The sequence below is a fragment of the Zootoca vivipara genome, chromosome 8, assembly GCF_963506605.1.
Source record: "Zootoca vivipara chromosome 8, rZooViv1.1, whole genome shotgun sequence".
Taxonomy (NCBI): Eukaryota; Metazoa; Chordata; class Lepidosauria; order Squamata; family Lacertidae; genus Zootoca; species Zootoca vivipara.
Genome location: NC_083283.1, coordinates 60,063,183 through 60,330,874, shown reverse-complemented (window position 1 = coordinate 60,330,874; position 267,692 = coordinate 60,063,183). Strand labels below are relative to the sequence as shown.

Genomic DNA, 267,692 nt, shown 5'->3' with positions numbered 1-267,692 from the left:
TGCTTCTGGGTTCCCCCAATGTGGTCCACAGGCATCACGGTGCAACAGCTCTTGGTGCTAGCTGATTCCTCCTGCACCTCCTATTCTTTAAAACAGTGGTGTCCAAACTTTTTCCAAAGAGGACCAGATTTGATGACGTGAAGGGCCATGAGGGCCGCCCAAAGGGCCAACCAAAGTTGTTAACCTTTTTTTTAAGGATTGAAGTTGTTGATAGCTTTTTTATGATTTTACCCCAAAGTTCTTGAGGGTTGTTTTTTTTTTTTTAGAATTTTACCCCAGGAAATAAACTGCCACAGGGGCAGGATTAAACTGAATGGCAGGTCCCCAAAACAGACTTTGGACATGCCTGCTTTTTGCGTGTTCAGACCCAGAGACCTCCCCCCCTAAATAAATTCACATATGCCTCAAATTTTGGTTTGGCTCAGGGTCGTCTCAAGCAGGTCGGGCACCCTGGCGCTGAGGCGCAGAGATCGCTCTGGTGCCCCCGCCCTCACAGCATGCAGCACGGCTTCCGCGCGGCTTTGCTGCGCAGCGCCCCCCTGCTAGCCCCGCGCCGTGGCGCCCCGCGCCACCGGGACTGCACCTAGAGCCGGGCCTGCTTTGGCTTTTGGCAATATTTAGGCCACAACTTTATTGATTACAGAAAGTGAGTGGTTGCATAGGCTCTGGTTCGACTAGCTCTCTGCACCCTTGCAGATAGCACTGACTCAGGGCACCAGCATAGGACAGCCTAGGGTGAACACCTGGATAGGCGGAAAGCTGGGAACAGGCTATGTCCACCACCCATAGCTGCCAAGTTATCCCTTTTTTAAAGGGATTTTCCCTTATGCTGAATAGGCTTCCTCGCGAGAAAAGGGAAAACTTGGCAGCTATGCCACCACCCAGATGTCGCCCTGGACTCAGGCACGGGCACAACCCAATGATGGGGTGACCACAGGCCTGCGGTAAGCCTGGCTAAGTGTGCACAAAAGGGGCGACCAGGGGCTACCACCCTGCAGGCAAAATTCAAATGGCCCAAGAGGGACTGAATCTGCCTCAAGGTAACTTTTTCCCGTGGCAGAAATTGCATAATAAAGCCACGCAAAGCTACGCAAAGCCACCAAAGGCCCTTTGGTCAGGATGTGTCTTTTATTGGACTCATGTGCTGGTCATATTTTGTAAAGCTTTCCAATTTCACAGAGTTTCTCCTCAGGAAGAGGTAATGGACGGTTAATGTGAGAAGTAATGAAGTGCGACTTACAGTGGATGAAATTTGCAGCATCCCAGGCATGAGTAAATGTAGCCCATTCCCTTCTGAATGCTATGATGTTTCTCTCAGAGCTTTATGCCTTCTGACAATTTCTATTTTGTTAAAAAATTGTCACATCTTAACTGCCTCTATCCTGAGAGGCCAAAAGTGAATGATGAAAATCAATTTAGCAATTTGACTGTATTAATGGTGAATGAAGTAAAATGTGGTAAGTCTGTTAAACATGAAGGGGGAAATGATACATTTAAAAAGAGGGGGAAGGTCACTGGAGAGCAGGGGGGTCAATTCACTTCAAAGACATACAAAATCAACTTTTTAATTATTATTTCTTTAAAATGTGTTCACTGCCTAGGAAAGTAATTGCACAACACTGGAATAAAAAAATAATGCCTGACCAGAATTAAGACTTATGGGGTAGGATTGTCAGGCACAGCTCCCATGCCTTTAATGCCAAGTACGGATAGCAGAAGTTCAGTAGGTGAAGTTTTCCCTTGCAGCTGTGTCTACAGGATGTGGACCTTGCTTGGTGCATATTGCAGGTGATGTGCTGACTCTAATGTGCCAGCGGGTGATCTTCAAAGTCCAGAAGGTGCTTACGAAAGGGATTTTAATTCTGCAAGATTTAAAGGACTAGTAATGTATTATTTATATCATATTGCCAATGCACACAGTACTTTACAGTGTAACATGTGCAAAGACGGTTGGTTCCTGTCCCAACAAACTTACCTCTGGCTCACAGAGAAGCATGAAACTGTTTGCAAAAGTACTTTTAAATCAGCCCGTGTGACACTTCAAAATTCCCACAACTGGGACTTCACAGTGCAGCACCACCTGATGTCAAGTGATTAACAGGTGGCTGGTCTGTCAATTTTTGCACTGCAAGAGTGGGGAAAGAAGGATCAGGCCCACTGGCTACAAGAGTTTCCCAATCCGTCTTAAAGGGGCAGGTTATGGCAGGGCAGAAATGCATGGCAGGAGAGGCAACAAATGGGCTCTTCTTTTCCCGAAGATGATGATGATGCCAGTGATTAATTACTGTGCTACTTTTAGTTTGCAACGTGCAACTCATTTGTATTCACAACATTATTAGTCTCTATTAATGGAGAGGGCTCTTGATATAAGAGAAAATATGCTTGCATCATGAGTTTCTATGGCTTGCCTCATAAGGTCATCTCTGTCCTTGTCCATTTCACCCTTTCCCTTCAGAAATTTGTTCAGTCCAAAAGGAGGAAATCTGTGAACTGAAAAATGTTCGTTGAGCTTAATGTTTCCTGTCAGACTGTGCACATCTGCCTCCCTGGATAACACAAAATAAAAATCAAACTTGAAAATAATAAATAAAACAGAGGCTGCAGAGGAACATTTATAATCTCAGAGGGGCAAGAAGAGGCCAAGGGAAAGGATGTGTTGGTATGTCTCAAATGTATCTGATTGTACTATGGCATGTGAGTGGGAGACAAAACTTGAATGCTCAGCTGTTTAGAGCCTATCTAATATTCAGTGGATGAAGCATTGGAATTGGATCTGGGAAATCCAGGCTTTGTGAGACTCTTTGACCTCAGGAGTTTGTTGGCAGTAGCAAATACTATTGGCAAGGCCTCTCAAGCTTCACTGGTCAAAAGGGAGAGATAAGACTAATTTAATACACTACAAGGCGGAAAGTACCAATGTTTCTGGGTGGATAAGCTTCTAATTTTGTAGAATAGCACCTGCACACCACAGGAGCTGTTTTTGTTTTTGTTGTTGTTTTTTACATCTGGTACCCTGAATGGGTAATCAAATATTTTATTTGGAAGCTGTTTTAAAATGCACATCAAAAATACCTGCAGCAAAAAAGTTTTAATGCCACATTGTGCCTGGCAAAATGTACAAAAGGTGTTGGAATTTGGGCAGAGTGCACTGGCTAGACTTTAGAGGGTGAGGACCTAAAGTCACCCGTCAAGGATGTAATGAGAAATTCTGTTTGTGTGGTTTTAAATTAAATAGCAAGCATGGGGAAGGGTGAGTTGTTGTCAAGATAACAATGCAAATAGCATTAGGGAGGGAAAACCCCTCCTCTTTAATGCTCATTTTGACAACATGGCACTTTCAGTCTTATAACTTTGACCTCTCAATTATTAAAAGCACTAACAGGGATTTCTGAGGTAACTCAAACCTCCCACTTGTCCCTCTAGCCTTTCTTTAAACCCTCTAGCACTTGTGGGTTTTCAAAAATAAAAGAGTCCTCTTCCAGCCTAAACGTGGCCAGGTACCTATATAGACTATAAGTAAGTCTATATAAGACTGTTCCTATGTGTACTCAGATAAGGGTTTCACTTCACTAGAAACATCCTCACTGTAAAGCTAGCCTCCTTCCTGAGGTAACTTTATTATCATTCAGAACCTGTCTCCTCCTTTAGCCCCCCCTTTCTTGGTGCACTCTCAGCCACAAACTAACCTTTCTCCTCTAAAAGGCAGTTTTGACAGTTTAAAAGAGTTCCCCACCAGCTGGGTTCCTGGATACCTTAGCTGGAAAATGAAATAGACGATTACTGGTATGACACTTTAAAGATGGTTATTTATTGGCTTGAATCTTAATGGTTGCTTTCTGGTAACATTGGTACAAACTTAATTTCAAAGGTAACGTTCTTGGTAATCAAATAACAGAATACCTATCAACTACTTCATCTACTCTAAATCTACCTTCTCCACAATCACACAAGCTCCCACACAAAACCCTAAACCGCCAACTGACATAACGGTTCCCCTTTCCATTTAAACCCCATGCAGGCCACGCCTTCCATGGTTAACCCTTCGACAGGTCGGTTGCGAAAGAAAAACATAACATAACAGTTTCAAATTCGCCACACCCCTCCTCTTTAATGCTCATTTTGACAACATGGCACTATAGCCCTTGAGATTTAGCCACCAACTGTTTGGGGTCAGGTCACATCCCAGAGGAACTGGGAAAGGATCACAGGCAGACAAAGTTGGAAGCCACAGTTTTGAGTCCAGTATTTGCACTTCTTATTGTTTGCACTTCAGACAAGACAGGGTGTTCTGGCAGGCAGTGCAGTGGTAGAGTGTTTAGGTCCTGTGGTACAAAAAAGAGCTCTTTTTTGTAGAAACTGCAGCATTTAGGTCTTTTTTTAGTTTAGAGAAAAGGCGAGTAAAAGGGGAAATGATGGAAATGTATAAAATTATGCATGGCATGGTTAAAGTGGGTAGAGAAATCTCCCTCCTTATAATGCTAGAACTCGTGGACATCCAATGAAGTTGAATGTTGGAAAATTCAGGACAGAGAACAGAAAGTACTTCTACAAGCAGCACAGTTAGACTACAGAACTCCCTCCCACAGGAGGCAGTGGTGGCCACCAACCTAGATGGCTTTAAAATAAGATTAGACCAATTCATGGAGGAGAGGACTATCAAAGGCTACTGGTCATGATGGCTATGCTCTGCCTCCACGTTTGGAGGCAGTAATGTGTCTGAATACCACAGGCATCCCCAAATTCGGCCCTCCAGATGTTTTGGGACTACAACTCCCACCATCCCTAGCTAACAGGACTAGTGGTCAGGGATGATGGGAATTGTAGTCCCAAATCATCTGAGTTTGGGGGTGCCTGCAATACCAGTTTCTGGAAACCACAGCAAGGGAGGGTGCTCTTGTGTTCAAATGCTGCTTGCAGGTTTCCCACAGGCAACTGGTTGGCCACTATAAGAACAGGATGCTGGACTAGATGGGCCATTGGCTTGACCCAACAGGCTCTCCTTATGTTTTTGTATGGGAAATGTCTGTCTGACATCTCCAAGGTGACATGGAAATGTGGAGAACTAAATTTAAGACCGGAAAGCTGAGAAACTGACAGAAACTAGATTGACTGATCTGCCCATCCTTAACCCGATCTTATTAAACTTATCTGGCTGAAAAGTATGAGAGTCGGGACCAAGAGTTTTTTAATCCTTTATATTTGGGTGAAGGGGGAGTGCAGCGCTAACATTTTTGAGGCTATTACTATAGATATCTGTAAAAGAATGAAATAACGGCCTTTGTAATTCCTTCATAAGGCTAGTGACTCATGTGATTGTCAAATGTGGGTCTCTAAACGCCTCCAGCATACTATGTGGCACACATTGTATTGTTACAGGACATTGCACTTTGTCATTTCCTTACGTACTAATGGCTTTTTTCCTAGAAAACATGCTGTTCAGTTATTGAATCCTGCCTGCAAGGCCCCATTTCCACTTGTTATCAATAAACAATTGCTTTACCAAAGTGGCAAAGAAACGAATGAATGTCATGTTGGAATTCTAGGTGAATCTGAACTAGATCTTTTTTTTCCAGAGCTGTTCTATTCCCTCAGGACTAAACCTTTTTAATGTGGATGAAGCAATAATTTTTCTGATGAAGTCTCTGACAGCAACAGTTCCCTGGTTGTCAATTTATACCGGTACATGATGAACTTCAGCCGTTAATTAAAGCACAAACTCTCTGAGTTAATCATCTCATGGGCCAGAGGCAGCCAACATTTGAAATCATTTTCTCTTCCAAGATTCCAATCTTATTGAAAATACCTCCTTTGCAGAAACATGCCCCTTGTTTTTAACATATACAGGGACTCTCACTTTCTAATACACAATATGATACAAGTATCCCAATTAAATTCAGAAAATGAGAACAAAACACTTTAATGGCAACAGAATTGACATATTCACCGAATCTCAGGAGATTTCCTAAGAAGCTGTTGCATGAGCCACTGTAAAAGCGCATTCAAAAGCCTAGTGAGCAACACCCTCATCCTTTGATTCCTCATTTCTCATGCTGGAAAAGGCTCATATTGTCTCCTTTGACAATATCTTTTTTATGCTGTGCCATTTCAACACAGCTTTTTGTCTATAAAGTATGCTACATGCTTTTAAAAGTAATGGTAGATACCTGGCTAGAAAATAAATCAAGGTAATAAATGTCACTGCAGTCATAATGGGTGAGTTGTTAGGAAGAGGAATCAAATGGGTGCTGAAATACATAACATTTAATATATTTTTTAAAAAATATATCAATATGCTTTTTTTCAAAGGAGGAGGAGGAGGTGAAATAATCTCATCCATTATCTATGCAGGTGATTGAATTTGTTCGATAAAGGGTTGTATTCAGTGCTTTTCTTCTAGAAAAAAGGTGTTGGTTACTCAGCACGAAGTTGCTACAGTAAGTGCCACACTTTTAACCAGTGCTTTTCTTCTAGGAAAAGAAGGTGCCAATACTGCATACCATTGAGTACCCCCAGAGTACACCTTCTCTCCACCTGCTTCCTTCTAGAGCATCCATTCTACTCCCTGGACTTAATCCTGCTTCAGTGCTACATTGGCAGCAGCATTCCACAGTTAGGGCTAACCAGAGTTATTGCTTAAATCAGGGGTTCCCAACAAAATTTTCTCAAGGACCCCTCATCGAGCCGCTATTGTGACAAGGACCCCCATTAATTCCTAATCCTAAAATTAAAAAGTGAGAGCCAAATTAAGAGTCTTTTTATATTTTATATTTATACATTTTTTACAGTTACAACAGAGTACTCCATCAGTATACAGTTAGTTTTAATTTTCAGTTCTTAATGAGATGAACCACTTTTTAACCAACGGTCCATTTTTAACTATGCGAACTGTAGCTTCCGCGAAAAACAACACTTTGTTTACAAACACTACTGTTTTGCAAAGAGGCAGCGCGCGCCAGGGAGGAGGGAGGGGAATGGAGAAGACAGGGTACCTGCGCAGTAGCGCACAAATGAAGCCGATGCGCGCAAAGCATCTTGGGGAGGTGAGCGTTAGTCGAATGCGTGCACTGCCTCTTTGCAAAACAGTAGTGTTTGTAAAGCGCCACCTAACGGCATACAGCAGAACTACTGCCTCTATCTAATTCTAGTTTTGCGCTAGACTCTGCTCATGCAGGAAGCGGCCAAAACAAAAAATCTGTTATCATACGAAATATATTTAATATATTTTTTAGCATCTTGCGGACCCCTCTGGCATAGCTCACGGACCGCTGGGGGTCCCCGGACCACCTGTTGGGAACCACTGGCTTAAATCAATTCCTTCAGTAGCACCTTAAAGACCAACTAAGTTTTTATTTTGGTATGAGCTTTCGTGTGCATGCACACTTCTTCAGGTATCTGAAGAAGTGTGCATGCACACGAAAGCTCATACCAAAATAAAAACTTAGTTGGTCTTTAAGGTGCTACTGAAAGAATTTTTTTTATTATTTTACTTCGATCCAGACCAACACGGCTACCTACCTGTAACCTGGCTTAAATCAATATATGAAATAAGTTTAAGTCCCTGTCTTCATATGCTAGGTTAAGAGGAAATATAGGTTAGCCCTAGCTAGTGCTTCCCCCCCCCCCGGGGGGTACGCAGGCATACCCCTAAACATTTTGTGAATCTAAGTTGGGCCTCATTGAGAGGCAGTATTTCAATATGAGTAGGGAAACTGGAGTACCCCTAAACATTTTTTTTTTAGAAAAAAAAGCACTGGCTTGTTAACTTTGCTTCCAGTGTTAACCATGACTAAATCCAGCAGGGGAAATTGGTACTCCAAAATGGAGGGTGGGAGGAGCATCACCAAGCAATCTGCCATTTTGCATCCACTCCAGCTGGCTCATGGGTCAGAAAGGTCTGATAGATGGATTAGAGTTATTTAGAACTCCAGGACATGGGTCAATGTCTTTTCATTCAAGGCTGATTGACTGTTTCACTGGAGTATTAAGAAGACCTGCAGATTCATGTTAATCAACTACCTGCACTACCTATGAGTAGTTCATCTTAATTCAAAGCACCAGGACTGGCCCTACGATGAGACAGATTGAGGCAGCTGCCTGAGGCAGCAGATGCTGGGGGGGGGAGTGGCCAGAGCTGTGAGTGCCATGTGATCTCGCCTGTACCCCCTACACTAGCCTGCTGCCTTCAAGTACGGTGGAGGACACTGTCCTTACAACGGTATTGGAGTAAGATTCAACTACCCGTCCAAATGGCTTCTGTATCTGCCTTGGGAAAGAGCGCCATCATGACCTTTGCCTCAGGCAGCAAAACGTCCTGAGCTGGCCCTGCACCGCATATAAAAATGAAGCAAAAACAAAAGCTGGCTTGTCTGATAAACAGAAGAGAATCTAGCCATTAGTCATCCTTCAAAGCCATCTGATATCAAAAAGGTTGAGTAGGCTTTTGTATATGTGAGTAATCTGATAGCATTCTCCTTAGCAACAAAGGATGCATTGTAGCCAAAAAGGGTCTGCTAAAGCCCCTTTGTACTTCACTTTCCTTGCTGAAAACACATTTCATTCAATTACATTGATACTTCAGAAGTAGCATCAGGCTATTATAGCATAGCAGAAGCAGCTATTATTCTGGGCGAAGGGAAAATGTTTAGGCCCTTTAGAAATTCCATTAGGTTGAAACTTGGAGTTGTTGTGCTGTTGTTTTTAAATTACGGTGATTATTTTTTAAACCCAGCAGGATCATATTTCAACCAAAATGGGATTCGTGCTTTTACAGGAGGCCAAAAACAAGGGGGCAATCTGACTCAAATCAAAGGAAGACCGTCGACAGATTGTAATGGAGCTATATTGTGCCGATATGCTTCTGACTTAGCCTGTTCAAAGAAGAATAGAGGTATGGTGCTCTGGCCTAAAAAAGGCAAAGACCCTGATGTTGGGGAAGATTGAGGGCGCAAGGAGAAGGGGACGACAGAGGACGAGATGGTTGGACAGTGTTCTCGAAGCCGTGCTCTGGTCCATGGGGTCACAAAGAGTCGGACACCGACTAAACAAAAGCTCATATGTGCCTTGGTGCCTCTGCCAGTGGTATCCTTTCTTTTGGAATAGAGAGCAAGAACGATCAGGTGGAGACTATAAGCAAGCTGCCCAACACCAGTGGGCACCAATGGGTCAGGTTGGGCACTAGCTGAGGGCCCCAGGAGCCCAGTAGAAGCCCGACACATTCACATTCATTTTGACAATTTGATAGTTTCATTTTTGAAGTACCTACCCCAGGGAGGCTTTCTGGGTGCCTATCTTTGCTGTCTTTCCGGCACTAATGCTGTTGTTATTTGCCCATGTTTCAAGAGGTAACACAGGATATTTTTATCTGCTTTGCTAAAGTTTAGTTCCGAATTTACCAGCTGATGCTCTGATCTTTTTTTTTTTTTTTTAAATAATTTTTATTCAATTTCCAATTTATCCGATTAAAATAATAAAAAAAAAACATTCTTTTATACACAACATTATAAATTTTCATCTAACATTTTGCTCTGCCGAGCTACGACTTCCCCCCCTCCCTTCATGCGGGTTTCTTGTTTACTACATTTTTGCAGTTCCTTTTTGACTGTTTGGTCAATTCATAGGATTTATTTCAATCCTGCAAGTGTTTTTAAAGATCTACAGTTTTTCTCCATATAATCCACATATTTACTCCAGTCTTTTTGAAACCTTGTCTCCCCCTGGTCGCGGATCTTGCAAGTCATCCTTGCGAGTTCAGCATAGTCCATCATTTTAATCTGCCACTCCTCAATCGTTGGAATTTCTTGTAATTTCCATTTTTGGGCTAACAAAGTCCTAGCCGCGGTTGTCGCATACATAAACAATACTTGATCTTCTTTTCTAATCTCTCCTCCCATTATTCCTAGTAAAAATGCTTCAGGTTTTTTTGGGAAAGTATATCTAAACATCTTTTTCAACTCATTATATAACATCTCCCAAAATCTTTTTACCTTATCGCATGTCCACCACATATGATAAAATTCACCATCTCTCTCTTTACATTTCCAGCAAGTTTTGTCACTCATTCTATACATTTTGGCTAATTTAACTGGTGTTAAAAGCTGATGCTCTGATCTGTTGTCTGTTTATATGTGATTTTCTATATTATACTGCTGTTTCATTATCTTCATTATACACTGCCCTACATGTTTTGCTGAAGGGAGACCTAAAAAGAATAAAAACATAAAGTAGCAGAAAACTAGTATGTCTGCAGACTGTGTAGACAGAGGTTTTGGCATGAAAACCTACAGGAGGCTTCATTTCAGTAGGGCTGAGAATTTAGGAGTGGAGTGATACAAAATTAACTGGAAATGTAAATGCCATCTAATGGGAATGAGTTGGTCTTGTGCATTTTGGTTTGGTTTGTTACAACGTTTGCATAGTTTTGCAATTACAAAATGAACTGAAATAAAAAAGAGCACCAAGGAAGGTGGATGGACTGGTGCCAACAGGTGAGGGGTTGTGATTCAAAGAGAGAAAATGACTTGTCTGTTTGTTTTCATAGAGAAATTAGGCAGAGGTTTAATCTGAAATCAAGCTGGATTTGAGTTTGTTGGTGTCTCTGGCAACTTCCCTCTCTTGCATCAGAGATGTTGGCAAATTGGATTTTAGAAAGGCAGAATAATACTAGAATTGGAGCTGTCATAGATGCACAAGGGGAACGGTTTTAATGCTCAGGAATTTGGCGTATAAGACGACCCCCAACTTTTCCAGTTAAAATATAGAGTTTGGGATATACTCGCTGTATAAGAAATACGACCCGGCGTATAAGACGACCCCTGACTTTTGAGAAGATTTTCCTGGGTTAAAAAGTAGTCTTATACATTATTTCTATTGCCTTGCGTAATACAAGTTTGTTGTGGCATTTGGCCAGAACAATAAACTTATGAACTTGGAACTTATGGATATGGATCTTGCCTGTGGGACAGATCCAGTTCCCCAGCCGAGGTTACAGGGGGGCTCAGTTGGATTCTTAAATGGTGTGCATTTATATACACAACTTCTGTAGCCTGGATGTTATTTACACAGATATAGGGAGGGAATTGCCCACAACAGGACAAAATTGATTCTCATTTTGGCACCCTCACTGAAGAGGCATGGTAATGTGGTTGAACCACACTCTTTCTTTTTGCGGCTTCTCACAAGGGGCAGTAATTGTTTGGAATGACTACCCGGTAAGCACAGGCATTAAATGCAGTCAAGAGAGATGGGTTCATGCATATGTTTGCCTTCCCTCCCTTTGTTTGACAGGAAAACTGACCCCAAAGATACACTGTGGTTTCCTGCTGAGCTGATTAGAGGCTCAGTGTGCAAAAAGAAGCATTAGGTAACCATTTTAAACTTTGTTATACAGTATACATGTTCCTGAAACATCATAGGACGATTCCAGAGCATGAAAAACAATAATGTTGTACGGTCGGTGTGACCTTAGTTCTGTGTCTTCTACCTGAAGACTACTGGAGAGAGAGAGAATTTATTATTATTATTATTATTATTATTATTATTATTATTATTATTATTACCCCGCCCATCTGGCTGGGTTTCCCCAGGCACTCATAAATACGGTATGAATGAGCTGAGGTTGAGCAGATGGGGCTGTCAACTGAGAAAGGGTCATGTTTAATGCAGCTCATCATGGTCTCTACATATGGGCCAAGGAATTTGCATAAGTATGTAGACAAAAGTCAAACAGAAGAGTACAGGTAAGTTTTTAATTGGGGGGGGCATAGTGGGAAAAGGGGAATTATCTACTAATGTCCTCATACTGCAGTCTAATGCATGCTTATGTTGCGTCAGTCCCACTGAATTTAGTGGTACTTGTTTCTGCATAGCATTTATAGCAGCGATGGCAAACCCTTCTGGGGGCCACATGGCAGTGTTGCGCAGGGCCAGTGGCAAAAGTGTACAGTAAGCCAGTTTTAGTCATACTCACACATACTTCTCTGTCCTTTGTCCAGGCAAGCAAGAGGCATTATTGGCATTCAAGGACACATTCCAGCCAGGCAAAAAAACTCAGGAAGTGCAAAGTAGGGCTAGGGAGAGGTATGACCTTGGGAGAGGGGTGTATGGCTAAGGAGGAGCAGTCCTGAGGGCCAGATAGAGAGGTTTATAGGCTGCTTTTGTTCTGAAGTACATGAAGAGGTCTGTGTATTGAGGAGCAGGTCATCTAGTTGTCAGTGAAGTGGATAATGTTTTGTGTGTTCTGCATTAACAGGAAAGAGCTGTCTCCTTAACTGAACAGAACTGTAAGCCTCTTCCCATGCAAGACTTGGATTGTCCCCATACTCTATGAACAGACTCATATACTGTGGATATGGGTATGCCAATATAAATAGGCATTTTAGAATTCTGTACTGAAAGTTAATTACTGTATAGGACCAGAAAAACAATCTGTTACTGGAATGGATTTCATAAGAATGTTTCTTGCTGTTTCGCTGAATTGAACCAGTGAACTTGCATGCCACCTCTGGTCTAGAAGCCCATGTATATTTAACAACCCAAAAAGTAACTCATATTCTTCGACATTCCAACAGAGGTTATTATTGTGTTGGCAGCAATTAATAAAAATTCTGCTTGGTTCTTTGTTGCAAATAGATTTGCCTTTGGGCTGGACCATCTGCACCAGCCTGCAGCTTGTCTTTGGTATTGTTTCACTTTAAGTTCTAGTCTTTCCATGAAAGGATAGCACTGTATATAAAGCAGTTGTGTTCCTAAAAACCTGCCCCAAATATAACTCTGTGCTAATGCAGGGTTTGTTGCACAGAACTGGGATAGCTGTACAACAGCAGCACTGAATAATTCATATTTACAGGTTCTATCAAATTAGATTTACCCTCTCTGCCTGTGTAATGTGTTTGCATTTCCATATGCTTGCGATAATACTTAGATGAATGCAGAAGATCTCCTCTTAATTCTGTTTGGTATAATGCTCAATTTCCGTTTTGGTCTCTGAAAACCAAAGCTTTTTGGGGGGGGCACCATCTTTAGGCCATACAGAACTCTTCAGCAGGTAGTATAGAAAGGTACTGTACCTAATTCTAAATTCTACAGAGCAAAGTGTGATGTGGCAGACAGGTTGACAGAGCATTCCTATCTATGGTGGTGGGAGCTCCACATTACAGCTCCATATACAGGACCGAGGCCGTTTAGGGCTTTAAAGGTCAACACCAACACTTTGAATTGTGCTCGGAAACGACTGGGAGCCAATGTAGATCTCTCAGGACCGGTGTTATGTGGTCCCGGTGTCCGCTCCCAGTCACCAGTCTGGCTTCCGCATTCTGGATTAATTGCAGTTTCCGGGTCACCTTCAAAGGTAGCCCCATGTAGAGCGCATTGCAGCAGTCCAAGCGGGAGATAACCAGAGCATGCGCTACTCTGGTGAGACAGTCTGCGGGCAGATAGGGTCTCAGCCTGCGTACCAGATGGAGCTGGTAGACAGCCGCCCTGGACACAGAATTAACCTGCGCCTCCATGGACAGCTGTGAGTCCAAAATGACTCCCAGGCTGCACATCTTGTCCCTCAGGGGCACACTTATCCCATTCGGGACCAGGGAGCATAGCTGCCAAGTCTCCCATATTCCCTGGGAAACCCCCGTTTTTCTAGCTGTTCCCAGCTGAAAAAAATGGATTTTTTTGTTTTTCCCGGTTTATTCTGGTGCGGCGGCCATTTTGGAACTGGGCGGAGCATGCTCAGAAGTGACTTTTGATGCAGCTCTGCCGAGTTCCAAAATGGCTGCAGTGTGACTTCTGGCGTGGTGGCCATTTTGGAACTGGGCAAAGCAGCATCAAAAGTCGCTTCTGAGAATGCTCCGCCCAGTTCCAAAATGGCGGCAGCGCTACTTCCGGTCTACTACTTCAGGTCCGGTCCCTTATTTCTCCCACAGGAACTTGGCAGGTATGCCAGGGAGTCCTCCACACCCGCCCGCCCCCTGTCCCCCAGAAACAGTACTTCAGTCTTGTCAGGATTCAACCTCAATCTGTTAACCACCATCCATCCTCCAACCGCCTCCAGGCACTCACACAGGACATTAGCCTTAAATGCTAATGCTATTGTACTGATATAGTTCAGGTAACTGGGACATAGGTTGTCCCCTTCTGTTCCAACCTCAGCACAGAGATGGCGTACGTGTGTGATCTGCATAGATCAGGCTTCCTTAACCTGGGCCCTTCAGATGTTCTTGGCCTACAACTCCCATAATCCCTAGCTAGCAGGACCAGTGGTCAGGGATGCTGGGAATTGTAGTCTCAAAACATCTGGAGGGCCGAGGTTGAGGAAGCCTGGCATAGAAAGTAAATGCTGTGTCCTGGCTTTAGAAACTAAGAGGTAAGTGCCTGTCCTGATTACAAATTAATTTCAGTACTTTGTAGGTTCCAAAGTAATTCTTATTTCCTGCAGCTTTCACACAGGATATTGTTCAGTGTAAATAACTGCGAGTTGGACAAAGGCTTTTGATATTGTAAAGGAACCTCACTCTTAGTCTTCAATAATTCTTTACCTACAAAAATAATTTGTCAGCATAATGGGTACTGTGTCAACCCCATGGGTGTCACCTAGTAGGCACTTTATAATCCTGCCAACGTAATGATTTAAATGTACTAGGAAATTGAATCAATCCATCAGTAGTACTCTATTCCTAGTGAGACGTGCAGTTCTTTATATCCACAAAATGCTTCGTTCTTTAATTTGCACTGGAACTTCAAACCCAATAATTAGAACTGTACAGATAGTGACGTATGAGGGCAGTGGATGTGAACAGGCTGGAAGTGGAGTTTTGCAGCAGATTCTGGACATGTAACCTGCCACTCATGACTGCATAGAAAGGAGAGGTGCTGTGAATTGGGGGGGGGGGGAAGAGTTTTTCAGTTAGACATAGAAAAAAGAGGCAAATAATTCACTTTCAGCTCTGCAAGCTTCTCACTGCTCAGAAAAGTTGGGGCAAATGTAATGGTATTAATGGTTAGACAACAAGGTATACAAGCGCCATTCTATAAGGCTGACCAATGACTTGGCATCAGTGATAAGCAACGAAAGCTAAATTGGTCTACTCTGCTGGCAAGGGATTATACATGCCCACCGTTTCTGCTGCCTCATCAAGAGCTATAATGTTTTTTTCCTGGCAACCTGTGGGGTAGTATTTTGTTATTTTGTGTGTATGCACATACAATGAATAAATCAATAAATCACACAGTGAGTTATCATTTAAGAGGTGAGGTTCTTACTCAGAGGAGTTTACCATTTAATATTCGGCATAAAGGAAACAGAGGAAGGGGAGGAGGGGCTGAAGGAATAAATTGAGAAGCAATCTGTGGTTGTTTCAGTTACATAAATCAATATGAACATGGCAGCAATTATGCTATGAAGTACCCCCTCCACATCTTTAAACAGTCATTACATGTACCCAGTCCACATCTTTCACCTTCACCCAAATGTCTTAAGAAATGGGAGCAGGAAAAGTGAGAATTGCTGGAAACTGATTCAAAAGCAGTTAGTATCTAGCTCAATTTATTTCAATAAAGAGCAGATCAATAGGGACCTAAAGCAGTCTGTCAATTTTTCTGTCACATTCATCAGAAATTCACTGACTTCAATCTTTTTCTTGTTGGCCGCTTCTTCATGAAAACTACCCTCACACTTAGCATTAAAATTTGCTAGGCACTCTTACTATGCTGAACGCTAAGCAACAATCTTCCCTCCGAAATGGTCGGTCAGGCACTGTTTTCCTGAAGCAACAAGAAATGGCAGTATGCAGTGCAATGCAAAAATGCTTGCACCTTTAACAATATTTTAAAATTTTAAATATTAAAACAAACAAACCCAAAATCTTGCACAGAAATATGTTGGGCCATAATTATTAAAAAGAGAAGATAAGTTCTGAGCCAAAATTGTCTGTATTATTTAACTATTTCTGATGCTTCATAGATTGTTCATGAATTTTGTATATTTTAAAAGGCACAATCAGAACAATCTGTGTGCATGTATATTGTGTTTCTTCTCTGCTGTGATGGTTTTGATAAGCCTATACTGTATTTATTTGTGGTCTGTAGGCCAAATAAGCTGAAACTAACTAAAACCAACATAAATATTTGAGTTTGTTGTCCTTCCCCTCAGTTCCTTCTCTCCCTCCTCCACAACATTTTCCCATTCTGGGTATGTGCTTGTGTCACGAGAGCACTGACACGTTGCACAGTTCAGCACAGATCAGAGAAACATAAGGCCACAACAGCTCACTTGCAGGTAGTAGATTTATTAAGGAATCAAAACAGGAAACATACATACTCCCTTATTATAGCAAGCCATTGCCTTGCACCTCCCCCTTCGCTGTAGCTATTCCCTTTGAGTCAGGTCCCTCCCTAACCCCAAGGGGCCTTCTCCATCTCTGCTTCACTTTCTATTGTGTTATGTGAAGCAAACGCCTTGTTTTGGGAGTGGAAGGAGAGGCTGGCGGACTGCTGTCAAAAGACAGACTGTCAGGGGTGGCCTGTGGTGAAGCTACGAATCTGACCGCTGTCTTTGCTCTGTGCTGGGGTACCTATTGTTTTCCCCTTTTGCTCATCCTCCACGCTCCCAGTCTCCAGTACCTCCCAGATCTTCCCCTCCTATGGGGTGTGTCCAGTTGTCCACCACCAGGAGCGAACATTGGTAGGGCCAAAAAGGTCACAGTTTGGGAGAAGACCAGGAGAAGGCTTGAATATCAAAAATCCAATGACTTCTTACCTGTAGTTCCCCAGCATGCTTCCCAACCATGGGTGGGTGATAAACAGAAATAAGGCTGTTCTTCATTGTCACTTACTCTTTCTCTTTTTAGTACAGTCATACCTCAGTTTGCGACCGCCTCCGTTTGCGACCCCTTCGGTTTCCGACCACCGCGGACCTGGAAGTGTTTACATCTGGGTTCCGCGGTACTCAGATGCGCAGAAGCGACCTGCGCAGCGCCTGTGTGCGTGTGCAGAAGTGCTCTATCGGCGCTTCGCGCATGCGCGTGCATCAGGGAGCGACCGATTCGGGGAGCGACCGGCTCCGCAGAACGGATTGCAGTCACAAACTGAGGTACAACTGTAACTACTAGTTGGTAATATTAGTAGCGTAGCATGGGTTGCTAGTGCCTGGGGCTGCGTGGAGGGGTGGGTGGGAGGGAGAGAAACAGTGGAGTGCTGTAAAGGGTACACCGCATTCATGCTCTGGTCCATGGGGTCACGAAGAGTCAGACACGACTAAATGACTAAACAACAACAACAACACACTGCATTCAACTGCCTAACAGCATCTACATTACCCAGGAGATCCCAGCCACAGAGTTAAGAAAAGAAAAGCTGTTCCATTCTCTGGAGAGGTCACTTACTTCCTGGTTTGCATGGAGAAGTCATTTCAATGGAGCCCAGCAAGTGAAGCGTGCAGCTTTATTAAGGTGTTGAATTTTTTTGCCTCTTACCATTTTGTGCCTGGGGCAACCGCCCCTGTGGCCCTCAAATGCTACGACACTGGGTAAAGTAGATTAATTCCTCTCAGGCTTTACATCCTTCCTGCTTCTTTTCCAAGTTAGTCCAAGTATGAGTTAGCATATGCTAGTGTTCACTTCTTGGCTCTAGCTTGGCCAAGTATAAAACCTACACTTTGAATGGCTTTGTTTGCCTTAATGAAGTTTAAGTTTTCTTTGTCTTTACAACCAGCAGCTTTGCCAGGCTATTTCTTTCTGCACACTGCTGCACTAGATTTACCAAATAGCAACACCCATCAGGTATGACCATGTGGAGTCAGGCTCACCTCTAAGGCGGAGTTTTGACACTTGGGAGGGACATGGCATATCCAACATGCATATTATATGAGAGGGGACGCTGTCACCTCTCAACAACCCAGAAGGTGGAAGTAAAACCGTACTGTCCTTTTTTTTCATGCTTTGTCATATTAAATCGACTTTAAGGACCAAAAACGACGTACATGTCCCTTCCTTGCTTTCCAAAGATACAGTTCTTCAAATACCTAGAGAAGGCAGGAAAACAAAGGAAGACAAGAAGGGAAAAACACATCCCCCGCCACATAAATTATTTCAGTGGTTAATGAGAAATGATTCTTCTAATGAAGCTCTCATCCGTGAAGATTGGAAAACAAACTGCAATGCATCCTCTTAGGTTCACAGCAAAATACGAACCTGTCACAAGGCAGAGAAATAGGTCGTGTGGAAGTTAATGGAAAACCATGAATGGAGTACATTGTGTCACAATGTATCATCCCAATGAAGAGATTATAGTTTGAATTCTATTTACAATTATTAATGTGCTTGATTGAATTATGGGGTGTTGATTTTGTTTTCTTAAATTAGAGAGTTTTTCTTATTTGTTTTGAGTTGTTTCTGAAACTAGGATTGCTAACTCTAGAACTAAACATTTCTGGTATGGAGGGAAAGCTTGATGGTGGAGACAAGTTCAGGGCAATAGAGCTCAAAGCAAATCTGATAATGGTGATGTTGGGAGGAGCCCCATGAGAGTGAACCCAAGTATTGAGTTTGTTATACTAAATGGGTACAGCTAAAAAAAACCAGAGGTGGTGGAGAATCTGGCATCGCACCTCAAAAAATGTTACAGCAGGTGATTGGCAGGTGGGTGTCATCTCCACAAATCTGTTGCAAGGTTACAAGACTCCAAAAAAGATTTCATTCACCCTCTACAAGTTGGAGGGAGACTTTCTGAAGCAGGCAGCAGCTTCTGCTCATGGAAGCTCCAGGTACCTGACATAGAATCCCCACTTCAGACAGTTGTCTGCGCAACTCATTGGAGACAGAGACACCAATGCACGGGAGACAAAACTAGCTCACTCATCCCTGCTCTCCACATTCACACATTGCATTTCCAAATTTGTTTTCACACCAGATGTTTTGGACTACAACTCAGACGGCTGGGGCTGATGAGAACTGTAGTCCCAAAAATCTGGAAGGCACCAGGCCGGTGAAGGACTGAGCTGGAGACTTTAGGTAGAAAGATGGCATAGTTTAAATGAAAGAGACCTGATCTGGCGAATGAGTCCTGATGAACTTTTCAGGTGATGCAACTCCTAGGTTCAGAAAAGGCAATAAATTTGAGGTGCACTTTCAACAATTTCTAACTGATTCAAGCAGAATTCTGTTGAAGGTTATGCAAAATTCAATTGAAGGTCAGCAAGACAGATCTGCATATTTTTAAAACTTTTTGTTTTATTTTTAAAAGTATAAGAATAATTGTTAAATAACACCCACCCATACCAAAGTGACATATTTTAATATGTTTTATATAATTCTACATTAATTCATACAAAATTGCTTGCTTTCTTGTTTTGCAAATTGATGAAATCCCAGGTTTCCTCACAGACCTTAAAATTCAAAAATTCAAAATTAACCATAAACTGATTTCTGTCATGGGTATTGATTAAATATATATATATTTCTAGTTCTCTGTCCTGCTTTGGAATGTACATGAGCTATTACAATGAATAAAACACAACAAGCAGATATTAAATAGCCATTCCACAGGTGGCACTGTGGGTTAATCCACAGAGTCTAGGGCTTGCTGATCAGAAGGTCGGCGGTTCGAATCCCTGCAGCAGGGTGAGCTCCCGTTGCTTGGTCCCAGCTCCTGCCCACCTAGCAGTTCGAAAGCACGTCAAAGTGCAAGTAGATAAATAGGGACCGCTCCGGCGGGAAGGTAAACGGCGTTTCCGTGTGCTGCTCTGGTTCGCCAGAAGCAGCTTTGTCATGCTGGCCACATGACCCGGAAGCTGTCTGCGGACAAACACCGGCTCCCTCGGCCTATAGAGCGAGATGAGCGCCGCAACCCCAGAGTCGTCCACGACTGGACCTGATGGTCAGGGGCCCCTTTACCTTTACCTATACGATGGCACCCACAGTTTGTTACCACCTGGCAATGATAGGGCAGATGCTGGCTCACAACAGTGATGTCATCTGTCTGCATCAGCCAATAGATGCCATGCTTGCATCCATGCAACCCAGGGGAGTATCTGCCACCATTTCTCATGTCAAGTGCAGCTTTGGATGAGGCCCTGAGCTTGTTTTAAAATTCCTCATACATTCTTTTGACAAACCTTTCCTGTCACAAGCTGGAAATATGCTAAATTCCCCTCTAAAGTGCCTCCAAATGGATTTTCTACTTTGTTAATATTTTAGTACCCTTTACAAAACACAACATTAAATGTGTGCACTTTGTAAAACTATGAATAAGAGTGTGTATAACTCCATGCATTTCATACTAAATGTAACTGATTTTTTCTACGCTGCAGAAGTAGTGGTCTGTTACTCGAAACAGCCACTCCTCTAGAGGGATGCTCAGCACAGTCCATATATCTTAGTTTCTTCCTTGCAAATGGAAACTATCATAGCGTAGATCAGACATCCCCAAACTGCGGCCCTCCAGATGTTTTGGCCTACAACTCCCATGATCCCTAGCTAACAGGACCAGTGGTCGGGGAAGATGGGAATTGTAGTCCAAAACATCTGGAGGGCCGAAGTTTGGGTATGCCTGGCGTAGATGATGCTGGTTCCCCCCCCCCTTAAGCACACTCTCTCAAAATAAGTCATCCTTGGGGTGTATTGTACTGCGTGTTATCATTAAATGAGCATCTGGATGATAGATGATTTGAAAGTTATTCGTTTTATATTGTATTGTTATTTAACCTGTTAGCTTCCTTGTGTTTCCTTAGAAAATAATTTGGGAAACAAAAAAAAAGTTATACAATAAATAAAATAATACTGATAACAGGCACGGTTATGTTTGAAATGTTTCACAGTCAATGAGAACTGAGTGAGAGCAGGAACTCTTGGCTTTAGCTTTGAGATTTTTGGGGGTGGGTGTTGACACAGTGGTGCTCAACCCCCGCTATGGTAAAATAGTAAGTGTTCCTACTGACCTCTGAGGGCAGTTCTCTCTTCCAACCCTGGGAACATTCCAAATTCACTTCAAGCATCAACCCCCCCCCCCCAAATGCTGAGGCCAACCATGAAGAAGAGTGAAATCCTATTTTCTTTAAAGACTAATATTTCAGTTTGATAAAAGTAATTGTAACCGCTGCTTCTTTGCCTCCTGTGACGAGGAATTTCTGTCAGGAGGTGATTATATAGATGTGAGAAAAGAGATATACAGTGGTACCTCGGGTTAAGAACTTAATTCGTTCCAAAGAAAGGTCTGTTCTTAACCTGAAACTGTTCTTAACCTGAGGTACCACTTTAGCTAATGGGGCTTCCCACTGCCGCCACGCCACGATTTCTGTTCTCATCCTGAAGCAAAGTTCTTAACCAGAGGTAGTATTTCTGGGTTAGCGGAGTCTGTAACCTGAAGCGTCCGTAACCTGAAGCATCTGCAACCCGAGGTACCACTGTACAAATTACCTGTATCATTGGAGAATGCTGCAGCATCAGAAGACCATCATTTCTTTGGCTGGTCATAGGGGGACTAACAGAGCGTCCAAGTGGAAAGGTTTCTAGGATAGTGTCTCTTCTTCTTCAGCGGAGCACAAGGACATGATAATACAGTGGTACCTCTGGTTAAGAACTTAATTCATTCCGGAGGTCCGTTCTTAACCTTAAACTATTCGTAACCTGAGGCACCACTTTAGCTAATGGGGCCTCCTGCTGCTGCCGGGCCGCCGGAGCACAATTTCTGTTCTCATCGTGAAGCAAAGTTCTTAACCCGAGGTACTATTTCTGGGTTAGCGGAGTCTGTAACCTGAAGCGTTTGTAACCTGAAGTGTCTGTAACCCAAGGTACCACTGTAAGCTGACTGGATGCAATAAACCCCCCACAAAAGTCCAACTACTGCTATTGAGCAGAATGGATATGGATTGCTTCCAGTATCTCTTTACTTGGGTCAGCATAGAAATGATTGTTCAAATTTTGTCAGTGGACCTGTGGTGCAACTCTTGTGTGTGTGTGTGTGTGTGTACAAAGGAACCAAGGCAGTGGTGGAGAGAGAGGAGGAGAGAGCACATTTAAGTAGAAAAACAAACCATTGAAATACTGACATAGCAGTTCAAGAGATCTGCCCTGAAGCAAATAAGAAGATGAGTGTTTGATGAAAGCTAAGATCCAGCTTAAATGTAATTAACACATTAGTAAGTGGAGAGAAATCATGTTAGCTCCTTGTTTGCATCTATCATAGTTAAGCATAACTTTAGCAATGGCCACCCCAAATCTTTTGTGTTACTGTATTTTATTTGGAACAGTATTTAAAAAACAAACAAAACCTTCATGTAATAAAAAAATTCCTTCAGTAGCACCTTAAAGACCAACTAAGTTTTTATTTTGGTATGAGCTTTCATGTGCATGCACACTTCGTCAGATACTCTTGAAACAGAAGAGCCAGACCCTTATGTATATACAGAGGGTGGGGGTGGGTGGGAATGGGTGATGGGCTGGTAGGAGTGGTAAACCTGTTGATGGCTGTTAACGACTGCTGATGACTGCAATAGGTCCTGCGGGGAAAAAGCAAGGGCTGAGGGGTTAAAGAAAACTTGATCATGCATAATGAGATAAGAATCCAATGTCTTTGTTCATCCCAGGTGGTTCCATGGTTTTAAGCTTGGTAATGAGTTCCAATTCAGCAACTTCTCTTTCCAGTCTGCCTCTGAAATCTTTCATGTAATGAATTCCTTTAATTCTTATTAGAGAGGGAGTGCCCTATATCACAAGCAGTGGCTGTGGCTATTGGTTCCAGCATTTAAGGAACAAATATTTAGGGGGAGAGGGAAATCAGATACCATGAAGTATCCTATCAATTTGAACCAGCTCTGATGTCTAGTGTTAAAGTTCCTCAGAAAGTCTCATTACGTGTCATAAAGATGTATAGGTATCCTCTTCTTAATAAGATGGAAAATAGCAAGGGACTGGAAGTCCAAGGTTACATGATACAGAGATGGTTTACCATGATCTGGCAACCAGGCTTAGCAGAAAAGCTTACCCATCAGAGCAGACTGAGCATGGTCTGTTTCTATTGAAACATGGTCTGTTTCTATTGAGAAACCTCTGCTACATTTTTATCATTTAAAACTGTATTCACTGCCCTCAGTTCAGGACAGGGCGAGACAGGAATAAATCTGAATTATTATTTAACTGTTCGATGTATTAATGAATGGTGCCCTATTGCCACTTATATTTGTTTCCTAGGAAACCAGCTTGAAAAGTACTATTTGCCTAACATCAGGTGGTGCTGGGTTTGCTATGTGCATGAAACAAAAACATGGCATGAAAGAAAATCAAAATTTACAATTTAGCATGAAAAAAATTATGAAGGAAATTATAGTGATCAAAGCATGTGTACTGAAATACAATTTTTCTTGGAAGAGCACTTGATATTTGATTATCTTAAAACATGATAAAGGGTCTTTGTGTGACCTCATAACTGCATGCTAATTATGATTTTAAAAAACTGATTTATAGTTAAATAAGATCAACCATGTTTTTCCTGCCACAAAGCAATTATGACTCTGTTCACTAGATGAAAGCTAGTATAATTACAGACCATTCTAAAAAAAATTACAGTTTCTTCAGTGTGTTTGCCTCTTGGTAGAATGGCATTATGTAAAGCTATCCAATACTGCTTGGTAATAGCAAGCCATGAAATATCTGCTTCCCTGTCTAATGCATTGCATAGCCATGTTTGAAAAAAACCAGCCACAACCCTTCTCAAGAAAATCAATATTGTGCAGACTTATTTCCTTGAGTGTAATAATCGCTGTGGACCCAGAGCTGTTGTGCTAACCACTTTGAAAGATTCACAATGATCAGCTCTACTTTTCTATTCATTAGCCACAAACTTAACAATATGCCATGCTAATAAAGGCCACAATTGCTCAGGCATCAATCCACAGCTTTTCTTGAAGAAAAATAAAAGTCAATAAGGAAAGCTAACTGTGAGTGTGTGACTGGCTTAAAAACATGTTTTTACTTTCCAGGAAAGTTACAGAAGCTGGATTGGGTGTTCTTGATCTCTGAAGCCTTTTCTTAGCATTGCTTACCCAGTACACAGCAGTGTTCAATCTGTGGCCAGCCTGCAGCCGTTGAGCTCTATTAATCGGTGACCCAACTCCTGTGTTTGAAGCCTGAACGAATTTGCACGTTCTGAACATGCAAAGTTGCGATGTTATATTGCATTCCAGACTATCCTCTGGATTCTCATGGAAATGTCTGCATAGTTAGTTTGCAGGGATAGGGACACACATCTCTCAATAATCACCAAGAAGAGTGACACCAGCATCACACTACAGGTGCAAGGCTCCCTATTCCTCCTGAATATGCAAACTGTTGAGTGCTAATAGTGACCCCTTGAACTTGGCTAGGTTCAAGGGTTCTAGTCTACATAATTGTATAGATAATTTTTTTAAAAAAATTAAAAATGGAGAAACAAAAAAGTTGGTAAAATGTCAAAAACATAAAGTAAGCAAAACGATAATGTGCATTATTCCTTCACTTTCTTGATTTCTAAGTCCATCTCTGTTTTTCAAGCACCTGGTGATGCATTGCATATTTGTGGTTACCACTAATTTCTCCAAAATAGCACTGCAAGAGGGTGGCATTTAATATGAACACAAGCTTGATATCTGCTATGTTTATGGAGTGGAGCTACTGAAAGCATTTAAGAGGCACCAATAAAGACCTTTGAGGGTGCCATGGTGCCACCACCATAGAGTCTCTTGATTTGACAGTGTCCAAATGGTTAAGTAACCCAAAGAACAATCACATGTACACCATAGTTACGTCTAGTATGGAACAAACAATTATACTCAGCTAAAGCACAATATTTTAAATATTTGAAGTGCTGAGGGAATATGCAGTGTATGATCATAGGGGCAATGATGATGATGATGATGTTGATGATGATATAGAAAGGGTCCAATATGAAGATCCAAATTTATGTTTTTATTTGAAATATTTGGGGCCCATGTCCAATTATCATCTAATAGGTAGTACAGAAGCATCATCCACGGGAGATCATAGTAGAAACTAAAATACCGTAGTTGAGCGCAGCAAAATACATAAATGAAAATAGCATCTTGCAGAAAACATTTCATCCACCTACATGAAACTATGTTTAACTTGAACTCCATTCATAAGCAGATGGCCCATGATCGAAATACAGTTCTCCAGAAGAGTTATAACCCCAGCGTTATGTTCAAACGGATTACTTCACACACCTTTGACATGAAGGCATTAATGAGATGAAAAGGAAAATTATCCCACTAGCCCATCAATTACTACAGGTGCCTGTAGTCTGCTAAATGCCTTTTACTTTATTCGCAGTATGATCAAGTCTATTTGAAAAATCACATTAGGTTAAAACTGAGCTGCATTAATAACATGTTAATATGCCCTTGAAATGTTTACCCCGGGATTTTAAGAGCAAAAAGTAGAAGCTCTAAAATACCATGAAGGGAGCTTATGTTTTTTTTAAAAAAAACACACAACGATTTCCAGTTCTATCATGAATGAACCTCACTTCATGTATTTGACCTAGACACAACATTTTATGCCATAATAAATCTGATACCAGCTAAATCTGATATTTTTAGTGATCACAGCAAAAATAAAGTAGTAATAAAAAAAAGGTAAAGGACCCCTGACAGTTAAGTCAAGTGTTGGTGCTGACCTTTAAAGCCCTAAATGGCCTCGGCCCAGAATACCTGAAGGAGCGTCTCCACCCCCATCATTCAGCCCGGACACTGAGGTCCAGTGTCAAGGGCCTTCTGGCGGTTCCCACTTCCCTCACTGCAAGGTTACAGGGAACCAGGCAGAGGGCCTTCTTGGTAGTGGCGCCCGTCCCGTGGAACACCCTCCCACCAGATGTCAAGGAAATAAATATCTGACTTTTAGAAGACATCTGAAAACAGCACTGTTTAGGGAGTTTTTTTTTAATGTTGATGTTATTGAGATTTTAATATCCTGTTGGAAGCCACCCAGAGTGGCTGGGGAGGTCTGGCCAGATGGGCAGGGTATAAGTAATAACTCATCATCATCATCATCTCACTCTCTCCAGCAATGCAGAGCTCTACAGCCTATGTACCAAGCCTATGTACCAAGGGGTGGGGAATCTGTGACCCTCCAGATGTTTCTGGACTCCAGCTTCAGCCAGCTCCCGTCAAAACGGGACATGTAACTCAGGCACATCTCGAGGGCTACAGGTGTCCCAACCTCTCCTATCAAATATTGGTATCTGAGCCCCACGGTTCCCCAAAATCACATGTGCCATTAGGGAGGGGATTGAAAATTAAACTGTTGATATCATAACACCATCAAACAGATCTATGATGCCAGCACACTTGGATGACTGTGTAAAGTCCTGGTTGCCTCACTCAGAAAGGTTATTGCAGAGCTGGAAAAGGTTAAGAAAAATGCAACCAACTCTTGCGGCTTTTTAGTTTAGAAAGAAGGTGAGCATAGGGTAGTGGTGGTGATAGAGGTTTATAAGATTATGCATAGTGTGGAAAAAGTAGTTAAGGAGAAGTACTTGGGGCCAACCAATGAAGTGGATGTTGGTAGATTATGGACAGGCAAATTTCTTCGCTCCCAGAAGATGTGGTGATGGCCACCAACTCGGATGGCTTTAAGAGAGGATTAGGCAAATTTGAGGTGGGCAGGGCTATCGATAATGACTACTCATGTTGTTCTACCTCCACTGTCTGAGGCAGTAGGCCTCTGAATACCAGCTGCTGAGAACTGCAGATGAGGAGAGCACTGTTGCTTTTTGATCTTGCTTGTAAACTTTTCACAGATGTTTGGTTGGCTGCTCTGAGAACAGAATGCTAGACTTGATGGGCCTTTGGCCTGATCCAACATGCTAAACTCACATCAGTCAGAGGTGCCAGCTTCTCAAGATGATTGAGGGAGCCCAATGTGACGTTCTGAGGTCGCATATGTGAGAAGCCAGGGGGTGGAGCCGAACGACTTCTGAATCATGAGGGGGGGCTGCCCCCTATAAACAACAACTGAGGCCCCCAAAGTGCCTCAGCCCCCAGGAACTGGCACCTATCAGTCAAGTTCATCAGACACAGGCTGCTTAGAGAAGGGGACAAATTATATTTGATTTGGAGGAACAGATGACGTATTTATTGGAAAATATTTCCTAACTGCCCTTCATTAAAAATATTCCAGGGCTGTGTACAAAAATGTCAATAGAACTAATCACAAAACATATATTTTAAAAGTAATAAAAGCACAACAAAATACAAGATGACAAGGGGCAAATAAAAACCTGGAAAAAAGTAGAATATGCAGAAATTCCAAAAATGCCTTAGGAAAGAGGATGATCTTCAGCTGGCAGTCAATTTCCCTGTACTTCCTAATGCCCTCTTGCGTCCTTGGGGAATGGTGATGAGCTGCATTCACAAATCATCGTCAGACAAGTGCTGCCCCTAGGCTTGCCTTTGTAAAGGGCTGAAAACTGTTACAGGACTGAACAATCTTCCTTTGTTATGGAGATTGGCCTAGATAGCTAGTTCCTCAATGGGAGTTAATGGTCAGGAAATAGTTGAGAGATCTTGCTTTGAGCATTTTAAATGGGGGGAGGTTTGGAAGAAGATGCATCCCTTGACTCCCCCACCCCTGCATATAAAGGGAAGGGGCTGGTGTCAGAGTGTTTTGGTTAGTTTTTTATTTTCTGTTTTGCAGAGACAGCAGAGCCTGATCTGAAGGCAAAAAGCACCTGGAGCTGAAGCTGCCTCTCCTCTTCCTTGAGATGTGAGGTGAGATAAGATTGCATGTCTGGCAAGATTGCACATGCACACCTAGGCTCTAGATGTATATTTGTAGGTTAACAAAAAATAAAATAAAATGCTGTCTGTCTCTTCCACTGCTGGGAAATCTAGGAAAAGCCGCTTTGGAATTTTTCACTGCTTGGAGAATTGGGAAGCACTAAACTGCAGGTGACGCTGTGGGTTAAACCACAGAGCCTAGGGCTTGCTGATCAGAAGGTCGGCGGTTCGAATCCCCATGACGGGGTGAGCTCCTGTTGCTCGGCCCCAGCTCCTGCAGTTCGAAAGCACGTCAAAGTGCAAGTAGATAAATAGGTACCACTACAGCGGGAAGGTAAACAGTGTTTCCATGCGCTGCTCTTGTTCGCCAGAAGCAGCTTAGTCATGCTGGCCACATGACCTGGAAGCTGTACGCCGGCTCCCTCGGCCAGTAAAGCGAGATGAGCGCACAACCCCAGAGTTGTCTACGACTGGACCTATTGGTCAGGGGTCCCTTTAACTTTACCTTTAAATGGTATCATAGGCAGACAATGACAGCACAATCCTATGCATGTCTACTCAGAAGCAAGTCCTATTGCTAAGTACTGGAAACATTTGGGCTGCTTTAAATGCATAACTTTGAAGCAGATGGGGGAAAGATATTTACTTTTTGCATAATAAAGAGTAACAAGGTTGGTGTGAGGGGTTGCTTGCAAAATGTGACATTTCCATTGATGTAACCCATGGCATAAACTTTTTCACAAAGATCTAACACCTTTGTTGTTGTAGGTTTTTTTTTAAACACAACTCCTGCTGCTAGGTGTACTGCCAAGCAGAACACATCTGTTATGGCGCTGAATGTGCTGTGTTGATCTCCTATTGATTAACATGCCATTGATTTAAGTCCAATGATAGTTGAATGAGTAAGAGCTGCACAGCAGGGATGGGAAAAGCCAGGCTTTCATCTACACCAGTGTAGCTGAGCAGCTCCTGGGCCTTTTGCAGCCTTCAGGGTTTTTCCCATCTGTGCAGCCTGCTTGTTTGTCTTTTCTCCATGCTTTTCCCCAAAGGAAGCTCAGTAGTAAACAGAGAACATTGGTCCATCTAGCTCAGCATTGTCCAAACTGACATGCAGCAGATCTTCAACTTTCAGGCAAGAGCCTTTTTCCAGCCCTGCCTAGAGATGCCACGGATTGAACCAGGACTTTTTTTTTTGCATGCAAAGAATGTGCTCTACAACTGAGCTAGTATTCCTCTTGAAAGAAATCCTGTGACTGAAGATTGTGCCATTTCCTGTAGGGTACTGATTTGTTTTTCTTTAAATACAAATTGGAGAGAGAGAGAGAGAGAGAGAGAGAGAGAGAGAGAGAGAGAGAGAGAGAGAGAGAATTTGAACCTTGCGGACAGGGCAATAACTTGACACCTGTAGAAGTCTCTTTGCCTCAGAAAAACAGACCCATAGATATCCTATCTGTGAAATTGACACATTTGGGTCAGTCTTCACTTCAACCTGGACATGTTGTTCCCATGTGTTTGATTTCCAGATTTCGATCAATGACTTCTGGACAGCTGCATTAACACAGGTTGCCCAAATCACATGGCTTCTCCCCACACCAGTATCAACCACCTCTGAGCAGGCAGATCAACTGATGGAAGTAGTGATGTGAACCATCACTCATGTGATATGGAACTCCAGATGTTTATAACACACAATGAAGTAGCAGAAAAGGTAATGGCTGGACAAGACTGAGGGCTCAGTCCTATGCATGCTGATTTAGGAGTAATTCCACTATAGGTCAAAGGTGGGGAACTCTGGCCTTCTAGGTGACTCCAGTTCACCTCATGAGCCCCAGCCAGCACATTCAATGGGATGATGGAGTTGTTGTCCATGTGACATATGGAGGCTACGGGTTCCTCCTGTCTGCTGTGGATGATGCCAGTCTACCCATAAATAGAAGTAATTTATAGTTACATTATTCCTGCCATGCACATTGATAGGCTCAGCTAACTACTGAATTGGTGATCAGTTGTTCCCTAGTCACAATGTTTTTTATTTGGCCCCAGAAGGTAAGATATCGTTCTTGAAAGAACAAAGATTGAAATGAGATGATTCCCTAATCTATAGCACAAGTTTAGAATTTTAACCATTTAAGGAACAGCCTAAACATCAGCTAAAGTGATGGCAGATTTCAGCTTATATTCGTCATTGTTATAAAGGGGGCACATTGTAGCTACGCAGGTACAGTCTGAAAAACCCACAGGATAAGGACAAATTAAAAGTCAAGTCTTCAATCAGTACACCATTTCCCTTCTTGGCCTCCATGTTTAATTTATATCAGCCAAGGATGGCCTAAGTTTGTCTACTGAAATGTCATTTGCACTCTTTACAAACCTTTGAATTTGTTCAAGAAGGTGAAGAGAAGATTAAATATCAAAGGTGGGTAAAAGGTTGAATGGCTTGAAAGGCTGAATGACAGTGTTTCCTAGGAGGTGGTGTGTGAGAGAGAGAAAGAAAGGGGGGGGGGGAATGAATGTGAGTGAAAGTAATTGACTTGCAGGACCGGCCTCAGTATGAAGCACGGTGAATCAATTGGTTCAGAAAGCAGGTTCCAGAGAGGGTGCTGTTTTCTTCCTCCAGAATTGGATTTGTTTTAATTTTTAATTTCAAGTGCATTGGCAGAAATCCACAAGTGACAAGACCAACTTTGGTGAGGGCAGTATTCTGGGCAATGTGGTCAACTGGTGTGGCCCTACTTTGCAGAAGACAGTCCTCTCTCCATTAGAAGGGCTGTCAGAGGACAGTCTTGAATTTGGAGGGGTCCATTATTGGAAGGGCTACCCAGTCCAAGTCCAGTTTAAAGATGAAATCATGGCAAGGGAAAGCAGGGACTTCAAAGTTGCCACTTAGCACCTGGACAGCAGAGTGATTTGGCCTACATGCTACATGGGTGGCGCTGTGGTTTAAACCACCAATCAGAAGGTCAGCAGTTTGAATTCGTGCGACGGGGTGAGCTCCCGTTGCTTTGTCCCAGCTCCTGCTAACCTAGCAGTTCGAAAGCTGCAGAAGGAAGGTAAACGGGGTTGTGCGCCAGAAGCAGTTTTGTCATGTTGGCCACATGGCCCAGAAAAGCTGGCTGAGAACAAACGCTGGCTCCCTAGGCCTGAAAGCGGAGATGAGTTCCGCACCCCATAGTTGAATTTGACTGGACTTAACTGTCGAGGGGTCCTTTACCTTATCTTTACATGCTACAATCGTCTCCACTATGGTGAAATCTTATATTATAGCAATTATTTCTAGATCTGCAATTCTGCATATATGTCCTGTTGTCTTTTGGAGATGCCTAAGTGGCCATCCTTGAATGAAATCTCCCAGTCAATGATCAACTTCCTTCCAGCCTACGTAAGTAGCTGGAGGATATCCTATAGGAAGGATCTCAACAACTAATAGTCCCCACAGCTGTACCTTCTAGTTGCTCGTGCCAGGTCATGCTCTCTGTGTGATCGGGGGGGGGGGGGAGACACTGAGAGCATGGGTGCAAATGGAGGAGAAATCTGAAGAAGAGTCCTGGGAGGGAGAATGAATTTATGACTATTGAGTCAGACCATTGGTCAACTAATTCAGTGTTGTCTAATCTGATTGGCAGAAGAATTCCAAAGGACTCCTTCCGAGTCTGAAGAGGTCATGAGAAGGGAGGGAGGAAACATATGTAATTGTTCCCCCCACCCTAGAACTCAGGAGATTGCCCATTTTTATTTTCACAAACATTTAATGACATATGTTTCCACAATCAAGCCCAGTCCTTTCCTCTCCTCTTGGACTTCCTTTTCCTCTGCTGAATTCCCCATCTTAGATTAGAGAGATGCAGCACAATGTTGCATGGAAAAAACTGTCTTGCATGCGGGGGGCGGGGGGGACAAGCCGTTTAAAAATTAAACTTTTCCTGACTGAAAGTGCATAACACATGAGGTGTTATTTTAAAAATACCTACCGGTAGCTGAAAATGTGTTGAATTCTGAGTGTGGAACTGTTAATTAGTGAGAACTGGAATGCACATGGAGAAGCTACATTATTGGGAGAGATTCAAAAGCAGATAGTGGGTGGCTGGGTCCATATTAGGTGTGTGCGGGGAATTAAACCACTTTCTGCATGCCTCGGTCCAGTATATCTGAAGGAGTGTACAGTATCCACCCCCATCGTTCTGCCCGGACACTGAGGTTCACCTCTGAGGGCCTTCTGGCGGTTCCCTCGCTGTGAGAAGCCAAGTTACAGGGAACCAGGCAGAGGGCCTTCTCGGTAGTGACACCCGCCCTGTGGGACGCCCTCCCACCAGATGTCAAAGAGAAAAACATCTACCAGACTTTTAGAAGACATCTGAAGGCAGCCCTGTTTAGGGAAGCTTTTAATGTTTAACAGACCATTGTATTTTAATATTTTGTTGGAAGCCGCCCAGGGTGACTGGGGAAACCCAGCCAGATGGGTGAAGTATAAATAAATTATTATTATATTATTATAAAGAAACTGTACAGAATGACAGACACTGTGTTGTAGGTAACACATGTTAGCATTTCTCCTTCCACATTTTCTTTCTGGCTTTTAATGGGAGAGTGGGAAGGAAGAGGACGGAAAGAGGTCCTGCCCCTTCGCCTGCGGAGGCTAGGGAGGGGGGGCAGGTCTGCTGGCTCACTGTCCTGCCGCTTCCATGGGTTGGAGAAATTCCCTAGCGATGTGGTTGAAAGCTGACCAGCCAGAAAGGAAGGCTAGACAGGTAGAGGAGCAACGTGAGGGCTGATCTCGGTTCCACCACCAAGAATGCAGCGCTGCCTCTGCTTTAGGGAACACTCAGGTCCCTTGGAGAAAATCACACCTGCAAGTAAACAAGTCTCTTAGGGGGAGTGTCACGGGTGAGTGAGCTACATCTTGCCTTTAAAAGCTGGTGGGAGGGACATATCTATTTGTCAAAACATCTTTGCAGCTTTCATCCAATCTCATACTCTTGATATGGTTCTTCAACTCACTAGCCACCTCTTTTGTGCTTTTCACCTATAGCCTGACCTGCACCATACCTAGCCTTGAATAAACTTTTCTTCCTACTCACACAGAAGAGCCTCAGTCTTGGTGTTTGGGGCAATCTAATATTAAATTCTGAAATGTTCACTGCATGTCCCAGTTTCTCACAATAACAAGAACAGATAACAGTTTTATCTGCCGTTAAAATATTGGCGTACTAAGCAACAAAATAAACCTCATATAGTATTAGAAGAGTCTGATATATTTGGGGAGTGCAATACTCAGCAGAGGATGGCTCAGTTGGTAGAGCATGAGACTCTTAATTTCAGGGTCATGGGTTCATGCCCCATATTGGGTGAGATTCCTGCATTGCAGGGGGTTGGACCAGATGATCCTTGTGGTCCCTTCCAACTCTATGATACTATGAGTAACATAACACAGGATAAAACTCTTATCCAGCCAACACACCAGTTAAGTTAGTTGGGCAACATGTTGGGCAAATTAGCTCCATTTGAGGAAATATACCGGTATTTTCTTATTGGAGTTTTTGACTTGGGGATTTTTTTTTAAAAAAAGTCTGTCATGAAATAATGCTCTGTCCCATGGGAAAGGTATCCATAGCACACACTGAGATCTTGATTGTCAGTAAAACAATTATTTGAAGAGGTTCTAACTGGAGGGCGAAATGAAACCTTTCCCAGACAAATTCTAGCTGACAAATTCTGCTGTATTTATTTTGAATTTGATCCAACAGTGCTTAAGAAGTAAGCACTGTTTATTAGCAAGATGTTTCAAACCATACACGGTATATTTCAGCTTTTAATACAAGTAATATGGATATTTGGCAAAATGTGAAGATGTATGACTCCAAATCAAAAGGTGATCAAAGAGGAAGAAAAAGAAATTAGTTTCAGATTACATTTGAAGCTGAATTTATCAATAATATGAGAAGCAAAACAGTCATTTTTTTGAAATTCACACTTCCATCAGATTTTGCAATGCAGTTCTCCAATTAACCAATGTTTACAAAACACATATTAAGTAAAAGTTTACATAAAAATAATATATTCATGAAAATAATATGTAAAAATGTGTCTGTTAGTTAAAGCTGTGTAGAAAATGAGTTTATTAGGAGTAATTCACACTAAAAATGCTGGTGAATTTTCATGAGGATAAAAAAAGAAAATTCACAAATTGCTGCAGAAATGTATAGAATCAAACTTAAGATCAAAAAAATTAGAAACGGAAGGAATCAAAATTGGCAGATCCTTCCATCCTTAATAGCAGTAGAGAGATCTATTCCCCACAGATCACACACAGAGTGCATTATGGAAAGAGAATGCTCATGTTCCATAAATTATTGTTCTTCATTACATGGATTTCTAATCATCACGTTTCTCTCAGAACCCTAATTACAAGTGACTGATATGGCTAACCTTTTCCTTCAATTAAACATGGATGTACATGAAGGAAAAGGTACACCAGGATGGCCAAATGGCTGAAATGTTCTGACCTCAAGACACATTAGGCTATGTGTCCATCCAGTCAGCTAAATCCCTGTCCAACTCACATGCCATGTAAATTGATCTTCAGCTTTATTAACTCGAACTCCAAAGAACACAGAAATGGTGATGATCAATATTTAGCTGTAGAAGAAGGGTGAACCTGGCTGAGATCAAAGAGATGGCATATGGATAGGGTTGCAAGGCCAGAGCCTTCAGGCTACAACTCAGTGGTAAAAAAACAAAATCAGAGAGAGGGCTTTTTTTTCAACAGGAGAAATTATTTAACGGCCTAAGATATTCGGCTTAGGAACAACCAACATGATAATAGATACTAACACTGGCGGAGGAAGAGGTGTGCGGGGGGAGTGCACCGCCCCCAGCAGCGCAATCCTAGTGGGGTGCTATTGTGGCTGTCTCCCTGCGTGTGTTGGGTGCCACGCCCCCGGAGGCGCTGTGCCACACAGCGCGGGATGTGCACCAGCCCCCCTGCCTGCTCTCCGCCCCCCCCAAAAGCATGAAGCTCTGCCACTGGATACTAAAGCTTGATTAGTTGCTAAAGGATCAACAATGGGAAAACTATAGCAGTTCTAAATACAGAGGGCAATATAATAAAAGTGACATTTCAACTTTTTAAATTTTTGAGATCCATCTTGTCCAATACTGTACTGTCTATGTACTGTACTGTACTGTCTATGCTGACAAGCCAAAGCTCTCCATGGTCTTAAGACATAGGCTTTTCCTGAAATTCTTTTAAGTGACCGTGCTAGTAACTGGACCCTTGACTGTATGCTTCTAAAGCATGCACATTTCAATGAAACTATGGGACCCCCTTTTGGCAGCATCTAGTATGGCTGAAGCATAGAGGAGGCCTTTGTTTATAAGCTCAGCAGCATTCATGCCAAAGGTAATATAAGGACACAGCGGAATGATGAACCTGAAACCAGAGTACTTGGACTGACACAAGCAACTGTTATAAAACTGCTGTGAGCATTCATATAAATAAAAATGTGTGGATTGGCTTCAGATATTTCAGGGTTCTTAAATAAAATCCATGAAGTGCTGAAAACAATTAACTGAGAACCAAAAACTATTCTGGCAAAGATTAATGTGAAGCAAATCAAAGTGCAAGCAGCAGAAAACTGATAAATGTTCTGAACTAATTTCTCACCTACATTTTCATTTAATGTAACTGTTTAAAAATAGTTTTTCACCATCTCTGTGGGCTTTAGCCATAATCATAGTGCACTATCCTTATTTCTTAAGGGGGAAAAAATCACAGGAACAAAAGATTCCATTGAGAATACTGTCAAGCTTGAGTTCTGGAAGTATTTCAGCTGCCCAGTATCCAAAAATTATTTCCAAGAGGAATTTGATCCTAATTCTCAGTTCAACTACTGCAGAATAAGCAGAGGATTGAGTTCAATAGTTGAAGTGGTATCTTATGGAAACTAAGTAGGGTAGAATGATAAAAATCAGATTCCAGTTTCTTCTGAAAGCTCATTCTGTTCTCCCCTGTTCCATGCTAATTTCCCAGTACAGTATTGCCTTAAGTTGAATGGGGCTGCTCTTTTAACCAGTAGGAAGTCGCAGAAAGCACTAGCTTTTTCTTTTTTCATCAACCTCTTCACTGCTGAAGCATAGAAGAGCTTTAAAAACACTACAGGCATATATGCAGCATTTAATTGCACAAATTAAGACTTAAGTCCCAATTAACTGTGAGGGCATCACTTTAGCGGAGCCCTTTCCAGCTGCCACTTCCTGATGGGGAAAAGCTGCCCAGGGGGTCTTTTCCTCAAGTGTCCAGTAATTTCAAAGGAATACTAATTAAAAGAAGTTGGAGTCTAGTGTTTTAAAAAAACATATATTTATTGGGAAAGTGAACATATACCAGTATCTCCCCACCTCTCATTTGGCTCCGAGTCCCAACTTAAATGGGTTACATAATACTGTTTAAAGCTCCCCACCTCCTTGAGCAAGACACTCTAAATAGGGTCATTTGCCATGTAAAGAAAGGGCACATGATGAGATACTATCTTACACAATTTCCTCTCCATTTCACAAGCAGCAGCTAATGAAGCAGAACATGAGCCCAGAAACAAAGAGAGATGAAGGTTGACAGCAGCCAATAATAATAAGCAATTCCCCTTCCTCTCTTCCCTGCACGCACACCCTGTGCTCTCCCCAAATCTGTTTCAGGAGGTTAGGGGAAATCCTAGAACCTTTTTTGGGGTGTGTGTGTGTGCGCGCGCTGGTGGGTAGGAGAGAATGTTCCCTTGTGCAAGCAGAAATCTTTGCACTGATGGAACATTCACTTTAGCACTGTCAGCACCATGTCTGGGTCTTAGGATGCCTTTGTAAAATTTACAAGTGGATAAGTTAAGTAAGCAGAGAACTGGACACACATAAGTAGTCTTAGGGTGGTTCTGGACTGGCAACTCCTAGGGCTGCCCAGTTGTTCTTCCACTATGCCACTAAAGTAGAGCTCTAGTGATTTGTACCTGTGGAGATTGCTGTTGCATTATGTCAGAGAGAGTGTTTGTGTGTCAGATTTTTTTAATGTTCTGAAAAGAAAGACAAACAGGAGGACAATCTGACTCTCGCTTGCTAGACTGAATAAAATGTACCCAGGGGCTAGGAACCAAAGCTAAAACTGTAGGACCCCTGAGGCAAACATATTTCATGTCACATGGGCATGCCCAACTGTCAGTACCTTTTGGGAATCTGTTCTGACAGAAATATGGTCTCCCAAGAGATCCTCTGATAACACTCTTTGTATAGCTGTAGAACATTACCAGTTATCTGAATAGGATTGTTTGTACTCAAAAAAGTAGAACAATCAAAGTGTTCCATATAAATTCTGATGAACTATTAGATTCTTCTTCTTCAAAAAAAAATGTGGGTTTGTAAGTAAATATGATTATTTTATCTATGAATCCATTATATATTTATTTGTTTAGAATAATATTTATAATGGACGGGATTCACTTAATGAGTCCTGTCAGCAGAAATCAGCACATGGTCTTCTGAGACAACAGTGAGACAATCCTCCCTCTTTGTGCCCCTCACAATTTTGTGTGTGTGTGTGTGTGTGTGTGTGTGTGTGTGTGTGTGTGTGTCAGGGGAACTCCCGGAACAGCATACAAGGTTAGGAGAGGGGTTATCATTCTGGCTGGCACTTGTGGAACAATCAGAACAGCATATATGTATATAAACACTATGGAAATTTACCGTACACCTGTGAAGAAAACGCAACTATTATACTCTTTCAACAACAAAAAGTCAGATTTTTTTGTGGTCAGAAGGAGATGCAAGCACGTGGAAAGCAAGACAATGGTTTTATTACATAATGTAAAAAGTGAATGAACAAAGCATGGATAGTATACAACAACATTTCTCAAGCTATTTTCTACAGAACCCTGGAGTTCCACAATGCAGTCCGAGTCGATCTGCAAAGAATGCAGCTGTAATGGCAGACAAGCATGCACAATGTGTGATTTCCATTGAGCTGCAATCATGGGGATTAAATGCACCACTCAAGCCATTGCCCTGGGGTTCCCTTCCCTTTCTTTCTGCCCCTCACTGTGGTTTCCAAGGGCTGTATCAGTAGTGGCCAGTGGGGTGGCACTGCTTACCTGGCCTCTGAAGGCCATGTTTAATTGCTGGTTACAAGAGGGGCAGAGGTGAGGCAGCTGGGAGCTTAGCATGGTGAGAGCACAGCAGCAGGGCCAATCTGATACTCCTGGCGCTGTGACCACTACCTCTCCCTCTCAGCAGCTGGCAGTAACATACAGCGCTGGAAAGCCAGGTAAGCAATGCTGCCCTGACCACACCACCTCCTACTGGGTTAAATGTGCTGTTCAAACACTCTTCATGGGAATATATTGTCCCTCCTCTTAGCACCTTCCACTGGGCTGCAGCTTGATGGCAGGGGTTAAACAGGCTGCTCCTTTAGGTGAAAAAGTGTCTCTGATATGAGCCTAGGCCTTAAAGATCACAAACATAACAAAACGAAGGCCAAGAGACGGAAACTTTCAATAACTTTGCTGCCAGAGTTGCTGCTTTTAAAGGTTGCCACTCTCCTTTGCTGGCTCTTCCAGTGTTCAACTCCCTCCCCAATTTTCATTCAGTATTAATGTCATTAATTACTCTTACTACATAAGGTGTTTGTAATATTGTTAAATTCAGAATAAAGTTGATCTGAAAACACTATTTATTTTAAATCAGCATTATGTTGTTTGGTGCCGTTAGTAGTAGGCATTTTAAAAGTTATTTTTAAAAGAATTTGCTGGAAGGGTTGCCCTGACATTTTGTTTGATGTGAAGGCTTATGCCACTCCAAAAAGTTTGAGAAGTACTAGTTTACAGTAATTGCCTAGGGTGGAAATATCCCTGAGCCCTGAGCAAATCAGCTCAGCTCTTCAATAGTCCCATGAATTGCTACAATAGCCAGAAAGCCATCTTGGCAATGTCTCTCCAACATGCTCCAAACCCAGACCATTTTCTCACTCTATTCTCCACATACAAAGGGCAAAAACTGTTTATTTCAGCCCTCTTTGTCACACTAGTTCATTCCCACATTGGCAGAGCTCAAGTGTGATCTGCATTTCAAGCTGGCCTTGACTGCTCATTAATTAGCATTCCTTGCTAGTGTCTAAAAACTATGCCAAAGCTAAAGAGCTTTGTCTTTAAAGAACAAGACAGCATAGCTCATAAAACAATACGCACGTAGCATTCTTTAGAATAAGCCAAGGATTCATTAAAGGATTTTTTGTCAAAACTGCTCTGGGGTTTGGGGCAGGAAGCTTTAATGGTGACATCATGGGAGCTGGCCAATTAGTGCTGTGTCTTCTGCTTGAAACCTGAAGACTGCCCCACTCCTTTTGAGCTCAACATTGAAGTGGAAGGGTACTTTGGAACTAAACTGACTGTGGGTCTCTGGAAGTGTCCTGACTAAAATGTTAGACATCCCTTTGCTTTTTAAAGCTTTCAAAGTTTTCTTTTTAAAGTTTCACAACTGGGCTAGTCAGTGTGTGATTGCCACCCTCAGAATTCAGGAATGCAGCTACTTTGTTTTGTGTTCCATGCTCTTGGAAGTCTAAACCCAGTGTAGTAAAGCCAGGGATTTGCCCTGTTCTCATGGGGAAGCGGAGGCTTGGAGAGCTGGCTTTATGCTCTGTGTAAACTGCAAGGGATTGCCTGGAGAACAACAAAACAAGAGAACAAGGTTAATGCCAAATAAATAAGGGTAACAGTCATCTAAGTCATACTCATTTTCAGTGGATTTACTTGAAAAATGGCTATCACTGATTATCACTGCACAAAAAGCAGAAAGAACTGAGTGATACAAAAGAAGAAAAACAAAAGATGAGCATTGTTACCTTTTCTTTATATCTGAGTTTAGAGAAGTGCAGGTGATCTATAATCTCAAGCAATGATAAGCAGAATTTAGCAGAACATGTGCATACAGATTCTGTCACAGAATCTCAATTTAAAACAAACACCGGATTCTACTCTAGTTTTACACTGCAGCAATATCTTGAAAATGTGAACTCTGATATAAAAAATATTCAACTCACAAGGGGCTAAAGCAGAAGCTTTTGGAGTCCAGTCTTCATAGCTGGCAGAAACCAAATGAAGAAATATTTAAATTGCATAATGCCCCCCCCCCCGAGTGCATGATTCAGTACCAGCTCAGTGTTCTGCAGTGTTTATTAGTGAAAATCAGCAATGAACATTACCAATTTAAGTCAGGGTTTAGAAGCACATTAATTCCAAGTACAGTAGTTTAAAGTCAGTTTACAGTAATTAAAACTAGGACCGCTGCCCCCCACTCCAAGCCACAGGGAACTTTGTTGTCCTTAAGATCAGATATTTTCCTGATTCTGCTCTGCCCTCTAGCGGTTTTTGCTATTACTATCCCTCTCCAGAGGGACTTGCCTGTTTTATTGTGAAAGCAGATACAGTACAGGTATTAGGTCCCATCTACAGAACTCTGTAACACTGACATTCGTCTGCCAATTAATCAGATAGGTAAATAATTAGCCACTGCCACTACCAGCCATTAATAGCCTTATTCATTATTTGTCTACTCTCCCCTTTTTAAAGCTATCCAAGTTGGTGGCTATCATTGCATCTTGTGGTAGTGTGCAGTGCGCAGAAGTGCCTCCTATTGTTTGACCTGAATTTTCCAAAATTAAGGTTAACTGGGTGTCCCTGGGTTCTAGTATTGTAAGAAGGAGAAAATTCTCTCTCTAGCCATTTTCCAGGCTTTGCATAATTGTTGAAACCACCATCTGGTTTTCCCTCACTTGCTTTTTTTTTTAATCAAGAGCTCTAAATGTTGTAAACTTTCCTATAGAAGAATGCTCTAGCCTCTTGATCACATTGGTTGTTGCTTTTCTGAACACTTGTCATCTCTACAATATTATTTGTGAGGTAACACAATCACTTTCCATTACCTGCCCTTGCTGGCAGGGTATAAGTGTTATTTCCTATTCCCACCAGATTTCTGGGGATCCAGATTCTTCCTTTCGTGGATAGATCATTTTTCCATTAACTTGCATTAACTGCTTGTGCACATTTCATGCAGGTGTTGGTTTTTAAATTGGCATTTCAAGCACTTCTCACATTGCGTGATAAAAGATGCAGTACAAGTGACTTAAGACACTAATACATACTTTTTATTGCACTTTGCAATGGCACACACTCTGGAAAGCTATTATAAACTGAGAAGATACAGCATTGTATTCCAATGTGCCACATTAGCAGCAGTTGCATTTGCAAAAAACAAAAACACAATGCTGCCTCACAAATGAAAGGTGCTGCAGTGTGATTACACCCTAATCCTCTGGCCTGTAATATAGGATAATACTGATTTATTTCATAGGAGTAATTTAATGACTTCTGAGATAAAGTATATGAAATAAATAAAACTTTGAACAGCATTATAGAATTATTATTATTATACTGTGCTTATATGCCAAATATTCTTCAAAACTGTATGTTTGTGCAAACCCATATATTCCACTCCCCCCTGCCCATCATGTTGATGAAGGGTAAACTCTATAAAATAGTCCGATACTCTCCTCTGATATAGGGGCTGGGAAACGTATGCCTGAAACCCTGGAGAGCAAGCGGCCAAAGGTGTTAATACTAGGCAGTTTTCTAATCTAATCATTTCGTTTTAATCTATCAGAGAGCTGTAACAAGATGAATACTACTGAATATTTAGGTTAGGACCAGGCTTCCCCAACCTCGGCCCTCCAGATGTTTTTGGCCTACAACTCCCATGATCCCTAGCCAGCAGGACCAGTGGTCAGGGATGATGGGAACTGTAGTCTCAAAACATCTGGAGGGCAGAGGTTGAGGAAGCCTGGGCTAGACATAAAAACAAAACCAGTAAACAGTATAACGCCTCCCCATCAAACGGCTCTAATTAATAGCATCTGCCACCGTTTACATCCTTCAGCCAATCCTAGCGACAGTCTTACGACGGCGATTTTCTATGCGCACGCCCAAAACGACTCACTCACGCGCGCCTGTTCATTCATTTGCGATAAATACTGAGAAGCTGCGGGTTAAAGTAAGAACGAGTCACGGGCTGACGTCACCACGCGCGTGATGTAAAAGAGATCGCTCTATCTCGCCGACAGAGCTATTAAAAGTATTGAGTGACACGTAGCCTTAACTTCTGAATTCTGCACTGGTTCCCCCCCCCCTTCCTTCGCTGAGACAGAGCTATTATTGGGACTGGAATATTCGCATAAACAAGCAAACGATTTCCCACACAAACAAGAGCTGAATTTGAAACAGCAGGAACTTCACTCTTCGACTTTTTTTTTTTTTGGTGGGTGGATCGGAGGGAACCACCCTATGCAGTGGGGCCTCGTGAAAGCTCGTGCAATATTATTATTATTATTATTATTATTATTATTAACAACAACAACAATAGCAGCAGCAGCAATGATAATACTCATAATATGTCACTTTATATTTTTAAGAAAAAAAACCTCAAAGCGGTTTACATTAAAACATCAAATAAAACAGCCAGGAAAAAAAATTGCAAAGAAAGTAAAATATATAGTATACATCCATTCAGAGCAACATACTGTAGATTCTAAACTTGTCCATAGATTGGGGGGAGGGGGGCAGTTCTCACTTCCGTCTCGGGGGAGTCTTCTCTGATGGAAACCCGGAAAGTCCCTATCCTGACAAGGCGACGCTTCACTCTCTATTTTTCTTTCCTATATACCGGTATATATACCTATGTATATCTCTCTGCGACCCGAGTGGGCCTTCGTTTCCTCCCTTTCCTCCCCGGCGAGCGGTTGGTTTGGGCGGCTCGGGTGGGCGGGGCTTCTCTTGACAGGCACAGCGCGAGGAGGAGGAACCGTTGACGGTTGGGCTGTGTGGCCGTTGGGCCGCTTCGCGGGAAGCCCCGCCTCTCCCCCCTCCCAGCCGCGTCCCGCGCTTCCCCGGGTGCCGCAGTGGAGGGGCTCGGAGGAGTCCTCCTTCCAGCTTGTTGTGTTGCGCGGGCCGAGAGGGGGAGGGAGGGAGGAGAAGATGTTCGAGAGCCTGCGCGAGCGGCTGCTGAGCGTCCAGCAGGATTTGACCTCGGGGTGAGTTAACTGCCGCCTGGCGCCTGCGCTGCCGCGATAAAGTTCCTGAAAGTCCCTGAGGTGCTGAGGGAAGGGAGAGCCCGCGTGACGCGTGCGGGGCGGGTTGCTGGCGGAGTAAGGGGGCGCGAGGGGCTGCCCTTCGGGGCTCCGCTGACGAGGGACGTGCCGTGGGGCGTTGAGGGTTTGCTGCGGGAAGTTAGGGTTAAAACGCCCCCTAGGAGGGGCGACTTTTGCGGCACTTTGGGAATGAGCCCCGTGGTGGAATTGAATTCACTGGGGCTTTACTTCGGAGTAAATGCGCGTCGTGTGTCGGTGTAAGAAGTGCGTTGGCGTTTGAGGGCGGATTGCCTGCTAACTACCGACACCAGATGCGTGTTGTGAGGATGGGGCGAGTGGCGTGTCCTGCGTCGGGTTTTCTTCTTTTTAATACGCTGCCGCAAATAGCACCAGGGGTGTTGCACAAAAACCACGCGCTGTCAATTAGTTCTTGGCTACTTTAGTTCTGAATAAAAGTCGCTTCCCATGTCCCGCCTTCCTTCCCAATGTTGCTAAATGAACTTTGGACTTGCTAATTCGGTGTTGTTTTTTTAAAAAATCACTCACGCTGCTTATCACCTGATCGTGCGGCGTTTTTTTTGTGTGTGTGTTTTTAACGGTTTGGAGCTTTTGCTAGGTTGCAACTGATTGCTTTCCTATCAGAGTACATTACCTGTAAGGTGAGCTCGTTTTGGAACAAGAGCCCAGCCAATAGGACCCCTTTCTTTTTTTAAAAAATGTATTATATTAAAAAGTTAATGATAAAAGTTTGGGACTCATAACGTTGCAGGCAATGCTTCCTATCCTCCCATCTTCCAGTCCCCAGTTCGTGTGATTTTATTGGCCTGCTTTTTAAAAAGGCTGATAGAATATACAGTACTAGTTTCCAATTGCTCTTCTTATAAGGGCTGTTTTCCATGTTACCAGGAGAGGCCCTGTTCATTTGGGCGAATGGGGCACTGTTCCACCAACCTCAGTCAGTCCTTGCTCCCTCCTGTCTCCCTCTTCTGATCAGGCCAGTCCTTGCTCCCTCCTGTTTCCCTCTTCTGATCAGGCCAAGGGGTTGCACTGCCTGTCAGCTTCTTCATCTGCAGTCTCAGTGTTGCCCTTAGGGAGAAAAGGGGGGGGGATATTATTAATAGGGTCTGCCAGGCATTGGCTGTGGTTCCACTTACTGTTGGTCTCCTGCAGTGGCAGAGCATATGCCCGCGCTGTCCAGGGCAGGTGTGGGAGTGCACCTGTGGGAGGCAGAGAGGGTGCCCTACCAGGCGCCACAGTCCAAGGAAGGATAGGGCTGGGGAAGCTGCCGCCCACTCCTCCTGCTCTCCACCACTGGGTCAGGCCTATCCTGGCGGCAGAGCTGCTGCAACCAGACACAAGGTGTGATTTGACCGAAGAGGGTGGGTGGCACCACTGTGGTTGGACGTGCCCTTTCATAGCTGAAGAGAGCTGCTCTCTGCTGCTGGGTCAGATATGACCCTGTGGCAGAGTTGCTGCAGCCAGGCGCAAGGTGCGCCATGGCCGAGGAAGCTGGGCGGCAGCATTGCCACCCATTCTCATGCTTTCCCCCCTGGGTCGGCTGACTCAGGAGCGGAGCTGCGGCCAGGCACAAGTGTCCAGCCAAGGCTCAGCTTCTCACTCAAAGGGGACTGCTGTGAGGGCACCTGTTTGCACCCCCTCACAAAATTACAGCTGGGGCCATGGACTCACCCCCCCCCCACACACTATGGCTCTGATCTCCTGGTCTCTGCCCTACAGTACCAGTGAGCACCACCAGCTACCACTCTTCTTGTTCATATGTGGAATCTAGCTATGTTCTTGTTGACTTTGGGTATAATGGGAAAGTTGGAGTATACCTGCTAGTATACCCAGGCCTGAGTCATTAGCGTGCCTGGGTACATTACAATGTTTGATTCACTAATGGCTAGCATGAGTACTGTATTTCCACCAAGCTTATAATGTAACAGGCGCTCTTTCATGGGCGTAGCCAGGATCGGGGACAGGCTTTATGTTAGGTAGGGCAGAACTGAGTTATGTGATTTGTCAGTTAAGCATTTTTATTTATTTACTTTTAATTATTTACAGTCTTTCCCTGCTCCATGGTTTAAGCTGACTAAGTGGCATGGAGTTAGGTGATACCAGAGAAATCGGGGGCTGGAAAAGTATCAAAATAGGGAGGAGCTGGAGTGATATATCTAGTGATGTTTATAGGTGGCAGGAGAAATGCAGAAGAGGCGGGAAACACTTAATAAACCTCAATAAATTGCCTTACCATATTTTGAGTCTCACTGCTTTTCCTTTGTGTTTTAGGTTGAAGACCTTGAGCGACAAATCAAGAGAGGCTAAAATAAGCAAGCAGAGGTGCTGTTGGATATTCTTAAATTATGCTTTATGAAAATTGCATAAGCAAAATCCAGTTTATTACATGACATTTACATGGCATAACAAATAGTCTGTTCTACTGAATAACATTAAGAAACTTACATTAGCAGGTTTTCTGTTTATTTCTTTTTAAAATTTCCAGTATAAGTTGTGTAATTGTTAATATTTGCAATAGAAATGTAAAAAAGGTAGCTTTGTGATCTAAATATTAATTAGAAAAGTACTGTAGAACTTCAACACTTAACTAACACATTCTGTTATTTTTTTTATTACAGGGCTATACAGTGTTCACCAGAGTTTTCTGCTGGATTACTCTTATTGAGCAAGTAAATTCTGTCATTTAAACTCCTCCTGTTGAATTTCAGTTGTTTATAATTCTTGTTTATTTTTCTGGAGGCATAGATGTAGTCAGTAAGGAGAGATCTTGGTAGCACATTGCCTTGCTCCCCTTGTTTACTTCAATATTCAGTAGAAAACAATTAACTCTTTAAAAAAGTGAGTGATTTCATGTATCCTATTGATACCTTAGTATGGTTAGCATTTTGTTACTTATATGGAGCTAAAGTAGAACAAAAAACTTTGTATGTATTTCTAAAAATATAAGTCCCATTGAATTCAGTGGGGCTTGAGCACAAACACTATTGGTAGTGCAGCCTGGTTAAGCATGGCTAAGATGAAGATAGGGAAACCATATTCTTGTTTTTAAGGTTTTTTCATTCTTCTATATTTTTTATTTGTGAATGTGTGGTTTGTTTCTGGCAATTGTTCAGCAGTTTCAGACCCCTCCAAGCCTTGTTTAACTGTGTAGGGCAGGCATCCCCAAACTTCGGCCCTCCAGATGTTTTGGACTACAATTCTCATCTTCCCCGACCACTGGTCCTGTTAGCTAGGGATCATGGGAGTTGTAGGCCAAAACATCTGGAGGGCCGCAGTTTAGGGATGCCTGGTGTAGAGTAACTGCTTATTTAAGAAATTTGACTTTCATTTAAAAGTTGTGTTATTGGCCCAGGTTTTAGACCTGTTTTCTAAGAGCTTAAGAGATGTGAATCTGGGTAAGGCTCCAGTGCTAATGGGAGTTTTAAAATATAAACATGTTTTCATATTGTGATCTTAAGCTACAGTCCTGCAGAATCCTCAGTAATACTTGTTACCAAATAGATGTGCATAGAACTGTGCAATTAATCTCTGCATAATTCTGAAAAAAATGCTTGCTTTCTAAGCCTTGACAAACCTGAGTGCTTTGAGTTCAAGTTTGTTTGACTTAATACATTTTAAACAGTTTTTCTTAGTAGCTATATTTATATTTTCTTACATTAAATAAGCACTTTGGTTCAGGACAGCTAGGTGAGCTTGTGGGCCATAACCTTAAGTATAAGTCCAATGATATCACTATTTTCTTTTGTGAAGATATGAAGATACTTGGGCAACTCTTCACAGAGGAGCAAAAGAATGTGCAAAAGCTGGAGAGGTAAAACATTTACAGAAACTAACATACAAACATTTTTTTTGCTGTTGTTTAGGTATTTTGCATTTAGGAAGGTACACATCTCTCTCATATAAATGAGAATTCACCATGTTACATCTGTTTGAAAGAATCCTGAATGTTGATCAGCATTCCTTAACTGGGAACCTGGTATTTTATGTAGAATGCAGCTCCATCCATGTCAGCTGAAAATCACCCACCCACCTCTACCTCTATGCTGGCTCAGACAAACCATGTGCTTGCAACATGCATGCCTTAGAGGAGCCTTAGTTTATTCATCCCCCACATCCAGTACATTATTAATTGCAGGCAATCATCCAGCAGTTCCACACCTTCACTTGAGTTAAATGTTCTAACTTCACTTGACTTTGATGGATGTTCAATTGAAGTGCTTGGCTATGTTCACACAAATATACATGGCAGGGAAATTGAAGTGCCATGCTACTCACAGAATAATGGGGTTGTACAGGTTGCTGCAAATTGAAATGTCTGTATTCCTGGGGAGCATGTGGGCTACATAGCTGTAAATCTTCAGCATGCTTCTAAATTCATATAACTAATACTAATAGGGAGCTTTGGAGGAAGGGTAGGATTCTAATGTACCGGTAATAATTAAAAACCTTTACAAAACTCAAGATGTTCACCAACAAAATTAAAATTTTTCATATACATTTGCTTCTTGAACTGGTTTAAGAGCAATAAGAATATAGCCACATGTCATCAAATCAGAACTCAGATCAATCTAATTACTTGCAAATAGAACCTACGGTAGTTGTGCTTCATTATATATTGTAAGTAAAACATATAAATTGTACATAAATATACTTTTCTTTGGCATATTCCTGCTAAATATATTAGGCTTCAAATGTCAAAATATATTATAGAATTAAACATAACTTAGTATTGATGACAACTTCAAGGAATTCTATGTTCATGATTTGCTGGCTTTCTAAGCTGTGACATGCCTTTGATACTTACAGAATGCCCAATATCTAACTGAAATTTCAGCAGAAGGTTTTATAAACTTTAAAATGTGTAGCAGAAATAATTGCTGAATTGGCATAAACTTTGATATGATATCTGAATTTACAATTGTATACTCAGTTAAAAACTATTGTTCCAATATTTTTTTTTAAAAATAGTTGTCTCTCAACTTGTACAGCTGCAAAGGTTTGCCTTGTTAAAAGGAAAAACATGAATATGTTAATGGGCACCTCAGGCCTAGGCGCCAAATGTGGCTCTTGAAGCGCCCCCCCCCCACATTCACACCCCCTTCCCGTGGGTCATGTATCTCACTGGCCCTGCTTTGCATCTCCTTAAGTGCTTTTGCCTGGCTGGAATGCATCTTGTACTGTGATAATGACTCTTGCTTGCTAGAATGGAAGGCAAAGAAGAGAGAGAGAGAGAGAGAGAGAGAGAGAGAGAGAGAGAGCGAGCAGAGAGAGAATGTAGAGACTTTAACTCTTGCATGGATGGAGTGTAGTATTCTGTAGAATAAGAGACACATTTGTGGCTCTGCCTCACCTACCACTGTGAAGGTTGCCTGCGAGCAAATGTGGCCTCGGGCTGAAAAAGGTTCCCCATCCCTGTAATAATAAAGAGTTGACTGAATAGACTTGAGATATTGGAGTACATAATACAAAGTGTTAAAATTAATGTTAAATTGAGAGTTGATCATAATCAGAATTCGCATTTCAAAGTAAAAAGACATCCATTCACTTTTGGAGAGACCATGGCCAGGTGTATGTATTGAATAATACATTTGCAAACTTGGAAAAATATTTAGTATGGTGCATTAGCATAACTTTGAATAGTATTTTTGTTTTATTTGAAATCTCTGTATTTTGCACTGAAAATATTGTGAATTGAAATGTGTAGCTATTTAAGGCTTTGGCAGCTGACTCGTGAGCCTTATCAGAGGTTTGGAGAGTTAAAATAAATTGAATGTTAGTTTTATTCTTGGCTTTAAACATTGCAGCTGGTGGATAGTGAAGTTGTGATGCTTTCTGCTCACTGGGAGAAGAAGAGAAGCAGTCTCCTAGACCTTCAGGAACAGCTCCAGCAAATTCCAGGTTTTTTAGCAGATTTAGAATCTACAACCACCAGCTTGAGTAAGTGTGTGTGTGCTGCTTTATTTAAGGATTTGTCCCACCTTTTAGGAAGCTTTCCCCTAAGCAGCTTGAAAATTATGAATATACAAATGTTAAAACATCACAGTTAAAAATTTAATAATGTTATATTAAAGGTATGATAATAATAATGCTTTTAAGGAATGTTTCAAGGCACAGAAGGAGGAGGATTGCCAGATTTCCCTAGGGAGAGAGTTCCATATTTGAGGTGTTGCTGCAGAAAGGTCCTGTCTCTGGTACCCAGAGAGATAAAAGAACAAGGCTTGGAAGATTATATTTAATCTCATGTATGCATGTGGGCAAAGGTGTTTCTTTAAATAGTCGCGTCCCAGAGCATGAGCTTCTTCAATTGAGTCCAGACACAAATTGATAACCAGTGTTAGATTCAAATATGTGGTCACCCTATTTCAGTTTCTAAACTGTCTTTAAGGGAAGTCTAATGTAGAGAGCTAGTCTTGGCTGCAAATGCCACGTAGACATCTATTGTTAAAATTGGACACAGGAGAACCACTTCTCCTGCATCAAGCTGTGTACTTCATTCTTCAGGAAGTGTGCAGCCCCATCTGGAGCAGGTTATATATCTCCATCCAAATCAGATAGATACCCAACTAACAGCATGTCTATGTTGTCTGGATTAAGCTTCAATCTGTTACTCTTCCTCTCATTCAGTATTTCCTGAAGACACTGATTCCAAGTTTCTGCTACCTTCTTGGGGTTAATTGATATACATTTGTTAATTTTTATCATATAAGATATCTTCTCTGGTGCCATTATTTTAGTATTTGAGAAGTTGTTATTCTGCTATTTGGAAAGCTCTCTAAAGCATAATTGAAAAAAAGTAAAAGTAAATTGGCAAATGCTTGGCTTTTGTAAAGTTCTTTGTAGGTACTGTAGTAAGAAAATAGGGACTCCTGGTCATGTAAACTGTCTGTAGTTTTCTAAAGTCTCCACTAGGGGGTGCTCAATTGCTACTTTTCCAGAAATCACTATCTGGATTGAGGAAGAGGGGAGCATTGAGGACCACATTCCCTCTTGGCCAATCATCTGGGATTGGATGACAGTGGTGGGTGGGGCCAAAACAAGAGTTAGCATGGCCAAAATTCATATTGCATGTACCCCCCCCCCCCACCGATGCATATATTACCGGTATATGCATACAGTGTGAATCATCAGCACATATCACATAAAAGCCAGCTTCTATTCACCCCGTCCAAAAATAATTGGGCTTAGGAAAAATCATTTTAGCTTTATGCCTAATTGCTTTGGGTGATATTAATGGGGATTGCAGCTGCAATTTGTAGAGTTAAACCCCCCCCCCCCAACAAGCTGCACTATCCATGAATATTGTGTCCTCCCCCCAGCAACTAAGATTAAAAACAACCTAACCAACTGGTTTCATTTCATTGAAACCTATTGAAGTGGGTTTTTTCAGCCTAACCATGTTGGGGTGTAAGTTGGTGTCACAGCATATGTGGAGCATGCAAGTTTAGAAGATCCTGCCCTTATTGAGACTGCTTGTCTCAAACAAAAGAAGAATTAACCAAAACTTCAATGATCCGTTGGGGACAAGATTTGGGAAAGGCAATCACGGTAGACAGCTGGGAGAAATTATGGAACAGGGATATAAATTACACGCCAAGCTACGATTTAAAAGAAAACTTAATTAAAATGCAACATAGATGGCACCTAACACCACAAAAATTATCCAAAATGTATAAAGGAGCTGATGAGAAGTGCTGGCGATGTCAAACAGAAATAGGTAGTTACATCCATATATGGTGGAGGTGTAATGAAATAAAGCCCTACTGGGATATGATTTATAGAGAAATGAAAAAAAATTCTTAAGTACTCATTTAAAAAGAACCCAGAATTATTCCTCCTGGGTATACTACATGATGAAATTCGGCCCAAAGATAGAAGCATCGTAATATATGCTACAACAGCAGCCAGAAATTTGATTGGTTTAAATTGGAAAAGTAATAAGGTACCAACCAAAGATGACTGGCAGAAAAAATTGCTAACATATTACAATTCAGCAACGAAATATGCTGAAATTAAAGGAATTAATGAGGAAACCAGAAATAAAGATTGGGAGAAATACAGAAATTATATAATGACAATGATGGAAAAACCCTCATTTGCAGAAGCCATTTGATGACTCAGGCACGAAAGACCTATTAAGAGATAAATAATAATGTTTCAGGTATACAGATGACTGAAAAAAAAAACACAAAAGGCGCAGAACAAAGATGGCTGGAAGCACAACTTTCACGTGTGGTGGGTGGAGGGTGGGATGGTGGGGGTTAGAAAATTGTAAACTATATATATACACACACACACACACACACACACACACACACACATATATATATTATATAACTCTTTATTTTTCTTCTTTTAGTTACCTTTTAATCTTATTCTTTTTATCTATGTTTTTCTTTAAGTTTCCTTTGTTGGTCATTAATTCGTTGAAGTTTACTTTTATATTTTTATAATATGTTAAATGTATATGATTTACCATTTTATATGATTTCTTGATTTATAACAGCTTATAATTCATAATAGGTTTCTTATTCTTCTTTTCCCCGTCTTCCTCTGTTGGTGTCGATATAATTTGTAATGATTTGAAATGCAAAAAAAAAAAAAAGACTGCTTGTTTCCCGTTGAACGGTATAGTTTAATGTAAATAATCAAATACCCTACATTGTAAGTACAAAAACCTACTCAAACAGAATGTGGGGTTTAAATGATTCCTCGGTTCCTAAAATAGACAAAAATATATTGTACAATTAACATAGATATAATGTTTAACAGTTGCGCAAGTAAAACAATGCAATAATCAGGAGTCGTGAATTTTTGGTAAGAACATTGATGATCATCATAGACCATGCAATTGTAACATGCTGTAAATAGCCTATGACCACTCGCCATATTCCACAACCACAAGAGTAGCACAGGCAATAACAGAGCAGTAAATTTTGTTTATTGCTGTTGGTGTGTGTGTGACACAGATGGTGTTGCTTCTTTCTCCATACACCATCTTGATCAGTGTTGTGGAGTGGAAAGGGATTGCTCCCTGTAATGGGTGGCTACTGATGTGTGTGCTCCAAAGGATGTTGCAGCTTAGGATGTTTATGGAATAAAGACACTAGATTTTTCTACATGGATCTTCTTTCATGTAGCGATTGTTCAGTGAAGCCTGGCCAGTATCGAGGCAGAGTGTTGGTGGGAAGGGAAAAGGAAGGAAGAAGAATCTTCTTTCCTCATTGGCCATATCCCCAATCAGTGCAATTAGTTTTGAGACATCGCTTGTTTTCCAAGATAAGCAAAAAAAAATTAAAATCGCCACAAATTATGTTCCTAATGGTTTGCCTATTTTGATATTTGAATATCTTGTTATCCTAGTCCAACTGGAAGCAAATTTTAAGGAAATGGAAAATCATTTACTTTATCTTGAAGACCTCTGTGGACAGTGTGAATTGGAAAGATACAAGCATATGCAAGTACTACAGCTTGAAAATTACAAAAAGACTAAACGGTGAGTTTATTATGATTTTAAATATTTATTTTTGATATTATTGACTGTGAATTCCTTCTTTCTGTGCAAATATATGTTCATCTTAAATATCATCTTGTCTGAGAATGGAAACTTGAGGTCCCAGAATTCTTCATGAAAAGGAATTATCTTCCTGTAGTTGGGTTTCAGATTCAGGTTGTAGTCTTATGCCCTATTGAATGTGGAATGGAGTAAGCATGCTTAAGATTGTGCTGAATATGTGGTAGAAAAAGTTGTAGTCTTATGCCCCATTGAATGTGGAATGGAGTAAGCATGCTTAAGATCAGGCATCCCCAAACTGCAGCCCTCCAGATGTTTTGGCCTACAACTCCCATTACCCCTAGCTAACAGGACCAGTGGTCAGGGATGATGGGAATTGTAGTCCAAAACATCTGGAGGGCCGAAGTTTGGGGGTGCCTGCTTAAGATTGTGCTGAATATGTGGTAGAAAAAGTTTCACTTTGGGTATTCAGTCTTCTAATTGCCATGACTTGATCTGCCTTATTAGTCATCGTCTGTCAACATTGCTCTGATTCATAGTAAAGGGCATTACATAGTAATTGTGGACTCCATTTCTTTGGTACAGATGAAAAAATAAATGCTTCTAGCAATGGCAGGGACCAGCTATTTCTGGGTGAGCAAAATGATAAATTGGTTCATCAAGTTGTCACTCACCTCTTGGGAGAAAAGGTAGTGTCTGGTTTGCTGCTGACATATAGTGAGGATAAGATAAATGGTGTTGGGAATAAACTTGGATCAAGTGATCATGACTTAGTCTGGTTTGATTTAATTAGCAGGCCAGTTGGATTTAGAATTGCAGCCAAGCTATTTGATTTTTAAAGGACATATTTTGACATACTCTGGAGACACATTAGTGAGGTGATCTGCATTGTAGGGCTTATATCCTTGAAGAAAAAGAGCTGGAATTATGCATTAAATTTACACCAAGTAAGATGGTGAACTCTTTTGGAGAAAAAATCTCAAGATGCAACCAGATGAACAAAATTGAAGGATAACGGAGTGAAAAATTACTTATACAGTGGTACCTCGGTTTACAAACTTAATCCGTTCTGGAAGTCCGTTCTTAAACTGAAACCGTTCTTAAACCGAGGCACACTTTCCCTAATGAGGCCTCCCACCACCCGTGCCCTTCCACTGTTCAGATTCCCTTCTTAGACCGAGGTAAAGTTTGCAAACAGGGATACTACTTCCGGTTTTGTGGAGTTCGTAAACCAAATAGTTTGTAAACAGGGCTGTTCTTAAACTGTACAGAACAAGGAAGGCCTTTTATTGTCAATGACTGTTGGCTTACCAACCAATTTCTGTTCTAATAATTTGAGAGAGAACTCAATTAATGGGATACATTATTGTCAGAATGTTATTAACAACTGCCATTTAAGAGAGAATATAGTACTGTATACACAAATCTTCCCTTTTAGAATGTTTCTTGAGATGCTTGTATTATAACAGAGGAAGATGTAGTTGCTTTCTATCCCACATTGCAGCACCTATTCAGATACCAGTCAAATGAGGCTTTTTTTTTTCTAAGGTGACCCACCTACCCAGTTCAGATGTAACATTTTCAACTCAACAAACTCTAGTTTCCCCTTCTAGCAGGGATAAATTCACAGGCTACCACCTCCTCATGCACCCTCTGCAAGAAAACCTCATGGTTTGTTAAACCACAGTTTCCCTATAAAGTCCACACTAGGAAACTGATATAAGGTTATGCCATAATAAATTTAAGGTGGCATAACTGATTAAAATTTGTCCTCATTAATCAGCAGGCTGTGGGCATGAGGAGAGCCCATCCCTCTACTCAGGAGAATGTATGTTATTTAAAGAAATTGAAAGGTAGCAGCACCAGTTTAGGGTGGCTGAGCCAAAGGAGAGAAGCTATCCTTACCTGAAGTGGTCAAGGCAAGGAGAAAGTAAGTGTCCTTGAAGCCACAGGAGTTCAAGGGGCCTCATTTTCAGCCTAAGAGTGATTTATATTGGACTTTCATCCAACCTTCACCAGAATGCTATGATTAGGTTGAGAGATACTTACTGCATCACCTTTATGAATAATCAGGGTTTAGAACCTGAGTCCCCCTAAATCCAAACCACCTATCATTATTCCTCTGTCCTGTTATATTAACTGTGAAATAAAAGAATTTAAATATATCACATAGCTAAATTCATTTCAATATTCATTTCTGACTTGAACCTTTTTTCCTTGCTTAAAAAAACTACTGTTCCCTTGAAGATGACATTCGCTAATGTCAGCTGTGCCTATTGGCAACTTTCATGATTTGACATTGCTGCAGTCAATATATGCTTGTTTTCAGTTTTGCACTAAATATAGGAATTCCAGCTTGTTGAAAGACACAGCCTTGTTTTGTTTTGTTTTATAATCTAATTGCCAGTAACTCCTCTGAGATTTCTCTTGAAAGAATGGGTGCTCCTCAGATTACTTCCGTCAAAGAATGTATGTTATATATTGACTTGAAGCAGGCTGGAATTATTTACAGTTAATCAGAAAGGGTGCACTGGAAAAGGTTTACTTTATTATGTAGAAATGAGCACTGTGCCACTGTGCTTGATTAAGCATTGCTAATGTTGATCTTGGTTTGAGAAAAAGCATTTCTTTGGTGGATGTTTGTAGAAATCAGCACCCTTATAGACTATTGCTTCTCCATCTCTCTGAATGTAGCCATCCAGGTACATTTGACGCCAAGATACTGTGTATTTGACCATTCTTTATATTATAGAACTTCATCTTTCCCCCAAGCAATTTCTGTTACAGTTTTATCATGCATACAATTTTCTACATATAATAAATGCTAAAATGTAGAATTATACTAAGTGCTTCAACTCTGAAGTTCATTTAGAGTAGTGTTTATACTTATTTTATTAATATGATTGGATATATGACTTCTGTTGTCTCTGAATTAATACAGTGGTACCTCAACTTACGAATGCCTCGACTTCCAAAGGTTTCGACTTCCGAAGTCTGCAAACCCGGAAGTATTTTTGCGCGTGTGTGTTATGCGCAGAAGCGGTAAGCGTGGTCTGCGCATGCGCAAAGCGCAAAATCGTGCTTTGCGCATGCACAAAATGGATGCTTCGACTTACGAAGGATTCGACTTACGAAGAGCGCCCCGGAACGGATCGCCTTCGTAAGTCGAGGTACCACTGTAATACCAATAATTGAAAGCACTTTTTAGAACTTGATAAACATACACTATTTCAAATGACTTGCTTTTAAATTCTTGCACAGATTAATTGATTATACTGTTCATTCAAAGTTGTTTTTGCAGTCAGTGGGAATAAAATATATCAAGTGTTGATTGACTTGAGATGAATTTATTGTGTGTAATAATGCTGTTGCACACACCCTGATTGTGAGAAGTAGTCTTACATACTTAAAATAAAAAAAATCCTTCCAGTAGCACCTTAGAGACCAACTAAGTTTGTCATAGGTATGAGCTTTCGTGTGCAGGCACACTTCTTCAGATACTTACATACTTATAAAAATCACACAACCTTACATTCTTTTCCTGTTGCTGACAAAACCTTTTGTGCAGCTAAACTTGTGATCATGCATTTTGTTTTATTTTCCTCCCCCCTTTTACAGGAAAGAACTTGAGATCTTCAAAGGTAATTCAAATCCTCCCCCCACCCCTTAGGACAACTTTTACTAAATCAAATGAAACAAATAATATCTATTTCACTTTTGTTTCTGCTTAACTTCTGGCAGACCAGTTCTGCAGATCAGCTTTAGCTACCATAATGCAAACAAGTGTCTTACTCTGTCTTCCTGGCTATATATGTTTCTTGTTGAAGTAAATAAGTAATACTCTGTTGTGTTGATATGCTGGTTGTAAAGTTAATAAACAGTGAGCCTGCAGTTTGAACTCCTTGACTGAGTGAAAAGGGGAGGCTGGAAAGAGATATAGGAGGTGTGTACAGACTTTTCATCCTCCCCAACTGGCCTGAGGTGTTGAATGCTGTTAAGCACATGTTGCATGTGGGCATTGTGCCTGTGGTGGATGACTGCTAGTCAATAGTGTGGCGATGTTTTTCCTGCTGTTGTGGGCACTTATGATGCACAACTTGTTGAGACAAAATGTGTGAGGCACAAAATATTAACCTGCCATTTTAAAAATTGCTAGCAATTGCTAAATGTGTGATTTTGCTTAGCTAAGTGAGTGATTTTATTATTGCATAACACAGTCAATTAACTTCAACAGATAACAAGTGGCACATTATGTAAAATGCCACATTGTTTTAGCTTGGTATTGAAAATGTCTTGTTTGTCATGACAGCTTTAAACTCAGGCTGTATTAGTAGATGGCCAAAGAGTAAGTAAATATAATTCTGTGCTATTGTTAATACTTGCATTATAGAGTGAAAAATATAAACTATGTTTTAAATATAATCTTCTAGGTTTGAGTTTTGAAAGTCAGTGGCATATATCATGGCTGTCTTCTGTTGCATAGAATTTAGAGTGCTTATATATTCAACCTGCCCTCTGATCTAGTACTGCAGCTAAATGTCAGGTCAGTCCATTGGGGGCTGACCTGACATGTATTATTGAGAACTGGATGGACAGGCTGGATAGAATTGATCCAACTCTGCTCTGTATACCTGGGTACCCAATTAAGCCTCAAAACAGATTGGAGTGTTAGCCAGGGTGTGTTTCACAGGAATCCACAGTGAGTCTCTTTCTTGTGAGGAGACACATCCATTCTGCTAAGGGTTATGTGGGTCTGTACCTCACATTAAACTATAAAGAGATAATAGGGATACTGTTGCAGTACCATCCATCCTGCTGCCTAGAATTCCCTCCTGACCAAGGTAGTCTCGGAGTTAGTGCTGGAGGATCCCAGGACTGTGTATTGAAATTCATTTTGTTAGTTTGAGTCCAGTTCTTTAATTTGTTAAGATCACATTGAATTCTGATTCTATTTCTGAGGCATTAGCTACCCCTCAGGAATCCAATATGGGTATGCCTTTCAGAAACCCTCATATCTTAGGAACCTGTCTGTACCAACCTATAGGCGTTTATTTACCAAAGCCAGACTAAATGTATTTCCATTGGAAGTGCTAAATGGTAGACTGAGAGGCATCCCTTATCAGAACAGGCTTTGTTTATGTTCTGAGGACGTCGATTGTATGAAACATATCTTACTGCATTGTGGGCAGTACGATCAAGCAAGGGACCAACTGATTAAACACCTACTGGCAAATTTGGGAAAGTCTGAAGCCTCCCATATTAAATATCTTTTGGATGACAGGTCTAATTATATTACACTGGCTGTGGCAAAGTTTCTTTCGGAAGTTATAAGAAACAAAGTTCTAGTTACAGGTAGGTAGCCGTGTTGGTCTGAGTCGAAACAAAATAAAAAATTCCTTCAGTAGCACCTTAAAGACCACCTAAGTTTTTATTTTGGTATGAGCTTTCGTGTGCATGCACACTTCATCAGATACCAAGATTATCATCAGATACAAAGATTATCATGCTTAAGACAAAACAAAATGACCACCTCAGTTTCTCTTTCTTGTGTGGTTGGCTGTCTTAACTGTATTTTGTTCTGAAATTACTCTATGGGTCTTTGGACCGCAATAAAGATTCTCTCAACAACCCCTCACAGTTTGGTGCCATCTGCAAATTTCCTCTATTCCTCTGAGTCATTGCTAAAGATGTTGTAACAACACTGGGCACAGGTCAGAACCCTGCAGCACCTCACTTGTCCCCTTTTTTCCAGGATGACAGAGAATCTCAGTCAACCAGCTACAAATCCACCTAGCAGTAACATTGTCTACTCTAGCCCACATTTTACCAGCTCCTACAAAAGAATATCTAGGGGGACTTTGTTGAAAGCCTTACTTGAAATCAATATGCTATACCTCCACAGCATTCTCCTAATCCACCAAGCAAGTAACTCCATCCAAACAAAAAAGAAATAAGATTAGTGTGGAATGACCTTTTCTTTTTCTTTTTTGTAAACCCATGCTTGCTCTTAGTAATCACAGCATCCTTTCCTAAGTGCTCCTAGGCTGACTGTTTAATTATCTGTCCTAGGACCTGGTATGTTTTCTGTTTGATTTCAAGGTGTTAGTGATGGCATCAAAGTTCTAAAGAGCTTTGGACCTTGATGCTTCCTGGAGTGTGCACCCCCCTTTTTCTCCCACTGTGCACAAAAAGGTTTAACTGTATGCTTGCATTTAAATCAAGTTTTTTGTTTTTTGCTCGAGAAAGCATTTCTAAATTGTGAAAACTCACATTGCTGAGATTATCAGGCACAGGAATGCTAATGAGTATTTGGCTTAACAAGCAGAGTAAATCGTAATAAGCTGTGATTGAATAATTCGTTGATGTATGTATCGCACATTAGCACTGTGTTTTCAAGTTCAGACTCACTGTGTGTATATATATGCACGTGTGTGCACACACCACACACATGCAAAAGGAGGAAAATGCATTTCTAGCAAGACTAGTTCATAATCTGTCCTGAAGGGTTATTAAACACAACCATAATTGGTAATTTTGGGAGGGGAAAGCCAAATAAACTGTTGCTATTCAAACCTGAAATCTGTTCATCAGTGGCTTAATTGAATAATGTATTGCATTTTGTTAGACAATCAAGTATTAGCTCTTAGTGTATTCCTTATGACCACTTTCCACCCCTTTTTCAAACGGATTGTGGTAGCTCCCAGATATAGGCATGCATTCTGGAATACCACATCTCCTGACAGCTTATGTTCAGCTTATGGAACAACAGTGGAAGGATTTGTCCTTGTTTGTTTCAATTTTATGTGAATGACCAATTGATGTGGTCTGTCCTGTGTAGTTCTCGAGTGGGAGAATGGATGTGTAGTATCATTCTTTTACGACGGGAAAGATGTACATCACTGGAGCTGCTTAGTAATTAGAGGTTTCACTTGATCAGCACTGTGCTTCTGTTTACTTGCCTGTTTCTCTCTGCCATGTCTTCTCCAGGAACCACTGAGAATAATCGGAAGAATTCTTGTAGGTGAAAGTTTATTAATGGTTTTCATCTTTAAAGCTCTTATTGTATTAAAATGCCAGTTAAAGTAATTTGCAAGCTATTTTTTGAGCTTTTGTTTTGCTTAACTTGTACTGTGTATTCTTATAGTGGAATAGCTAGAGATCTTATTTGTGTAGCTAAGAAGAGTAAATGAAAAAAAATATTCCTGCATATTTATAGCAGGCATTGTTATTCCTTTGCCCTGATTATAAAATGAAATTTTGCAGGCATGAATCTAAGCTGATGATGATCTAGGTCTGTAATTATGTAAGAGTTCATAGAAATGTACATTGCCAGGCCTTGGATAAAATTTGCCGGGTACACACTTCTTTCTTTAAAAAAGAAATCATTAAAATTAAATACGATATTAGAGAACAGTAGTCAGGAATCCATTTCTGTTGAATCATTTCTGTAATATTGACTGCTGGCATCCTTTAGAACAAGCATGTTTTAACATGAAGCAGGTGGTTTCATATTTGGTAGATTGGAGAATAAGAGTGGTATAAGAGTGGTATACCAATCCAGAACATTTTTTTTCTGCTAGAAGTGTATAAATGAGAGGTTGGTTTCTGATGTGTCCCTTTTCGCTTTTAAAGCAGTCATTGCAAAGTCTTGTTTTTAAAAGAGCATTTCCCCACATATGTGAAGAATGAAACAATCAAAATCACTTCCATTTTTTTTTACTAAAATGTCACATAAAAGATGCAATTTTGATTTTTTTAATGTTTCAAATACATAGTCTATGCATGATTAAACTATTTGCTTGGTATAATATATATATGCTTGGTATAGATCCTAGTGTTTTCATGTAGTTGGGCAATGTTTTCAGATTAGTGTTATAAAAAAATGTTATTGCTTTACTTTATTTCCACTATTAAAAATAAATAAATGATATAATAATGGCAGAAATTATTATCCAAAGTGAGAATTCCATTTCACAGTTCTTGCTTTTTTTTTTAAAGGCATAACCTCACATTTCTGCGAGTTGGCACTCAGAATTTTGTGTGTTATTCTTTACAGTCTTCACTCTTCTTGCGGTGTCTTTTCGTTGCTTTGTTTTGTCCTGTGATACAAGTTAGCATGTTTTGTGTTAGCATGTGTGTGTGTGTGTGTGTGTGTGTGTTTTAGTTAAGCCAACACTGAAGCTTCTCTGAAGTCTAAAAGAGCCTTTTCCATTACTGAGTTCCCAGATATTGTTAGATTACTGCCCCCATCACACTACCATGGGGAAACTGTGCCAGTGACAATGCCCACAGGCTTCCTCTGTCTAGGGTTTATTTTGGAGGCCCAAGGTAGAGCTTCACATGGTCATTCTGTTGTGAGCTGGCCTACCTGTACAGACATTGAGAATTAATGCATGAGAGGAGCACAAGCCCAGTTGCATCCCCATCAGCTCTAGGCTCATCGTGCAATGACCCTGCTTCTTCCAGTCTGTAGGCATACCTGCAAGACAGGGGTTCAAATCCCTTTGTTTCGTACTGTATGTGCACAACATTCAGTCTCAATGGAAGAAGGAAAGCCTGCACAGTATGTTACCATCATAGCTATATGGGCAGAGAGTATATGCAGCCCTGCTGGCACAAAGGTTCAATATCATCTGGTGACACAAAGACTCTTGCCCCACAGCCCAGGGGTTAGTACATACAGCAAAAGGCATTGACAGCATCAACCTCCAGGGGCTCACTGGACTGGGAAGCAGGACATGGCAGTTTCAGGTCCACCAGAAAAAAGGGTAAATGTAGCCCCCCCTACCTTTTGTATGCCTGGTTAAAGTCATGTCAGGCAAAAGAGAATGTGATTTCAGGACATGGAGTAATGCTGCAAACACCATGGAGCAGTGCCTGAAACCATATACTATAACAGCTGACAACAATCAAGCACATAATGAGTCATTTGTCTTCTCTTCTGCTAACCTCAACACCTGCATAGATGCCAGGAATGCAGAAGGAATCCTAGCTGGGTGAAACAGCTCACATTTTACATGCAAGGGACCCAGGTTTCAATCAGAGTATAACCCCATATCAGGCACACCTGAGCTAATCAGAAGAGTGCTGCATGGTGCCAGTAACTCAGCCCGTGTATGGGCCAACAGTCTTTTTTGTTTGCCTCACTCCTGGCAACCTATGTGATCAATCTATTAGATATCCTGCTATTTTGCCTGATAGGTTGTTTCTGCTGGATAGCACTGTGCAGGGCTCACTGTCTGCTTTTATTTTCAGTCCCTGCTGTACACCCCAAGAGGCATGCTAAACTCATGGTAAAGGATCCTTGATTGAACAGGGGTGAAGGGCTATCCTTCTAAACCAGGCATCCCCAAACTGTGGCCCTCCAGATGTTTTGGCATACAACTCCCATAATCCCTAGCTAACAGGACCAGTGGTCGGGGAAGATGGGAATTGTAGTCCAAAACATCTGGAGGGCCACAGTTTGGGGATGTCTGTTCTAAACCGTTCAAGCTCTCAGCCTCTGATTTCCATCCTGAGGCCAGCTGAAGCCAGATCATGCTAGAATGTGGGAAAGCAATCCTTATCTATCAATCTCTGGGAATAAGGAAACAGCACATATGGCAGTTATAGCACTGATTGATCAGCATCTGGGGTTGGGTAGAACTCAGTAAATCCTGCAAGGGAAAGGCAAACATTTGGGATTGGCAAGATGCCACTCCAACAGGGTGCTTGTCCTGTGCTTTGGACCAGCCATACCTGCTTCATGTTAGGAGTATCTTCACTTGTTGCAAAACTGTCTGCCATGGAGCTTACAGTGGTAGCTGCAGAACAGTCAGCCTAAGGAGACCAAGAGTGATGAGTAGTAGGCAGCAGCTGGATTATCTGGATGAAGAATAGGTAGAAAGGCAGAAGGAGACAAGGGAGAGTGGTACTACCCAAGTGCTCATGTGTTCCTCCTGCAGTAACCGAGTACACATCCCTTTTTCATCCTTGGGGGTTGCAGTGGAAGTCTGAGTGTGATCTTGCAATGCATTAGGGATAATGGGGTTCAATAGCAGTAGTTGAATTTGAGTGCTTGGCCTTTGCAAACAGCTTACCTGCATGCTGGGATGAGTGCTTCACCTTAATGTGGAAAGTATGCAGAAAGTACATTTTACTGTTAACAGCAATGCGGTTCAGGGAAGACATAATGTTCATGTATGGCTGGTGTAGGGATGGGAGACAAGGGAAGCATTTGGAACAATTCTGCATTGTGTCATGGTTGCCCCTGATCTCTTGCTTACCTGTGTGGGGTGCTCTATCCTGGCACCCTTATTGTTGGAGTGAGGTTTGGTGTTGGATATTTGTATCTGGATTCTAAAGATAATACCTGTTAGGGTTCTAGGCAGAGAAGCAATGTACTGTTATCTATGAGTAATTTGGAGACAGTGACCTTTGCAAGAATTAGTCCTTGCAAGCTCTAAGTGTGTATGGCATGGAACCAGAGAAATGTAGCAGCATGTTACCTTGAGTTGTGGTCTCCCTGCATGTGGTTAATATATTGGGGGTGATATGCTGTGGTTTGGCATTGAGTTGCACCATATGTTATGAGACGCAGGTGGGCTTGTGGATCGTAAGGTTAGCATTTTGAATCTGTGTGATAGGGTGAGCTCTCGTTGCTTTTTCCTATCTCCTGCCAACCTGGCATACCCGTGTGAGTATGGTAGATAAGTACCACCACAGCGGGAAGGTAAATGATGCTTCCGTGTGCTCTGGCTTCTGTCACAGTGTCCTGTTGCGCCAGAAGCGGTTTAATCAAGCTGGTCACATGACCCAGAAAGCTGTCTGCAGACAAACAATGGCTCCCTTGGCTTGAAAGCAGAAATGAGCGCCGCACCCCATAGTCGATTTTGACTGGACTTAACCAACTGGGGTCCTTTACTTTTATACCATATGTTACACTCTGTTGTGGCAACATGGGTAGGGTGGTTATCAAGAGAGGCAGCAATTTTAACACACACACCCCACCACCATTGAGGTCAATGAGACAAATTTCTTGGCACTTGGTCTGGGGCTGATATGAAGTTCCACTGTTGATAAGCATTGCCCATAACTTGAAGATGTATATAGGATACAGCATGTGTTCTGTTTTAGATATTATACTGGTGGAAGATGCCAGATATATGGGTGAATCTGCCACGGCAGTACCATACCTGGTATTCTACCAATATAGCAAGTCTTCTGCTGAATCTTATAGATCCTTAACTGGCAAATTTTCAGAATAAGATTGTGCCATAATGAAACAAAATACATTTATTGTTGTCAATTGCTCCATTGGAAAAGCACCTAAGTGGTGATGGTGGTGAATAAAACAATGATAATCTGAAAAAGATTGGCAGCACAGATATTACAGTGAAGGTTTCATTCCAGCACATATTTATACTGAAAATCAGTCTTCATACATTTAGATGTTCTTATAAAAAGCTGACTTACTTGAGCTAGCCAGACAATATTCTACCACTCGAGTTGTTTATGCTAATCTTCATGAGTGATCATCATCCATACTCTCATGCAACAATATTGATGATAGTGTGGGTTTAAACAATAAATTGAGCAGTCAAGTTTGAGTGTTCAGAGTGCTTGGTAACAATAATATAAATGAACTTGAGAGGCTTTTACACTAACTTTGAATTCTTAGTTTGGTAGAATTCAAGGTGAAAAGATTTGGGGAGGGTGCAGGGGGGGCATTTGGAGTGGGGAGGAAAGTCTTGTTGCGCTAGCAGGACCTATTTGCTGGCTTATGCTAGGGCAACAACTTGGTTGAATCTGGCCCAGAAAGCAGCCTCAGTAGGTCAAAATTGAAATTAGACCCTAGTAACATGGAAGGGCCATGTTGATATCAATAAGCAAGCTACAAAAGATGTTACTTTAAAATGAAAGTTGATACAGAAAGTCAAGCTCTCTTAGACCTCTGCCCACAAATGGTTTATAGAACAGCTTGTTTCCATAGGCTTAGAGGCTGCAGAGCTGGATGACTAGAGAATAGATTGCCATACATCAGAGAGATTAATAAAGCTGAGTATTCTGAGTGCTTGGGATGTGTTCGCATTAGAACTTTGATTTTAGTCTAGACTTGGAAATGCTTCTGTAGAATCCATTATAAATGGAGGCTGAAAGCTTAAGAAACTTGCTGGAAGATTTAGCATGAGGAATTGTTTCCTACAGTGCATCTGAAATAGTGAACAGATGCAAATAGCTTTGAAGTAGAAGTGAGTGATATGTAAACTGATACAGAAATAATAATAATTATTTAAACCCAGGGGCGTAGCGAGGCGCCGTGACATCCGGGGCGGCAAATTGCCATGCCCCCGGGGGGCGCGGCATTGCTACGTAACGACGCATGCATCGCTACATAGAGGGGGATCGCAACCCCCCGCGAATTCAAAACGGAGCCTGGGCGCTCCGTTTAGAAGTTGTGGGGGGTGGATTGCCCCCCGCAACTTCTAAATGGAGCGTCCAGGCTCAGGCAGCGAGTGCCACCCCCCCCTCCTGCAGGCACCCGTGCGGCGCCCAATCGCTCGGCCGGTGCACCTGCAGATTTTTTTGTCCCCCCCCGGCTGCCATGCAGAGGCGAGGGGCGTGGGCGTAGCCCCGAGTGACACCCCCTCCAGGGTGGTGCCCGGGGCGGGCTGCCCCCCACCCCTTGCTTGCTCTGCTCCTGTTTATACCCCACCCATCTGGCTGGGTTTCCCCAGCCACTCTGGGCTTCCCCAGCCACTCTGGGCGGCTCCCAACAGAATATATAAAAAAGCAACAAAACATCAAACGTTAAAAACTTCCCTAAACAGGGCTGCAAGGAAGTTTTGTATGGATCCTGAATAAAAGTAAAACATGACTCAGACTAGAGTTGGTGTTAGATAATGAATGAAAAGGTATATGTAAATATATTGTCAAGAGCTAGTCTGACCTAGACACTGGAGGTATTTTGTCCAAGGAAGTGGCTTGGGACCTTATGGAATGCCTTGAAGAATCTGTTAAGCGGTCTAACTAACTCATCAGGTCATGCAGACACCTTTCTTTGAGTTTGGACAACTCCCTACACCATATCATGGATCGAGCTTCTCCCTCTTCCCCTGTAGCCCCTGGGAGCTAAGACAGAGATAGACCTGGTGTGAGACAGATAATGGATGAGAAATGCTTGCCTGGTGCGACGTAAGAAGTCCCCACCTTACGCCTTTTGTTTTCAAAACTCTCAGATTATAAAAAGCACTAATAGGGATTTCTGAGGTAACACTAAACCTCTCTACTCTTCCCTATAGCCTTATTGTAACCCCACTATCCCTTGTGGGTTTTACAAATAAAATGAGAGTACTTTTCCAGCCCAAACGTGGCCCGGTATCTTTTTAAGCTCTGGGGTGAATATGAGACTATTCTTAGTGTACACACCAGTAAGGGGTTCTCCTCACTTGAGCTTTCCCCACTGTGAAGCTTTCCTCCCTCCCGAGGAAACTTTGTGTCACCCTTGAACCAGTCTCCCTCCTCCTCCTCCTCTCATGCACTCAAGGGACAACAAACTATCCTTTCTGCTTTAGATAGGGGTTTTGTCCTTTTAATGAGTATCCCCACCAAATGAGCAATAGATACCCCTGCTGGAAAGATCACACAGACGATAGTTTAGATGGCACTTTAACTTAACATTTAATGTCTTAAAATCTTAACGGGTGCATTCAAGTTTCATGTGTACAAGCTTGTGGTTTCAATAGCACTGTTCTTGTTAATCATATTATTGCAAACCTAACCAATTCCTCATCTACACCTACTCTAGTAACCTACTCCACCACCTCCCACACACTCCCGCTCTTCATGAATTAACAGCTACCCATCCTCTTTAAACCCATGGCTGTCCCGCCCCTCCTGGAATGGAATGCTGTCAATCAACTAGGAGGCTGGGTTTAACTCTTAACACCCTGGAGTTCTACTCAAGCCAGCCCAATCCGTCACACTCGGCTTCAAGGAAAGCAGAGGTCTACTGAGCAGGAGGGGCCTACTCAATAGGAGGCTTTCCCAAGTGCATCTGGTAAGTAGGAAGGGGGGTGAGTTGGCTGTTCAACAGCTCACAATAGAGGTCTCTGGACAGCTTCAATCTATCTCACTCCTGTTTACCTTGTCTTGACTCCTGATTGACTATAGATCAAAATACAGTGGTGCCTCGCACAATGAATGCCTCGCACAACGAAAAACTCGCTAGACAAAAGAGTTTTGCGTTGCGCGAGGCATTCGTAAGACGACAAAATTTTCTATGACCACCGCTTCATCTTACAAAGCGCGGCCATAGAAAGCGGCAAAGGAAGATCAGCTGTCAGCGCGGGAAGCTGACAGCTAATCTTCCTTTGCCAGGGGGGACGGAGCCGAAACGCGGCGGTGTGGCGGCTGCCCCTGCCTGTCTTCCCCTTGGCTTGGGGAAGACAGGCGGGAGCAAGCAGCGCCCGCTGCGATTCCGCTCCGTCCCCTGGAGCCACCACCCCGCCCCGCACCACTGGGGAAGACAGACGGAAGGCGGCGGCGGGAGAAGCTCTTCCCCCGCCGCCGCCTCTCGCCGCGCACAGCCGGCATGGAGCGCAACTTCGGACACCTCCGTGTCAGGGGAGGCAGGCGGGAGGTGGCGGCGGGAGAAGAGCTTCCCCTGCCACCTCTCGCCGCGCACAGCCGGCACGGAGCGCAACTTCGGAGACCTCCGAAGTTGCGCTCCGTGTCGGGGGAGGCAGGCGGGAGGCGGCGGGAGAAGAGCTTCCCCCCCACCGCCTCTCGCCGCACACAGACGGCACGGAGCGCAACTTCGGAGACTTCCGAAGTTGCACACCGTGTCGGGGGAGGCAGGCGGGAGGCGGCGGCGGGAGAAGCTCTTCCCCCGCCTCCGCCTCTCGCCGTGCACAGCCAGCATGGAGCACAACTTTGGAGACCTCCTAAGCTGTGCTCCGTGTCAGGGGAGGCAGGCGGTGGTGGGAGAAGCTCTTCTCCCGCCACGCACAGCCGGCACGGAGCGCAACTTCGTCGGGGGAGGCAGGCAAGGCTTCTCCCCCCACTGCCTTGCACACAGACGGCATCGGACGGGGCTTCGGAGACCTTCTCCAAAGCCCCGTTGCATGCCGCCGCCAGTCCCCCAGAGCCTATAGGAACGCATTGATTAAGTTTGAGTGCATTCCTATGGGAAACTGGGACTCGCTAGACAAAAAATAATTGACCCTTGGAACGAATTAATTTCATCTAGTGAGGCACCACTGTAACTGGGTGATTGGGATGTATCCAATGGTGGTCTTCCTTAGTTCAGACCTATTCAACATTGCAATTTTCAATTTTTCCATCTGTTGCAAGCATTGCAGCTTGCCAGATAGAATGATCTCACTTCTCCTCTCCCTGCACACTGTTCTGGGGATTCTCCCGACCTGATCAGGCAGCTTTGGGAGGAGGAGGAGGATGAGAACAAGTTGAAATCCTTGTGTGATATCCTTGTGTGATATCCTTGCAGTTTAAATTCCACATTAGGTGAATCTCACCCATTGGAATTAATGAATGTGACTAACTTGGGTTTATTAATTTTGGTAGGTCTACACCAGAGTCTCCCAAACTAAGGCCCGGGGGCCGGATGCGGCCCAATCGCCTTCTAAATCCGGCCCGCGGACGGTCCGGGAATCAGCATGTTTTTACATGAGTAGAATGTGTCCTTTTATTTAAAATGCATCTCTGGGTTATTTGTGGGGCATAGGAATTCGTTCATATATTTTTTCAAAATATAGTCCGGTCCCCCACAAGGTCTGAGGGACAGTGGACTGGCCCCCTGCTGAAAAAGTTTGCTGGCCCCTGGTCTACACTGAGTCAAACTTAGTTTGATACAAGCCATTCACGCTATCTTACTGCTTTTCAAAGAGACTGAAGGCACTAGTTCTGGAAAAAGAAAAACTCTCAACTATCTGAAAATTTAAGAACTGTTGGCATTTAGCTAAAAACAACAAAAACTTCCAGGTCAGTGCTTCCCAAACAAGGGAACTTACAATGTTTGAAATTGCTGTCTCTTTTTTTGGTCATGAAATGGTCCTTCAAAAGGAAATACTTGCTTAAAGTAGGGGCTATTTGTTTTGGACTCTTAAGGCAGAGTAAATCCTAGAGTACATTGTGACTTCCTTTTGATTTAAAATGTGGCATGACAGTTGAAGTATCAAATATAGTCCTGTCAAAGCTAGTTTCTGTATCAAGATGATTCCCTACAGAGAGCTTTCATATAGCCTTAAGGGTGAGCTATTGAAGGCAGAATCAAATAGCTTAACTAATGCAATGACAAAACTAACCTGTAAATATTTGACTAGTTTGCAAAGATGAAACAAGGGTAGGTATTGCTTACAAGTTCATTGTGCAGCAGATATTCTCAGCTTTCAGAATTTCCACACCCACTTATCTCCCAACTTGGTTTTTTAGAGGTCTAATGGCTCCAAAGGGGAAACTGATAGCACCACCATCATAACCATCAACTGCCAGTTCCTTTCACAACAAAGTACACTCATTATCAGACACTTAATATGTCCTGACCTCATTCCTCCCATCTGTCCCCCCCCAGCATGGCTTTACGGCAGTTCCCACAGTTCCTAGTGTGTTTTCCTCTCCCACTCACAATACCATAGTTTCAGAACTACCATGGTTTCCTCAGTGGTTTTCAAGTTTATCATTGTTAACAAAGATGTCTCCATTGTAATTTTGGTAATTACTTTTTTCTTAATGGTCTGCTTCCAGATGTTGAAACTTGGTCTGTGCCTTCTAGAAACACATTACTGTAACTCCAGACAGGTGTGATATATGCAGAGCCATTCTTGAAGTTAAACAGACTACCTTGCTCAGAGCGGTAATCTTTGACTAGTGAAATCCAGCATAATAAGGGCATATTTTATTCACTAGTTTAACTTCATTTCAGTAACTGATCTAAGTAGTCAGTTCAGGTGCCTTCTCTTCTTCACCATGCATAAGCACATAGATGGAGGGGTGATAGCCTTCTGTGTAATTTTATTAAATTTTGTCTGTGTTCTATATGGTTTGCCACCTGGCCTGAAGCCTTCTTGTTAGGGTAACAAAGTATCTAACAAAAATGCAAGACAGAGGATTGAGAATTCTACCTTTTAGAACAAGTATAACTATTTAAGATGTGAATACTGCTCAATTTTGTATAGTAAGGCAACTGTGTTTCGGAATCATTTGAGATACAGACTGCCAAAGTCATTATAATTCCTTTTGTGTAATGCTTGATAAAATCGAAGTTAATATTAATTTCCATTTGGACATCCAGTTTTTTCAATAATAATAATAATAATAATAATAATAAATAATTTATTATACCCTGCCCATGTGGCCGGGCGTCCCCAGCTACTCTGGGCGGCTTCCAAAAGGATATTAAAAACACAATAAAAAGCCAAGCATTAAAAACTTCCCTAAACAGGGCTGCCTTCAGATGTCTTCTAAAAGTCAGATAGTTGTTTATTTCCTTGACATCTGATGGGATGTCCATGAGTGGAATGGACTTCACTTAGGGAATGGGACTTCCCCTTCCTCACCTTTGCTCTTCCTGTGTACTTTCCCAATCTGCTGTAGAAGGCTGGTGGTCCTTGTTGCTTGAGCAAAAGTATGCTCTTTTGACAATTTTCATGTGACTTTGAAAATCTCCAGGTACTATAAATGTATTGATATATTTTTAGTTCATTACATTGAGCAGTTTCATCGTGCATCCTCTTTGTTTTTATGTTATCAGTTAAGAATATAACACATATATGAAAACCTCAACATTCATAGTACTTTATCCTTAAAAAGCTCTATAGGTCAATGACAATAATCAAATCTCTAGCAGAAATCCAAAGCTACCCTTTTAGATCCATCTAGTATCAAATTAGTTCTCCTGAGTCCTGACTCCCATGCAAAGGCTGGGAGACAAGATGTAGCTTAGAGGTGCTACAGATGTGCTCTGTAGGTCACCTCATTTGGGCTGTGATGGAGCAAATGAGTTCTACTCTTGAGAATAATTGCTCGAATTGTTTTTCTGGGGAAGTTAATTATAGATACAGTACAAATGTAGCTGTGTACATCTTATTATTATGCTGTTCTAAATAACTGAAATGCTAGTTTTACAGTAAGTAAATTGGATGCAGATAGCCAGGTGAGGTTTAACTGAAGTAGGAAAGTAAGTTTCTCAAATAGAATCTTTAGTATGTTGACAGATAATCACCTATACATATTATATGTTTCTTTAGTTCTGGTTTCTCTGGAAAGCTTTTTGTTGATTCAAATTATATTTCTGTTAATAATAGGTAAAGGTAAAGTGACCCCTGACCATTAGGTCCAGTCGTGACCGACTCTGGGGTTGCGCGCTCATCTCGCATTATTGGCCGAGGGAGCCAGCGTATAGCTTCCAGGTCATGTGGCCAGCATGACAAAGCCGCTTCTGGCAAACCAGAGCAGCACATGGAAACGCCGTTTACCTTCCCGCTGTAGCGGTTCCTATTTATCTACTTGCATTTTGACGTGCTTTCGAACTGCTAGGTTGGCAGGAGCTGGGAGCAAGCAACGGGAGCTCACCCCGTCACAGGGATTCGAACCGCCGACCTTCTGGTCAGCAAGCCCTAGGCTCAGTGGTTTAACCACAGCGCCACCTGGGTCCCAATTCTGTTAATAATAGCTTGCTTTAATTCTTCTCTAAAGTGTGTCATTTAAAAAGTGTATTCTGTCCCATTACTAATAGTAAAACCTAGTGTTGTTCTTCAGAAATAGGTTCTTATCTCTTTCATCTGCCTGATGATGGTGACAGTAGGAATGTATAACTTGTTAAGAACAGGTGGTTAAATTTAATTTTATTGCATGGAGTTGACATCACTTATATTGTAAATGAGTATTCTGTGATGAGTGCTATGGAATCATTAGCCATGAATGTGAAACTTAACATCAGGCTCTTAAAATTAGTGAAACCTGATGAATTCATGAAAATGAGTAAATTTGATCTTCCAAATGATTACTTGAGTTTTGTGAGCACATACTCTAATTTCTTTCCGCAACATGACTAGAAATTATTTTAATAGAAGCAAAGAGCCTCAAAAATTAATCTGCAACTAACACAATGTGAGTGACTTCCATCTTTTCTTTATATGGTGGTGGTGATGATTCAATTTATTGTCTCCTTTTCATCAGCAGGTCCCAGAGCAGGTTAAAACAATTTAAAATTCAATAATAAAAACAGTCAAAACAATTGCAGTCACATGAATAGGGTGGGTCCTGAGAAAACATATCTCAGATGTCCAAAGTTAGCGTAGAGGGGTGCCTCTTCAGCATAGCCACTTGCATGGATGTGTTCATTGCCTTAAGTTAAACTACTACAACATAAGAATACTAAAAGGGTATTCTTTGTTGTCTGTCATGGCTGCGACTGAAGGGGATGTCAGAGGAATGATCAACAGCAACATCCAAAGTATGTTTATCCATTGAGCTTGCTCCCTATTAAGAGTGCTTGGGGTTGTAGCCCAGTTCACTAGAGGTACCTAAATGCTGAAGGGAATTGATGTATTAAGGTATTTTAACAGAAGGGGGAAAGAAGGGGAATGAGAAGCATGTGGAAGACAGGTAAATACTAACACTCACATTTAACAGACACTGCTTAGCTTATGATTGCGGACTTGGAAAGTGTAGGTTGACATTTTGAGTTGACTTTAATAACTATTCTTTACAGATTTTACAGACAGATTGTCTTTTCAAATGGACTGTGGAGAAAACCCCATCTTAATAAGATTGTGCAAGGCTTGTTTGTATTGATTGGGAAAGAACTTGCAGTTCTTTGACAGAACGGAGTGTTGCTGAATAGTAGCTAGATGAATGTGTTTGTTATGAGTCAGTAGGTAAAGCTTTGAAATTTCATGGCTGGCTGATTCTTTTGCAAGTTGATGCCTTTTATAGGACAGTGCCTAAGAATCATATAGCCTATATTCTGCTTTATCTCTGTTTTCCATGCAGTCAGAGAGAAACTTACACCAGAACTCTTAATCCACTCTATTTTTGTTTTCGTTGCCATTTGTGTGGTCAGTTATCTACAGCCCAAAGGGATGCAATCTGCAAACTCTTTGAAATGATAAATAACAATGAATGAATGATGAATCATCAATGAAGGAAAATACCAATGCTTATGATATCCATATTTACAAAGTCCATTTAATCTAGATGATTTTGAGAAAAGTGAGGGCATAGAACTGGACAGAGTGCTCTAGACATAGATCAGTAAGAAATGTGAAAAAGGTTTATCACTGCTAAGAAGCAGCTGTGATTGTGGCTTATTTATGCTATGACATATGGTACACTGTATACCCTAAGGCAAAATAGGTGTACAAATGCAGCTTAGAATTTGTGTGTGTGTTCTTGCCTCAGCTATTGCTATCTAGTTCAAATGCTCTCTAGTTTAAAAACATCATTCCAGAAAGTAATATGTTGCCAAATAATTTATTTATGTACTTTTTGTTGTTGAATAACTGATGTAGTTTAAGGGCAGTGAAACATTATTGCAGACTTAAATGGCTTTAATGATGACTCTGCTAAGAGTCTTTTTAGAAAAATATACAGTGGTGCCTCGTGCTGCGAGTCGCTTCGTCTTGTGATAATTTCATCTTGTGATAATTTTGTCTTGTGAAGCTCGGTTTGCCGTGGCAAAAAAAAAACCCACTGAAAAAAATCGTCTTGCGAGTTACCAAAAACATTGCAAAACGCTTTTGTCTTGTGAGTTTTTCGTTGCGCAAGTAATTCGTCTTGCGAGGTACCACTGTATTTAAAAACTTGGGATTTTGTAGATTTTCATTGGTGGCAGTGGCAGTAGCAGCACTAGAGGGAGTGATGGAAAGACATGTACAAAATCAATTTGAAAGCTCTGGGGAGGTTGTAATGCATCATAGTAATTAATTTTGTACCTCAACAGTAGGAGCTGGGAGAGAGGGAGAAAATGCAGTTGTTAAAAACGTTGAAACACTTTAATAAATATATGGCAGGAAACAGAAGATCATTGCAGATACTGTGCAGTTGACTGGGAACAAAATGTCCCAAGACAGAGGCCGTTGTCGGTTGATGATTTTCCAAGTAGTCAAATCCACTGAGGTAATAGCATTAGATCCTGTCATCTTCAGGGTTGCAAGTGCACCATTTTGCTTGTTCCAGTGTCTTTGCTTAATGTATGAACATATGAACTGTTAGTTCAAGGAAAAAATAAGAATAAAAGGATAATTGCCTAGATGCCAGTTTGGGGTAAGTGCCCTTTGGTGACAGAACCCTAGCAGAGATTTGAAGTCACAGAATATGCAGCAAAGTACAGCGTGGAAATATAGGGTGATTAGACCTTTAAACTATGCTCCTCCAAGTGAGTTCCAAAATGTCCCCTTAAAATGTTGCTTTCCAAAGTTTCCCTCTGCCCCAGCATAGAAAAATACCACATTTGGGAAGATAATAATGGTTTACTTACAATAATGGTTTACTTGCAAACTCTCCAAAGGTCCGATTCATGTAAAGTCAGCATGGGTTTCTGAAAAATAGGTCATGCCAGACTAATCTGATCTCATTTTTTGACAGAATTACAACCCTGGTAGATGAAGGGAACGCTGTGGATATAGCCTATCTTGATTTCAGCAAGGCCTCTGCCAAGGTGCCCCATGATATTCTAGTAAAGAAGCTGGTAAAATGCAGGCTAGACAATGCTACCATTCAGTGGATTTGTAACTGGCTGACTGACCCGAACCCAAAGGGTGCTCATCAATGGCTCCTCTTCATCTTGGAGAGAAGTGATTAGTGGGGTGCCACAGGGCTCTGTCTTGGGCCCAGTCTTATTCAGCATCTTTATCAGTGACTTGGATGATGGGCTTGAGGGCATCCTGAGCAAGTTTGCAGATGACACCAAATTGGGAGGGGTGTCTAATACCCCAGAGGACAGGATCACACTTCAAAGTGACCTTAACAGATTAGACAACTGGGCCAAAGCAAACAAGATGAATTTTAACAGGGAGAAATGTAAAGTACTACACTTGGGGTGGGGGGGAATGAAAGGCACAAATACAGGATGGGTGACACCTGGCTTGAGAGCAGTACATGTGATCTAGGAGTCTTAGTAGACCACAAACTTGACATGAGTCAATAGTGTGATGCAGCAGCTAAAAAGCCAATGCAATTCTGGGCTGCATCAATAGGAGTAGCATCTAGATCAAGGGAAGTAATAGTACCACTGTATTCTGCTCTGGTCAGACCTCACCTGGAGTACTGTGTCCAGTTCTGGGCACCACAGTTCAAGAAGGATACTGAAAAGCTGGAACGTGTCCAGAGGAAGGCAACCAAAATGGTCAAAGGCCTGGAAACGATGCCTTATGAGGAACGGCTTAGGGAGCTGGGTATGTTTAGCCTGGAGAAGAGAAGGTTAAGGGATGATATGATAGCTATGTTCAAATATATAAAAGGATGTTATATAGAGGAGGGAGAAATGTTGTTTTCTGCTGCTGCAGAGAAGCTGACACGGAGCAATGGATTCAAACTACAAGAAAGAAGATTCCACCTAAACATTAGGAAGAACTTCCTGACAGTAAGAGCTGTTCGGCAGTGGAATTTGCTGCCAAGGAGTGTGGTGGAGTCTCCTTCTTTGGAAGTCTTTAAGCGGAGGCTTGATGGCCATATGTCAGGAATGCTTTGATGGTGTTTCCTGCTTGGCAGGGGGTTGGACTGGGTGGCCCTTGGGGTCTCTTCCAACTCTATGATTCTGTGATTCTATGTGCTGTTCAATCCAGCATTCAGAAAGGTTTCACAGGCAATAAAACTTAGTTTAGCTCCAAAGTGGTGAAAGTTCTTAAATTATTGGTTATAGGAACTCAGGAGCAGATTGTGAGAGCCATGTGGTTGAGCTTGAGCAACCAGCTCAAACCTCTTCACATGCTGAACCTCCCAGGTAGATTGGAGAAGGACAATAATAGCCTTGATTACCTGTTTTCTCCTAAGGTGGTAAGGGAATTGACTTAGCTAAGCTTGACAGGACAGTTTACTGGTGTTAAACCCTTTATGCATTAATTAGACTTAAGCATGTTCGTTATATAGGGCACGAACCATTATGATAAAGACATTCAACATCATAAAGCGTTTCTTCAAAACATTTATGAAGAAGTCCCCCACCCCTCATTTCAAGGCCAGTTGGGGACCTCAGCAACAGTTTGACTCCAATCCTATTAACCAGTGGCCAAGTTCAGTTCATAGCTATTCCTGTGCAGAATTACAACCAACTTGGGGGGGGGGGATCAAGTGGGAGATGTCCTGTGAGTAATTCTGACTGAAGTTGTTCCCTTGTGTTCTGCCAACACACCCTAGCTGACACCATAACACCTGTCAGAGTGTTTTGATGCAGAAGCCTAGAAGATTGGGGCCCATCTACATTTATCACAGAGCCTTTAGTTGTATTCTTTTTTTTTAAAAAAAGATCCAATTTCAGTTCAATAAAATAGAAGATATATTTTAATGTGGGGGAAGGAAGTCTCAAATTCTAGGAACTGCAGGTTTTCCTAGTATTACACAATACCTTTTGTCATTTGGATGAACAATACAAAATATCCGTGAGGTCATTGGGAGCAGAGAGCAGCTGCTGAAACATACATTTGTAGACCAGCTGCGTCTTAATGTAGACTTTAAAGTTACGTGATATTTTTTGTCCCCATCCTGCAAAAACAAAGAATTCATGGAAATGTCTCAAATTTTAAATATAACACTGGATTATTAATCTACCAGTATATCTAAAGTACATATGAGCCTTGATACTATAAAGTTAAATGTATTGAATTTGATATCATTTTAGATCTCTGCTCTTTCTACATTTTTTTAGTGTCTTTAGTTCTTGACTGCTTTGTTTCCGCTTGACTCTGTAGTAATATTTCCGGTAGTGCATTTGGAATGATGGGCTTCCTCCAGCTGCATTTACAAAGCAAAGTATCTAGATGTGCTCACTGGTGGTATTGATTCTTGTGATCTGCAGCAGCTTAAAACACTTTGATGCTACTAGTATAGGTAAGTAAATAAATAGGTGTGTAGGGAACTACCTAAAAGTAGTATGTTTACTACAAAGAGAACTTATTTGCAATTGCATTGTTTTTGTTTCTATCTTGAACAGTAATGTTACAGAGGGTAAGTTTCACAGATGTGTTGTGAGTTGTGCCTGCTTTCAGGTGGAAATAGTGCTTGCTATTTTGTTATAGTTTGTTTCATGGGAAAATCTGTGTTGTGTTGAAAAGCAATTTTGAGTTTGAACTTTGTGTTTTGTGTGTTGTGTTCAAGAAATAGGATGGGTATAAGTGTTTTTGGTTGGGTATGGTTCAGTGCTATCATGTTGTAATTATTTTGGATGATTCCCTCTTCAGACTGTATAATTCTAATCCAAGCAATGTTTGGAGTTTGAAGCAGGTAAATTTCATCTGCCTCCTGACTCAAACTGATGTAGCCCATTGATGCTACATAGAAGTACAATGAGTAAGGTTTACAGTCTGTGTGCAAGGAATTTTCCTATATACTAACTTGGAGGACATGGGCATAGCCAGGATTTTTGTTAGGGGAGCAGAACTGACAGTGGCGGAGCTTCATGCTCCGGCACCGGGGGCGGGGCTGGTGCCCGTTCTGGGGGCGCCTCCCGGAGGGTTGGAGCACACCTCCTGGAGGGTCGGGACATGCGTTCCAGGGGCCGTGGGACACAGCGCGCCTCCCGGAGAGGCGTGGCGCGTGTTCTGGGGGCCGTGGGGCACAGTGCGCCTCCCGGAGAGGCGTGGCACGCGTTCTGGGGGCGTGGAGGGCGCCCGCAATGGCGCCCCTTGGAGCCCGCCGCTCAGGGCGGCCCGCCCCCACCGCCCCCATCTTCCTACGTCCCTGACTGACATTATTGTTCAGTTAGTTAAGTATTTCTATTGTTTTACTTGATCTGGGGGTGCAGCGGCCCCCCTCCCCGCCCTTGGCCACGCCCCTGTTAGAGGACCTTCCATTGTCTCCAGATAAGCTTAATAAAGATTATAGTGACATGTTGAGAGAACTCACACAGGGAAGTTGTGTTTAGATGGAATTGCTTGCTTGGAGAATGGGAATGAGCAACTATTTTCATGTCATAGAGAGTCAAATTTGTTAAGGCGGAAAGCTTTCTTTAAATATACATGGAAGAGGAAATTGAGTGTGATTGCCTGCTGAGTAAGATTGCCAGATTGCAGCCTGGCAGCACTGACCTTAGGGACATTAATTGTACCTGATTGCTGGTTGACAGAAGACGGTTTGCTTCAAAAGAGACAACTGCCTAACATACTGTCTAGGCAGTGCTGGAACAGAGTATCAGTTGGTCTTGTTCTTATTATCTTTCTAATGATTGATGGCATTCTCCATGAAAAGGCACGAGAATGAAACCACTGAGAGAACTTTATATTAAGGGGTGGCATACAGATGTCATAAACAAATGTAACATTAGCACTTGGTAATGAAGTGAGATTGAAGTTGAATGCTCTTTCATAATGTTTTACAGTATGCATTATACTGCCAGATATTAACAAGTCTTGGAGAATTGTTTGTTCATACCTGCACCAATATTTTGACAGCATACTTTCATTTATTACTTGTACAGCTTCAGCTAAATAATTCATAAAATCTGTTAAAGAAAGGTGAGCAGTTGAGTAACTTGTCTTTACCTTCCACCACAAAACAAGCAAGCAGTTGATTGTGCTTTGGGCAAAAGGCCTTAATGACATTCTTACACATTTGTCTTTTTTAATGTGAATAGCTGCCCTGTGCTGTTTCAAGTTGCTGTACCACCAATATCTGCTCACTTAATCAATATATTTTTGCTTCATTGCAACTTGCCACCGAACAGTTCAGTTTTGTATGAAAATGATTCCCTGAATCAGCATGAGTTCAGCCCAACTGCTAATGTGCACTTCTAGAACAGAACAAACAGCCCAGTCATGGGGCTTGGTGGAAGGAGTATGATTTAAATATGTATGCTGTGTAGTTTATTTTTCTGTGCTTAAAATGTTTGAACAGTCAATTTTAGATGGGCAGTGCAGATTGTTATGCATCAAAGAAACCTGCTAGGGGTTAAAACATTTCCCAAGGCTGTAACTGTGGTTGTGAGATGGCAGCTGTTTCATATGATGCTCAGTATGTTCAAGTTGTCTCTTCTTAGTATACAACAAGTTTGTCATAACACACAGCTTGCTCAGCCTACTCACTATTGAGCTTGTAGTATGAGCCCATTTCTCAGTCACCTGAATTATTGAATTAGGCAACTACCCTGTTTCTCTGAAAATAAGACATAGCCATAAAATAAGCCATAGCAGGATTTTTTAAGCATTCAAGGAATATAAGCCATACCCCGAAAATAAGCCATAGTGATAGGCAGTTTAACCATGTAGGTTAAACTGTACCATACTTAATAAAAAAATAAGACATCCCCTGAAAATAAGCCATAGTGTTTTTTTTGAGGAAAAATAAATATAAGACGGTGTCTTATTTTCGGAAAAACATGGTACGTACATAAGTGAGAGTAATTGTGTGGAGTTTTGTTTTCTCTATTTGCTTGTTTAAAAGTTTTTATAAAGTGCTTATTTTTTGAAAACCTAAGTGGTGTACAATATAAAATATACAATATTGTTAAAAGAAAAATACAACATAAAACTAATAAAACTGTACTATAAAAGCATATTAAAAACACCACAATACCTTCAGGAATTCAGACATACAAAACAGCCCATTCTTACTGGTCAGGGAAAGCTTAATCAATGAGGAATCAAGTTCCTGGCTGGTTCTTAATGCACACACTTGCATGGATCTTTTCTGCCCGATCAGTACTCTGCTATTGCAAACGCATTCCTATTTATAGTAGGATCAAAGCGCGGGACAGTGACAAGTCCACTCTCTCTGTGTAAAGGAAATTCTATAGAAGATTTTGGTGGAACTCAATGGGACTTGTTTCTGGTTAGGCATATACAGGATTGCACTGTTACTGTCTAAAATGTATACAATTCTATAAAAAATGGAGTGTGAAATGGAATAAGCTGCAGACTTGAAGATTAGATAGGCACAAGATGTAGGAGATAATATCTAAGTAGGAACTTTTGGAATATATTGGACAGAATGGGAAATTGATGTAAAATGGCAACTAGATGGTATGTTACTTTAGTAACCATGAGTAAAACCAGTAACTGCATTTTTATTTGCTGGAAACATTTTTTTTTAAACAAGGAGATATCTGCCATATGTGGTAGACATAATTCTGTGCAGAAGGATATTGGAAGATTAATGGAGAAAATATTAGGCAATACCATCCAGCTTGACACTTTTCATTTTAACCTATAAGAAACAATTTAATACACAAAGCACATAGAGAACTGACTGGTTAGACCTGTTCATGGTATATATTGGAATGCACCTCCAGGGGCACCAGGATGGATTTACTAATGAAATCAGGCACAGTTTTAGCTCACATGACTCCTCAAGGCAGGCAGTCTTTTTCTTCTCTTTCTTCTCCTCGAACAGATGCATAGTGAAGTAACTTTTCCCCAATATAAACCTCCATACCGGAGGACTTGCAAGCGACCAGTGTTAACACCATTTTTTAAAAAGCTTTCACGAGGGGATCCTGGAGATTGCAGGCTAATTAGCTGAAAGCCTGTCCTTGGAAAATTGGTGGAAAGTAGTTATCTTCCCCAGTGCCATTTGATGTTGTTAGTCAATGAACAATTAACTGGTGCTATTTAAAGGAGTGTGAGTGAGGCAGTGTATGCCATCCAAGCCTGCATATATTTCTGGCTGTGTTGCATTTCTAAATAATCATATTTTATGATGCAGACTTATATGTGGGGAAGGAAGAAATTGCCTCAGCAACTTGAAACGTAGACAGATATAGGACTCTGGACAGAATATAAAATGAATAATTTGAATGAGTGTGCCACAGAGAATTAGCTAATAAAAAGTTGACTCTGACTGGCACATTTTTTTTAAAAAAACCAAACCAGAAAGTTACCTCAGAGTTCCTTGACACCAAGACAAGGCAAAGGTGTATCTGGTGACAAAACAGTGAGAGAAAATTGCAGCAATGAAGTATTTCATGTAACTGTCTTTCCTACTCATGTAGTTGTAAAATGTGGTGGCTGTGCATAGGCTGCTCAGTTAGTGAGCAGCAAGTTTTGTTGGTTGATTGGTGGTATTTACAACTCATGATTATTGTACTGTTTTAGTTGTGCAACTTTATAATTATGTTATATGTATGTAAATGGCACAATATCATTTTAAATGTTTTTAAAATGGTAAAGTCAGGTAAATCCCACATACTGTTTGTGTAGGCTTTGCATATTACATTTTAGGATACTGCTGACTGACACTTTAGCAGTTGCTTTTTAAAAAATATTTTATTCAAATGAAACATTAAAACAAACTGATATAAAACAATCAAAACATTCCAAAGATCACATTGGGGTGGGGAATACACAAGTGAACTGTGCATCCTCATTACACACTTAGGAAAGAATGTATCTATAAATGCCATAAGCACCAATCTATAAAATCAATTACAACAACAGACTTGCAAAGTTGACAGCAACCTTCTTTATCAATTTAAACATAAAAGGCTAACTGGGAGTGGGGAGAGGCTTGGTAAAAGATTACATAAACTCTATTTGTTGCTTAGCTGCTATGTCTATTTTGGGGATAGAAGAAAATGGATGTTGCCATTAAAATTCAAAACTGCCAGGCAATGTTAGGGGCAAATAAATAGATTTCTATACTTAGTAATAGCTCCTGGCCTTTTATTACAATAGAATTGCCTTTCTGCATCATAGCAGAACTAACATTTGCTCATTACATGGGACAAGCTCTGTGGTTTTTGGGCTACATAAAATAATAGACACTACTGGCTTATACAATGACAAAGAAGAGTGTGTTTACTTCTCAGTTTTACTCTTTCTACAAAATGGCTTGTCCCTAATTTCTGAAGTCCTTAACTCATTTGCGCTTACAGCCACAGACAGATAATATACTAGGATGCGTGTTTGTGATCTTAAGAAGCACCTCACCAGGGAAGTGCTCTTCAATATTTTTTTTCCAATGGAAAAAATACTAGTCTTAAATGCCTAAGGAAATAACTTTTAAAATGAGTTCTGTCAACTGGGTTGTTTTTTGTTTGTTTGGGTTTTTTTTTGCAGTTTACTTCCTTGGGAAGCAGGATGCATAAAACATAAATGCTTCTGAATACACTGAAATGAGAATCTTTCAGGCTTAATGCATATTTCTCTATTGCAGCTGAGCTTGATGCAGAGCATGCACAGAAGGTGTTGGTTATGGAGCATACCCAGCAAATGAAGCTAAAGGAGCGGCAAAAGTTCTTTGAAGAAGCTTTTCAGCAGGACATGGAACAGTATCTCTCCACAGGCTATCTGCAAATAACTGAAAGGCGAGGCAAGTACTGAAAATGTTCTGTGTAATTTTTAAGCTAGATCCCAAGAGGAAGCTCACACACCTGCCATGGCATTTCCATTTCTTGAGCCAGATTTTGCAAGATTTTAGTTCCTTCAGTACATCTCTATCCTGTTCTTTCATCTCTAAGTTCATATTGGCTTGCTTGTTTGAGCATTTTCTTCAACCAGTGAGCAGAATGAGACCTACTTAGCTTCTAAGAATGTAACAGCAGGCAAAGGACTGTCCTATATGCAGGACTAGCAGGGCAGCGACTGAGGCGCTGCAGCTGGAAATAGCATTGCATCAGTGGGTGGGATGAGGGCTAATAAATTTTAATATTGCAGTTGCTTGCACCACATGAACAAGTAAGTGACAGATTGCAGTTTTGCTGTAGCTATTTTCCTCCACAATTATGGATTGTATGGAAGAAAACAGCTGAATTCGAAGGCCTGTGGTATAGCAACTGTATAGATGTATGAAAGCTGAAGGTTCTGAAGTAAGTTTAATGGTTTAGGACTTTTCCTGCTGGATTCTGTTGATCTTCCACAGTTTGAGTGTCCTGGTTCCAGCGCCTTCGTTGTCACAGTAGGATTTCCCACACATGTACAAAGGACTTTTACTGTGCCTGAAACTTCTGGGGCTTCTATCACAACCTAACACATTCTGTTAGTCTCAGGGTTAATTCTGGAGAAATTAAGCCACCTCTTGATAGCAGTTTGAGATTGGGATGTTAGCTTCTTGTAATGGCAGTTATGATTAGTTTTACTTACCTGTCTCATAATGATTAATTTTTTTAAAAAAAAAATAAGTTGCATCATCCTGGGTTTGGGTATGAAGTCTGAAGTAGTTCCATTACATGAATTTCAGAAAATAAAGCTGTAAATCCAGTGCAAGTATTTTTTTTAAAAAAAATAAAGGTAAAAGGATGCCTATTCACTAACCATAAATGTTATCTTTCCAGTATGCTTAATTCATGCCATAGTTTTGTCCAGAAGTGATCGTATGCGTTAGATTTCAAGTTTACTTGTTTTCCTTTTTCTTATGGCAGAGCCGATTGGAAGCATGTCTTCTATGGAAGTAAATGTGGACATGTTGGAACAAATGGACCTTGTGGATATGTCTGACCAAGAAGCCTTAGATGTCTTCCTTAATTCAGGAGGAGAGGACAGTACAATGTCATCTCCTATGATAGGTATAAAATGAACTCTTGCATTCTTGATCTGGTTGCACTGGCATAAAAAAAAATAGTACTTATTATTGATGTTTTCTAGCAGGGTGGATACATATTAAATTGACGTGATTTAAATCACCAAGAAAAAAAGATCCACCATAAATTGTCGATTTAAATCACATTTCCCATTTTGCAATTCTTGTATTTTCTGAACAAATATACTTATCACCAGCCAGGTTCACTAAGATGCAGGATTCAGCAAGAAGCCCACATTTTTCATTTCAGAAAAAAATGGAGGCTTAATTTGAACCAGAGCCCTAGTTCAAGGATACTTTCGTAAAGCCAAGATTCTTATTGTGGCTACTTTCCTGACATCTTATGTCTTAGACTGAGGTTTATGTGCTCCATTGTTCTGGATTATTAGTAAGGCATTACAAGAAGTGGTGCATACAGCTTTTTATGCTTTAGTATGGAACTATTCCTCACTTTCTTTTTCACCCCGAGAAACTGAGTGCCATTTCTGGAGCATGTATTCAAATGCTTTCTTACTTTCTCTCAGCTATTTTGTACAAAACATCTAAAGCACTTAGTTAGTCTCCCAATTGTTGTAATATAATGGGTCTGATAGTTTGCTTTTCTAACAAATGAATAAGCATAGCTCACTGACTTCTCTTGTTATTTTGAAGGATCAGACAACAGTACTGGTCAAAATGAAATCAGTCTTCAAGTTCCCACCCAGTCAGCGTTGAGAGAGTTGTCCTCCTCAACTTCAACCTGGACTGATTCTGCCAGCCAAGATGCCAGTGAAGGAGAATCGCCTGTGATCCAGTCCGATGAGGAAGATGTGCAAGTAGACACTGCCCTTGTTGCTGTAAATACGGAAATGAAAGGCCCTTCTGATGTTAGTGATGAGAGTGATTCACAAACAATTTGAGTTATCATGGTGCTCTAAAGGAATTAGGACCCTGGAATGAATGAGTGAGTAAAGAAGTCTTTGAGCTTGCTTCTGTTACTCCGATCTTATCATGAAAAATATTACCATATATAAAACTTGAGTTTGCCAGTCATGAAAATACTGATTTTTATTAAAAAAAAATTCTTGAAGCACACCATTAGCAATAAAGTGTTGGCTTTGGAACAGTAAACCTTGTATATAAAGGGTCATCCAAAGAACAAGTTGTTGTAAGGGTTCCTTTTAAAATCCTCCATAGGAACATAATACAGAAGCCATGTTTGTTGTCACAGTGTGCATGTCTTAATTGTTGTGGCTAAAGACTGGTAAATGTATGTTGTGTAGACAGAAGAATAACAGCCTCCAATTATGTGACCTTCTAGATGTAAGAAACAAATCTATATGCTTTTTTACTGATCTTTTACATACCTATAATGATGAGCAGAAAAAGATCAACTACTTGAATAGTTGAAGTATGTGAACTTTGTTTCCATGCTCCTGTCATGTTGTTGCTTTGTCCTAGATTTAGTGGGATAAGCCTAATTTCTGATAAGGGATGCAGAAGCGTGCTGCTTTGTTCACTTCACAATAGATACTGATGAAAGACTGATGAAGTGCACTATCCTAACTTTAAGACTGTTGAAGCTTTCTACTTACTACCTGTAGCACACAGCATCAGTCCAACATGCTTGGGCTATCCCTATGTAAGAGATTATGGGCACGTTCTAAATGAGCAACTATTCCCAAATAATTGACTACTTGAAATAAGTCTTGGAAGCCCATTTCTCTTTGGGTTTGGTGGAATAATGTACCTATAAATGAAAGCTAGGAATATCTGCTATATGTGTTGCATCTTTCCTAACCAGAATGGTCCTGGCTTTTGAAGTTTTATCTATTTAATCTCTACTGCTCTTTCAGAAGAAATACAAAGTGTCCAAAAAGTGTTTTTTTTATTAAACCTTGTATTACAAACCTGAAAAGTAAACAAAACTGGCAATAAACATGAAGTCTTTCCTTACAAGGAAAGAGAGCAGAGCAGCGCTAATAAATTAAATGTCAAACTGTAAGCCATAGTCAGAAGTTTACTGTCAAAAAGGAAAAAGTACACAGCAAGGCCATAAAAACCAGACAACCACATTGGAAAACACTTGACTCTGTATGTTATTGTTAAATATTCCAAAACAATTCGTCTTCTGCAACAACCGACAATATGTATTTTATAAGACTTTTCCTGACAGTCACCACTGGCAAGCTCAGTGCAATATGGGTAGCTCTACGGTCTTGAATTCAATTATGAAACAAAAGAGTTTGTGAAAACATTTTCCCTTTTTTATTCCACACATACTGTACACACAACTGGAAAAGGGCAACAACTACTCCATTATTATTATTTTTGTTGTTGTTCAGTGATGTAAGCAGCACTTATAAATGTTACAAGAAAAACCCTGTAAGCATCCAAATCCATCCGATGAAGAAAGTGAAACGTAAGGCTTTTCTTCATCTTGTCTCTTTGCCACCCTTCCCCACCCTCCCAAGAAAAGGCTCAAGTATTTAAAACAATTTACAGGCTTATGTACAAAAAGGTATGATTTCTTTTTTGTTACAACATGAAGGAAAAAAATAGACAAGATGAGAGCAAATGCATTTTTCACATTCAAAAGAAATATGCAAATCTAGTGGCTCTAAATGTGATCAAACAACAAAACAAAATTCAAAACAAAATTAATGCTGACTGTGAAAAGGTATGAAAAACAGCAGTGGAATGGAAATGGAATGTTAAAGATTGCACGTCTATGACAAGAAGCACTTATGGCTTCAATCATTTTAAAAGGATGCTATTGAAGGGTTTTTTTGATAAAGTAGCCAACAGCACCAAAACATAACAGAATGGATTTCCTAATGAAATCAGGCACAGTTTTCGCTCACATGACTCCTCAAGGCAGGCAGTCTTTTTCTTCTCTCTCTCCTCCTCCTCGAACAGATGCATAGTGAAGTGCTGGTAACAGAGAACAATTTCTCCAAATCTCCCATTTTGCCTACAGTTAGAAAACTCAGTCTATCTTCAGCTGCCATAACCTCTCAAAGAAAAGTGTGTATTCTCCAATTTAAAAAGGTACAAAACTCATCCTGCCTGTTACAGAATACAAGCCAAAAGTATAGCAATTTCTTTCAAGTTTTGTCTCCTATCCCTTTTCTCTCTAGAAAAAAACCTGTTGACATGACTTGGAAAACAAATTATAAAACGCCAAACTTCAACCTATCAAAAAAAGTTTAAAAGCCTTTTCACAGTTACCAAAAGAAGGGGGAAAAAGGCTTTGTAGCTTCAGACAGAGGGACAAATACAAATGAATTTTATCAGCCCCTTGCTGCTTTCAAAACTGAATGTACAGCAGTTAAAAAAATCCTGCTGTAATCTAACTACCCTAAGTAAAAAATAAAAATAAAATAAAATTCAACAGTTTAATGCTAAAACAAAATTAGTTCTCTAAAACCAGAAGAAAATCTTCTTTAGAGCTAGTGCAAAGACAGCTTGTATTCTACAGCAAGTACTCCAAACTATGATATAATAATTACAAAAAATATATATAAAATTGACAAAAATGAGAGTGTGTGTTGGCATCTTCATGATTAACCTGAAGCACTTTTGGATGAACTGGAGGATGAAAGTCTTGATGATGGCACGTCGACTGTTGCTCTCTTCCGAGGTCCTCTTTTTGGTGTAGGCTTGCTGATACAGTTCTCAATGCTGCCATTTTTGCCAGATACTTTTCCACAGATTTGATTGACTAAACTGATAATTTGTTCCTATTTCAGAAGGAAAAGAAAAATGGGTTTAGATAGCAGAAGCCTTAACAGAATGTGGCAAATAAGCTCCAACAATGGGCATGCACTAGATATAACACTCTCCTTCTCTCACATCGTCCAGCACAACTGTGAAGAATGGAACAATTCTGTTTAACCAACGTGTTGAATCAGTGCTTTATGAAGTTTGGCTTTTTCAAAAAAAAACACCACCACCACCCTGTTTAATCACAGTTTAACATGCTGTCCAAACTAATCTAAATTAGAAATAAGGGAGAACACATGAACCCAGAGCTCATTCATATATGCTGAACCACAGATTATTTGCATTCTGCTAATGACAAAAAGTCCTCATTTAAACCTTGTGTCTATGGTTAACATTTACTTTGCTTTTTTTTAAAAGGAGCTTTTTATAACAATTTCAAACAACGTTATTGAAATTTCTACATACTTACTAGTCTTCATATAATGATGGAATACAAGACAAAAACTACATGTTTAAGGACGCCTTTTAAATGCAAGAATAAAGTGTCCATAAATCAAAAGCAGGTTTCTAATATAGCTGAAATTATTTGTAAGATCAAATTAGAATTTTCAAAAATGTAAACTTTCCCAACCTATTAGCTATTAGGTATTATACAAACCTCATCATAGCGATACATTAGTTTTAGTCCTCTGCAAGACTTCTGTTTTTCTACATGTCGCAGGGCACATTCGAGGCAGAAGACAACGTTTTCATTTTCCTGTACAACCTGCAAACATTGTTTTAAAAGGTCAAGAGCATTAATAACCCACAGGTCAGTATTTCCTGAACAGCCTGATTCTATATGGAAGCTTAACCTGGATGTCTCACACAACTGTGATCCCTGTTTGTTAAGCCTGTGGGTGAATTAACTTTTAAAATTCAAACATTGAAATCACTCATTATTACTGTTGGTGTGGCAAATGTAATAACCATGGTGAGACCGTTAATTGATATATGTCCAATCACTTTGATGGTATTTATGGACACACCTACAGTATTTAGAATAAAATCCTGATGAGAACAGAATTAGAAACTAAACTTTGCCATTCTTAAGCTCTTCAAGCAAAACTGAGCCAAAGTTGTCTTTTTCTTCAAAAGAGGCTAAGGAATGATGTAAACATCAAGGCAATCCTGTTCATGTGGCAGATGCTACCATCTGGTGAGATGGGTATGTGACATGGTTCACTGACAGCAAATTTTCTCTCTGCCACTGCAGACTTTTTCAAAATGTATTGGTAGTTTGCAGTGGTGTGCAGAAAAATCACTATTTGTAAATGAGTAATTCTACGTAAATGGCTTATCCCATACTGACATTCAAAAGTAGACTTCGTATATGATTTAGTGCTACCTTGGGCTTGAAATGGCAGAAAAGCTTTTATATTGTGTCAGGAAAATGCATTTTTAGTCATGATTTTAATTTGTTAGTCCCATAAGCCTATTATTATTTTGGTACTAAATTCTAAAGAGAGCTTTATTTGTTTTATGACCTAAAAATGCACTATTTTCTGCAACCTCTTGCTGGTCTGCAATGAGAAATCTTATAGTTTATTACTAAAGTTCTTCTAGTAATAGGCTTCCTTTTACTGAACCGTTTGAACTACCTCCTTGACAAATCTTGAAAACCCTCTTCACTTATTCTGAATATGTGAAGGGGCCTGTGGAATGTGTGGCTCTAGCTCCTCCCCCCTCAATGGCAAGACTCTTGATTTGATTTGTGATTGACTGAATCAGAAGGAAGACACCTTCATTGTGCATAGGATTTCCTACGTGGGGTGGAAGTGGCCTCCTTCAGACTCCGCATACTGCATGTTGGATTTGGAATATTGCCAACATGCATGATCTCACGAGGGAGTGGAGGTAAGGCCGCAGGTTCCTGCAGGCCCCAAAGTGAATATCTGAAGACAGCTGAAGTGAGGCATACATTCTTTTAAGTGGAAAATCACCACTTTCTGCTTACAACTGGCACATTGTAGTACAATAGCAATTTTCGAATGGTGTTGCAGGTAATTCTGGAGTTCTCCCATGAGAAAATACCAGAGAATCTTCTCTGGAAGAGCCCCTGCCCACCACTGTCAATAATCCAGTGCAATGTGCAAACTGCTGGAGAATCTGGAATATTTTGTACATCAGTTGTCCTCTTTGAACTGATGATATGAAGCACAGCTGGCCTCACTTGAACTGAATGGTACACCCTGGAACATATTCAGAAATTCTCTAGAGCATGTCAAATTTCCTTGACAGGCATCAGAATAAAATTTGAAAACAATGAAATGACAATAAAAAATTCAAAACAAATCATCAAGCTTTTAGTCCTGTTTTTTGTGTTCCTTAACCTTCAACTATCCTGAATCTCCTACACACCAGTGCTTCCCAAGAGATTTCAACCTATACTTTACTGAAATACACACACTGCTTTGGCCAAATGCATTTCGGCCTTTTAGCACTGGAGTAATTGAGATTTTTTTTTGGGGGGGGGGAGAAGATATGACATTTAAAGAACATAGTGAACTCCCAGCTTCTAGGGATTTTCCATACCATAGATAGGTAACACAGGTGCTGGCAAATCTGACACCTCCTCTCAGACGTCTCTAGCTGCCACTTTCGAGGTTTTTTCTTCCCATCCACTCCCAAACTGCTGCTGCTATCATGGCTCCCATAGCGAGCTGACGAATGGAGGCCTGCCTCATACAGCTGCCGCCGCTGCCTCAGCTCTGTCTCCCTGTGGACATGAGGAATAATTAGAAAACAGCAACCTCTCATAGGAATGCCATGAAGCAGCAGGCAACATTTCAACATAGGTCTGAGATTTTAATAACTACCATGCTATGATGGGCTAAATCCCATCAAAGGTTTTGTCTGACCACTGTATACAAATTGGAAGTTTTCCAGACAGAGAATCCGATACAGAAAATCCTTGGGCCAGATCAAATTATTGGGCAAACATGGTAGCCAACTGAGTTGTCAGGAGATATTACTACCTATGGAGACCAAGCACCATTTTAAGCAGCCCCACTCACTTGCTGTAGAAGAAAAGAATTATTGAGTTGGAAGGGACTTGGGACTTCATCTCATCTAACCCCCTGCTCAATGCAGGATCAACAATGCAGGATGCAACTCCAGAATCCCTGACAGATGGCTATCTAGCCTCTGCTTAAAAACTTGCAGTGAAGGAGAGCCCGTCACCTACCAAGACAGTCTCTTCCTTTGTTGAACAGCTCTTAACATTAGAAAGTTTCTTCCAATGTTTAGCCCAAATCTGTTGCACCACCATTTCCACCCACTGGTTCTAGTCCTGTCCTCTGATTCAGCAGAGAACAAGCCTTCTTCATCTTCCACATGACAACCCTTCAGAAATTTGAAGACTGCTGCTATGTCTCTCCTTAACAATCTTCTCTCTAGGCTAAACATACCCAATGGCCAAGGAGGGGAAAGGAGGAGATAGAAGTGGGACAAAAACAGTGTCCTACGGTAGGCCCTCCCTAACAGTTCATCAGTTGGCAAGACTTGACTTGCTATGACACTTAAAAGGGAACTGAGCAAAACATTGAGCAGACAGGAAGATAGATGGAACATCGTGTACCAAAGCAGTGAGTAAATGAGAACTGAGCTCAGGAAAGGAAAAGGTGGTACCACATATCAAGCAAAGGAAAAAAGAAAAAGAGTAGGCTGACATTTGCAGTTAAAAAACATAGTTATTCCAGCAGCAAAGATCAGGCTATAGAAGGAGAAATATCCTTTGGAAGATCTCCCGCTTAAGGGAAGCAACCTAAATGTGAACAAGCTTGAGAACCACTTGGATGGATGGATGTAAAAATACCAGCTCTTTTGATATTTGCAAATTTTCCTTTGTTAAAGGAAAAAGTGCATATCAACTCCACAAAAAGGAAGAAGCTCCATGCAGAGCCTCAAAAGTCTTCCACTTTGAGGGCAAACATATAGTGGAGAAGACTCTAACCATTTCTTTGCACATCAACACAGTATTTTTGTTAAATACAATTTGTAGATTCCAGCCATCAGTTTTTCTCTTGATCTATTCGAGATGTTACCGACCAGCACTACCCAGCTGTCTCACACTTGAGTTGTGGGTAGCAGTGCTACATAGTAGGAGAATAAAAGAGAAGAGCATTACATATGAAACATGGCAGGTTTCCCTTCTATTCAAACCTGCCTTGAACAGGGGCTGGGGAGCATTTAAAAACAGGTCTTTCAGTGTCTTTAGAAAAGGTGTGTAATTTTAAAAACAAAAACCCATATGATGTTTTAAAACTCTTGAAAAAAGTCATCACTTAATGCTAGTAGTATGGAGTACTTTGTTCTGTCCTCTAGTGCTTTGACAACAAACCATCCATGAAAGTTTCTTCTCCCATGTGTGGCTGTGTACAAGCAGGTTGGCTGGCTCAGCAGCTGCCAGCAATGCTCTTGGACTTCTCACAACACTCTCTATACTTTCCGCGAGAGCTACTCTGGAAGAAAGTAGGATAAAGCAAAAGAGACTCTAGTTACCTGAGCTCTCCTAGAAGTGCCGATATTGTACTAAGAGAAGACCCATTTTCTTTCTTTGCTTCTGCTGTTGCGATCTGATAGAGCAGCTTTTCCATTGAAAATGGCTTGGGTATACGTCGTTCCTTCATCTCCTGTGTTGACAAATTCCAGAGTGTTAGTTCACATAAAATGAAATAACTTAACGCATCATCATTGGGGACAAAGATTTCCTGACCAAAAGAGAGTATGTGTGAAACACAAAATTTTCCTGAGTGATCTCTTCTCAGTCACTTCATATTGGCCCTTCAGGTGCCAGTGTGCAGTTCTTGCCGTCCCTTAACTTCTCAATTAAGCCCTGGGCACAAGTGCAAGTAAATGCAAAATGCAACTCACCTCCCCAAGACTTCCCCCTGCAAAACACAACCCAACTGTAGGCATACAGACCATCTAAGAGTTAAAGATGACACAGTTGCTGCTGTCCTAGCAACAAATTCAACCAACGAGACATACATAAAAGGAGTTACTGATGAACACCAGCAGTCCTTTATCCATGCAAATGAGTTGAATCAGGACATGTCCTATGAATGGTTATATGTGGCAGAGATTTCTCAAGTTCTGAGTGATAAAAGGCACCGTCTAGGTGCTTTATGTATGGAAAAAACCCCACCCATATCCCAAAAGGTTTAATGAATGCATCAAGCAGCATTACACACGCTGTGACCAGAGGTGTTTTGTTTGCAGAGGTGGGTTTTTAAGAACACAAGCTCCTACCTTGGCAGTTTTAAAACCCATGCTTGTCCACTGGGTGGTAGCAAAGTGCACAGTTTCAGAAACATTGTAGCCGCAGCACACTTTAGACACAAAAGATCCTGGGAAGCAGACAACAAACTGCCCACTCTGCTGTACAGTACGGTGCACCTTGATCCCCTCTTTACACAGCACCTCTGGGGAGATCTAGGGAGAAGAAAGAAGCAGGTGAAATCTAGAGCGGGTGCCTAATGGACTTCTATAAAAATAACAAACCTTTGTCAACACAAGAAATACAAGACAAACTAGAAGACACCCAAATGTCCTGGTTAACACATCACCAATTACATGCCCTCTTAAACAACCCAGTAAAATTAGCAGCAACTAGGCCCCTGACAACCTTCGAAAACCTCCTCCTAACAACAAAGGGACACAGTAAAGGGATGGTATCCACAATATACAAAATACTACTCCAAAATCCCACAAACTCCCTAGACACAATCAAAAAACAATGGGAGGATGACATAGGCTATGAGATTAACCCCACTCAATGGACCAGAATGTGGTCTAACCCCCCCCCTTTAAATTGTATCAACAAAAATAAAAGAACTCACTCTGAAAATCACCTAAAGGTGGCACCAAACACCAAGAAAACTAGCGCTAATATGCCCAGGAACCTCCAAGATGCTGGAGAGGGTGCACCTCCACATGTGGTGGGAGTGTCCCAAAATCCAACTATTCTAGACAACAGCCATACGAGAAATATATAAAATAACCAAGCAAGTATTAGAAATCACCACAGAATTGGCCCTACTAAACATATTCCAAGACAACAATGCCCACTTACACCACAAAGAACTCATAACCCACCTACTCTCAGCAGCCAGAAACATCATAACCAGACACTGTAGAGACCTGTCAGGAGTAAGCATGGACCAATGGTACCAAATAGTATGGGAAACAGCCTTGCTAGAAAAATTAACCAATAAACTGAAACTGACACGGGGACAAATAGAAGAAAATGCCTTCACACCAGTATGGCTCCCCTTTATCACATACACAAGCCAACAATGACAAAAAATCCACCAACAGCATACAAATCAATATGGCTAACCCATGGGTGTCAAACACAAGGCCCGGGGGCCAAATCCGGCCCGCCAGACCTCGTCATGTGGCCCGCCGAGCGCCCCAGCCAGCGGGACCCAGCAGTGGGACCTTGCTGCTGAAGCGCCGTGCCGACAAAGTGCCGACAAACAGCTGGGGCCGGGGGGGGGTAGAAAGGCGGCCGGAGCAGCGCCCCACGGAGAGTCCCGAGCCTCTGCGATGCAGCAGTGCTCTGTAGCACTTTGAATCCTCCTCCTGCCACGGCTCGGCGCCTGGAAATGGCTGCTGCTGCTGAAGCACAGACAAAGCACCCAGCAGCGCCTCGTGGAGGAGGAGGAGGATTCAAAGTGCTACAGAGCACTGCTGCGTCCCAGAGGCTCGGGACTCTCCGCACGGCACTGCCGGGCACCGACCTGGCAAGCCGCCTCCTCCTCCTCCTCTTGCCTCACCTCCTCCTCCTCCTGCCGCGGCTCAGCCTCACGAACGTGCAACTCTGAGGCTTTACGCATTTCTCCTAAAACGGACACCCGCTGCCTCACGCTGCACGGGAAATGCTTTTTGCCCCTGGGTCCCTTCGCGCTCTTTTCTGGTGCTGAATCAAGGTGGCGACCCCCCCTCCCTTTCTTTCTTCCTCTCTCTTGTTCTTATTCTTTCTTTCCCTCTCCTTCCTTCCTTCTTTATCTCTGTCTTCTCTCCCTCTTTCTTTTTCTTTCCTTCTTTATTCCTTCTTTCCTACTCTTCTTTCTCTCACCTCTTTCCTTCCTCTCTCCCTCCTGCTCCCTCTTTTCTTCCTTCCTTCCTTCCTTCCTTCCTTCCTTCCTTCCTTCCTTCCTTCCTTCCTTCCTTCCTTCCTTCCTTCTGTCCTTCCCATCTTTCTTCCTCTCCCTCATTCTTATTCTTTCTTTCCCTCTACTTCCTTCCTTATTTCTCCCTTTCCGTCTTCTCTCCCTCTTTCTTTTTCTTTCCTTCTTTATTCCCTTCCTTATTTCCTACTCTTCTTTCTCTCCCCTCTTTCCTTCCTCTCTCCCTCCCACTCCCTCTTTTCTTCCTCCCTCCCTCCCTCCCTCCCCTCCCCTCCCTCTCCCTCTCCTCAGAAACATAGGATGCTGCTTTATACTTCTGGCCCTTAAACCCTGGAACCAGGAGAGCAGCTCCAGTGAGTCAACCTCAGCCAGTCCCTTTGGTGAAGGGTGGTGGCTCACTGGCAGAACATCTGTCCTGCATGCAGAAGGACCCCAGCATCTCCAGGTACTAGTAGCTCTGCAAAGGTCCTGCATGAAACCCTAGCGAGCCTCCACCATCCAGTGCAGTTACCAAAAATCATTTTTCAATAAATTGTACAATAATTGTACATTTGAATATCTACTTGCCATTATTCTGACTATGTTTCTGCTTTCAGAGCTAGTTATTACTTACATTATTACAAAAAATAGTAATAATTGAATGCAGTGACAATAATTTATGATAATAAAGAGTGGACACATAGTCCTACAGATACAACCGGCCCTTTGCGGGTGACCAAACTGCTGATGCGGCCCCCGATGAATTTGAGTTTGACACCCCTGGGCTAACCTGATCCAAAACACCCACCCCACTCACACATGAAAACAAAGACCACCACAGCCAACCACAAATGAACAGCCACACCCTAGGCCAACTCCAACATCTCTCACCACCAAAGGAACACAAGTGAACAGAGAGAACCTGCACAAGCAATGCTGACAAAACCCCCCATAATAATAATAATAATAATTTATTATTTATACCCCGCCCATCTGGCCGGGTTCCCCCAGCCACTCTGGGCGGCTTCCAAAAAAACAGAAATTCTAAAATACAGAAATCCATCAAACATTAAAAGCTTCCCTAAACAGGGCTGCCTTGAGATGCCTTCTAAAGGTCTGGTAATTGTTCTCTTTGACCTCTAGTGGGAGGGCATTCCACAGGGTGGGTGCCACTACCGAGAAGGCCCTCTGCCTGGTTCCCTGTAACTTGGCTTCTCGTAATGAGGGAACCGCCAGAAGGCCCTCGGAGCTGGACCTCAGTGTCCGGGCAGAACGATGGGGGTGGAGACGCTCCTTCAGGTATACCGGACCGAGGCCGTTTAGGGCTTTAAAGGTCAACACCAACACTTTGAATTGTGCTCGGAAACGTACTGGGAGCCAATGTAGGTCTTTTAGGACCGGTGTTATGTGATCTCGGCGGCCGCTCCCAGTCACCAGTCTAGCTGCCGCATTCTGGATTAGTTGTAGTTTCCGGGTCACCTTCAAAGGTAGCCCCACGTAGAGCGCATTGCAGTAGTCCAAGCGAGAGATAACTAGAGCATGCACCACTCTGGAGAGACAGTCAGTGGGCAGGTAGGGACTCAGCCTGCGTACCAGATGGAGCTGATAAACAGCTGCCCTGGACACGGAGTTGACCTGTGCCTCCATGGACAGCTGTGAGTCTAAAATGACTCCCAGGCTGCGCACCTGGTCTTTCAGGGGCACAGTTACCCCATTCAGGACCAGGGAGTCCTCCACACCCGCCCGCCTCCTGTCCCCCACAAACAGTACTTCTGTCTTGTCAGGATTCAATCTCAATCTGTTAGCCGCCATCCATCCTCCAACCGCCTCCAAGCACTCACACAGGACCTTCACCGCCTTCACTGGTTCTGATTTAAAAGAGAGGTAGAGCTGGGTATCATCAGCATACTGATGGACACCCAGCCCAAACCCCCTGATGATCTCTCCCAGTGGCTGCATATAGATGTTAAAAAGCATGGGGGAGAGGACAGAACCCTGAGGCACCCCACAAGTGAGCGCCCAGGGGTCTGAACACTCATCCCCCACCACCACTTTCTGAACACGGCCCAGGAGGAAGGAGCGGAACCACTGCATGACAGTGCCCCCAGCTCCCAAGCCCTCTAGACGGTCCAGAAGGATGTTATGGTCGATGGTGTCAAAAGCCACTGAGAGATCCAGCAGAACAAGGAAACAGCTCTTACCTTTGTCCCTAGCCCGCCGGAGATCATCGACCAGTGCGACCAAGGCAGTTTCAGTCCCATGATGAGGCCTGAATCCTGACTGGAAGGGATCCAAATGGTCCGCTTCTTCCAGGCGTGCCTGGAGTTGTTCCGCAACCACTCGCTCAATCACCTTGCCCAAGAATGGAAGATTTGAGACTGGGCGATAATTGGCCATATTGGCCGGATCTAAAGATGGTTTTTTAAGAAGCGGTTTAATAACCGCCTCTTTCAGCGGGTCTGGGAAGGCTCCCTCATGGAGAGAAGCATTTACCAACCCGCGAAGCCCATCGCCCAGCCCTTCCTGGCTAGCTTTTATAAGCCAGGATGGGCAAGGATCAAGGAGACAGGTGGTTGGTTTCATTCGTCTAAGCAGCCTGTCCACATCCTCGGAGGTAACAGATTGAAATTGATCCCACAAAACTTGACTAGACAGGACTCTAGCACTCCCCCGCCCCGGCCCTGCTCCCACGGTGGAGTCTACCTCTTCCCGAATCTGAGCGACTTTATCTGCAAAAAACTTTGCAAAATCATTGCAGGAGATCATGTGGCCCGTACTGGGCCCGGATGGAGCAGGTGGTTCCGCTAAATTGCGAACCACCTGGAAGAGTCTCCTGCTGCTGTTTTCTGCAGATGCGATGGAGACGGTGAAGAAGGTCCTCTTCGCCGTCGCCATTGCCACTTGGTAGGCTCGAAGTTGAGCTCTAGCCCGTGTCCGGTCTGATTCAAAATGAGTTTTCCGCCACCAGCGCTCTAGCCGTCTCAACGACTGTTTCATTGCCCTCAGCGCCGGGGAAAACCACGGGGCTGTCCGGGCTCCATGCAATCTGAGAGGGCGCTTCGGAGCCAGACAGTCAATAGCGCTGGTTAACTCCGCATTCCAGCGGGCCACCAGGGAATCAGCTGAAAGGCCATCGACATGGGATAAAACATCCCCTACCACTCTTTGGAAGCCAATTGGATCCATTAAGTAGCGGGGGCGGACCATCCGAATCGGTCCCACCTCCCTGCAGAGGGAAAGGGTTGCGGAGAAGTCCAGTTGCACCAGAAAGTGATCTGACCATGGCACTTCTTTTGTTTCGCTTTTACTTAATGTCAGATCACCAACATCCATAGAGGTAAACACCAAGTCCAAGGCATGTCCGCGGCTATGAGTTGGGCCAGACTTATTCAGGGACAGCCCCATGGTGGCCATGCTTTCCACGAAGTCCCGAGCGGCTCCTTGTAAGGTCGTGTCGGCATGGATGTTAAAATCCCCTAAGACAACCAAGCTAGGTGTCTCCAGGAGCACATCCGACACGACCTGAAGCAGCTCGGGCAGGGAATCCTTGGTGCAGCGGGGAGGTCGGTACACCAAAAGGAATCCTGTACTGCCTCTATTGCCCAACTTCCAGAACATGCACTCAGAGAACTGGGTCTTCCCAATAGGACGCCTGGTGCAAACTAATGACTTCCTAAAAATCACTGCAACCCCCCCTCCCCGCCCAGATGGCCTGGGTTGCTGTGCATAAGAGAAACCTGGTGGGCAAGCAGCGCCAAGAACGGGCCCATCGGCTTCCTCCAACCAGGTCTCTGTCACACATGCCAGGTCAAATCCTCCATCCACAATCAGGTCGTGAATGGCGGTGGTCTTATTCATCATCGACCTGGCATTGCACAGCAGCACCTTCAGGTCATGTGGGTATCCCTTGCCTATTCCAATATCCGTCCGGTCAGGACCAGACCTGGAGGCAGGGATAGTCCTCAGACAACGACTAAGTCTGCCTCCTCGGTAATGACATGGTCTGGTCTTAGCGTAACTCCTCCTCCTACCCGTGACCACTGAGATCGGTTGTTCCAGTGCACACACCCCTGTGGAATCTGCCCCAGCCATTTTGCTTGCTGGGACCCCCTCCCGGGCAGCCCTGACCCCTCCCCTTAAAAACAAAATAAAATAAAAACAAAATAAAACCTCTGTAAAAAACAGCAAAGAACTCAACAAAAGAAGAACACAAAAAAGACAATAAAACAATAAAACCAAAAACAATAAAAATTACAAATACACTAAAATTTAACAGATTCCCACACCCAACTAAAAATCCCTCCCACCTACCACCCCAAACACAATAAAACAATAAAACCAAAAACAATAAAAATTACAAATACACTAAAATTTAACAGATTTCCACACCCAACTAAAAATCCCTCCCACCTACCACCCCAAAGAAGATAAAAACATTAAAAATTCTTTAAAAAGCATTTTAAAAAGAACTCTGTGCTGTTTCAAGTTCCCCTGGGCAGCACCAGCAGCAGAGCGGCGGCAGCAGTCCTTTATGAGGCCTTCCAGGCCCCGCCCTAAACCAGGTGGAAGGAGGCAGGGACAGGGCCTGTGGGCACTCACAGCAGGAGAGAGTCCTGGGCAGCACCAGCAGCAGAGCAGCGGCAGCAGTCCTTTATGAGGCCTTCCAGGCCCTGCCCTAGACCAGGTGGAAGGAGGCAGGGACAGGGCCTGTGGGCACTCACAGCAGGAGAGAGTCCTGGGCAGCACCAGCAGCAGAGCGGCGGCAGCAGTCCTTTATGAGGCCTTCCAGGCCCCGCCCTAAACCAGGTGGAAGGAGGCAGGGACAGGGCCTGTGGGCACTCACAGCAGGAGAGAGTCCTGGGCAGCACATATATTAAGTAAAATAGAAACATCGCCACCCGGCCCCATCCCCTCATCTTTCCCCCTCCACCTCTTTCCCCCTTTTCTTCCTAATGTATCAACAAATGAAACCGATTTGTAACAAAAAAAAATCTTACGTGGGGGGGGGATACGAGAGAGAGAGACATTGCACACACCTTTGTAAATCAAGAAAATCTTTAACAAAAATACAGTAAAAAAATAATCATCTTCATCCATCTCCACCCTTAATACGCATAGGTCAGTTGAGGGGGAGCTGTGTGCCTGTGTTTGCCCTTGTGCGTTTGGCAGTGGGAAAGGAGTGTGTGTGGACACCTACCAGTGGCATGCAGTTCCCAGATGGTTAACCAAGGTTTGGCCCTTGGATCTAGAAAGGAAATCTACCCCTGGCTTACATAATAAAACGTATTGCTGTTCATGACACCGCAAAAGAAACTGCCTAGTAACAAACCATAAAGCAACTCACCATGACGTTAAAGGTAAAGGGACCCCTGACCATTAGGTCCAGTCGTGACCGACTCTGGGGTTGCGCGCTCATCTCGCATTATTGGCCGAGGGAGCCAGCGTATAGCTTCCAGGTCATGTGGCCAGCATGACAATGCCGCTTCTGGCAAACCAGAGCAGCACATGGAAACGCCGTTTACCTTCCCGCTGTAGCGGTTCCTATTTATCTACTTGCATTTTGACGTGCTTTCGAACTGCTAGGTTGGCAGGAGCTGGGACCAAGCAACGGGAGCTCACCCCGTCACAGGGATTCGAACCGCTGACCTTCTGATCAGCAAGCCCTAGGCTCAGTGGTTTAACCACAGCGCCACCTGGGTCATGACACCGCAAAAGAAACTTCCTAGTAACAAACCATAAAGCAACTCACCATGACGTTACTTTCAAGCATTTCCAGCCCTGGAGTGCCATTGGCTTGCAGCAGGGTGTGTACCACTTTGTCAAGTTTTTTCTCCTCTGCAGCAGGAATGCAATACCTGTTCATTTTTGACACAGAAAGGGGAAACAAAGGTAGTATTTATTCCACGCTGCCCAAAACGACATCACCAAAGCTGAGAGCAACATGAGAACATACAAAGAGCCCTGCTGGATCAGACGAAAGGCCCCTCTGGTCCAGCATCCAGTTCTCAGATGTGTATAGGAAGCCTGGGCCTGAGCGCAAAAGCAGATGTGCAAAACATACCAAGAGTTTGCAAATTTGAAAACAAGATCAAACTTCAAAATAACACAGCAAGGAATAATTGTGGCGCTACAACCACTGAATATTTTATCAAAGATTGGAGCATTAAAGGATTCGCCATCTCTACATGTATCTGACTGCATTTCTCTCAGATATTGGGGGTAAGAAAAAGGAGAAACAGAACTGTGTTTGAACTCACAATATTTTGAAGCTCTCACCTAATGAAACTACAACCAACATATCCTCCGTTGGTTGAACCTAATGCTGACACCTGACTGCTTTTTAACATCCCATAACCATCAATAAGGGCCGTCCCACACATTCCATGTCAGCAAACCTGGGCATGCTGCTGAAGCACCCATGAGCAGAAAGGGATTTGTAGCTGATCCTGGCTCTTTGGAAGAGAATACCTGCATGGCACACATTTCCAAAGACCGGATTTCATCATTTGTATGACCAACTTGCAAGGGTATGCTTAAAAAAAAAAACCAATGTACACCTAAAAGATGAATGTGTGATGGGGCCCCAATATCAAAAGCTCCTTTTTGACAAATATTATCTGTACACCATATCTGAATAGCAAAGACACATTCAGTTTGGACTTTCTCCAGAGGACATTTGAAACTCTTCTATTTGAGCCAGCAAGAGCCATTAGCTGGGTAGCCCCTGGGTCAACTCTTATGTCAGCCCTGAATGCACTTGGCACTTGGGCAAGCCACACTCAGCCTTCCAACTGTATCACTGCAATAATAATACAGCATCCTTGTAATTACTGAGATGATGTATGTGTGAAGTGCAGCTTAAAGCTGAGGCTTGTACAAACTACCACTCCCTTGCCTATGGGAAAAAAGAAGGGCCTCCTAGTGACGAGACAGGAAGTTGTTTTTTCCAAACACAGTTATTTATTTTCCATTTAGGCTAGAAAAGATAGGTGTACGTTCTTATGGTACAACAGAAGAATGCTGCCGCTCACATAGGGAACACCACTTGTTACAAATCTGCACTGCATCTGGAACCCCTCTTAACCCTCTGGGAAGCTCTTTAGGGTGTTCTTGATCTTCTCAAGCCAGTTTGGCAGAGGGGAAGAAGATGGAGGGGGGCAAGATTGGTGCCTCCTTACCTGTGTACGAGAGAGTGCATTCTACTCTTCGAACAGGATTCTTGGATCCAAGAGGTTACATATAGGGAGTGCATACTGGAAACATTTTTTACGGCCTAGTAACTTTGGAGGCTTATTTGCACGGTATTTGCACCAAATGAATAAGTGGGACTTCTATGTAAGGCTTGTGATTAACTCTGATTCTTTACCACATTTCTAGGTTGCGTGTGCTGAACAAGGATCAACTTGATCTTTTTCTGCTTAACTTGGTATTTTCTGGCTTTTTAGAGTTTTAGAATCTTTAGGGAAACAATATTTATGGAAGAAGGTTGCAGTTGGGCAGGTTGGGGTGCCATGAACTGCGATGGTGTTCAGGCAATAGGAGTAAGATGCTGCATCAGGATCACTATAGAAGCTGACTTGCAACTTCCTGAAAGCAACAGTGCAGAAGAGCAAAGAGGTTCACTTGGGATTAACTTACCAAATGCAGTCAGCACCAGTGTGTAAGTAGTCTATATATGGAAGGTGATTTTGGTCTCGAGACCAGCATGAGGTAGAAAAGACCATGCCAATATTTAGCCAAGGAATTGTCACTCCTAAAGCAGTTTAGATCAGAAGCAAAACACAATTAATGAGGAAAAGGTATGTTGAAAACCACACATATAATTTGTGCTGATACTTGAAAATTTAAATCTTTTGATTTCTACCAGAAATAAGATTACAAAGTTAACAAAAAAATATGTCTTTAATCTGATTATTTGGATACATTAAGAAAACATTTCCCCCCAGAAAGTTGAAAATGGTGCAGGTATGCTTAGGTATCTCATTATCATCTCTATTTATAGGTCTTTATAAAAAATGCTTTAAAATCTTGCCAGACCTGTTTGACCAGATATCATTTGGGGGGGGGGGTTAGAAGAAATGAGAGCAACAGCAGTCACTTTCAGCTCTTTGTAAAACGATTATCTAACCCCACCAGCCATTATCAGGTAGAAATCACTGAAGAGCCTTAATGAAGAACAGAGGAATTTCTGCAAATTTATTGGCACAGCACTGCTCCCTGGAGACTGCAAATAATGAAGTTACATGTGCTGATCGCTCACCATATTGACACTAAAACATCATCATGAGCCTACTGAATAATGATGAACAAACATGCTACAACTGGGAGAAGTAAATGGCCCAAGATAGAGATGGTCTGCACTACATGCGTACCCCTTCGTCTCGCTCTCACCTTTCTTTCTTTCCTTTTAAAAAAATTCAGTAATACAAGAGACAGAGCTTAACTGCTACGTTCGGCTGGTTAAGATACAAAATGCACCTTTCTCAGCCTCTCTAGGATAGAAGTGTGTCCATCTGTGCCGAACAGATTGAGGGGTCAATGGGCAGCAGAGACACAAACAGGATTATAAATGCCACCATGATGGGAAGCTTACTGAATATTAATTCATTTTTAAACAGCAGGTAGAGATGCCTGGCTCCAGGGAAGTGGCAAAAACATGATTTATTCAACACTCCATGTGAATTCCACAACAGAGTAAACATGGAGAAAATAAATGGACTTACCAGGCACAGCACCAAGATGTCGCAGGATGGATCCTGTGTTATTAGGAAGGACTGTTAGGTTCCACCCATGCCTGTTAAAATTAAGTGGTGCGCATCGTGATGAGCAAACATCAAATGTCACATTAGTCATTGTTTTATTTACCTACTTGCTAGGGGTTCAGCATTGCTGTGTAGGACTGCAGCCAAAGGAGGAATGCTCCAGGCCTCTTTGCTGCAATTCCAGCTTTTCTTTTAAAAGTAAAATTCTGCTTGAAAACTAAATTTCTAGCTCTTTCCTTTATGCTAACAAATGTGTAAGCTGCATTCTAGACACGGTTGTTCGCTTTTTTGTGAGAACACTTGCTCTCGCTTTTGTGTTCTGGCTCACCTTGCAAAGGCACTAGTGACTGACAAGAACTTGAGACTTCTTGTTTAAATTTATTGATGCCATTTTTTATATAAACATGATTAATAAATCGAAATTGTGAAAACATTAAACTACTACTTTTTCTTCTTTTTGCTGCTTCACAAAGATGCACCATGTTATTGTTTCAATTAGGTGCCTTGCAAAAGCAAGGAAACAAAAAACCCAGTAATTGTCTGGCTCCCAATCCGATGCGATATGTGGGAAGGAGAGGTTTGGCAGGGACTGATGACCATCTTTCCATGGGGTCATAGCTGACACATTTTAGCAGCTACTGTATGGTTCCTAGCCATCTGTTTCCACCCAAACTGAGTTGTGGTTAATTCATTAAACGCATTGTCATTAACTTGCTCACTCAGGAACAGACAAGGTGAACATTAAGGGAAACGTACATGCATCTGGGTGCACAGCATAAAGAAGGCATCGTGTGGATTCAAAAAAAGTCCTTGCCCACCAAATAAGAGGTTGCAGCATTCACACAACCCATTAAGATGCTTATGCTGAGCTGGTTGGTTGGGGAAATGTTAATGCTCTGGCTCCTTCAAGCAACTAACTGGAATTGGACAGAAAAGTTAGAGGAGGAATGGTAGGATCCTGTAGCAACTGCCTGCACCCCCTTAAGAAGATCCTCACCCTTGGAACTTACAAATAAAAAGAAATGCAAAAGGTGCAATGAATGTGCAATTGTACAGTTTTAGAAATCCTTTGTGCTAATGCAGAGTGTGCAAAAAGGGGGAGGGAAACACCCAGTGCTACATTTCTGGATTAGTCCAGGCCTGATCATTTCATGAAACTCTTCCTTCTGGGGACACTATAAATATATGAACAGCATAAATAGGAAAAGGGATAATAATTACAAAATATAATAAAACACAAAACTTCATAATCTCAAATTAAATGAATAATAGTTATCAAGTTGCATTCTGCAAAATAAAATATATTAATGCAAACGTATCTAATAAAATCACACTAAAACCAGACTTTCTACGAATGAGACAACCCCTAAAAATGGAAAGCTGTCAAAAAACATGATTGGTAAGGCTCAAGGTGCTTTGGGGCAGTTTTCAATGATATATTTTGTCCTTGCTAGCCCTTTTCCTATGTACGCTGTTCATATGCCCCCAAGGAAGGAATTTTCCAAAACGTGTTGGACCTGGAATGAATGAGCCATAATTCTAGCAGCCGAAGTCCACCCCCCACCTTACCTGTCAGTAACAACCCTTATTCTGCAGTTGGCTCTTTTGCTTCTAACTGGGGCGGGGTAGCACAAGCAGCTACAAATACTTTGAGCATGAAACAACATTATACCCAATAATGGTGATGAAACCTGCAACTTAGTAAACAAATTAGAGGAGCCCGTGCTCTATGGACTACAGGAGAGATGAAACGTGTCTCGGAACTCCCATTACCTTGAAAACGGTTCTGATTTTCCTACAGGAAAGCCACTGCCGTGGGTGTTGGTATCCACTTTCCCACAATGCACTGCTACATGGCAGTCCTTCTGCTCCACTAACCTCCAGTACTCTTGCTGTAGGAAAATAAAGTTTTCGTATTAAGATTAGAGGAGAGTGCAGTTCCATTTCCTTGAGTTTAATCTAGCCAAATTCTCATTCCTTGGAAACTGGGTGCCTGATATTTCAAAATACACCAATAGCAAGCTTTGTATAGCTGTTCCGACAAATAACAATTTCTTAGCTGGTGTTATTACTAAGCCCTGATAAGTGTGAATGCTTGCAGTATAAAAAAATGATATTACTACCCATTTTGAAATTGTGGCTTGGTCCATTCTGAGAGTAAGTGGTCCTCCAAAGGGGCAATGGTTTATAAAATATCTTTGTGTCAACCAGTATAACTTCTGCTAAGGATATACCATGAGCTGTTGCCACTGAACCAATGGCTGTACCTAGGATAGCCTGATTTATGTAGTGGGTTGGCATGTGCCCAAGGATGGTTATTCCTCACACGGAATAAAGTGCTGGTTCACATAAGAGGTAAGATAGTACAGTGAAGCATTTGGGCTACATGTTTGATGTCCTTGAGGTAGGACTCTTTTGCAGAAGCCATGCTGATTCTTCCTCAGCAAGCCTTGTTCTTCTTTCTGATAAACTGTTTCACAATTCCGTTTTAAGATCTGCCTTTCTATGTGCTTCTTGCTGCTGCCCTCTTTTTCTTCTTTGACTTCTTGGATCCCAGCAGCAATTCCCCACCAACACAACACGACACAACACAACACACCTGCTGTAATCATGGGAATTGTTACAGGGCTTAACTGCTGAGTTCTCATGTTACATTACCTAGGCAAATGCACATTTGTGGATGGTTTGGATCTCTCGGGTGTACGAGGAGAAAATCATCTTCTAGTGGCTAGTTTAAAGAACTACCCTGACTTTATGGAACCCCTCACCTCTATTTCAGCTGCTGTAGGCTCTTTGTTGAAGCACATGTTCATTATGTTTCTTGCTGTTCGGTAAAAGGTTGTTAAAGAAACAGACCTTCCCTGGGAACCAAAGCATAAAAAGGGAGAAATTATGGTTGCTGTTTTCCATCATTAGTAATAGAAATAATGAAAATAATAATGAATAATGGAAGAGCAGATATGAGTGGCTGAAAAAATAGATACATCATGACACAGGGTTATTACACCAACAATGTTCCAGATTGCAATTTCTCTCATCTATTGCATGGGCAGCACCAATGAAAAATATGCACAATGTTATTAAGAAAAAGTAGGGGAAATGCATAATATATGGGGGGAATTGCTGCAAAATATGTATATTAGGCAGAATTGTGAACAAAAACACACATTTTTAGTGTTGGCTTTAAAAAGAAAATCACAAACTGGTGTGGAAATGGGGCAAACTGAGCTTAAGATTGGAAAAATGAGACACTGAAGTTGTCCATCACTAACTGCAGACTGAAATTGTAAATGCTCTAAATAGGCTTGCTCAGATATATTTTGTCCTGTGTCCTGTTCTAACTTCACGTTGCCTGAGAAAGTTGCCCTCTATGTGTAGACTACTGCCTAGGGAAGGAAGAGAAATCAGAAGGACTCGTTTTAAGGACCAGCGGCTAACTGAGATGCCAATTTAGGCTTATTTTTTAAAGGGAGTAGTGTTGATGCTTGCTCACAGGCTGGCTGGAATCAGTTGTAGGAAACAACTGCAGACATGTTAGAAAATAAACTGGGTAGCCAAAGAAAGACTAACTCAAGAGGTCCAAAACAAAATTGAAAAAGTTGATCAGCGTTTAGCCATAGGCCAGTACAATACTCATATGTAAATATTTCAATCAGATTTTTTTAAAAAACCACAAACAGAATAAAGAATCATGAAAAAACATTTCCAATTCATAAACTAGAAATATATCAGTATAACTCAGCTGTGCCTTTTTCCCTAAGCAAAGGTGTGGTGATCATGTATGGTTTTCCATTCAGTAAGGGGAGTAATAATCACACCATGAGCTTAACATTAAAGCTTGCAGTCTCACAGTGCTTTAACATGCACAAATGGAAGCTAGCTATTTGTCTTAAAATTCATCTTCATTTTCTCTCAGACTATGAAGACCAGTATTTTGTTTTGATTATTACAGATATTTTCCACAATTCATTGAGAACAGAAAGACCAGATCAAGGTGCTTTCAGTTACAATGCACTTCTGCAATAAAGGTTTTCCCTGATTTTCAACACTTGGCTGGATCCCAGACCCCAACCTGTTAATGGTGCATGTTGGGGATGGAAAATAAGCTTTGTGAGGGTAAAGAGAAGGCTCATGTGTTACCAAAAGTTTTAAGTTAATTAGTTCAAACTACAGAGTCAAACTCTCAGTAGTTTTCTGCTTCCTTCTCCCAGAGCAAAAACAGACACTACCGAATATTTTCCCCCAGTCAAAGTCTTAGCTCAGGCCCACTGACTACACAAAAATGTTGAACTGCCCCATAAAAAATAAAATGCAAAATGAACACAAGGCAATTAAGCTATTACGAGTGCCCATCAGGGGAGGAGAGCTAAGACACTCTTAAATGTCAGAGCTGCATGCTTGTAAATAAAATGAGCAATTTCCTTCCTCTTTTACTGCCCATGTGAACCATTTATTGGGGTAGTCTAACAAAAAAACAAAAAAAAACATCCTTCAGAAGTGCTATTCAACAGCCATCAAATTTGCGTCTGTAATTCAGAGTTTACAAAGACTGCTCACAAGCACAGAGAAACAGCTGTCTAGATTTAAGAAGTGCTTGCTGTGGGTTTGTTCGGGGTTTTTTTGCCAGACAAATAAAGGCAGAAATTATCATCAAGAACTGGTTACTATCAGAGAAAGGTGGCAACCCTACCTCAGGGCAGAAGTTTTCTCAACTTTTTTTTTTATAAAAAAGATTAGTCATAATTGATCCGATTTATTAGTTCTTAAATTTTTCCTCTGGGCATAAAGCACCCTCCAGGGAAAACTCTCTCTCTTTCCAGCCTTTGTCTGAAATGGCATTCATAAAGTGTTGGGAGAATTTTTTCTCACTTTCGATTTTATCTATTTGGTACAAAAGAACACATCATTGTGAAAGAGATTTGCAATAGTCATTTCAGTGCAAATATTTCTTCTCTTCCTCGATTCCATCTCAAAACATTTGCACACTTATTTAATGAATTCCCCAAGTGAAAAGCAAATACCTGTCCCAGTTCACATGTAATGTTAAGCCACAGTAAGAAACAAATCATGGTTAGGAATGTGCTATGGCACACTGAAGAATTGCTTCTACTATGCTCCACCCTGCCCTGAGTTGGGAGGAAACAAACCACAGCTTTTGCTTAGCGTTAAGTGCAAGCCAGTCTTGGTGGGTTGTTTCTCTCCAAAACCCAGGGTGGAAACTAAGGTTTGTTCTTGGACTTGCTGCCCATCGTTTATTTGGAGGAGTCATTGTCAGAGAATTTCCTCTAAATAACTTAGCAACTGGAACCTCCTGGGCCAAATCTGGTCTCTTAAGGGGCGATGCTTGATTCCCATCCCAATTACAACCCAGAGGCAAAAGGTGACGTGAGAGGAATGACGGGCAACAGGAGGAATCTATATAGGAGGCTTTAACCTCATATTTCACATCATTGATATATGCATACCACAGATTCTTTGCATACACTGTCTCCCTTATTTCATGTTACCTAAGCTCAACTAACTTAGCCTGAGATCCAACCCATGACTTTAGGAGAATTAGAAAAACTGGGGGCCTACCCCCATTAAAATATAAAATAAAAATCTGTTGCCAGATAGAAGAATGAATCCCCTTCCTTTTGTGACGCAATGCAAATTATTTACATGGGAAGCCAAGCATATGGCTCGATTGTGATTTGCAGTGCAATTTTGTGTGGTTACTCACAAGTAATACCTGACTTACTACCAGGTAGATGTACAAAGGATTTTTAATACCACATATTTGGTTCATTTCTCTCTCTCTCTCTCTCTACATGTGTTTAGCAGAAGAAAACAAAGCTATTGTAGTCTGACTAGAAATACTTTGACTGAGCAGATTTTCTTTTACCTTTAGCAGAAGTGAAAGATTGACTCCAATTGCAGTATTAGTTTCTTATGGAATTTGCTGACAGTGGCAACACTTCTGGCTGGTGTTAAAAATATGCACTTTCAAACAGAAGTAGAAGATCATAGCTTAAGTATATAAGCTATATTGTCAAACTGATTGTGGACTAAAAGGCCTTAATTCAATTAAAACAACAACAATCCAGTCTCAATTAGACATCCACAAGGGAACTGAAGAGATCTGAAGGAAAAGGTTTCACAAATAAAAAAACCCCAAACCTAAGGTTTTATCAAACTTGGGTCCATTAATTTCAATGGGTCTACTCTTACTAAATATGTACAATATCGATAAAAGGGCCGTGCTCATTGTGTCCATTCTTACAGTACTTTACTTTCACGATGTATTATTTTATAGACTCAGGAACATTCCTGTAACATCACGGTATAATAAAGCTGTTGCATGAATATTCAATGATCATAAATGATTCTGTAAGAGGAAGCATAGGCTTAGTTAAGTGGCCTTAACCATAACCTCTGCTCACTTATTCCACACACTCTAGTCCTGTCAAATGCAGCTGCCAGTCATGAGGACTGTCAAGTCGCAGGTGATGGGGTGATGGCGTCCAATGACCCAGCCAATTTCTAGGCCTGACCGACTGCAGGGTATCAGGAAGAAGGTGTTGATAAGAGCAACAGGCCAATTTGTTTCACGGATAAACATATTACAGCAAGAGCTATCAAATGACGTTAAATCATAATGAATGCATTCCAAGTGGTAATTGAGTGTATATTTTAACCTGGTATTTAAGTTTATAAAGCTGTCATGGGGCGAGGGGGCAGATTCTCCCAAGGTCTGAACTCTTGCAATTTTTTAAACTCAGCTGCTCATTACTGCAAGCCATGAAAATTAGACTGCTTGAGCTGATCGTAGGCAGGCAAATGTCAAGAGCCTACAGTGCGGTGTTGTGGCTGGAGTGTTGTGTTTGGACATGGGAAAGCCAAGCCCATTCCCCACTCACGACATTAAACTTGCTGGGTGGCCTTGCACAAGTCACAGCCACACAGGCTCACCTCACTCACAGGGTTGTAGAGAAGATAAAAGTAAATTAATCCTCTGCCCAGACCTCTTGAGGAAGAAGGGCAGGAATACAAAAGTGGTTAATATAGAAGTAAACAGAATCTGGCACAGGAATGTATAGATAGGGCTCAGTTCCTGAAGACTGACAGCCTCTGCACAAAGGCACCAGAAGTTATCGATTTCAGGCAGCACCTGATTCCTGTTTCGCAGCGAGAGGAGAAAGAGCAGTGATGGAAAAAGCAGTGTAAAAGCAGTGTGTGCCGGGCACAGGCACCAGCGTAATAAACACCATATTTCTTTCTCTCTTAGCAGCTCAGCCTCACTCACTAAATCCAACCTCACTAACAATTACACAGCAAGCAGCGGTTGCCAGCTCCTGCTTATTAGTGGGGAGGCTGCCAAATCAAATTGAGTGGGGGAGTCAACATTCCTCTGCAAATGGATGTGCTCAGCGTCAGGAGGAATAAGCCTTCCAAACCACTGTTTGCACTAAATCAGAGCTGGCAACTGCGGACGAAAATACTGTTTGCATTTCAAGTTGCACGTTCTAAGCAGGGCCAACGGCAAGGCTTCTGCTTACCTTATATACACACTTGTGGAGGTCACTGAGAACGCCTTTGTTTTCCTCCTCTTCCTTCACGGTCTCTTTTTCCTGAGAGAAGAGTCGCCGCCGGCCCGTTTTCTGTGGGACTTCGACTTCCTTTGCCTTGTTCCGGAAGCCATTTTTATGAACCACGCCATTGATGAGTCCGTTTTTGGGCTCATACCGCGGGAGAGACTGGAATTCGTAGTTGTTCTCTGAATGTACCTCCAGGGGGCCTTTCCTCTTTTCTAGGACCTCCTTTTCAAAGAGGACTTCCTTCTCCAGTTTCTTGTGCTCCTCGGCAGAGAGGGAGTCATAGGAGAGCAAGTATTGGCAGTACGCCTCCTGCAGCTTTGCTAACCTGTCCTGTGCAGTTTTGGGGATCCGCAGCAGGTCTGCCAGCTTGTTCCATTTCTTGAGGTCAGTCACTTGCTGCATGCCTCCCATTTCGTTGATCAGCTGGAAAAAGCAGGCCAAATCTAGCTCACATCCTCCTGGGTGTCAGTGAAGTGGAGCGACAGGAAGGGAAAGGAGGACATACAGGGGGAAGAAAAAAACATGGTTAGGAAAACTGACAGCAGACCGTATACAATCCAGACCTACTTATTGTGGAAGTGGCTGCATCACTTCGGACTGGAAATAGGAGCAAGACTGAAAACTCGTCTGTGCAAACAAAGGAAGAATAAAGCCCCTCAATATAGAAAATCAGATCTCAGTGTTATTTCTGGACCATCTGTCTTTAAAAAAGGGAATCTGAAGGAAATTAAGCCACTGAAAAATCCCTAGGCTTTTGTAGCAGTCACTGCGCTTGCCTTGTGATTTCCCACTCACCTGCCCACCTGCATCAAGTTTCAACTGCCTTTGGGTATCTTTCTAAATGGCAAACTGAGCCTGTGCCACATAGGATGCTCCCCCCATGATGTGAATATTGCTTTCTTTCTCTCCTAGCCTTAAAGGCACTTTAAAGCTAAAAAAGAGAGAGAGTTGTTCTTTTGTGCAAATGCCATCACAGACGTCTGCAGTCAAATTAATGTCCCTACTGCACCACATAGATCTGCTTCAAACTGGATTTGAGGTCACTGTTGTGGTAACTATTAATATTGTGCTACACACTCTACAGAATGTACTTTGTGCCCCCTGTTTCCTATCTAAAGATATTACGGTTTCTTGATCAGCATTTATGCAATATCTGGGATCAATCTGTAGTTACTGCATTTATCAAGCAGCCATGTGATACAAACACCAGCCCCAAACCTGTCCATAGAAGCTCAGATTTATCAAAAGGGTAATTCATAGGTTGGTGGACTGCAGGTTAGTGGGATCTATTTTGCTTTTAAGTGGTGCTGGGTAATGCACTAACAGGAGCTTGATACAAAAGACATACACTCAGAATTAAAGAATTCTGAGCCTCCAAATTTGTTTTGAGTACCACAACTAAAATAAAGAGTTTGCAGTTCTTCCACACAAAAATCCACTTCTGGTTCCCCCAAGCTATCTTAATTTCTGCAGCATAATTTAGGGGATTTTGGTGCCGGGGGGGGGGCGCATCATTTTGTTGCTGCTATTGTTAAACATTTGGGAGTCAATTGTTTGCCAGATCTCTTTAGCTGCTGATTTATTTAACAGCAAGTCATTCAGCGATAGATCCTGCAGACCTATCTTCTGCTCACCCCTGGAGTAATTAATTTGTGCTCATTATCTGATGTCAAAGTGCCTTTACAAAGCTGACAAAATCTCTTACTGACCAAAAATGATAATGGAATTATGCTTTGTCTTTGGCAAGTCATTGCAGGGAGAGGAGGCACAGAGAGTGGCGTGCATAGCTGCCAAGTTTTCCCTTTTCTCACGAGGAAGCCTATTCAGCATAAGGGAATTTCCCTTTAAAAAAGGGATAACTTGGCAGCTATGCTAGTCATCAAATTATGTGATTTGGTGGAATGCGGATTATTTTTCAGAGAAATGAGCAAACTGATACTGTATTTCACTGTCAATGATTTCAAGATTTTAATTTGTTTTCATTTGTCCTTGCAATGAGGCAAGCTTCAAACAGTGTCAGGCTGCTCAGTATATAAAAGCATTAAAGAGCTCATTCTCTTAAATTTGGCGTTTACTACAATTCTTTGACTCATGACATTATTAATACCGCTCTACTTTGTAAGACTGGATTTCTTTCATAACATGCTTGCTATATATATGAACCATAACGATAAGGAATGGAAGTTTATTTTGAGTTCAACTTTGCAAGGAAGGGGGGAAGAACCCTCTTTTGAACCTAGATAAAATAAAAACTGTCAGAAGGAATGGCATTTACACAGCATTTCAAATACTAATGCTACACAATCCTTATATTAACTCAGTGGTTGTATTTGGATATAGAACACGCTCAGTAAGTCTTGGGCTCACATGCTCCCTTGCAGAACATCAGAAGCTTCCACTTCCATCTGAAATTAATGGCACAACTTGGGACAAGTTAATCAGTTAAACAGTAGTTAATCTTAACCACTGTTAGCTGAAACAAGCCGGCTTCACAAACTATGGTTTGAAGTTTGCTTGTTTCAAGAATCGGTAGTTAATATTAACTTCAGTTTATCTTGTCTCAGACTACGTATCAAGTGACAAATACTGTAAAAGAGAAGCAACACTTTCCAAGTTCCTCCTCATAGCTGTGCTAGAGAAGGTTGAAGAAAGCGTGAGCCCAAGACTCACTCATTCTTCTAACGTTAAATCATCTGTAGTGTGGCTAAACATACACATGCATAGAGTTTTAATCAGACACACAAGGTCAGTTTCACAACTAAAGCATTTCACATCAACTATCATCTATTGCCTTTTAACAAATTATCTTATTGATTAGCTTTAATAAATGTTTCTTACAACCAAAATATCAATATGCTAAAGGAGTTACTAAAGGAAATGTATCATAAAGGCTGGAATCCTAGTTATCATTAGGCTGCTTATATTCCATTGAAGTCAAAGGCTGTCAATTACAATTTATTTTTACTACTTGCCAGTTAAATTAAAACACTATTTCTTATTCCTGGAAGAAAATACCCATCTTCACTATTTTCTTTTTAATTTCCAGAATGAAAATCAGCTTCAAAAATAAAACAACCATGGCCATCTCTCAGCCCTAGCAATTAAAATTTGACCTCATCAATTAAAACTGACCTCCATAATCACACTGATTAAAGCTTGCAACTGTAACAGGAGCTCTAGCAAATTTATTAAATTTTAAAATTGCTTAGGAAGAGCAGATTAAAAGGGACCTTCTCCCAAAGAATAAAGGGTACTCTAAAGGGAATTGTTTCACCAAATAGTATGCCACTTTTAAAAATATACTACCATGTGCATCCTATCTGATGGCAGAACGCAAACCACCAATTCAATTAAATAATCAAACACAACAGAGGGACATGCTGAGAAAGCTTACGAAACTGCCGTTTTGCTACAAACTACACTTCAATGCTTATCATTCAAGATTTGTTAAACGCTTGAAGATCGTTGAAATTTTGTAATTTTGCTGATTTAGATATTTGAATTGAAATCACTTAATCAAAGTTGACTGTGAGGAATGTTTAAGGAGAAGAGAGTTATTAAACAAAATTGTTAACTTGTTTGTACCGCTATGCATCACTGGTACATACACCTTGGTAGGAAAACACCAGAAAACCCTACTGTAATGAAGACTGGGGACACTTCAATGAGCATGACTACACCATTTTCTTTAGGCATAGTGTGAGGTAGCCTTGAAACATGAGCAGATATGCCTCTTTTGCTCTAGGAGAAATAAAATAACATTTCTCTATAGCCAGCAAAGAAGGATTAACATGTTTAAGTGAAGCATAACAGGGAAACAGCTCAGTATGCACCTGCACTGCACCTGGCTTCTGAATCAGCTATGAATGAAGCCTAGTGTCCTGCAGTTTCACAGGAGGCCTGTCAAACTGAGAAGGAACTGATGCTCAAAATAGGAACCTGCTATGAATTTGGAAAAGAACAGAACACAACACAACAAAGGACTCACCTATGAGTGGAAGCTCATCCATTGTAATGCCCTGAGATTTGAGGTGCTTCTTGATACAGGCCAGCCGCTGCACATTGGGGCCCCAGCGCCTGCTCAGCTTGTGAATGTGTTGTATTTGCGTCACAAAGCGCATTTCTTCATTCAGCTTGCACTCAGGCCTCCAGTCAGGAGGAGGGACCACCCTGCACATCCCATACTTCTCAACCTGAGCACGGATCGACTCGATGTATATCAACGGGTCATGGAACTCCTTTGCGGAAGGCTTGAAGATAGGGATCTCCTCCATCATCGCCCACCCAGACTTGACGCTGACCTTCTCGTGCTTCCCCGTTGAGTCATGTGGCTTGTGCAAGGACTCTGTTTGAGAGGTAGAATGATTTTCACAGGAGGCATTTTCAGTTTTGCTATGTGCTTGTTTCCCTGGCATGTTCTTCCCAGCAGCAGCTCTCTTCGGCCTGTTTCTTTCCAGACTTTTCTGTGGCACTTCCTGACTTCCAGGCTTCTTCACGTGGCCGTTCAGCAAAGGCTTCTCCGCAGGTGCCTTTTTGCTTGGGGCTTCAGCCACACTGACTGGCCCCTTTAGCTTCTTGGTCGGCGACTGTGTTTTGTCTATGTGGTTTGCCTCTTCCAGTTTCCTTTTTGAATTGCGCAGCCCCTCCCTCAACTGCCTCCCTACCTCCTTAGTGCATGCCTTTTGGTTCAACTTGCCATTGACCTTGACACCGTTAACAGCGGTATTGTTGGGCTTGGCCACTCCAAGAGATAGCACCTGTTTGCGGGTTTTTGCATTGCTACTTTCCGTTTTCCCTGAGATTGTATGGTTGACAGGTGAACTGGGCTTGTGGTGATTTAGTTTGGTTTCCTTGACCAGTTCCTTCTTGGCTTTGGTGTATGTGACAGTTCCTTTTGTCACTGTTGCAGTGTACTTCACAGTTTTGGACGGTGAAGGTCTGACTTCTCTCATCTTTTTGGCACTGGCTGTGTTTGCACTCGGAGATGACATTCGAGTGATACCATTGACCTTTGAAACCTAGGGACGCCAGGACCATCAGGAGGAAGAAGAGACAAAATAGGAGGGGGGAAACCAATTAGTAAAAATTCGCAATAAGCCTCAGGCCTCAGGCCCTCTAAAAACCTTTCAACAACCTTAAGAGTTGTTAAGAGACCCCTATTCACCAGAACAACAATTCTCAGTGTGGTTCAACAGTCCATCCCTCCTCTTAGGGAACTCTGGAAATTGTAGCTCTGTGAATGGAACAGGAGTCTCAGGACAATTCCCAGCTACAGTTCCCAGGATTCTTTTGTGGGGGGGACGGGTTAAAGTTATATGATACTGCTTTCAATGTATAGTGCAGATGGGGTCTTAAAACTGTCGCTGTTCAGAAATACGCACAGCTTGAAAATATGGCAGGGGCAAAAGTAAGGATGCCTGGCAGCAGCAAACGATATAACAACTGGAAGGATCACAATTCTCAAAACTGTTTTGGGGCAAAAGTTTCCATCTTCCAGATTGGAATTATCCCAGTCTATGTGAGCCACATGCACACAGCCCCACTGGGTGACCCAATGGGAACTGATGCTCCCCATTTCTCATTTCAACCAATCCTCCTTTTCCAATATTAGCCCCCTTTCCCCACCCAATTCCCATCTACCAAGGTGTCTACTCATTTGCCTATTCACAAGTGTGCACGCAATTATATCCAATATGCACCCAAGAGATTAGCATGGCTCTGAAGAATCCCACTACCAGAATTATATTATAGCCAGGAGGTACAAAATGTAATTCAGTAGTTATGTGCAGATTCTATATCCGCCCCCCCCCCAAAGAAGTTTGATGTCTAGGCAGTTTTGTTTTTATTCAACAGCAAGTTCCTGAAATAGTTGCAACTGACAGGACCAACAGCTAAAAAGTTTCATTGATTTCAATGGGAATTTGTTGCAATTTATCATTTGTTGAATTCCCCCAAATATTTATTAACTGTATAATTTATTAATTATAAATTAGTAAATGTATGGATTTATTATGGGGAGAGAAAAACCAGGTTTACATGTTTCAACTTTGTGTTATATAACTGCTGAAGCCCAGTACTTGTTAAGAGACAGCAAACAGATATCCCAAAAAATGCAGTGGCGTAATAAGCATTATATAGCAACCATGCAACATATCTTTCCAACTGTGCTTATTATTTGGTCAATAGAGCACCAAGCTGAATGAGTGTGCAAGAATTAATGTGAGTGAGCATGTGCAATGTTTAGCCTCTTGTACTATTTCTTGTTTAGTGGCAGGACCATAAACATGAACCCTTATTCTCCAAAGACTGTGCTTCTCTTTCCTACTGTTGCCAGCGCTAAGAAAGGCAACCCAGTGCTTCCCAAAAGGTTCAGTGGCAGGAAGCTGTGTGGAAGCTACAGCACCTCTGCAGCAATGAGAAGCCACATCTGCCCAATTTCTTCCTGCCATGCAGCTACTGAGGATACAGAAACCTTCTCTGAGCAGCGGCGGAGCTAGCTGCTCGGGCACCCGGAGTGGCGCACATGCCATGCACCCAGGGACAGGGCGATCCGCCCACGGGGGTGGGGTGATCTGCCCAGGGGGTGGTCCGATCAGCGTGGCAGCAGTCTGCCTGGGGGCTGATCAGCATGGCGGCGGTCCGCCCGGGGGGTGGGGAGGCAGGGCAATTGCTACAGTGGCAATCCACCCAGGGCAATCCACACCCGAGGTAGACTGCCCCCACCACCTCTCTTCCTACGCCCCTGTCTCAGAGGGAGTGGTTTGCAATCATAATCACATGTTTCACTTATGTTTATTTGGAATAAGATGCTGTTCATCAAGGAAAGCTACTCAGAAGGGCTACCTAGAAAGCAGCAGACATCTGTAAATGCATAAAACTCTGCTTTCCAGTCAATGAGAAACAGCACATTAGGACACAAAGGCCTGAAATATTCCTAGACTGTAGAAGGGATTGAAAAACACTGTTAAGCCACTCTTAAAACACAGCAAGTTTGCTTGCTTCAAAGAGTCACAGGTGATAGGATACTTGTTAGAACACAATGTACAACAGTTAAAGCAAACTGCCTACAGTTGTACCTCCGCTTACGTATCCCTCTGGATATGTAAACTTTGGGATGTGAACACGGCAAACCCGGAAGTATTTTTCTGGGTTTTACCAGGCGCACATGCACAGAAGCGCTAAACAGCACCACGTGCATGTGCAGAAGTGGTCCTCCGGTTGAGAATTCCTCGGGGTGTGGCTGGACCTCTGGAACGGATCCTGTTCGCAACCGGGGGCACCACTGTATTTATAGAAGAAAGGGGAAGCCACAACTAATCAAAAAGATTTTAAATTAACACTGCTTTACAATTCTGTATTTGGTCCCCAGTTTATAAACAGCTTTGCATTTCCCCCTCTGTAAGCTTTACTACACCTAATATCACACAGGTACCTAGTATTCATGCCCTTTACATTGGATGTGCTACACTACAGTCATGATTCCATTATCTCCTATGAGATGCAAATGGTTACAGCGGGGTGCTGATAACACTAAGGATGCAGGCTCAATCCCTGTGTGGGACAGCTGCGCCTGGCAGCTTGATCAACCTTATAAACAGTTAGTTTGCTTCTCACACACCTTCAGCAGTTGGGGAACATAACTTTTCCCCTAATGAAATACTATTGTTTCAGCCCCCCCCCTTTCTTCATTTTGGTGACATGACCAAAGAAACACAAATTTTAAAAACACACTCCGACAAACATTTTACAGTATTTAGAGTCAGAGGTGATGCTGCTTCTATCTAAGGGGGTTACAAGGATAGTTCAGGAGGTGAAGGAGGAGGTCAGGGGAGAAGGGTCAGCACTCAGCAGAGAATCAAGCAACAGCAGTGAAACAAGGCTGGCTCAGGAAGGCAAGTTGTGGAAATGAAGATCTTGGAAAGGACCTTGAAGGAAAAGAGCAAATGACTTAATCTCAGAGAAAGGTTGTGTCAGAGCAACATTAGAAGACAGGGAGAAGGCAGGCAGGCAGGCAGGCAGGCAAGCAGCATACTGCACATGATTTTGGAAAAACAGTGAAAAGGAGAGAAGCAATCGACCAGTTGTGAAGTAAAGGGAATTAAATTTTCTAATTGTGAACAAGGAGGTAGGTCCCCCTTGCTTTTTGAAATTGAGGGATTAAAACTCTCGAGAGGACTGCATACTGGTTCCTTTGAAACAAATTTTGTGTCTGTCTTAACTGGCCTATGACTGAAACCAATGCAAAGTATATGTTTTTAAAAATTCAAAAGGATATATATGCTGCTTAATAATCAAAAACCTCTAAGGGATTTACATGAAAGTAGGTGTAGCAGTCTAAAAAAAAAAAAAACTAGCTGTAGCCTCAAGAAAAAGCCTTCTGGATAGGGTAAGATTATAAAGTGACAGAATCTCCATAACTAGTTTGGGCACTTGGAAAGCTCTCTCTCTCTCTCATACACATGCACACATACATAAACATTCTCTCACACTTAATTTCTTTGCCAGCTGTAAACTCTAATAAAAACTGCCAAGACAGAAACTTCTGATATTACATAGAGAATTTTAGAAACGGCAAACCATAATCACCAACTAGGTGCAGAAAAGTACTTCAATAAAACCTCAAATGAGATCCTTCTGAGCTAGCTAAGAAACTACATGGGTGCATATGGGTGCACACTTTTCAAGCTTCTAAAACAGTACATAGGAAAACTGTGGGACAGCTCAGTCGGTAGAGAATGGGACTCTTAATCTCAGGGTCATGGGTTTGAGCCCCACTTTGGGCAAAAAGATATATTCATTGCAGAGGACCATCATGGTCCCTTCCAACTCTACAATTCTGTGATTCTACATCAGTATCTGAGAGCACATTGTGCATTCTCAATTTTCCATCTTTGCTTCCAAACAGAACGTTCCACTCAACAAAGTGGTGACGTTAGGAGGAGACAATATTGGGAGCAACTTAGCAGCTGGTGATTTTCCCCATCTGCTTACTATGGAAATTTTTCAGATACTTTTCTCTCCAAAAATGAGGTCCATTGCATATCAATAATAAGGAAGAAAAATATTAGTTGGGGGGGGAAATGATGTTATCATGCTAAATAGTTTCTACATTTCACACAGTTAACAAGGTCTTTATTTTGCATAAAATCCCCTTAGAAGAGCCTTTACCAAGTGCAGAAGAGAGCAAAAGAAATTGCGGTACGCAGTTTCTTACCTTTCTACTGTTGACATGTCTCCCCCCATTAACCAAAAACACACAACCTTTGTGAGTCAGCCTATTAAATGTCTGCACTGCTGGCTGCGGAGAATCACCATAGAGGTTCTAGTCCCAGAGTTCCATCTCGAGGCAGTGCTTACACTGATCACACAAGAAAGAAGTCAATTTAATTTTAAGAAGTAACAGTGATCAATCATTAGACTTTATCACTTGTTTTCTCCTCAACCAGACAAGTAGAACACAATCTGTCTTCACACAACTCTCACACTTGATTGTAAAAGCTAAGTGTACTCTTAAACCTTTTTTTAAAGAAAGAAAGAAAGAAAGAAAGAAAGAAAGAAAGAACCCTTAATGTAAGGGACCAGCTCATAATCTTGCATCAATTGTATGACCTTCTCTTGCATAATCAATAGAGGGCCTCCTTGAGTTAGGTTTCCCCTCCTTTCAAGTAACTGAGAAAGGAGCTAGAGAGCAAAGCAGAAAAAAATATGGAGAGAGAAGAGCACACACAGCAGAGAGAAATGTGTAGATCTACAAAGCAGGAAAGACATTATAGAAAAGTAGAAAGGGGGATGGAGTGATAACTCGGGCAATAAATTTCTTCCTTTCGAGCACAACTAATAATTTGACATTCATCCTAAGAATATAAAATATAATGCTATGATCTAATGCTGAGTTGTAAATCTTTCTATGTGCCTATTTCTAGTTTATACTGGGGTAAACAGGATTTTCATTACAGGAGTTCATTCCTACAGTGAAGTTATCTCATATAATAATAGTGACCAAGGAGGTTACTTCTAGGATTGACTTGGGGAAATTGCAGAAGATATTTCATCCCTTTAATATAGCAACATTAACCAAATTTGTCTGACCTGGGAAAGGGTTTTTAATTAACTGTCTGCCCCACTATTTCATTACAGTATTATGCTTGTGAGTGTTCTGTTTATGTTTAGCATGTGCTGATGTCGCTATCTCAGAGAGATACAATTATATGAGAAGACTAAGAGTTAAGGGGGGGAAGTACACCTTTAGGAGTGCCATCAAAAGCTTTTCACACAGGTGGCTTGCCAGATTATCTACAGAAAACTGAGTACTGGAATCATTTTCCTGTTTTTTTTCCTTAAGCTTCCACCCTGTTTGCACTACAATGCTGGCCCTATTCCTGTTGCTGTTTTTAACAGCATACAAATACCTGTGTCGAGTCACATCTCCTGTGCTGTCTATTTCCCAGCTTTTGTGGACCATCCAGAAAACATATGTGTGTATATAAGGAATTTCTGATCATATTTCTAATGCTGTCTCATTCTGGGATGGCAAAGAACCTCCATCTTCATACTGTATTCTGTTCAGTCTATTTGTTCAAATGAACACAGGAAAAGCTGAGTTTTTTTTCTACAATCAAGTGGTATATAAATTTTAGGAAACAAACGGAATAAATGGTGATATGACTACTATGGTCAGGTTTGGTAGATCTTTCCTAGCTTCATAAACCATGAGCACAGGGGCCAACTGTCTTGCCCAGGACTTCTTCCCATCCCCCTCAACTTTCATGCTAGCTCCACCACCTCATTCACAGAACTGTATTAAGCCAGAGGTTTCCTGCAATGTCCAAACGGGGGAGCTTAATATCTCTTAATTAACCAGGGTAAAAAGCCAAGACCTGACCCTGGTTTACTATCCTGGTTTGTTAACTTAAGCCACAGTTCTCTAGTTTAGACATAACAGGAAACTCTTGGCTTAATGCAAGTCAGTAGCAGAGCACTGAAACTGATGCCTGAGGAGGTGGAGAGGCAAGGCAGGGCCACTCAGTCTCAACACTCACTTCTGGCTTCATAAACCATGTTTTATGCTGAGGGAGATCATCTGAACCTGACCTATAAGTCAATCTCACCTGTGTTAGCCCTTCTGGTTCTGCATGCAAATCTCAAGGGGGTGTCTATTGGTTTACATTTACAAAGATCTAAATCAGGCAGATACATATTGGCAAATCACTGCTTGAGGGTTCCTGACCTAATTGCTAAATACGGATAGGGAAGTTACCTCAAGGAGTGCCAATAGGCAAACAGCCAAAAGCATTCAGGTCTTTCCAAGCCTTCTCCAGCTGAATAAACATCAGCCAAACAAAGCCTTGCTTTAGGCTCTGTTGGTTCATGGAGGTACTAGAGATTTCTGGCACTATATCTAAGAATCATTACCACAGAGAAAGAGAGAGAGAGAGAGAGAGAGAGAGAGAGAGAGAGAGAGAGAGAGAGATATTAAGAGCACAACAAAAGGCAGGGGGGACATTGTATAGATAAGGACCTCTAAACTCCGAGGTGCTGAAATTTAGTGCAGACACAGCAGTTTCCCTACAGAAACTTTCCGGTAAATTTGAAATAAACTGAGGATGTGTTTATTAACTGCAGCCATTCAATCTTTTGCTGTCAACTGGGGGTGTGATATGTTAATCATGGCTGAGCTTGCCTCCCAGAAACAGGTTTCGCTTATAATGTATTTGGGGTAGGAAGTGAATCTTCTGAAAGTATCATGTGTCATGTAATGTACTGTTGTTGTTTTAAGAATTCTTTTCTCTCTTTTATTTGTTAAATAAATAGGTTTTTTAAAAGACCCTGTCTTGAAGGAAACCTATATGGAACTAAAGTTTCCAAGACTGGGCTATCCTGGTTCCACAGAATAACACAGTCATGTGAATTCGTTCTTACAACCAATCAGACAGATGTCATAACAGGCGAAGGGTTGCATCCAACCATTTTACTTACAGAGTAGACCCACTGAAATTAATGGACCTAAGTTGGCCATGTTCATTAATTTAAATGGGTCTACTTTGCGTAGAACTAGCATTAAATATAACTTGAAACATCTCAAGATAAATTTGGACAGTTTTGTCCCAACTGGTGCACCACACACTACCTGTTTCCTTAAATCCTGAGCCGATCGATGAAGGGTGTGGTGGTTGTTAGCATTGAGCCCTTTTGTGGAAAAGCCCATGTTTGTTGAAGAATGGTGATTAGCAGCAGCCTGGTCTTTGCGACTCTCAGACCTGTGTTCGCCATTTCTCTCCTTTCCTGGCGTTGTGTCTTTGACTCTGTGTTTCTGAACATTTCTGAACAGTTCTCTCTCTTTTGTTGATTTGCTGGATCCGTTGAAGACTGAAGGGAGAAGAAACATTTGTGAGCAAAAGAAGTAGTGGAAGCACAAGACAAGCACAGATTCCGGTTCAGACTCCTTTTGAAAACAACAGTACAAAAGCAGCAGGGACTAGCTGATACTTTTGGGTGATATCCAAAGTCATAACAGGACTTTTTCCTCTCTTTCCTAATGTCAAATCTGCTCTGGATGGTCCCCTAATCCTTCAGAGCAAATCTGGGCAGCTGCAGGGGTCTAACACTGCCCTAACACCCGGAGGAATGGTATGATGGAGCTTCAGAGAGTATTGTGGCAAAGCTGACATTCTATCCATAACAGTAGCCTCAGCCAACATGGTCAATGGCCAGAGATGTTGGGAGCTGGAGCCCAACATCTGGAGGGCATCATATTGGCTATCTCTGACAACACACAATCCCACAAAACAAGGCTGGGGAACAGGATCTGACTGGTGGGCACCAAATCCTTCTCTCCCCAACTGTCTGTGGGCCAAGTTTGACAGGTGGGCAGTGGTATCAGGTGGCCCATTTTCATCCCATGTGGTGCTTTGAAATCCCAACAATCAGCTTCAAAGATCTGTTTACTGTTCTCTGCAGTCCTTGATGCACAGAAGACTAAGGCAGGGTACTATGGGCAGGGCTTTGCAAGTGCAACCCTCTATTTGGCCCCGTTGCAGGTGCAACCCTCTATTTGGTCCCTACTTGTCCCATACCTGATATAAAGCTTGGCCAGAACAGCCTCACAGGACCAATGGGTGGACCATCACTACTAAGAAGCAAGTAGCATACATACTCAAGGGTCGGTTATTGGTCAAGCCACCTCAACCCGCAGGCCACTTTCCTTTCTCTGAGATAAATGTTGATAATGGTGGTAATGGTTATAATGTCTAGGATTTATGGGGCACTTTCAAGTGTGTGACAGATCACCAAGAGAAACATTTTCTCAAACAACACATTGCTTAATGTCCAAAGGACAGCAGAATCACAGGGGGCACAAGGGCAAGAGTATAACTCTCATGCTTTTAGTGACGCCACTTCTGGTCTGTGGACACAAACACTAATCAGGGACTTTAGAACTGCAGCTGTAGGAGAACATGAAGTATCAAAGCATTTCACACTTATAAGAGGAAGAAAAGAGAAGATGATTTGCCAAAACCCACCACAAACACAACTGACTATCCTTTTCCAGCCCAGTTCTGAGCTGGGCATGGAGGGAGCTGGAATGCCAATGGTTTCATGGCGCACTCATGAGGACACAAAGCTAGTGGCACCTGCCAGATGCCTGCCAACTGTTTCCTACTCAACATGATGCAATGACAAGGAACGATGTTTTGAGTAGCAGCAGTAGTTTCTACAAAGATGCCACACAGTAAGTACATGCTCATTCCACAACAGTATCTTTTTGCGGAAAGCTTTGCAGGAAGTAAGATATCAAAAATGTTTTGAATGATTATGGAATGGAAAAATGCAGGGCTTTTCTCCAGCTGGAACTTGCCAGAGCTCTCAGGTGGGTGCCATTGCAATTATAAGAGAACGAGGGAGGAGTCCATGTTGAGTTCCAGCACCTCTTTTTCTAGAAAAATAGCACTGGAAAAATGTATTGTAATGTTTGTGTTTGGAATTTCTAAATATTAAAAAACAAGGCCAAAAACAAACAATTAACATTTCCGGCTCTTTGTGTATGCCTTGCAGCTTCTGAGCTCTAAAGATTAAAAACAAATGAAAACACTTCAACACTGTCATTACCCTGGCCCAGGCCAACTAATGAGCTAGTCAAATACTACAAGGCAATGTCACATGGGAATTATTTTTTAAAAAAACAAACCTGCCCCACCACTTTCCCAACATGGTAACCATAGCATTATCTCAAAAAACAGTTTAACCACGAAAATTATCACACCCTGCATTTGGGTCTTATCCATGTTGCAATATAGATCAGTCCTGCTCCCAGGCTCCCAAACAGTGCACTTTCGGTTGAGCAATAATCATGCAACAATAATACTGTGGTTAACTATTTCCCTCCCTTTCCTTTAGCCAGATGTCAACTGCAGTGAACGTTATGCACATTTCTTGGTTTTGTTTATTTAATTAAAGTGCTTGTTTACTACCAACAGATTCCAGAGCAGTGAACAAAAAGCACTGTTATATTTATCACAAACAGTAAAATATGCAATAAAAACACATGGTAAGCAGCAGCTAAAAACATATAGAAGTCTAAGGCATCACACAAGTAAAATGAATGGGAAAAATTGAGGTGTCTTTACCTGGCACTGAAAAAGTTGTAATGTCTGTCTGTGCCAGGCACAATTCTTAAACGGAGGGGATTGCACAACCAAGGAGCCTGCCGTCTCCTTTATTGTTATTTCCAGCACTTCCAATTAAATAGGCAGTTAGGGTAGAGCTTCAGCAGATCTCAAAACAGAGGCAGGCTAGTAAAGGAAAGGATGCTCCTTCCAGTATTTGGGTACCAGCACCTTAAATTGGGTCTTGAGATAAACAGGCAACCGTTGTAGTTCTTGATTAGTGTAATATGACTAGTGTAGCATGGATATGCTTAGATCCCAGTTAAAATTCTGGCAGCCATTTTCAACATTAGTTGAAAATTCTATGTTGCCTTCAAGGGCAGCCCCACATAGAACACATCACAGTAATCAAATTGGGAGGTTACAAGAGCATGAATCACCATGACCAAGAATACCCTTGGGCTTCTAATGACAAAGCTGGAGCTAGGAGCATTCCCAAGTGGCAAACCTGCTCTTTTACAGGGAGTGCAACTGTGCACAGAACAGGTTAAATACTAAATCCAGGAATCCAGGAATCATCTACCCACAGTGCCTGTGCCTTGCCAAGATCCAGCTTCAGTTAGCTGGAACTCATCCAGGCCAGGCACCAATTCAGCATCTGCACAGTTTCATCTGACTAATGGCAGAGAGAATCAAGAGCTGGTATAAGGAGCGGGTGCCAGGAGCAGGCCAGCAATAACTCACACGGCGTCAGTGAAATTAACTCTTTAGTCAAAGAAACAAGACAGCTCAGGAGGCCTAGAGAGTACAGCAATTCTTCTTGGTAGATCTTGCCCCTATGAGGCAGCTGTGGGGACTGAAGGTCCTCGCCTTTCCAGTTCCCACAACTCCCTAAAGTTCCTCCTCTACTGGTTCCTTCCCAAGCAATGAGAGGCTGCATCATTGCCTGTTTTTGCTCTGCCCTCTTCATAACTCTTTGGGTTCTGGGAGACCAGGGAGCTGGTTGCAGCAGGAGGGGGAGACCCCCTGGCTTCTTTAGCAGCCTGCCTCATCTCTGCCTGTTGGCGCCACTTCTCTCCAACCTCCGGTTCTGGACTGCACTCTGCCACAGACTCTTCTTGCTCACTAAACCCTGCTATGTCTTCAGCTCCTGACACCTCCTCCTCCCAGTCTTCTTCCTCTGATCACTCATTGTTGTCCCATCACCAATCCCCTGGCTGTGAGCCTTCTTCCTTCAGTGGCTCCCAGCTGGTGCCTCCCACCACTCCTCTGCTTCTAGCCAGTCTATGACAGCTGAGTGTCACCAGAACTGAGATAACACTTCGCTCCAATTCCTTGCATGATCCCACCCCTCAGTGGCTCTATATGCCATGGTGTCAAGTAGAGCCCCATCAATGCCAACTTCTGGAACCAATACTACAGGTAAGAGTGGGACCATATAACTGTGCCCTGTACACGCATCCAACTGAGCTGGCCCACTAGGCTAAACATAGTCAATGGTATTAAACACTGCTAAGAAATAAAAGAAAACTGGGTTGTGTACACACGTCCCACATCTCCTGGGAGGGGTCAAATCTGTTTCAGTGTTAAAATCAGGCTTGAACCTGAAATGAAATGAGCCAGAGCTCTCAGAGAAAAAAAGAGAAAAAAAGAACAGACATTTAAGTCTAAATGTATGTATGTCTATGACGAGAGAGAGAGAGAGAGAGAGAGGGAAACAACTATTCTTCAAGTATTCAAATATTAATGTATAATGTTAAAATAATACTATTTAAATAAAAAGCAGGTCATGGATGCAACTGCCCTCTTCCTTCCAACTGGAAATATCCTGTTACAAGACAGGGCAAGGCAGATCTCCTGTTATGGTCTCAATTAATTGAGGGAAGCATTTGCATATATGAAAAGAGTGGTTATTGTCAGCAGTTCTTCACAAGGGCAGGGTGAACCCCACCCTCCTTTGCAGAATGGAACTGGGAAGAGGTATAGCTTTCACCTGCTACTTTCATTTACTTCAGTCGGAGAAAGCTGAACCATGGCCAGTGTCTGCCTCCATGCAAAAGGAGTTGCAAAAAAAGAAATGTTTCCCTCTGCCAAGAGATGCTGACCAGGCATCCCCTACAGGGCACAGCAATGGGAGAAGGGGGCGTGAATGACAAGAGAATTTATCATTGAGTTCCAGGGAAAGAAAGTAGAACTGATTTACTGTGAAGGTGCTGCCAATGTCAATAGAATATGTATGACTTTGGAGGGGGCATGGGAGCCCAGGTATTTTTTCATCCTGGCTATCAGAGCTTAGGGCTTCAAGCTACTCAGTGCTGAATACATTTTTCAGGCTCTACTGACAAGGCGCTGATCAATTTATCTGGATATGACATGAAGGCCGTGTGAAGAAAATACATTGTGACTCAGGCAGCTCTGCTGATTTGCAAGAAAGTAATTGATGTGATCCTACAGGAACAAAAATGCCGCATTAGTGACAGTGCTAATGTATTAACCTAGCAACTAGGAAAACAGGATCCCAAATGAGAGAGAGGAAAAATAATGCTGTTTACAGGACACATGTCTTGCTGCCACTGGCTTCACACTGTGGGTTTTGTTTTTAACAGAAAAGAAAGGAAAGAAGACACGTAGAGAAAACATTAAGTGTGGGCTGAAGCCAACAGAATTAGCCAAAGGATTTGGGGGCCTATGGGGAAGGGGCAAAGCTCAGCCGCACAGCACCAGCCTTTCTTGCAAAAGGCCACCACTCCAATGCCTCACATCTCCAGATGTGAGAGATCCCTCTCTGAAATACTGCAGTTGGAGTTGACAATACTGAGCTAGATGGACTAATGAGCTGACATACAGCAGCTTCCTATGAAACTAAATCCATTAGGTAGTAACTCAGCTAAGTTTTACTCAGAGTAAACACAATGGAATTAGTGAGTCTAACTGTCATTATGCTGATTAACTTCAATACTCGTAAGAAAATATTATTTATTAATTGCATTTATAATTCCACCATTTCTCCAAGTGGAACAAGGTGCTACCTGTCTTCATTCTATCCTGACAACAACCCTGAAGGTTAAGCTAATCTGAAAAATAGTGACTGGCCCAAGGAGGGATCTGGACCCTGGTCTCCCATATCCTAGTCCAACACACCAAACTGGCTCTAAATAAATCGTATCTGCATGCCAATCATCACCACGAGCATTTAAACAGCTTGATATTTGCTCTATTACCCAGGAGATAAGAGGGGGGCGGGGCGGGAATACAATGCAAGATGCTAACATTTAACCTTCATACTATTTGCACAAGTGGCTGGAGGAGAACTCAGTTCAGCCCTCAGATGCCATCTTTAAGCACACATAGCCTGACTCATCACTGTCAAATGAAATTCTATATTTAAGGACCTACCATGCCCATTTGGAACGTGCTTCTGTGTTTTCCCTTTCCTGGGGGTCGACTGGCATGAAGACAAAGCATGGTTTGTGGTCACCTTCGTGTCCTCTGCTTCTTCATCTTCTTCTTCCTCTTCCTCCTCATCCTGAGAGCTTCCAAAATATACCATGTTGCTGGGCAGGGCAGGAGAACCTGATACCAAGACAAATACATTAAATATCATCTGATTGCACACAACTACTAGCCTCAATTAAAACATGGGCTATGAGCAATCAGTTAGGACTTGTGGTGGGTGGGTGACAGCTGATGAGCACATTGGGGTTTAGGGTGCCACTTTCCCCGTCTCTTCCCACCTGTATCATAAATAGCAGCACAGCACACAACATTTAGCAGGAGAAATTTACAGCTTCCGCTCTTTTAACTGGTGGGAGCCAATTGCCTATTAAAGATGCCTATTTGGTTTGGGAATCTCTTTTCTCATGCAGTACTGGTAATAGTTTGCTCACATAAACCACTGGGTGTGTTTGCTAAACCCATTTTAAGCTGCACTTTGGCAGCTTAGTCCTTTCTGTTTGTGGATAATGGTGCCTGCCCACAAATGCAGCTAAAAGCCAAATTACATGCAAGAGCCCACATTCTGTGGGCTCCCTTCTTAACCCTTAACGACACACTGCTTTATATGGGAACAGGACAGATAACTGAATGACTGCCCCATCACACCTAGGCTTGACCCCAATATTATCTATGGGGAGAGAACAAGTTTTTTCTCTGAGGAAGTCTCTAGCTTAGAACTTGCTTCCTTAAAATTTTCATAAATGCAGGATTAAAACAACAACATTAAAAACCCAGGTGGTTGCAGGCTACTCCATTAATAATACAATAGTACCTTGGTTTTCAAACAGCTTAGTTCTTGAACGTTTTGGCTCCAGAATGCCACAAACCCAGAAGTGACTGTTCCAGTTTGCAAACTATTTTTGGAAGCCAAATGTCCGGTGGGGCTTCTGTGGCTTCTGATTGACTGCAGGAGCTTTCTGCAGCCAAGCAGAAGCCGTGCTTTGGTTTCCGAACATTTTGGAGGTTGAATGGACTTCCGGAACAGATTTCGTTCGACTTCCAAAGTACGACTGTAGTTAGATATGGCAGCTCTTGGCTTCTGTGAACCAGATTATGAGGCGTGCTCTTTTATCTTTGTGGATTTGAATTTAATTATAGTTGAAATGCAACTTGAACTAATTTTTTTTTTACCCTGCTTTTCAGTCTGCAACATGTTCACAAGATAGCTTACAGGAGCGGTGGGGGGAGGTGTCATAACACAAATTCCAACGTGTTGTGGAAATTGGTAACCATCATCCAAAGTTATCCAAGAGTAGATTAAACATTTTAAGTGTTGGTCAGGGCAGCTGAGTAAAGAGTTCAAGAGCATACAGGTTCCCCCAATTACATTCAGACAACAGAGACAAATCAAATGCAACAGCTCAACACTCAGCATGGCAGAGACAGCACATTAAGTAGGTCGCTGCACATTCGACTGAACTATGTAATGAAAGAGCTTTGGCCAAGCTTTCAAGTCAAACAGAATTCTTTATCAGGCTGACTGGGAAGGCAGGTAAATATAAAACAAAAGGGGAAATGTAAGCAGGTATGTTAAGAAGTGGTGCTCTTATTGGCAACTTTAACAGAAAATCACAAATACCACAACATTTCAGGGCCTCCAGAATAATTTTGTTTCCTCTTGGCTTGACATACGTTGTTATTTAAAAAACAAAACTGCCTCAAGCCCATCAACGGTACAGGCAGCATCTGTTTTGCCAAAAGCAGCATTTCACTGCTTTCCAGGATTACCTGGCAGAGTGTCTGCACTATTTACTGAAGTCCAAACTAAATGTTTTCATCTGCACAGAAATCAAACTGGGACGTTAAGCATCCACAGAAACCATTTCAGCCCAAGAGCGTTCTGTGTAATTTGGGCTGTGGGTTTCTGGAAAAACTGGATTCTTCTCTGCAAATCATGTGGTTCTCCCCCTTTCCCTTTCCCGATACTCTCTTTCTCCATGCAATTAAACACAGCCCAGCTGTGCACTTGAAAAACACTAGAACAATTTAAGCCGTCACAGTGATTTAGGGATGAAGTCAGGTCAAGGTATGTGGGCCTTAAGCCTGGCCGAGTAAACACATGGTATGCCAAATGCTACATTTCTGAAGAATTAGGGTCGTCGTCCCCCATCCCCCCCATGCCTTTTGACAGGCGGACCCATTTCATGAGCACGTATATAGGTGGAAAATCCTGCATAAGCTGCATTGCCTGCACCTCAGCACTCAGGATATATAAGGCCTGACTTACATTTATGTTGGCATCAAGGCCTCAGTGTAAATAGAATGTGATCTATTTAAAAGCTGGTTTTATACTTGCCAGCATGATGCAAAGGACCTGTAGTGTAAGTGAGAATCTGGTCTGCAGCCTCCAAGGGAAAAGAACGATTGTCACTGTTACTCTCTGAGGAGTACCGTAATCACATAGAGCAGAGTTTGCTGGTGCCTCAATAAACAGGAGAAGTGGGTGGTTGGGTCAATTTAAAAGTCTGCATGCAAGGTGAGGAGCATAAAGACAGACTGCCCTTCAACACATGTGCCCTCCATCACTAGTGGACCATGAACAGCCTGGTATTACAGCTGTGACATACAGCCCAATTTTCTTATCCTGCCCCTGTCCTTTAAAGCTCTAGTGAAAGCAGTGGAGCATGGGAAAATTGTTTATCCTATGGGAAAGAAATTGGGGGGGAAACTGTTTATTCTTTGTTGGAGATGGGGGTGGAGTAATTGATTAGCAAGAATCTTGCACTAAAAGACCCAATTCCTGACCCCCGCCCCCTCTTCACAGATGGGACAACAGCATAAGGGGTGAATGGCATTATCATGAAGAAAGTAAAACTAAAACTTTAAGCAAGTTTGAAATGAGCATCATCATCATCATCATCAGGTGAAGCAGGGTGGGAACAGGCTTTTAGTCTGGATAAAATCAAAGCACCTTGATCTATTTAACTGAACAATAATCTGGGAACACTCAGAGCCAATTTTTCTTTCATTTCTGAATTCCAGAACTATTGTCACAGTGCAAACAAATTTATAAGAAAGGTGTGTGTGTGTGTGTGTGTGTCTGTGAATAATCTCTTTTCATAATGTGGATTACATGCTTAAAGTCTCACACACTTGGTTCTTGCATTGCTTGTAAATATACTGGTGGTATGATTGCAGAAAAACTGCACGTGAGCACAAACCTTGCAGCACCCACAAATCAGTAAACTTTCCACCCTTAAGCAATTTAGAGATGAAAATGAGAACACTATCATATGAGGCCAGAGTGGGGAGAGCAATGATTGAGAATGTGGAGCATGAAAAGATCAGTAGATAAAAAGCAGATGGATGATGTCAAAAACATGCACAGGTCAATAAATGAATTTCTGCTAGAAATTTATTCCTAATGACCCCATTATACAGTGTGTCATTTGCCTGGGGTTAGGCACCAAACTTTTAAACACCCGCCCCATTATACATCTTTAGGTACTGGGGAAAAATATTCCTCTTTAACCAGGCCTTTGGCTGATTAACATTCCATGTGGGAGGGGTGGGTAGTTTATGGGTGTTTTGTTCTTATTATGCATTTTGTGTTTTTATTTTGTGTTTTTATGCTGTGAACCGCCCTGAGATCTTTGCATAAAGGGCCGTCTACAATTTAAATAAATCTGCTGACGCAAATACAAAAATTAATGAATTCAATTAGTTCTGTATGTTAAGCAACTCTGTATATTCATTAATTAAATAAATGGTGTCCAACTCCCAGAAGAACAGAAACTGGCTGCAATTACTAAATTTAAAATAAATAGTTGAAGAGGTCACTCTGACTATGCACAGAGTACTCTTATTACATATGTCCAAGGACTGAATTCTTGATTCAAGAAGTTTGAAACTTAGAGCTATCAAAGGCTTAGGGTCAATCAATAATCCTATTTAACTACATAATTAGCCAATTAATGCAGATTAAAGTTTGAGTCTTCTGTGGCGAAAATCATCAAATGCAAATCCTGAATCAAATAACTATAGGTGGGCTGACTATCTGAAGATTTGAGTAGCTGAAAGGTGTTAAGATTTAATACTGTTTAGGGAAGCTTTTTTATATGCCTGTTGTCTTTGTCCATGGAGTTTTCTTGGCAGGGATACTGGAGTGGCTTGCCCGTTCCTTCTCCAGGTGGATCACATTTAGTCAAAACTCTCCACTATGACCTGTCCATCTTGGGTGGCCCTGCATGACATAGCTCATAGCTTCTCTGAGTTATTCAAGCCCCTTCGCCACGACAAGGCATTGATCCATGAAGGGGCTTGATCCATGAACGTATCCATTCTTAAGGAAATAAGCCCTGAGTGCTCCCTGGAAGGACAGATCGTGAAGCTGAGGCTCCAATACTTTGGCCACCTCATGAGAAGAGAAGAATCCTTGGAAAAGACCCTGATGTTGGGAAAGATTGAGGGCACTAGGAGAAGGGGACGACAGAGGACAAGATGGTTGGACAGTGTTCTCGAAGCTACGAACATGAGTTTGACCAAACTGCGGGAGGCAGTGCAAGACAGGAGTGCCTGGCGTGCTATGGTCTGTGGGGTCACGAAGAGTCGGACACGACTAAACGACTAAACAACAACAACAGGGAAGCTTTTAATGTTTGATGGATTTCTGTATTTTAATGTTTTGTTGGAAGCCGCCCAGAGTGGCTGGGGGAATCCGGCCAGATGGGTGGGGTATAAATAATAAATTTATTATTATTATTATTATTATTATTATTATTATTATTATTATTATTAATTTATTTATTTATTAGCATTGAGAGGAAGAGACTGCTTCGTGCTGATAAATGCACCCCTCATTCATTTTGGATATGGGAAATTTTGAGGCATTTTTGAACTTCAAATTGTCTATATCAGGGACATCCAACAGGTAGATCGTGATCTACCGGTAGATCACTGGATGTCTGTGGTAGATCACTAGCTCCCCCCAACGAAGCCCAACAAGCTTGGCTCAACACTTTTGCCCTGCACCCCCCCAAAAAAAACGGGGCTTTCCTCCTCCCTAAAAAGAGCTCAACAACTTCAAAAAGGGGGTAGATCACTGCCAGTTTTTAACTCTGTAGATCGCGGTCCCTTGGGAGTTAGTCACCCCTGGTCTATATTGCCCATTTGGGGTGGAGTGGGGGAGAGAATTAAGATTATGTAGAGTGGGTTCAGCTTTCAATTTTTTTTTTTTGCCCTGTACATTTCACACGGACAAACTGAGGCCATGAAGCAAGCAGGAGCCCATTCCTCTCCTCCTGGATTGCATTTTTAATTATCCTTTTCATGAACACATCAGTAAACATGTAGTTTGCTTTGGAATGTGCTTATTCAGCTTTCTTTAACCTGTGCCCAAAATGAATGCAGTTTAAGAGAGACCCTAGTGTTACTAAGGAGACTATTATTATGGCCTTTGGGGGACAGGAATGGGCAGTGGGTGGGCTTGAGAAATTCTTTGTGTACAGTTCTGTTGGATACAATGCTTAAACTGCATGATCTTTCAGAGGTTAAGCAAGGTAGGAGGGCCATCGTGGGTTGTCAAATAAGCACAGAATTAAACTGTTAACATCCTTGGAAATCAAAGTGTGTGTGCGTAATATAGTTTTAATGTTCATTTGAACAGTTAACTAATGAGGCTTAACTTAATGTGGCCATGTGGCCTATTTTACAGAGGATAGCCCTCTATCTGGTCCAAACCCAGTTTAATGTAAGAAAAACGAGCAGTCACCTTGAAGTTACTCATCAACAGTTAGCACCTGTTAGTCTGTGCAGCCAGATAGGTCACCTGATCATAGATTTTCTCACTATGGGGAGATGAGTTTTATTACTATTTAAATTATAGTGATTACTTCTAAATTTGCATCTATAAATATACATTTACATCTAGCAAATGTTATGCAAAACACTCCAACCATTCTGCCTTGTTAAACCTGAGCCTGGCAAGAAAGAGGACTGGCAAGGCCTTCTGAAACCAGGCCTCAACTTCAAGGAGGTTTGGCCTGATTTGGAAGGGGCCTGGGGAAAGGAACTCTTCAGTTTGCCTTTCTGAACCCCAGCTACCCACGATTCAGCACTACTGTCTGCTTAGGGTTTTTGTTTTTTTTTTGCGACCTGCCTCCTTTGCTGAATTTACACTCCTCTGATCCATTTTGGAATGGTTTTATGTTTATTTTATATTATTTTATATGTATTTGTTTTAAAGTTATGTTTGTTGTAAACTAACCTGGGACCTCATAGTGAAAGACAGGTAATATATTTTATGAATGAATAAATAATAAATATTGTAGCTCACATCTGCCCCAATTTTTACAAGTCTTGGACAAGAATTTAACCACTACCATTATCTAGGAGGAACCTGATTCTGCACTGGAGCTTTTGTCTCTACCCTTCTGCTTCACAGTAAGAAGGGATGGTGAGGGACTTCTGCATGTGGCTGCAACAGAAGAAATGGTGTTGGCACAGGGGAACTTCCTCTTCTCCATGAGGTCACACACTAACACTGTGCAGCCCCTGTTCTACCCAGTGTCAAGCAGTCTAGCCCAGATGTGGGGAACTTTTTGCCAATAACTAGGGATAATTGGAGTTATAGTTCAGTAACATCTGGGGGGCCAAAGATTTCTCACTCTAGAGCTTTCAGATTGTAAAACATGATTACAGTATGTTAAAACAAATCTTATAAATATAAGAACAAAAAAAACACTAAAAAAATAACTTTACTATGATATAGTAACAAATTCTGCTATCTCTTTTTAGGACAAAGTATCTTAGCACTTTTTAAAAAAAAAAAAGACGGGGAAAAACATGTTGCTTTCTGGCTGTCACCATTTTAACACTGTGTTCTTTAAAAATGCTATTTTAAAAATGAGTCTAATATACTTTTGGGGCTATTTTTAAAGTTAAAGTAAGCATGCAACCATACCTAAATAAAAAAGTGTTTCAGTGTAAATTAAATAATCCATTTTAAAGATTGATTTTCTAAAAGTGATGTGCTTGGAATTCCCCACCCATTTGGCTACATCCTGTTCGCTATTATGGTTAGAACACACACACACACACACACACACACACACACACACAGAAAGAGAGAGAGAGAGAGAGAGAGAGAGAGAGAGAGAGAGAGAGAGAGAGAGAGCGTTCTATATTCCCTGAAGTGTTGAAAGTCAATTGTAATTCTGCATGTAGTTTACAGAGCAAGAGCAAGAGCTGGGTAGCACTAGCTGCCATTCTTGAAACATCCTCTATCAGGGGTCAGCAAACTTTTTCAGCAGGGGGCCGGTCCACTGTCCCTCAGACCTTGTGGGGGGCCGGACTATTTTTTTTTGGGGGGGGGAATGAACGAATTCCCATGCACCACAAATAACCCAGAGATGCATTTTAAATAAAAGGACGCATTCTACTCATGTAAAAACATGCTGATTCCCGGACCGCCCGCAGGCCGGATTCAGAAGGCGATTGGGCCGCATCCGGCCCCTAGTTTGGGGACCCTGATCTGTGTGATACACAACTCAGGAAAAGCAGCACTCTTTGGGGTTAACCCACTTGAATGAAAATGTATCTGGAAGTTAAATTCTATACTGCTATTTAGCTAGTACAGTAAAGGAAAATTTAGGCGCCTCTACTATATAATCCAGCAACTATAATCCCACTCCTAGCAAAAGATATTGATAAAGGAGAGGTAGGAGAGACTATGGGATGGATCTGACTTAGTCAAGCTTCAAGTAGACCCACTGAAATTATGGAACATAAATGACTAACTAAAGTCTGGATCTAACCCTATAAACTATAGGGTGGGTATGTTTATGCTTATTTTGGAGGGTTGTACACTTAGCTAACTAAACTGTGTGAAGGGGGGGAGCAGCTTTAGCAGCAAGAAATTTGTAGTTTTGGTACTTCAACCCCAACATTTAGATCTTTCTCTGCTCCAGCTAAAAAAGTTCCAAACATATATTTGCCCTTAAAAACAGATTTAGAGTCCCCATGGGTTTTTTAATCTTTATTTTAAAAATGCCTTTTGGAGGTATCATAATTTAACCTCTGTGCCTCCAATACATGTTGAGAATCTCACACTTGGGATGGAGTCAGTGAAAGATCTACTGGTATGTGGAACACGGGCAATCCATTCCATAGCAGGGGGGAGTTAAAAAACCACAACCTTGCACATCTCCACTCAAAATTCCTTTCATGTGGCTGCTCTTCTCTTAGGAAATGCAGCTGTCAGAATTTTGTTCCATGGATATGCACATGACATGGAATTCTGTCCTCAGCCATCAGACAGAATTTAAAGGCTGAGAGGAAATTTTGGGCAAAATTCATCAAATTATTTGCAGAAACCATTCTATGAGATAATACTGCTTCCAAGTCAGAAGCAGAGAAGGTGCACTCTGCAGTGAGGAATATGGATTTCCCCCGCCTCCTTTATCTCTCCCATCCCCAACTTTCCCTTATTACAAAATCCTCTTTTGGAACCCTTTTGAAACTATGCAATGGGGAAGAAATGAGTATCTGGAGTGCAAATCTTAAAAGTTCGATTTTTTCCCCTACATTGGTATGCTGGGATAGGTGACTCACTTACCTCGAAGGCAGAGAAATGTAAGGAAATCTTCTGTCTTGGGCTTCCTTTTGGAGAGGTCAGAAATCTGTGTAGCTGGAGGGGGCAATAATGGCTCCACTATCTTTATTGGAGTTGTGCTGGGACTGTTTGGCTGAGACTGAGCAAACTTTCTTTGTGCTTGCAGCCTTGGCCTAAGAAAAACAGAGGAAAACAAATGCAATTAGGAAGGAAAGAGAGCTGAAACAAAGCAAAAATCAAGTCAATGTGAAGGGCAAGATTTTAACCTAATGCTAATACAGCTGTCTCATAAACATGCCAATTCTGTATATTTTTGAGCACTGTAATTGGTTATAAATCTCACAGAAATTTAAAGGGAAACCCCCCCCCCTGTAAAACAGCTTCTACAATAACCAGGGAGGTTTCATTAGGAGGAGAATTAAAATTGCAAATAAACAGCAATTTTAATACTTTGTAAATATCACACCCATCTTTATATGGAGAAGATATAAAACTTATAATTTTTAATACTTGGAAACAAATGAAAAAAATGAAGTCAGAAGAATGAGAAATATTAGACAAAAGCAGAACACATGCAATAGTTATATATATTTAAAAAGTAAACTTTATTTAGATAACAACAACAACTACAACATGGCATGGGCTTTTCCATTTTTGTAGCAATAGCAGCACTGTCTTTCACTGAATAGGCAATTGATTCATAAACTCCTCCTTCAATTTTTTTCTTTGTACTCTGAGACAATGGGCATGTACAAAATTCATGAGCTGCACATTGTATTTTCACTGTGAACATATGCTTTTTTAGGCTCTTGTCCCTTTCAAATACACATGAGCAGTGAGAAGAAGAAGAAGAAGAAAATCACACCTCTCTTAACAAGACAAGCTGCTCAAAGCACATGGTTGGATCTTCTATAGTTCCATGTGGCTGCATTCTGTGAAAGTGTGGAATCATCTGAAATGCAGAGACCACTCTGGAAGGGCATACAACATGGTTTCTTTACATACCACATCATTCAGGCATAACGAATGCACTGCCTATTTGAACATTACCAGAGTGGCAAGGATCTGGCCACATGGAAGCAGCAACTATGTCACTCAAGTAATGCAAGAACCGTTCCTATCTATGACAATGACACAGAACCTTCACAGTGGGGCAATCTTGTTAAGTTCCCAGGAAAACAGTTCATTAATGAAGGATAAATACTGCCATGCATTTGAACTGATCCAGAATATGAATAATTAGATCCTGGTAGAAACACAGGTAATTTGGCGATGTCCTCTGTGCCACCTTTGGCCCACAGAAGACCTTCCTTCAAACTAGATTCCTTTTACAGCCCACCCATTTCAATTGGATTATGTGTCCCTGCTTAGCTACAGGATGATTGCAGAGTCTACGCTCCTCGACTAGCTAACGTCTTTGGTTTTGTAAGAGTTGCGGCATCTCTGAAACCAATGCCAAGTTCATGTCATTTCAACAGTTGAAAATGAACGCTCTGCTGGTTTCCCGCCAAGCTGCTGTCATTTGCATAAACACTCCCAGATTGTCCCTTCATACACCCTTCGTGAGAATTAACACATGCTTATTCACATTTTTTCCCTTCCCATAATACTGCATTTTATATTAAGCATCAACCACAGTTCTCTACAGCATAACCAATTTTCTCACAAGTACACGTGCAAGGTTCCCCTGGCACAGAAGGATAAAGGCCAGGAGGGGTAGGGGGACAGAAAGGGTGGGGGGAAATGAAAGGTTCTTAGGGCACAAAATATTTTGTGTTCCCTCCCCACAAACATCTGGAGGTTAAGCAGATGATGAATCTGGGAAGGTTATGGTTTGTGCTTTTGGTTTTGTGCTAGAGAGACCTAAGAATCATAGAGGTGAAACAGTGGCTATTGAAAAAATTCCTTCAGTAGCACCTTAAAGACCAACTAAGTTTATATTTTGGTATGAGCTTTCGTGTGCATGCACACTTCTTCAGATACACTAGAAACAGAAGTGTCAGACCCTATATATATACAGAGGGTGGTGGGGGTGGGTGGGAATGGGAGATGGGCTGATGGGAGTGGTAAACCTGTAGGTGGGTGTTAATGGCTGCTGATGGCTGCAATTAGTCCTGGGCTGAGGTGCTAAAGAAAGCTTGATCATGCATAATGAGATAAGAATCCGATATCTCTATTCATCCCAGGTGCTTCCATGGTTTTAAGCTTGGTAATGATTTCCAATTCAGCAACTTCCCTTTCCAGTCTGTTCCTGAAATTTCTCTGTAATAAAACAGCTGCTTTGAGATCTTGTATAGAATGTCCTGGGAGATTGAAGTGTTCTCCTACTGGTTTTTCAGTCTTATGGTTCCTGATGTCAGATTTATGTCCATTTATCCTTTGGCGTAGGGTTTGGCCTGTTTGTCCAATATAGAGAGCTGAAGGGCACCGTTGGCATTTGATGGCATACACAATGTTAGAAGATGAGCAATTAAATAGTCCTGAGATGGTATGTTGGATGTTGTTGGGGCCAGTGATGATGTTGTCCGGGTGTATGTGGCAGCAAAGTTGGCATCTGGGTTTATTGCAGGCTCTGGTACCAGTGTCCATGTTAAGTCTGGTGGTTGTATTATTGTGGGTGAGGAGTTGTTTAAGATTGGGTGGCTGTCTGTAGGCAATGAAAGGTCTTCCTCCCAGAGCTTGAGAAAGGGAGCTGTCATTGTCCAGGAGAGGCTGTAGATCTCTGATGATGCGTTGTACTGTTTTAACTTGGGAGCTGTATGTGATGACTAGTGGTGTTCTGTTATTTTCTTTTTTGGGTCTGTCTTGCAGCAGGTTCTCCCTAGGTATCAGTCTGGCTCTGTTGATCTGTTGTTTAACTTCATCAGGTGGATATTTTAGTTCTAAAAAGGTTTGCTGTAGATCTCTTAGGTGAGATTCTCTGTCTGTAGAGTTGGAACAGATACGGTTGTAACGTAGGGCCTGGCTGTATACGATGGATTGTTTGGTATGTTTGGGATGGTAGCTAGAAGCATGTAGATATGTTTGTCGGTCAGTTGGTTTTCTGTATAAGGTGGTGTCTATACGTCCATCCTGTATTTTTATAGTAGTGTCCAAAAAATGTATTTCTTGCATAGATTGGTTCATTGTTAGGTTGATTTTTTCCCCTACATTGGTATGCTGGGATAGGGGACTCACTTACCTCGAAGGCAGAGAAATGTAAGGAAATCTTCTGTCTTGGGCTTCCTTTTGGAGAGGTCAGAAATCTCATCTAGCACACTAGTTTCTCATCACAGAACCAAAACTCTGAAAAATCCTCATTATAAAATCACCTACATTATAATTATGTATCCCTTTAAATCAATAAATCCTTGGAGAAATGAAAATGGGGCCGTGAAATTACGAAAATAGAAAATCCTTTCCTTAAACATTTGCTTTCTGAATGATTGAGAGACACAGCCTAGTTTATGAAAAGTGTTATGAACATATTAAAAATATAAACCAATGTTTTCAAGAAGTCAGATTCAACGCCAGAGTCAAGATCCTATGCAGACAGAAAATATGGACAGCCTTTGCAACAGTCTGGAATTATCAAGACAATATGATTTAAAATAGATGATCTAATTCAGCCAATATATATTCTGCACAGGAGGTTAGCTTGGATGATTAAAATGGCCTCTTTGGTGGCCTTCGGACTATGAAATTATATCAGGCTGCAGGATCAGCTCTGCTCTCGTACCATGAAGGTATTTATAGCGTATAACAAAATAAATGGTTTAGTCACTAGCGGGCACCCATCTGCTGGAGACGCACACAGCTTCTGCTGACTACAGTGCAGAAACTGACCAGTATCCACACCTACATACAAAGGATGAAGAAAGGTGGCAGTCATCTAGCAATGTAGTTCAAAGGGTCAGGAAATAGGTGGTTAGTAATGGAGCTTAGGCAGAGTTTCATTCTCCTAGTAAAGACCCCAGTAGCTGCCTTGTCATTTGACAGTTAGGCTATATTGTGTTGTTTCTAAGTGTGGCTGTGTGAAAGCTATTTTTTTATTTGGATTGGGTATACCCACATTCAGTACATTTTAACCACTCTCTCCAACCTTGTACCACAGAATAGCTTAAAACGCAATGGTTACTTGCAATGAACTATAAAACTATTCTAAGAAGTAGCTGAAGAGTCTGCTACCTGCTTTCTTTTCATTTCTTCCAGTAATGTTTTCCCTTTATTACCTGATAATACAGACAACTGACCGAAGGGAATCAAAAAAGGCTGTCCGTTGGGGATGGACCCATGATGATTGTCCATAATGGGACAATCCTCTTAACACAGGCATCCCCAAACTCGGTCCTCCAGCTGTTTTGGGACTACAACTCCCATCATCCCTACCTAACAGGACCAGTGGTCAGGGACGATGGGAACTGTAGTCCCAAAACAGCTGGAGGGCCAAGTTTGGGGATGCCTGTGTTAACACCCTGTAGTTCACCACCTAGTCACTGAAAGCTGAGCCCGGTTCTGTCTGCACAGATCAATCCTGGGTTCCATTTCTGGGTTGCATTCAGTGCAATAAAACATTTAGAATGTGCTTTTATATTGCTGAATTGTAACTCGTTTCAGCAACAAAGGTGATGGCAAATAGCAGCCTGAACATTTACACAACAAACCACTGATCAACCGAGGTTTTAGCAGAGGCCTGGAGTGCTTTCACTATGACAGAAATAACAGAACTTGCAAGTTTAACAATATTATTTAAAGCAGGGGTGATGAACCTGTGGCCCTCACAGTGCTGTTGGACTCCAACTCCCATCAGCCTGGCCAGCATAGCCAATGGTTCAGGGATGATGGGTGTTGTAATCCAACAACACTTGGAAGGCCACAGTTTGCACCCAAACTGTTGTTGTTGTTTAGTCGTTTAGTCGTGTCCGACTCTTCATGACCCCATGGACGCCAGGCACTCCTGTCTTCCACCGCCTCCCGCAGTTTGGTCAGACTCATGTTGGTAGCTTTGAGAACACTGTCCAACCATCTCGTCCTCTGTCGTCCCCTTCTCCTTGTGCCCTCCATCTTTCCCAACATCAGGGTCTTTTCCAGGAGTCTTCTCTTCTCATGAGGTGGCCAAAGTATTGGAACCTCAGCTTCACGATCTGTCCTTCCAGTGAGCACTCAGGGCTGATTTCCTTAAGAATGGATAGGTTTGATCTTCTTGCAGTCCATGGGACTCTCAAGAGTCTCCTCCAGCACCATAATTCAAAAGCATCAATTCTTCAGCGATCAGCCTTCTTTATGGTCCAGCTCTCACTTCCATACATCACTACTGGGAGAACCATAGCTTTAACTATATGGACCTTTGTCAGCAAGATGATGTCTCTGCTTTTTAAGATGCTGTCTAGGTTTGTCATCACTTTTCTCCCAAGAAGCAGGAGTCTTTTAATTTCGTGACTGCACCCATGGTAGTTGGAAACAAATTGCTTAGACTGATAGAAATACAAGACCTGAAACTTAGTCTGGTAAATGGCACATGTGAAACATGTGCATGATGGGAGGCAGTAAAAGAGAAGGGGGGAAAGCAAGGAGAGAACCTACTGTGAAAAATGACTTTATTGAATTTTGTTTCACTTAATTACTCTAACACCAGGTGAGACACAGCATCAGGTTTCAGCTGAAGTACCCACAGTTGTCTGAGAAGCCTGCCCACTTTAAACAGTTTCATCTTAACCTGGGGAAGCTAAATATAACTGAAGTCAGAATTGCTATAGCTATGCTAACCACTAAACTACCTCTCTCACCACCAAGGAAATACAAGCAAATAGCAAGAGAACCCATGCAAGTGATGCTGACACAAAACCCACACACATACACTAAGCAGAAGAATAGAAGCGTTACCATCCCATTCCACCCACCATTCCCCCTCCCCCTCTTTTCTTCCCAGCCTAATACTGCATGCAACACTAATGTCTCACAACAAATGAAACTGATCTGTAGAAAACACAACTTGAAAAAAGAGACAATGCACGTATTTTTGTAAACTAAGAAATCTTTAATAAAAAGAATTGCTATAGCTTTATTATGTTCCCAAAGCATCGTCATGGAAATCTCAACCGTTTATTGAGTTAGTTTGACTGAAACAGTCTTTACTATTGACTGAAAAAAATAGTCTTTACTATTATTTGTTTTCCCCCAATTCTGTCTGTTTATTATTATTAATTTATCTATGTTCAGTGATGTTCCTTTTTATTTTTCTAATAGAATATTGTACAAATGGAATGCATGCCCAGGCGCATGCGTGCGCGCGCGCGCGCACACACACACACACACACACACACACAGGATGTCAATGATAAACAATAAAATAAAACTGAATTTTAAAAAGTTTCAACATTCTAAATGAGCATATAAACACACAATACACTCGGAACATATCCAAACGATCAATTCCAAGTGTACTCCAAGGTATCTGATCTTAAACTTGGCATGACAGTCCCACAAGCCTGATTTAAAAAACAATCATGTGAAATACAGCCTACAAGTAATGGATGCAAGGAGGGGCAGTGTGCCATCAGGAACAAGGGAGAATAACTGTCTTCCTCCCTTCCCTTTCCCCCCATTATTCCCAAAGGTTCCCATGGATGTGCACTCCAGCATATGCAAGGGGGAATGCTAAGCCTACAAGAGGGGAAATTGCTTGGAAGCAGAAACGGACTGACCCTGGCCTATCAGAATGGTCTGCATCTGGAGGCTGATAGAGGCAGATAGTTTCCTGATGTTTATTGGGGGTTTCCCATCTGATATGACCTGTGGGCCTGTTGGTAGCCTGCTTGACCTCTGGAATTTGGATGTGACCTGGACAATTAACTCAATTACTCTTAAGACATCCTTTGCCTGTCTTGTAGCAAGGGACCCTCTCCTTGATTTTTTGAGAAGCTGGCTGAAATTAAGCTGGGAGACGGCTAACGTGTAAATGGCAGGAGACTCAAAGAGACCTAATTCAATCAAACACAGGTTACAGCCCATCTCGTTGGGGTGGAAGGCAGTGAAGGGTTCATACTTTTGTGCTACAATTATGTCTGCTCAGCATGGGTGGTAGAGGATTTTCAGGAAGGGATATCAGGTGAAATCATATAAGGGCACTAGTTAGGCACTAGGTGCAAGTCAACTGGTGTCCTGCTCTTAGCCTACCTATGAACAGGTCTTGGGTGGGGCCATGAAATTGGGTCCAGAATGTGGGAGCTAGACTGTTACCCGGAGCTAACATTTTATACTAGTTTTGTGTCAGCTGCGGCTGCCTATCCCTTTGTTTCCATGTTCGATTTGAGGCACTGGCTTTGGTCTTCCAAAGTCTAAACGTTCTGGGCCCAGGTTATCTCAGGAATCACTTCCATCCACCTCTGTTTAAGAACTTTGCTCAGTTCCTGCAACCTACTCATCGATCCGCCAGTAGCAGAGTTTTGCTTAGTACAAAACAAGAAAGAGAAAGTGCAGCTCTTGTATTGTGGGAACCAAATTATGAAATTATCTCCCCAGAGAGGTCTTTTTGCTCCCTGAGGCAGTTTTGTTTAAGTGGGCATTTTTAAGTTGAAAACTTGCAAGACTCGTTTTATTGCTACTGTCTCTTCATCATAGTTTTAAACAGCTGATATTTCACTGTCATTTTAAATTATTCTGTTCTTAGATGGTTTTTAGTTGGTGGATGTAAACTGCCTTGTGCCAGAGAAAGGTGGGATAAAAGAATGTTGTTTTATTTTTTTAAAATAGGCACATGCCCATGTTGCAAACCCCATTCAGCACATCTCAGGTGGGTGCCATTGCCATTCTTAGAGAATGAGGGAAGCGTTCATGGTGAGTTCCAGCAACTCTTTTTCTAGAAAAACAGCACTGCTAAAAAAAAGCATAAACAGAAGCACAGACAAAACACCACGGCTGGGTTTCCACAAGAAGATTTCCACCCCTTCTATTATGCCTGCTTTCCATTTCAGCAAGCACAGATAAATCTTGTCATGTATCAGCTCGCCAAAATGCACACATATGCATGTGTGCATGTGCACACACACACCCCACACACCTCCACACCAAGTCTGCCAGAGATGAGCAATAACAGCAATGCTGTATACATTATTACATCCATCCTCTCCAGGGTTGAAAGACTTCCTGTTCAATTAATTCCTTCATTAATTCCTATCCGTTTGAGTAAATTTTCCCTGTCTGCCAACAGGAAGTGATAAAAGTCACAAGGTCAGTTTGCTTCAGGGCAGCTTAACCTCTCCTGAAGGTTACTGTCTGCAGTCTCAGCATACTAGAAACCAGATATCTGCAGCAGCTCATTGGTCCTTTTAATAGGTTCCCACCATCTGGGTCCTAGTAATTTCTTCACATTCCATCAGAAAAGGAAGGCAAAACTGTGTGGCAATCATGGTCAACAAAGAAAAGGCTGCTACCCCTGTTAACTTCCCCCTGCAGATTAACAAAGGAATTTAATATATATGATGCTTTTCCAAAACATGTATTAAAACCAGAAAAAAACCCTAGAACTAGTGGTCATATAGTGTAGTACACAACTGATAAAACAAACAAGCATAGCAAAGTTAGTCTGCATCATATAAATATAGTTTTAACAGTTATGACTGGCTGTGGTTTCACAGCATGCGAAAGTTAGAACTAGATGCAGCCGCACAATGACATGGGGATAAGGGCGAATCGGTCTTTGAGGGTCTTTATACAGCAATGGATAGATATGAGAACACATGACTACACAGGAATTACCCGTACTCAACTTTGCACAAAACAAAAGGGCAATCCAGACTAGCAGACAGGCATTTTGCCATGGCCTGGTAATAGCCTATTACATCACTGTGCAAAGTGCTGTGTTTAGTCCTTCAAAAGCATGCAAACATTTGAATGAATTGTTTCCAGATTCTCTAGACTGTAACCTCAATTGTCATAATTTTGCTTTTCCAAAATAATAGATCTTAATATGGAAGACTCTGGAGTATAAAAAATACATCAATCAGTAGGAGTGTTCATACTTCCATTTTATCTAAGGGAGTCACAGCAATACCAGTAAGAGCATTTGAAGAACTTTTACTTCCCTAAAACTAGACTCTCCAGATACGAGTGCTTCTTATGTGTTGCAGTTAACATTTCTTGATTTATATCCCCCCCCTCTCTCTCTCTCTGTGTGTGTGTGTGTGTGTGTGTGTGTGTGTGTGTGTGTGTGTGTGTGAAAACAGTAGGAGCTACAATTATTAATTTACTGCCTTTTGAGAGTAACTCCTTTAAAGTAAGCAGTAAAAGATACTTGGCATCCACAAGGTAATGTTTAACAAAAGGTCAAACAAAATGATTCAAGTCTAATATACTCCCAAATCAAAGTATTCTGGTTCCACCAGTTAGAGAATTGCTGTTTGAAACCTAAAGAGCTCAAACAAAAGCAACCACTCTCAGCTACAGGAAGGTAGATTAAATATTAGGAAAGTCTTCCTATACATGTAGGACAATGAAGTAACCTGCCTAACCTCTGGAAATCTCCTTCCTTTAATGTTTCCAAGGAAATGCTGGACAGTTATCTATAGCTTCTAGGAAGAAAGGCAGGATATAAAAGGCAGGATACAAACATACATAAATAAAACTAAATATCTCACGCCAAGCCTCTGCTGCAGCAAACACATATTGTAAGAAATTTTACACTAAAATTTAATCTAAACATTAATTTAAACAATCTAATCTAATGTTTAATCTAAACATTAATGCCAAATCCACATCCTCAAGGATCCCAAGCGTGAGGGGCAGGATCCCAAAATGTTTTGGGGGTGAACATGCTTACAAGTCTTCCCACTATTGAGAATACTGATCATGGTTTCCTGATCATGGGGAGAACAGTATGTTTACAACCTCCCTTCAGACTTTCTGCTCACGAGAGGAAGATTGGGATTGAGGGAATAGGGGCATCCTAAAACGCGGGTGGCACGTCTAAACCACGGAGCCTAGGGCTTACCGATCAGAAGGTCAGTGGTTCGAATCCCCGCAATGGGGTGAGCTCCCATTGTTCGGTCCCAGCTCGTGTCAACCTAGCAGTTCAAAAGCACATCAAAGTGCAAGTAGATAAATAGGTACTGATCCGGCGGGAAGGTAAACGGCGTTTCCGTGCGCTACTATGGTTAGCCAGAAGTGGCTTAGTCATGCTGGCCACATGTCCTGGAAGCTGTATGCCGGCTCCCTCGGCCAGTAAAGCGAGATGAGTACCGCACCCCAGAGTCATCCGCGACTGGACTTAACAGTCAGGGGTCAATTTACCTTTACCTTTAAGACCCTGATTTTGGGAAAGATTGAGTGCACAAGGAGAAGAGGACGACAGAGGACGAGATGGTTGGATAGTGTTCTCGAAACTACCAACATGAAACTCCAGGAGCCAGTGGAAGACAGGAGTGCCTGGCGTGCTCTGTTCCATGGGGTCACGAAGAGTCGGACACGACTAAATGACTAAATAACAACAACAATAACAACTTTGGAGGGCTGTGGCTTACTTAAATTCTCACCATTCTGAGGAATCGGGAAATATCCACAAACTTGGTGACTTCAGTGCTCATCCCCAACTCCAACTCATTCACGAATGTTCAGACTCACAAAAGTGACCAAGACAGTGCGGATGCAGTAACTGCAAATGACATCAGTGACTATGACTGTGCCAACACCGCACCTCCAATTGGATGAAACACTGAGCTGAGGAGGGACCACTTGTACACATTTTAGGCACTGCTTTCATAGTGTTGCCATTGTAGGAGAATTTGCACCAGCCAAAATTTGCCTTTTTATACTGTACAACTATTATAAAGGTGTAAGCAGCTCCATTTCATACTGAATCTCTCATAGCCAATGTCAGTTGATGCAAGCCCCTCTCCCTTTCTGCCACACTGGTTAGCTGTGTTAGTAGTATTCTCTGGGAAATGGGGGAAGAGACAAAATATTTATCTGAAAGATTCCAATCCAGCAGCAATCAATTTCTGACTATTTTGATAGAATTTTAAACAGGAAGGAGCATTACGTCTGCTGAGACTCAGCCATTTTTGTTAAACTTTCAAGTAATTGTTAAATTAATAGCAGAAACTTTGAATTAAAAAGATGGTGTTTGCATTCTAATTCCAGTCTGAAAACTAAATTTCAATGTACAAGTATTCCAACAGTTATTGGCACGGTACAATCCAAAACCTCCAATCTGAGCAACAGTCAGTATCCAACCTCTCATATCTGAATCACAATGCAGATTCAGGAGTAAATTGAATTACCGTATGTTCTTAAAAGCCTCTAGTGTTGGTGCTCCAATGCTTTGGACATATAATAGGCACAAAAACATTACTTGAGTGTTCCTTTTCTTTTCATGATTCAACTTCAGAATGTTCCCGCCTCTTTTTCAATATGAAAGCACATGCCAACCATAAAATTGCTTGTCAAAGCAGCTTCTAAACAAACCACGGAAGAATGGCTTCAACAAGCTTTCCTAAAATCCCATCATCAGATCCAATTTGGACTCATTTTAGCAATAAAACAATCCTATTAGTAATAAATGTCTCGCATAAAAGTTTTGCCACTTCAGGAAATTACGCTTCCCATCTATGTGTGCAAACAACTACTCGCAAATAAACTAAGACCATGATTCAAATGCCATTTTAAACCTTTGTTTAAATATACCTTTTATTCTGATTAAATGCCATTTTAGTGCTTCCATAGAAAACTCCAGCAGTGACTCTAAATGCTGGTAAAATAATATTTATATTTATGCTCCTTCCATTTTATTTACAAAATATGAAAACGCCCTCAAACAGTATTTCCTATAAAGTTAAGGAGAAAAAGGCAACAATCCTACATGGAGTAATTCTAGATTTGTATGAGCCTGTTATGGTACAATCAAGGTCACAATCTAGAATATCTACTGCATAGTCATAAACTGCTACTTTCCTTTGAAGGATTATTAATATATTAATATAGAGCATTCTGCATAGAGCAAAACATGCTATAGCAATGTAATTGGAGAATAATCCAGACTGCTATTCTCATGTGAGGCTAAGTATATTTATGCATGTTTATCTTTAAACACTATAGGGAGAATGCTGAATTGCAGAACTAAAGTACTTTTAAAGGTGAGACTCAAGCCTCCAAGTAAATAGGCAGTGTGGTGCAATGGTCAGAGCACTCAGCCAGGGAGACCCGTGCTCAGTGAAGTTACGCTTCTGAAAGAACAGAAAGGACTCAAAACTATGCTTTTGTGGCTTGCAGCTTGTTTCTGAATTTCTCACATATTCAACAGCTTGACCCAATCTCCAAAAACAGATTCAGAAACCTCTTCCTGCCCATTACTATTGGGAGTACAACAATTGTCTCGGACAACACATAAATTAGCAACTCATCTGGATATAACAAAGTAGTCTAAACACTTTCAATTCTCAGGGAGATGCAGCTATGATTATACTATATAATTCTCAACAATATTGTAAAATGTTGAACTTTTGCAGTATTGTAAAAGGAATGCCTCTCTCCATATGAACTGACCCAGACACTGCAATCATTATCCGAGGCCCTTCTTCTTGTGTCTCCTCTGCGGGGTGGGGGGGTGGGGGCAACATGAGATTGGGACTTTCTGCAGTGGCTCCCTGCTTGTGGGATGCCCTCCCCAGGGAGGCGCTTGATGCCTTTGTTACATATCTTAAGGTGCCAGGCAAAACCCTTCCTCATCTCCCAGGCCTTTGGCTAACTAAATAAAATATGGTATGTACCGTATTTTGGGGCTTTTAGATTGTAAACTGCCCTGGGATCCTCAGATGAAGGGCAGTATAGAAAGCTTAATAAACAACAACAACATAGTGAGGACAGATGGACACTACAGCTAAAGGTCAAAAGTAGTACTTCTTTGCCAACTATGAACACTGATGGAATCTGCAAACATATTAAAAAACACTGTGAAAATGCGTTTTTAAAAATGTTTTGAAAAATATATTGAATTTGCCATAGCTCACCATTGCCATCTAGTGTCATATTTGTATACTGCACATTCCAATACACTTAAAACATTTTATTTGCAGCTGTATGGCTGAGTCCACTGTAGACATCTACAAGTAAAGTGAGACTAATGAAAATAACTGCAGACTTTGAAGACAAAAATACAGGAGTGGAGGCTCCCTGCCAAGCTGACTCAGCTAATGAGAGTATGAAGTATTACACTCTGCTTTCAGTGCTTAAATTGTAAACAGATATGTGCTGGGGTTAAGGCTTGTCTGGGAGTTGTTATTCATGACCCAGAAATGTGGAGGATAGCACATTTCTGAGGGAATGGTGCTGTTGCTCAAAGGCACTCTTGATCTTCTGCTTCTTTAGAGGTGTGGAGAAAACATTTAGTAGTGCATGAAGGTACCACCTCCTGAAACACATTAGATATCCAATACTGGCGAGTTTGAGTTCAAATATGGCTGCTACTCTGCTCTCTTTTTCTGTCATACTATGATTCGGACCCTGTAATTTCAGCTGCATATGGGTACTACAGATGGTCTGACCTTTGGTGAAGCACAGTGTTGGACTGCAATACCCTTTTCATACATGATTAAGTGAGGGCTACACAACTAAGCTGGAGAAGGAACTGGCAAACCACTCCAGTATTTTGCCAAGAAAACTCAATGGACATAAAAAAGGAGAAGCTTTGAGAAGTAAGTGAGAGTTTCCAAGGCATGCTCTGGTTCATGGGGTCACAGAGAGTCAAACACGACTAAGACAACTAAACAACAACACAGAACTAAGCTGCATCCTACCGAGCTGCAGATGTGGGCAACCAGCCATTCAGTGCAGTGTGCTAGGTGCTTCAACATTCCCTACCCCAGCTTTGCAGTCCTGGTCAGGCTTCCAAAACTAGAGACCCATCAAGCTCCTGGTGGGCTGTTGTATGCAACCTGCAGATTGCGTTCAGCTCAACAACTCACAAACTGTGTAGCACTGGTGTTTGTCATTATGCAAACTGTTTAGCCATGGGAGAGTTATTCACTTGGGGCAGAGATGGGGAACGTTTAGCCCTGCAGATGTTGTTGGACTACATCTCTCATCATTCCTGACCATTGGCCATGCTGGGTGAGGAATATGGGACTTTGAGTCCAGCAACATCTGGAGGGACACAGGTTCCCCATCCCTAACTTAGGGATTCATAGTTCATGGTTAGAAGGGCACCAACTGTTAAATATAATGATATTCTGGATCCTGGTCCTGGACAATCTCTTATCATTTATTTATTTTAGATTAAATGGTTTGCTACAAGATTTTTAGAGATCTCAACCTAATGTAATATTCACATACCACAAATATTTCTCAGGTATTATTTACTCATGCCCTTACTTTGAGGCATACCTTTTATTTTACTAACAGATTTCAAATATTTTTTTTTAAGAAAAAAGTATTTTATTGTTTTCCATTTAAAAATCACACTATACAACAATATTGCAACAATATTACAAAGAGAAAAACAAAAAAATTCTGTCTTATACAAATCTAACAAAAAGAGAAGATACATAGTCACAATAAAGAAATACAAACCAGTAAACCAGTAAAAGTATATGCCTCATCTAATAAACTCAGAAGAGGCGGGGGAAAGGAGAAAACGGTAACGATGAACAGAAAGGAGAAATCAAGAAGAAAAAGGGGGGAAGAAAAAGGAAAAGAGAGAAGAAGAAAAAAGGAAAAATTAAAGTTTGACTTCCCGTTACTTCTCTGTACCTCATATATTACATTCTATTTCATGGCGCGAATCTTAATTTACATTTACATCTTATTCCTCAGATGTTCTATTTTGGGCTCAGGTACGCTCGAACCAAACGAACCAAAAAACTAAAAAAGAATGGAGGTTATTTTACGAATATTTAGAATCTAATTAAATAATTAAGCCAACCAGCAGAGCGTACCTGAGCCCAGATTTCAAATAAACAAGTAGGTTTGGGCCTGTCTTGAAGATGTATGCTTTTAGTTTTAGCTGCTTTTATTTTTAGTAATTCATGTAGCATTGCTGGAAAATGCTTTATTGCGGTTTTTAATCAGTAGCACATTTCTAATTGATATGCAAATATTAAATTCATTTTAAAAGTGCTAAGATAGTTTCCATGGGGGGGGAGGGAGGGAGGGAGGGAGGGAGGGAGGGAGGGAGGGAGGGAGGGAGAGAGAGAGAGAGAGAGAGAGAGAGAGAGAGAGAGAGAGAGAGAGAGACTTTTGTTGGCTGGAATGAAACAGGAAAGTACTTTGAGGAGAAGAATTCAGTACAACGCCTAAATGGCCCCATTTCTGCACCGAGTTTCCATCTTTTGATGGGAAAAAATTATTATGAATTACTGTCTAGTAATTCAGTAATAATGCCCCAGGCATGTTAAAACCAATTAAATCTAAGTTTTAAATTTAAGTGGCACCTAATGAAAATGTGATCAACTGTACACCCCCCCAAAAAAACCTCACAAACGGAAAGAGGGGGCATGATTCTCAACATTACATAAGATATTTTATGTAGCCTTATCCACCCTACAAACCAAATGAATGAAGGCCTATTATTTACACACTTGGTTGTTTATAATTTGCTACATTCCTGGTCAACAATGCCAGACAAACACTTATAAAGGATTAAACCACTTTATAGCTCATGCTGCAGGTATTCAAAGTACTGAAGTGAGCGTTCTTTGTTCAACTACAAAGACAAATTGTCCTCAAGGAAGACTCCTAATCATTATTTTGACTGTAGAGAAGTCTTTTGAGTTCGAATATTTTCTAAGCACCATACCTGCACAGCTGAAGACTGACATTTGAAGATTTGATAGAACAATCCCTCGGTTGTATATGTAATCCCTACAGGGTTTATGGTGAGGTTTAACAGCTCATAAAGTACTTTGATATCCGGAAAATAAAGATGTTCTACTGGTGGACAACATTAAGCTGCAAGGAAATGAAGGAAACCAAACTCCCAGGAATAGCTTGCCCCCATCATCGCACCTGACTAAGCTATTCACCCACTGTTAGTAATAATTTCTTCTAGGCAGGCTGCCATAGGATAAATAGAAGATGTGAGTGGGGCGCTGAAAATATTATTAGCACTTATCTATAGGGCTGTCCTGTGTCCATTTGTGTTACAAACCTGCTTCGTAGCAATAACAGACATTCCCAAATCAGCCTACATCAACAAAATGGAATTATATTGTCCTCCAATATGTTGCCACCGATCAGAGGTGCTACTGAACAGGGATGATCATTACCCCCATGCAAGAACCACCTGAAATGGTTTGCTGACCAGAGAAGTCACTTATAACAAAATCTGTTTTCTACTTGGGAACAGAGCAGGACGTGTGAATCAGGAGACCATCTTTTAACCGAAGAAGTCTGATATTGAAATACTATATGGCTGAAAGCAGTCCTCTAAATGCCTGCCCCATGATTGAATGAGGGTCCTTCTGAGACAGGCACGAGCTCTGCTCTGATGTTCCTGCTCTTTCTGGTGGACCAGGAACAAATTCCTGTGTACTGACCTCTCCTAGAAGAGAGCAAGTGGAGTGAAAACTTTATACCACCAATCAAAGCTTTTGGTGCAGGAATCCAGATTTCCCTTGCAACACTGATTCAAACAACTAAACATCTGCCCAGCAAAGCGAGTAGCTATCCAAAACTCATTAAATGCTGTGTGTCAGTCTAACATAGAAGGCAACTAAAACGCTTAATATTTCCAGTGCCCAGAACATAATTTTTCTTAAGAATTATTACTGTTTGGGCACTGCTTTTCCTCCAAGTGCTCAAAAAGCACATCACATACATAGTTATTCTTACAACAATTCTGTAAGACAGTCCACTATTTTCATCCCAGGATAATGCTGCTGATATTTTTTGCTCCTGGATGTTAGCATGCAATGCATATGCAACTTATAATCTCCTGAGCAGACATGGATGTAACTATTTCCAGCATAACTATTCTCCTCAGGGGACTGGGTTGTAGGAGAAGTCCTATGGAGTAGAACTGAAGTATACGAAATAGCCTCCAGCAGCTGAAGTTAGGTGCCAATTTAATTAGGAGCAAGATTCTATCGTCTCCCAAGCCTGGTTTACTATTCAACAAGGACCTCAGAGGTCTTTGCTTCATTATCTGCACAAAGCTTATGATTTGTTCCAGTGTGCATAGCAACAAGACATACAGCACATGTGGCATTAGTAGAAAACCAAAACCAATGCATATGCTAGTTATGGGAGTGAGAGAATCATTGATAGCCTGAGTTTGGCATGCTCTTGATTAAATGCATATTTCAACTGGCAGCACGCCATCCAGCCTTGCTTCAGAGATGAACAGGAAAATTTTAACCACTAGGGGGCAAAACTTCCTAAAATGTAGATAAATATAAAATACAGGCAATCTTGAGAATAACACCACAAAATCTATATACAGGCACACCTCAGAGATACTGAAGATTCGTTTCCAGACTAACTCAATAAAGCGAATGTTGCAAGAAAACAGGTCACACAATTTTTTGTTTTGTTTCCCATATAAAAGTTATGTTTACACTATACTGTAGGTCACAACCTCACCCTCCAGATGTATTTGGCCTACAATTCCCATGATCCCTAGCTAGCAGGACCAGTAGTCAGGGATGATGGGAATTGTAGTCTCAGAACATGTGGAGGGCCGAGGTTGAGGAAGCCTGCTGATAGCACCAACAAGCCTCAGGGAAAGTAAACTGCTGAATGGAAATGCAGAAAATAATTGACTAAAAAGGAAATGGTATGGGAACGAGAAAACAAGCTCAGAAGGTATATTTTACCATTTCAGTTTTATTTTTTTATTTTAGATGTATCTGGTGTTTCAATGTATCAAGCCTCTTTTGTTTGTTAAATGCTTTGTAGCATCGTGTTTGGTAATTTCTATCTCTGTCATACACACTCACATGCGTGCATGCACACACCCTACTATACACAACTACAAATGGATCTGGGTTCCTATAGCTAGAGAAATGAATGAAATGCAACTATCTGAGAAGCGAATGGAATATAAAGAATTGGAGGTTCCTATTTTACCTAAGCAATGGGACAACATTTTAGCTTCTGTAACAAATGTGTCATTAGATTATAAACTATGTTTTATACAACAAAAAATAATATTTAGAATTTATTGGACTCTGCTATGTTTGTACAGAAAGGGACTGTCTATGACAACATGGTGCTGGAGATGTAATAAGGAAAATGCTTCTTTGAAACTTATGTTTATGAAATGTCTGGTGCTTACACATTTTTGGAAGAAAATACTAGGATGCATAAATACTACTTTGGGGAAAATTTAATTTTTTTCAGGTGGTAATATTATGTTAAACTATATAGCAACTATATGGGGCTTGACAATGTGCAGATATACTTTTTGCGTCTTCTGCCAAAAGACTTGATATTGATTCATTGGAAAGATAATACCATGGCCCCTTTCAATCAATGGATAGAAGGCATGACAACTCCTGCACCATACGAACGGATTGCTTTTAGATGCAGATTGCGAATGGATAAATATAAGGATATTTGGATTCAATTTATAAAAAGTATAATGTCTTGTTAATAATGTCACATTTGTTGGAATAATTGTATTACTTATACACCCGTAACATTGTATCACCATTTCAAGTATTTTGTTTTTTTTTTTCTTTCATTCGTTTCTTTCCTCACTGAAAACATTAAATAAAATATAATTATTAAAAAAGAAGGATGGACCTAGTCTTAAGAAACTGAATGAAGGCAATATGGAAAACCTAAGAAAATCCTTCAGAAAATTCTTTGTGTTTTCAAGTAATCTTGCTTTAGGGCTGCGGCATAGCTTTTACTTTCTTTCTTTTTAAAAGTAATTCACCTCTTCCCAGTCATGCAATTTAATACAAGAAACAAAATCCTCATAACCCACTCCACACTTTCAGCATATTTTCTACAAGAAATTGGTGGGGAAAGGTGCTCCATTTTAGTTCACATTGTTGAACGGATAGGGAGTGGTTCAGACTCCAGTGTAATGAGAGTCAACAAGGATTTCTTTACAGACTTCTATGAGACAAGAGCAAAATCGTTACACTATTATATCAGAGTAGACCCCCTACTGACAATAACCAGCATCTCTATAATGAGCCCCCAGAATACAGGCAGCACTTTCTGATTATCTATGCCTTTTAAACTATTGTCCTTTGGCTCCATTCCATGTAAATCAAATGTGTTGACACTAACGGTTCTCTCTCGTGAAATTACATTATTTGTATGTAAACTATACAGTGACAAGGACAATTACCTTTACAGATCTGAATAAATAGTATGACTGAATGTTTCGTTTAACCAATCAACCGCTGCAAAAATGAAACCTAACCACAGAAAGCCTTACAAGGGGCATTTGCTTCAAATGGATCTTAAGCTGATGAGAGCAGGACATGGGAACAGTTTTCCCAACTGTATGAAATGTAAGATGCATCCATTGTAAAAAAGAAAGGGAAAGAAGATAATAAAGACACATACTGTACAACAATGTTAACAACCCGAGTCCTCTTTGGTCTTGATCTTGTCTGTTTTCACAACAACTCTTTCAGACAGATCCCCTTTTTATGTCTGAGAAAGCAAGGTTGTGAGGTTAATGAGTTTCTCAAGGCCATGCAATGAGACTATGGCTAAGCAGGGATTTGAACCAACTTCTGACAGGTCTACATCCTTACATATAGCATCAACTGCACTACACTGGCATACTAAGAGACTTTAGCATGAACTGCACCATTTTTCAGACTTCATTTATCAGAGTATATTCTGCTAGATTATTGGAATTTAAGAGAATCTTACCTTTTCCTTGATGGCCCTTCTTCAAAATCTGAAGAACTAATATCGTTGCTAGTTGAGGACACTTGCGACGCATCGTCCTTCTCGTTCTCTAGGTGCTCAGACCCAGGTCGTAATCCTTTAGACTGGCCATTACTAAGCAGTCCTGTAATTAAGGAGGACAAAATGGGTAACTATGAACAACAATACTGTAAACAAAATGAACCAGGTTACTGCATACCCAAAGTGCTGAGGAACCAAATGTCCTTAAACCATTTGGTGGTGGCGGCGGCGGGGCACTCATATTTATGTTGATGCAGAACTTAAGATAAGGAAGTTTAAACCTTTCAATAGGTTGTCTTTTTGTCTATTTTTGTACTGAAAAGAGTGTACAGTTAAAGTACCACAGGTTTCTCTGGTACTATATCGGGAGCTGAAGCTGTTAAAGACCCTATATGGCATTTCTTAATTATTGTCCCCCTGCATTAATTCTTAATAAAAGTTCATATTTTACAATACATTGAAGTTACTGTGAAATACATCTTTGAGTTTTATAGTGGGACTTAGTTGGATCTATTTAGGGTTAAAGACACAATTAAGTTTTATAGATCAAGTATCACATGGATTTTAAATTGTCCTGTCTCTCTCCCTCTCTGTTTTAACTAGTCCTTAAATAATAGGCTATTAAAAATAAATGGGGCCAGGGCATAAAACAAACCAGCTGGGTAGCAACCCTAACCATGGCATGAACAAAAGATTGTGCTCTCACGCAGAAGTAACAGTGTAAGATTTGACTCTAGACTTAGTGAATAGCAGTTAAATAACAGTTTGCTAAGTCACATTAAAACCATTAAACATTTATGGGCATATTAAACTTGTGGCAGAGACTGCACCAATGATCTTTTTTTTAAAAAAAACACCACCACCAGTCTAAGATATGACATACTTAATTTAACTAAGAATTTTTGAATACATAATCCCTGCAATTTGGTTCAAATCTTTGAAAATACCATCCTGTTCTCCACAGTTCCAAAATACAGTACACAATGATGTGTATGCATGCGCGCGCGCACACACACACACGCACACACACACACACACACATATACAAGTAAAGATACTGTATTACAATGTGGCAAGTGGAGGAACTTTTGCCAACACTATATTACAAATGATGCCTTCCTGTTTGGCAATATGGTTAAGTTTCTGTTGAAAGAGGGCGAGGCATAAAAAATGTAGGCCTGCCAGCTTTTAGGCAGCTACAACATTTGCCCAGTACACATCAGGTGGATCAATGGGACCACAATTTGGGTGCATTTACAGACTGATACAAAGTCAAATGAAGCTCCCTCCAGTGCTTCCTTCACAAGCAACCCTCAGATTTCAACCCACAATCTGCAACTGGTGAGATATTAGTCTTGAGTTTTGCAAAGTAGTATTTAACCATAAATAGGAGTATAACCTGTGAATCCCCCACAATGTAAATAAATTCAAAAGTTGAATTTTCTCCACCAAATATGGCTAGGGAAAATGCCCCCCCTGCCATTTTCAATTAATTCAGTGTTACTTATCAATTTTGAGTAAACAGAGAAAACATTATTTCTTATTCAATGTGGGTATTTTGAAACTTCTGGCTATAGTCTAGCAAGTAACCTAACTCAAGGGCTCTATCCAACTGCCTTCTTTTCCCTCTAAGTCTATACTTGCAAGTCATTTATTTTAGAAGACAGTAGAGTACAGTTCTTTCTGAGTGAAAGCTCATGTATATTGGCTACAAGCCCACTTTAAAAACACTTCTAAAAAAAGAAACAAATTTCCGTACTGAGAAAAATAAAGGAAGATTGATACTCTGTGGTGTAAAGAGCCGCAAAGCAAAAATAAAAAGAGCCAAGTTTTGCACAAAAGTAATTTTGATTTGTCTTCACTAACTAGACTGTAAAGTGGATTCATAATGCAAATAAATCAACTGCCCCATATTCAAAGTCCCCCCTTTCATCAAAACTTCTCTTGCTCAGCATTTTAAAAGTACACCAAACCCACTGTAGCCCATTATACCAAACTCTTCATGAAGCAGAGTAATATTTGGAAATATCTTCAGTGAACCTAAAAAGCTAATTTTGTCTTCTTGGTGGTATCCTACATAGACATTTGACATGAACTAATAATTATTTCCTTTTGTATTATGTGTGGGGTTTTTTTTTAATACTGTTGATTAAATTTAGAATTACCAAACTCCAGGGAAGTCTAGATCAAGCATATAACTGAGGCACTCTAGTTAGTTAGGTAACTATTATGACAGAACTGCATATATATTTTTCAAGAGTAATATTTGTGCTGGAGAACTGCCACACTCGAAACCCAACCATATGAAGCGTATGAAGTCAAGGAAAGAGTCCTGTTGCCTTCTGACTCACTTGTGTTTGGAAAACAGCTTTCTCTCTACTTCAAATTCGTATCCTCAGTAAATCAAACAAATTTGTCACTTAGAAACCACTGAGCGGGGATTTCCGTCTCAGAAAACTTAACTATTTGTGTTTTGTTGTAGGTCTTCCTAGGGTGAGACCCAAATGTTACCAAAGCATAGAAAATGCCTTGCTTGCTCCATTGTTATATTGCCAGAGGCAACATAAACTTCTCATTTACTGCTTTGTCTCTAGAGGAACTCTGTAACTCGAATCCCTCAGCATTGCCTAGCCATAATTTAATTAGCATGGTGTCTGCAGAATGAGGCTGCGCAGCAAGCATCTGCTTTTATTATTTCCTTCGAGCATCCAGGTCTGAAGGAGGATGCTTGCTTTCAATATATTAAAAAAGATTCTCTGGTCATTCAATTATACTGCTTCACATGCTCTGTACATGCCAATCTTGTGATTTACATGCAGGTTATAATTCATGCCAAAAAAAAAAAACTAAGAAGAAAGGGGTTTTGTTTTTTAAAAAAGTAGCCCGTGCAAAATAGCCAACGTTGAACAAAACAACCTTGAAAGGAAGTCAGTTTGAATGACTACTTGTATCATCTTCACCTCCACAGACAGAGAAGGAAATGCTGACTTTGTAGGAAAGTGCAAGAGTTATAACAAGGGGGGTGTCTCAACAAAATGAAGGTACCAAATATACTCCTCCATACAGCCAGCTATGTGGTAAAAATAATCCTGTGACATGCAGCTATTCTCATTTTCCGCTCAAGTCAGTCTGTAAAATAAAAACATTCTTGCATCTCACTGTTAAAACTAACCTGAGACCAGAATTCAAATTTGATCTCGAGTTGGGTGTATTGTACTTATGAATTTATATCCTGCCTTTCTTCTTAAAAGAAGGTTCATGGCAGATTAAACCCGTGGCTTTTCAACCGTGGCACCCTGAGCTGCCTTGAATGATGGGTCAGGGGTGCTGCGGGCAACATTGGCCTCTGTCCCTCTTTCCTTCCTTCTGTCCTCTTATGTCCTATCATGGGTCTCTGCTTCCCAAAGGCTTGCCTGGCTGTGTGTTGCAGCAGCCCTGGCTGCAGGCTCTGCAGGCGAATGAATGGTGCCTCTGGGGCTGGCCAGAGGGTGCTAGTTGCCAGGAACTGAGGCGGCTTCAGAGTAAGTAAGCAAGCAAGCGGGCGACAGAGCCCAGGCAGCCCTTGCTGTTGGGAATGGACAGACAAGTCCTAGGTCCCTGTGAGGCAGTGTGATGAGGCACTTTTCTTTGGGGTGGGAAGGTCAGAGATCAGGAACAGCAGCAGCAGCTGCTGCCCAGAGGACTCCCAAGGAGAGGGGAGAGAAGGCAGAGGGAACACTCCATAAAGGAAGGTGTTTGAAAAAAGGTGAGAGGCTGCCAGCTCTGCAGGCAAAGAGTGACATAACTGGGCTCCTGAGCCCCACAAGGATGCCGCAGAAAGAATGTAATTGGTCAAGGGAGCCGTGGGTTCGAAAAGGTTGAAAACCTCTGGATTAAACTATACACCTGCTTTGGCAATTGAGCTTTTTACTTGTGGGACAGAGGAAGTGTTCTGGCATGCCTCTCTAGGAAGGAAATGCCATAGCTGGGTCATCGAAAGAGGTCTACTGGGTCTTTAATAGTTGCATGGATCGTAAATCAAGTACTTGTATGTAGCCTATCCCAGGGGTAGGCAACCTAAGGCCCGGGGGCCAGATACGGCAGTTCTCTCCCCCCCCCAGAAACATCATGTGTCATACACAACAAAAATAAAGCCATTGCAGGCTAATTAAGTCTATGCTACAAATATATGCAAAGGACAATATATTTAAAGAGCAGCTTTTACAATTACTTTAGTTTTACATTTCCTTTTTCAGTACACAAAAGGGCAAGATTTATGCTGATATAACTGGAATCATAAGATATAATTTCTATGGCACGGGATTCTGAGGATTTAAAGGGAAAAATGAACTCCTTAACAGCTAAAAGATAACCTTTGGGACCCCATCAGTGGAACAATCTGACTAAGGGGCACAATGCAAGAGAATTCAAAATAATAGTTAAAAGAAGTTCCTTTTGAAAATGGAACACTCCCCCCCAAGCCTTTCAGAAAAAAAATCACTACATATATTCATCATACAGCTCACAGAATGCAGGAGGGTTTCTATTCTCTCTTAGATAATGGAAGAAACTCAGTAATGATTTCTGCACACTTCAATTTATCAGGCTGCGATGAGATAGGAAGAGAGAAATAGATGCGCCAATGTTTTCACCTCTGTTATCTAGTTCACAAGGAGCAGACATGAGTTACTGCTATGTACCATTAATACTGATCAGTGCATACAAGTCAAACATAGTTAAATGACTTAATTGTATGCCAGATACATAATATAATATATTATATTAACAACCTTCAACATAATGTGAATAGCTTACACCAATTTGTGTAACACCGGCCAGGCAGATTGTAGCCTCTCTGTTGAATTGCACTGTAATAGTATATGTAGTGCTCCATTGTTCTTTACAAGGGCATATTTCTGCACCTCAGCTTCACACCATTTTAAGAACCTTTTAAAAAAATCAAATCGGTCTACCCCTAACATCACAACCCTGGTCAGAAGGAAGCTTTTCTAGAAAGCCATTTTGAGAAGACAACACAACGATCTGTGCCAAAATCTCAACCACTATTTCGCCTGCAATGATGTCAACCAAAGTACAGTACCTGTTTCTCATGTAGTCTTCTGTTACCTTTGGGTTGATAACAAAGAGAGGGACATATACTCAGGGAACTTCCATGAGTACAGAGACCTCCCTGCTTCAGACAAGCGACCTCCAAGTTTTTTTTGGGGGGGGGGGGGGGAGAATGACGATGTGGGGTGGAGCAAAAACATTTGTCCCTGCAGCTCCCCCTCATGCGTTTGTTTAACCTGAGCTCCCAAAGAGGCCTTAAAAGCGTAACCTGTCTCATATTTTAGGAAACTTATGCCACAGCCTTTCATTGTGATGTGATATCTGCTATGCTCAGTCTTTATTTGTTGTACTCGTGCACTATCTTGAGTACAGTGGGGAAAGGGCTTGAAGTTGTAAATGATTCCAATTTAGGACACTAGTCTAAAATTATTTTAAAACGGACTGGTTTTCTTTTAAAAAAGAAATGTGGCTGTCACAAATGTGACTGTCCTTGTGGCCATCACGTGAGTAACCACTGGCTTTTACATATGACAAGCTACTGGGCATTAAATTGATAATCCTAGCACATGCATATGCTTTTCTGCTGCTGTCACACCAAAAAGTATTAGTCCATAGCTTTTACAGTCTTTGTAAATGGACAGAAGAGTGATTTTATATATGTAGATACACATCATTACTATGGAAGCTAAGCATGCATGACATTACAGCACAGGCTGGTTTTGTGAGGCTGTCAAAAGGAAGAGATCAGCAAAACGGAATTGGCTTAATCATGCAGTTGAAGGAAACCTACATTGCCCTTCCGATTACATTCATCCTGATCCAAAATTGTTGCAAAGTCAAGCAACCGGGGGGCATGTTTCATTTCGCATTACTTTGGTGTATAAGCTCCAACTGAACACTGATAGGTACATTTGCTAAACCAATTCCTCCTTTTCCTGTCTCAGCCTGAAAATCAACATTTTGTCCAGATCTTTGAGGCCCATTTCACTTGGAATAACCATCACAGCTTGGTCACTTTGTGCAATGCTTCTTTTATGTGTACTGGTTTGAGACATGAATGGGCTGCTGCCGTGCAGTTTTCTCTGGGCGGCTATTGAAGACGAGCAGGAATTTTGAGCAGTGGCATGAGTACAAACGACACACATATCGAGGCCAGTTCTCATGGCAAGCTGCTCCATAGGAACAGTTCCCCACACAGCAGCTGCCGCAATGATACCATTCCAAGCAGCCATTTTGTGTCCAGCGGGCCTTTTAAAAATTATCATTATTATTATCAAAGCACAGTGCCATAGAATCTGGTCTCTTAGCCTGAGACATTTTGTTTCCTGAGATGGAGAACAAGATGGCACACACATTCCACATACAGAAGATGAGTGTACTGGCAGTCGAATCTTAATTCCACAGTGAAAATGGGACAGTGTTGTCCACCATACCTAAGGGAAAGTGCAGCATTCCCAAGTTTGGAGTGGGAGGTATAAAGCAGGACTCAAGGCACATGCAGTTGTGCCTTATGATTAGGCAGACTGCTGGCCAACTTAAGTGACAAATGCTAGGGGTTACCTATTGCTTCTTGTCCCCAGCATTTGCCACCTGAGGTGGCTGGCTCACTCTGCCTAATGATAGGGCCAGCCCTGAAGCTACAATTAAGTAAACTATTAAAGGGTAACGTAGAGATCAGTTGGTGGAGCACTACTTAAATTTATGGAAATGCATTAAAGTACTTCTTCTGAATAAGCCCCACTAAAACAGAAAAGGCTATACATTTCCCATTCATTTAAATGAATCTTGCACAAACTACATCTCCAGAGCCAGCTCCAGAATAACACACTATTTTGATTGTTGGCACCTGTCTGTCTTGAGAGGCAGCAGACTTCACCTCTGGGGATGAAGTCAAATCACTGTGTTAGCAGCACTGAAGTGACCTCCCCATGTCGCAAGCCTAGGAAGTGTGTATGGAGGTCCTGGGCTGCCCAGATGACAAGACCCCCCTCTTGGCCTCACTGATGTGGTCCAAAGGAAAGTAGAGCAATATGTTTGGCACCAGCTTGGCTGGATGGGGGTGTATAAAGTGCTATCCAACCATCTTAGGGACTCCATGTCAGATTTGTGCAGGGTTATCCCCTTAGCCTTCTCTTCTCCTGAAGACTGTCGTCAATGAACTGATGAACTCTACAGATTAATTTAGGCATTCAAGCTCAGTTCTCTTTAAGACAGTCTTTGTGTTAATTTCTTTTTTTAAGTTTAATCTCTTAGATAAGTAGACTAAGGTTGTTTTTTCAATGTATTACCGCATGAAAGATGCATCCTTTGTGGCTTCTTCTCACACCACTCCAGGAACGTACAGTTTATGTAAAAGAACCATGTCACTGACCCACACACATGGCCTCCTTCATGAATACACCAGACTGGTATGGGAAGACGGAAGAGGCAAGCAACTCCCACACCAATATGGTAATTTGCATTACTTTGTCCCCTCTGCCCCTGGGAAGAGGAATGAAGTGAGAAAATACCATTTCAAATACTATAGAAATGAATAAAACAAAGAGAAAGAGAAAGAAATCAACAATCATATTCATGTAGAGCTAGGTTGCCACCCCCCAGTTCCATCTGGAAAACAGCAAAAGTGTGAAATAATCGTTTCTTACTATGATTTCTTATTGCACTCTAAAGCTTCATGGACAGCCTACAAAGCTTTGATAGGTAAGAGGCAATGGGGTGCTGCATTTGTCTTCTAGAAATTCACTGTGCGTAGTATTTTCAATAAATTCATTCATTCAGGCACACTATATCCTCAGTCACCCTCTAAAGCAGGCCTCAGTTATCAACATCAATGAAAAGACCTCTGTAATAGAGTTTGGGATCTTCTGAGGTAGCTCTCACCAGGAGTTCAGCATATACCGGTAGTATTGTACACAATTCTCTGTTTTGGCTGTGCAGTATGCTGGTAAGTACAGGCATGCCTTGCTTTATTGTGCGTCGCAGATACTGTGATTTTTACAAATTGAAGGACTGGAGGAACTGCTGCTGCTGGGTTGGAGATGAGGCTGCGGGGGCCTGTCCCCACCGCACAGCGGCTCCTGAGGTTCCTTAAGAGGATGTGGGTGCAAATGTTTTTTGTTTTTAAAAAGATGATGCCATTGGCACACTTAATGGACTACAGTAAAGTGCAAACATACCGTAACTTTTATATGCACTGAGAAACAAAAAAGGAATGTGTGACTCACTCCATTGTGATATTTGATTTATGGTGGTCTGGATCCAAACCCACAATATCTCTGAGGTATGCCTGTACCAAGGAGGGCAGATTTAGCACAACAGGGAAAACGCACAGGATCGCTTTGGGGAAAAGCACAAGGGGCATCAAACAGATAGGACAATGTATCGTCCAAAACTGGTTTGAAGCAGTTACTTTTTACAGCTTTTGAAAACAAAGTGTGACAATAAACAATTTCAACTGAAGTAAAAGATACCATTTTGGAATCAATGACTTGAAGAATTCAGCGTAAAAGAAATAAAGGAACAGTAAAGCAAATCTGAAAGCTAGGTTTTTTTTAAAAAGAAAAGAAAACACAAACCTAGAATCTGAGAGAGAAGCGAATTCAAGATAGCTGGTAAGTGTTTTGAATGAATTAAGATGGCAGGGAAACAGAAAATGCTTCCCTTCACTGAGAGGCCTGCATGTCTCTATGCGTAGCAGCACGGCTGCATAGATGTTCCTGCAGGGAGCTCAAATATCTGACTATGGAAAGCAAAAAGCTGTGGCATATTTCCAATTGTGCAACCTCATTTGATATTGTAATGCATGTCATTCAGAACAGCCCTTCATGGCTTTTGCCTGAAGCGTGGGCAGCCCTCCAGACAGACTCAAGAAATATTTTTTTCCAATGTGACACATGCTCTGAAGAGGCCTCTTACAGCGGTAACACATGACCCAGTAATGGGGTGCTGACCCTCCAGAGCAAGCATTATCTGACAATAGATTTAATCCTCTGCTAAGCACAGCAATTCAAAACAAAAACCAGACACACACCCCCATCCTCCCAGCTGTATCCAGATACATTCTACTCCTACAAGCTCTACTTGGCTTGTACAAAAGCACCTTCGTAATTGCCTGCAGAACTCCGATCAGGAGTAATTAATTTTACTTCAAAATATAAACATCTTGGGGGAAATTACACTGTATAACACATGGAATAATCTGCTGACAATGAAAGACAAAGGAAAAATCAGACCAAATTGAAAGCCTAATGAATAATTTATTTACACCCCAAACAAAAACGCTTAACTTACAGTATTTAAGAAGAAAACCTTATGTGCTTCCTTGATGCTCTCACTCTAAATGCCTCAAAATATAAATGTATGAAATTGCACAGATTTCACCCTAACTTTAGAGGTCAGAGTAAAATTTATTTTCAATAAAATATAAATTGACCCAAGAGTAAAGAGTCAGGAATGCTGTTCCCAAACGTTTAAAATTAAGCATGATCTATAAGTTTTTATTGTCTTGCCGTTTTATTGGTTTAGATATAATTTTATGTTCATGTGCATTTTGGGAGATGCTTAAGGGGGCATTATTCAGCACAGAGGATGTGTGATACATATAAAGGTAAACTCAAGTGAGTAAAATGAATACACATAAAACCCAAGTTCTGACCATTTTTTCTATTTGCTTTCTTATACTTCATTTATACTTCCTAACTTCAGAAGCAAGGAAGGATCTTAAACCTGAAAAATGATACTTTCTACAGGAAGAAGGGATCCCACCAAGCTACCGCTAGAGAGAGTTAACCCTGCAACAAAAGACTGAGCAACCATTTCCTGCCCAATATGTCAAATTCCATGTTGCGCTGCATACTTGGAACAATCAGTGTGGTGTAGTGGTTAAGAGCAGTAGACTCGTAATCTGGTGAACTGGGTTCCCGTCTCTGCTCCTCCACATGCAGCTGCTGGGTGACCTTGGGCCAGTCACACTTCTTTGAAGTCTCTCAGCCCCACTCACCTCACAGAGTGTTTGTTGTGGGGGATGAAGGGAAATGAGAATGTTAGCCGCTTTGAGACTCCTTTGGGCAGTGATAAAGCGGGATATCAAATCCAAATCCAAAATCAAAGATGGTGGAACTGTACGCATCAGGAATGCTGGTCATGGACTTCAAAATGAGGAGACGGAGCAGAAAGGAAAAGCTCTTAAATGCAATAAAGCAATAGGAAAGAAATCTGAGCCTGCCTGTCATGTGGAAGATTCAGTACATGCAATTTAAGATATTGAGAAGAGTGAATCCCTAGATTACTGTTTGCAGTTAAATTAGGTAAAACAGCAGCATTTCTCACATCAATAGCTGCCATTCCTCACATGTGCACATATTTCCATATACTTAGCAACACTTCTTTCAAGAGGATATCGATGGTCTTTCTCACAACTATAACTTGAGTCACACACATGGTAGCTGAACTTAAACACGATCGGTGTTCGTGTAATGTGAATATGGACTTTCCCAAAGGCTAGTGTTCTAAGCAAAATCTGCTCTTATTCCCTTATGGGGTACACAAGAGCCTTATTGGGTTCTCCATCGGTCGGAGAATATATAACAGAGGCCAACCAGAGAAGTTTGAGAAGCAAAGCCTTTATTTGCTGTTGCAACAGGGTCCTTCCCCTCACGCAGGAGAACAAGGAAGGAACCCAGAACAAAAGAGAACCTCCACTTTTATCAGTTTCCCCATCACCAAGAAACGCCCCCAATACATCATTCCTACATCACAGCTATGTAATCAATACCTCACAAAAAAGGAGGTCTCAAGGTAGAAATCTGAGCACTTTTGACACCTCTCCTAGTCCTCCTATCACCCCTCCCAGGTGTGAATTCCTAAACACAAAGAGAAATTAACATTTTTATAAGAGTTGATCACTGTCTTTTGTTCAGAGGAGTCTTCCATTGTGAATGAGATACCACTGACAGCGAATTATGGCTCCCAAGTTGCTAGTCATGTGGAAATGTGCGCATATGCTGATCCTTAAGCCTTCCTTAAGGCAGGGTTGAGTCCAAGCGGGAGGGGTGCGGGTCTCTGGAGTGGAGCAGAGGCGAAGAAGGTGGTGTTGCGAGGGATTCTGGGTAACTGCAGCTGTCAGGTTCGGTCACCCCTCTCTGTTCATTAGTAATGGTGCCCTGCAACCCCCCCAATATTATTTTATAACAGAGCAGCTGGCCCCACATCACCAGTAAGCAATGTAGCTGAGAAGGGATTTGACACCAACTCTCTGTCCACTACATCACACTGCCGCCACTGTTGCCATTTATTTCTAGCATTATTAAAAACCCTGGAGCTACAACTCTAGAACACTGTTAAGACAGACACATAAAAGTGTGCTTATTCCCTTATGGGGCACAGATTAGACCAGTGTTTCCCAAACTTGGGTCTCCTGGTGGTTTTGGACTACAACTCCCATCATCCCTTGCTAGCAAGACCAGTGGTCAAGGATGATGGGAATTGTAGTCTGAAAATAGCTGGGGACCCAAGTTTGGGAAACACTAGATTAGACTAAAACACCAACCACTGGTCCTGTCCATTGAGAAAAGGCAGCAGAGTCTTACTATCAAAACAAGCAGAACTCAGATTAAGTTCAGTCTAACCAAAAGTGACAGCTGGCAGTACAGTTATAATAACCCTGAAGAGAACACCAGTGAGGAGATTTCCTTTTGGAGACTAGACGTTCATGTGGACTACAGAGCGGGGTGAAAGTTTGCTATGACTGGTTTCCTCACTTGCTATTAGTATTTTCATCTGAAAGCAGAGCTGGTTGGCTGTGGTCTTCAAAGAGCGAATACTCAAATAAGAGGAGCCAATGTTAGCAATAATGAGAAACATCACAGTCAGGTGCCTCTGTCTCAGACCAGCAACCAGACAACTTTTGTCCCCAGCCTAGTGTTAAGGTTTTCAACCACAAACTTGGGACTCAGTTGGATGCTGGGCAGGCAGAGTAAGGGTCCTTCCACTCAACAAGCTACAACATTAAGGTTCAGGTGCTTCCTTATATTAGGGTTCTAGGACAAAGAGCCAAGCTTGAAAATAAGCATCGCATGTCAAGCAAACGTCCACAAGCTCCTCTTACTGAGACTAGTCAGGAAAGCAAATTCCTTATGGGGAAATGGAGAGGCTATGCATGTGTCCTCCAGTAAATGGGGCACCAAAGACTATTTTAAGTTTGCCCCACAAAGCACCAGGACCTGACAAGCTTATAGAAGTCACTGTCAGGATAAGAGAATGGAAGGCAGCCAGAAACCATAAAAGTCAACAAAATTATTCATTTAGAGTCTAGACTTCTCATTCCTGCACCTGTTCTTTTTGAATCAAGGTTACCTTGGGACTCTTCCCGCAATAAGAGATACAAGTACATATGTTGGAGAGTACAAGCAGGAGAACAGAACCATAAAGATCTGCAGATGCTGCAGAGTACATTATCATCCCTACTCAGCTGCAAAATGTGAGTCTTCCTTGCACACAGAAAAGAACAGCTGCTTTGCACTCTGTCAAGGCAGCCCATCACCGCTCATATGTCCCAAGCTGTTGCACTCTTCCAGTTGTTTCTCTGCATCAGCCCAGTCAGCAAGGGGAGATAATAAGCAGGGTGAAGAGAGAAGCCCACATTCCAAGTGGCTAGGAATCGAACCACTCTCTCTAACCATCACTCTGAGCATCTTTGGCCTTTATTGATTGGCATGCTTGTCAGGAATTGTTTTGTCCAGGCAGTAGGGAACTTCAGGAAGAAGGGCCTTGTGTGGCCTTCAAGCTCTCTCCATGCAGCCCTCAGAATTCTCCTTAGTCCCTATCTCTCATCACACATCTACAGGTAGAGTCTCTGACAAAAGGAAAAGTCACATCTGTTGTGTCATCCACATTCAATTCTGGCCCCACCCACAATAGGCATATGGCCCCCAGACGGTTGGCCAAGAGGGAATGTGGCCATCAGGATAAAAAGAGTTCTCATATTAGTCAACGTAAGCATGCATCTCTGTTTGGTGGTGAGGTAACTGTGGGGGGTGGAAGTGATTCACAGGCTGCCTAGTGGTGGGTGAAAGGTCATGTGGACCCTATGTCGTATTATCCCATGCCCATAGTGCAACAATGAAGATTTACTTTTAAGGTTTCCAATGTCCTCATCATGGTTAGGAGATGATGAGCATGAGAGAGGCTCACAGTCTGTCTCCTTCCATCTCCTGCATTAAAGTTAACCCAGACACTAACCAGGACTGCCCTTGTAGCCCGGGGCTGAAGTTTTTTTTTGAAAGGGGACCTGGCCCATCTTTTTCTCTGTTATCTTGGGCTCCTGATATGACGTTACATATTAATAGTTAATCTACTAGAACTCACCAAAACCTAGTTTTAAGGGGTGGGGTGGGCGGGACAATTAGAGAACTGGTTGATTGCTTTTAAAAGGAGGGAAGACAGAAACGCTGCAGCTTTTCGCTCACTACAAAGTGACACAAATGTTCCTTCAATTAGTTTGAGCAGAAGTCTGAGCATTCACAACTGGAGGGGTACATATGGATATATACCTTTAGGTGACAGAAAAGGACAGACTTTGTTGTCCTGCCACTTTTTCTCATGAAGTAACACAATGGGTGCTGCCCTAAGCTGAAGGAGGGTGGGCTAGAATTTTAGTAAGTTCTAACACTGTAATATTGATTTGTAAATTAACATAATATGAATCCACACAATCTTCCTTTCTGGTCCAGGCCAGCCTGGATATCAATTCATTCTGTCCCCTCCTCCCACTTCTTCCTCTGGCTTCTGTCATGCAGTTTTCTTTGCTTCAGTAAGTCTCCCCATCTTTATCCAGTAAGTCTCTCCCTTCTGTTATGTTAAATATGCTTCTTAAAACCCTTTCCTGGACCACCATAGTACTATATTCACTGCTGCTTAGTGCAGCAATCTTCTGAAAGTGGCTTGGAGGTGTGCATTCAGCCTGCATATTACCCACAAAAAGAAAAAGAAAAGATCAGAAACCAAAAACCTGTGATAACATCCCTTAGAGGCTTGCTATAAAACCCACATTTCTAAATGTTTATTATTCCTGAATTTCCTAGATACAGTAATTAAAAACTAAAGTAAATGAGACTTCTGTTAGAATTCTACCGGTATACATTTAAAAGCTTTCATTTCAAAACTGGAATAGTCTATCTATGGTTGTTCCCATTTAATAAAAAGTGAAGACTTGTGTGAAATCTTTTATCCCTGGCTTTAGGTCATAAACTTGAGATTGAAAGTTTGAAATGTGGGTAGTATTATTGCTTAAGCCTTTGAGTATTTTTTATATCCCACTAGCTCATCTTAAAAATAAATGAAACGCTCCCCAAATAATTAAGTTTTAATATCCTTTCAGGAAACAAAATACCTTGAATGAAAACTGGTGCATAGAAAAATGGATAATATTTAACTGGAAGTTTTCAAAGCAGCACAGACGGTTCTTTGGGTATCAGCACCATATCATGGCATGTTTGCACATAACCAAGAACCGCACAAGCACACTCAGAAGCTGTTTGTAATCATTAGTGTGGTGGCCACCCAGAAATCCAACCATGACTTTTACATACTACCTTTTCTCTGAATGGAAAAATTCAGTGGGATTACAAGACAAAATGCTATTCGCCTCACATTACATGACAGCATTTTTACTATCGCCAATTTGAGAAAAATGTTGGTATAAGATCTTTTTGGGAGGGGAAGGAGGATAGTGGAGGGCAGTGTAGTTGTAAGTCACTTTGGCCTTGGGCAAGATAAAGCAAGTAACAAATTTAATAAATAATAAAATAATACTAATACGTACAGTACTGGAGTCACTTTGACCTTATTTTGCCAGTCATCATTGTCTCCATGTCAAAATGCCTTGCTGGCATACGTGGGCTTATATCTAACTGACACTAGCCCCATGACAAAATAAAATAAAATAAATTATTCACTAGCTGTTAGCCAGAGGATTGCAGTACTGCAGAGCACAGCTTTAGTATTGCCACAAAAGGTATGACTATATACAGTCATACCTTGTGTTGCGTTAGGTTCATGTTGAGTCTTTTCCGCTTGTGAACGCGGCAAACCCGGAAGTGTATACTTCTGGGTTTCGCCGCGTGCGTGCGCACATAAATGTTCTGCGTGCTTCGCCCATGCGCAGAAACACTCTATCATGCTCTGTGCCTGCGCAGAAGCGCCACTCTAGTTGTGGACTTTTGGGGGTGCCGATGGCACCCCGTAATGGATCGTGTCCGCAACTAGAGGTACCACTGTAGGGCCAAACTTCAACATCAAATGACAGATCACAACACTGGACCTCATAAGGCTAATGAGAAGTTAACAAATGGGAGCTTGTTTTCTCACAAATTATATAGAGGAGAATGGTACAGATATGTCCAGCTCTGTAAGGTTAGATGTTGAGCACAGTAGACACATAAACAAGAACCTACAAAGAAAAACCAACACATATCCTCTGTGTGAAACCCTTAGAAACTATGGTTTGAAGTGGTCTGCAAACTACAGTTTCTATTAACTTCGATTTTGGCAAAACGCCTGAATTAACAAAGCATGGCTGCAGCTGTTATTCCACTTCTAGGTGCCACTAAATCTACAGAAAGGAGAACTAAACAGGCCAAAAACAAAAAAACAGCTAGCCAACTCTAAACCATGGCTTGTACAAACCATGGCTTGTCAATGTCCAATGTATTTCATAAGATTAATGTAGAGAGCACAAGGAAATTAGTGTGGGTAATATCTATGTCCGTTATCTAAGTATTTTGTTGTTTACTCAAGTGATGTTCATGTGTTTGCAAGAGCAGTTTTTTGTGGTTTTTCGTTTTAAGGAAAAATGCCTTGTTTTATGAGCTACTTTGCTGAAGGATACAAAATACAGCCTCGTGAATAAAAGCCAAGGATGCTTACATTCTATACTTCAATTTTACAGCAGTCTATTTCATGTCTAAAGCAGCATTAGAAAGAAAGCTATTTCCTGTGAGAATGAGATTCTCTCTTTCAAAGAGACCTCTGAAAAACTGATTATCAAGATCTCAAACCCAAGGCCTAGGCTTATTAAAACCGTTGCTGAAATACCAGATAGTAACATTCAAAATTACAGCACATGTTCCCTTGGGCTTGCTGATGTGTTATCCTGTTTCCCAGAGTGAGAAAGACTCCCACTGAATGCTACAAAGGGTTTCCTGACATCACACGAAAATATCCCCTTCTGATTTTAGTGTTCCCACATGGTGGAACAGAAACAAAACGAACAAAGGAACATTGTAGAAACAGGACACTGGTCATTCTATACCCTGTGAATATCCAGAGGCAACAAAGCAAATAACTAGTAAAGAAAATATGTAGCTAAATTAACTCATCTGTTTATTAAACTTCATCCTTCTAAATCACTATGACATGGGTTTTGTTGAGACATAATGCCAAACCATGGTTTGATGTTTCAAAAGGAGAAATGAATCTCACCTACACCAAAAAAACTGATGAGTTTATACAATTATTTATACAATGGCCCCAACATGTTTTGGCCCAAAATGCCTTCGTCAAGGGCCTATTTTCTTGTTTTTAATTAATCAATCTCAAGTTTCTGTTGTCAAAAGAAACTGGCAAAATACGCACTGACCACCTTGTATAAAGAACATCCCTTTATGTGCTCTACATGAAGCTACCCTTGAAGATAGTGAACAACAGCATTGGCGTAGAATGTGGCCACCAGGCTACTGAGTGGCATTGTGAACTGGAATGGCATCAATTCTTGAGGAACTGGACCAGCTGCTGATTTGCTACTGGGCCCAATTAAAATTTGGACATTAGTTTATAAAGTGCTATATGGTTTGGGACACGCATAATCAAAGGAGTACCTCTCTCAATATTTGCCGCCTCGGACCCTTAAGATCTGTGAGAGTGGTCTTCCTCATGGTCCTTTCTGACTGCAATATGCACTGACCCAAGCCTTCTCTGCTGTGGCACCCCGATTATACAATTCCTTCCCACTAGAAATATGACAGCACCCCCTCATTGCTAGCCTTTCGCCACAAAGTGAACATGTTCTTGTTTCATCAAGCATTGGGAAGTGGGAAGCAAATGATTTTAATACAGTGGTGCCTCGCTAGACGAATTTAATTCGTTCCATGGGTCTTTTCTTATAACGAAAAAATTCGTCTAGCGAGTCCCATAGGAATGCATTGAATTTTTTTCGCATTGTTTTTTGCCCATAGGAATGCATTAATTGAATTTCAATGCATTCCTATGGGAAACCGCGATTCGCTAGACGAATTTTCATTCGTCTAGCGAGGCAACCTCCGCTCGAAAAATCCTTTCGTTAAGCGGAAATTTCGTTAAGCAGGGCATTCGTTAAGCGAGGCACCACTGTATATGTATTTACAGTCCTGAGATTCTGTGCACAGGATTTCAGCCAGTGTCTGTCAAAGGCTCCTCTGTTCTGTCAGGGGGTAAAAAGACTGTGTGTTATGTTGCTGTATCACATTCCTCTGGACATACAGCAACACATACTCTACCCTCACTAATCAAATTTCCCCCACAATACTATTCCTTTAAAAAAATCTCTCTGGTTCATTAGGGTTCGGACTGATAGTGCAATTCTATTTGGATAGGTCTAAAGTAATTCTATAGGGTGGTGCCGTGGTCTAAACCACTGAGCCTCTTGGGCTTGCCAATCAGAAGGTTAGCGGTTCAAATCCCCAAGACGGGGTGAGCTCCTGTTGCCCGGTCCCAGCTCCTGCCAACCTAGCAGTACAAAAGCATGCCAAAAAAGTGCAAGTAGATAAATAGGTACTGCTCTGGCAGGAAGGTAAATGGCGTTTCCATGCGCTGCTCTGGTTTCAGTGTTCCGTTGCACCAAAGCGGCTTAGTCATGCTGGCCACATGACCCGGAAAAACTGTCTGAAGACAAACACCAGCTCCCTCGGCCTGTAAAGTGAGTTGAGCGCTGCAACCCCAAAGTTGTCCGCAACTGGACTTAACTGTCAGGGGTCCTTTACCTTTAAAGTAATTGTAACTCGGCAATCTATGTATGTCTTTTTAGATGTAAACACCACTGAGTTCAATAGAACATACAGTCGTACCTCGGGTTACGAACCGCTCGGGTTGCGACCCCGGAAGTGTTTTCGTCGCGTGTGTGTGTTCCGCGCATGCGCAGAAACGGCGCACATGGTTTGCGCAAAGCGCGAAAATTGCGGTTTGCGCATGCGCAAATATGGCGCTCGGTTTGCGACCTTTTTGGGTTACGAACTGCGACCCAGAACGGATCGTGTTTGTAACCCGAGGTACTACTGTGTATTCATCTTAAGTGAGTACAGGATTGTAGCTGAAATGATGCAAATTAAGAAAACCTTCCTACATTTTGTCAGTTTGTAACACTTCAGGGCCAGACACATTGTGTTTCACTGGTTCAGTTTGTATTCTCAGAGTGCAGTTCTTGATGTAGATATACTCCCTTGTGTGTGAGCTGTTCTGAGAATGTAAACTGGGTTAACCCGCTTTTCATCAAGTCTACTTGGAAGAAACCAGACACTATAAAATCTCAGTCATGCTCTGTAACCTGGCACTCCCTCGAAGCTTCCCAACATACAGTTGTTGTGCATCACGCTTTCAAGGCCTTTTAGCTCCCTGTAGACTACAGAGTAAAAACACACACAATGGAATAAGAAACCTTCCTTAAAGAAACTGTTTGATGGAAGATCAACGAAGCAAAGCCATACAGAAAGCTAAAGCTGTTGTGTACTTGTCCAGGAAAATTGATATGGTTTGCTGCTAAAACGTGACTATCTTTCAGATTGCTATTTATTACTAAGCTAGAAAACTGAGGGAGTTTCTTTATCAGATGTGAGATGCTATAAATTGACCATGCAGTAGATCTTCTGTAGATAAACAGCTCACATCCTTGTATCTTTATTAACAAACACCCAAGTTCTCAATGAGTAAGTGCTGAAATATGACGCATCAGAAATGATGCAACGTACAAGCACAAGGAAAACTACACAAGCAGCCAGCTGCTGTTGTAAGATCTCTAGATATGTTGGAAGTAACTGCTGTGGTTGTCAAACGAAAGCTAAATAAGAAGGTACACAGTGACATTGCTCCTCTTTTCGTTTAGTGAAAATATTTGTGGCGGGAAATGCATAAGAATATTCAGCATGAGGCTCAACTAATTTGAAAAGTAGGATAATTTTTTAAATATTGCCTATGCAATACGCAAGCATGAGCAAATATAGACGGGCATTTTAGTTATGCAAGTTATTTAAGTCATGCAACTGAATGACCACTGCAGCAAGAAGACAGTCATCTGTATCACTTCTCCAAGCAACACAATTTTACCACTCTGCTGCTTCCATGAGTTTCCAAACGGGTGCACTTGTAGTAAACTTCTCTTCATTATGAAACCGGTACATCAATTCTCCACTAGTCTTTCGATCATAGTGAGAGACTGCAACGCTAGACTAAGTAGACTTGATCTTGCTCAGGAAGAAACAGGCTTCCATAAGAGGTTGCCAGATACATGGAAAGCAAGTTCCTTCCCCCTCAATGAACTGACTGCTTGCACAGTTGTATGATGTGACACATAACAGGGAAACAGAAGGGGAAAGCAGGCTCCAAGAAACTTCTACTGTGACTCCTAAACATAGCACACAGAGCTGGAGCAAAGCCGATCCGCCAAGAGACTTACCATTCACGCCTTTGAGACTCCCATTGATGCCATCCCCATGCTGCCTCTTCTGCGCATTCTTGAATTCCTTTAGGGATAAGTAAAGGACTTTTCGTACCACCCTCTCCTCCGACCATGGAATTCCATCACTGTCATCCTAATAGGAAAAGAGAAAAAAAGAAATGAGACATTTTACTTAATATTTCAAAACATGCACATATATGTTATTCTGGCTGCCAAATGAGTTTTCAGCTTTTTCAAAAAAACAAACTTTGGGGGTTGTTGTGAAGACAAAATACCACTATAAGGTTTATAGGATAATGGATGGGATTAAGAAACATTCTTTTGAAGAAATAAGCAAATAAAATGAAGCACACAAAAACGTAAGACTTGTGTTTTCTTGGCTTTAATTTTTAATAGAAGGGAGCAATAAATAAGTCATATTCAAAAATGTGCTGGAGGTGCAAAAAGGAGAATGGAACATTTTACCATATCTGGCAGACATTTAGTTAAGCACAAAAATACTGGAAGATGATTATTAAAATAATAACAGAAATATTGAAATATGAAGTTCCCTTAAATCCCGTACTGATATCGCTGAACTATGAATGTGTCACCACCTAAAAGAAGGAAGATAACAAACTTAAATCCTATGGATGGAATTCACCCAATGAACCCCATCAGTGCCAGCCCTGCCAAGAACACCCTCTTGTGTGATGGGGCTTCCCCCCCTTCTGCCCCCATATGTGTTCCTGCACCTCCTGAAATTGGCTGGGTTTGTGTGGGAGAACCCCTGGAACAGCACATTGGGGGGGGTCGTTCTATCTGGCAAACTGCAATGCTTGCGTAGACAGAACAATTGTAGTAGCACAACACTGAATTCCACCCTATTTGTTAACAGCCGCAAAGATGTTATTGGCTGAAAACAGGTTACATTACTGCCTCCCTGGAAAGAATGGTTTAACAAACTTCGAGATTTGGCTATGATGGCAAAAATAACTTCTTATCTAATAACAACAACAACAAGTGAATGCAGACATAAATTCTGGGGAAACTGCTCGCCTTCTACAATATTGCCAATAATTATCTCTGCAAAAGCAAGTTCAGATAGGTATTTAGGTTTTTTAAGAATAAGGTTGTAATTTTATGTTAATTCATACATACTTGCATAATATTGTGATGCAAAGTATTTTTTTGGAGCAGGGTTTTGTTGATTATTCATAATTATTATCAAATTATTAAATAAATGTAAAAGGGGGGGGGTAGACTAACAGGCCCATTAACTTCAATGGGTATATTCTGAACTGAATTTAGCTGGATACAACCCATATAAAATACTAATCTTTTGCTATCATGTTTCCTATGTTCCAATTTCCCCATTCTGCCAACATGTTTTTGAAAACAGTTCTTTGCCCTAGAGTTTCTCAAGGGCTGCACCACTGCCAAGTGAGAAAATTAGAGTTTTTTGGATGACCTTCATTTCGGAATACATGAGCCAACTCACTAACACAGTTCAGTAAGAAATCCAAACAGCAGTATCAATAATCCATTCCAGAGGGTAAGAAAGTTTACACGCTGCATGACAAGTATGGTCAATAAGACTGCAACATTTTTAAAGAAAAACAAAAACCTATTTTGAGCGAGATACATCCTGGATACTTAAGGCTGAAAGCAATCCTCTGATCACTGAGCCCAAATGTTTGCTTTCAGTTCTGTGACAGATTACTTGACTGCCTGAAAAGGAAAACAGGGAGCAGAATAGTAGTGGTAGCAAAGCAAGTTAGCAATTTGGCAGAAGACGATCATTATACACTGGGGAAACACTACTGCACAGTAACAGGAGAAAATTATGCCTAGATTCCTTTGAACATGAAGCATATGCACATTTGAGCCAGAACGACGGCATCTGTGGTAGAGTTCTCAAGGCAAGCGTGCCCAAACAAAACTTAATGTTTCTTATTTTCTTGCACACTGACAGCCCCCACCAGTAGGTTCATCACGAGCACGGAAATGGGGAAAGTAACGACAAAAATGATATCTGAAAGACAATCCCCTCCCAGCAAATAACCCCGAATGTTCATAAAGTATCCAACAGGAACTAAAGAATTAAACCACAAATGTCCACTACTTAGAACCAGAGAATTGTAGAGCTGCAAGGCACCATGAGGGTCATCTAGTCCAATCCGCTGCAATGCGGGAATTTTCTGCCCAGCATGGCTCTTGAACCCATGACTCTGCAATTAAGAGTCTCGCACTCTGACTGAGCTATCCCAGCTGTTCCCAAAAGAGGAAGGGGGGAAACCACTCAGGTCCCAGCAAGGATCGAACTTGACACCGCTGGTTTACAAGGCCTGTGCTCTAACCACTGGGCTATAGAGCAACTTCTATTACAGCAGCCCCTGAGCACACACAAGAAGCCCACCTTGCAGTTCAACCCCACCCCACCCCAGTCCTTGGGAAACTGGATTAAAGCTGCCCAGTGTCAAGTCACGAAATTGGAAGGTTTGTTGTTGCGATGGCTGCCTTGTTGTTGAAATAACCTTGTTGAAATAACCTAAGTGTCAGACCTAAGGTTTTCAAAATCTAATGATAATCAGAGTCACAACTTGGTCACATCCACATGAGACATGTTAATGGGGTATTTCACATATTTTGAAATACTGAGCTAGGTCAAAATGTGTGTGTCGTCCTCTGGTTAAACTCTCTCCTCGCTAATTTTGAAGTGGTTAGTGTGCACAGAAGTAAAAAGAAAAGAAAAGACTCGAGATAAGTAGAGGAGCAGATGGCCAGTAGTTTTAAGTCAGAGCTTGGCTAACCATGTTATGCGAACCACACCAGTAAGTCTTAGTGTTAACTAATAATTAAAGTTAGCATTTATATAAGTCAATCAAAATAGGAAATATCAATTTCTGTTAGGAAATGCTTGACACGATTAAGTCAGCGAAAGGCCAAGGATGCTGGAACTTGCTTCCAATCCCTTATTCACGGTTAAGAAATTGGAAACATGAGGTGTACCTTGTTTGACCCAGTGTGCAACTACTGCTTGCTTGCTTGCTTGTATGTGTGTACTTGTGTGTAGGCTCAAATATACACACCACATGCAAAAACAAAACATACACAATATGTTTCATAATTTATACTTCTCTGCTGAAAGAGCACAACACACCACTTTTGCTATTAACATGAAATAAGCTCAAAGAGGAGTAGTCCTGCCCCCCCCCCCAAAAAAAACACACCACATTTCTGCTCCTATTAAAGCTGTGTAATGCTTTAGGCGCTTCACACACAAAAATGAAAACTAACGACAAAATCCTGCTCACATGATTGCAATCTAAATACTGCAGAGACACGGGGAGATGAGGACGAAGCAAAGGGAGATTAGCAATGTTATATAGACATGGTCTTCATAAAAGTTTGCAATCATGATCACACATCAGTTAACGCTGTTTTCTCTTTTTGGTATCAGAAAAAAGAATGCATGCTTATCTAAGATGTGTTTCACGTAGAATTCTAGTAGTAAAAAGCAAGAAACCTACAATTTAATTAACTAGCCTAAAATCTAATTAATTAGGATGTGAAGAGAGAAAATGCAGCCGTTTGTATTGTTTCACTGACAGAGTGAATTCTGCTGATAGGATTAATTTTTAAATTATTCCTGGCACACACTGAGCAGCAGAACTAGTGACCTACAAAAGGTACAATCCATCTTCTGGGACATCGCCATCATCGGTCTAACACAGAGGACACTGAAAAGGAGACTCGAGTGAAAGGTATTTCTGACATACTGTTTGCCTTGGTTGTTGGCAACTTGTCATTTAAAAGTTGAATTAGGAGGAGATTATTTCTGGTTCCCCTTCTGTAGATACTGGAAAATACAGCTGCTAAACTATTACAATTCCTAGTGATGTAAATCTATATAATATCAGATCTGGAAAATATATGCAATTTCAGCTAATCTAGCTCCAAGTCTAGATCCGAAATACAATTTTCCTGTTTAATCACTGAGGTGCTTTTTGCGGGGAGGGAATTGTGGTGTGTGTTTTCATTTTGCTTTGTTTTCCTGTAAGTCACATTTAAATCCTTATATATTTAAATGTAAATTTAATTAACATCACCAACCAAACACCTAATATTTTCACACATACACACTTCTAATAGTATGTTTTCACACTCAAGTACTGCTAAGCAGAGTTCATTCCCATATTTCTGCCAGGCGTCTTCACATCATTTGCACTGTTCACATCATTCTTGCACGGACTTTTGAGTCATGTCCAGCCTGATTCAAAGTGCTGGTTCTGACCTTTAAAACCCTAAAGGGCTGAGTCAGTAAAGCACGAGACTCTGAATCTCAGAGTCGTGGGTCCGAGCCTCATGTTTGGGGAAAGATTCCTGCATTGCAGGGTTTGGACAAGATGGCCCTCGTGGTCCCTTCCAACTCTACAATTCTACAATTGTATGATACTGTCTGCCAGTTGAGATCTTCAGGGTGGTGTTCTGCATGCAATCAGAAATCAGGCTGGTGACAATGTATTTTAAACTTTGAATGTTGCTCTGGTACCATGCTTCTGTATTGTGCTAACTTGACTTAAAAGACCATGAGTTTCTGCCTTAGTTTCCTTCTGTTAAACACATTTAGCAGATTTTAGGTTAAGACTAGCCTTCAGCAAACAGCAGCCAGAGTCCAATGTAGCAAAGAATCTCTAGAGGAGAAGCTAGGCTATTTGTTTTATTGTATGTATACAGCTTGACAACAGTGATTATTTTATTTGAAGAGTGAGTTCATAAGTTACTGCAATAGCTTGGAGCATGTATATTATGAGTCAGTGTTGTCTGGCAAGTTTCCAGTTCTGTTTCTAGAGACTTCCCAAGCAAACACCTCCTGACCCCATTTCTTGTGCCAGGTCTTCAGATAGCAGAACCACACCTGACAAAAATTAAACAAAAATAAAATGAACGTTTGTAATCACCTCTCTGAATAGGTTGAGCACAGCATTTACTGAATAAATGAGCATTTATGAGACTGCAGTCTCCAAAGGGCCCTCCCACACACTGAACTGGAAGTACCAGAGAGGGAAAAGGCTTCCAGCCTTCCATGCTAAACCTGATAGGAAAAGCTGCACTGCATGTGAAAAACCTAACCTTTGGGATTAAAGAAGAACAAGCTCTGCTCCCCTCCCACAAAGCCATTTTTAAATGTGGATGTACTCTCACCCACAGAAGTCTCCTACCTGTGGGTGAGAGTACATCCACAGCTGGAACAAAAGGAAGCATCTGCATTCAAAAGCTACATTACAGGCAGTGACCTATTTGTGCGGCGATTACATTTTGAGGCACTGTGTGCTTATTGAAGTTGCATATACATTGAAAGCCTGCAGACGCCCCGCCCCACCCCTGCCCCTTTTGGTGAAATTTTTGGGTCACTTCTGGGTTTGGAGCAAAGGATGTGTGCAATCACACACATTTTGGACATGCCTAAAGCAACGCTGCCTTTCCTTAGATGAATGGATTTATCATTACTGGAATCTGCAGTGATGCTCAGGCATGCCCAAGGCCTTGCATGTGCCCAGTGGGATTTTCCCCCTCCCCTTATTCTCACTACCACCTCTAAAAATAATACTTGGAATTCGTGCAATGCTTTTTAGTGTATTCAGAGTACATAATATACATCAAAATGGTTCACACACCACACTAAGCAAACAAATGTGCAGGTTTTGGGAGACTGGATCATGGCCTCTTTGTTCCTTGTCTGTTGTTCTTCAGCTAAGCCATTTTGAAATCTACCTGTTGTACAGTAGGTTAGCTACTACACACACATCCCCCTCTATCCTTAGATCATTTGCAGAAATGTTACTTGCGGCACTGCACCCTAGACAGTATCAGAGGGTGGAGACCCAAAAACAAGCATTTCCTGTTGTTGCCCCTGTACTGTGGGATGCCATCAACTCTGCCGTGCATAAAGCAGCAACCAAACATAGCTTCAGATGTCTTGTGAAGGTACTGTATATCTTTTTGCATCAGCTTTAATTTACTTGTATATGTTTCTATACTGCTGTTTTATTGGCTAATACTGAGATGCGGTTTAACTTGGTGTTATGTGCAAAGTGGGCCTCTGACAATGAAGCAACTTCCAGCAAAGCATTCACAGTCTGCCCCACGATTGCACTGCAGTCTGCAAATATTTGATTCTAGAAACTCTGCTTGATTGGGCAGGTCCAATTTGGTATGTGGGTACCAAATTGGACCTGCCCATCTTAGGGGAGGTGGGTTTTTTAAATATGGTTTTAGTTGTGGTGGTGTAAAGCACCATATAAATGTAAGGTCTTAAACAAATTTCCTTTATTTTCACAACTACAGACATTAAAGGATGTTTACTCTAGGTAGATGACCAAATACTAGGACTCTGAGAAGTCTCCCAAATCTTTTTCCCACATGGTCTTTAGCTCCTCTGTTATACACTGTTATTTATAGCAAGAAGGAACCAGTCCCTTAACATTTGCAGAATACAATGATATAGAGCCACATCCTGGTGCATATGAGGTACACCGGGAGAAGCAACAACTACAGAAGCTTGTTCATTCATTTCAACAGACACTCCTAATCCATATACACAGAGAAACATGTGGGAAGAATCTTATAGGTCAAGTACATCCTCTTCATGTATAAAATTTCCTCCAGTGTCAGGGCCCTCCATTTAAAAGAGCTTAAGTAGCAAGGCTGGGAAAGAGCGCTGCCTAAGAACATGAACAGCAGCTGTCAGTCAGGAATAGACAGCATGTATTTAATAACTTTGTCTCGCTTGGAATAAGGCATCTTTATATGTTCCAACATGCGCAGACTGGAACCCTCTATTCAAATAAAAGGGCAGAATGCATATCTAAGCACATGCAGCTCTCCAGAATGAGGCTTAGGTGAAGAGGCTGCTTTAGTTAATGTGCACCTGATACTTATAAAATAAGACACACAATGCCAATGGTTTTCTTGTACGTTTTTCAAGCGAGTTACTGTAAAAAAAAGTAAAAAAAAATCCTTAACCCAAACAGTAAATCCAGACTAACTGGTGTTGACATTTCCCCATTCATCAAGGGAAAAGGATTAAAATTGAAAGGTTTCTCCTCTGGAGACAGTAGCTTGAGTTCAGCAACTTCCCTAATGCACCAGCTAATTGAATTGTTATTTTGAAATCTAATGAATTAATCATCCAGAAAGAAAGCAGTTCTGTGAGCGAGTGTGTGTGTAGATATAGATAATACACGCCCACACCAAATGTGTTTCAGAAGCTGAGTCCCACACCTACAGGGGTTTTCCCATTCCTTTCTACCTCCACAACAGGGAATCTCCAAGCATACATTTCATTTCAAACAAAAGGAAAAGGAAACTGCTGTGCACAAGGATTTGAATCATGCCTGGTTTGTCCACAAAAATAAAAGCACAGTAACTGAAAGGTTCTACCTTTTACACATTTTGAGAGGGTGCTAAGTAACTGTTTTCTCTATAACAGCACTGAACATGAAGTGTTAAGGGAGGTGGGGAGCATTTCCCAGAAAAGATGCAAATGGAAAGGTGGGGGGAGACATTGCCATCATTGCTGGGGGTTTTGCACCTCAATTGCTCTGACACTTTGGGACAAGCGATCGTCAAGAAAATTGGCACAATCCCTGTGAAGATTGCGTTTGCAGATACGTTTATTTATAAACCCCATTGTCCCCACCCTTAAGCAACCTGGAATGCATGCAAAGCATTTTGAAGTATTTAGTGTGTGTCCGCAATGCTCTATTTTACACATGCCGGCAAGGTGACCTGCCGCCAAACCATCCTATGACATAGATATGCAAACCTAGGTGTAAATCTGCCAATTGAGCAACACTAAAAATAATCAAGCGGGCCTGATCATCTAAATAAATAAATTGAATAGAATAATTCATGTGAATTTCTGTATCGTAAGATTGAATACTTCCAACATACCTTGAACGCAGCAACCTTTGTTTCTTTAAAAATGCAGCCCAAAAGCCCACAATTACTACAAAGCACAGTCCTGACAGTCTGGGTATCTAGCCACTGACAGAGGCTTTAGCCAAACAAAATCAACTGAACAGCTGCCAAGTCAGCTCTTTGAGGGTGGGGTTATGTCAGACATCTAATAGTCAACATATGCACATGTGCTGTATGACATCCTACACAGGAAGGACCTCCCCCTCCCCAGAGCAGCATGGGAGCAGGACAGAGGAGATGGTTCTGTCTAGCAAGCAGAAATACTTGAAACTGATGGAACAATTGTAATAGAGCAACACAAGTATTTTCAGTAACTTCAAATGAATAATGCAACATTTAGCAATACTATCACCCACAGTATCACCGACTTTTCTAAAGACTGCTAATCTAACTCTGGTTTCAACACTTTCCCCAAAGTATCCATCACCATGTATGCTAAACAAATAATTCTTTATTCATTTCAGTACTGCTCACTTCAAAGCATGTGTTCACCGAGCAGCAGCTACCTAACTCGTTCCATCAGTGCAAGTATTTCTGTCTGTGCAATGGAACTTTCTCCCTACTCTCCCCACGCACCCCTTAAATGGTTTTGGGGGGTTCACCCAACCTTCCAGAAGAGGTTTGGGGAGAGGGAGTTCCATTATGCAAGCGGAAATCTTTGCACTGAAGGAACAAGTTAGTAGGATACCACCCACTGCTTTTAAGTAAAGGTTCCTTGACATTATTTTGACACCACCATTGATTAAGCTATTTCATGACTATTATGCGCTACCTTTTATTATGACACTGCATAGAGGTTATCACATGCAACACTGTCTGTCCCCTGTCCTTGATAAAAATACTGCTCGCAATAGTTTGGCCCACTGAGAACTCGTAAGATTTTTAGAGTAATAAGTTATCTGCATGGCTGTCCCATCAAGTGGACTTTTCTTCCTGTATTTGAATTTAATTTGCTATTAATGGGGGGGCTTCATTAATGTGCTATTTCCAATATAACTGTTATTTTATGGATGGCTGAATCACCTTGTTTTATTGTCCTAGATCATAATATTGCATTTAATGCTTTGCTTTCACGTGGTTTAGTTTTTGTGTTTTCAGGTTTTTTTTCAATGGTTCCTTCCCTGATAACAATGATCAGTTGAATCAGCAGCAGACTGTTGGGTCTACACTCTCTTCTCAACCTTCTCCTCAGATGCAGTTTCCCCTAGCAACAGACGATACTGCTTTATACAATGTCAGATCACTGATCCATCTGGCTCACTGACTGGAAGTGGCTTTTCAAGGTTTTAAGCACAGCTCTTCTCAGTCTTACCTGGAAATGCCAGGTATTGAACCTGGAACCAACGGCATACAAACCACATCTCCTATACTAGTGAGCCACTTTAACATCATCTCTACGAAGATATTTTCGCTAATCACAGGTATCTTAAGTCACAGTTTTCTAAGTCTACTTTGGATAGCCAAAAGTGCTGCAGTCTTGAATTTTGCCAGTCGCTGTTGTTTGGACATGGCTGCACCTTTGAAAACAAAACTTGCAAGACCATGGCAATAGTAAAGTGTGGGGCAAGTAGGATAGCATCATTTGATTTTTATTTAACAGAATATTTGAAACATCAAAGCAGTAGACCATTATGCCATGAGGAGCTCACAGGTCGCACTGCAACACAACAGTATTTTGCTAACATGCCAAAGCACAGTGTGCTGCTAAATAACCTGACAGAAGAAAAGGCTGGTGCTATTAAGGTAGGAATTGAACAGAAATACTCTGGGATTGTAACTTCACAGTACCAAAGGAGGTTTCATTCTATCTTTACCCTATCTTATATTTTCCAGGATAGAAAAACACAATTCCATGGATTAAGCACACCATTAGCTGGGTAAAAGGAGAAGATTCAGGAAAAGGGTTAGCCAGCGAGAGAGAAAATGCTTTGTGTGCATGCAAAGATTTTTCTCCGAGAGGAAGCATAATAGATTTCACTATGTAAAGTACTTACACAAGGCACATCTTATCCAACTACAGGTTAATTACGTACTAGTAGCTGGAAGTTTATAGTGCAAACATTTTCTTCAAAGTCTTTAAAGTTCTGTGGTCAAAATCAAACATTTGACTTCGAATTGGTAATTGCCTTTGGGTATTCAAAATTAAACTCAGTAAGAGTGGGTAAATTAGATTCTCAAATCCATAAGATCCAACTCCTAGGGACCAAGGTCTCTTCAACCCCCCCCCCCATTGAGGGCCCTCAAAGTTAATGGGCATTGCCATTCAAATGGTGTGTGTGCACTGCATGATGTGATCGATTTTGTGGGGTGGGGCTTACCTGGCCACCCCAATATTTAATTCAAGTTGGCACACCTTCTCAAAACACTTCCCCCCGCCAACCAAATCATAAAACTGTAGGTCCATGGCAACAATGCAAACAGGATCAATTAATAAGGGTGAGTAATCCACTAAACATACGTTGAACAGCCTTGGTATCAGACAGTGGCTTCTGTCTCATTTAGTTTTAGTCTTGGCTGTGAGCCGTGGAAGACCTGCTTCCTGCCTTGCAGGCCTTTTCCCACCTGGCCTAGAAGGGACTGACTCCAGCTACTAAAACTGAGGCTGCTGAACAGAATCTTGGGCTGGGGTATTGTTTAGGGTGTTTGATAGGGTGGGGGGTTGTTGCTGTTTATGTTTTGTATCTTTGTTTTGTATTTTATGACTTATGTGGAAATTTGGTTGTGTAGTTTGTGATGTTTTGTTTATTGTTTATGACTACTTGTGTTATGTCTGTAGTTATGTTGTTTCTTATATGTTGTAAGCTGTCTTGAGCATGGTTTTAACTTTGGAAAGGCAGTATAAGAATACAATCACTGATTATTTGTGGAATGGCAAATGTAAATTAATAGTCATAGGATAAAGAGGACAGTACCTCTCATGGGTCAGTAAGTGGTTGAAGAATAGGAAACGGAGAATAGTAATAAATAGGCCATTCTCACAATGAATATATAAAAGAAGTGTATCCCTCAAGGATCTATGTTGAGGCTGGAATTAGGGGTGAATAGAAAAGTGGTCAAGTTTTCCGGTGACATCAGACTGTTTGGGGCAAGGTCTTCCAGGAAACTGTAGAAGAATAGATATTGTTCACATAATTCCTCTTGCCAAGTTACTCTACATTCTGTGGTAAAATGTCATACTCGCCACTGAATGCTGTTAGACTTGTACTATCAAGTACAAAAAGAGTGGAAGGAGTATGCTACCTTTCAAGAGGCATGCCATCATTGACTGTGCTGTACGTGAGGAGACAGCAAATACAAGATGATGCAAGGGAATTCATTCAACTTCATATTGACAGTAGGCTTGTACTGAAGTTTCTTAAATGACGTTATGATGTTGTGTTATGACTGCATTTATAAGCTTTCCTCGCATATTGACAAACTTCTCAACTGCACACAAAATTAGACTAATTAGAAAGTAGGCTAAAATTAGACTTAAAATGTACTAATTTTGAGTGTGTACCTCTTATTCCAAACCTGTCAGACACATACTGTAGTCTGAAAACACGAAGCAACTGCAAATAAATTTAAACCGGCTGTGAAGAACACAATGTTGCCTACAAGTTTGATATTAGTGTTCTTGAAAAACTACAAGCCTCCCCCCCCTTTAGTGTATGTTTATAAATTACGGGATGCTGCATTTCATAAAAATCATATACTTCAGAGCTTATGAATTCTGACAATGTACCCAATGAACAGGAAGCTTCAGTCTTGCAAAAGTATCACATGGTTACTCTCTACCTTGAGTGTTAAACCTCACTCTTGCTCAGAGAGAGGTTGCTCTTCCGTTTTATTTTCAGTTTGTTCAAGCAGTGAAAATCATGCCCTCACTCCGTGGTGAACTAGGACTAAAACCTTGATCTCTCGGGTTGAAGTCCAACCATCTTATCCAGTGACCCCCAGTGTCACTTCATGCTTAGGGTGCCTGCTAGGTAACAACAATATCATATGGCATACATAGCATGTTGACCAAATGCCAATTAGGTTGCAACATTTTTAATTAACTTTGCAAAGCAATATCCCTTGGGCTGCAATCCAGACCAATGCTGGCTGTATTTAAACACTGTTAAAATGGGGAGGAGGGGGGGGGATGAAATAGGTGCCTACATATCAAGAGACGAACTGCCACACTAGATTAGACCAAGGAACCAATGAGCCCAGGACTCCATCGCCCTATATTAGGAAGGCAGGCAGGTGCCCCAGGGAAGTTCATAAGCAGGTCAATATCTTCTGTGCCAATTCAGGACCTCCTTGCGGCTGTTATTTTAAAGTAAAAGAGCAACCTAAGAGAAACGGCTATGTGTTTAACATTTCATTTAAATAGCCCCTGGTCCCCACAATCTCCCAGAGTAATCTAAGGAGGCATTTGAAGAAGCTCAAGAGGCAACCAAGGCGTAATGGTTTAAGAGTGTCATTATAGCCACATTTGCAGTTTCCAAACTACTGCAGTATTAGTGTAATAGCTTTCTTTTAATTCTTCTTTTTGGTACATATTGCAACAGTGAGTCTTCATCACTCTGCAGGAGAAAACACACTAAACACAAAGCTCGCCCACCCACCACGGGCACCCGAGTGGCTTGCTATGCTGCTGGCTAGAGGGTGTTAACATTCTTACAGTGCGAGCTTGGTTTTGTACTGTATTTAGTCTGAAAATAAAGTAAATGTGGAGAGCATTCATAAAGTGATTTACTTGCTTGAATATAGGTACAGGAGGACCGCAATTTTAAAAAAAACAGTCCTGATGTTTGGTGAACTATATGGCAGCACAAATGGTATGCATAATACTAAGTACATTCTATATTTGGCAATTTCATCATGGGAACAGCTTCTCAACAAATTTCTTATGTCAAGAGTCACCTCACAATTCTAAATTTCTAATAAGCTGTGTGATTACCTGATACCCATCAAAGTTAATACCTGTGTAATTAAAACCCCATATAACCCCACTCGAAGCTACTAACGTGAGTTTGACCAAACTGCCGGAGGCAGTGGAAGACAGGAGTGCCTGGGCGTGCTCTGGTCCACGGGGTCACGAAGAGTCCGACACGACAAAACGGCTAAACAATAAATAACCCCACTCAGAAGGTGGCCATTATTTCTGGATACAAAAGAGAGAGACTTCCTGGGTCTCTTAAAATATTTCAGTACTGTAAATGGAAATGAATTATTGCTGATAGGGATACACTTTATAAACTTCATTCTGTTGACAGATAAACACAAAGGAAAGAGACTTAAGGAAGGGGGAGGAGTTGCGATGAAAACCAGAGTGGAAGTAGAACACTGTTGACCATTTGATTTCTTTTGTTCCTTTGTGCATTTTATACAAACAATATGAACCGGGGGCGGGGGGGGGGGTTCAATTTCCTTTCATGGTATCCTTCCTATTATTCACTTCTCCTCCAGAACTCCTACTATATCAGAAGGGGGTGCCAAAACCAATACATAAAATGTTTGGCAAAAATATATGGTTGACAGTGCCAAATCCCAGCCTTGCTTACTTTGCTAGAAATAGAAAAGAATTCTCTTCCTATCAGTAAACTGGTCAGTGTCCAAAACATTACTGCTTCAAACTTGGGAGTGTTGCTATACAAGAAAGAGAATAAATACTCCAAATCTGCTGTGCTCAAAAAAGGTTTAACAGCAGACCCTAGAACTTCCTAATTTATTGTCCTTTCCTTTTCATATAAGCAAAGGAGCCATGTGACATTCTCATGGCTTTGGCTCCTTTTACACTGAGACCATTAAAAACTGCTTAGGCAACTCTTTTCAACAATCATCATGATAGTACAGCATCCTGTTCTTCCATTACAGTCAACCAAATGTCTCTGGGGACACCCAGAAGCAGACATGAGGGCAATAGTTTCATCACACTGTTGTTCCCTAGCAAGGCGAATCCTAGAGGTAGCATGTAATATTATAATAATAATAATAATAATAATAATAATAATAATAATATATATTTATTTATTTATTTATTTATTTATTTATACATACCCCACCCATCTGGCCGGGTTCCCCCAGCCACTCTGGGCGGCTTCCAACAAAACATTAAAATACAGAAATCCATCAAACATTAAAAGCTTCCCTAAACAGGGCTGCCTTGAGATGCCTTCTAAAGGTCTGGTAATTGTTGTTCTCTTTGATGTAACGATTGTAACACTGAAGACATTGATAGACTTCTCCTCCAAAACTAGGTTAAACATATCTAAATGCTGGCAATCTGCTTCCTGCTCAGGGATAACTTAACACTGAGGTATATGATATATGGAATGACTGCTGCCATGTGACAGATGAGGGAAGAGGAGAACGGATGGAGCTGGCCTTTCAGAGGAGCTGCTGAAATGCTGGTTTTACTCTGAATTCTGCAGAACCTGCTGCTCAGGGTGCCTAGAAACTATGAGAGTGGAGTATTGCTTAGGAGTATTTGTTGGGCTCAGGATTTAATTTTGGAGAGGTTTAATTGTTGGTACATTACATTTCTGAATCTTTACTAATAGACCTTACTATGAAAGATGAGGGGATTATTGTATCCCTATTGTGACATTTCCATTTATCTGTCATGACTACTTAAATTTTGTTACATTGTACAAATCCTTTTGAAGTTGCAAGCCGCCTTGAGCATGGTTTAGCTATGGAAAGGTGGCATGCAGACGACGACGATAAAAACCCTTTATTTAGAACCTGCTGCTAGGCATGCCTAATGCTGATGGTCTCACACACACACCTCTTATCAAGGGAAGTGTATCATACATACAGCTGACAAATTTGTAGCAACAGTTCGGAAACAGAGAAAGAAGTATGTTGACAACAAGGCGGGCTAACTGCAGAGATATTAATGTGAATTGGCAGCTTCCCTGTACTTGTGTTTTAACATCTCCTGAAGATTGTCAACACGTATAGTGACAGTTTGATTATGGCCATGCTGATTGAAACCAATAAAAAGTACAGAGTGTTGACCTCCTCTGACCCCCCCCCCCCCAAATAACCTAGGACTGGCAAACCTGGAAACACTGCACAGCATGTGGCTGCAAACACAGCTGTCTCCATTCTCCCTTGTCTTTTAAAGGGCAGAAGGGCCGTAAAGAAAGTCACGTGATGCTGCACTGTTATTTTGGCTTCACACACAGTGCCCTCTTCTTCCCCGTCTCCCAGTGTTGAATAAGCAGTGGGCAGTGCATGGTTTGTGTTTATGTAGCCAGGGAATCTGGGTGTGATTTGTCTGTGTGAGTGCGAGTTAGGATGTGCCTTTGTAAGAAGGAGGGTGAAGGGATCCCTCTTAAGAAGTTTCTCTTTCTCTCTCTTTTGCTTTCGGGACTTTATTCCCCCCCCCATTTTTTCAGTTACATGGCTGTGTTTGTGTGTGTGTGTGTGTGTGTGTGTGTTTGTGTGTGTGTGTTGTTTAACTGCGTAGAGATGAGATGGTCTTAGTATTAAGCAGGATGTAAATATACGAAATAAATCATATTAAGCTTGCACACACCACTCATTGTCAAAACATGCTTCTTGGTTCTAAAGACATTGCAGGTTGGCTGATTGGGGTGGGCACAACAGCTTGGGTGCCCCAGTGCAAAACTCAGGAAAAATGGGGAGGGATATTTGAAATGCACACATACTTTAGAAAGGGTGTGGGGTGGGAGAGAGAGAAAAGATGCAAGTAAAATAGGCAACCCTACAATGTAGGAGAGTAAATTCAAGAAGGGGGGTGTTCTCCTGCTTTCAATCTCCAAATCAATGGGTTGCTACAAAATGAGGAGAATAACTCTTGATGGATTATCACAAAATGAGCAAGAAGGAGCATAACTTTCAGGTGTGAGAATGTTATCAAGTCCTGTGCTGGTAGAGTATCTATCTATATATAAAACCGTAACTGGGCATGTGGGTTACTATCCACTTTTCTCCAAAACCGCTTCACCAATTGTGTTCAAATTTTGACACAATGTCCCAAGCTAATGTCCGAAGGTTCTTATAAAGTTTGCTAAAACAGATGTCACACCTGTGCAACATACAACCCCCCAAACCCCGTGTTTCAGAACACACCAAACAGATAAAGTGCATGCTGGGAAATAGAACGGAGAAGCAGCATCTCCATTGGCTGCAGACAATCGGTGACATCACAACATTCCACAGCAACCAACTGAAAACAGGCCTTTACAGACTTTACAGGCCTTTACAGACTAGCCAAATGAAGGTACTGACTCGCCTGGGTGGGGGTTTGGGAGAGGAGGGGACGGGATGTAGGTCGGGACAAAGTTGGGGGATTCACAGGAATGAGCTGGGGGAGGGGAGAAACAGAATAGCCATTACAGACTAGGCTGAAGGGAGGTACTGACTCACCTGGGTGGGGGGGGGAGGGAGTTGGGGGATTCACAGGGGTGAGTCGGTGGGGAAGGAACAGGTCATGGATCGGGACAGGGTGGGGGCAGTCACAGGGATTAGCCACCGAAACACGTGGCAGGAGGGCCAGCTAGTTAAGAATATAGACCCAGAGACTGGCTCACTACAAATATTTGAACTGTCTGTCTGTTTAGTGGCAAGTTTTGGGGTAGTTTGTTTTCTTCTTCAAATGGTTACATTCTTTTTGGTGAGATCTATATTTTCATGGCTATCTCCAGGGATGGAGCCCATGTTGATTAGTATCATATTTATATTACTATACAGTCAACCTGAAAGAAGCTGGGTGTACTAGGGGGTAATTTCCTGAAAGCTGAAATTCAAAATATGGAAAGTGATCTGATTAACTACTTTAGACTTTTAAGTCTGTTTTTCTTTCCATCAACAGCTGCTTCTCATCTTTATGCAGCTGCAATTTCTTCAGAATCTCAGAGGATTTAAAGAGCTCAAGAATTTATTTCGATCTACAGAAATATTAAAATAAAAAGGATTGGGGTTTTTTAAAAAGCATTTTCTTTGCCCTCTGCTGTAACTTAGGCCACAGAAATGCAATACTTGAATCATTTTATTTTACAATTCTCACTATTGTATGGTTTAGCACCAACATATCTTTCTAAGATTTAGCTCCTGTGCCTTTCAAAAGAAAGAAAGAAAATCTAAAAAACCCACCTCTGACTAGGGAATAGACTTTTTATTATTATTATTAAGCTCTACCACAATATAGCTCCACTATGATACACTGGTGAGGTCCAATAATGAGAAGCTAAAAATAGCCCCTTGAAAATAGCAGTGTGTAAGGTTACAGAAACATTAGATCATTTAGCATAGGGCGAAAGACAAAAACATTTCAGGAATCTGGTACATAATGGAAGCAATCTGCCTTGTGACAAAAGATACGTGTAATACAGAGGCAAAATAGAGAAATAATTACATCAACAGCTATTAAAGCCCCTTGGGGAAAAGAATACTTTAACTTTAATGTATTTCTAGCTATTTCTTTCCACTTCTGGAATGAATTACATTTTTTTTAACAAACGTGCAGTACACATTTCTGAACTGTACATAAAATTGTTCAGTAAGTGGCAACATTATGGAAAACACATACACGCACACACGTGAAGTCAAGGGGGAAAGGAAAAAAGAGGCCTCCCTGAGGCATATGAGAAATCTTTCCAAACGTGAAGCACTGTGCTATCCGCAGCAGAACTACTGGAATACTGAAAGCACACACAATAAATGCTGAACACCAGGTATGACAAAATATTTTGCCAAAACAGGTCCTAGCAACATCCAGGCATCCCAACAACCTGAGCAATTTGAAATTCTAACACTTCTGTGTTAGAAAAGATCAAAGATAACAAGGACAAAACACTTTTAGATTGCCATGTGTACGGAAATGGAGCCATTCTTCCTTGGAAACTAGGTAATTAGGAAGCGGTTGGGCTATCCCTCCCAACCACACAGGGCTTATCCATAAAAGCTACAGATTCGTGGATTGCACACACTGTGGGCAACCTCTCTTGTATGTTCTTTATGAGGGTAAAAGATGGTGTCGCTGACCCATCCAGGAAAGTAAGGTGAAATAAAATGTGTCATCAGCTGTGCAATCCTGCATGTGTTTGCTCAGAACCAGGTCCTATTATGCTCAATAGTGCTAGGCTCCCAGGCAATAGTGTACAGGACTCAGGATTTGATGCTCTGCCCTGAATTCTGCAGCTGGCAGAAAACATTATGACAATTAAAGATTTCTGCATAAGCTTAAATAGTATTTGGGGGGGGGGAGTAAATGAGAGAGATTCCCACCACCATCCAGCAGAACTTGAAATACTTTAAGTTTTTTCCTCGCCCCACCCAATAACACTTTGGGAATAGAGGGCTTGGACATACTGTACTTGGGAGAAACCAAGGGCTGTATTCAACTGCTCAGAGCAGACCTACTGAAATTAATGGACCTCAGTCATGCTCATTAATTTCAATGAGTCTACTGTTAGTAGTAACTACTAATGTTAGGGCTGGGAAACACTTTCGGATCCATGGACCAGATCCTTATTGAATCAGCTTCATGGGCAAAACTGGACAGGTGGTCCGGGCTACCCACTGTCAATCAAATGACAACTGGTGCAATGTGCTGTTGGTTGGGGCTTCAAAACACCTTGCAAGACGCTACTAAAATGGAAAGTTTTCCCCTTCATTTTAAACAGCTCATAAAATTCAATGAGATATTGTATAGGTTTTTAAGGCAAAATAAAATAATTTAGAAAATGAACTTAAGATTTAGACAGGTAATTATATTTGTTGTACTGTGGGCCAGCACATAGAATGGAGGGTTTTTTTCATCAATGGCTCCTTAATTATGGGACTCAATTCCAAGCGAGGTTAGGAAGGTCCCATTCTTGATCATTCTAAACAAGCTTTAAATACCGCCCCCCCCCCCAGTCTTGTGGGGCTGATCTAGGATACTGAATGCAAGGTGGGATATTTTGACTGGCATATTTCATGGAAGAAAGTGGATATTTTTATAGTTTTAAGTGAATTTACTGTTGAATTTTATTGCATATGGCTGTAAACCACTTTGGGAGGGGATTTTGCCTTTAAAGCTTATTAAATAAATAAAATTATAACTAAATAATATACTGGCAGGTGGAGGGGCTTCAGCATTATAGCTTCTAATCTGAACAACCCGATCTAAACCATGAATATTTTGTACTTGAATACAGTACAGAGTCCCTAACGCACAACTGTTAAGCTCTAGCTATTGACAAATTTGAGAATGTGGTTGAAAATGGCATACCACATCAAGAGTGCAAACTGTTATCTTCAAGTACCCGGAGCTTGCAAATGATTAATTATTATTCTGATGGCAAACAATTGAGGACCCAGCTCATAGAAATTTAGGACTGATATTGTACCTATACAGGTAACGCACAACTTGCGTGCCTTTAAATTGTGAGCATTGAGCATTACGCGCTTGGCAAAAAAAAATCTTTTTAATAAATTAAGGGGGGTCAGAAACGGGGTGGGTGTTCTGGAAAAAACTTTGGCAATCCCACCCATTACTGTACCCAATGTGTTTTGACTATACACAATTTTGGCTTTATGAACTTTCCCCAGATCATAAGCCCTCATCCAAATTTAGAGTCTCCTGTACAAAACTTTTTATTTATAGAAAATATAGTTATTCATCTGAGATGTCCCCCTAACCAGGATAAATATGCCTTTGACTGACATGCAAGATTGAAGACTTGTTCCATGTCAAATCCAGTTAAACAAAATTAGCTTAAAACGCCAATATTCCAAAAATCCATTATATGGATTATATGTACAGTAATCATTTTATTGGTGCAGTGATTAATGTAATAATAAAAGATGGAAGGATAAACTGTAACTACAAGATAAAGTGTAAAATGTATTACTGCGAGGGTCCAATATGTTATGTATAATAAGTTAAATGTAGATAACTTGTGAGAATTATTTAACCACTACCACTAAAAGAAAAAGAGTTGCAGCTTCATCTAATCTGGACATGAACAAAGCAACATAAAATAAGAAGGTATTGCAGTTTACTTAATTAAAAAAAAAGTCTTATAGCAATTTCTAGACTAGCACATTTATTATGTAACAAGCTTTTGTAGACTGCACCTCATCAGAAGTGTTCTTTCGAGCTGCAGGTACATATCTACATAGAATGTCAGACTAGCTAATACTGCCTTTTGAAAACACCAAATACAATCACAGCTGTGCAGGAATCTGTTTTACGGAGGTCTAGCTGGCTGGAACATTATGCTGAGCCAAACAATGGTTTAGCATGAGTGTGCAGGCTTTCAGAGAGATTTTGGATGTTTCAATCCTTCCCGATTGTTCTGCTAGTGCACAGCACTAAGTTAAGCCATGAATTGCCTTAGAATGTTGTCTAAACCCAGCCTCATGGTTTCTGCCACACACAAACCATGAGTCATAAACCATAGGACAAACTTTGATTAGTCTGGTTAGAGCTAAACCACCAGCCTGGTGTTTGACAACATGCAAAGCAGATCCAAGAACAACCGTACCTATATACACAGAGTGAGATGGTGGTTTTGAGTGTCATGAAGAGAGCAGCATGTTGTTAGTCACATAATGTATTGTATTTTTACTGCCAGGAGGATGGAGACCAGAGCCATAACTTGACAATTCTTAGATATTATGCAAGCTGACTCTTGGAAGCAGGGATATTTCCTGCTAAAATGCTTTAGGTCAGCCGAATATATCCTGTAAGCTGCCCTGGTACAGAATCATCATTATACAAGCTGACAACCTTGCTCTTACGAGGATCCTAGTGGCTGCATTTTGTACCATTCTAAATCTCCCAGCAGTCATCAAGTGCAGCCCTATGTAGAAAGCATTGTGGCAATCTGGGCTGGATGTAATAGGTGCTTGAGAAACTGAAGCAAGGTCCATCTCTCAGCACAAAATGTCTGCATTCAAGGCCCAGTGCCGATGGTTGACCAAATCAGGCACTGGCTAAAGGGCCCAGGGGCTCAGAAAGGCCCCTCACAGGCTTGACCCAGCCATGCTGCCACTGGCCACCCTCCCTGCTGGACCCCTAGATGGCCACTGTAGTGGTGGGTGGGTGGTAAATGAGCCCACATTTGAAGTGACTGCCTGCCATGGATATTTATGCAGTATCCTGGCCTATAGATCTATATGTACGTACAAAATATAGTGATTTCATGGATCTATAGGCTGAGGCATTGCATTTTGGGTAAGTTAAGATGGCGGGAGATGACTATCGATGGGAGCTGAGCTTGGCTCCCATTCTAAAGTGACACCAACAACCCCCCACGTCCAGGAGACGGGGAGGGAGAGTAGTGTTGTTGATGCATTGATCGCATCCTGCCAAGGGCCCTTGAAATTTAGCACCAGGCCTGCTTCATACAATAAACAGAAAAGTTTGCATTAACAAGCGGTCTTGATCTGCAACACAGTTCCCAGATAGAGTTCAGCCTATATTATTTTTGCCAGGATCTGAATAACTCATTTCTTGGCGGATGAGATTCCTGGCTCAATTTGTCAGTTCTTTACTGGAGAGTGGAGGGCCACCATCCAAATTACAAAAGCACAATCTAGGTAGAGTCAAACAATCAATTTTTACAAAAAGGAAACTAGTTGGTTTGTTAGGACCCTTTGTTTGAATCAGATTGTATTGGTTAAGGCCTCCTTTACTATTAATCCATTGGTACTTAAAAGCAGGTTTTTTGCCTTCCCTTCTCCCCACCCCACCCCATGTATGGAACTATGTACACTTATGTGCTCTATAAATAAAAGACGTGCATTTATCTCCAATTAAAATCCTGTGTAAATTTATATGCAAATTCAATGAAAGCCTAAGGCTCCTGGCAAACTGCCAATCCAGCCCTTTAGTTCTGGGAAAGTTATATATGCAACACTGCCATAAGAATTAGCATGCTGGAATTTGAATTGGAAACAAATACATAATTTTGGGCAAGTTAAGTGATAATATTATTCATATTGGTAATGATTTTAAAGAGAGAGGCATGCTTTCATTCCATCCCTCTAGTAAACTGATGTTGGAACTTGGTATTTTGATGAAAGTAAGTGCGAGATTCCTAGTTTTTGGCTTCTCAGAATAAACTAGAAAGCCCATGTGATGCAGAAGTTAAAGTTGCACTGGGGCCAGGGAGACCTAGGTTCAAATCTCCATTTGGCCATGAAGCTCATAAAACTTAGTTGGTCTCTAAGCTGCTACTGGAAGAAATTTTTTTATTTTGTATTGACTACGGCAGACCAACACGGCTACCTACCTGTAACTAGGGTTAAGTTGGGTCACTCACCATCTTTCAGCCTAGCCCAGGTTACAGAGGTTGCTGTGGGGTTAATATAGAGAGGCTGAGGAGAACCATGTATGCTCCCTTGAGCTCCTTGGAGGAAAGATGGCATATAAACAGAGCAAATAAAATTTAAATTATCAAGAATATGAACATTATTTCCACATCAGGGCACATCAGTCCGCACAACCTTAAATCTGATCTTCCTTCCAGTAAAAAGGGAGGTCTTTTGATGGCAGTCCACTGGCAGGCAAAAACCTTATTTAAACAAGCATTTGGTCTACTGAGCTAATTTGTTCATTGCTACCCTGTTTTAATCTGTATTTTAAATTTGTGTGTGTTTAAAACTGTCTTTTAAAACCATTTTATCTGCTCTTATCTGATTTCATGCCATTTTCATTGTATTATTGCTTACTAAGTTACGTGCATTAATCATTCTCCATTGTGGATTTTATTGCCATTAGCCACCCGAGGCGTTTTATGGAAAGGCGGAGTATAGAAGCAACAAACAAATAAGCAAGCAAACAAATGTGACTCAAAGTAGCAGTATATTTATGATCTGACAACATAATATCAAAAGCATCCCTCCCTAAAGCATTAATAAAACAAGCTACTCTATGAGGTGCTGGAGGAGACTCTTGAGAGTCCCATGGACTGCAAGAAGATCAAACCTATCCATTCTTAAGGAAATCAGCCCTGAGTGCACCCTGGAAGGACAGATCGTGAAGCTGAGGCTCCAATACTTTGGCCACCTCATGAGAAGAGAAGAATCCTTGGAAAAGACCCTGATGTTGGGAAAGATTGAGGGCACTAGGAGAAGGGGACGACAGAGGACAAGATGGTTGGACAGTGTTCTCGAAGCTACGAACATGAGTTTGACCAAACTGCGGGAGGCAGTGCAAGACAGGAGTGCCTGGCGTGCTATGGTCCATGGGGTCACGAAGAATCGGACACAACTAAACGACTAAACAACAACAACACTCTATGAGGTGGACAATTCAGAAAATAATGTACCAAATACCCTGTTGCTTTGGAGGTCTTGCTTTGTAAACCTCAATTTTATGCAGTTGTTGGCATTGCTTTGTTAGGCCATGAAAATAAGAGTGTGTGATTGTGATTTAAAAAAAAAAGCAACGCCATTGGAGAACTAAGTGTTATAAAACTGGCTTCATCTGTGCTTAAACAGCAATTTCCCCAGCCTCATTTTGTAAGACCTTTATCTTTATCATAGTCTTACAATGTTAACTTACCTAGTATCATGTAATATTACTTAATGCTTTATACATTTTTGAGGGTTTAAAGAGGCTTTGTACATATTGGACCACTTTCAATATAGGAAGCCCGTTGAATAAGCAGAAAGGCACTTGCAGTGGTGCAAGTTTCCAACCATTGCCCCCCCCTCCAATTGCCACCACTACTGCAAGCTACATTCCACATTAGTGGGTCCCCCAATCATGTTGGGAGTGGCTTTCAGAGAACAGAATGGGCTGCAATGAGAAGGAACTTCTCAGGATCCAAGCTATTCACAGTAATTCCTTACAACAGCTCTGCAAGACAGAGAAGACTACACAAAATGTGGGAAACATCCACACTTTGGAACTACAGTGGTACCTCTCCTTACAGATAACTCTACTTACGAATGTTTCTACTTACAAATGGAGCTCCGTCCGCCATCTTGGATGTGGTTTAGATAGGATATTTTCTACTTACAAATTTTTAGATAGGGTTGCTTCGACTTACGAATTTTTTCTCCCAATGCATTCCTATGGGATTCGACTTACACATTTCTTCGACTTACAAATGTGTGTTCGGAACGCATTAAATTCGTAAGTACAGGTACCACTGTACTGACATCAGGCAGGTGCCTTCACTGAACTCTTTTTGGTGCCTGAAAGCCCCTCCAGATATGTAGGTGTTGATGTGTTTGAATCTATTTTGACAAAGTTTTTTTTGTTTTGTTTTTTACAATCAAGTGGTGTATAAATTTTGTGACACACACTCTCATGTATATATGCATACATACTACTAATCAGAGGCAGGGTCTAAAGGACAGTGGCTTTCCTATAGCTATTTATATAGTTCCTTATATGGCGGGAGGGGGGGAGTTTGCAATGGGAGTTCTTAATTGGAGCTCACACTCTTTTTAACCACTGCTACAGCTGCTCAATATAGCAAGCTCCAGAATAGCTTTAATCCCAACTCTGCTCTCACTGAAAGGAAAATTAAATGAAGGGATGAGTATAACACACAGCATGATCATAAGTCTTACAGCGCAACCATATGCACATTTACTCAGAAGAAAGTTCCACTAAGTTAATAGGAATTTATTCCCTAGTAAATAAATACCTTCCATGTTCTTTACCAGTCCACTTGATCACCTCATTTTCAGAACTCATATACATGATCAAAAACACTGATAAAGTGAAAGCAATGGTTCGAATTCCCCTTCGTTTGTCTTTAATAAACTTTCAGAAGAATAGATGACAGCAATGCTAGAGAAAGCCTTACCATGGAGCAGCCATACTGAAAAGCAGATTTCCAAACCACCTTCATTTCTGAATGGTGGAGTGTGTGTAAGTGTGAGATGAGAGGGGAGGCTTTGTTGTTTCACCTCAGGTACAAAACCTTAGTCTAAAGCACTGTCCACTACTGATTCACATGACCAAAATCAGCTATTATCACCACAATGCTCCCCCCCCAAATTCCATTGAGAAGAAAGCTATGGGCACTGTGCCACAGGAAGGAGTCGTAAGCACCAAGATGCAAAGCGGTGGAGGGTCACTACGAAGACAGAATCAGATCTGTTCCTAGCTCGTGATGGAAACATACACTGGATAATCCCAACACTGCTGAGGTTGGTCCCCTCTTGTGAGAAAAAGGTTAATAATCGTAATGTGGTAGCAGGATATATTAAGTATCTAAAACAACCACAGGCAATGAAAGTTTGAGCCAGTGCTCCCAAGCATAAATATTGGAAATGGAATTCACAAGGAACTCACCAGGGTTCACGCTGCACCTTCAACTTTTAAAGATTTACTTCAACATTACAAATCAGAGACTTGCGGCCTTTACACCATGCTCCATACAGGTGCAGCATAAAAAAAAATATGTCAGGAAGCAGGCTAGCAAAGGAGTAAGGGGAGGGGGATTGGTTGCAACAAAAGCATGTTAATCTGCTTGCCATGCCATCATCACTCTAATTGGAACCAGATTCTGAAAGCTACAAAGAGCAGAGAGATGAAAGTACTTACAACAAAGCAACACAAAAAGTGATTTAATGACCTTCCAGTACCCATTTGAAAAATAATGGAGCAGAAATTAGAATAAATAACTTTTAATGCACAAGTCAAACATTTTATCACAGTTAAGTCAAATGTTATAGTATTTAGCTGCCTGCCTACCTAGTGATTTAGACCCTGCAGCTACAGTGTTGCAGTCTATTGCTATTTAGACAATTGTTTTCATATTGGAATTCATTTATGGATATCATGGTTTGGGTTTTTTATTACACTGATGCTAATATAAATTTGAATAAAAATATTTTCTTCTTTTCTATTAGTTTCCATTACAACAGAAAATTCTTAAGTTTGGAAACTCAAATATATTCTGTTGGCTTAAATGTGGAAAATTCTTCTTGAGGTCTTCCCCTAGTACCCACAAATCTGTGGTTTATCTCTCTCCCCCACGCACACACAATGCCCCCTTGGTCATGTGGTACATAGAGTGCATAAAGCAGGAGGAGGAAGCTGACATTTTGACACTTCCTCTCACTTCCTCTTTCACCTCTGTGTGTTCTGCAAAACAAGATTAATTCTATTGAATCTGACTTTTGCTCAAGATTCCTCGGAAAAGTGAAGTGTGTGGGGGCTGTCCACTCTCTGTCTCTTAGGGGGCAATCTGTTCTGGGGCAGGGGGCAGAGGGCAGAGGGGCAGAGGCCCCCACAGCACCTGAGCAAAAATCCACATGTGCCAATGGGCTAAAAAAGGTTGGTGACCCCTGCAAGAAGATTCACTTCCAATAATCTAGGCAGAGCCATAATTCAGAAGTAATTGACTAGAACCGTGTAGTTGTTACTAAATACAGCATCCTCCATGTTCTATTACTTATTAACAAGAAAATGTGGAATCACAACATCAGGCAGCCAAAGGCCTGCTGTAACATCACAGGTGATAAGGCAAAGACAGACCCAAAATAGGACACAAAGGACACCCAAAAGGACACAAAGATACAAAGCTATGTACCATTGTTTGGCAAAATATGAGTAGCTCAGCTGGTTAGAGCAAGGTGCTGATAATACCAAGGTTGCAGGTTTGATCCCTGTACAGGACACTGCATTGGGGGTTGGACTAGAACACACACACACAACACACACACACACACACACACACACACACACACACACACACACACACGAGTCTGCAAATGAAGCCAGGAGACACAGAGGACAGAACAGCTAAGATATTAAGTAACTGGTAGCTGGCATCCTTGCTACTCCTGTGTAGCCCTGAAGACAGGCTTTATTTGTTGAATGCTTTCCTAGATTATTTCATCTTCTAATTCTCCTTGAATAAATGCAGATTTGTATTTCCAAAACCACAACCCAACAATCCCCTGCTGCAACTGCACAAGCTACCAGTTTTTGCTTTTTACAGAGCTTTTTTGAGGGTGGTGGGAATAGGATGGAGAACTACAGCAGACAAATAAGACAAGAACAATGACTATCTGGCTTTTCCTAAACAGAAGAACCATGATATCAGAGCCTTGGGATTGATGTTTGATTATTGGTCACAAAACTATGCATAGCCTAGTATCACAATAGGCCAAAGAAAGGAAGTATGCCTTTCGAAAGCGCCAAGCCAGATTTATAGCACACCAATGCCAATTCGTTCCCAGATGTCTTCACAGCAGAGCATTCAAGTCAGATACACATCAAGAACTGCTTCACCTTGGCAGAAGCCCTGCAGTAGCCTTCTGGCACAGAGAAGCCTTTAACCTATTTCTGAAAATCCCGCACTAGTTATGAAAGCAACATCATTATCAGGGTCAAAATGCAAAAGGAAGTCTCTATTGTCTCTACTACTGACAACTGTCACATCAGATCAAGCACCTGAGGTTGAAAAATGGACACTTTTAAATATTGCTTGTTTAAAAACAAGTATCTTTTTGTCAGATATGAAAGCAGTACCCATTTTGTGCACACGAGACTACAGTATTGTTGCAAACTGCCTCAGGGGTTATGCCAAGTTCTGACTTATTAATTAATTGCTTTGTTAATTCAACAATTTGCAGTTCTGTTGTTGCATTAGTAGGCACAATGAGTTTATATTGTTCCTGCCAAGATCAATGTACATTAATCTAAACCTCTGATGTCAAGCAGATCCTGCTCCTGACAGAGATAGTGAAAGCCAATACCACGGAGAAACATCTGTTACCTAATGGACAAAAAATAAGACAAAACCCACACATTTTGTAAAAAGTTACATAATTCCTCAAAATTTAATTCACAATTCACCTGAAACGCCACTTACTGCTTAAAAAAAAACAAAAACAGGCCAGTAACCTCACTTTGCCTTCTAAACCTACACAAAGCAATAAATGCCATCATATGGGATTCTTACTGGCTTTTAAATTGCACACTCTTAAAACCATCACTATCTCCCTACTACATCTGGACCATTACACAACATGAAACCTACATTATGAAAATGTAACAGTCAACTCTTGCTCAACTACAATTTAAACACAAATGAGCCATCCTAGAGTTCCCCCCCCCTCGCCCCCAGAATCCAGGCTTTGTTCTTTTATCCATGTTTAGATTATTCCAATTAGCTCATTCCTCCAAGTTTGTGTTCCCCAAAACTAAGTTGTAAATTTAATTGCCATCTGGACACTGTTAATCTCTCCCTCCAACACATACTTTTTTATCTCCCTTTCCATCCAGCAGTGCTTTATAAGTGCTCATGTAATGAAGGCCAAGAAAAATAAATCACACTGGAGACATCCACTGCTACACAACGGAGCTGATTTTTTTTTAAAAAAAAAACCGGTAAGAACACCTTTAATGCAGAAATCCAAAATTTTCAAAAAGAAATTCCTCACATAAAACATACAATGTGCCATCCTAAGGGAGGGGGACAGGACCACGTTTTAGATCCAATACATTAGCGTCACACATTTAGAAAAGAAAAATCACATTCGGATGTGCCAAACTGGCAGCGGAGAAGTACAGACACACCTCACTTTATTGCGCTCCACAGATATTGCTCCTTATGAGGACAAGGGTGCAGCTGCAGGCAGCTCAGCCTCTTTCAGGGAAAGGAAGTCCCCTTTCCCTGCTTTAAAAGACACATTTCCCTTATCTCACATACACAACATGCCTGCTATGGCATCATATCAAAACAAAAACAAAAAAGCTTCTTGGTTGATAAATATTTTTATCATACATACCGGTATATGGTAAATGGCTACCATTTACTCAATAGGTTAAATCAATTAACTTTTTTTTCCAATTTGCTTGCAGCCTTTCAAAAATTGTGGAGTGCAAGGAAAAAAACCTAGCAAACATGCTTGCTTTTAAGTATATGCTTAGACTCGCAGCTTGAGCCAAGCCTCAAAATGCATATATAAACAGCAAGTATTGGAAGAACGAAATGAACACAAGCTTTGTGTACTTTGCGTACTATGCTGTAGCGGCCTAGTCTGCATTCCGGCCGTGGTGCCTTATCAACAGATGGCCACACAAGTGGATCAATGAACTATTCTAGTCCTCATGCCCATTTTGCACCAAGTGGCATTAAGGAAAGAAAACCTTTCAAAATGTACTTCTCGATAGACCAAATTACCTTCTGACCACACAAGCGGAAAATAATTGAAAAAACACTCCAGTCTAAATTGGGTTCAAAACCAGATGGTGAACTTTAAAAAATTTGAAATAAATAACAGTCAGACAAAGGTTCAGTTTAGCCAGTCACAATGGAGAGCAACATTACTTGGACGTATCGAGGAGGGAGAGGCTACTATAAAGGAAAGAGGAAAAGGGAAAAAAGATTATCTACTCGTAATACAATCAGTTTAATGCTTGACTGGCGGGGGGTGGGAGTTTTTGCTCAAATTCTCCTTTATAGTAAGAGTCCTGGAATGAGAGGGTATTGAGATTAAATTTCACTGCATCCCCTTTCACCAAGGCCTGACAAGAGAAGGGTTTTATTGCCCATTTAAGTCGCTCCATGGTATCTTAACTGGGAACAGAAAGTGCACATATCCTACTTCCCCTTCCACATTGCCCCTTTCAAACTTGAATATTTAATGAGGTGCATAAAAGCACTAATATCATCAAATGGAAGGTGGGCGGTTGGCTGAGCAGGAGGAGGGAGGCAAGCGCCAACTACAATGCGGCACAATAAGCCTCTAAAGGGAAAGGGGGAGAGAGAGGGAGAGAATAATGGGAACAAACCTCCGCTCTCTGCAAAAAGATGATCTCAGTTCACACCGCTACCCCACAAGGTCAGGCAGACTTTCCAATCGCAATAGCAAGTTAAAATTATATAGCCTGACCTTCACAGAATCTGGACAGATTAAATTCAGTTTAGCCCTGGTATTTAAAAGGATGAAAAGCCTCCGCTGAGGAGAAGGCAGCCATTAACTAATCTGCTTATACAAAAAAAGGGGGTGGAGGGGGGGAGAGACACAGACACATAACTGTGGTTTTCAGTTAAGTCCTTCAAGAATGTGCTGTCATCATCATAACAGAATTTATTTCAGCACATCATGCTTAGCTCTTCGGCTTCTGAAAGAAAAAGAAAAAGAAAGCGTTCCACAAAACCATAACGGCCGACATCGCTAGGCCTCAGAACGGCTCCCACACTACAGTTTTGCTGCGCGGTCACTGCCAGCTGATATGCCCCGCAGAGATTTCTCTGCCCTCCCTGTAGTAACTGTAAGCAGCCAGACATATAAATCAGAGGTTGTAGGCAGAAATGGGGAAGGGGGGCGGGAAATACATTGACAAAACAAAAATGAGAACAGCCATTTCCTTATACTTGGTAACATCCTGCCATGCGGCAAGGAAATCTGCTATCATGCCACGGCTTCTCCAGATTTTCTGACCAGGTGGAAATGTGTGGTAAGATTTTCCTCAGCATTTGCTGCCGGGGGTGGGGGGGTTTGAGACAAGAGGATCAGTTTACCAAGAGGATATATCGGTCGGCAGAGTCCCTGCTCCCCTCCTCTGTCAAGGTTCCAGTCAAATGTCGTAAGTTATGGAAACAAAGAGCACAAGTGACGGAAATAAACATCATTTCCTCACAAGGCATTCATTTCACATCATTTTAATCAGATTAAAGGAAATCCACAAGGGTACTTTCTGCCCGGCTTCAGAGGCCCTTCAAAAGAACACAACCACCACTCCCTTTTATTCTAAAATTAATATCACCGCTGACTCTATACACAAAAGTCGTCAAATACAAAATTTAGACCACTAGCATGCACGTTTTTAGGATAGAATAATTGAAACTTTTTCAGTAGCATTTTAGGTGACAAAACCATTTCCTTTTTCCACTTGTTCTAACCATATTTATATGAACATCCAACCCACTCCATATTAGTCTGTGTAGTTTTTTTCAATCTAGGGAGAATCAGCCTTCCAGAGGCAGAAGTGGTCAGAGCTATGTATTTAAATCTTACCTTTGTACAGTAGGCTAGTTTCTACACATATACCTCTCTATCCTCCAACCAGCAACAAGGACATATTCCATGCAGGGGAAAACACCCGAGGAGGGGGTATGGCCTGGAAAGAGTCCCAAGGGCAGGACAGAGGGGGTTGGGGGACCAAATGTGATGTCTGGAACGAAGGTGCCCCACCTAATTGTGCTTTCAAGTACTCTTGCCATCGCTCACAAGGATTGGGAGACTCCTCCTCCTCCTTTTATATGCTTTTTTGAAAAGGGAAAAAATGTACAGTGTTTCTTCTTTGCTAAACTTTAACCACTGTCCATCTACTGCAAATTGCAGTACAGTACTGTATATCCAAAACACCTAGATCACAAGGAAAGGGAGATTTTGCAGACACTTTCTATGGTATATTTAATGGGGATATTCTGCACTGGAGATCTAGATTTTTTTTTTAACTTTTATCCAGAGAAACTAGGAAATAGAAGCATTCACATGGCCAATTGCCAAAAGGAGAAATATCTTCAGTGGCTGTTTCCAGCATTTTCTTCGGGGTGGTGGTTTAAATCAGGAACTCAAGATGGAATTCTGATTAAACTAAAGCAGGAAATGTTAGCTACATGATTGTATCTCGTTTAGTAACTGCGCCATAATGCAGGCAAATAGGGAGAAAATTAAACAGCTATAAAACCCAAGTGCCACTATTAAAAATAAAATAAATATCTATTATATATTTTCTACTTAATGGTTCAAAGTATTTTTTCACATTCATGTAACATTCCCTGCATACTCCCAATTTCACTTAGGATCGGTTCTTTTCCTTCTTTACAAGTTTGGAAAACGTTAAATGCTACAAAAGTGACCAAAATGCATGTTTTATTCTTTTTTTGTTCTTTTATTATTTATCACACTCCTTTAAGGAAAGATAATTTTGAAGCATGCAGACTTAGCATGGAATGGGAATTAATTAATTATGCTCTAAGAACTTAAATAGAGATCCACTGTTCCCCTCTCAGAAGCCAGCTAATTGTCATCCACTACATAAAACATCTCTCACATGAACACTCACTGTCACAGATATCCCCCTTGGACTTCATCCAATACAGATATATTACTTCACACAGTTAAAGGAACACTGAGCAGGCCATAAGATTGATGTTCCTTTTGGAGTGAATTTTCCCCATCTTTCCCTACATCTGCATCAATATTAGCCACTAAAGCTAATCAGCTTTTGTTCCTTATCCAGGATTTGAAACCAGCTTCAAACACTTGGTAACCCTTGCTAGCAGGTTTGAGGAAATAGTCATGAGGAAAAGATGCAACAGAGCACACAACCCATTGAGACACTGCAGAGTCACTCTGCATGGGTAGTAGAAGATAAGAGGGCCACACACGCCAGACTGCCCGTGCGTCTCCCTACCCCCGATCCCCATGGCTTGCCCACGTCGCCCGTCCCCATGACTCCCGACTTACTGTGGGGGCAGCTCCTCTGGCGCATCGTGAACTCCACGTCACAGCATTGCAGGTGTGCCAGATTGGGGGATTGGGGCTGGCACTGGGCCCTGGGGAGGAGAGGCAGGCACCCTGGGAGGCAGTGGCAAGGGCACAACGCGCTGCAGCACCAGCAAGGCCCTCACGCCAGGCCTGTCCTATGCACCGCTGGCCTCTGGGGCAGGGAGAGGCCCGGGCTGCCCAGGCGGCACACTCACAGGTGAGCGAGGAGGCCGCAAGCGGGAGACGGGTTGCACGGGGTCTGGGGTGCGTGGGGCACCTCTCTCCTCCACAATCCCCTCTCAACCAGGACCCTGACAGGCCGGATCTGGCCCGCGGCCCTTAAGTTTGAGGATGCCTGTTCTAACTGTTCCAATAGTTGCCTCATTTGCATGTTAAAATAAACCATAGTTGATGGCATACCATGAAAGGGGTGGTCTTGCCTGCTTTGCTCATCACTAGCATGCTAGAGAAACAACCCACAATTAGCTTTACAACCAAACTGGGAGGTTGTGGTTTGTTTCATTCCTAACAAATAATGGTCTGTAGCCAAGGTTAACTATGATTTACTATCAAATGCATACTGGGGTTAATGTGACAACAGGAGGGGGGAAATGCTTCCTGTAACCTAACATTGTGATTGTACATTGAATTTATTGCACTCCCCACTGGTTTCAATATAGACCTTGCTTCTAACTAAATATGCTTAGAACTGCAGCCTTCCCCTCTTTAGTATTGAATATGGGTGGCCTCCATGACTTTTGCAGCATAAAAGCATATGCACTGAAAGAAAATCCTCCATCTAGAAATAACTGGCGCAGTTTCTTCTCCCAAAATGCACAAGGCCACAAGGAGAACAGGTACCGCAAGTCAGAAACAGAAGCAAAAGCAAAAAGGCCCTTTGTCTCTAAGAGTTGTCTAACTCTGTCAAGTGAGGAAAATAAGCTTTTTTCTTTAATTACAGACTTTTTTTAAAAAAAAGAAAAGCATTTTTCTAGCAAGCCCATAAAAGCTAAAAGGGAAGCCCTGTCTGAGCTGCTTCCTTACACCTTCTTAATGAGGCCAGCTGCAAGCAAGAAGAAGTGGAAACAGGAGGCTGTGGGTGGAGGAGGGAAGCAAGGGGGCCAGGGAACAGAAGAGGAGTTGGAGGCTTGCTGATTTTAGCTACTTGCCTCTTAACATCCTCTGGTCAAACTTGCTGCATCTCTCATTCCCCAACCAGCACAAGATCAAACAAAGTCACTTGTGTTTACAACATCCTGAGCAATTTAGGAATCCCAGCAGACATTGCTTCCGCCTTAGCTCCCCTTTTAAAGTCTATTGCTTCTAATGAAGGTACTACAAGTTTATGAGTTTATAATCACGAGTCAGGCTTGCTTGCAGAAGGGGATTTAAATGCACAGACAGGACCAAGGGCTTCCGCCCTCCCAGTTCTTCAAGTAATTTATCCAAAAAGCCTTGTGTTGAAAGGAAAGGTTTGTTTACACCTACATTCATGAGGCTGTGGTTCCTGTAACCATTCTCTATTTCCCAGAAGTACAATGGACAGAGTTTTTCCAAGTCAGATATTCTAATTTTAAGTCACTTTTGGGAAGGAGGAAGACTCAAAACATAAGTATTTGCTAAGTGGAGCGGATGTTCCAAGAACTTGCTCTATATGCAGTTTCCCTCCCATTTCTTTCAATTCTGATGTCAGACATTTATGGTCACTTTCATTTATGTCACAAACTCAGCAGCTTTTATTTTGCATTTAGTAAAAGAAAATGCAATTACAGCAAATTGTTCCCAATATTTTTTTTAAAAAACATGTAACTATGAATGGGCGTTTCCAGGGCTGTAGCTGTGTAAGTCTGCTGCAGCAAAACAATTGAGTCCTGTGATACCTTAAAGTCAAAAAAGATGGTACTGATGTGTGTGAGTGTGTGCAAAGACTACAGACAGTGACAATTAAGCTAAATCTTAAAATTATTACAGTGACCATTCCAAAAGCAGTGCAAATGGTAACACAGACATCTAGGCATTGGTAATCTACAGTATTTAACTACACGTGGACTAGTCCATGAATGCTCATGGTAAAATAAATGTGTTAAGTCTTTAAAGTGCCACAAAACCTAGCTGTATTTATGGCAGAAACACATGTTCAGAGAGCTTAGAAACTGAATTCATGCATGACAGCAAAATGATGGCTTTTATATTATTACTTATTAGTATTAGTGAAGTAAATGACCATATAGAGTACAGTAGCAATTTCCAATTTCCTACAAACTGTTGCGGGATTTAAATTCATATTTCTTTATCTATTAGTGATCTTGTGGCTGTCCTATGTGAGAACACATAATAATAATAATAATAATAATAATAATAATAATAATAATAATAATAATAATAATACAGGTCAAAATCTTAATCGTTCTGCCAATCCAGCAGAACAAAATCAAAAAGTGCAGCCATCTTATTGGTCTAATGAATGCTAAAATGTTCAAGGTGCAAACCTTCATGTTTACAGGGAACTGTCCTGTGATGGTTTTCATCACTCATTTCCTAGATGTGCATATTTATAGCCATTTGCATGGTTTCATTTCTTCCTCAGACATTTAAAAATCCAAGCCATTATCTAAACAGCAGGACTGCTTATAGAAAAAGCCAGTTCAAATACAATATACTAAAGGCTTGATCTTCACACCTACTGTGCCAGTAAATAAATGGATAGGCCAGGGCATGCCAACTGCTGTGCCAGCACAGCACCACAAAACACGACATTACCCTGCCAATGCAAGATGCTGGCCTATATGCTGGGGTGCCAAACTGATTTCTCAGTGTTTTTGAGCTTCTTCTGGGAACAATATTAGCAACAACAAAATCACCACAAACATGCTTATTCCAAATATGCACCTTGATTTCCACTATAAAGACATTGTCAATGCCTAAACAGAACCCAGAGCAAAAGCATATGAAGGAAGATTTGGGAAAACGATATATATTTTTAGGGAGAAATTAAAGGCTAAGGGATATAATTAGAAGAAGTTAAGATGTCGTTTAAAATTGAGTAAGAAATATTATTGAGTGAAGAATATGATTTGTAATTGTCGAATTATTTTGCAAATATTGTGAAAGCTGTATAATGGGATTTAAAATAGATTCGGGAAGGGAGGGACGGGGAAGTCGATGATACGATATTAACAAGATTGGGGTTTTTTGTATTCTGTTTTGTTTTCTTTTTTCTTTTTTGTATTTTTCTTTTTTTCTTTATTTTTCTGTGTTTTTTATATTTTCTACCTAAAAATCTTCAATAAATATATTATTAAAAAAAGAAAAGAAATGAGAGACAAAAAAAACTGATCCATGGGAACCCAACCATCTCTTCCACATTTCTCAATTTCTTTCAGTGAGAACTTATGCAGGATAATATATAACTCAATCCACCAGGACCAAGAGTATGAATTTGTTGGGTATGGTATTCTGATTTTTTGTGTCGTGTTTCCAACTGGTCATCAAAGAGAGTCTTGTTGCTATCATTCACAGTCTTGTTTCACAGTGCTACATTTCCAAACATTCGGCTGAAAGGAACTCACAACTTTATAATCTTTTGTTTTTGACATTTTGACCTGCCGCAGCTTATTTTCTGCTAGGAATGGGAGAATCAGTAAATAGCTGGCATGTGACCCAGGTTTATTCCATTGCTTTATAATAGCAACAATTTTATAGAGCACACACACCTTTAAACTGACGTTCCATTAAATAAACCTGATAGACCAGAAATGGTGCTGGCACAGTAAAGCCGCCTCCACTTCTACTTACACCATTCAGTTGAAGGGAGTAAAAACAGGAAAGCAAAGTTAACTCCTATGTACATAGCTTCATTCATACAGATACTCCCTGCTGCTTACAGCAAAATAAATATACTTTGATGTCTTTTGGATTAATCTAGTTAGCACACAGATCTGCTTAAGGACTTTTTGCTAGGAGGATAATGAAAGCTGTAGGATTGTGCAAATAAATATTTTTTCCATTCACTTATGAGCAAAAGTTATAACTCAACAGTCTTTAGATCATACAATGTAAAAACCCCTTTCACAAAACTGGCAGGATATTCACAGTTCTGGCAGAAAGATGTCAAAATGCAGTTCTAGTGTTTTTTACAAGGGCAAAAGAGAAAGCTTTTGCTTGGAAGCAGAAATAAGGGAATGCAACAAGCTTTCAAAAAAAAGGGGGGGGGGACTTCTCTTGCCACAGTAATAGCCAGGAAGAAAAATACCCCAGCAAGTCTGGCAAAAGGAAGTGTCTCCTAAAGACTTAAAATGAGATACAGTAGACGCTCAGATTGTGAACGTGATCTGTGCGGAAGGCACAATCGCAACCCGCAGTGTTCGCAACCTGCATCTGTGCATGCGCGGGTCACAATTTGGTGTTTATGCGCACGCGTGCACAAACCTGGAAGTAACCCGTTCCGGTACTTCCGGGTTCGGCGCGGTGCGCAACCTGAAAAGATACAGCCTGAAGCAGCTGTAACCCAAGGTATGACTGCAGTAGCTAGACTCCATTATCTCACTGCCTGCTGTCTGGGAAATTCTCACCCATAAAACTATTTTACAAGTGCAGTTTACAAAAGAGGGCGGGGGAAAGGGTGACTGTTTTGACCTGTTTTGATAACACAGTTACAGTTATTATGAGGCATAAAAGTGTAACCACAATAAATGGCTCTCAGCATACACACAAGCAGTCTCCCCCTGCCCCTTATTTAATATTTTGAACACACAAAAGCAGGCCTTTGGACACTGCTGTGAATTATGCCCCTGAGTACTTGAAATTGACTCTTCCCACCAGGGACACTGTTAAAAGGGTGGCCTCTGGGGCCAGAGCCCCACGCCTTTTGCACTTGTCCAGCCCCAGACCTCCTGCCACCTATCAGCTTTGTTTGCCCAGGAGACAAATTTGTATCATCATAGACTTGTGCCCAAAGTCTTTTAAGTAGAACCTAGCAATGCCCTTGCATTCCCGCAATGAGATCTGAACTGGTAACCCATGGAAATGCAATGACAATAAGACAAAGAAATATAATATTTACCTAAATTGAAAATTACCAGCTAGTATGTTTTTGGTGCCACAAGTGTTTTGAGGGCCAAGTGCATTGGTGCCTTGTTAACGGTAAAAGCTTCATAGTCAAGGAGCAAATATCCTCAAGCATAGCTTTACAGACTTGTGAAATGCATGTCAAAATCAAAACCTAAAAGAAGGGTGCAACTTCCATGAAGCATTTCCATTGGGTTCAGTGCCCCACCTTCCTGAAAAAATGAAAACTAAGATAACGTGTGGGTGTCATAGTATCGTGGCAATAATATTCTTAACATTTTCAGCAGACCCTGTTATGCTGCACTGACGTTGGTTGGAGATAAAGCAAGAGAAGGCTGAGGAACAATGGTGATTTCAGGACTTCAGGATCAATGTCAACTCCACAGAGATACAGCAGGGAAGCAACAGATTTCCCTCAGGCTGATAGTTCCTTTGTGGCAAAAGACAAAGCATGGATAAAGTGCCCCAAAACACCCCTCAAACCCCACCCTTTAAATATCTAACTAAGTCTTTTAATTAAGAATAGCTGCCGGTTCCTGGGGCCTGAATAAGAAAAATCGGGTGCTGTTCAGAGTGACAGGAATAAACATTCCTTTAAATTTAAATAACACCATATATGCCGGATCAGAATATAATCTAATTGGGATATTTTATCAAACCACTGAGGTGCTACAATGGAAAGAAGCATTTCAGGTTTAAAAGCTTGTGCTATTGGGCAATTAATCTATTAATTAAACACTTTTTAACAAATCTACAGCTTGATTGAAAGTTAAAATACAAGTTTTAATTAACACTGGGCAGCAGCAATCACCTTAAAATAAGGTGTTTCAGCCATGAGCCAGGGATGTGGGTGGCGCTGTGGTCTAAACCACTGAGCCTAGGGCTTGCCGGTCAGAATGTCAGCTGTTCGACTCCCCGCAATGGGGTGCGCTCCCGTTGTTCGGTCCCAGCTCCTGCCAACCTAGCAGTTTGAAAGTATGCCAAAGTGCAAGTAGATAAATAGGTACCGCTCTGGCGGGAAGGTAAACGGCGTTTCCGTGTGCTGCTCTGGTTTCGCCAGAAGCAGCTTTGTTATGCTGGCCACATGACCCGGAAGCTATACACCGGCTCCCTCGGCCATTAAAGCGAGATAAGCACAGCAACCGCAGAGTCATCCACGACTGGACCTAACGGTCAGGGGTTCCTTTACCTTTACCTTTAAGGTGTTTCAGCCATGAGTTTCAGCCAGCTTAGTCAATGGTCAGGAATAATGGCAGCTGTATCATGGAAGGAAACAGCTGGGGAGATATGGGGTCCCAATCCTGCTCTAAGTGGTCTGGGACTACCTCCTTCCCTATGACCTTATCAGATGGCTTGACCTGCATACCCCCCAGCATTTCAGGTGCAGCATGCATGTACTAGATAGAGACAAGGCCTTTTCATCTACCACATCTCACCTCTGGAGAACCCTCCCCAAGGAGTTCATCCAACACCATAACTACTTTCCTGTCAGCATGCAGAGAATAAGTGATTATTTTAGCATGCATTTTGGTTTCTTGCTAATGGACCTGCTTCTTTATCAGATCTTTATTCTTTATAGTTTTATGCTTGATGCGGGTTTTCATGTTTCTAATTGCTGTTTTATTAAATTTTGCTGTTAGCTGCCTTGAGAGTCTTTCTGACGAAAATACAGGCAATTTATATACTGTATTGTTGTTTTTGTCAGTGCATGAACAGAAAAATACTTGTGCTTCTGTGACTCCCCTAGCGATAAAAGGGGGAAAAGTCTACTGAAAATGCACTTCACTCCTCACATCAAAATGGGTAAAGATAAGACTGTGCAGAAGGTTCCAACATTTCTGAAGATAAATCAATACAGCCAGTCCCTAATTAAGCAAAAATTGATTCATGCAGTGCCAACGTAAAAAACGGACACCTAATTTATGCTACCGTTGATCAGGCTCAGAAAAAAGCCAATAGCAGCTACTTTCTGTCTTGTCATTATTAGGATTTGCCAAATAGAAATGACAAGTAACAACCGCAGAGAGAGAGAAATGAAGTTGTTTGGGTACATTACAAACTGTGTAATAAACAGACTGTCCATTTGCTTCCAATACTCTTTCAACAGGGCATTTTTAAAAGGGTGCTCTGCATAGTGTGTGTGCGGCATAAGTTAAACAAAAGCTACTATAACTCCACAGACCACACACTGAGGCAACTTATACTGGTCATTCTTGCTTAAATGGTTTTGTGGTAGGGTTGAGGTCTGAATGGTATTCTCCCATTTGGTTCTGACATATTTTATTGTTGTTATTATTATTAAAGAAGAGGATGTTGTACTTTGCAAAGCATGTAATAATTTATAAAGAAATAGTAGTAAACTGTATTACAGAATAGTACAATTGTACATTTTTCCATTGCTTTTGTAACATTAGCAAACAGGCCTGTCCTTTTTGCTAGTCCGTATCACTTGGAGAGCATCCATTTTGGAAAACTATGGAGAATCATTAGCTTTAACAAGCACTGGTTTGTATATTGTGTCGCACAATGAAATACATGCATGAGGAACCATTTAATCTGCCCCACTCCCTTTTACATAAATATAGCAGGAATGGGTGGGGAAGAACAGCTTCATTTGCAGTGGTACTAAGTCTTCTTGTTTGGGTTGTTGCTTGCCAAGCATTTTATTAAAAGCTATCATGTGGCCTGTAAATAGTGCTCAAGTTATGTAGCACATGTGGAGGGGAAGCAAAGGAATTCTATCCTTAAAACATTTCTAAGTTTTATTAATCTGTTGCCAATGTGACAAATAAGATTAAAATAACTATTAGCAATATTAGTGTGGCACCCAATACTGAGATAGTTATTTAATATTCACCATCGAAAGTTGCTTTTACTTTTTTGTAGGAAACAAGAAATCTTGTTTTTTTGTGACATTTAAATTTTTACTTAGTCCTGATAATGGCTACACTGTAATATTTTCAGTTATAAACTTTTTTATTTCCCAACAACTCTGTGGGGGTGGCATATTCTTTTTAAGTCTATTCCCATGAGTAGGAAACCTCTTGCCCATCAGATGCTTCTAGCAGATGATGGAAGTCACTGAGCAACATCTGGAGGGCCAAAGGTTCCCTATACCTGCAGTATTCCGTCACAAATAATAATTAATAAAAGAGTAAAGTGTTTTATATAATCATTAAGTTGTCAGTTAACACTGTTGCCGCTTGGTAACATGAAGTTGTAAATGCACACAGATTTGCTTGATAGCTGGGTGGCCAGTTTTTCTATTGGACTCACTCTTGTGTGCATTATGAAAGTAAGCAGATGCAAAAATTAGGGTGGTGAAGCATTTCCTATAGCTTTACCTCCATTCCAGGAACAGCTTTGCTAAACCAACTTGTGTGTTTTAGGCACAAGAGCAGGACCATTTGAAGAAGTTGCCAACCCCACCTTACTGTGCAGGATTCGGATTCAGAACCAATCTTATACCTCCACTCTCCATGAAAGCAATCTGGCAAGGCCCTTCTGAGAGTTTAGGCCTGCAGCTTTATGCTCTTCCTCCATCTCCTATCCCTGACCTCCTTGTATACCTTATGTACTATTTATGTTCCTAAAGCATCCCTGTGAAATGCCAAAGCACACTTGAGTACTCTCTACTCCTTATTATTCCAGAAGTGAGGTAAATACATTTCAGGAGGGAAACAAATACACAAGATGTTTAATGTTCCTTGGATGACAGGCAATCTCAAAAGCATTTATATTTCTAGACGTAGCCGTGTATAATAAAGAGAAAGAGGATTAGGAAGGCTTCTTCAGACTATCTGCCAGACTGAAATGAAAAGAGCTCCGTTTATTGTTCCTCGGAGTCCAGCCACAATACATTTTTAAGAAGGAAGAAATTCCTAGACTCCTAGAATAAAATACTTAATGACATTTAAAAAGTTTACACAGTAGAGGAAAGTGCACTTTAGCTGAGTAGTTTCAGCAGCAACAACAAAGTACATCAGAGTTATCTCACATATCCTGTTCTAGATGCCTTCACCAAGTTCTCTGCATATTACAAAAACTTTCTTTCTCAAGAAAACTATTGGGCCAACCTCTTCAGATTTGTTTCAACCAGTTCCATACACCACATAATAAATGTAGAGCCAAACTCGTGGAGCCTACTATCAACAAATTTAGTTAGAAACAAGGACTTGCAAGCTATCAGAAAAAGGAACATAAGTTTCTCAAGAAATCAGCAATATTCGTATTAGCAGGCTCAAACTGTTCTAAGCATATTATGACATCAAAATTTGGCTGGTTGGACAAACACTGGGGAGAAAACTTGGGGAAGATAGGGAGTTTCCTTGTAAAAGAAGAACAAGGAGGTTGGAATTCTTAAACCAATGGAAGCACACAGTTTCAAGAAGAAATGTGATCTCCAATTTCTCTCTAAGTGTCAATTAAGCCACCTGGTGCAATGATAATGATCAATGAGAACAGCTTTTGGAAGAGTCATTTTGCCCAGAGTTAAGGGCCAGTGGTATGCTTTAAACACTCAATGTTTCTTTTTCCCCTTTGGAGGATTTAATGCTCAAAAGGGGCCCTAACTCTCACTCAAATTCGCTCCCCGCTAGCAAAGCAACACCAGCTGGTTCAACTACTTGGCTACTGCATGAACTGACAAAATTCACGGCAAGCCCTTATATCTATTTTTTAATTTTTTATTTGGTAGTAAGTTCTAGCCACTTGATCCCACATCAACAGAACATGGAACTAGTTAATAGAAAAGGCTGAAAAGGTGGGAGAGGCGTAAACCTTTCATTTCCCAACATCAGAAGGAAGTTACAAGGAGAACCAATTACTTATGGAACCCTAATTAGCATCTTTGCTTTAAAAGGGCTGATTTGTAAATATGTAGTGAGGACATCCAAATAAACCAGCATTAAAAGAAAAAGAAAAAGTTCAGCAATGATTTTTGCAATGCAATTGACGTCTAGAGAACTCACTCCTGGCATTCCCAAGTCCTTGAATATATCTAACACTGCTCTCTGGATCCCAGATAACGTATTTTGCTACATAATTGACGTAAGAACCAACCCAACCATTATCAGTTTTGTATTCATCAGAGAGGCTCAAGCGGATGACCCATATCAATTCTGATACGTGTCAAGCCATGTTGTATCGTCTGTCATTTGAAGGACGTCCTGACTTAAAGAGAAGAAGCTTTATGATCGACAGGGACGTGGGACTGCCCACCCCAAACCCTTCTGTACGTAGTTAAGACAGGAAACCTTTAGCAATGCCACCCTGATTCCAGAGATCCTGAAGACCAGCAGAAATCTTTGAAAGACGAATAGTCTGGAGCAATCAACACTGCCAGGGGAAAAAACACGCTAAAATATCTGAGGGAGACATTTCCAAAAGGGCATACAGTAAAATGAGTGGTTACACAATTTGCTCATCCCACCAGGGACTACTTTTGTTTGTTACATTTGACCTTTTGACACTTGTCTCATTCTTGAAGCTTTAAAAAACAAACAGAACAAATAGCCACTTTACTCTGCACTGACCTTATCAAATGGCTATTAATGTTTGCAAAACAGGGGAAGAGCAACATTGCTTTTCCTCGGCCCTGGGATGCTCAATAAGCATGAGCTCTCCTTTAAAAGAAGCGCACAGCCTAGAATTCAATTTTTTAAAGTGGGGAGAGAGCAACTTTACACAATTTAGGAATACCGGTTTTCACTCTATTTTGTTTATTTACTAAATATCAAGAAATAGTCTGTGAGCACCTTACAAGCAAGGTTTTTTTATTTAAAAAAACCCACAATATGTAATAATTAACATCCACAGAAAAAGCAATAAACATCGACAGCCAAAAGAAAAGGCATTTAAAGAAATATCTGCCCCAGACCCAAAGTTTATAGCAGTAACTATGAGGGACAGGTTTGCAGAACATTTTCAGAATGTATTTTCAGAATTTTCAGTGAGAGTCAGAATGTAGTGTATATGCTGATGCAGCTCTGACTAGCAACTGCTTTTGCTCCAAAGTTTATTGTTTCCCAGCTTCCCTCCTCCCTTTTTTTTAAAAAAGATAAATTATTATTATTATTATTATTATTATTATTTTAAAAAATGTACAAATGAGAATGCAAACATATAGAGAAGTTCCAGAAAACCAAGAAATAAATGATTGTATACAATATAAAATAAGATAAAATAAAGGAAGAAAATGTTCATGTTTTCTCCAATCTTTCAACTTATTTGGACAGAAATTTGCAAGGGATAGAAACACAAAACACATTTCGTTAAAGAGCAGCCTGCAACCAGAAAGACAAAGCATACATTTTTATTCAAAGTGCAGCCATACACTCAATAAAAATAACACACTATATTGGTGTAAAAATCATGACTTGCCGGCTAGGGAAAAAAAGTATTGTTTCATTTATTGTCTGTTTTCATTTGCCTTCCATTCCTTTAAGGAACAATGTGAAAAAAATAATAAGTTTTTTATATGCTAGCCAACTATTGGCAGTCCATAACGACACATGATGTATTGAGGGATATTTCCTGCCTCTTAGTTTGTACATGTATTCATTGAATTGTGGAAGTAAAGTAATCCTCACCCACCCATTCCCAAAAGTACCCTAGGATTTAAAGAGGAATAATATTTACAAATGGGCAAAACCACTATATCAATCAAGCATTCGAAATTCACCAAGCACATTTTGCACCTGGCTATCAGCCACTTGCAACCAAGTGAAGATGCCTGGGCAACAGCATGGCAGATGACGTCAACACAATCTGGAGGTAAATACCTGGAGATCCTTGGATCTCAACTGTTTTCACACACTAGCAACACATCCTGAAGAATTCTATCCATTATATTTTATCCGCACAATCAGAATGAACTTCAGGAACCAAAAAAGTAATATTGAAAAATATGACTTTCGAGCCATCTGACCCCAAAATGGCAATTTGGCATTCCCTTTCAGTGACTGTAACCCTGGTTTAAGGAGCCATTTGGATCCTGGCTTACATATCTGAGTTTCTAACACTGGTAATCCAAAATAGCTTCCAAATCAGTGGCATCTAAAGTGAAGAAAAGAAACAAAGCAAACACAAAACATCAAAGTTTGCATACATCCCTTTCTGTGGTCTGTCACAATTCAGGAAATATAGACAAAATTCAGAGATAGTAGAATTTTTTTCACGAGACTTCCCCAGAATGGTGCCTTCCAGATGTCCCTGGGCTCCAACTCCCATCAGCCCCAGCCAGGATGGGAGTCTGGTCTATTGTCAAGTTAAATTTGTGCCCCCTGCACCTTTTGGCACGAAAGCATAAGCTTAACAGGGCAATCCTATGCATGCTTGCTTGTAAGTACCACTACGTTTAATGGCACTTACTCCCAAGTAAGGATGCAGAGAACTGCAGCCTCCCTCTGTTAAATAGAGCACAAAGAGCAGGGAGAGTTTACTTCAAAATCAGGAGTTAACACCCAGATGCAGGTTTCAAGACAGACACAAAAATCTGTTTGTGAAAAGGCCCGAGAGGCACAGATCCATATAGCTGCCATAAGATATGAAAACTCTCTGGTATCCTCATGCATTTGATAGAAGCTGGCACTAGCTGCTAATAACTTATGCAACAATAAACTTTTGTTAGATTTTAAAGTGGCATAAGACTCTGCTTTAAAAAAAGCCACCCATGCAATTTTATATACAAACCTATACAGTACTAGTCATGGCATATATAAAAGGTAACCACAATCTTCTAAGGTATTAACATTATTGTGCAATGTGTGTTGAAAGGCCAATAATAAGAATGGCATTTCAGCAAGCAACAATAAAAAGAGGAGGCAATCCTGTGTCCTTGAGTACCCCAGGTTTCTTGGGAAACAAACTTAAAATTGTGAGCCTCCCCAAGAAACCACCACTTCCACCATACAAATGATGTTCTACACACCAGCAAAGCATACATTTGTCCGCAGTTCACTTTCTTTCCCAGTCAAGTCCAGAGCAAGAAAAATCAAAGAACCTATATGGAATTACTGATTGTTTCCCCCTGATGCCTAGTTGGTGACATGCTTCTCTTAACGGTCTCTTGGCAGGGCTTCCCCTATGCATAGTAGCCTACCTGCAACAGGGTCACCTAAAAGGAACAAGGTGGTTCATGGCAGTCTGTAGTGCTGCTGTTACCTCAAAATTAGAAGGATGAAGAGCAGCACTTTAGACAAAAACTTTCCGTTGCCCACAATCTCAAACTTTTAAAACAAGTTCAGAGTTCAAAGACACATTCCAGCCAGGCAAAAACATCGAGGATACGAAGCAGGGACCACAAGATGTGTGGCCTGAAGAGGGGACGGATCTGAGAGCCAGTTTCATTTGGGCTTGAGGTCCCCCACCCACCTCCTATTCTGACCACAGGCTAGTTAACACATGCTGCCTAAGCAACTCTAGATGCTGCATCCATAACTTTCCATGGGAAATGCAGCATCAGTGTTGGAAACTCAGATATATAAGCTAGGCACCAGGTGACACCTTAGATCTACTGTAGGTTATGGCTGCCACAATGGGATGCCTTTTCGCCAGGGGCTTTGGACTAGATGACCCTCGGTGTCCCTTCCAATGCTACGATTCTATGATCTCAACTATACTGCTTGGCTATAGCTTGCTCTTACTACAAATCACTTGTCCCAGTATGCAAGGAGGAAACGCACACACAGTAGAAATGGAAATACAGTATTAACTATGGACTAAGGCAGAGGTTTTAAAACTGTGGTCGCCAATGTGGCACCCAGAAATCTCCAAGTAGTTGCAATTGGACCTGCGCCAGTAGCAAAACGTGCCTTGAGAATTTTGAACACTATGTAGTGTGTGTGACTGTGAGCACAACATGCCTTAAACACAATAAAGAAACTTAGAAACAGTCCCTAATTTAAAACTTGTATGCCTCTCCTTCAACCGTATTCAACCCCTTGATTGTTACATCAGAGCATATGCAAAGTCGAAGTTGGATTTCCTTCAGGCTTCCCACTGGATAACTGTTGCTGTACAGAAAGGTCTACAAGACCATCAAAAGCAGACAAGATATATATAAGTGGAAAAACTAATAAGCTGAAGCCGCAGTTTTCATGGGGTGGGGGAGAGAGAATCACCATGTATTCCTTAATCACATAATCATCATTTTTATTTTAAATGTGTGTGCCAACAAAAATGGTTCCTCAGGTCAGCTATCACATAACAACAAGATCCTTTTAAAATTACACAAAACAAAAACAATGCATCATACAAGCAATGCATTTTCATCAGCAGAGAAAAACAGAAATACATTTCTGGAAGTTTCAAAGACATAACCTTGCCAGTTCTTATGAAATGCTTATGCCAGCAGAGATAGAGGGATTAGAAGCTTAACATCAGTCCCTGGAAAATTGGTGGAAAGTATTGTTAAAGACAAAACAACATAACATAAAAAAGAACAGGCCTTGCTGAAGCAGAGCAGCATGGCGTCTGTAAGGGCAAGCCCTGTCTCAGGAATTTACTAGTAAGAGATGTCAGAGGTGAGATGATTGATATTTATAAAAATTACCGTATTTACTTGCGTCTAATCGCAACTCTAATACGCACCTCAATTTTCAGAACCTTGAAACAAAAAAAAGTATTTACTGGTGAATGTATAAATGTCCCATCGCATCTAATGCGCACCTTAATTTTCGTGACATGATTTGGCCCAAAAAGGTGAGCATTAGATTCGAGTAAATACGGTATTCATGGAATATCGTGGACATTCCAATAAAGTAGAACACTGGGAGATTCAGGATGAATAAAAGAAAGGACTTCTTCATACAGCACATTATTAAAATAATGGCACTGACTCCCACAAGAGGCAGTGATGGCCACCAACTTGGATGACTTTAAAAGAGGATTAGACAATGATGGATTGTAGAGCAAGAGTCCCAAGATGACTGCGTCATAAGGAAATGGTGTTCTCTGGTCTCTTGACTCAAGGTGGTTTCCTTCTGTGAAGTGTGAAAATGCTAATCTACACTTTTTTAATGCTAACCACACAAACTTCATAATTACTTTTTCTCCTCTATGCAGATACTATCTGGCAAACACCACCCCACACACCTGTTTCCCTTACAAGTTTAGACTGTTTATGAGCTGGCTCAGTCACTCATAAACCCTCTTCCCAGAGCATCCCCATAGACACGAAACGTGACATAAGTCATGCACAACCCGGCTGATAAGCACCACTTCCTGCATATATAAACCCATGAGCAGTGACCATTTGACGCATGTGACAAAGCAGGCTCTAGTCCACAAGTGATTATAATAAATTTGCCATCTTTTAAGATGCTACAGTATTAGTTTTTGTTTTTCTAGCAGGGAGCCAAATACAAATGTAAAAAAAGAAAAGAGAGGACATGCTTATAGGAACCAGCAGCAGGACTTGGCATCAGCATGGCTGTGTTGCTTCCTCCATATATAAGGCAATGAAGGATTTAAAGTGAGGGTGAATAAGCTTTTCCCTGTGGACACCTGTGATGGTCAAATCAGGGGCCAAAGTCACTGGTGGGAGGGGGGGTCCAGAGCTGAAAATGGACAGAGTTTGCAATACTGCATAACTTTCTCTCTCCCACGCTATTTCCTTCTGTGTGCATCACCCCATATCAATGAGCTGCCTGAAATGAGGCCAAGAGGTTACTACAGCCCACAGGAAACAAGTTCCGGTTGAAAGCATTTAAAATAGTCTAGAACATAAAAGAGCCCTGCTAAATTAGAGGAAAAGCCTTTCCAGCTCAGTTTCCTGTAGCTAACTACCGGTAGATTCCCTATAAGTAGTCCACTAAGCAAGATGTGAGCATAATGGCACTCTCCCACTTGTGATCCTCAGCAACCGAAAGTCAGAGGTGGAACACAGGCATCATAGCCACAGAGAGCCTTAACCTCCATGAATTTGGATAATTCCCTTTTAAAGCCTTCTAAACTGGTGGCCAACATCTTGCCTGGTGAAACAAAATTCCATAGCTATTTTTACATCACAAACATCAAAGTTAGCCTCCATTTAACCCCTATGCAATCTCAACTGCAAGTTTTGATTTCCCCATCACCACTAATGATAACAATATTAATTTTATCATTTATACCCGCATCCATCTGGCTGGGTTGCCCCAGTCACTCTGGGCAGCTTCCAACACATATACCGTTTAAAATGTAAGATTTGGAGAGGACCAAGTAGCTACATTAAACTAAAAATGCCTAGCCTTGGTATCAATGCCAAGTCTCATAGTCCTTGGAATAATTACACCGAACTTTCCTATAGCAGACTTAGCTCTGCCCTTACAAGCCTATAGTACACAGTATGGATGAAACTTTTAGTACAAAGATTAAATACTCTGCAACTTGGCATGCCACCAAAATGCCATTAAATAAAAGACACACAGAGAAGTAAGACCGAGACCAAACTTCTGTGTTCCTGAACAACTGCACATCAGCAATCTAGGGTTGCATTCGTTTAAGAGGTTGGAGGTGATGCTTTCCTCTCCATCTGAAAGCTTATTATGAAAGTGATACCCTTGAAGTCGTAACTGGAGCGAAATGATTAAAATTATCTTATTTGGGCACCAACAGAACATATCTGCCATACCAGCAGCACAAAACGTTTCTGTTCTTGCCTCATTGCAATTAGAGCTCCATGTGTTCACAAAAGTTCAGAAAGGGGAGTTGGGTGGGGTGCAAGAAAGGCAGCATTCAAAGTGTAATCTACATTTATAGGCTTTAATCCAATTTCACACCCTATTTTCCCTGCCCCCATCATGAAAATTCAATTCTTGTTACAGTCCAGCAACTGCTAGGAACAGCGTAGCCGTAGACCAAGTTGGTGGTAGTCCTACAGATCTGGAAACTGCATACAGCATAATGAATGCTACCGTAGTTTTTTTTAATATAAATCACCCCTGTTCTGTTTGTTATGCCTATGCATTTCTGTCATTTGCAGAAAAGTTGATTAAGCAGTACATTTCCTAGCAGGCCTGGGCAGCATTAACCTTTGCTTAAAACAGTCTCCAGGCTGAGAATGTGGACCTTGTGCTGTTAATTACAGGAGGCACTGCTAGACTCCCATGTGGTTATATGATCCTATGTAACCTTTGAACAAGGGAGCTAGAAGGGGGCCTGTTTTTCCCCCGTTTAAAGGGGGATGTTGCTATGAGGATAACATGGGGCTGATTAGCCGTTCAGACTCCACCATCTCATAATTGGCTCAAAAATTTCATTCGTAAGTTGAAATGGAATGGGTTAAAATGAACTATCTGCCTTTTTAAAATATTTGCCTATACTCTCCTGTTTGGCAAGCGGTTTCAGAAGAAGAGAGAATCTGGTATATTGGGTGCCCGAATCACTGGTGTATTTAATTTTATACTTCCACAAGCCCCAAGTAGAACCCAAACCTCTCCGGAGACGACTGCTGAATCCAGAGCTCTGCGACCAATGGGTCAGTTAATCAAAAGTGACACAATTTGCAGGCAATCCAGGATTTGCAAGCCACTCGGCCAAGCCACACAGTCCCCTCACCGCATGCCCATCCCCAACACCCAACACCTGCCCCAATTCTTGCTCAATGAGCAGGGATCAAAACTATCTTACAGGCACAGTGTTATTGTCAAAAGGAATTCCAGGCATGGCTTTCACTCAGCTCATTTAGACGCTTCTGCGGGACTTGAAAGGGAAGCTTTCCTTATTAGAAAGCAAATTAGTGGAAGCCAAAAATCGGGGGGGGGGAGAGAAGGGGGGGAAACAAGGAAACACATTCACAAAACATTAATTGAAATATGAATTAATTTGTGCATTTAAAAAAACCACCACTCTATGCTACACACACACACACAAACCGGAACATAAAATATCATGTAATCATTTATATTCGTGCATTTACTTTGCTGTTATGCATTAATATCAAATTACAGTGGTTTCTGGACTCTGTCAAATTCTTTTGGAACAAAAAAAGAAGAAGGAAAAATGTAGTAATTAAACTAAAAGGTCTTCATGCATGCTTTTAGCTATTGCGGAAAACATTCGAAAGTTTTTGAAAGCTTACACAAAGTGGTTTTAAACACACACACACACAACAGCAACACAGTACATTTGCTACCACATTTATAAATGGAAATGCCAGCAGTTGTAAGCAGAAATAAGGAGTTTGTTCTGGAACTGCAGAGAGATAGGAGGAAAAGCACATTAACATGAGGTTAATTTCATTTCTATTTTTGCATAAAGCAGTGGGGAGGGAGACTAGTTTTGTGTTCCAACACTACTGATTTAAATAATAAATGGAAACAGAGCAGAAACCATGTAAAGATCCTATAATCAGAAACAAAGTAAGCAACCACTATTGGCTATCTCACTACAGACATAGGAGATATTGGAGAAGCTTCCAGATAATCAAAAATACAAGTTCTGAGTTGTAGTTGCAAGGCCAGAGAAAACACCTGTTTCAGATTACAGTCATGATTGCTCTCCATGCAAATTGTTCAATTCTTATTATGCTGAAGGGCATATCAATCCCCATTAAATTTAAACAGAACACTCCTGCAGCGGGGGGGGGGGGGGGAGACAGCCTATACCAACTCTTCAACGCAGACTGAATGCAAGGGCCAAATCTAAACACAAGACATTTACGCTTTGGCAGGCTTTACCAGGAAGCAAGATAGAACAGGCTGCCTCATTATTGCAAGAACACAAGTTCTTGGGAGCTGCCCACCCCTTTCCTTTCTGCAAGTTGAATTGGGGGGGGGGATACCACCCAGTGCTTGACAGCAAGAGCATAAGACAAGAGAGTGTGTGCGTGTGAATACCACTTCTAAGACCGCCATTGCCACCATGCATCTTTCATCTGCACACAGGCATAGTTGGGTCTTCAGGTTTTCAGACAGGGAACATTCCCACCCCTTCCTGGAAATACCACAGAATGAACTTGGGATCTTCTGTGGATGCTGTACCACTGAGCAGCCATCATCTGGTAGGCCAGCATTCCAGGATCAAAAGTTAGAGGGGAAAGGACTGTCGGTGCATGTTCTGTGCATTTCCTGCATGTAAAAGAAGCAAACTTCCTGACTTATAAACCTGCACTTGCTAGACTCCAGAGTGCAAATATTTTAAGCCACCATTAAAAACTGGCAGGTTTTAAAAACTTCCTTCCCCAGTCCCACCCTGTTTAAAAAACCAACTAATCAACAACTCTCACATCAAGCAGAGCTGAAATAGAGAGGCATTTTCTTTTTCTAACAAGAATGGAACACTAAGCAGTGCAACCTCAGTATCCATCAAACTCATTTTCTGCTGGGCGAGTTGAGCTCTGAGGATGAGGAAGAATCAGAAGGCAGTCAGAGGAGGGGTGGGAAAGAGTATGTTCCTTTGAAGTTAAAAAAAACGGGATAAATCCAAAGCAAGCAAGAAAAAAGTAGGGAAGCAGAAATGGAGAGGCAAGACGTGGAAAAAACAGGGTGGCAAAAAAAATGAGAGAGACCTATCAGGAGAGGAGGGGTTGTTGTGGAAGCCACTTGAAATTGCAGTGCAAATGAGAAGGTGGAAGATAAAAGGGAGGATAGACCAAAGAGGGGAAATGTGCAAGACTTCACTGAGAATTTCCACACTCACTACCACTCATTACGGTAATCCCTTCTGAGCAACTAGGGAGAGGCCAGAACATCACATTAACCGCATAATTTCAAAAGAGGTGGCAGCTCGGGACTCAAATCTGTCTGGGAGCAACACTATTGAAGAGAAGATGCCCAAAGTGCTCTAATATCCTGATTTGTTGCAATAGTGAAGTGAGAGGCATTCTGCACAACCTCAGAAGTATTTCTTTATTGCTCTTCTATTTCTAGATTTTAGCCACCATGCTGAAAACAGATTTCAGGGATGAGGCCAGAGGGTGGGGGAGAACAGCTCCAATTAACACCTTGACCTGCCAATTAAATACTCAGTGCTGTATCTCTGAAAAAGCTGTGCATCCTTAAAAAAACACCAGTGATTTTTCAGTGTGTAATCTATTACAGCTATTGTGCCCCAGTTCCATTTCCACAATCTCAATTGTTTCTATCTTTAAGCAATAAGAATGCACATAATGTGGAGGAAGAACCCAGACTGTTATCAGTCATAACAGTGTTTGACTTCTCCTAAATTCAAAGGTTTTAAAAGGGTTAACCAATCTGACTTCACTACTGATACTTACATTTTGAGAGCTTGTCTCTGTTAATTTTCAGCATGAGACAAAATGCACCTGACCATTAATTTTATTCGTGGGCTAAATTTCAACCCGAAAAAGTGCATACAGTTCCTATAGTGATCTTGGAGATAAATAGCTACTGTACAACTGATGGCTGGAGTCCAGCAAAAGTACAACTTTTTAAATTAGATGCTGTTAACAACCAACTGCCGTTTTAATGACGTTTCTAATTTACATGGTGACATTTTGGTCAGAGTGCTTTTTTAAAAAAAACTGCCTTGCTTAGGGCAGCAAACTATACTTTGCCTCTAACATAGGCCTGAAATGTACATTTGTCTACATTAACAAAGAGTATTAAAGTATCATTTCTGTATTATGGGTACAAATCTCAGGCTTGTGCACACCCCTCTTCTCCTCTGGGAAAAAATCAGAAGGTCTTGCTCCCATTTTGAACTAATTGTGGTTATTAGTTATGTCTAAACTGGGAACTGTGGCTAGTGTTAACTTTAGTTTACTGAAGCAAGCCAGGATTGGAAGTCACTGGTTGATGTTGGCTGGCTTGTTTCAATAAACCAGGCATCCCCAAACTTCGGCCCTCCAGATATTTTGGACTACAATTCCCATCATCCCTGACCACTGGTCCTGTTAGCTAGGGATCATGTTGTAGGCCAAAACATCTGGAGGGCCATAGTTTGGGGGTGCCTGAAATAAACCATAGTTAACCCTAACCACGTAGGGTGGTGTTCTGGTCTAAACCACTGAGCCTCTTGAGCTTGCCAATCAGAAGGTTGGCGGTTCGAATCCCCGCGATGGGGTGGGCTCCCGTTGCACAGTCCCAGCTCCTGCCAACCTAGCAGTTCAAAAGCATGCCCAAAAGTGCAAGTAGATAAATAGGTACCACTCTGGCAGGAAGGTAAACGGCGTTTCCGTGCGCTGCTCTGGTTTCGCCATGCTGGCCACATGACCCAGAAAAACTGTCTGCGGACAAACGCCGGCTCCCTCAGCCAGTAAAGCAAGATGAGCACTGCAACCCCAGAGTCGTCTGCGACTGGACTTAACAGTCAGGGGTCCTTTACCTTTACCTTTCAATCCTAACCACAGTTTGGGTTTGAAGCCAATGAGAAATTGTAGTTAGTTGAAGATGGAAGCAAAAGCTTTCAATCTAACTTGTGGCCAATTCAAAGTGCTGCGAGGAGGAGCATGTGAGCCTGGGGGTCATGCACATGGTTTAGCATCACATGGAAATTTGGCCACTGAAGCAGAAAACATGCCCCTGAGAAGTGGCACCATCAACAAAGAACTGTGCAGAAAGCTGATGTAATGAATTCTGAGCTAATTTCTAGGAATCCATCAGCAGAAGCAACTGTCGCAAATGAAATCCTGGTGAAAGTCAGAAAGAGTCCCCCAACTGCTGAAAGTACCTAGCATTCGGGCTGCTGTTGTTTCTTTTAAAAAAGACACTCTTGCACCAGGAAGTAAACGTCTGGTTAGCACCCCAGCTACGGTATCATATGAAAGCAGTCTCTCTCTCTTTTTTTATTAATAACAAAAAGGAAAAATAGCAAAAGTTAGAAAAAAACCGCCAGGAAATCCATTAGGCTTTGTTTCAGGTTCCATATGGGCAGAGGTCAATAATATAATGTGCAGATGGCTCAGGCAAACAATCCTCCCACAGCACACTGTGGGCTTTTTAAAGTCTCCCAGAATGCATTGCTTTCTTGGAATTGTAACATTCGGTGGGCTACTGAACGAATAACCTCACCCTTCTGTGTGGAAGCTGCTCCATTACAATTCAGCCCTAGAGCAAGTTATTTATCAGAATGCAATTCCAGTCATTTAACTGTAATATTTTAAAGTAAACATTCTGCACTAGTTTGCGTTTCATGTTCAACTAAGGCTATCAAGTTTTACTCTTGTTAGTCGTTTTCCGAAATTGAATTATTCTTGCTTTTCGTTTCATTCCCTCAGAGACCAGAGGCATTCGATTCCACAGAGAAAAGGGGCCTTATGAGGGCGTTTTAGAAAGTATATTACTTAATTAAGGGGGATTAGGATTCTATGAATAGCCTTGTCTGCCAGACAGACAGACCAGTTTAGTTTGTTTATTTGCTTAAGCTGTTAATGGCCCCCTTTTTAAATAAAATAAAAAATAAGCTCTTAACAGTGTTACTCTGTGTGCTTTGAGTTGTCTATCCTCATGTCAGAGGGCATAAGAATGTTTGCCAAATCACCTAATACAAAAAAGGGAGTTTATAATCCGAGGGCAGCTGACGGAACAAAGTACAGTAATAAGGAGGATAGGCAGGCAATATTTACTAGCACTTAAAAAAAAAGCTCTACATTTGCCCAGCTTGTTTTGCAGCCAAAGCTCATGTTCTAATCCAGTAGTTTTCTAAACTTTCCAGCTCCAGGGAACCCATTTTGCATTGACTCATCCTCTGGCCAGGTCTGTTGGGCTTCGCTGAAAACACATACTCATCTCATGTGGCTGCACAACACAAGGGAAAGACCACCAAGTAGTTGCCAGACTGTCATTCAAAGCAATTACTGATCCTCATATTGAGGGACCCCATCAGTTCCCAAGGCATGCCAATTTTGTATGGAAGGAAGCTCTGAAAAACGATGACATTCTAATCAAATGCTACACTCCGCTTTAAATTTCAGCAAATGCTATCCTCAGTTCTCTTGTGGTGCAAGTGGAACACATTACAGTTAAGGCTCAAATGAAAAGTTTTCAGAAAAGTTTTTTTGGACCATCCTGACAGCAGAAACATTGCCTGGCCCTTGGATTTGGCTTCGTCATAATGCAGAAAACAGATTTTGACTGAAAGCTAATGTCTAAAAGCCGACCAAGGAAAAATATTTTCTGCCCTCACACTGGCACCCGATGGGGAAGGAAATGGGGGAAATGGCAGCTTGAAGAAGCAGGTGCGATCACCACCGACACTGAAGGGGAAACTTAACTTCTGCTCAAATCTCCCTTCCTTCCCAGCAATTTGTGCCCCCCCAAAAAAGCACCAAGATTCTTTCTCTCCAAATTTACAGCCTGTGAACTGATGTTAGAAGTCATTGTGACTCAGCTCAGCTGAGCTCTAATTACAATACTACACAGCAGCATTACATAACCTGGTGCACTCCCCTCCAGATGTTTTGGACCACAGCTGCTTTCAGCACTGACCCCTGGCCATGTTGGGTGGGGCTGATGCAAGCAGTAGTCCAGACAGGGCCGTCTCAAGCACGCCGGGCGCCGTGGTGCGGAGATTGCTCCGGCGCCCGGCGACCCACTCCGTTTCTGGGCGCGGCTGGTGGGCAGGCGGGCGCAGCACGGTTTCCGCGCGGCTCTGCCACACGCCACCCCCCTACCAGGGCGGCGCCCCACGCCACCCAGACTACCCCTAGAGCCGGCCCTGAGTCCAGAAAAAAATCTTGAAGGAACCAGGGTTGCGGAAGGTAGCTGTATACCGTAGAATGTGCCCATATAAATGCAAGCTAACTTTAAGAACTGCACCTGATTATAATAAATCTGACACACACACACACCGCCTCTCTGTGTATATCTACAGATTCTTGCTGGGGTATTTTTACTCACCACTGCTTCAACTGAATACTTCTGCTAGCACCATCTTCTATCACAGAGCACAAAAGCCAAAACTAATGGGGTAGGTGGACTTTTAATAACACACCCAACTTACTCAAAGTGTGCATTAAATCCTCAAAAGAACAAAGCCAAGGATACCCCCGTGCATTCTGGGTAAAAAGACAAAAGTAAGCCACCTCTTGTCTTCCTTTTTCCACCACCATTCCTATTACTTAAAGCAAGGAGCAGACTTTTTAACGGGAGCTTTAATGATCATTAAATATACCTTTCCCCTTTAATTAAAATGCAGGCTCCAACTAAGTGCATCGAACTAGCCAAAAATAGCAGAACAGCTGGGTCACCTTTGGCAGATTCCCACACACCACCATGCACAATCTTCCTGCAGCCACTTCCTCCCGAGTACACCACTTTCATTTAACTGCCAAGTCTGAAAGAAATGCAAAAGCTTTGCTTCTTGGCAGACAGAGAAAGAGAGAGAAGAACGTGTATGAAGGGGAGGGAAGAAAACTGATCCATTGTGTAGCAAGGTACACTACCTTATGCCAGAAAGGTTTGTAAGATTTCAAATCCATTGTTTATTTAAAGGTAGCTCTCTTTTTTTGTCAACCAGACTTAAGGGCAAAATCCAGCAAATGCAATAATGCATTCCTTCATAGTTACACAGCCCCATCTGTTTACAGTGGTGCCTTGAATTACGAATTTAATCCAAATTTAATTCCGAAGGCACCTTTGTAGGTCAAAAAAAATGCAAGTCGAAAAGCGCTATTGGAAACGCGATTTCCCATAGGAATGCATTGGAAACGGAAAAATTCATAAATCGAAGCAACCCCATATAAAAATCCGTAAGTCAAAAAACCCCTATCTAAAACCACCGCAGTTTCCGTTCGGATGTCGAGAAATTTGTAAGTGTGTGGCCATTTGCCCCATTCGCAAGTCGAAAAATTTGGTTGTCGATTCGTTCTTAAGTCGAGGTACCACTGTATATTTAATTGCCCAAGGACTATGAGGCACATATATAATATTTATTTCACATAGCCATCCCGGCTAGAGAACTTTCACATGTCCCAGGTATTGGCTTTGGAGAGAGTTGACTCATATGCTCACACAACTTCCAGACATTTAGAGATACACATCAACAAAGGTATACGGAATATATTGTAGGAAGGACTAAAACTTGCCCAAATTATCTTGCTAATTATCTATTCTATAAAGGCCTGGCTTATTAAATGTACATGAGGTTTCGTCCAAAAAAAATATATCACACAGTCCCCAAACAACAATTTCCCAGTGTCAACAAAACCCAGCATTGTAATTTACCAGGAAACAGTGAATTTGTCATGATTAAAGTTCCTTAGGGGTATTTAAAAAAAATGCAAAGCAGTCTTGGAAGGCAGTTTTTAGGACATAGGTGGTGATGCTTCACTCTGGAACTCCAAGGTGGGTGTAAAAAAGAAATATGATTTTATTTGCGGGGGGCAGGAGGGGGAGAGCTGGCTGGAAGGGAGAAAGCCATAAACAAACAAAACAAGCCACACAAGCTAACTATGTTTGCAGAATTAAATCCTGATTTTAAAAGTTGGCGTTGAAATCCTGGCTTGTTTGGAAGCCATTAAACACAGTTCCCAGTTCACACATAACAGAAAACTATGGTTAACTGTGGCTTGTTTGGCCACTCACATGAAGCAAAGAACAAAGCAGCAGCAGATGGGCTGCATGTAGGTGCAGAGAGTGTTCGTGTGCATCCTGAATGGAGTCATCCTGGGGCCACATCTCCTCTCTAGCACTTCCCAAAGCTGCTTTGCATTTTAAATGAAGCCAAGTGCACTAGCATGAACTCTGCTATATAATCCATTATCTGCAGTAGACACAGACCCATTGTCCGCAGCACGTGCAGAGAACTTGGAAAAGGGAGATACATTTACGCTTGGCACCAGGCCTCAGCAGAGCATGCATGAAACATCTTGCTGCTGCTGCTGCCTAATGCAAAAATCCCGCAGGAAAGCAGAGAAAAAGGTGTGTGTGTGTGTGTGTGTGTGTGTGTGTGTGTGTGTGTGTGTGTGTCTTCTGTCCCCAAAGCAAGTACTGTATTTGGGTTCTTGCTAGATAGGGGAGGGCACTCATTGGTGACTGAATTCATATCACTCTACATATAAGCACACAGTCTGTCACCACATCTTCCCTGGACCTTGGATATTTGCTCAGTTAGGAAATATTGGAAACAGAGGAACAGAGGGCCACCTAATCAGACCCTAATACAAGATATTGGGCAGCAGTCTACTGTAAACAGGGATTTCTAGAAAGCATTCTTCTCGCTTAAGGCTTCCATGAGATAGATTTTAAAAAGACATACCTGAGCAACAAGGCTATGCAAACATTTGTAGGCTCTGAAGAGATTGAACAATTCTTGATGATGGCACACAAACCACAAGGGGGAAAGGCTGACTGACTCGATGTTTATAGAGCCTTACAGCTCAAACACATTTTATGCGTCTGGAGAAATAGTGCACATTTTTACAAATTACAACGGGTTATTTCTGCTTCACAAGACAGGGTTCAGAGACTATTATCTAGTCTCCCACCCAGGACACTTCAGAGAGAGGCTAGGGACTAGATGAGCCAAAACAGGATACAGTGCATTGGGAAGAAAAAGCATGCATATTGATCACAACTGTAATGGAGATCACGACTGCTGCAGGCTTCTTTATTACACACAGTAAAGGTTCCCTTTAAAGTACCAACTAGCGTGGCCTCTCCAAATATTATTATTTGGAGAAGCAACACCAAACCGCTTCCAAATATATTCTTTTATCTACGTGTGCGCTTACAAATTTATATACTGCATCCCCCTGCCCCGGTTCCCATATGACACAAGCCATTAAATATTTCTGAATTTATCATTTTAATGCAGCAGCGTCCTAGACACAAATCCAGTACATTCCAAAATCATGTCTACAAATCCTGAAACAAATCCAGATGTCAGGCAGCAGAGTTAACCAGCTACAGATGGCAGGCCAGATTCTTCCCACCAAAGAGTTGCTCAAAAGGTTCTTGCCTCCCCCTGCATCGCCACTTAAGACTGTAGCACAATCCCACGTCAAAACATTCCAGGCTTTGTCACCACCACATCATGCCACCAAAAAGGATGCTAAACCTCACTAACATCAACCCCCCCCCCGGGACTCCTCACTGAGTCACAAGCATTTCTCACCAGACACGGCTCTCCCCAGACTCTTTGAACTCAACCTGTTATTACAATAGCATGAGAGGAAAAGGGAAACTGCGTTTTTGGAACTGGAGTTAGCAGTGATGAGAAATCAATCTCTCGGCTTGGCCCAGCTTTAGCTTAAATGCAAACAAATCTAGGGAACAGCTACATTATCACTTTTGATATGATGCTAATATTAATTCTGGCAGTTCATACCCTAGTCATTGATTTTTTAACTCTCTTTTTATTACAGCTAAAGTGCTAGCAGGAGCAACAGCACATTATTCTATTATTCCATAATACAAAATGAAAAGGCTGGATTAAAACACGAGGGCCAGGCAGCGGCTGCATATTTAAGAGATTACAGCAAGACTGCCTGCCCTTGCCCCCGGCAGTCCCACTTGTTTATATGTTTGTCACATTTGTGGACTGCCTTCTCTCCAAGGAGCTCAAGCTGGTTTACAGTTGACTTTCAACTTATACATTCCGGAAACGACGCGCAATGCTAAAATCACAGATGGTTAAAACATACTCTCCCTGAACTTCCAAACACTTTCCTAAGGTGAGTGCAATGGTGGGTGGGATTCCCAACAGTTTTATTTGTGGGCGTCCACACACCCCCTTTCCCCCCCAGGCAGAGCACGTAAAGCTAAATTTGTGCACGTCAAATGTGCATAAGTTGAGTGTTGGTTTTACATTATTCTACCCCGCCCCTGCATTTTATCTTCACAACAACCATGCAATAAGGCAGCCTAAACCAAACTGGTTCCCACATTGGGACTATAACACTCCCATCAGTCCCAGCCAGCATATCCAAGAGTCAGAAAAGATGGGAGCTATTGTTAAAAAACATATTGAGGGAATCAGGTTGGGCAAGGCAGTTCTAAGCACTTTGATCTAGGGGCTAATCATATTGATCCAGTGTTACACTTCAGAACACACAGTAGAATCTCTAGAATGATATATCCAGAACTAATCACATGACTTTCCCATCCTGCTCTTATCCATGACCGATGCCAGCTTGGCTGCTGGGCAAATGAAATGCTATCTCAGGCTGCCATTGCCACCTTTCAGAAAATACCCAGGAGACAAGGGGTTCTTCTTGGTGGCTGTTGCTATTTATTTAAAACAACAACAACAAGAACAACAACAACAAATTTACAACAACAACAACAATTTCCAGCTTGACTCAAGGTTTAAATATTTCAAGGTTAGTACACTGAACTGAGAACATTTACAGTAGCTAATGTATTCAGCAACCATAGTATGCCCTTGTGCAAGTTAATGGAAGCAAGAAGCAGTTCTGTTCATAATATTGAAGTTAGCTGTGCCCCCTCTGGCCCTTGATTACATGCATTGATAAGATGCACATTAGCTGTTGCCCTCTGGCACGTTTTCAGTGAGGTCTACACCACTGAAGCAAGCTGTCAGTATCTGTTATGGTATGTTCTTGATAATGGAAATGCACAAAGCCCAAAAGGTGCTAAGCAGAGTAGGGTAAATTAAGAAATGAAGTGAAAACTAGTCATGCTTCAGAGGCTCAGTTTTATAACAACCATGTAATATGTTATAAAATTTTAAAATTGTGTAGTGCTCAATATTATTATAATGTATGAACTGAATTGTATTATTCTTTTCCTGGTCTTTGACCGTATTAAAGTTTACAACTAGTCATGCTTAACAGTGGGTATAAATCAATCATCATCTCACTAAATCCTACCCAAAATCCTTGGGCTGGCCTTTATGCCTGGTGGTAGAACAAAGAACCTTTACACAATCATCAGGATAGGAAAATATGTTTTTACAAAGGGAGGTGACATACCATAAAAATACAAACGTTGGCTTCAAAAAACATCTGCTGCCAAACGTAATCACTCTCATTTTGTTAAGACAGCACTGTCAGTTTATTACCCCACTACACCCTCAGGATGCATAGAAAACTTTTAAAATGATTGTGCAGCAATAAGCTTACTTGTGCATACATAAACACACATACCCACAGGACTCAGCCAGAATCCAAAAGGTGAACCCATGATTCAGCACTGCATGAATCATTAGATAAATCCCAATAAATCCATACACTCAAAACATCTGGTGTGCTGCTCTTAACACAAAGATGCACTGTCACGCAGCCACACTTCTACCTAGCACTGATGTTGGAAAGCAGTATTAGAAATTCAGATATATAAACTAGGTGCCAAATGGCTCCTTAAACCAGGGTTACAGCCACCCAAACGGAATGCCTGGTCACCATTTTAGAGCCAGACGGTTCGAAAGTCATATTTTTCAATACGACCTTTTCATTCCTGAAATTCATTTAGATTGTACAGATAAAATATCACAGATAGAATTCTACAAGATGTGTTGTTTGTGTGTGAAAACAGGCAAGATCCAAGGATCCTTAGGCATGCCCCTCCAGATGGTGGAGCTGTCAGGTGCCATCCTGGTGCCTGGGCACCTTCACTTGGTCACAAGTGGTCGATAGTCAAGTGCAAAATAGGCCTGGCGCCTGACAAATTTTGAACGCTGTCGGAAAGTAAAGGTTGGGATTATGTGGATTAAAAAGTGGACAGCTCAACAACTCTACACTGACTTAAGTTGCACTGACTTCCATGCACAAAGTCTCTAAACAACCTGCACTGCCAGATTTACCCCTCAGAAGCCCCACCCGCACAATGAGAATATTTGGGAGCAGATAAGTTGCAGCAACAGCCAGCGCCACAGCACTGTTACTTCCAAACCATTCCATGTCACTATGGACAGAAAAAGAAAAATGAAAATCCCAAAGGCTTCCTTTTAGTCAGTTATTTATTCTCCTCAATGTAGCTGTCGGCATCCTACCTTATTGGCACACAGCCTAATGTGCACAGAGCATGCTTTAAAGCTGTGTTTTGCATTTCACCAGAAATAACCTGGTTCTTTATTTTCTTTTCTAAGCAGTATTAAGTAAGCTGATGTCAGGAAGATGGTGTTGCCACTGTCTAAGTCTAAATTGCTGACAGATGTGATGCAATGTTAAATACATGAAGCACAATAGACTTTTCTTTCTCTGAAGCCGAGAGAATAAGAGAAATTGACTGCATTATGTTATTTGACTTCTAGAACCTCACACTACAGAACAGAAAGTCAAACTCACTCTCTCTCTCTCTCTCTCTCTGGTACCAGTCACACAATCCAAAGTCAGTGATACAAGGGGAAAACCGGATTTCTACAGCAGCAGTGTATCAGCTCTGGATGAACAACTGAATGTTCACTAGCCTGATTCAGATATAAGGAGTCTAATAAATCAGAACCACTGCCTCCAAAAATCAAGTGCTGCAGGTCACAAGCAGAAGAGGGCTGAATTTTTACGCTGCTTTATATTTCCACTTCCGACTACAAATCCTGCTTCAGCATATCAGTCATGGTTCATTCAACCACAGTCTCCCATTCCATCCTTTCCCCAATTTTGTTTATTATTATATTTCTATGCCAACTTTCCTCAAGGCCAAGAAGCTCAAGGTGGTATGCATGGTTCCCCTGCTCACCATTTATCCTCACAACAACTTTGGGAGGTAGGTTAGGCTGAGAGACAGTGACTGGCGCAAAGGAGCTTCATTGATCAGGTCAGAATTCAACACTCAAACCTGTGCATCGTACCTCAGTAGTTTACAGTACATAACGGGAAACCATGGTTTAATAAAACACAAGCTGTTTTATTAAACAATTATCATTAAGGTACCCAAGAAAAAAGACAACATTCATTCTCAGTGTACTAAATCATGGTTTAATAGCCGGAATAGTTCAGATGTAATGATCTTTAAAAAAAAACACTCTCAAAATAAAAGGTGCATATATTCATTTAGCTAGTTGTAGCTGTTGTACCATCTTTGGGGGCCATCATAGCTAAAAACTAGAGTGCTAACTCAACAGAAAATGAAATTGGACAAATAGAGTAAGAAACCATTAAAACATGAGACAAACCATGGCTTGCCTGTTTGTTAATAAGCTCAAACCATTGTCTGGGTTCTAAATTATGAGTACAGCAAGCCACGATTTGGCATGCTAACTGATTTTTATTATTATAATCTGGCTTGATGCATGAACAGAGCCATCATCCTCTGGAAATGACAGCCTTTTAGAAAATACCAGTCCCACATAGTACTGCATAATGAAACTGACCATGCAAAACACCATGTTCACATCAGCTCATAAAAGCCAACAGTCAAAGATAAAACGAAAAAAGTTATTACTTAAGAAAGTACATTTCGTATGTATCATACAGAAGAGTAAAATGCAGGTGATGTGACAGTTTAGTTTTTGTTTTTTTTAGGAAAAAGAGAAACAGTTACAGTGAAATTACGTGTTGATACAAAATTTTGGCAGTTTAGTTGGCTTCTGAAACAGGCACACCTTACAACTTATTAAAAGGGTTTCACAGTCCTACTTAAGCATTCTTAGTTTTAGAATTGTAGCATTGAAAGGGTCACAAGGCTCATCTAGTCCAACCCCCCCCAACGTAGGACTCGAACCCCAACCCTCAGATTAAGAGTCTCATGCTTTACTGAATGAGCTGCTCTATTCTGTCAAAAGACAGCATTTATAATTTAATTCAACAAATGCAGTTTAAAAGTAAAAAGAGCAGGACAGTTTATTTAGATACTAGCTAAGGACCCATAAGGGACACGGGTGGCACTGTGGGTTAAACCACAGAGCCTAGGGCTTGCCGATCAGAGGGTTGGTGGTTCGAATCCCCGTGATGGGGTGAGCTCCCGTTGCTCGGTCCCAGCTCCTGCAAACCTAGCAGTTCGAAAGCATGTCTAACTGCAAGTAAATAAATAGGTACCGTTTCCGTGTGCTGCTCTGGTTCGCCAGAAGTGGCTTTGTCATGCTGGCCACATGACCCAGAAGCTGTCTGCGGACAAACGCTGGCTCCCTCGGCCTATAGAGCAATATGAGCGCCGCAACCCCGGAGTCGGACACAACTGGACCTGATGGTCAGGGGCCCCTTTAGCTTTAAGGCAGGACTAGTAAAGGTGGACATGTCAAAATTAAAGACTTCTTTAATGCATGTACACAACTGCTTGCCCAAGCAGCTAAATTTCATGTTTGAGGAGGATATTCCCCCCCCAAAAAAAAACATACAAAAAAAGATGAAGCACCCTTAACCAGAATTTCCTTGGCTTTTAATTATACTTGGCTCCAAGTTCTGAAAGTCTCTACCTTTCAATTTCTGTTTTGTGGTTCTATTAATGTCTTTAGAAAGTAAGAAGAGGCACATTCTACTCTCCTCTTCAACTCACTTGCACAGTATAGTCACACCATCCTTCCTCCCTGCTACAGACTAGAGAAAGAACCTAGGCTGCACCCAATTTTGGTCCCCCTGTACAGAAGAGTCAGAGATAGGCAGCAGAAAGGCAAGCATCTTGGAGAAGGGTCATAGCTCAGTGACAGAACACATCCTTTGTATGCAAAAGGGTCCCAGCTTCAATTTCTGGCATTTCCAGGTTGGGCTGGGAAAGACTCCCATCTGAAACCCTGCAGAACTGCTGCCAAACAGCGTGGAATAGACTGACTTTGAGCTGGATGGACCCATGGTCTGATTTGATACAAGGCAGCTTCCTACTAGTGCCCAATGCTCTATGAACAAGGTTCACCAGAAGGAGCTTGCAGCTCAGTGGCTGGGACTAAGGTTAAACTTGTCCCTTCAGCAAGGCCTGTGTTCATTCCAATCCCTCATTGCCACTGGCTTCTCCCTCCTTTTACTAATGGAAACTAACCTTGGCTGCCATTCCTCCTAACAATCTAATCACATCCAGAGCAATTACAAATACAATTAGTAATTATGTACTTTAATATTTTTGAAAGAGCTGGTTAAGAAAATATCACTGTTATCTCAAAATAGTGTGTATTGGAGGTGGGACCAACCTTCTGAGTTAGCACACATGAACAAAAATAAGTTGGAAGTAAACATAAAAGACATGCCATTAAAAGTAGTTCAGAAACAATAGAAATCTATTGCTATGACTATCTCTTTAAAGATGAGAAGATAAGTGCTTTTTTCTGCCCGCCCCCGAACAGGAAGTATATCCATTTTTCATCCTAATTTAGAACTTTGTTAGGAATTTTTAATGCCACATGAAACAAAAATCAGTTTTTCATCCCGTGCTTTGAAAGCATAAAAGGCAGACTTGCAATCAGAGGGAGATTCAGCTGAAACATATGACTGTCAGAATTAAGTGGTTAATTAAATTAATTTTACTTGTTTGTGGCTTATTTGAAGAAGGCATGAAAAGGAATGAAAATGGGTTTTTGTTACAATCAAGAGCACAGTACACATACCTCTTGGAAGTCCCTGCACATTTACAATAAACTAGGAGTTACAGAAACCACCGCAGGATATAAAAACCATAATCATCCAAATTCACAATGTTCTGCTCTTTTAACTCCACTGCTATATAGCTTAGTTTCTGGGGCGTGAATAAAGTAGGTGTTGCCAAGCCTTGCCTTCCACCTCTTGCTTACCTTTCACTCCTTGCACTTCACCTGCCCACAAGACAGCACACCCCTAGTATCTGCTGACACACCTTGATGCATGCAAGGACAAAGCAGGGTGTGTCTTGCCCTTTCTTACCCATGTGTTAATTTAAAGAGGCTTTTCTTCCTCCTCTTGCTAGTGGAAGACAACCTTCTCGTGCACAAGAAGTAGGCATACTTCCAACAGATGCCAAGATGGGACAAGGTAACGAACTGTGTCCTACTGAATACATAGTTCCAGAAACATATCAATATTTCTGTCATTAGGGATTTTAGAAAAGCAGAAGCATAAAAACATTTTTAGTTTAAAAGGGGTGTTGTTGTTGTTGTTTTGTTTTCTGTCCGCCATCATGGACTCCCTAGGGAGGAAGGGCAGGACATATATCTAGAGTTGCATACCAGCTACTCTAGAACAAATATACTTCTAAGTCTAACAACTGTAATGCACTAATGTTACCAGGTGTCCAGCCTGTCTTTCCAGACTATAAAACCTATGTTTTGATTATTCCCCAGTTCAAGGGGTTGCCCCAAATGCCACAAATTCACATGGAACTTTTGAAACAGGCTCCATCTGCCCACAATAACCCAAGTGGGAAATCCTGATCTATTAAACTCAGCGATAAAACTCAGAGTGAAACAAAAACAATGAGCGTGTTCAGTTCACATCCTTGTAATATTTTTGACTTTGAAACCATCAGTCACAGGTACACCTAAATGAACTGGTCAGCTCCCTGAATGGGGATTGGGGGGGGGTCCTATAGAGGCAAACATCTCTAACGAAACTAGCCATTTTTGTAGATTCCAGCTTCAGTGTGGCCCCACGAAAAGCCACAAGGTCGTTAGAGGACAGAAGCGGCTGCAGTAGAAGTATATTCCCAGAAATCAAGCAAAATTCCCATTCTAGCCAGCAGGAGTAGGTGTCAAGTAAGCACTTCGTCAATTGCCTGTATCCCAAATGCATTTTTAAAACACTACTGTTGTTTTTAAAATGTCAACACAAAAGGAACTTAAGCACCACATAGTACAAGTCCAGTCACCACTGAACAATGTGTTTTCACACCTTTCAGCCGTTTTCAGGGCTGGAGGTGGATAAGACTAGAAATTCTTAGAAGTCAACAGAATCCTTGAACTGCATTGCCTTCATTGAGCATAAATATTAAAAGGAAGCATGTCAGATCCTATGGGGTTTTTTAAAGTCTCCCAGTCATTTTGAGACTCTGTCCATAGCTGCCAAGTATCCCGTATCCGCCGGGAAAACCCATTTTTTCTTACCGTTTCCCGGCGGTCTCCCGTTTGGCGGAAAAACTCGGCATTGTCCCTTTAATTTGCTTCTTCCCGGCGGCCATTTTTCTGGTGCCGCTTTGCCCTTCTATGGGCACCAGAAAATGGCGGTGCCGGCGTCGGAAGTCGCTTCCGCGCATGACCGGAAGTTGCGTGACGCGACTTCCGGTTGCGGTTTGCCCTTCTATGGGCAGTAGAAAATGGCGGCGCCGGCATCGGAAGTCGCTTTTACGTGTTTCCGGTCATGCGCGGAAGCGACTTCCGGTGCTGGCGCCGCCATTTTCTGGTGCCCATAGAAGGGCGAAGCGCCACCGGAAGTTGCGTCACGCAACTTCCGGTTATGCGCGCGCTGCCGATCCCGGATCCTTACGATCCGGACTTGGCAGCTATGTCTGTCACATATGTTACTCAGATTGTGTCAGTGATCATTTTGCAAGGAACAGCACTCCTTACTAGTCCAAATTCACAGCGATTTGCCCACACCATTCCAGTTACCCCTGAGGAAATTCATACGGAGGTAACTTTCCCTTGGGCAGAAGCTGCAAACATTTTTCCTAAACCATAAACCCACACCACAGTTTCCATCCCAAAGTAAGGATAAAATTATCCCAACACGCACTGATTTTATTGGGATTTGAAGAAACACGAATAACTGAGGCTAGTGGTACAACCCAGGGAAAACAGGCATATACAATTCAACACTTGACCCACTCAGACTTCAGTGGATTTGAAAACTGCAACCCTACACCCAGAGGTAGGTTGCTTAAAATTTCAATGGGATTTAAGCCATGTAACAGGATGCAGGATTGCATACTTAGATGTATCTTACTTTCCCTGGATTGCTGTAATTTTCAACATCTGGAGGCTTATTTTCCATTTTACAACCTACAAACTATGTCAAAACTATGATCCAGTTTTAAAGACAGGATTATAGGCAAAGAAATCCAAAACTGTGATAAGCTGTGGATGGGGAAAGTACCACGTGATGGCCCACACCTGGACTTGGGCCGCAGTTACCACTGTAGGTGCAAATTAAAAATAAAAGCTGATATATTAATAGCTGGAGAAAGACTGGGGGGGGTGACCTAGGAAATGGGCAAGGAATGATATTGTAAATATATGACACATTAGCCTGGCACATGGTGCAGAGAACTCCAGGCAAGAGTCCCAGTATTTTTGGAGCTAAAAAGAATTTGGTGTCACACGGAGGCAAAAAATAAATAAAATCTCAGCCCCAAGTGAAATGCCATGACTTGCATTGTTAAGCAGCAATGTGTGAAATGAATCAATGTTATTCTTTAATTGGCTGGAAGGAGTTCTACTTAGTATTTGGCAAACAGAAGGGAAAGTAGAGAAAGAAGTGGTCAGATGGATTTCTAAAAGAAAAAACAACGTCCTCACCCTTGTCACTGGAATGAAGTATTGTATCCACTTGAAACCAAAACAAACTGCATTCAGTTTTATTTTACAGAGAGAGATTTTTAACTGTACAAAGAAAAAATAAAAGTGCCAATATACAAATGTTGCTTCTGTCTGTGTGGCCTTAGTCACTACTATAGAAAGACCTACTACAGCTCAAGGCATACGTGCCCTAAAAATCTTTCACTATCTTCAATTCTCTCAAGGGATTATAATGTTTCTGAAGGCACTAATAATTCTGCTAGAGGTAAGTTAACCTGCTCACAGAAGTCCCAGGATTCCTGGAGGAGGAGGAAGCCATGACAGCTTCACCACTTTAGGCCTTTTCTTTCTTTCTTTCTTTCTTTCTTTCTTTCTTTCTTTCTTTCTCTCTCTCTCTCTCTCTCTCTCTCTCTCTCTCTCTCTCTCTCTCTCTCTCTCTCTCTCACACACACACACACATTAGGAAGACTAATAAAATGAGGGAAACCAATATATGACTAAAAACAGCCCATCACTGATTTCAAGTGGGATACTAATTTCGGAATCTTCCCAAATAATTTTATGGCCGCTTACAACCATTAACAGAAAATTAATTGTGGTGGGTGGTTATAATAAAAAAAAAGAACATGACAGAAGTTGTTTAAATTGTGTTTTTCCCCATCCCAAGACTGTTTCCCCCTACCTACCCTCAAGCCCCTTGTGTGTCAAGTTATTTTAAAGTTCAAAATAAAACAGCAATGCTATAAAAACAACGCCTACAGCATGTACACTGCATGTTGGAATGGATTCCTCAACTTGGCCTCATCGCTTATGCATTGGATAAAACAAACACTGACAGCTTTTTTGCATTTGTAAAGGCCCCCATAGCAGCTGTGGTGATCCCACCATAGAGCTATGAATTAAGCCTGAAATCCAGCTGGGTTTGAACAGAAGCCTTCTTTTTTCTCCACAATGCAGCAAGACTATCATTGTTAACCTAGGCATTATTGCAAAATATTCCACATGACATTCAGGGTGAGAACTACACCCTACAAAATTAGCTCTTGTAAGCATTTTTAATATATTTAAAAACAAATTTGATAGCATGGCCTGGGCTGATTACAAGTTTCACGTTGCAAGGATATGAAAGACAAAGCTGGCCATCTCAGCAGAATGATCAACTGAAAAGAGAGGTATAGATAGACAGATCCCAGTTTACTGAACACAAGAAACACGAAAAAGCAGGCTGGAAAGACTCTTGATAAAGGTCACTTCTATATGAAACAGATTTCCAAGATATTCCCACCCCCCCCCATCGCCACTGTCACCCTCAAAAGCCAAGCAGCAGCATTCAGCAAGAAAGATTATCATTTAGTGTGCTATATAAGTAGAAAATTTCCATTCTTGGCATACATGGAAAGGGTTGTCAGGGGATTCCCAGCATTTTAAGGCTTCTGTAGCCGAATCTTCCATCTTATTCTCCATTATACCTGAAATATCACTACTCGTCAAAACTCTCCCTTGCGCAGAGAGGGAGGGATGGATGTAGGTTGCCATGAATGAATAAACAAAACGTTTTGCTTCTCACGGAGAGGCGCTGCAACAAGCAACTGCAGGAAGAACTGCATGGCTCGCGCCAATGCGTGTAAGAAACCCTTTCCTTCCAGATGCATATGGCTTAAGCACCTTGGCCTTCCTCTGGCCCCCCACAAACTGCTCTCTCAACTCAAAACACATCCAGCCCCATAACCGCTTTCCAAGGAAGCAGCTGTCAGGTTTTGGTTAACACACATGTGCATGTAATGCATAGCTGGGCCCTTAGCCTGCTGCAGCCTGTTCACACCAAGGCTTCCGCCCCTGGAGTCTCTGCTAGGAGTCGCAGCGGCTCCTTCAACAGTTTTAACATGGAATGATAATCAGGAACTGGCTAACCCACCAGGGGCTGAGTAAATGCCACAATTAACAAACAGCACCTTTAAAATCAGCCAAAATAAGTGGCCACTTGATTAAACAGAGAAGTGTCCTGAGCCAGGTACATTAAATCTAAATGCACTTGGTCCTGAGAAATCACGGGGCAATGGCTTGGAACCCTCTGTGCTTATAAAGGCAGGCTTAGAGTGAGTTCAGGCAATTGCACTGGAGATCTCAAGGCTTTTTTTCTGTGAGTTGACATCTTTTGACATTAGCCAGTCAATGAGTCCACTCGCAGTTGCCTCCTCCTTGTGGAAAAGACTGGAACCTGGATCAGACCTCAACTGCCAGTAACCAGAAGGCAAAAAACTAAAAAAACAACAACCCACCTTTCACCTATATTATATCCCTAACGTAATGTACACTCTGTGGACTGTAACTTGCTTTAGGAGCCAATAAAAAAATGTAAATGGCTAGGACTAGTCTCCTTGTAGTAAGGAAATGCCTTAAAAGCACCTCAACTTGGCTTACAATTTGGGGTTTCTGTCTGAAAGTGCAAAAAGAGGCAATCTCCATGTCAATTCACAGCATGGTGACCAATTCTAGCCATTTCACACCTTCAGGTTATCTAGCAACTGCTGCAATTTTTATGTTTCTAAGAAGTACATGTCAATTGTTTGTATGTGGGGCCTCAGACTCAGCATGAACTTCCTGCAACCCAGAAAAATACTATGACAGTACAATCCTACGCATGTTTACTTGGAAGCAAGGGTCACTATGCTCAAAGAGGGAGGCCTACTCCCTGGTAAGTGTATTTAAGACTAAACTGCCATTTAACTAAGACATTTTTGGCATTATGTTAGTCTTATGTGCATGTTTTGGAGAGGGGAGAAGAGAAAGCTTTAGCTTCATTACAATATCTAGCAGGTAATAAGGCAAGAGTAACCCTGCTGGGTTATATCCATCAACCTGTTTTCTGTAACATGCAGATATGCTACATGCAGGGTTTGAATTCTGCTGCATCTCCTAGGAACTACCGGTATGGACTCAGGGGACCTTCCATTATTAACAGGATCTGAGGCGCACATGAAACATAAATGCAGTGGTATTATGAATAAAGATTTTAATATTTAAGCTATTAGACAACTGAGATCTGCTAATCTTCCAGAGCTTTTTCACAGATACAACTTTTCTTTACTTTTTTTTTCTTGGCTGGGGGTGGGAAGGGGAAAAACAAGCCAAAGAGCCACAAAATAGGGAGGCTTGTGGCAGATGGAAGGAAGTTCAAACCCACATCTGAGATATCTTTGTAATTTAGCTATAACTTTAAAAGAAACAGGGTAAACCAGGGATTGTGGTCAGGATATTCCTTGTCTGGACATACTCTTTAAAGGGAAATTCAAAGAGAAATCTATCCTATGAAGAGAGGAAATACAGTTAATTCCCGATATAAGAATACAAAACGTCTCAAAACATTCAATTACTGAATGCTTTTGCCTCTACAACAAACAAACCAGGAGAGACTTTTTTTTGCCTTTGAAGGAATGTGGGTTGAAAAATCAGTGTTGCCATTTCTGGTAAAATGATTGTTTCGTTCCATTTATGCCCTGTCATTGCAAAGCAGTAGGCTGGCTTTAGGTGTTCTTAGGCTTGCCAGCAGTAAATGTGAAAAGAATCTAGGGGTCTCAGTAGACCCCTAGCATAACATGAGTCAACAGTGTGATGCAGCAGCAAAAAAAAAAAAAGTTTATGCTATTCTAGGCTGAACCAATAGAAGTATATTGTCCAGATTGATGGAAGTAATAATACCTCTCTATTCTCCCTTGGTCAGACCACACCTGGAGTACTGTGTCCAGTTCTGGTCACTGCAATTTAAGAAGAATCCCTGACCACGAGGTTCCAAAACCCACAGGAGACCAGTGAAGGATTTAGAGCTGAAATCGCATTGGAACACAAGCCATGCAAACAGCAGACTGCCACATTTATAGCACTATAAATGAAACCGACCCAAGCAGGGGGAGGAAAACTATAGAATTAAAAATAAATAAATGGAAATATAGGCAATGCTTTTTTCTGGGGGGATGCAGGAGACACATACCCCTACATTTTGTGAATCCAATGGTGGCTTCATTTCCTTTCTCGGTGATTTTCTTGAGTAAAAATGAGAGTACACCTAAACATTTTTTGGGGGGGGAAGCACTCTATTACTCAAAAGCAATCCATTACTCAGACTGTGGACCGATTTGCACATGCATGAACATTACTTGATGGATTGTGTGCTGAATGTGTTAACATCAACCAGCAAAAAGCTGGTTTGTCAATAGGCCAGAGATCCTGCCTAATTCTTTAGGAGTTCTGAGGTAGCAGAAAATAATGCAGTAACCACACCTTCTGCTTTGTGGTCCACTGGTTCCCTTTCTGCCTATCATAGGAAAAAAACTGTTGTCTTGCATTCTGCGGAAAGGACAGGATGAGAATAGGGAACTGGCCTGTAAAAAAGACAAAGAGGTGGGGGTGGGGTAGGTTCTCCACCATATTGTCAGCTGTGCTTGATCTGCAACATGCTGTAGTCGCTATGACCTCATTCAAGTCAATTCAGAAGCACCTGTGTTTATGCACACTCCCTGCTTCTATGCTCTGCTGGATTAACAATGTCCTTGTATCTTGTTTTTTGTGCAACTCTTGGTTTGCAACAGTTACTTTCTGAACTGGCAAACTATGGTTTGTAGGGGGGAAATTCAGAACAAAAAATCAGAGTTCCACCAATATGCATTATCAAACTCTGATTTCCAGTCCTTCCGTCCTTCCTTCCCTTATAAAATCAACAAGTGAAGAATTTTTGCTGTAACAAGTTTATAAAAATTAAACTGAGAAAACTCAGACAGATAATTAAACTTAATATGAAGCCTTCAACAATAATCACCAGACATTCCTGGAAAAATAATTTTATATTCAATTACTATAAAATATGTGCATTACCATGTCTGGGAAATGCAGCAAAAATAACAGTGGCTTCATCCATTCATGGAGGAGAGGCAAGTTTTGCCAATTTCCCCTTCTCCTACACTAGCTCACATACTCTTCCCAGAGGGCCCTCCAACTGTTCAGGGCAGATTTCTGGAAAGTACAAGAGGATCAAGGGGGGAATCAGTTAAAATCACCTCGCACCCACTTCCATTGAAAGGAGGCTTCATGAGTAGGTTAATCATAGGATCTCTGGCTCCAACACAATGATTTAAAAGAGACCAGGCATGGCCAAACTTGGCCCTCCAGGTGTTTTGGGACTACAACTCCCATCATCTCTAGCTAACAGAACCAGTGGTCAGGGATGATGGGAACTGTAGTCCCAAAACAGCTGGAGGGCCAAATTTGGCCATGCCTGATGTAACCAATATAGCCTATATAGCTGAATTTGTAATCCAGGCAGTGCCCTCCAGATGCTGTTAGACTATAATTCCCATCAGCCCCAGCTGATGTAGTTGGAGTTGGAGTCCAACAGCATGAGGAGGATACTACAGTGACTAGTCCTGGTATACTAGATGACAAACACCATAGGCAGGTAGCCATGTTAACTCCCTGCAGGAAGCTCGACATTATAAAGAGTAACCATTTTGGTGCAGTTAAGTGAGTTCTAGTCCAAGAAAGCTTATGCCACAATAAAAAAGGTAATTATTTTAAGGTGTCACAGAAACTGATTAAGTCACCTTGCATCCCTGCCTTTCTGATGTAACTTTCCTTTGAAAACATTGCAATGTAGACCACAATATTGCACCCCACGCATGTGGGAGCAAGCCCCACTGAACTCAACAGGACTTGCTTCTCAGCAGATATGTTGTAGGACTGAACTGCCAGACAGTAAGCAACACAGAGCAACGTCAAACTTACTAGCTAGATGTATTTTTACAGATGGATCGCAAAGTCCTAATGAGATACTATTTATTCATAAAATATGAGCTGCATTTCCCAAGTGCTAAAGTGTGCTATATACAAGTGTAACTTAAATAGCAAAAAACATGTATTAAAGCAATACCATTATAGCTTAAGTGTTGAGGCGCATATTGCTTTTCAGCAATTCCCCCTCAGTGCCTTCAGCAGAGTCCCCCTACCCTCAAGGAGAAACATTTGGAGAGGGGGCTCAAGGGGCTGTGGGGCAGGATGGAGCAGCAAGATCACTTTCTGGCCCTGTCTCTTATCTATATCTAACTTGCATTTATTTTTAAGCCAATCATTAAGTAGTCATTCTAGATCTTTCCTCACCTCATTTGATTGTGTAACACAGGCTACAAGAAGCATAGCTGCCAAGTACCCCGTTTTCCCTGGGAAACCCCCATTTTTACTTACCTTTTCCCGGTGGTCCCCCGTATCACTTCGTCTCCCATTTTTCTCCGTTATTTTCTCCTGCCGGCGGCCATTTTTTCTCTTTCCGATTTGCCCTTCTATGGGCACCAAAAATGGCCGGCTTCAAAAGTCGCATCTACGCATGTCCGGAAGTGCATAGACACGACTTCCAGCGGCGGCGGCGGCCATTTTTGGTGCCCATAGAAGGGCAAAGCGACACTGGAAGTTACGTCGACGCAACTATCCGGTGTCACACGGCTGCCGGTCCCGGATTCTGCAGTCCGGGACTTGGAAGGTAAGCAAAGAAGCAAGCTGCAATTCGGCAAGATATAGATTAAAAACAGGCTAACCACCAAATATTAGATAAGATTGCTCTAAATCACACCTAAATCACATTTTGGGCAACAAATTACTGTCTCAATGCCTCTCAAAAACAATGAAACTTTCACCATCGCAGCTTATGTAGAATGAATACCATTGAGCCCCAGACAACTACAGCTTCACAAACACAAGTATTATCTTCCTTCTGAGGTAAAAAGTAATATACATTTTCATAATTATTCAGCGCCACTCCAAAAAGCACTTGAAAGTTCTGGGCCTAACTGCTGAACAACCTTAAAAGAGTGGATTGTCTTAATTTGAGTAGGATTTTTTTTGAACTGAAACTTGGCTTGGAGTTCTGTATTTCTGACACAGAAATATGAGCAGTCCTAAAAAAAATTTCCTCAGCTGCAGTTCAACAAAGTTAATTGTCTTGGCACATACATTGGACTGAAAAGTTATGCTTGCTGCTTTGCACATCTGAAAGCCTCAACTTCCAATGCCAAATTCAATACATGATGTAGCTCAACACCAATATATATAAAAGTCCAAATTCTGACCGTCAAAAGTACCTTAAAAATAGATGCAGGTTAGATTGTCTAAAGCAAAGTTCAGCTCCTCCTCAAAAATAGAGCTTGGGAAATTTCATTACAGTTTTAAGAAGATGCCAGCAGATAGGTCAATTAAAATTAGGAGCAGTTCCCAGAATTAAATAGCACCCGATTTGATGCCTGCTTAAGATAATAGAGGTGGAGTTGGCTACAAAACTCCTTCCCTTCTCGGGCAGTTTTTGTACCACCAGGTGCATATGACAAATACTGTTAATGTCAGAACTCTTGTTGATTTTAAAAGAACAGTTTGCCTGATTTAAAGACAGATACCTAACAGCAAAACCCTTTGCCTTAAACTGTAATACTAAGCACACTTTCCTGGGAGTAAAGCTTATTGAACTCAGTGCAATTTACTTCTATGTAAACATGTATAGGAATGCGCTGCACATCTTGCAAGGCAGAAAAACAAATTTTTGCATGTTGTAGGTCTGCCTGTAAAGCTAATGGAAATTCTATGCACACACACACACACAGTATAGTCTGTATGACAAAGCAAAGAATTGTCTGGTTTTTGCAGTTCAAAATGTACAGCAGATTCTTATCTGCAAATCTGCTAGGAAAAAGCCTGTTTACATTTGAAGAAATCAGTAGACCAGCAAAACATATGGGCTACAATTCAATGCTGAGTTAGGCATGCATAAAGTGTGCCTTTGTGTTGGACTGTGACCAATGGAAGCAGCAAGGAGGCCCCAAAAACATTTAAAAATGACCCATTTATAGTACTTTTGACTTGCTGCCACTGACTGTGATTTTGAAATGGCTAGCTAAAGGAATAGCTTGATTCCTAAATGGCAACATTTCCAGTTGTGGGGTTTGTGAGGGGGGTAATTTCTAACAAAAGTAACACAGTTTTCTGCAGCTGTGGCATTTGAAACATTCTCACTTCAAGGAACCCTTTCCCATACAAACATGTCTCTTAAGGAATTCCTGTATGTTATAGAAGTTTCTGGAAAGTGTTTGGCGGGAATTGCCTGTGACAGGACGCTTTCAAAGCCTGCTGGGCCTCACCACTGTCCTGAAAGAATCAACAGTGCGACCTAGAATGCATTCAACGCTCTCCTGGGCCCAGTGCACAAGCAATGGGAAGATGAGTAGTAGCAGGCAAGCTCTCAGAGGTTTCTCTAATAATAATGATAATGATAATAATTTTAAATCTATATCCCGCCCATCTGGCTTGGTTTCTCCAGCCACTCTGAGTGGCTTACAACATATATAAAAACACAACAAAACATCAAACATTAAAAAAACAAAATCCTAAAAAGGCAACAAACAGACCAATAAATAAATAGAAATCAACAACAATAAACAGTTTACAGTTATACTCAAATTAAAATTCTGTAACCAACTCCAACTAAACATTTAACCAACACCAACCCAACAAAAACTAAACAGGGGGACCAAAATTAGAACCATTTAAAACATTTTAAAACATTTTAGCCAGTGACCGCAAACCAAGAGCTGTTCCAGCAATGTCCCTCTGGCCTCCCAGAAGCCTCTTTTAGCTGCACAAGGTGAGTCTGGGCCCTGCCCCTAGGCCAGGTGAAAATGGGCCTTGCAGCAGGGATCAGGTCTTTCTTCCAGCATTCAGGCAGCAGCAATGTCCCTCTGACCTCCCAAGAGCCTCTTTTAGCTGTTCAGGGTGAGTTTGGGCCCCACCCAGAGTCTACCATTTCATATTTGCTTCTTGAGGAACCCGAACCCCCAATAAGCCTCTGAAAACCACTGAACTAGAACTTAGTATGGTCACTTCCCAATCTGGAGAATTCTTCACTACTTTGAGCATTCCCAGGGCTGGGAGACATCACACAGGTATGGATATGGCACCCTGTCCCACATTTGCACCAGAAACATAGCTGCCAAGTTTTCCCTTTTCTCGCGAGGAAGCCTATTCAGCATAAGGGAAAATCCCTTTAAAAAAGGGATAACTTGGCAGCTATGACCAGAAATGGTTTTGTAAAAGTCAAAAGTGAAGCAGTGAGCATCTTTGGAATGACTACCGTACTATACATGAATAAATGGGAAGGTCTATGTTGGCTGTGCAGATCTCTTTTAGGCTTTTGTTATTTCCATTACACAGGGGAGTAAGATGAAGCTGAGAAAGTGTGATTATCAAATGCCACAGCTGAATGAGGATTTGAACTCAGGCTAAATCCGCCACTACACCAAGTTGGAGAAGGCTGTCTTTGATGTTCAAGCCTAAGGCAATGATGGTATAGTAAAGAAAATATTCTGGCAATTTTAGGAATTTCAATAGGATATAATAAGTAGTTACAAGTTATGTATGGCTCAAGCTATTTAGGGATTTGCTAAGCACATTAATTTGTACCAGGAATGCTACTAGAATACAGTACAAGCCCTGGAGCATGGGTATATTCTCAGAAGTCCAGCCCCTTCAAATGGTGAAACACTAGGCTTAGCTTCCAAACAATAAAAAAGACATCTTAGTCCTCATAAACTGATATAAATCACATTCAGTAACCAAAGATTGAACAATTCTCCTTCCTCAATGAATGCTACCACAATAAGGAAAATACTGTAGCCTTGATCTGACTTAGCAGGAGTAGCTGAAGTGCCAACCAGAAATGAATTCCACTCTTCAGCCACAGAAATGATACGGCTGATGGTTCTAGGATAAATTCAAAGCACATTCCAGTACATTTATTTAGTACTTTAACATTCTACAAGACATGCTACTACCATGGGAAACGTCTTCTGCTCCCATGCCATTAAATAACACCACATTAAATTAACAAGATTTATAAAATATATTAAGAACTCCACTGAACCTGAACAGTGTCATAAACCCCAGCTACTCAGGATTTGACAACCACTGTACACATATGGATCCTCCACAACCACCTCTGCAGAGGCAAGAAAATATCATACAATACAAGAACATGTTTCGTCTAGCAGACCATGACATGACAGATTGGCCTTGGGTTCAAATTCTGCTGCAGACATAATTTTAAAATGAGTCCTCAGTACCTGCATCCCATTTGTAAAATGCATAGCCCTGCAACAACTCCTGCAGGAATTCTAATGGCTACATCCATCGAGTTACAGCACTAGTATTACCTATTTGCTGACACAGTGGCTCATAGGATTAGCCAACTGTGTGCATTTTAATTTATTAATTATTTTTAAAACATCTGTAAGCTTGTCTTTCATCCAAGGAGCTCACAGCTCTCCTCCAAATCCACAACTTCATGAAGTAGGTTTGACTGATAAATTGCAGCCTAAAGTTGCATAGCGAGCTTCATGGCTGAACTGTCATTTGAACACAGACCTCCCAGGGCCTTCTTCACTACAATGTGCTGACTTCCCAGAGCAGGTGAGAAAAGATCCTTTCTTCAGCTGTAGGTACAATGATGAATTTAAAACAGTGGATTAATCATCTTCAAGAACGATACAGGAATTGGCATCTATGAAAGTCAGGTTTAGAACTTCAATACAGTATTGTTGAAGAACTACAAAGTTCTCTGTATGCAAGTGAGGATATTGGTTCCCTCAAGTTTAAACCAAAATTAGACTACTTCATGTGGGAAAATACTTAGGAAATAGAGCACAGCAGACCACCATAATGAACTAATTAATGTAGCTAATTAATTTAAGAGAAATTTGACAGAAAAAATAACAAAAGTGAAATACACCCATGTATTGTTTTTATGGGTTATTACAAATCTATTAATGCACTACAAATTGAAACATACTGCTTATTGCCATTGTAAAACCAGCAAATCATGTGAGAAGCATCTTTGTTGATGCCTGTATTCATATTTAAAATACATGCTAAGAGTGCGGGGATAACTATACAGCATTTTTCAAAGGGCTCATGATGACAGGCTCTATGCACAGCTATACTGTACTTTCTAATTTCTGCATCAGCAGGAAACATTACAGTTTTCATTTGACAAAATAGCTCTGGTGAGTTCCAACACTATCTAGCCTTACAGAATTTGAGTCACTGATATATTAAACTTCCAACTTTAAATCTATACTTACTGTGTAAAATGCCATAAGCAAGCCAGCAACAGAGGCAATATAGACACTAGGTGGACCATTGTTCAAGCTGAAATACATTAATTCTATACTGGAATTCCTCATCAGTGATTTCTCCCACTGAAAGATCAACTAAATGACTAGACCCAATCCACACAATGGTTACACAGGAATATTATGATATTCAGACAGTGATGTAAGTGAATTACATGTCTTTTTGGAATTCTTAAACTGAGGAGTGGATGTGGGCAAAACATTCTAGTAGTCTTTCATAATGCTCCGAGGCCTGATTCTTGCCCATTCCTTCCTTACCACTGTACATGAACTTGCATCTGAGTCTTTCGGCATAATTGCTTTGCAGAGCAAGCTGTTGGTATCAGTTTTTCAAACAAACTGTTTGGCATACATCACTTCATGAATTTCTCCCTTTCAGTGGCCAAGCAAGGAGAACTCAATACAGTGGTGCCTCGCTAGACGAATTTAATTCGTTCCACGGGTCTTTTCTTATAACGAAAAATTCGTCTAGCAAATCCCATAGGAATGCATTGAATTTTTATTTTATTTTTTTGCCCATTGGAACGCATTAATTGTATTTCAATGCATTCCTATTGGAAACCGCGATTCGCTAGACGAATTTTTCATAAAACGATTTCGTCTAGCGAGGCAACCTCCGCTCAAAAAATCCTTTCGTTAAGCGGAAATTTCGTTAAGCAGGGCATTCGTTAAGTGAGGCACCACTGTATTCGGTGTTTGGGACAAGAAGGCCACAAAAAAATGGCTGGCTAATATGGGAGGTTGAAAGCCAGCCTGGTGAACTGGCATTTCAATCAGTCCCAGGGGCACCTAACAAAAATGGTAGGACCGCGCACCCAAAAATTTCCAGCAGGCCCATAACCCGGAAGAATCAGCTACTGCCACCACCTGCTATTTGAGAAAGGTGAGCACAGGAGAGTGGGCTTTCCTCAAAGCATCAGTGCAAACGGAAATGAGGCCAGCCATCCTCCCTTCACCAGAAAGTCTGCAGAGAGGAAGCAGAATAACCTGCCCAGTTCAGGCAGCCCCGTGGGAAGGTGAGGCGGAAGGACATGTCAGAGGTATGTGAATACTTGCTACACCTGCTCACTTCGACAGGGAGGCCTAAAGGAGCGGTGCCACCATGGGCTCCGCCGCCGCCCTTCCCTGCTCCTCCTCCTCCTGCTGACGCCGCCGCCGCCTCTGCCTCTCGCAAAGCGGCCCGTCCCCTCAGCAGCCCGCTTTCCCTCATCCGTCCGCCCGCACCGGGTCTCGCGCATGACGTCAGACCGGTGGGCGGGGCATTCGGGACGCTGAGGAGACGGGAGGTTTTTTTCGGCGAGCCCAGGCCCTTCCTTTTGTGACGTCACACGAGCACAACAAGACTCTGGCCCCGGCTGGGCTGAGCTGAATGGCCGGAAACCCGGGGGCTCGCGCTGACATCCCCCTAACCTGTTGCTGCCGCCGGAGAGAGGACGGGTGCAACCAGAAGCAGCATGCGCCGCGGTGGGCGGCACGGAGGGCCGGAGGAGCAGCAGCAGCAGCAGCCATGCCTGATGTCTCCGGCCGCGATTCATTGCCACGGCCAAAAGAGCCTACCGGGTCTCGCTTTCCCCACCAGCCTGCCCTGTTCTCTCTCCCTCCCCACCTCGCTCTCAAGCCTGAAACTTGTGTGAACACACGAAACGCTGTCTCGCTTTTCCAGTATAGCGTGTCTTTCCAAACAGGTCCTGGAGAGAGAGGAGTGGCACTTCTCCCCCCCCCCCCGGCAAGCTACATGAACGCGATAGAGTTGCATTGTTCAGTCGTACAGACGTAAGAGTATCTAAAAACAGATTTTGGCTTGAAAAAGGAAAACAAGCCGCGAATTTCCCACCCCTTTTCCTGCTTTGTTTCGCTGCAGGGGAACCGTGCTCAAGGCACAAGGCAAAAGTCGCGTGTTCATCAGGGGGCTTCCTACATAAAACAATCCTCTTTGGACAAAAATACTTTTGAGTAGCCTGCTTCAGATTCTCAGTTCCTCTGCAATGCGGATGTATTTCTAATTCGCAAGTTCGTTGGCGAATTTTCTTAAAAGTTACCCATTGTTATCTCAAAAAAATACATTTCCAGACGTCAAAAATAGGAGGAAAAACTCTGTCGAAGTCTACTGTGACTTTATGAAGTATTTATTAAAATCAATGGGGAAGTCAGAACACCCCCACTATCACGACACAGGCGCCCCATAACAAATGCCTTGCTTACAAACGATAAACACACTATACTGTATGCAACTTTTTGTCATCTTGAGCCACTTATATTCAAGAACGGTATTCTAACCAGGGTAAAAGCCGCATTTGTTTTTGTTTTTAAACCACCATTAGGACTACCTGCACATCTGACTAATCCACTCTGTTGCTGCAAAAACTCCCCCATCCCAACCAAAACGTGGCTAGAGCAAAGAAAAAAAGGCACGGTCCCAGCAATTTCTACACATTTCTACAATTGGAAAAGGTTATCCCGTGGCTGACTACACGATTTGAAGGCACACACCATTAGCTAGATCGTTGGCTCTTCAAATTTCAAAGCATCTTTCTGAACGGTAAACCAATTTCTTCGTGAGCACACACAAAATTAACAAAACTCCAAGCCATTTCCCCGAATATTAAAGTCAGGCCTTGCAAATACATTCCTTGTAACATGATCCCCAACTGGCTTGGTTCTATTGCAAGCCAGATAAGCCAACGATCACATACACGAGATTTGATGGGGGAGTAGAAGAAGCAAGCACGCCATAACCAGATATTAGATTTCAAGTTAACAGTTTCGCCGAACAACCACAGTGCCTTCTCAAACCCCTAAATATATGTTATAATAATGTGATCATTTGCATGCAAAGTGAAATATTAGTAAATCCGCTTGAGAAAGCAGTTTAGTTGCATTATCGCATCAGCCCCCCAAGCACCGTGTCTTTCATCTTCTAAAACTAGATTATGATTGTGTCATTTGAGGTCAATACATTTATATACTTGAGGTATCTTTACACGAATCTCGTTTTTAAACCCGCTTTACAGTTAAAAGAGGCTTTTGAGAATTCCCCCCCCCATTCCCAGCGGACGAAAAGCCAACATTTCTAGATATTCTTTAAAGCCACCGCTAGCTGTAAACTTGACATTCATGAACATTTCCAAAAAATCAAAGATAAATGATCCGGTATAACCACTTACGTATTTCTTTTGAATTATATTCCTCTTGGGTCTTTCTTTGCTCATTCTGATATCCAGATTGTGATTGCAAATGGGGGAAATTGCTTCATGAATTAAAAGCCGCAACCAATTTGGAGGAAAAAATCCTTCTTTTTTGTGTTTGTTTGTAGTGGTTTCTTGTAATCCGATTTTCTTCGCACACAATGCAATCCTCCTTGCAATAAATCCAATATGTTGGGTGGTGGGGTCAAAAAAGAACAAAAAATACAAATGTAGAACAAACCGCCCAAAAAAAGAAAAATCACTTTAGAGATTCATAATGGAAATTTTACACCCTAGACACACAAAACCGCCCTTGATGTCCCCTTTTTCTTTTTCCCAGGCCACCAAAGCGATCTGTAGGCCCGTAGTGTCCGAGGCGTAGTTTACATCTTGAAGAGCAGAGAAAAGATTTGAAAGGGGAAGGTATTTTTTTTAATGTTGGAAGTCACGTTTCTGCTGCTGCAGCACAGACAACTCCAGCAGCACTGAAGGCTGCACTCGCACACACACGCACACACACCCCGTAGGAGTCTCTGCTTTTTCAGTTTCCCCCCTCCGCCCCACCAATGAGAGCAGCTAGCTCTCCAGCAGCAACTTTAAATGGCCCGATTTTTAAAAAATATTATATTATGTATAGAGATAGACAGGCAGGCAGGCAAGCAAGCAAGCAAGCAGACCGGAGTGAGGGGGGCGACAGGGGAGGAGGGAGAGGGGGCGGGAGAGAGAGAGAGAGAGAGAGAGAGAAGGGTTAGGGCTTCGCCTCAATTCTCAACGTGGTCCCAGCCGCAAAGAGATCACTCCGGGTGCATTCCCGCAGCTGCAAGCCCAGCCGTGCCGTGCCGTGCCCCTCGGCAGCCGTGCCCCGGTCGTCCTTCCGCCCTCACCCGCCCGGGGGCCGCTCTCCAGCCGGAGGCGCCGAGCACAGCAGATGCCGCCGAGGCGAGGAATCCCGGTGCAGAATTTGAGGACAATCCCTGCGCCCGCGACACGCTCCGCCGCCAGCTCTTCTCCTTTCTGTGTCTGCAAAGCTCTTTAATTGTCCTCCCTTGCCCTCCCTCTCCCTTCGCCTGGCGAGAAAACGCGACCTCGTCCGGCTACATCTCCCGCTCTCCGTGCGCAAAGGGCCCGGGTCGCGGTCCTTGGGGTGGGGGTGGGGGCTCTGCCTCGCGTGCCCAGGAGGGGAGGAAGCAAGGAAAAAGAGGAGGAGGAGGAAGAAGAAGGAGAAAGAGGAGGAGAAGCAGGAGGAGGAAGAGAAGCAGCAGCTCCGTGCACGGGTGCGTTCGAATCGCCCTTGGTCTCCGGAAAAGTTGTAGTCCCCTCACCACAAAATGGCTACAATAATTGCAGGGAGAAACTACAAGTCCCAGCCTGGGCGGCGCGCGCAGCTGCGGCAGGGATGGCCTGATTGGGCGCCGGGAGAGGGATCGTCCTCGAGGCACCTTTCTTTCACCTCCCGCCCCGCCCCTTTCGGTGCCAAGCCTGGGCGCAAGCGGAGGCGGCTCTTCCGCGCGTGCGGCGCCTTGACGAGTCCGGCTGCGCTTGCAGCGAGGTCGTAGCTTAGGCTGGTCGATTCGATGGCTATGGAGAAAAAAAGGAGGCCAGGCCGACGCGGGCGCGGATGAGGAGATCAAGGGCAGGAAATGCAACCTAAGAATCATCGATAGCATATGGAGGAACTGTTGAAAAAGTTCATAATGGGGTGGAGTGGGAGGACGTTGGTAAGGAGTTGCCATGGGGAACTGACAGATATCCATTCATATGTGCAGCCTGAGCCCCCACCCCTCATCTCTCCAGTTGCAACGAAGCATGCATAGGATCGCACCGTGGCCCTTGCAGAGAACTGGTCTTATTTGACTGGAGGAGGAGAGAGAAAATCGTCTGAGAAGGATGTACTTTTCCAAGAGGGGGAAAACCCAAAAGGGCCACATTCTAGGGGCAAGCTTTTTCTTGGGAAAATAGGGATTACATTGCCTTTTTAAAAGCAGCAATAAAAAGAGCATCTAAATTACAAGCTGGACAGAAAATACCTCTTGCTGGTTGCCAAGTAGTTGTTGGGAGACTACAGGGTTTCCAGCCCGTGTTTCCTCAGGACAATAAGCCTGGTTTATAGAAAACTTGCTCAACATGTCTCCCAAGGTATTCTAAGGTCATACCCCTCCACCTTTCTCTAATGCTGTAGGAAACCCTGCTGCATCAGATTGTGTGTGTGTGTTTAGCTTGTAAATACAGTAGTTTCAGGCAGGCCAGTGGAAAGGGCATATTTTAATGAATGTATTTATATATAAGTTTCCAGGGCTTTTTGCTACCAGTTTTAACATGCTCCAAAGTAGCAATCTCAGATAAAAAAATTAAATAAAATAGGTATTGATAGCAAAAACACCTTTAATAAACATGGCACAGGTCAGTAAAGGATCATTTTAGTCTCTTCCTGCTATAAACTGTAAGTTTGGCACTTACTTGGCCTCTTGCTTTCTTTATCATGGTTTAATTCATCTTGCGGGTCCATTTATAGGGCTTGTTCCAAACAAATCCAATGCAGTTGAAAACCCACTGGTTTTATTATATTTCAACAGCACAATCCTATGCATGTCTACTCAGAACTTCCTTAGGGAAGGAATATCACAGCTTCAGTGCCACCACAAAGAAGGCTCTGTCTCACATTACCACCAACCACACTTTAAACAGTGGGTACACACTAAGCCAGGTCTCCAATTAAGATTTCACCATGTGATTAGTTTCATAGGGTAGTAGGTGTTCTTTAAGGTATCCTGCGTCTCTAGACCATTTAGGGTAGGCCATCTAAGGCCTGGGGGCCAGATCCGGCCCAATCACCTTCTAAATCCGGTCTGCGGACGGTCCGGGAATCTGTGTGTTTTTACATGAGTAGAATGTGTCCTTTTATTTAAAGTGCATCTCTGAGTTATTTGTGGGACATAAGAATTCGTTCAATTTTTTTTTTCAAAATAGTGTCTGGCCCCCCACAAGGTCTCAGGGACAGTGGACCAGCCCCCTGCTGAAAAAGTTTGCTGACCCCTGACTTAAAGGGTCTAAACTATTACTTTTTTTGCTCAGGCTCCAAGTGGTAGTTCATAAAGTTATTGCAAAAGTGGTGTTATATTAGGGTTGCCATATTTCAAAAAGTGAAAACCTGGACACAAAAGTTGTTGAGGTTTTTTTTGCAAAATCTCTGGGAGTGGGGATGAAGTTCTTGAGCAATTTTTAATGAAATCTGAAAAAAAAACCTATACGTCCAGATTTTTCTGGCAACTGAATCCCCGTTTCTGACAACCGAATGCCAGCTATGGTCGGGGAATTCTGGACATATGGCAACCCTTATTATATGCTTCATTTGTCCTGCAGCAGTCAATCCCCCAGCAGCCACATTTTTTACCTGTTGCAGTTCCCAGGCTATTCAGAAGCAGCCCCAAAGAGAGAGAGCATTCCAATACTCCGGTCTAGAAATGATTAAGGTATTAATTGCTACAGAAAACTGTTAAGGAGTTTTCTAAGCTGTAAGTTATATGAGGGACTACCTTTGAAGACTGCTCTCAAACTGCAATTAGCTTCAGGGGCTAGTCATTGAGAAGACAGTTCAGTGATGCTTAAAGAGCTGTGCTAACTCTCAGGCCTATTTCAAACAATTCCGCGCACGGAGGCTTGCTTTAAAAGTTGACCGCTACCTTAGAAAGGGATACCTACTTCCATATTAAATACCTTCAGAAGTCCCCCTCCAAGTATCCCATCATCAGACAGCAACTGGGCCTTCTTGTTTGTTGTTGTTGTTGTTGTTTAGTCGTTTAGTCGTGTCCGACTCTTCGTGACCCCATGGACCATAGCACGCCAGGCACTCCTGTCTTCCACTGCCTCCCGCAGTTTGGTCAAACTCATGTTCGTAGCTTCGAGAACACTGTCCAACCATCTTGTCCTCTGTCGTCCCCTTCTCCTAGTGCCCTCAATCTTTCCCAACATCAGGGTCTTTTCCAAGGATTCTTCTCTTCTCATGAGGTGGCCAAAGTATTGGAGCCTCAGCTTCACGATCTGTCCTTCCAGGGAGCACTCAGGGCTGATTTCCTTAAGAATGGATAGGTTTGATCTTCTTTGTAGTCCATGGGACTCTCAAGAGTCTCCTCCAGCACCATAATTCAAAAGCATCAATTCTTCGGCGATCAGCCTTCTTTATGGTCCAGCTCTCACTTCCATACATCACTACTGGGAAAACCATAGCTTAACTATACGGACCTTTGTCGGCAAGGTGATGTCTCTGCTTTTTAAGATGCTGTCTAGGTTTGTCATTGCTTTTCTCCCAAGAAGCAGGCGTCTTTTAATTTCGTGACTGCTGTCACCATCTGCAGTGATCAAGGAGCCCAAGAAAGTAAAATCTCTCACTGCCTCCATTTCTTCCCCTTCTATTTGCCAGGAGGTGATGGGACCAGTGGCCATGATCTTGGTTTTTTTGATGTTGAGCTTCAGACCATATTTTGCGCTCTCCTCTTTCACCCTCATTAAAAGGTTCTTTAATTCCTCCTCGCTTTCTGCCATCAAGGTTGTGTCATCTGCATATCTGAGGTTGTTGATATTTCTTCCGGCAATCTTAATTCCGGCTTGGGATTCATCTAGTCCAGCCTTTCGCATGATGAATTCTGCATATAAGTTAAATAAGCAGGGAGACAATATACAACTTCTTGTTTGGGACACCCCAGTTTCCCCTTCCCCCTGGAGAATGTAGGCCTGGCACCTCCTTCATTTGTCTTCTTAAAAGGCTTCTTAATTTTATTTCCCCCAGGGCTTCTAATTTTACGAGAATTTTATGCTACCGTTTTAACATTTGATTGCTTTTGGATTAAGCTGGCGACATTGTCAAATGCATCTTACTGTTGTCTTTAATAAAAAGCTGTGATTTAATTGAAATCTATTTGAGCTAGGTCAGTGGAATAGTAAAGTGCTTTTAACATGTAAGGAGGTTAAATTTGTCCACGATGCATGGAAAAAAATTGGTGTATGTATGCCCTCTTGATCCCAGCTTTATACTTTAGAAGAGGCAGGCACTAGCGCTCTGTTTCGGGAATGATCTGATCAGTATTCTACACTCCTCTCTTCCTAATAAGCAGACTTGGAAAAACACGTTTCTCTTGTGATCAGTCATCCATATGAAGACTTTAATAAAACAAACAATTTAAGTAAAAAGCCTGATACATTCATGCAGCACTCTCCTCAAGCCAATTAGAGAGACTAATTGTGGTAGGCCTCAAAAGTGAGTTAGCAAGTTTATTCTAATGAACAAAGTATAGAGGAGGAATAGAACATGTATTTGCTGCTGGGAAGGCGATCCATTCATGTGGTCTTGAAAGGATGCAAATGGTCTTGTCTGAAAGATAACTTATTTGTTCGTCTATTGGACAGCAAAAGGCATTGCGCAAGTTGGCTGGCATCCCATTTGAAAGGTGCTGAGTCAATTGACTTCCTGGTATGTTGTGTCTGCTGCGGCAAGCTTTAAACAGTGCCCCTGAAAATACCTGTTTTCTTGTGTATCCTTCCCATCTTTTAGCCAGATAACATAGTAAATTCATGTGGTAGAGTCCTTCCTCGTTTGTACAGTGACAGGTGGGTGGGGAAGTATGGTGTGTGCTTTTCTCATAAACTCCAATTAAAAATCAACAGTAACAACTTCCTTGCATGTGGAAAACTAACACATCGAGTAAAAAAAACCTTCTAGCTTTTCCTTCATTATTTTTGTTATTTATGTGCAAGAAGCTTCTATCAAAACATTCATAAATGCTATACTGCATCTGCAGCCTAGTTGAGGAATGCCTTTAGTAACTGATTTTGCTTGTTGTATAAATTATCCTCCCCACCTTCATGCTGTTTATGCTACCTCTTGCACATTTATTCTTAGCTTATTTTAATTTTTCACTAGTGAAATGTCCATCATTAGGATCGGCTGGTTATGGGTGTGCAGAAGCATGGCATGTATGTTGCAGGGAGGGGGTTGTCCATAGAGTTTCCTGTTCATAGGGTTTGGCACCCATAACCTGCCAGGGCTGGTGTGCAAGTTTTGCCTACACCATAAAATGACAAAGAGCCTATCTCACCAGCAAGGCCACTATTTTCAATTTGCACAGGACACCTGAAATGACTGGAAGCAACATGTGAGAATTCTGGGTTCACATGCCTCATGCCTTGCATGAGGAGTTTAAGGAGTCCCATGGAGAGTGCAAAGCAGATGGAGGAATGATGGGAGAAGGAGTGATGAGACCTTCTGAAAGTTGTAAGACCTCTGGCAAGAAGGATCTTTACCTTCTCCCAGCAGTCCACTGATTGAGGAGAGAAAGGGAGAAGTTGGGGGAAAGGGATAGACCAGACCACTTTTGTATTTGACCCCTCCATGGCCCTGCCCACATGCAACCCCCTGACAGATTATTGTCAAGGGACTGCAGCACCATAGCAGAAAAAAATGTCCCCCCTCATTGGTGAATAATAATAATAATAATAATAATAATAATAATATATTATTTATACCCCGCCCATCTGGCCGGGTTCCCCCAGCCACTCTGGGCGGCTTCCAACAAAACATTAAAATACAGAAATCCATCAAACATTAAAAGCTTCCCTAAACAGGGCTGCCTTAAGATGCCTTCTAAAGGTCTGGTAATTGTTATTCTCTTTGACCTCTGGTGGGAGGGCATTCCACAGGGTGGGCGCCACTACCGAGAAGGCCCTCTGCCTGGTTCCCTGTAATTTGGCTTCTTGTAGCGAGGGAACCGCCAGAAGGCCCTCGGCGCTAGATCTCAGTGTCCGGGCAGAACGATGGGGGAGGAGACGCTCCTTCAGGTATACTGGACCGAGGCCGTTTAGGGCTTTAAAGGTCAGCACCAACACTTTGAATTGTGCTTGGAAACGTACTGGGAGCCAATGAAGGTCTTTTAGGACCGGTGTTATGTGGTCTCGGCGGCTACTCCCAGTCACCAGTCTAGCTGCCGCATTCTGGATTAATTGCAGTTTCCGGGTCACCTTCAAAGGTAGCCCCACGTAGAGCGCATTACAGTAGTCCAAACGGGAGATAACCAGAGCATGCACTACTCTGGTGAGACAGTCTGCGGGCAGGTAGGGTCTCAGCCTGCGTACCAGATGGAGCTGATAAACAGCTGCCCTGGACACAGAATTGACCTGCGCCTCCATGGACAGCTGTGAGTCCAAAATGACTCCCAGGCTGCGCACCTGGTCCTTCAGGGGCACAGTTACCCCATTCAGGACCAGGGAGTCCTCCACGCCTGCCCGCCTCCTATCCCCCAAGAACAGTACTTCTGTCTTGTCAGGATTCAACCCCAATCTGTTAGCTGCCATCCAACCTCCGACCGCCTCCAAGCACTCACACAGGACCTTCACCACCTTCACTAGTTCTGATTTGAAAGAGAGGTAGAGCTGGGTATCATCCGCATACTGGTGAACACCCAGCCCAAACCCCCTGATGATCTCTCCCAGCGGCTGCATGTAGATGTTAAAAAGCATGGGGGAGAGGACAGAACCCTGAGGCACCCCACAAGTGAGAGGCCAGGGGTCTGAACACTCCTCCCCCACCACCACTTTCTGAACACGGCCCAGGAGGAAGGAGCGGAACCACTGTATAACAGTGCCCCCAGCTCCCAAACCCTCTAGACGGTCCAGAAGGATGTTATGGTCGATGGTGTCAAAAGCCGCTGAGAGATCCAGCAGGACCAGGAAACAGCTCTTACCTTTGTCCCTAGCCCGCCGGAGATCATCGACCAGTGCGACCAAGGCAGTTTCAGTCCCATGATGAGGCCTGAACCCCGACTGGAAGGGATCCAAATGGTCCGCTTCTTCCAGGCGTGCTTGGAATTGTTCAGCAACCACTCGCTCAATCACCTTGCCCAAGAATGGAAGATTTGAGACTGGGCGATAATTGGCCATATTGGCTGCATCTAAAGATGGTTTTTTAAGAAGCGGTTTAATAACCGCCTCTTTAAGCGGGTCTGGGAAGGCTCCCTCACAGAGAGAAGCATTCACCAACCCGCGCAGCCCATCGCCCAGCCCTTCCCGGCTAGCTTTTATAAGCCAGGATGGGCAGGGATCAAGGAGACAGGT

At 41.7% G+C, this 267,692-nt stretch overlaps 2 protein-coding genes across 5 annotated transcripts; one reads left to right on the top strand and one right to left on the bottom strand.

The window, feature by feature from the left end:
• The first annotated feature begins 42,628 nt into the window (after positions 1 to 42,628).
• On the top strand, positions 42,629 to 86,222 carry DTNBP1 (dystrobrevin binding protein 1). Of its 3 annotated transcripts, none has more exons than XM_035124714.2 (10): positions 42,629 to 42,863; positions 45,210 to 45,260; positions 45,557 to 45,607; positions 46,689 to 46,749; positions 48,743 to 48,875; positions 52,299 to 52,431; positions 56,068 to 56,090; positions 81,751 to 81,906; positions 82,955 to 83,098; positions 83,764 to 86,222. In XM_035124714.2, the coding sequence occupies exons 1-10, from the start codon at positions 42,808 to 42,810 to the stop codon at positions 84,009 to 84,011; spliced, it is 1,056 nt and encodes a 351-aa protein (XP_034980605.1). In that variant the 5' UTR covers positions 42,629 to 42,807; the 3' UTR covers positions 84,012 to 86,222. The 3 variants fall into 3 exon arrangements, with proteins under 3 accessions (XP_034980605.1, XP_034980606.1, XP_034980607.1); XM_035124715.2 differs by lacking the exon at positions 42,629 to 42,863 and adding an exon at positions 42,905 to 42,923; XM_035124716.2 differs by lacking the exon at positions 42,629 to 42,863 and adding an exon at positions 42,908 to 42,923 and having other exon boundaries at positions 45,557 to 45,603.
• A 435-nt stretch (positions 86,223 to 86,657) lies between these two features.
• JARID2 (jumonji and AT-rich interaction domain containing 2) lies at positions 86,658 to 260,935 on the bottom strand. 2 transcript variants are annotated; one of them, XM_035124712.2, is made up of 18 exons: positions 259,572 to 260,934; positions 176,552 to 176,687; positions 156,766 to 156,907; positions 136,963 to 137,132; positions 128,310 to 128,486; positions 122,438 to 122,676; positions 114,299 to 115,328; positions 110,272 to 110,768; positions 105,502 to 105,594; positions 104,507 to 104,625; positions 102,695 to 102,765; positions 101,610 to 101,724; positions 99,721 to 99,826; positions 92,110 to 92,292; positions 91,360 to 91,490; positions 89,392 to 89,575; positions 87,476 to 87,583; positions 86,658 to 86,834 (listed from the first exon to the last, which is right to left on the bottom strand). In XM_035124712.2, exons 1-18 carry the CDS (start codon positions 259,614 to 259,616, stop codon positions 86,658 to 86,660), a joined length of 3,723 nt encoding a protein of 1,240 aa, XP_034980603.2. In that variant the 5' UTR covers positions 259,617 to 260,934. The 2 variants fall into 2 exon arrangements, with proteins under 2 accessions (XP_034980603.2, XP_034980604.2); XM_035124713.2 differs by lacking the exons at positions 86,658 to 86,834; positions 87,476 to 87,583; positions 89,392 to 89,575 and adding an exon at positions 89,670 to 90,950 and having other exon boundaries at positions 259,572 to 260,935.
• Positions 260,936 to 267,692: the final 6,757 nt, after the last annotated feature.

Coding starts and splice junctions, on each gene's coding strand:
- DTNBP1 (XM_035124714.2), top strand. CDS start 42,808: ATGTTCGAGAGCCTGCGCGAGCGGCTGCTGAGCGTCCAGCAGGATTTG. Junction 42,864..45,209: donor CAGCAGGATTTGACCTCGGG/GTGAGTTAACTG, acceptor TTTGTGTTTTAG/GTTGAAGACCTTGAGCGACA. Junction 45,261..45,556: donor GCTAAAATAAGCAAGCAGAG/GTGCTGTTGGAT, acceptor TTTTTATTACAG/GGCTATACAGTGTTCACCAG.
- JARID2 (XM_035124712.2), bottom strand. CDS start 259,616: ATGAGCAAAGAAAGACCCAAGAGGAATATAATTCAAAAGAAATAC. Junction 101,725..102,694: donor ACATCTTGGTGCTGTGCCTG/GTAAGTCCATTT, acceptor AAACTGCTTTAG/GAGTGACAATTCCTTGGCTA. Junction 86,835..87,475: donor TAATGTATCGCTATGATGAG/GTTTGTATAATA, acceptor CTTCTGAAATAG/GAACAAATTATCAGTTTAGT.